This window comes from Podarcis gaigeae (genome assembly GCF_964106915.1).
Source record: "Podarcis gaigeae genome assembly, chromosome: 8".
In the NCBI taxonomy this organism is placed as follows: domain Eukaryota; kingdom Metazoa; phylum Chordata; class Lepidosauria; order Squamata; family Lacertidae; genus Podarcis; species Podarcis gaigeae.
Window position 1 is genome coordinate 13,445,554 of NC_139684.1, and position 288,358 is coordinate 13,733,911.

General features: G+C 47.2%; 1 protein-coding gene across 5 annotated transcripts; it reads right to left on the bottom strand.

The window, feature by feature from the left end:
* Positions 1–16,756: 16,756 nt before the first annotated feature.
* On the bottom strand, positions 16,757–189,128 carry PAX7 (paired box 7). 5 transcript variants are annotated; one of them, XM_083750248.1, is made up of 9 exons: positions 188,483–189,126; positions 183,783–184,018; positions 182,082–182,208; positions 174,416–174,550; positions 97,699–97,898; positions 78,112–78,277; positions 75,976–76,169; positions 24,526–24,772; positions 16,757–18,477 (listed from the first exon to the last, which is right to left on the bottom strand). In XM_083750248.1, the coding sequence occupies exons 1-9, from the start codon at positions 188,565–188,567 to the stop codon at positions 18,362–18,364; spliced, it is 1,506 nt and encodes a 501-aa protein (XP_083606374.1). In that variant the 5' UTR covers positions 188,568–189,126; the 3' UTR covers positions 16,757–18,361. The 5 variants fall into 5 exon arrangements, with proteins under 5 accessions (XP_083606374.1, XP_083606376.1, XP_083606375.1 ...); XM_083750250.1 differs by having other exon boundaries at positions 174,416–174,544; positions 188,483–189,125; XM_083750249.1 differs by having other exon boundaries at positions 174,416–174,544; positions 182,082–182,211; positions 188,483–189,125.
* Between the last annotated feature and the right edge of the window lie 99,230 nt (positions 189,129–288,358).

The following is a 288,358-nucleotide window of genomic DNA, read 5'->3' on the forward strand; positions in this document are numbered from 1 at the left end:
TTTAAATCAGTAAGTATCTTAAAGTTTATTCTGGGCTTTTTGCCCTGCCAGACAAATTTAGATATATCTTTCTGCCACTTCTTGAAACAATTCAGTTTATCCACAATTTGTAATGTCTGAAACAAAAATAACATTCTAGGCAATACATTCATTTTAATCACCGCAATTCGTCCTAGCAAGGTAAGCTTCAAGTTCAACCATATTTCTAGATCCTTCTTAATCTCAGTCCAACATTTATCATAATTGTCTTTAAATAAATTCACATTTTTAGATGTCATATTAATTCCCAGGTATTTCACTTTTTTTACCATAATTAGTCCAGTTTCCTCTTGGAACCTCTCTCTTTCCACGCTTGTTAAGTTTTTTTCCAAAACCTTGGTTTTTTGTTTATTCAATTTAAATCCTGCTACCTGACCAAAAACTCGGATTAGTTCTAAAACTCTTTTTGTACTAGTGTCTGGCTCCTGTAGGGTCAAAACTAAGTCATCTGCAAAAGCCTTCAGTTTGTACTCTCTGGCTCCGACCTGAACTCCTTTAACCAGCTGGTCACCCCTTACCATGTTTAACAGAACCTCCAGGACTAATATAAAAAGTAACAGGGAAATTGGGCACCCCTGCCGTGTCCCTTTTTCTATAAGAAGTTCATTCGTAACCACATTATTTACAATTAATTTTGCCTTTTGTTCCGAATATATTGCACCTATACCATTTTCAAATCTCTGGCCTACCCCCATCCCATGGAGATTCTTCTTCATAAACTTCCAAGAAATATTGTCAAAGGCTTTCTCCGCATCCACAAAAATCAAAACTGCCTTTGTATTACTATTAACTGTCAGCATTTCTATTATGTCAATTATGTTCCTTACATTATCCGATAGGTGTCTACCCGGGAGAAAGCCTGCCTGGTCCTTATGAATCTCCTCCACCAACACTTTCTTCAATCTTTTTGCCAAAATGTCTGCAAATATTTTGTAATCCACATTCAATAAAGATATTGGGCGGTAGTTCTTGATCTGTTTTTTATCAACCTCAGTCTTTGGTATAAGTGTAATAAAAGCTTCTTTCCACGATTCAGGTGCCTTCCTCCCCTCTAATATTTCATTACAAACCTCCTTAAGCGGCTGTATTAACCATTCCTTTAACGCCTTATAGTATCTGGAGGTTAGTCCATCTGGTCCTGGCGATTTCCCTAGTTTCATATTCTGAAATGCGCCCTCTATTTCTTGCTCAGTTATTTTCTCATTCAGAGTCTGCACACTCTGTTGCGAAATTTTTTGTAATCCATATTTCTTAAGAAAATCTTCTATTTCTCCTTCATTTTCTGGCCCTTGTGCATAGAGTCTTCTGAAATAACTCTGAAAGCAATTACTGATCTCATTTGGCTTAGAAATGTTCTTTCCATCCACCTCCAAACTTGTAACAGTGTTCAATTTCTGTCTCTTCTTCAATTGCCATGATAGGAGTTTCCCACATTTATCTGCTGATTCAAATGTCCTTTGTCTCATTTGCTTTATCTTCCATTCTATCTCCTGATTCATCAGTTCCATATATTGCATCTGGTAAAACTTAATTTCTCTCAAGATCTCATGAGACTTTGGTTTAGACCTCAATTTCTTTTCGCCTTCTTTTATTTTTTCCAGAATCTTATCTTTCTTCTCATTTTGTTTCCTCCTTTTTAGGGAATTCTGCTGTATTAGGAAACCTCGCATCACGGCCTTGCTTGCGTCCCAGATCACTCTTTTCTCCACTTCTGTCCTCAGATTTATCTCAAAGTAGTCCCTCAAAGTTTTTTGGGCCTTTTTGTAGACTTCTGGATCTCTAAATAGGGTGTCATTCATTCTCCATCTAAAGGAACCAGCTGTTGTTACCTTCATTTCCATCTTTACCGCGTTATGGTCGGAGCATGTCTTTGGGCAGATTTCCACTTTTTTAATCATTGGAGCCATTCCACTAGTAATCCATATTTGATCTATTCTTGTCCATGTCATCTGGGACTCTGAGAAAAATGTCCCCTCTCTCTCGAGAGGGTTTCTTAGTCTCCAAATATCTATCAAGTCCATATTGTCGGTCATTTCGAAGAAAGTCTTAGGTAATCTCCCATCCTTGGAAATCACCTGTCTTTGTGCTTTATCCATATATGTAGAGACGACACCGTTCATATATCCTAAAAGAATCACCTTATAATCCAGGTAGTCCATCAATGTCTCATGCAATTTCTTATAAAATTCTGCCTTCCCTTCATTTGGTGCATATATGCCGACTGTCAAAAACTTTTCTCCTTGGATTTGTATTTCAATTGCCAATATTCTTCCATGTTCATCTTTAAAAATCAGTTTTGGGGCCAATTTCTCCTTTGCATAGATCACCACTCCTCTTTTCTTAACTTTATCCGATGAAATAAATTCCTGTCCTAACCTTTTGTTTATAAGCAATTTTCTGTGTATTCTTGTTATGTGGGTCTCTTGTAAACAAATCAAATCCAATTGTTCTTTTTTTAAGATATGAAAAACTTCACGTCTTTTTCTGGGAAGGTTCAAACCGTTACAGTTCCAACTTAAAAATCGCAGAGACATTGTTGGTTAGTTTCCTCCAGCCGCACCCTGCGGCGGTTCTCCCTCTAGAGGTGATTTAAGTCCAAATGTCAAATTCCCCAAATCTGTGTCCGATGTCGAGTCCAGCACTCCTTTCACCAGGTCCTCTTCGTATCTGTCCAGGAATTGTTCTTTATCTTGTACTGTTCTTATCCTAACTTTCTTTCCTTTGAAGTTGAAGGACAGGCCTTGCGGATATTCCCACCTAAAAGGTATGTTGTTCTTCTTCAGCAGGTCAACCAAGTTCTTAAAGTAGGTCCTTATCTCTAAGATGTATTTTGGGATGTCCCTGTATATTTGCACAGTAGCGTTTTCAATCTGAAGAGTTTTCTGATAATGCAAGTTCAGTATTTTATCTCTTTCCTCTTTAGATCTCAAAGTTATCAGACAATCCCTTGGGATCTTCCTACCTTGCCTTCTGCCCAATCTGAAGGCAGTTGTTATCTCGAACTCTTCTTCCTCTAGGTTCACCTGCCAAAATTCCGAAAGTTCTTTTGTGAGAAAGTCCACTAGGCTGTCCCCTTCACTCTCTGGGACGAGTCTCAATCTCAAGTTCTTCTCCTTACGCTGCATCTCCCACAAAGACAAGGTCGCCTCATGCTGGTCAAGCTTCTTGCAAACCGGTACTAAATTTTCCTGTGTGGATTCCGCTGTAAATTTGGCCTCCTCCGCAATTTTCCTGATTGTGGCGTTTTCTTGCACCAGTTTATTTATAGTCTCTGTATTAGATGTAATACTTTTGGTATTTAAGTCTAATTTTGCTGTAAGTTCTGTCAATTGTTTAGTATTTTCCGTACTCTGCTTGGTCAAATTTTCTAGAGATTCATTTATTTTAAGTAATGCCTGTGTCACTGAATCCATGAATGCTGTTATTCCTTTTTCCTGTCCTGCTGCACCTGTTGGCGGTAGTCCTGATAGCGAGCCCCTTTTCTTTTGTGCAGCTTTAGCTTTAGACCTTGTTGCTATTTCGTCTACAGGGCCGCTCATGTCCCAAGGTCGTTCTCACAGGAACAGGTTTACAGTGGAAAAATCCAGTGACTTTCTTTTTAAAGCCTATGTTGCAACTGTCACCTTCAGCCCTCTAGAGGGAGCATCAATGTGTCCAGTGAACAAAGGAAACAAAGAATCCAACAGCCCTCAGAGGAGAAAAGTTTCTAAAAAAGTCTATCAGTCTTTTAGTTGCAACAATGTTATTTCACAAAGTCTCAAAAGTTATATCCAATAAAGTCCACTTTAAAACAAAGGTGATCTGACAGTTCCTGTCAAAGTGCTTCACCCAGGCAGTCCGTTCCCAGGGTCAGAGACTGCGGGAAATTGTCCTTTTAAACTCCCTTATGCAGGTTACCTTTTCTTCTACTTCTTCCCCCCCTGATCCTGCTTACAAGGGGGGAAAATTAACTTCAGAGTTAGGGTTAGCCCAATCCAAAAAGTTCAGAGTAAATTTTCAATTGCAGCTTCCTAGTTCCGTTGCTTTAGCGATCATGCAGTCCGGGGGAGGCAGACTTCCTTTATTTACCGTCCCCGTTTTCAGCCAAATTTTAAAGGTTTTGTTTGTAATCCCAGTAAGGTATCCAATCTTACTTACGGGTGCTCTTTTTCAGACCAAATTTCAGGAAGGAATCGACGCTCTCCGCCTATGGCGACGCGGCTTCACTCCACGGGCTGGGTAGTGACTCTCAGCACCGCGCGATCCCCCGATGCTCCTCCGGAGCCTTTAAAAAGGCTCTTTCACAGTAAAGGGGGGCGCAAATGGTGCCCACCGAGTCTCCTTGTTCACAGGCTTCTGCGCCTGTGATTTTAGGGGTCCCCGCTTCGCCGTAGCGGTCAGACCCGAACTTGTGGAGCAGCCCTCTCCCCGGAGAACAGAGAGAGAGCCGCCATTAAGCGCTGGCGCCGACCGGAAGCGAAAATGACAACATTTTGGAGGTTCCAGGTTGCAAGGTGGTTAGATTGGTCTCAACTAGGGCCAGGGCCTTTTCAGCACTGCCCCCAACGTGGTGGAACGCTCTGTCACAAGAGACCAGGGCCCTGCGGGACTTGACATTTTTCTGCAGGGCCTGCAAGACAGAGCTGTTCCCTGGCCTTTGGTTTGGACCCTTATGTTTCCCTCCCCTTATGGTCTTGATTTATTGGCTACTTTTAAAATGAGGCTGCATTTTAAATTGCATTTTAACCTGTATTTTAAATTGGTCCCCCCCCATTATGTTTTTACTGTGATTTTATTGGTGTTAGCCGCCCTGAGCCCGGTTAGGACCTTGAGCCGCCCTGACGAATCAGGACAGATAAAACAAACTCTTCCTTCAAGCAGCGCGGTTAAACTGTGGAACTCTCTGCCACAGGAGGTAATGATGGCTTGGATGACTTCAAAAATGGATTGGACAAATTAATGAAGCAGATGAAAGCTACCAGACACTGCAAATTCCCTATTTCCCAGGGACTGTCCTGGATTTACAGAAGGCGTACCAGTTTCTGATTTGATCCCTATTTTCATTGTAGAGGTAATGGAGCTATGTGAGCCCCGAGCCAAGGAGATAAGTAACAAGACAACCTTTAGAAGACACCTGAAGGCAGCCCTGTATGGGGAAGTTTTTTAAAAAAATTATTTGAAGTTTTATTATGTTTTAATCCATGTTGGAAGCCACCCAGAGTGGCTGCGGCAACCTAATCAGATTGGTGGGGCACCGACGAAAGAAGAATGGCAGACGAAATTGATGGACTATGCAGAATTAGATAAATAAACAGGAAGGATTTGAAACCAGCAGGACCAGAAATTCTTAGAAAACTGGAGGAAATATATGAATTATTTGAAAAGTAATGGTAATGAACAGATGACGCTAGTAGGATTGCAAGAAGTTTTGTTTTCTGCTTGAAATATTGCAAGAAAGACTATGAGAAGAATTGTTAGTTAATGATAATTAAGAGTAATACAGAAATTAAGAAATGCAGAATAAGTGATAAAGAACGAGAAATCATCAGAGGTGTTGACGGAAGTTTAAAATATTGTATAAGATAAGAAGTTATGTTATTTGATTGTTGGAAATGATATGTTAAAAAACCCAATAAAAATGTTTGTGTGTATACACACAAACACATTAAGATGGGTGGGGCACAAATAATAAAGTGATGATGATGGAATAGGCTATTCCTATTTTCATTGGAGCAGTGTTGGAGAGCATGAGCTAGTAGCCACAATGGCTATGCTCTACATCCAGAAATACTTCTGAATAAGGTAAAAGGTAAAGGACCCCTGGACGGTTAAGTCCAGTCAAAGGCGACTATGAGGTACAGCGCTCATTTTGCATTCAGGCCAAGGGAGCCAGCATTTGTCCATAGACAGCTTTCCGGGTCATGTGGCCAGCAGGACTAGACTGCTTCTGGCGCAACAGGACACCGTGACGGAAACCAGAGCGCATGGAAACGCCGTTTACCTTCCTGCTGCAGCGGTACCTATTTATCTACTTGCACTGGTGTGCTTTCTATTTTTTATAATAATATTTATTAAAATTTCAAAAAATTACAAACATAAGAAAAAAGTAATAAAACAAAAAATTACAAAAAACTGAAAAATAAAAACAAATCAATTTTTCCATAGCTTATCTTTCATTTACTTGTTTCCTTGACCTCTTCACACCTCCCTTTTTTGTATTCTAGTTCAATTAGTTAATTCAGCAAATCCTTTCCATCTTTGTTTTTATCTTAATCATTTATCTTAATATGTTGTGACTTTGCATTCTCACCTGTGGACAACCCATTTTTACATACTCCTTTATAACATTACTGCTAAAACAGCATAATCTCATTCCAGAATCCTTCTAACATTATTTAATTTTGCAATGTTTCTCATAGTCTTTTAAACTTCTTCCAACCTTCTTCACTGGTGTGCTTTTGAATTGCTAGGTTGGCAGGAGCTGGGATGGAGCAACGGGAGCTCACCCCATCACGGGGATTCGAACCGCTGACCTTCTGATTGGCAAGCCCGAGAGGCTCAGTGGTTTAGACCACAGTGCCACTTCTGAAGAGCAGCTGCTGGAAACCACAGGAAAGGAGAGTGCTTTTGTGGTTGGAGCTTGCTTTTGGGTTTCCATTGGGGTATCTGGGTTGCCCACTGTGAGAACAGGATACTGGATTAGATGGGCGACAGGCCTACTCCAGCAGAGGTCTTCTTATGTCTTGGGCAGGCTTGCCTTCCCTTTCAAACCAGTGTCTCTCCTGTGATTATTTAGTGTGGACCTGGGTAAAGGTAAAGGTAAAGGGACCCTTGACCATTAGGTCCAGTCATGGCAGACTCTGGGGTTGCGGCGCTCATCTCGCTTTATTGGCTGAGGGAGCCGGCGTACAGCTTCTGGATCATGTGGCCAGCATGACTAAGCCGCTTGTGGCGAACCAGAGTAGTGCACAGAAACGCTGTTTACCTTCCCGCTGGAGCGGTACCTATTTATCTACTTGCACTTTGACGTGCTTTTGAACTGCTGGGTGGGCAGGAGCAGAGACCAAGCAAGGGAGCTCACCCCGTCGCGGGGATTCGAACCGCCGACCTTCTGATCAGCTAGTCCTAGGCTCTGTGGTTTAATCTACAGCGCCATCTGTGTCCCATGGACCTGGATAGTTGTGCTCAATCCTACAGGCCGCTCTTTTAACATTCTTGTTCTGTTCATTTTTTTAAAAAAGGAACAGGCAGCCTGCTATTATTTGATGGCATAGCAAAACAACTCAAATGGTGTCTCTTTCTGGCGGTAAAAATATTATAATTAACTAAAGAACTGACCCTTTGATAGCAGTATTCCAGGTTTTGCTGTCTCACCTAGCCTAAATGAGGTAAGGTGTTCTGTCCTCCCTCTTTCTTCCAAGCATAGGATTTTTCTAATCATATCCTCAGCTAATTTTCTCTCCCCACCCCACACACCTCTGCAATGCCCTGCCTTATATTTTTTCTTATTACGCCCAAAATGTCCTTATTTTATGCAGGCCCACAGCCTACGGTAATAGACTGCTTTATGCCGATACGGATAGAAAATTGATCACGGAATGCTTTAATGCTAAAGTATTCCAAGCTGGAATTGGCAGCCCAGAAGCTTCCTCTGAAAATAGTTAAAAATGAAGCTGTCCTATCTTGTGTTAACTAGACACAGGAACTGAGGGAGCTGCCTTCCACTGAGTCGGGCCATTGGCCCATCTAACTCAGTAGTGTCTGCACAGGCTGGCAGAAGCTCTCCAGGGTTCCAGTCTTTTGCTAGCCAGGTTCCTGGCGGTCGAAGCTGGGGCCATCTGCATGCTCCACCACTGAGCTACGGGCCTCCCCCAAGAGATTCATAGAATTGTAGATTTGGAAGGGGGTCCCGAGGGTCATCTAGACCAACCCCCTGCAATGCAGGAATCACAGGGTGATTTGTGTGCCAAGGTAGGGAATGTGGCCATCTGATGCTGCTGGGCTCTGCTTCTCACCAGCCACATGTAGTGGAAATGCAGAAGACAGTTGTATTTCAAGGAGTTAGGTGGCATCTCCCTTTCCCTTTAACACCCTCAGTTTGAGGTCTGCTGGATTCTTGTGTTTCGCACACCTGCCGAGAGTTTCTTGGGTTCTTCTGTGTTGCAAGTGCTGGCTGGATGCCTGGCTGCAGGTAGTGGGAGAATCTCAGCCGCTCTGTATTACCGTATTTTCCACTCTATAGGACGCACTTTCCCCCCTCCAAAAATCAAGGGGAAATGTGTGTGCGTCCTATGGAGCGAATGCAGGCTCCTTGGCTTCAGCAATAGCAACGCGAAGCCTCCGAAGGACAGAGGGAGCACTCCCTCCACGCTCCGGAGGCTTCATGTTGCTTTTGCTGATGACTGGAGAGCGAGAGGGGTTGGTGCGCACCGACCCCTCTCGCTCTCCTCGCTTCAGGGATATCTGCCTGAAGCCTTCGGAATGCAGAGCGAGTTCCCGCTGCGCTCCGCAGGCTTCAGGTTCCTTTCACTGAAGCCAGGAGAGCAAGACTCTCCTGGCTTCAGCAGAGAGGGAGAGCTGCGCAGTGCCCCTTCAGCTAAGCGGGAGGAGAAATAGAAGGGGCTCCGTTTCTCCTGCTGCTTCGCTGATGGGGCGCTGAGCAGAGAGGGAGAGATTTCCCCCCCCCTTGTTCTCCCCCTCTAAAACAAGGTGCGTCCTATGGTCGGGTGCGTCCTATAGAGCGAAAAATACGGTAATTCCATCTCAGGGTCCTGGGCTAATCATGAGTAATGCCAGGTACACTTGATTACATCAAGGCAGGCTATAAAAGCCATAGGTGGAAGGGGCCCGGTGAGCTTCTACCCAGATCAAAGGATCTGATGCTGGGAGACTGACGGTCGGGGTCTTTCTCCTGCTGCTCCACCTGGGGTTCTGGGCAGCTGAAGGGGAGATTGGGTAGCCCCTGTCGGGTATGTTTTATTTTATGCTTTGCATGCCTGCGGTTTATTTGTTAATAAAACTGTTTTGCATCCCCTTCCACCTCCTCATTCCCTTTGTCCTGGTATCCTTGGAAAGAACTGTATTAGGCAGCACACCACAGCCAATGGTCTGGGAAGCTGAGTCCAGCAACATCTGGAGGGGGATACCTTCATTTTAATAGGTTTGTTTTTTAATATTGTTTTAATTCTATTACCTTTTAACGGTGATGTGTTATATATTTTCAGGGTTCTGCCTTTTATGCATGCCTGAAGTACTGTGTCCAGTTCTAGGCACAACAATTTAAGGAAGGATATCATCAAGCTAGATGACCAAGGATCTGGAAACCAAGCCTTATGAGGAATGGTTGAGGGAGTTGGGTATGTTTAGCCTGGAAAAGAGGAGATGACTATCATATCTCCTCTCAAATATCTCAAGGAGGAGGATGGAGCAAGTTTGTTTTCTCCTGCTCTGGAGGGCAGGATCCGAACCAAAGGCTTCAAGTTACGAGAAAGGAGATTCCAACTAAACATTAGGATGAACTTTCTGAAAGAGCTGTTTTGACAGCAGAGCGGGCTCCTGAAAGAGGTGGTGGACTCTCCTTCCTTGGAGGTTTCTAAGCAGAGGCTGGATGGCCATCTGTCATGGATGATCTTGAGATTCCTGCATTGCAGGCGCTGGGGTATTAGGGTCACCTCCAACTTTACAGCTCTATAGTATTCAGTCCATGTTGTTTTAATTTGTGTAAGCTGACTTGAGTCCCAGTCTAGGGAAAATGTGGATATAAATAAATATGATGATGATGATGATGATGATGATGATGATGATGAGGTTTTCCATCCCTGGTCCACGAGATTCTCAGAATACATCGTCCCACCCTTCCCTATCCACAAAGAAGAAAAAGAACACAGGAACTTCCTTGGATCATGTCAGCAATGGACCTATGGTCCTGCTCCATAGCTGTTAACTGGGATGGAGGCAGATTTGGCCTATGGGAGTCCAGTTACTGACCCCTTTGCTGCTTTGATCTACAGAGGGGCAAATCTAGCAGTTACCATTCTCTCTATTTGTCATTCTTCCAAGTCTTAAGTTAAGTTCCCCCATACTTCCACATCATTTAAAAAATGTCTGCATTTCAACGTGAATTTCTCTTGAAATACACTTTCATGCTACACAATTTTGTCTCGTATGCACATTTTTGCAGAGGAATTCCCCTTAATATAATGATTTTTTTTGCCTGTTATTTTTTACTAATATATGGATGCATAGAAGATAGTACTCAGCCCAGCATTCAGTTTCCTGAAGTGTGTATTTTTAAAAAAAGGAAAGATCACACTTCTGTTCTTTAAGAATGGTGGACGTTGGTTCTTGAAAGTGTGTAGCAAACTCTCTATTTCAGGTGGAGTTTCAATATGCCACAACTGTCCCTGTGTCCTTTGCACGATTACCAGAAACAGCGGATGGGTGGCTGGGGTGAAATTATGCACCATGAATTGTTGCCAGTTCATTAGAATGCATTAGGGATGAGCGGATCCATCACATTTGGTTTCCCATTTTCCCAATCTGTTCAGTTCTCCACATCAGTTTGCCATTTTTCAAAAAGTCGTTCCAGTCTGAATTTCTCCTTATGAACACATTTTTGAATGCAGATTTGCCTGACTCAGATTTCCTTTCAAAGCAAGTTCCCCTAATATAGTGCATTTGTGTGTGTGTGTGTGTGTGTGTGTGTGTGTGTTTGTGTGTGTGTGTGTGCATTTTAAGAGGGACTTTATCCCCAGTATATACATTTTGTACCCACAACTTGGCTGTAAAACTCATAAAAGTGTAAATTTCAAAGGAGGACTGTGTTTCAGTTCCCAGATTGCTTCGGGAAGTGAGATTTAGGTAGGCCTGGATGGAAATGCAAACTGAATCAAATCTCTCCCATATCCCTAGACTGCATGATTTATACAGCTTGAGGAACCCAGATTTTCAGGAAGAGGATCTTGGTTCATGCTAGTGCAGAATGTCATTTCACTCTTCTAGAAGCCATGATTGGTGACCTGGTAATCCTCCATCACCCTTGAAAGGGGAATAGATCTGTGAGTAGGAATGAGAATCAGTTGGTTTCCAATCTTGGTTTCTTTGGCACCAGGCTACCCAGAAGTCTGTTCTGCCCACTTCCTACATTTATCAGTAATGATCTGTCATATTTCCCTATGGCAGGGGCCTGTAGGGGCTATGGATCCTGTTGTCATGAGGCAGGGCGGTGATCCAAACAAGAGCAGTTTCCTGGTTGGCAAGACAAGGCACCTTAGAGGGGTTTCAGGACCTTGGACAGTACTCTAGCTGCTATGGCCAGACATCTAAGTTGTTTCAGCCTGGAGCAAATGGACTGAGTTTTATAGCAGAGCTGGGTAGACCCTGACTGGGGAGCCTACTCACTGAGTGGTGTCTCCTGGCCAATTAATAATGGGTAGGTGCCTTCCCCTCACCCTTCACAGAAATTGGGTTTCTGGCTGTGGATATCACTCCACAGGGTTCTCTTGAGTCTGTGGACCACTCATCAGAGTCTGGTGGCATAGGTCTCCTTGGGTGGTGGCTCATGGAACCACATGGACACACCTAGACATGGATCCTTCTCCTCCTTAGAGAGAACTCTGTTGCTGAGGAGTCCTGGTTTGGGGCTGATGCACATGTGAATCCACAGCTTCTCCTGACAGGCCCCAACATATTCCCAGAATGCAGAGTATACTCTATGCAGAGATGGAGCTACTCTCTTGTGAAGCTTCAGACTGCAGCATTTGGGACTTTTTAGTTTAGAGCAGGCTTTCCCAAACTTGGGTCTCCACCTGTTTTTGGACTACAACTCCCATCATCCCTAGCTAGGAGGTCAGGGATTATGGGAATTGTAGTCCAAGTTTGGGAAACCCTAGTTTAGAGACAAACTGAGCAAGAGACGACGTGATAGAAGTTCATAAAATTATACACGACATGGGAAAAGTGTCAGGTACAGATAGGTAGCCGTGTTGGTCTGCCATAGTCAAAACAAAAAAAATTCCTTCCAGTAGCACCTTAAAGACCAACTAAGTCAGTTCTTGGTATGAGCTTTCGTGTGCATGCACACTTCTTCAGATACACTGAAACAGAAGTTTCCAGACCCTTCTATATAGTGAGAAGGTGGGGAGGGGTATTACTCAGAAGGGTGGTGGGAATGGGTGATTGGCAGATAGCTGTGATGAGCCTGTTGATGACTCTTAACGAACCTGGGAAAAGTGGACAGAGAAAAGTTTTCTTCCTTTCTCAACACTAGGATTCACAGACACCCAATGAAGCCGAATGTTTGAGAATTCAGGGCAAACAAAAGGGAGGACTTCTTCAGTCAAACCAAGGAGCTCCTACGGGAGGCAGAGGTGGCCAACTTGGAGGGCTTCAGAAGAGGGTTGGACAAATTCATGAAGAGGGCTATCAATGGCTACTAGTCATGATGACTATACTCCGCCTTCCTGGTCAAAGGCTGCAATGCTTCTGAACACCAGTTGCTGGAGGCCACAGGAGGCGAGAGCGCTCTTCTGCTGTGATCCTGATTGTGGGCTTTCCATCTGGCTGGCCATTGTGAGAACAGCATGCTGGATTCAATGGGCCACTGGCTCTTCTCAGGTTCTTAAGTGGGACGTAGTTGGATGCAACCCACAGTTCAGGGACACATTCCAGCTGGGCAAAGTAGGGAGCACACGGCAGGGTTGGGTAAGGGGGCATGGGCTGGGGAGAGGTCCAGGGGCCGGTTTGAAAAGGTCTGGAGGGCCACACTTGCCTTGCAGGTTTGAACTTCCCTACCCATGATGTGAAAGATTGCCTGGTGAGTGGAATCAAAGGGAGGGGAAAAGAAGACACCCCAGGCAGCAGTGAATTCATTTTCTTTCTTTTTTTTTTTAATGTATAACCGTTACGCCTGAGTTACAGAAGAGAGACACCTACAGGCAGCAGGTAGTTAAAGCAAGTACCAGTTCTGTTTCTCTACTCTACTACTCCATATAGCTGAATAAATTATGAGGTGATTATATTTATATATATATATATACACACGCACGCTCTCTCTCTCACACACACACTCACCATCTCGCCCACACCGACTCACACACGCACATGTACATATGGAGCAAAAATTAGCTATGACTCGAACACAGAAGCAACATATCTGCAATTACTAGGAATAAGGTATGTTCTACAGATAATATTTGTCCAGGTTTTGCGGGGTATGTGGAGTTGGTTAGGGGGCGGGGCGGGTGACAAGTTAGAAACATTAAATACACAAAATCTCTGAGTGGTCAGATATCTATATATATTTTCCCCCAGGGGTGCAGGAGCATTTGGCTGGGTTTGGGGGTGGGGGAAGGTGAGCAGAAAATAAAGAATATGCAAAGATGATGTTAGAATGATACTTGGTAAAGAATGTGTGGGGAGGAGGTGATTTATTCCAGTTTTTTTTGTTTTCTCCCCCCTCCCCCCCAAATAATCAGTATCCAGCCCTTTGCTTTGCAGGCTGGGCAGGGAAGTTCTGGTGCCAAATTCTCTCCAATGAGAGAACTTTCCCCATACATTTCAGCAAATCCCAGGGTGTTCTGCATCAAATGCACATTGGAACTCTCCATGGCAATGAACAGGAAAGTCTATGCATTCAGGAGCATTGATTGTGCATGGGGGGCACATATGGAATCTGGGCAAGGCCACCCAAGCTTGGAAAATCCCCCACCGGAATGATCAGCGAAACATTGAATGTGTCAGTGCAGTTGGACTGGTACTCAAGAGCAGCTTTGGGGATAACACTGTGGGGCAGAGGAAGTACATCACTTTGCGACCTCACTGCAGGGCTTCAAATATTTCTAGCTGTCAAGGATTTGCTTTGAAAGCTCTCCTGGCTGTCTGCCTCCTCTTCCTCCTTTGCCCTCACTTGCCCACACTGATGCCCAACCTGGTTTGCCGTGGTCCACGGCGCAACCTCGCTTACAAACTCCTTTGCTTACAAACATCCGAGGCATGTCAACGTATTATATAACATGATCATCAACAACAAATCAACAGGGAGAAAGAGCACCGAAACTCGCCGGTTTGCAGTTAAGTGTCGAAAAAGTCACCGAAAGCAAAAGCTGTTTCCCTGATGTTCGTGAAATGGGATGCTTAAATAGGAAAACTGGGTTTTGGTACAGTCCCTATGGGACAAAAATAACTGAATCAGGAGATGTCTGCATTTCAGACTTAAATCTCCATGGCAGTACACTAACTGCGCATGTTCCAGTTGGCCAATGCCATAGCCGGAATCCAAAGGGACTAGTTCTTCACATCGAAGGGCAGGAGGTTTGGGGCTTGTGTGTCCCAAAGAATGTTGCCCTTTTCATGATGCACATCACTTAACATTCAAAAGCAAAGGGGTTACAAAATCTGTTTGCAGGATGGCTGGGGAGGAAGGTTGCTTAAAGGTGGGAGAAGTAAAATAAAAATAAAAATAATTAAGTGCAACTCAGCCCGTCAGTATAGTAAAAGAGACCCTTTGGTTCCTCCCCTTCAGTACACCTTGAATTTCTTTTTGGGTGTTGCCTTTCACCTGCCCTTTGCTAGTTTCCTCTCCCCAGAATTTTTGCTGCTCATCTAATATATCAATTAAAACCAACCCCCAACGTATTTATTTTCTTCTTCCACCAATGAATTTAAATTTCCTTTCACGAAAAAGACGATAGAAGCAACTTTCCCTTCCTCCCCACCCCCTAAAGCAAAACTCACCCCAAACCCCAAAAGTTATTGGAATGTATTTTGAAAACATACAATACACAAAAGGTCCTACACTGTTCTGCCTCCCAAGCCTTTATATATATATGTAAATATATATATATTTATTTATATTTATATATATGTGTATTTTTAAAAACTACCACAGCACTCACTGTGTGTTTAGTAATATAGAGAGAGAGAAGAAAGAGAAATGCCCAGTGGCATAGCGTGGGTTGTCAGCACCCGGGGCAAGGCAAATAATTTGCGCCCCCTAATCCTAACTCCCAGGTGTTGCGCCCGGTGCGGCCGGCCCCCCCTGCACCCCCCACGCTATGCCACTGGAAATGCCAAATTTCTATAAACAAACACCACGTTGTGACCGAGTTTCCACTTAAGGTACGTAAGTACCCCCTCCAAGAGCTGAGGAGCTTCTCCTCTTCAACATATTCTTCTAAGCTCTATATTTACAGCAGCAGCTTAGATGGCTGTGCACTTTTGTGGCAAAGGGAAGTGGCAAATAAGATTACTATTCACTAGAATCATTCCATAGCATCCAGCATCCCAGATGGACTTGGAGATCCAAGGATCTGCAAGAATAATGGCTGGGGATAAGTCACAGTCTAGTGTGCGTGTGCTGCTTTATTTTATATGTACAATTGCAAAAACCGATGCGGAAACTGGGGGTGAGTGGAAAACAGGAAGCAGTGTTTTCCAGGGGCGCTACTTCCTGTTTAGGTGGCATTGGTGACTTTTGGTTGAAGTAGAGTTGCTATGCATTTTACATATGTATATGGAATTGGGAGAACTCAGTGCTGCCCTTGAGCTACCCCTCCCGCCGCCCAAAATATATATATGCAAGAACAATCTGAGATCAAAACATGGTTTCTGTGCAGGGCCAGATTTAGGTTTGATGAGGCCCTAAGCTACTGAAGGTTATGGGGTCCTTTATATGTCCAGCTGTTCTTTTGTCAACAATAAATTGTTGCTCTTTTTTGTGTTGAATATATGCTATATTTATGGACCTAATAGGTATCTAAAGCCATTTTCACATAACAAAATATGTATTTTATCGAAGTATTTTTTTTCCTTTAAATTTTTTTGGGGGGCTCCCAAGAGAGTGGGGCCCTAAGCTATAGCTTTGTTTAGCTAATACGTAAATCCGGCACTGTTTCTGTGATATGAGCGAATTCGCCTTAGAGTTGTGAACTGTTGAGATGAGAAATTTTGGTAGATGGGCCGGGACTGTGGCTGGAGCTAGGAGGTATATTCTGTATCTTGGAAACTCTTAAAACCATCCAGAGTACATGGTTTGTCAAGGTGACAGCAGTAGAGAAGGAAACTGGTCACTCGTGGCTTTAAACGAGGCTGAAAGGAATTTGAGAGATGGAATGACTTTTCTGAACTTAAAACTACCAGCTCTTCCTGATTCCCCACCTTGAATTTTCATTATTCTTCCACTTCCTGGCTTGAAGGTTTGCCTGTCTGACATTGCACTCATGGTTCTCCTAATTTTGGAACGCAACAATTTTCGGAACGGATTAAAAACCCACCACATGCCCACTGGTGAACGCTGTTGGATTTAAGGGAGTTTTAGGGGAGTGGGGACTTCGTGGACACACACAATGAAGTGCGACAGACCTTGCAACACCCATGAGGTATTCTGAACACGAGGAGTCTAGCCTTGCTATCTGATATGCTTTGAACTCAAAACGCTACAGAGTGAACTAGACCAGTGACCTTGGCGTGCAAAGCAAGCTGATCTGCCATTGAGCCACAGAGATGAAAGGCTAGCACCAATGCAATGGGATGCTCCCAATTTTGGTATGCAAAATAGGAAGCTGCCTTAGACCATTGGTCCATCCAGCTCAGTATTGCTGACACTGACTGGCAGTGGCTCTCCAAGGTTTCATCTAGGGGGTTTCTTCCAACCCTATCTGGAGATGCAGTTGGGTCTACCACTGAAAACCATCCATCCTAATATGGATTGTTGGTTACCACTGCCAGTCGATTGTTTCAGCTGTCCTTGAACTTTCTCATCTCCTCTTTTTCTATCAAACTGGAATATACGAGGTCACCGCTGGAATAAGTTCCTCCAGGGGTGTTGTTAGGAGATGACCCAGATGACCTGCTCCCTGCGCCCCCCCCACTTTGTAACAAGGCAACTGGGGGCACTACAGAGTACATTGCCTGTGAAATTCTGCCATCTTCACATGCCCAGAGGCACTTCTTTTAGTTGCAATGTGCACATAGGCAGCAGACCTTGCCAACAGGTTGTGGGGGAGGTCAAAGGTCTCAATCCATTTGTGGGCCCAGAAAACCCTGCTGGTACCCCACAGCTCAGAGTGAGCCCTGACAGGCATTGATTCCTGTCCCCCACTCTGAAATCCAGCCTAAATTTGCATCTGTACTAGGGGTAAGGAATGTGGGTTAATACAGACCTTGCTAGGCTTCTGAACTGCATCAACAACAGTGGAAATTTGCATATGGAAACATTCTGCAAATTAGTGTCGTATGGGCCAGTTCCTGAATCTTTTAAATACCTAGTTTTAATAGAAGCACCTCCCACAGAAGACTTCCATTTGCAAGCTGGGTGCCGCTGACTGTATAGCAGTCAAAATCAACCAGAAGGGGGAGGAAAATGAAGTTTTCCCCTATCTTCCTTGTCACCATGTGGTGGTCTTGTAGATGAATACATTCATCCAACAGGACCCAATGCAACTTTGAAGCCAGTGTTCAGGGTGTGTGGGATTTTTGACAGCCTAGACAACAAGGGGTCCCTTGTCTTTGTTAATATACTTGGCTCCCTTGATTGCCAGAACGTGGCAATTTTAAAACGCCATAGGCGAGCAAAGTTGTGTGGTATTCATCCTGCATCTAACCTCCAGCTTCCTCAGATTCTGTCTCAACTTCCTGCAGAATTCGTGGTCCCCAAACTGGAAAAAAGAAGAAGTTACAATATACATCAAATCTCCCTCTCCCCAAAACATTGAATTGAGATGCACCTCACCCCCTTTTGCTATACCTTCTCCATTTTTGGTCCAAATATTTTCCCATTTGGTCCCAAGATCAACACTTAACAATCACCAGGATTCCTCCTTCACAGGCAATGCCGATCATGTACAATAACTAAATGGGGCTGGGGGGCAGACAGACGAAAAGAATCTACCTATCTATCTATATATATATTTACGAAGAAAACAGGTTCCACAGTGACTTAAGCCCAGAGGCCACCTCAATGGAAGGTCCATAACTGTTGGTTGTTTATGGCGCTGGCTAGGAGGGCTTGAACATCAGGGGGGAAAGAAACATCGGATCACACTCATTGTCTCTGGCCTTTGAAGGGGTCAAAGTCACCATAGGCGAGCGCTTTCTTAACAGGTCTGCACAGTAAGAATTTGGATTAGTGGAAAATTCTCCCTTCCTTCCTCAGTTCTCTTTGCCCTTCAGGTGCAGGCAAGATTTGGAAGGTTTGATGCTTAAGGTCCCAGAAGTAGAAGGGCGTTGACAGAGCTGGGTCCTTGGAAGGCTGGTGGCAGAAGTGGTTTTTTTTTTCTTCCATTTTTCATTTGTGTCTCATTGGTGGTCGACTATCAATGTAGGCGATGTCGTGTGGCTGCATCCATCAGTAAGCTTGGCCTGTTTCAACGGGTAGGAGACCCAGCACAGCCGAATGTTCCCCAAGCTTCATTCTACGCTGTGTGGACAGGCTCACGTTCTTGGTCAGATAGTCAACTGCGGCTGGGGAAAGGGAGAGGAGGAGTAAACAAGAGAGGAAGAGGTAAAGTGCGAATAACGCTACAGAAGAAGCGTTTACAGTTCTGCAAAGACACACCCTAGATAAAGATGGGAGAGACCAGTCAGCCCATGTTTGTCTCATTACCCACCATGGGGCTCGACAGCTGCAGTTTTTAAAATATGGTATTTATCTGCCATGCCTCTCTATGATGCATTTTGCATTACAGTGGTACCTCAGGTTACACATGCTTCAGGTTACAGATGCTTCAGGTCACAGACTCCGCTAACCCAGAAATAGTACCTCGGGTTAAGAACTTTGCTTCAGGATGAGAACAGAAATCGTGCGGCAGCAGCAGGAGGCCCCATTAGCTAAAGTGGTGCTTCAGGTTAAGAACAGTTTCAGGTTAAGAACGGACCTCCGGAACGAATTAAGTACTTAACCTGAGGTACCACTGTATTTTATTATAATATTGTGTTCTTAGCTATTGGAAGTCACCCTGAGTAATGCCTATGTATTGGAAAAGTGGGATAGAAATTCTTGCCTTTTTTTTTTAAAGTAAGCAGCTAGTCCTCAACACCATACCCCACAACTTCTGAAATCCTATTATTATTATTATTAAAATTTGTACACTGCCCTTCATCTGAAGATCCGACAGTAGTTCACGACAGAAAAATACAAAATGAGAATACAAATACATAACAGGGAAAAAACAAACTCAAACCAATAACCCCACCTCCCACAAACACATTTAAAAAGCCATGGCTTCCGATTTTTCACTTGGCATCCATCCACACACTTATAAGCCTCCCTTGGCTGCCCCAAAGTGTCATTTTTTCCATTGTTAAATCATCTTGCTTTCGAAAGTCAAAACACATGGACTCTATTAATATAGAGACCTAGAAACTTGGTTGATTATTATTTTTTTGAAAAAAAAAGAAAGAAAGCCAGAATCCGTCCAGCATGTGGAATCCTGTGCCCTCATCCTGCGCTTGAAAATTTGGGTGCCACGTCACCAGCCCGTCCTGAGACCTCGAGTTAGTTTGTGGGAGAAGGATAAAAATAAACGTTCAATACATTTCTTGGCTGTAAACGGAATTGTGTGACGTGCTTTTGGCTTGGCTGGAAGACCCAAAATCCACCATTCTCTGAAGACTGGCAAGTGAAAGTTCATATATATATATATATATATATATATATATATATATATGGGAGTAAGTAACTGACACTCCCGATTAGCAGTGCTTCAGTCAAACTCTGTGCCCACCCCCCTCATTCTAATGTCACAAATTAGATTAATACAAGGCTGGCAAGGAAGGCACCATTGGTGCCAACGGGTAAACAAATTTCAGCCATCAGCATCCTGTCAGCATCGTGCCCCAAAGGGGGGTCCCTTCCAGGCGAAAATTCTTATTAGACTTGTCACATCCATTAGGAATCCTTTCACGCTTCTGCGTTCCATCAGCGGTTTCATTAGCACAGCCTCGGCCTCTGGGAACGGCTGGGACTGCTCTGTTCTGGCTCTCCTCCATTCACCTCTTTCTCCGCCCCCCCATCTCCCCCCACCCTGCCCCTCGCACACCTCCGCCGACACCATCCGGGATGGAGCAGGCAAGTTTCTCACTGCTTGTCTCCACGAGATCTTAGCTTGGCACTGCCATGGGGGGAAATGCAGTGCTCCTGTGCTGAGGTGTCCTGCTTGCGGAATTCCCCTCTGGGCATCTGGTTGGCCGCTGGGGAAACAGGATGTTGAGGGGTCGATGGAACTCCCTTTGGATGCTTCTGAATACCAGTTCTGTGGGAGCCACAGGATGGGAGAGTTCTCCTTGCGCCTGTGTCCTGCGTGTTGGATTCCCACAGGGATCAGGCTGGTCACTGTGAGGACAGGATGGCGGACTAGATTGGCATTGGCCTGAATCAGCGGTCCCTCCTTCAGGGATTCTTGAGCTGCTGTGACTCCAGCACTGCAGCGGGTTGGGCTCCCTCCCAACTTTACAATTCTGTGACTCTACTAATTTGTGGGGTTCTGCACCTGTGACTGAGGGACACGGGTGGCGCTGTGGGTTAAACCACAGAGCCTAGGACTTGCCGATCAGAAGGTTGGCGGTTCGTATCCCCACGACAGGGTGAGCTCCCGTTGCTCGGTCCTTGCTCCTGCCAACCTAGCAGTTCGAAAGCATGTCAAAGTGCAAGTAGATAAATAGGTACCGCTCCGGCGGGAAGGTAAAAGGCATTTCCGTGTGCTGCTCTGGTTCGCCAGAAGTGGCTTAGTCATGCTGGCCACATGACCCCAGAAGCTGTACGCCGGCTCCCTCAGCCAATAAAGCAAGATGAGCGCCACAATCCCAGAGTCGGTCATGACTGGTCCTAATGGTCAGGGGTCCCTTTACCTTTACCTTTACACTGGGCAAAGAAAATTGGGTCTTGGGGCTCTGTCGGGCCTCTAAATTCTGCCCCAGTGAGCGCTCTCTCTCTCTCTCTCTCTATATATATATATTCAACAGGTGTTTCTCCTTCTGTGGGTTTTTTTTGAGGGGGGGTGAGGGGAAGTTTGATTTGGGGACTCCAGTAGAAAACGGAGGCCAAACAGGATCGACTGGGGAAATTCATTCTCCTTGGGGATTAATGCATTCCAAAGCATGGTCAGGCATTTGGTTGGCCTGATCTAGGCATCACTTAGCAATCAGAACAGCAGTGGCTTTATTAAAGGGAAAAGGTGGTTGGGCTGGAGGGGGGAGGTAAGCATTTCCACACTCCTTGCCCTCTCCCTTCTGAGAATTCCCCCTCTCTTGAGGCTCCTGCCAAGGCAAGGGGTTGCAGAACAGCAAAAACTTAATAGTCAGTAGTGGAATACTTTTGCCTGTGTTGGTAATGTCCAAGCTCTGTGCCAAGGCAGATGTTGTGAGATGTTTCCCCCCCCCCCGAGGGAGGGGGATTGCCATGCAAAATGTAGAAATTGGAAGTTCCTGGGAGCCCAAAACAGCATACTGAGGAGGTGCCTGTTGCATCTCTGCATGAGTCTGAGTCTCCCCACCTTCCTGCATCACTGTCCCACCTGTGAGTGGAGCCTTAGATCTCCCATGCTGTCTGAAGAATCCACTCTTAGAAGATGATACCCGCTATGTCTCTGGATGATACACAGATCTCTGCCTGCCTCCTTTCAACCAACCAACTTGTGACCCTCTAAGATGTCACTGGGCCAACTTCCACCAACAACCCTCGGTGTTGGTCATGCTGGTTGGAGCTGATGGTAGCTGGAGCCCAGCCTCACCCAGAAGTCCATAGCTTCTCCATCCCTGAACCAGACCATCATTTGCCATTACTAGCCCCAGCTAACTCTGACTTTTAATGAAGGGATTGGGAACTTGTGGCCTACCAAATGTTGTTCGACTGCAGCTCCCATAATCCCTGACCACTGGCAATGCTGGCTGGGACTGTTGGGAGTCAGAGTCTTAAAGAAACTGGAGGGCCACAGTTTCCCCATCTCTGAACTAGGCCATCGCTTGCTGTCACTGCCCCTAGCTACCCGAATCACACCTCTTAATGCAGGGAACTTGTGCACCTCTTAATGCAGGGAACTGCAGATATTACTGGGCTCCAACTCACATCATCATTTCTGCTCAGAGGCCTTGATACCTGCCATGACTGAAGGCCATCACATCACTGCTGGATTAAACCCTGTGGGGGCCCCATGGCTGTCAAAATATTGGGGAGGGGGTGCGCTTCACTGCAATTTTCTTACAAGATCAAATCAATATTATTTTGATCTGTTGTCGCAGGGCCCTGCTCTGCCTATTTGGTAATTCAGAACTGCACCATACTGTCTATGCCCCTGTCCAATGCACTCTAGAAAATCAGACCCTCCAAATGTCCCTATTTGCCAGGGACAGTCCTGGATTTACAGAAGCCGTCCCGGGTTTCTGATTTGATCCAAGAATGTTCCTCTTTTGCTTAGGACGTCCCTATTTTCATCAGAGAAATGTTGGAGGGTATGGATTTATGTGGCCGCCAAGCCAAGGAGATACTTAACTATACAACCTTTAGAAGACATCTGAAGGCAGTCCTGTACAGTGGTACCTCGGGTTACAGACGCTTCAGGTTACAGATGCTTCAGGTTACAGACTCCGCTAACCCAGAAATAGTACCTCAGGTTAAGAACTTTGCTTCAGGGTGAGAACAGAAATTGTGCAGCAGCAACGGGAGGCCCCATTAGCTAAGGTGGTGCTTCAGGTTAAGAACAGTTTCAGGTTAAGAATGGAGCTCTGGAACGAATTTAATTCTTAACCCGAGGTACCACTGTATAAAGGTTTAAAAAAATGTTAATGTTTTATTATGTTTTTATATATGCTGGAAGCTGCCCAGACTGGCTGGGGCAACCCAGTCATATGGGTGAGGTATTGTTGTTATTAATAATAATAATAATAATAATAATAATAATAATATATTTATGTCCCTAATTTCATCAGAGAAATGTTGGAGGGTATGGAAAATCAGCAAGCTGCATCGTAATTGCCCCTGAATTCTGGGAAAGACAAAAAGGATGCCTTGATCATTTATCAGTAAGGTTTTTTGGGGGTGGGGAAAAAAGGGGAATTAAGAGGAAATGCACTCCTCCCCCTCCCCTTCATCCCCCCTCCCACTGCACCCTCTCTGCTCTTGCATTTCCTTATTTTTCACATTGTTCCTGCTCCCCCCCCCTCGCACACACATGGGGTGTGACTAACACCTAGCCCGGGGGCATCTTTATTGGAAATACATGGTATCGGAATTTGTTTAAGATTTTTATCAATAGCACGTGTGGCTGGCCTTTGCATCCAGAAGCGAGAGGAAGGTCACGGGGTCGCAGATCAAGCGCCGTTCCCCCCACCCCACCTTCCCGCAAGAGGGAAAGAGCAGGGAGCAAGGGGGGTGGGGAAGTCAACAGCCATTCATGCCCCTCTCTCTGCAGTTTACAGAAGGTTCTCATTTGGCCGTAGAAGTCGAAACACATTACATGGAGCAAGGGCAAAGGGGGGGGGGCGGTTGTCACGGCCACTTGGGGAGGGAGGTCACTCTACAATGAGCCCTGGGCGAAAAGGGGAGGAGAGGGAGGAGAGCCTCCCCCCACTTCAAGAGTTTCAATGGGTCACAAACTTATCCCTGGCTTCGAAGGGTAGCAGGTGAACTGTCTGGCTGAGAGCCTCTCGGGATGGAGGGGGGGGCGTTGTGTGTGACCCCGGTGGACCAAGAGGTGAGCTGACCCTCCCACCTCCATGGAGATGACCAAAAGCCCTTGCCCCAGGGACCTCGCCACTTGCTCCCAGACCCCCTTTTCGGAGTCCCAAAATGGCCTGGGCAACATTGAGAAAAGCTAAAGAGGTTTAACACACTGTAGACCCACTGAAATAAATGAACGAAAGTTAGTCATTGCATTCAACTTAATGGGGTCTACACTGAGTAGGTCTAGCACTGGATGCAACCCATATATAGACCTGCGGGTTACAGATACTTCAGGTTACAGACTCCGCTAACCCAGAAATAGTACCTTGAGTTAAGAACTTTGCTTCAGGATGAGAACAGAAATCGCGCGGCAGCAGCGGGAGGCCCCATTAGCTAAAGTGGTACCTCAGGTTAAGAACAGTTTCAGGTTAAGAACAGACCTCCAGAATGAATTAAGTTCTTAACCCGAGGTACCACTGTATATCAATTGAATTATTATTATTATTATTATTATTAATAATAATAATAATAATATACTTATTTATGCATTGCATTTATGTTGGTCCATGGAGCGAAGAATGCCAACTTTGACTGGCATCCATTATTTTAGCAAATGTCTACACAGTTCTCTGTAAAATTTATCCTGATGTGGTCCTCTGTGTGGGTCCCTGCTTAGAATCATAGAATTGTAGAGTTGGAAGGGACTCCAAGGGTCATCTAGTCCAACCCCCTGCAATGTAGGAACCACAACTTCCCACCCACCTCCAGAGAGGCAGAGGAGGTTACCTGTTGCCCTCCTGCATGAGTTTCTGCAACAACCTCACCCCACCGCACCTCCGGTAGCAGATACTTACTTTGCCCGTACTGTCCATACTGGTAGCTGGCCACCGGGTCCACACTATAGCCGGTGGTGGTGTAGGTCGGGGGGCAGTAGGACTGCGAGGTGGGGAGGCTGTCAACAGACTTGATGGAGTCGCTCCTCTGACTGCAGCTGGCTGAGATGGAGTTGGCGGTGTCCAAACTGCCATGGAGGGGCGAGATGGAGAAGTCAGCCTGGGGCTGCGGGGGGACCCCGCTGGGGTTGCTCAAGATGCTCATGACCTGTGGCGGGTTGCAAGATGAGACCCAAGTCAATGGGGAACAATGGCACCAGGCATACGATGCATGGAGAGAGACAGCAAAAGCAAGCCAGATGTTTAAAGAGAACTGAGTGCTTGGGAGGAACAGAATGCAAGAACGCCACAATTTGGATCAGGCCAGAGGTCCATCTGGTTCAGTGTCCTCTTCTGTACCAATAGCCAACCACATGCCTAGGGAAAGAAGGTAAGCAGGATTTGAGAACAACGGTGCTCATCTCATTAGTTTTTAAACTCAAGAACAGCAGAAGAGTTTTGCAGGATCAAGCCAATGAACCCAAAACAAACCCCTGTGTTGCAATAAGAACCAATCACAACAATACAAACAGAACACACAGGCTAATAATTACTAGAGAATATATAGAAGAAGAAGAAGAAGAAGAAGAAGAAGAAGAAGAAGAAGAAGAAGAAGAAGAAGAAGAAGAAGAAGATTATTTGTACCCCACCTATCTGGCTGGGTCTCCCCAGCCACTCTGGGCGGCTTCCAACAAATATTAAAAATACATTAAAATGTCACACATTAAAAACTTCTATGATCACTATTCTATTATACAGTATATTCTCTACTAACTATTAGCCCACGTGTAGTGTTTGTATTGTTGTGATTGGATCGGGCCAACGGCCTGTCTAAACATAAAACACCAAACATTAAAAACTTCGCAATACAGGGCTGCCTTCAGATGTCTTCTAAAAGTTGTGTAGTTCTTTATCTCCTTGACATTTGATGGGAGGGTGTTCCACAGGGTGGGCGTCACTGTTGAGAAGTCCCTCTGCCTAGTTCCCTGTTAACTTCACTTCTTGCAGGGAGGGAACCACCAGAAGGCCCTCGGAGCTAGACCTCAGTATCCGGGCTGAACGATGGAGGTGGAGATGCTCCTTCAGGTATACTGGGCCGAGGCCATTTAGGGCTTTAAAGGTCAGCACTGACACTTTGAATTGTGCTTGCAAACATACTGGGAGCCAGTGTAGATGCTTTAGGACTGGTGTTACCAGTATATGGTTGCCGCGGCTCCCCGTTACCAGTCTAGGTGCCACATTCTGGATTTGTTGTAGTTTCCAGGTCACCTTCAAAGCTAGCCTCACATAGAGCGCATTGCAGCAGTCCAAGCGGGAGATAACCAGAGCATGTACCACTCTGGTGAGACAGTGTGTAGAGGCGTAGGGCAGGAGTCCCCAAACCAAGGCCAGCTAGCTGGATAAGGCCCGAGGGACTCATTTATCCGGCTTGCAGCGACCCCTGCCACCTGCTGCCGCTGCCCGCTCTTACCAGCACTGCACTGCGTGGCTGTCCACTTCCGGGTCGGAGGAGCACCAGAAATAGCTTGTGCGCATGCACAAGCATTATTTGCACAGGCGCAAGCATTATTTGCGCCTGCGCAAGTGTTATTTCCGGTGCACATTCAGGTTGGAGGAGGCCTGTGCACATACACACAAGCTATTTCTGGTGCTTCTCCAACCCGGAAGTGAGCCGGAAATAGCGTGTGCGCATGCGTATGGGCACACACTCCCCTGCCCTCCAGCCTGCTGCGCGATCGGCGTTGGAGACACCGGCCCGAGGTGCTGTAAGTTTGCTGACCCCTGAGGTAGGGTCTCAGCCTGCATACCAGATGGAGCTGGTAGTACAGTATCACCTTCCAATTTTAGTTATCATTTGGCCTAATCTGCTCTTAAGAATGGAAGACTGTAAGAATAGCCCTGCTAATTCAGGCCAAAGGCCTAGCTAGTCCAGCAACATAGAATCATAGAATCATAGAGTTGGAAGAGACCACAAGAGCCATCGAGTCCAACCCCCTGCCAAGCAGGAAACACCATCAGAGCACTCCTGACATAAGGTTGTCAAGCCTCTGCTTAAAGACCTCCAAAGAAGGAGACTCCACCACACTCCTTGGCAGCAAATTCCACTGTCAAACAGCTCTTACTGTCAGGAAGTTCTTCCTAATGTTTAGGTGGAATCTTCTTTCTTGTAGTTTGGATCCATTGCTCCGTGTCCGCTTCTCTGGAGCAGCAGAAAACAACCTTTCTCCCTCCTCTATGTGACATCCTTTTATATATTTGAACATGGCTATCATATCACCCCTTAACCTCCTCTTCTCCAGGCTAAACATGCCCAGCTCCCTTAGCCGTTCTTCATAAGGCATCGTTTCCAGGCCTTTGACCATTTTGGTTGCCCTCCTCTGGACACGTTCCAGTTTGTCAGTGTCCTTCTTGAACTGTGGTGCCCAGAACTGGACACAGTACTCCAGGTGAGGTCTGACCAGAGCAGAATACAGTGGCACTATTACTTCCCTTGATCTAGATGCTATACTCCTATTGATGCAGCCCAGAATTGCATTGGCTTTTTTAGCTGCCGCGTCACACTGTTCTGACATGTTCTGACAGTGGCCAACCAGATACCACCAATGGGAAACCAACAGCACTCTCATAGGAACCTAAGAAGATCTTTTGGATCATGCCAGTGTCCCATCTAGTCCAGCTTCCTATTCTCACAGTTTCCCCAGTGGGAAACCAGCAAGCACAAGAGCAACACTCCTCTCATGTTGCTTCCAGCAATTGGAATTTGGAGGCAGGCTGTTCCTGGAGGATCCATCTATTTCTTGTGACTAATTGCTACTACCAATAGACTTAAGAGCATAACAGAAGCCTGGCTGCTGGATCAGCCCAAAGATTTAGCCCAGCATCCTGCTCTCTCACAGTGGCCACCCAGAGGCCCCAATGGGAAGCCGGCCACACTTGCAATTCCCACCAAAGCTACTTCCTCCTCCTACTCTGACACAAACCTCTTTTCTGAATCTCGGACCAGTCCCTCTGCTTCCCTGGCAATGCTCTGACCACAGGAAGCATCAGCTGCTCCCCTCCTTGCTTTTTGGCAAAGCGCCGAAGTGCCGGCAGTCACCTCCGCGCCGCTCCAAAGCTTTTCCTTTTTTTATAAAGAAAAAGTGAGGGCGGGAGGGGGGGGGAGTCTGAAAATGTAGCATAATCTTATTGACCTCAATTAATGCACCAAATTGAAAATGTTTGGAGCCCGGCAAGAGGTGGAAGAAAGCTTTTTATCCCTCGCTAACCTCCTGTTGGGAGGACTTTATTCTTTCCGAATGACACGCTGCTGTTTCGGGAGAGGCGATTCCTCCGATGGCTCCCCTTGCCCCAACTTCTGCCAGATATAAGCTTGAGATGCTGGCGGCTGAGCCTGGGACCTTCTGCATTCAAATAGGATGCTCCGCCATTGAGTTGGAGCCCTTCCATTACGATATAGGAAGCTGCCATCCAACTTGGTGTTTCTTCAGACAAGAGACACTCCAAACCCTTCATGGAAATGTTGGGGATTGAACCTGGGACCTCAGCACTCCAGCACCAAGCTATGGTTCGTTCCCCCCAAATTAAGTAGGATCCTAGTCCTCATGGTTCTGAAAGACTCATTTAAACAGGGAACGGCCTTATACAGAATCAGCTATGAGCCCAACTAGCTCACTAGAGTGTACGCCAAGGTTTCCCAAACTCATTTTGGGACTATAATTCCCATCATTCCTGACCACTGGTCCTGCTAGCAAGGGATGATGGGAGTTGTAGTCCAACAACAGCTGGAGACCCAAGTCTGGGAAACTCTGGAGTACCCTGACTAGCTGTGGCTTTCTAGGGTGTCAGGCAGCTACAGCTGGGAGAGAGTCCCTTTCTGAAACCCCAGTGACATCCTGCTGGTCAGTGTGGGCCAGAGATGGGGAAGGTGACTTCTGCCTTCAGGTGTTGTTGGGCTACAGTTCTCATCAGCCCCAGACAAGCATGGTCAATGGTCAGAGACGATGAGACTTGACTGATCTAGATGGGCCAATGGCTTGATTCAGCATATCTATTTCTTTTTATTTATCCTGTTTATCCCCGGCCCTTTCTCCTCCAAGGAGCTCAAAATTGAGCACCTGGTTCTAATTCTGCCCCGGTTTATCCTCACAACAACCATGAAAAGTAGGTTAGAATTGTAGAGTCGGAAGGGACCATGAGGGTCATTTGGTCCAATCCCCTGCAATGCAGGAAGCGTTTTTCCCAATGTGGGGCACAAGTCTCATGCTCCATGGACTGAGAATGAGTGACTATGGCCTGAGGTCGCCCAGTGAGCTCTATGGCTTCATGCTTTTTTCATCGGTATTTGAATAGGCTTGTGTTTTCATCTTGTCTCAATTCTATTACAGTTCAATTGATTCTTAAGGATTCTATTTTTTATTATATCTATTTTAGCTTTTTTGTATTTTATCTGTCTTGTTTTAACTTGTGTAAGATGCCTCGAGTCCCAGTCTGGGGGGAAAGGCAGGATATAAATAATATAAAGGATTTGTCCTTTTCTTGTTGTTGAACAATGAGCATCATAATGTTATTTTTATCTTCTTGATGTATTTAAACTTTTGTATTACGTGGTGTTTTTTAAAAAATAATAATTGCAAATTCCTTTGAAACATTTCCTGTAGTTAGCAATGGATAAATACAATAATCAACCCATAATCAATTCTTATTTCTGAGCCAGGATTTGAACTCTGGTCTCTTCCAGTTCTTAGTTCAATACTCTAACCACACTGGCAGCTCCCTGAGTGTAGACACTCTGAGCTAGTGACCCTTACACCACAGATATTCCAACTAGTGAAGCTCTTCCACGTCCCTCCCATTTTATTAAAAAAACAACAACCCCAAAACACGCAGATCCAAACTCTAGAGGAAAGGATTATTATTACTATTTTCCTTTATCATACTTTTCCTGCAATTGACCTTGCTTTCTCCTAATTTATTATGTCTTGGAGCGTTTACCACCACTAACAAGAAATCAATAGCCTCTCCGTATCTGAAAGGGTTTTTCCCTATATATATAAATAAAATATATTCCTATCAGGAAGGAAATCTGTCAAGTCAATCAGGGTGATTGGCAACCTTCCTGTCCCCGCCGCCCAGCTCTCCTGCTTCTTATCAATTGCTCCCTCCAAAATGCCCTCTAGGCGTTCAATCAGACGCCGGCTCAAAGTGAAGTTTCCGATCAAAGAGGCTCTGGACGCGGCAGCAAACCGGATGGGGAGAACCACACAAATTCCTTTGGGAGGCTTAACTGCAGAGGGTGAAGGCAAGGCTCACCCCATTCCCCGATGCTCAGAGCACCCAGCATTCCAAGGTAGACTGCTTCTGAGCATGGAGGTACCACCTGCTACTCATGTATGATAAGAACATAAAAACATAAGCAAAACCTCTCAGATCAAGCACCCTGCTCCCAGAGTAGCTGGCCAGATCCCCTAATGGAAAACCTGCAAGCAGGACCTGGGCAGTGTTAGAAACTGAGATATGAAAGCTAGGAGCTGAATGGCACCTTAAACCTAGGTTATGTTGTGAATAACAAGAATATAAAGCTGAAAATGAATGAACTGCAGCTAAAATATTACTGTGGTACCTCAGGTTACATAAGCTTCAGGTTACATACGCTTCAGGTTACAGACTCCGCTAACCCAGAAATAGTGCTTCAGGTTAAGAACTTTGCTTCAGGATGAGAACAGAAATTGTGCTCCGGCGGCGCAGCGGCAGCAGGAGGCCCCATTAGCTAAAGTGGTGCTTCAGGTTAAGAACAGTTTCAGGTTAAGTACAGACCTCCAGAACGAATTAAGTACTTAACCTGAGATACCACTGTATGTTCATTTTTCACATGGTCTAGTTCTTCCCCTCCCCAACCCCTTAATATTCTTAAGGGTCTGTCTGTCTGTCTGTCTGTCTGTCTGTCTGTCTGTCTATCTACTTTTGTGTCCTGAATCTTCCAATCTCCTGAGACTCCAGCTCCCATCGTCCCATGCTGGCTGCAGGAGTCCCTACACCCTCACACAGGTTCATGGAAGAGGCCTTTGCTAAAGATGCTGATTTAGGTGTGGAGAACCTCTGCCTTTCCACTTGTTTCTGGACTACAACTCTCACCATCCCAGGCCATTGGGCCATGCTTGTGGGGCTGCTGGGAGTTGTAGTTCAGCAGCGTCTGAGGGCCCAAGGTTCCCCATACACCTGTGTGAATTCCTACATGGGACAAAGAAACCCGGGGCACAAAAGAAAGGGACACTGCGTTCCAAGGTCAGCTCGCGACAATCTTGACTGTGGCGAGATCCGAGCCCATTTCCCAGCTATCCTAGTTATCTCCTGCTTGGACTACTGCAATGCGCTCTACATGGGGCTACCTTTGAAGGTGACCCAGAAGCTACATCTAATCCAGAATGTGGCAGCTAGACTGGTGACTGGGAGTGGCTGCCGAGACCACATAACACCGGCCTTGAAAGACCTACATTGGCTCCCAGTACGTTTCCGAGCACAATTCAAAGTATTGGTGCTGACCTTTAAAGCCCTAAACAGCCTCGGCCCGGTATACCTGAAGGAGCGTTTCCACCCCCATCGTTCTGCCCGGACACTGAAGTCCAGCGCCAAGGGCCTTCTGGCGGTTCCCTCATTGTGAGAAGCAAAGCTACAGGGAACCAGGCAAAGGGCCTTCTCGGTAGTGGCGCCCGGCCTATGGAACATGCTCCCATCAGATGTCAAAGAGAAAAACAACTACCTGACATTCAGAAAGCATCTGAAGGCAGCCCTGTTCAGGGAAGTTTTTAATGCATGACATTTTAGTGTATTTTTAGTCTTTGTTGGAAGCCGCCCAGAGTGGCTGGGGAAACCCAGCCAGATGGGCGGGGTACAAATAACAAATAATAATAATAATAATAATAATAATAATAATAATAATAATAATTATTAGTGTGGTTAGAGTGGACCTTTGAGGTACCCCTGCCCGTACGGGCCAGTCTTGACAGACTCTAGGGTTGTGCGCTCATCTCACTCTATAGGCTGGGAGCCAGCGCTGTCTGCAGACACTTCCGGGTCACGTGGCCAGCGTGACAAGCTGCATCTGGCAAGCCAGTGCAGCACACGGAAACGCTGTTTACCTTCCCGCTAGTAAGCGGCCCCTATTTATCTACTTGCACCCGGGGGTGCTTTCGAACTGCTAGGTTGGCAGGCGCTGGGACCGAGCAGCGGGAGTGCACCCCGCTGCGGGGTTTCGAACCGCTGACCTGACGATCGGCAAGTCCTAGGCACTGAGGTTTTACCCACAGCACCACCCGCGTCCCTCTGGACCTTTGAGACCAGGGTACAAATCCCCGCTCAGCCGTAGTCACTCAACTGGGTGACCTTGGCCTAGTGTCTCCCTCTCGGCTTGACAACCTCACAGGGTTGTTGTGGGGATAAGATGAGGAGGGAGAGAACCATGCATGCCACCTGGAGCCCCTTGGAGGCAGAGTTGGGAAATAAATGCAATGCAATAAAATTAATAAACTGGAAATTTCCCAAGTTACCCTTTTTCAGGCGCTGGAAGCAAAGGGCCACTCTATCTCTCTGTATCTCTCTGTCCTCTTATTTTGGTGGCGGCGGGAACTAACGGTCCGCCCCCACCCCCCAACTCTGTTTCTACAGAGAGCCCTTACACATTATTCCTCCCCTCTGGGATTTCATCACTCTCTCTCACACTTTAAAAGAAGGGGAGGTTTTTTTTTTTAAAAAAATGTAATTAATTCTCTCCATTTCTGAGCTAGCCCTCAGGGCCTCTGGCCGCCGAGGCTCAAGCCGCAAAATGTGCACCCTTTACGATAAACGGAGATGGCTTCAGAGTGCAAACCACAATTAGGCAAACCAATCTCAGCCATCAATAGCTTTATTTTAGGTTCGGAGGGGGACGTGGGCGTAGGGGGTGGGCATCTGGTGGGGAAAGCCCACTGGGTCTCCAGGCCAGGCGGGTATCGGAGAGCGAGAGAGCGAAAGGCGAGTGGCACAAGACCCAACTATTGCTGCCAGACAGGAGTGTACGGAGATGCTGTAGACAGAATCAGACCCACGTGGCTCCCTCTGTCTCAATGGGTAGCAGCTCTCCAGCATTTCTGACAAGCAGTCTCTTCTGGTCCTACCTGGAGATGCTGGGAATTGAATCTGAGACCTTCTGCAAGCTAGGAAGATGCTCAGTGACTGACCTGTGGTCCTTTCCCTAAAGATGTTCTGAGAATCACAGAGTTGGAAAAGGACCCAGAGGATCATCTATTTCACCCCCCTACAATGCCGGAATATGCAGCTGTCCCTTACGGGGATCGAACCTGCAACCTTGGTGTTATCAGCACAACATTCTAGTCCTCTGGATAAAAGGCTTATTGAAATAGGATCCTAAGAAGCTGCCTTAGTCAGAGATTGCTCCATCTAGCTTAGTACCGGCAGCAGCTCTTCAGGGCTTCAGGCAGGGAGTCTCTCCCAGACCTACCTGAAGATGCCGCCAGGGTCTAAACTTGGGAACACCCTGCAAGGAAAGTAGGGGCTAAACTCTGAACTATGGCTCTCCCGTAAGGCACAGCAAGAACATAGGAAGCTGCCATGCTACGTCAGACCATTGGTCCCTCCAGTGTGTGCCCCTCCAGATGTTGCTGGACTTCCAACTCTCTTCAACACCACTGACCATATGTTGGCTGCTGGGAGTTGTGGTCCAGGAACAACTGCAGGGCTGCAGGCTCATCATTCCTGAACTAGACCATCACTTGCCTTTAGTTCCCCAGCTAGCACCATCACAATTCTGCCTTCCTTTAATGGAGGGATGTGGGATCTGTGGGGTCCTCCAGATATCGCTAGACTACAATTCCCATCATCCCTGACCCCTGGCCATTTGTTGGCCAGGGCTGATGGGGGCCAGCATCACCTAGAGGGACACACCTTTCCCATCCCTGAACTAGACTATCACATGCCCCAATATATCTCCATCACAACACTGTCTTCTTTCAGGGGTTGGGGATATCAGACCTTCTGGATGCTGTTGCACAACAAATCCCCTTTTCCATCAGCTGTCTGTCGCTGATGGGAGATGGAGTCTAACATCACGGCAACCCCAGGTTCCCATTTCTTGCTCTAAGAGAGGTCCTTCTATCAATTCTATGATTCTCCTTATGAAACCTGGAGCTATGAGCTCTCTCATTATCATTTATTCACTCATCTAGCCCATAACTGTCTAATACATAGTTGTCTATCTGCAAGCAACACAGGTGAGGCACGACCCACCTTCATCTTTGGAGAAGGACCATGTATCAGTTTTGCAACACACATGTTAGCCTTCTCCTGAGAGATGGGCTGTAGCTCAGGGGTAGAGCATCTGCTTTGCATGAAGAAGGTCCCAGGTTCATCTCCAAAGGCATCTTCAGGTAGGGCTGGGAGACCCTGAAGAGCTGCTTTCTGCCATTGTGGTCAATACTGAGCTGGATGGACCTGTGAAACTCCAGTTTTGTTGGACTATCTCCCATTGGCCGCAGTCAAGGTGGCCAATGGTCAATGTTGATGGGAGTTGCAGTCCAGCAACATCTAGGGGACCGCAGGTTTCACAACTGGCCCACAAGTCATTGGTCCATTGAGCCCAGGGGAAAAAGAGCTTGAATTTAAGCAGCTGGATCAGGCCAAAGGGGACCCCATCTAGTCCAGCATCCTCCCCACACAGAGCCCAGCCAGATGACCCAATGGGAAGCCCATGAGGGCAACATCATTCTCCCCACTCATGCACCCCAGCAACTGGTTTTCAGAGGCATGCTGCCCTCTGATTCTGAAGGTACCATAGAATAAAATAATAATAATAATAATAATAATAATAATAATAATAATAATAATAATAATAGAATTGTAGAATTGGAAAGGGATGCTAAAGGTCATCTAACTCAACTCCCTGCAATGCAGGAATCCCTGTTCAACATTCCCTGACAGACTGCCATCCCACCTCTGCTTAGAAATCATATCGCCATCAGACTAGTAGTCATTTTGTCCTTCTAAGGCAAGCGCTGAAGAGTCTGGGGTGGGAAGAACGCAACCCCCCCCCCGACTTTGCAAGACAAGAAGAAAATCCCCTTCCTTCTTTAAATGGCCACGAGAGACCCTCCAACCTCCTTTTTCCGTTTGTTCTCCCTTATCACAATATTTGAAAAGCTTGGTTGGAATTAGATTGGAAAGGGAGATGTTTCGGGTGGTGGGCTGAGAGAGAGAGAGAGAGAGAGAGAGAGAAAGTCTGTTAGGTCATTGATACCGAAAGCTCCATCCTCTACGTGGAATCCCTTTATGAGGGATGGATCTTGGCATCATTAAGGCGGATTCTCTTGCCTCGCTCACCACTCCATTCCCTAATCCCCAGAGAGTATTCAAGGAACGCTTCTTTCAAACCTAACTTAATATTTCCCATCTCCACACTGAGATCCTTAAACCTCATTTTATCCCTCTCTCAGCCGCAAAGCAAACTCCTTCCTTCTCTCTCCCCCGACGTGTTAATACCCTATACATAATCACAGACTGATTTCCCTACAATGGGAATCGGTAAGAGCAGCTATTTTAAAAGGGACATTAAAGACTACAAAAGACCGTTTTTTAAAAATTATTGGAAAGTTGGCGCTGCAAATGCAGAGAGGAAGAGTCTATTCGTTTTATAGAAAGAGTTCAATGGCCCATCTAGTTCATCATCTTCTTCTCTGGGTGACCAGCCATATGCTTCAATGGGAACCAACCCCTGCAGGATCCAAGCATGAGAGCACTATCTCTTCCTGAGCTTCCAACATCTGGCATTCAAAAGCATAGCCATCATCATAAATAATAATAATAATAAATGTTATTTATACCCCGCCCTCCCCGGCCAGAGCCAGGCTCAGGGCGGCTAACACCAGTAAAATTACAGTACAATAAAAACATAATAGGGGGGAAAGCAACAATTTAAAATACAGGTTAAAATGCAGCCTCATTTTAAAAGTAGCCCATGGATCAAAACTGTAAGGGGAGGGAAAACATAAGGGTCAGACTGAGTCCAAACCACAGGCCAGGTGGAACTGCTCTGTCTTGCAGGCCCTGCGGAAAGATGTCAAGTCCCGCAGGGCCCTAGTCTCTTGTGACAGAGTGTTCCACCAAGTTGGGGCCAGTACTGAAAAGGCACTGGCCCTAGTTGAGACCAATCTAACCACCTTGCGACTTGGGACCTCCAAAGTGTTGTCATTTGTGGACTTTAAGGTCCTCCGCAGGGCATACCAGGAGAGGCGGTCCCGTAGGTATGTGAGTCCTAGGCCGCGTACTATCATGGCTAGTAGCCATCGATAGCCTTACCCTCCATAAATTTGTCCAATCCTCTTCTAAAGACATCCAAGTTGGTGGGCCTCACTGCCTCCTGCAGCAGCGAGTTCCAGAGTTTAGAATCACAGCTTCGTACGCTGTGTGAAAACACTGTGGGGCAAGGGGGCTGCTAAAAGGAGGCCTGTAACTCGATTAGGCTAAAGAGGGTTCTCACTGTAGCCGGACAGATTTCTCCATGAGAAGGCTGCAAGCAGTACAACAGCAAGCGTAACAGCAACACTTGCCCAGTTGTGCTTCCCTGCAAATGCTGTTCAGAGGCAAAGAATGTCTCTGACATTGAGGGTAGAACTTAGGCCCTGTGGCTAGTAGCCATTCATGAATTTACTGAATCTTCTAATTGTCTGACTCAGTAGAAGTTCCTAAGCAATTTGCTTGGCCGACAAGAAATGCATTTCCCAAGCAATAGGGAAATACCTAGTGGTGATTAATAATAATAATAATAATAATAATAATAATAATATTGAGACATTTCGGTTATTTAGACATTTCATTTATTAAGAACATGCTGGATCAAGCAGGCGGCTCATCTAGTTCAGCTTCCTGTTCTCACAGAAGCCAGGCAGAAACCCATGATGGGAAACCAATAACAGCAACTCTCCTCACTGGTGATTCCCAGCAGCTGGTAGATCATAGCCCTGTCCTCCATGAATTTGGTGGCCAACACTATAACTTATGAGACCTTCTGGATCAAGCCCATCCAGTGCAGCATTCTTTTTTCACAGTGCCCAACCAGATTCCTGGGTGAAACCCCCAAGCATGGCCCAAACACAAAAATGACTCTCCTCTCCTGTAGTTTACAGCAACTGGTATTTGTAGATCATAACCATCATGGCTAGGAGTCATGAGCAGCCCTCTCCTCCATGAATACCTCTGGCTAAGGTAAAGGTAAAGGGACCCCTGACCATTAGGTCCAGTCGTGACCGACTCTGGGGTTGCGGCGCTCATCTCGCTTTATTGGCTGAGGGAGCCGGCGTACAGCTTCCAGGTCATGTGGCCAGCATGACTAAGCTGCTTCTGGCGAACCAGAGCAGCGCACTGAAACTCTGTTTACCTTCCCACCAGAGTGGTACCTATTTATCTACTTGCACTTTGACGTGCTTTCGAACTGCTAGGTGGGCAGGAGCAGGGACTGAGCAACGGGAGCTCACCCCGTCGTGGGGATTCGAACCGCCGACCTTCCGATCGGCAAGTCCTAGGCTATGTGGTTTAACCCACAGCGCCACCCGCGTCCCTCTGCTCTAAAACCACGGCTAGTCCTGCTCCAAAGCAGGAAGGACCTGAAAAACCAAAACAAAGCACCCTACACATTTTACTGCTAAGGGTCAAAAGGGGCCTATTAAACTATCCCCCAAATTAAAAAAACAAAAACCCAAGGTTTTCTGAAAAGGAAAAAAACAAACAAAGCACACCATTGTGGTTTCTCCTCCTTCTCCTCTGCAGCCCCACACCGGCACAAATCGACAAAGCCAATCTGAAACACACCCCACCTTCTTCCTCTCCCCTCCTCCCTGTTCCTCAGTTGAGCAGATCGGTCCCTCTGCTCCTATCGCCCACCCCCCACAGGCACCAGTAATGGAGTCAGGGTGGTGGTTCACTGCTTCCAAACAAGATTTCGTGGAGATCCTTTGAGGCTCTCCCCACATCCCCCTTCTCTGCTTCTTCCTTCCTTTTTTCCTGGGATGGCAAAAGGGAAGTATCTATAAATTGTGAAAAGAGATGTATACTACAAAGGGTTCTACCAAGTGGCATATCCCAGCCTCAGGCTAGGCTGGCTGGCTGGCTGGCTGATAGTCTTCCAATCTGCGGTGGAACTCTCGTTCTCTGTCTCTTTTTTTCTCTCCCCCCACTTCTCCCCACCTCTGATCAAGCGGACCGCTGCAATCAGTTAAAGTCCAGCTTAACTACAGTGTAAGATACACTAGTTAAGTCAAGCCAAAGCCTCAGGGTTTCTCCATCAGGCATAGGGCCGGGGGAAAAATCGAAAGAGAAAGAGGTGGGGTGTGTGTGTCTGTGGGGAGATGAAATAGCCTCGATAAAGTTCACCAAACATGGTGCCAGCTAGCAAGATTCCAGGCCAAACACTGAATTTACCCTGGGATGGCAAGTGAATGGAGAAAGCCTTAAACAATTGAGAAGCAATTCCTTCCCACCAGCTTCCTCTCTCTCTGTTTGTTGCTCTAGTCATATCGTTCTCAAGGAAAGGCTGCTTTAAATGGAGACATCGGAAGGTGTTGTCTCAAACCATGTCAGACTCATCCAGCTCAGCTTTGTTTACACTGGCTGGCAGTGGTTCTTCAGGGTTTCATGCATTAATGGGAGACGCTGAGAGTTTAAATGAAGACTTTCTGCATGCAAAGCAGGTGCTCAACTGCTGGGGCCATAAAATAAATTAAGATCCCAGCCCTTGTGGTTTTGAGTAAAGGGATGCTTTAAATAGGAATGCAGAAAGTTGTCTTAAATTGTAAGTTCACCCAGATCAGTATTGACTGGCAATAGTTATCTGAGGTTTTGATAGGGAATAGTCCCAGCTCCCAGGGACGTGGGTGGTGCTGTGGGTTAAACCACAGAGCCTAGGACTTGCCGATCAGAAGGTTGGCAGTTCGAATCCCCGTGATGGGGTGAGCTCCCGTTGCTCGGTCCCTGCTCCTGCCAACCTAGCACGTCAACATGCAAGTAGATAAATAGCTACTGCTCCAGCGCGAAGGTAAACGGCATTTCTGTGCGCTGCTCTGGTTCACCAGAAGCAGCTTAGTCATGCTGGCCACATGACCCGGAAGCTGTACGCCGGCTCTCTTGGCCAATAAAGCAAGATGAGTGTCGCAACCCCAGAGTTGGCCATGATTGGACCTAATGGTCAGGGGTCCCTTTACCTTTACTTTAGTCCCAGCGCCACCAGGAAATCACAGAATCATAGGATTGTAGACTTCCAAGAGACCCAATGGCTCATCTAATAAATGCCAAGGACCAAGCCTGGGAACTTTTGCACGCACACTCCGCAACTGAGCTACAGGCCCTTCCTTTCATATACAGGAGGCTAGAAAGCTGCCTTTGCAGAGTCAGACCCTGGGTCCAAAGCAAACAGGAGAACAACTTTTCTATCATGCATGTGCAATAACCAATAATACAAATCTCCCTAAATTGGTGTACACAGCAAGATAAAGGTATGCAATTGCATCCTGCCCCAGTCAGGTCTTGAATTAGAAATGGTCCTTTCAGTATAAAAGAAAATGGTCTGAGCTGGGTTGTACATGACACTGCCCCCTGGCATGTGGATCGGGGCCTCATAGTTCAGAGCAGGGGCTCTTAGGCCAACAGATCACACAGGGGGTGGTTCTCCTCCACATTGAGGGCACGTCAGCACTGGAAACCTAAACCGGTTTAACCGCCTCCACTCCTCACGTCCCCCTTTCCAATTGAACCCCGGATATTAGGGAAATCTGCTTAAAGGAATTTGCGCATTCTCTGCTAGCACTGAAACGAATGGGCTCTCAAAGCCCAGGAGTCTGTAAATTTTGATGTGAAATCTCAATTGGTTATTCTTGGAGTAGCCACCAAAAATATTGGTATGCAGAACACAATGCTATTGGATATTACTGAGAGCATATACTGTTGCATTTTTTTCCTAACACCCCCCAGTGAAGGAAATGATCCTCACCCTGTTACCAGGAAGCAAGCCCCATTGAATCCAACAGGACCTACTTCTGAGGAGTTAGGATTGCATTGTAAATTGCAAAAGGAAGATTCTACCCAGCATGTTAACAATCAGTACCATGGACAGCTCCTGTTACATTATAGCTTCTTAGTAGGGCCAGATTCACAATGTACTTTTGAAAGCACTATGATAATACTGAAAGCACTATGATAAAACAGTCATGGCTTTTTGCAAAGAATTCTGGGAATCGTAGTTTGCTAAAGGTGCTGAGAATGGTTCCTCTTCATCCTGGAGAAGAGTGACTAGTGGGGTGCCACAGGGTCCTGCCTTGGGCCCGGTCTTATTCAACATCTTGATCAACGACTTGGATGATGGACTCAAGGGCATCCTGATCAAATTTGCAGATGACACCAAACTGGGAGGGGTGGCTAACACCCCAGAGAACAGGATCACACTTCAAAATGACCTTGACAGATTAGAGAACTGGGCCAAAACAAACAAGATGAATTTTAACAGGGAGAAATGTAAAGTATTGCACTTGGGCAAAAAAAATGAGAGGCACAAATACAAGATGGGTGACACCTGGCTTGAGAGCAGTACATGTGAAAAGGATCTAGGAGTCTTGGTTGACCACAAACTTGACATGAGCCAACAGTGTGACGCGGCAGCTAAAAAAGCCAATGGAATTCTGGGCTGCATCAATAGGAGTATAGCATCTAGATCAAGGGAAGTAATAGTGCCACTGTATTCTGCTCTGGTCAGACCTCACCTGGAGTACTGTGTCCAGTTCTGGGCACCACAGTTCAAGAAGGACACTGACAAACTGGAACGTGTCCAGAGGAGGGCAACCAAAATGGTCAAAGGCCTGGAAACGATGCCTTATGAGGAACGGCTAAGGGAGCTGGGCATGTTTAGCCTGGAGAAGAGGAGGTTAAGGGGTGATATGATAGCCATGTTCAAATATATAAAAGGATGTCACATAGAGGAGGGAGAAAGGTTGTTTTCTGCTGCTCCAGAGAAGCAGACACGGAGCAATGGATCCAAACTACAAGAAAGAAGATTCCACCTAAACATTAGGAAGAACTTCCTGACAGTAAGAGCTGTTTGACAGTGGAATTTGCTGCCAAGGAGTGTGGTGGAGTCTCCTTCTTTGGAGGTCTTTAAGCAGAGGCTTGACAACCATATGTCAGGAGTGCTCTGATGGTGTTTCCTGCTTGGCAGGGGGTTGGAGTCGATGGCCCTTGTGGTCTCTTCCAACTCTATGATTCTATGATTCTATGAACATTGTCAGGAGACCTGTATTCCCCTCCCAGACTACAATTCCCAGAGGTCTAGTAATCAATCACTCTTCATGGGAAGGGTAGCTCCGAGAGGGGAATGGGGGTTGGAGTCTCCTGTTAACTCTCAGCACTTTTAACAAACTACAGTTCCCAGAATTATTTGCGGAAGCCAATATTGTTTAAAGTGGCATCATAGGGTTTTAAATGTATGGCCTAAAAAGGAATCATCCAGAGGAAAGGAATACAGTATTTGGGGAGACACTGCACCACAACCAGCATTTCCCAATCTATGAATCCAAGTCATTGAATGCAGGCAGATTGTTCAATGGAGATAGCCACAAGAACAAACCATGGCCGTACCTGCATTTCCCCCCACATCTACCTGCAGGTGTGGGCTCTCCAGATGCTATTGGACTTCAACTCTCATCAGCTCCAGCATGGGCAAAGGATAATGGGGAGTGCAGCAATATCTGAAAATCAACAGATGTGTCCCTCACCTGCTGTCATGGCTGCTTCATATGAGCCAGTCCCAGCATAAAAAAGTAAGAGTCCGCTGGATCAGACCAACAGCTCATCTAGCCCATCATCGTGTTCTCTCAGTGGCCAACCAGATCTCCCGATGGGAAACCTGCAGGCAAGATTCAAGCACAAGAACCCTCTCTCCTCCTTCCCTTTCCAGCAGCTGGTATTCAGAAACAGTGCTGCCTGTGACCAGAGCACAGCCATCGTGGCTGGGTAGCCATTGATAGTCCTTTCCTCCATGAATTTGTCCAATCCTCTTTCAAAGCCATCCATGTTGTTGGCCATCCTTGCCTCCTGTAGGAGTGACAGGGACTAATAACAACAGCTAAAACAGCCAAAGAGCCACTGAGTTTCAGCGATGATAGCAGACAATAATGTAATCATTCCAGCAACTGCAGATGGTGTTTGTTTCACCAGAGTGTCAGGAAAAAAGAGGAGCACCTCATTGGTCCACTCTAGCTCAGTGCGGTCTGCACTGACTGGCAGTGCCTCTCAGGCTTTTCTTTTCCAGGCTCTAACACTGAGCTACAGGAAGCCATCCCATGCTGAGTTAGAATATTGGTCCATCTAGCTCAGTGTTGTCTACGCTGGCAGTGGCTCCTCAGGATTGTGGACAGGGCTGTCTCCTATCACTGAACCTGGGACCTCCTGGATTCTCTACCCCTGAGCTACAGGCTTCCCCTAAAGCAGCCTTTCTCAACCTATGGGTCCCCAGATGTTGTTGAACTACAACTCCCATCACCCTAGCAAGGCCAGAGCTCAGGGATGATGGGAGTTGTAGTCCAACAACATCTGGGGACCCACAGGTTGAGAACCACTGCTCTAAAGGATGATAGGAAGATGCCTCATCTCAAGTCCATCTAGATCAGTATTTTCTAAACAGACTGGCTGTGGCTCTTCTGGGTTTCAGGCAGAGAGTCCCTCCCAGCCCTACATGGAGCTGCTGTTGAGGACTGTGCCTGAGACAATTGGCATGTAAAAGAGATGCTCTGCTGCCGAGACCATATAACACTGGTCTTTAAAGACCTACACTGGCTCCCAGTATGTTTCCCAGCACAATTCAAAGTGTTGGTGCTGACCTTTAAAGCCCTAAACAGCCTCGGTCCAGTATACCTGAAGGAGTGTCTCCACCTCCATCATTCTGCCTGGACACTGAGGTCCAGTGCCGAGGGCCTTCTGGCAGTTCCTTAACTGCAAGAAGTGTGGTTTCAGGGAACCAGGCAGAGGGCCTTCTCGGTAGTGGTACCCGCCCTGTGGAATGCCCTCCCACCAGATGTCAAAGAGAAAAATAACTACCAGACTTTTAGAAGACATCTGAAGGCAGCCCTCTTTAGGGAAGCTTTTAATGTCTAATAGATTATTGTATTTTAGTGTTCTGTTGGAAGCCGCCCAGAGTAGCTGGGGAAACCCAGCCAGATGGGCGGGGTATAAATAAATTATTATTATTATTATTATTATTATTATTATTATTATTATTATGACAGCCCTAGACTCTCATTCCCATCTCTGGGATCCTGGAGCTGCTGCAAGGATGTCCCGCCTGGCGTTTCAGAAGCAAGAGTTCTGGGCTCCGTCTGCTCTCCGAAGTTTGCAAGTGCAGAAGAGACGTCTGATCCTGAGATAAAGTCTAGGAAAGCAGGGATTAGAACTACTTAGTGGAGGAAAAGGGAGACGAAGGCAGGGGCTGATTATTCTGCAGATACGACTGTTTAAAGATAATGATTGCATAAATTTAATTAATGCTTTTTCATGCCACAAATGGCCGTTTTGTAATTAATGTATCTAGCCTCGCTAAGCACGGGAGATCACATCTCCCATCCTTCCCTCCCCCACCCCACCCCCGTCCTCCTCGCCTGTGTCCTCCCCCTCCCCCTCCCCCTGTCCTCCGTCTTCCCATTTAATGAAAGACAGAAAACAGATGACAGAAACAATTTATCAACGGGTTCGGGTGTCAAACGCCTAATTGGGTGCGCCAGGTTAGCGGAAAGTGAATAGAGAGTGGTGGTGGTGGGGGTTTGAGATGTGGGGAGGGCTCGTTCCCCCCTCGATCGCTGTGGCTTTGGGGTGGGTGCTCCTGACAGCGGAGGTGCAGGAGGGGGGAGGGAAGGAGAGGGGATAAAGTGTTCCTCGTTAATTGATGGAGATTAGGATATAGATTGGCTGTGGCAGCGACTGGGCAGTGACAAGGAAGGGACAGGCGGAGCTGATTAACATCCGCGCAAACAAGCTGCCAGATCTCACAATGTGTTAAGTCCTGCTTGTGGTGACAACGCTGATCGGTCTGTACTTGTGGCAGGGGTGGGAAAGGATCAGAGCACACTGGAGATGGTCTGGTGGAGCAGCTAGTGGAGTTTTCCCGCACCGATGCCCTCCAGACCTTGCTAGACTCTGACTCCCATCATTGCCCCTGATAGTTGGCCATGGTCATCCCTCAACTAGGCCATTGCTTGCCTTCACTGCCCCGACTACCTCCATCACCAATCTGCCTTCTTTTAATGTAGGGATAGAAGACCTTCTGATGCCATCATCCTTGACCACAGGTAAGCTTAATGGGGCTGGCTGGAATCCAACATCATCTGGAGGGCCTCAGGTTCCCCATCCTTGAACTATCGCTTGCCTTTATTGATTCTTGAACTATCACTTGCCTTTGTTGACCATGGCCCTTCACTTTTTCAACAACAACAATGACGTTGAATGCAAGAAAACAAATCCATTGAACACCACACCGTCACATTGGGTAGTATCCTAATCAGTGGTAGTCCTGATCAGAATAAATCCATAGGGATGTAGCCAATGCTAGTCTACTCAGAGTAGATCCACTGAAATTAATGAATCTAAGACAGTCATGTTCATTAACTTTGGAGGGTTTGCTCTGTGTAGGACTAGCATTGGGCACAACCCATTGACACGAATGGACCGAACTTAACCATGTCCATTAACCTCAGTGGGTCTACTCTGAGCAAGACTAGCACTGAACACGACTTTTGAAGTCTGGCTCCGGAGACAAGATGTGGATGGTCACTGCCTATGAAGGCTTTAAAAGGTAGTGGTGATATTCAAGGAAGAGGATATATCTATTGAGGGCAGATCATTGTGCCAGGTCAAAGGAACCTCCAGCTTTAGAAGCAGTATACCCTTGAATACTAGTTGCAGGAGGGCTCTTGGCTTTCAACTCAGTGTATACCCATTAAAATGAATGGACTTTCGGTAGTCATGTCCATTAACACCAAAGGTTCTACTCTGATTAGAACTAGCATCAATGGATATGGCCTAAAGTAGCTCCATTCACTTTTGCTTCTGTCCTCACCTGTCACTGACATGTGGCCCCCAGAAGGATCATTATGTGGCCCTTGAACTGATAAAGGTTTCCCAGCCCTGACTTGGTGTCTTTCACAGGGGCAGTTCAGGGACTTGGTGTCTTTCAGCTGTTAGTGTTTAGTGGATACACTGGGCCCTATCCCTTAAATTTTCCTCCACAGTGCTCTCCCCACCCACTTGTTGAAAAAGGACTAGCCATCTTGACTTGGCTCTATGGAACCCCCCCCCAAACCCCTCCCCACCATACTGGTCTGCTCACTCAAGCTGCCCTTCTAGATCATCCTCTCTCAACCTCGGGTCCCCAGATGACATCAGACTACAACTCCCACCATCCCTAGTGAGAAGGGCCTGCAGTCAGGTATGATGGAAGTGGTAGTCCAACAACATATGGGGACTTAAGGTTGAGAAAGACTGGTCTAAATCAATGTCCTTCAACTTTGGGTCCTCAGATGTGGGTGGACTACAACTCCCATAATTCTTGAGAATTATGGGCTAAGCTGGCGGTGGATGTTGGGAGTTGTAGTTCACCCACATCTGGGGACCCAGGATCAAAGAACAACACTCTATATACCAATGGCAGAGCCCCTGGTCTATAGTGGATCCTGTCTATCGCAGAGTTATCACCACAATAACAATCGGTTGCACACAACATATTGGCGACGAAGGGATGAGGCTGTCACGGTTTGTTTCGCTGTCACATTGCCCGCCAACACACCCCAAACAGGCAATTGATATTTATTAGGGAACATACAATAACTGTCTCGTTAAATCAAGATTCAGGAGTGGGCTGGGAGCCTTAATTTAAAGTGTCACCGGTTGGGCAAATTATGGAAAAGAGTTAGGCCACAAGAGGAGGCGAGAGGGACAGGGAAGGCGGTTAGTTGAGTGGGCAAGTGAGCTGGAGGACGGCTAGGCTTCCTCAATAACCAGCCGCCATCGAGACGGGAGCTCCCAGCTTCGGCTTCTAAATGGCAGGCCGTGTTTTCGAGGCAGCCTCGAAAGCAAAGGTTAATGCTCAAGATTGCATTCCAATTGAAAACGCAGCAACCGGTAAATTCGGTTTGTGTTGAGTGGAAATGCTTGATCTGCTATACTGTCATTGCGGGGGTAGGTGGACAATGGTGCTGCGGGAAGGGTTATGGTAGCGTGTCCAGGCGAAGCGCATTCGGGGCGCTGGGGAAGGGGGGGGGGTTGAGGCACACGCACCGTCCTCTCCCAGACTCGCTCTTTCTCTCTCTCTCCCTCCCAGACAGAATTAAATTTCGAAGTTTAATGAGTTGCGAAGGGGACGCCTGAATGAGGACGGTCCTAGACCTTGCCAAGAAATCATATACTGTACTTAGCGCTCTCCCTCTCTCTTTCTCTCTTTCTCTCTCTCTCTCTCTGTGTATACATATACATGTGAGGAGGGGGAAGGGAAGAGAGAGAGAGGGAGGCGGGAAACCCATCAGGGTATAGAGCAAGTGAAAAATGTCAGGGTAAATTGTTCTTGACAGTGTTAATGTCTGCACCTCATAGCAATAATTACATGTAGATAAATGGTGAAATAGCTCTCAGCTGGAGCCTTCAGGCTAAGTGCAGATGCTTCTAACTGCCAGCTGGGGACCTTTTACATGTTTTTTTTTTCCTGTGTGTGCCTCCCCTGCCTGCAATTTCAGTTCCTTTTGGCTGAAGACTGAGGGAATAACACTTCATTAAAAGACGTCTTAGAGCAGCGCCGTCCGCACCTTTAAACCTTGCATCATCGCAAACCCTTCATGACTATTTTAGTCTAGAGCCCCCTGCTGGTTCCTGCAGGCAACAGCAAATGGTTCTCACCTCCTTGCCTGCTGACTCCATCCTAGATATGTGTAGGTCAGGTAGGGCAGAGATGGGAAATCTCAGGGTGAGGTGTGTGTCATACGTAACTCTCCAAGCCTCTCTATCCAGCCCAGGGAATTTCCCCTAGGCCTGTTTTTTAGCCTCCTCAAGTGCAAACATGTCTTGGCTGGGCTGTGTCCTTGAACTATGATGGTGTTTCCTGCTTGAAAGATCAAGATGGGTGTGACGGTTTATGCAGAAACTTGCCCATTGTATGAATATAATTTTTATGTTGGTTGCCCACCCACTTTTCTCTTTCTTTCCCTCTGCCTGCCAGAATTAAATGTGGGTTTCATTGGAGAGGCCAGCGATAGAATCTGCGACCTTCTGTGTGCAAAGCATATTCTCTGCCCCTGGGCCCTGCAGTTTGTTCTGCAGGAGATGAAGTTGCCTTAGAACAGTGGTGAGTCCCCAGATGTTGTTGGACTACAACTCCCATCATCCCTAGCTAGAAAGGCCAGAGCTCAGGGATGATGGGAGTTGTAGTCCAACAACATCTGGGGACACACAGGTTGAGAACAGCTGCATTAGAAGATGGAATTGGATCATTGGCCCAACTAATCCCCAGACTCTCTACTCCAGAGGGGGCTGGTCCATTTGGATCAGCATCCTCCTCCTTAGTGTTGCTCATTGTGGAGCTCAGAGGAGAGGAGGACAGGGAGAAAAATAGAATGAGTTGGCTCTATTTGTCATTGGCTCTGTTTCCATCTGTTTGCTCCCTGCCTTCTGCTCCACCAGTCCCAAGGGGCATCAACCCCCATCGAGCTCTTGGGTTGTCTCCAGTTACGTTCTACTCAGAGTAAAGGTAAAGGAACCCCTGACCATTAGGTCCAGTCATGACTGACTCTGGGGTTGAGGCACTCATCTCACTTTATTGGCTAAGGGAGCAGGCGTACAGCTTCCGGGTCATGTGCCCAGCATGACTAAGCCACTTCTGGCAAACCAGAGCAGCGCACAGAAATGGCGTTTACCTTCCCATCAGAGTGGTACCTAGTTATCTACTAGCACTTTGATGTGCTTTTGAACTGCTAGGTGGGCAGGAGCAGGGACCGAGCAACGAGAGCTCACCCCATCGTTGGGATGCGAACCACCGACCTTCTGAGCGGCAAGCCCTAGGCTCTGTGGTTTAACCAACCCACAGCGCCACCTGCATCCCCTACTCAGAGCAGACCCACTGAAAACAACAGATCTCAGTCATGGCTGTTGATTTGGATGGGTCTACTCTGAGCAGGCCTGTGGTTCCTGCACTGCAGGGGTTCAGACTAGATGGCTCTTTGGCTCCTCTTCCAACTCTACAATTCAATGACTCCATAACTGAATGACTAGCTGTGCACGAAGTTGGAAAATGCTGCAAGGTACATGCTCTTTTCGCTCCTGATATTTGCAACAAACTGTTCCTCTCCGTGAAGTGCCAGAGAAGAGAGGGAGGAAACACAAATACAAAACACAGTTCCATTCTTCGGAAAACAAAAAATATGTTCTTTGGAGCTTCCCAGTTGTCAGACACCTTTTTTGTTTAGCTCAACAACTAATCCACTTATCGGTGGATAAGGCTCTGGGCGCATCACCGGAACGATAAAAGGCGTATACACACAAAATAAAAAAAAATTAGCAAAAATTTGCCTATGGCTGCTTTACATTTAAAACAGGCGCTTGGAGAGAGAGAGATAGAAAGAGAAGCGAAGACGATACACAAACAACGCCAAGGAGGGGAAAAAAAAATAACAAAATCCAACTCCCGACAAACTCTGTTTCCTCGGGAGAGATTCTGGCAGATAAGAGTGCTAATGCTTTGTGTGTGTGCGTGTGCAAATTCCCCTTTCTTAGATGACACTGAATGTTGAAGCTGCAGAGCAACAGATGATGGTATCAGCAAAAGAAATAAATAACAGTATTTGAATTAACAATGGATGCGGCTGATATTTTTACCCACTGCTTTAAAACTAGAGGCAGAAAATTCCATGGCAAACTAGAGGATAAACAGCTTCCAGCTCCTCCACTAACCCCCCCCACCCCCTGGCACCACTCACTTTGCTGGCAAGATCCATTTCCATCTGGAGGAGTCCCCACCTCAACTGAATGGGATGTGCCATCATTCATAATATTCATTGTTTAACTTTAAAAGCTGCCTGATGTACTAGAGCAGTGACCCTCAAGATCAGCCTTTCTCAACCTGTGGGTCCCCAGATGTTGCTGAACTACAACTCCCATCACCCGTAGCTAGCAAGGCCAGAGCTCAGGGATGATGGGAGTTGTAGTCCAACAACATCTGGGGACCCACAGGTTGAGAACTGCTGCTCTAGATGCTATTGGACTCCCAACTCTCATCCCTCCTGACCGTTGGCTATGCTGGTTACTGGGGTTAATGGGAGCTGGAGTCCCAGTCCCTGAACTAGTCTTTGGTGCCCCAAGCTACCTCCACCAGCACTCTGCCTTCTTTTAATGCAGAGATGAGTAATCCGTGGCCCTCCAGATGTTGTTGGGTGCCAATTTCCTTGACTTCCTGAACATTGGCCATGCTGGCTGATGGGAAATAGAACCAAACAGCTTCTGGAGAACCATCCCTGAACAAAGCCATCGCTTTCCTTTGCCGCTCCCCAAGAAGACATCGAACTCTGTCTCCTTTTAATGAAGGATGAGAAAATTGTGGCTCTCCAGAACTTGCTGGGCTTCAACACCCATCACCACTGACCCGCTGGCAGAAGGTAGGGAGCACAATGGTAGGTGGAGCCAGAACCAATGACAAGCAGAGCCAACTCACTCTGTTCTTCTCACTGTCCACCTCCCTGCTGAGTTCTGTGTTGAGCAACACTGAGACTAAGAAGCAGGAAGCTGGCAGGCAGCACCCCTGGTCATGATGTCTGGGGATGATGGGAGCCACAGGTGATACACCAGCATCTGCAGAGCCACAGGTCTGCAGCCCCAATCCCTGACTACAAGGATCTGAAAGAAATTCTGTGCTACTGGCAGCAAGAGCAGATATTACTGGACTTGGTGCTTTGGACAGGGTGACTGGAGTGTGGGAGAACAGTACAGAGTGCCTGTGTTGCCTGGGAGTCCAACAACAGGTGGCACTGATTCAAGTTTGGCCCCATCCTCCTCCCCAAGGGCATTAATTCCAATGGGCCTACTCTGAGTAGCAGTGGGACGCGGGTGGTGCTGTGGGTTAAACCACTGAGCCTCTTGGGCTTGCCGATCAGAAGGTCGGCGGTTCAAATCCCCGCGACGGGGTGAGCTCCTGTTGCTCAGTCCCAGCTCCTGCCAACCTAGCAGTTTGAAAGCACATCAAAGTGCAAGTAGATAAATAGGGAAGGTAAATGGCGTTTCCGTGCGCTGCTCTGGTTCGCCAGAAGTGGCTTAGTCATGCTGGCCACATGACCCGGACGCTGTACGCCGGCTCCCTCGGCCAATAAAGTGAGATGAGCGCCACAACCCCAGAGTCGTCTGGGACTGGACCTAATGGTCAGGGGTCCCTTTACCTTTACTCTGAGTAGCACTAGTACTGGATACCCGCCCAAGCTGATTTTTGGTAGCTCCTTCTAAAAAGCTCTTTCACATATGATGAAATGGGTAAAACAACCAGTGTGTAAAAAGTCGGGTTCTAAAACATGGACAAAGTGCAGAGAGGCATATTGTGGCAGTTATGAAATTCGGCAAAGCAAGAGAAGCCCAGGCTGTCAGTGCTCAGTGCCAGAGTGACATCACTGTTCATAGAACCCACTAGAAATGTAGAGGTGGAAGGGACCCCAAGGGTCATTTTATCCAGCCCCCTACAATGCAGGAATCACAGCTAAAGAATCCCTGACAGATGGCCACCCAACCTCTGCTTAAAAAGGAGAGTCCACCACTTTTCAATGTCGCTTATTCCAACACCGGATAGTATCCACTCTCAGAAAGTTCCTCCTAATGTTTAGTCAGCATCCCCTTTCTTGAAATTTGAATCCGCTGGTTTGGGTCCTCCTCTCTGGAGGACCAGAAAACAAGCTTGCTCCATCATCAGTGGGGCAGACCTTTTTGTATAGTCGCTGCACCTTTTTGAATCCATTCAGTACACAAGCTTTTTTGGGTGGGCACACCACCCGCATTAGGCTGCCAGAGCTCAATTTGCCCAGCTTAAGGGGCACTCCATGGCTCAGAGTGGATTAAATCCAGCTCCCCTTTGCAGCAACGGGCACTTTCTCCTGTGACCCGACTGGAGTGAGTGCATGACGGTGCGTCTCCCCCCAGCGCTAAAGCTTTCACTTGCTCTCCACTGGGAGGGACGGTACAGGGAGCTGGGAATTAATCAAGAGGCGCACCTGTCAGGCTGGCATCTGGAACTAAATGGAAACACTTGCCGGTGAATGAACTTCCACCTCTTGCCCTCCCCACCCCGTTTCCCAGACAAGGCGGTGTCTCTCGGTGGCGCTTTGACGAGGGGTCTCGGCATGGCCAGACCTGGGGTCAGGGGTGAAAAGCACAGCAAAGAGGGTGAAGCAAAGGGCAAGAGGAAAAGGGGTTATTATAGAAATAGACAGACAGATAGATAATAGATAGATAGATAGTAGATAGATAGATATAGATAGATAGATAGATGATAGATAGATAGATAGATAGATATAGATAGATGATAGATACATAGAAGATAGATAGATAGATAGGTAGATAGATAGATAGATAGATAGATAGATAGATAGATAGATATAGATAGATAGATGATAGATACATAGAAGATAGATAGATAGATGATAGATAGATGATAGATGATAGATAGATAGATATAGATAGATAGATAGATAGATAGATAGATAGATAGATATAGATGATAGATAGCAATAGAGAGATGGAAGATAGTGATGGATGGATGGATGGATGGATGGATGGACGGACGGACGGACAGACAGACAGACAGACAGATGATAGATAGCAAAAGAGAGATGGAGAGATAGGGATGGATGGATGGATGGATAGACAGACAGACAGATAGATAGATGATTGATTGATAGATGATAGATAGATGATTTTATTGATTGATAGATAGATGATAGATGATAGAAAGATAGATAGATGATAGATAGCAATAGAGAGATGGAGAGATAGGGATGGATGGATGGATAGACAGACAGACAGATAGATAGATGATAGATAGCTATAGATAGATGATAGATAGATAGATGATAGATAGAAAGATAGGTAGATAGATGATAGATTAAGGTTGCCAGACATCCCCGTTTCCCGGGGACAGTCCCCAGATTTACAAATCAGTCCCCATACAAAATCCATTGACGTTGAAAAGTGTCCCCGGATTCACTGAAAAAAATCTAGACACATCGATGATAGAGATGGGGGAGAAAGAGAGATGCACAGCAGCAAAATGCTAGTCCTACTCAGAGTAGACTCTTTAAAGCAGGGATTGGCAAACTCAGCCCTCCAGATGTTTTGGGACTACAATTCCCATCATCCCCGACCACTGGTCCTGTTAGCTAGGGATCATGGGAGTTGTGGTCCCAAAACATCTGGAGGGTTGAGTTTGCCTATGCCTGCTTTAAAGTTAATGAACTGACTCTAATCCTAACCTTAAACTATGGAACAACGTGCCGCAGGCGGCAGTGATGAACTCCACCTTAGACCACTTTAAAATAGGATTCGACAAATTTACAGAGGAGAGGGTTGTCAGCAACTACCAGCCATGATGGCTATGGCCTGGCCACAGGTATTCAACTTTTGGACAGTGGTTTACCAAGAAATCACAAAAATACTTAAACATCCCACTAGGACGGCACAACACTGGTCCTAAAAAAACCCCCTACATTGGCTCCCAGTACATTTCCAAGCACAGCTCCAAGTGCTGGTGCTGACCTTTAAAGCCCTAAACAGTTTCAGTATAGCTGAACAAGAATCTCCACCCCCATTGTTCAGCCCAGACACTGAGGTCCAGCTCTGAGGGCCTTCTGGTGGTTCCCTCTCTGCGAGAAGCGAAGTTACAGGGAACCAGGCAGAGGGCCTTCTCGGTGGTGGCGCCCGCCCTGTGGAATGCCCTCCCTTCAGATGTCAAGGAAACAAACAACTATCTGACTTTTAGAAGACATCTGAAAGCAGCCCTGTATAGGGAAGTTTTTAAAAGTTTGATGTTTTTCTGTGCTTTGATTTGTTGGAAGCTGCCAAGTGTGGCTGGAGCAAGCCAGTCAGATGGGCAGCATTTATTATTATTATTATTATTATTATTATTATTATTATTATTAGTGATGGCCACCAACAAATTCACAGAGAAGGCTATCAATGACTACTAGTCATGATGTCTGTGTTCTGCCTCCACAGCTGGAGGTGCTAATAATAATAATAATAATAATAATAATAATAATAATAATAATAATAATTTTTTATTTATACCCTGCCTTCCCTGGCCAGGGCCGGGCTCAGGGTGGCTAACACCAAATATAAATTGCAATAAAACGTAATAGGGGGGAAAAGACCAGTTAATTAAAATACGGCTTAAAATGCAGCTTAAAATGCAGCCTCATTTTAGTAGCAGCCCATAAATCAAGACCATAAAGGGAGGAAACATCAGATATTCACCCAATCCAGCTATCTATGCTGGTCCTACATCAGCCAGCAAAAAAGCCAAGGGAAAATTTATATACCAAATCCCATATAAGGGGTCAGAGTGAGTCCAAGCCGAAGGCCAGGCAGAACAGCTCCGTCTTGCAGGCCCTGCCGAAAGATGTCAAATCCCGCAGGGCCCTGGTCTCTTGTGACAGAGTGTTCCACCAAATTGGGGCCAGTGCTGAAAAGGCCCTGGCCCAAGTTGAGACCAATCTAACCTCCTTGAGGCTCGGAACCTCCAAATGTTGTTATTTATGGACCAGTTGCTGGAAACCACAGGAGGGGAGAGCTGCTCTTGTCCTTGGGAGCTGCTTGTGGGTTTGCCACAGGCATCTAGTTGGCCATTGTGAGAAGAGGATGCTGTACTCAATGGGCCATGGACCTAATCCAGCAGGGGTCTTTTTACGTTCTTATGTCCTAAGCAGGCTTCCGTTGTGTTTCAAACCAGTAGCTCTCCTGTGGGAATTGTAGTCTCAAAACATCTGGAGGGCCGAGTTTGAGGAAGCCTGCTCTTTAGCATGGACCTAGGTGGTTGCACTCAGCTGTGCAGGAAAACACTAATTAAAAGGTTCCCCAACCCTGTCTTAACAGCTATTAAGAACCTCCCGCACAAAATCCTGGGGAAAAGTCCCCCCCCCAATGTTCTGCAATATATTCTTGACTGGGACAGCTTCTCTATCCAAAAAGCTTGATCTGGGAAAAACAACCCAACCCCAAACACCTTCCCTCCTCGCTCAGATAAATCTCTTTTCCCTCCCTCCCTCCTTCTCTTTTCTCATCCCTCTCCCCACTGCATAGCATCATACTCTATTTTTGCCCCCCTTTCGAAAAGACGAAAATACAATTTGCACCTTCTCAGCCCCCCTCCTCTCTCTGGCTGGGGCCGTATCATTGGGAGGAGGCTTAGAGCCTCGTCTCCTTGGATTTAGACTGAAATTTTGATTTTCTGCCGCGCTCAGATAATGTGGAAATCCGGTTCCCCGATATTTCCCGTTTATCAGCGAAGTGCAGCGTGGTTCGGGAAGGGGAGGGGGGGTGTTGAGTAGGGGATGTATTCTCTCTCTCTCCCCACACTGTCCCTACGCCACCTTTTTTTTCCTAGTGTGTCCCTTCTCCCCCTCTCTCCCCCATGCTAATGGCATTCCACTCCACAGCAGCTGATATCACAACAGTCTAATTGTTTCGAGAGGAGGTTGAAATATTTTAAGAAAATGAGTGGATGGGGAAGGGGGCTTTTCATATCTGCTTTGCAATTGTCTCTGATTTGCAAACAGGCATACCTTGCAGGGGAGAGGGAGATGGATTGTGGCAACTAACTGCCCAGCCCCACCCCACATGTTCATCTGCACATGGGATGCCAGAGGTCACCATCTGCTGGCACGTCAAACAGAATTGTTCTTCTGAAAGGGTCAAGCAAATCATGGGAAGCTGCTTTTCCCTGACTCAGACTCTTGGTCCATCTAGTTCAGTGCCCTCTATGCTGACTAGAATCATAGAATCATAGAATCATAGAGTTGGAAGAGACCACAAGGGCCATCGAGTCCAACCCCCTGCCAAGCAGGAAACACCATCAGAGCACTCCTGACATGGTTGTCAAGCCTCTGCTTAAAGACCTCCAAAGAAGGAGACTCCACCACACTCCTTGGCAGCAAATTCCACTGTCAAACAGCTCTTACTGTCAGGAAGTTCTTCCTAATGTTTAGGTGGAATCTTCTTTCTTGTAGTTTGGATCCATTGCTCCGTGTCCGCTTCTCTGGAGCAGCAGAAAACAACCTTTCTCCCTTCTCTATGTGACATCCTTTTATATATTTGAACATGGCTATCATATCACCCCTTAACCTCCTCTTCTCCAGGCTAAACATGCCCAGCTCCCTTAGCCGTTCTTCATAAGGCATCGTTTCCAGGCCTTTGACCATTTTGGTTGCCCTCCTCTGGACATGTTCCAGTTTGTCAGTGTCCTTCTTGAACTGTGGTGCCCAGAACTGGACACAGTACTCCAGGTGAGGTCTGACCAGAGCAGAATACAGTGGCACTATTACTTCCCTTGATCTAGATGCAATACTCCTATTGATGCAGCCCAGAATTGCATTGGCTTTTTTAGCTGCCACGTCACACTGTTGGCTCATGTCAAGTTTGTGGTCAACCAAGACTCCTAGATCCTTTTCACACGTACTGCTCTCAAGCCAGGTGTCACCCATCTTGTATTTGTGCCTCTCATTTTTTTTGCCCAAGTGCAATACTTTACATTTCTCTCTCTTAAAATTCATCTTGTTTGTTTAGGCCCAGTTCTCTAATCTGTCAAGGTCATTTTGAAGTGTGATCCTGTCCTCTGGGGTGTTAGCCACCCCTCGCAGCAGGGGCTCGGCAGGTTTTAAAGCAGGGGATGTTTTCGTCATCACCTGGGGATGCTGCCAGTGATTGAACCTTGAACCTGGGCAAAGCAGGTCTACCCCTAAGCTACAGCTCCTCCTTTAAGAGAGGGGTGGCTAACTTGAGTCCTCCTCCAGTAACAACCCGGAGGAGGAAATGAATGCACGCCTTTGTCTGTCCCATGTGGAGCTGTGGACATTAATATCACATCTTCTCCCCTGAACCAGACTCCACAGACACCTCAAAGGATGAAGAGAGCTCTGAGCGGACATCCTGCAGGATTCAGCGGGTGTGGGTCCCTAAGTTTATGGCTGCCTAACCCTAGCGATTAAAAACCTGCTCCAGGACACTGCTGAGACAACTTGTACATTGTAGCTCAGCTGCATGGGTGCTAGCCATGGTGCTGAAACCAACCATGAAGTCCCTCTCCAAGGTGCTGATCCTGCCTTGCTTCACCTTCCTGCCTATCTGGGACTAGTGACCTCCTCGTTGTCTGGGTCATCAGCTATTTTTGATGGTGGGCACTCCCATGAATCAAGACAACATGGTGGGAAGATAAGTAAACCATGGTTACTACTGCAGTTACTATAAATAAGTCTGCCTTTCTAGAAAGGGGGAGATGGTCAGATGGGCTCCCTGCATTGTGTGAGTAGTTTGAGTCTGATCTGGAGAAAATCTGGTAAGGATGGGTGGGTAGAAGCAGCACTCCAAAAGTCCTGGAGAAGGCTGGTTGATTTGGTTCATGGGTCACTTCATGTGAAACTCTAAGCCAGGTGCAGGGAACCTTTGCTGAACTACAACCCCAATTGTCCCTGGCCATTGGCCATACTGGCTGGGGATGATGGGAGTTGTAGTTCTGCAACATCTGGAAAGGCAAGTACTCAGCACACAGTTTTAAAGACAAGGCAGTAGCAGTAAGAGGTTATGCTAAGGATGGAGAACCTGTGGCTTTCCAGATGTTGTTGGACTACAACTCCCAGTATCCCAAGCAATTGGCCCTGCTGGGTGGGAGTGATGGGAATCGGAGTCCAATGACTTCCAGAGCACTACAGATCCTCCATCCTTTAACTAGACCATTACTGGCCTTTACTGCCCCATGGTACCTCTATCACAACTCTGCTTTCTTTTAATGGAGGGACCTGTGGGTCTCCAGATATTGTTGGACTACAACTCCCATCATCCCTATGTTTTTATCCAGGCTCAGCTGCTCTGTATCTGATATGAGGTGGGCTATTTATATTTAAGTAAACAAAGATTATGAGTGCTAGATACACAGCACGCAGCCTGATCTGAATTTTGTGGGCAGTTTTGCTGGAAAGGTAGGAGGGCATTTCAGGGTTCCAATATATTCTCCAGGTCAGATAATGATATCACAAAGACCATTTGGAGTGAGGGCAATGCTTCATGCCATCACTCTGAATGGGAAGGGCATTTTTTTGGTCCCATTTTACAGGCTCTACAAATAATTGCTGAAGTGGGAGGCAATGGCACAAATGAATTTATTTTAGTGTCCAGCTTTAAGATAATCCATGGGATTTAATTCCCAAAGCTCTGAACAGAAGAGCACAAATCTCAAGATGGTGATGAGGATTCACCCAGGCCAGCAATACTGCCCAATGGGAGCAGCCAGAAATGAACATGTTCTTGCTTGCCTTCCCCTCCCCTCTGGGATAAGGCATCAACGGTCCTTTGAGAACTCAGGTTCCTCTGTAACAGGAGTGGAGAGCCTTTTGCAGCCTAAGGCAACCACTAGGTCTGTATGCCAGTGGTGGGCGGAGCCAGAGGCAAATGTGGGCGTGGCCAGATGCAAAAGAGGGTGGGGCAACAGATGCAACTGTGTCCAGCAGCTGACATCCCAGCCACATGGAAGTCAGGGGTCTCTACAGACACACAAATGACCTCTGCAGCCCTCCATTTGGGCAAGAAGAATTTCAACGATGCAGGAAAATGCACTTGAGAAGGGACAGTGATAGAAGAATACAGTGATACCTCGGGTTACATACACTTCAGGTTACAAACACTTCAGGTTACAGACTCCGCTAACCCAGAAATAGTACCTTGGGTTAAGAACTTTGCTTCAGGATGAGAAGAGAAATTGCGCAGCGGCGGCACGGCGGCAGCGGGAGGCCCCATTAGCTAAAGTGGTACCTCAGGTTAAGAACAGTTTCAGGTTAAGAACGGGCCTCCAGAATGAATTAAGTACATAACCAGAGGTACCACTGTATTATTACTATTATTTTTACTTAATGTATTTATAATCTGTGTTTCTCCCCAACTGGGATGGGGCTTATGAGGGGTGTAGGCTGGGTAGGTTCCCAAGGGCCACCTAGAGAGGCACGGAGGGCCACATTAGGGCTGCAGGTGTCTCCCCACACCTGTCCAATACCAGACAAAATAGTATCAAGGGCGAGTTATTGCCCACTGAAAGCATAACAGGGAAGTAATAATAATGAGCGAGTTTTGCGTGTGTGGGAGAAAGGATTTGTTATTGTAAAATAATGTAGAGAAGCCCACCTCTTCCTTTTTATTCTCTCCTGCCCCCCTTGCTAAACTTCCTTTTCAACGCAGGTGTTTCCCTGTGGTTAGGGTCGGAGATAATAAACCCGACGCCCGTCCGGGCCACCTGCAAATTCAGCAAGGCTTTTCTTTTTAGCACATAATTAAACCGGCGCTGGGCTAACCGACAGCATCCGACACAGCGCATTAGGCGGGAGAAAGAGAATGAGGCAGGGAGGTTGGCGGTGGGGGGAGAGATATTAAAGAGAGAAAGAGAGAGAGAGAGAGAAAAATGGGAAGCAGGTGAGATGAGACTCCAGGCAGGCTTGCCGCCATCCTTTGCAAATAAAATAAAATAAAATAACACTTGGTTTCTCTTCTGGGTTTAAAGCGGTTATGGAAACGGAGGAGAGGTATTAAAAAAATAAAGGGTGGCGAGGGGGGGGGAACCCAAGACACACAGCGCTTCCTTATCGCAAGGAGACAGTTGTCAGGAATCACTTTGAGTGACTCGTTTTGTCTCGTGTTTTTCTCTCCGTCCCCCCCCATCTCCCTTCTCCCTGCCGTCAAGCGGGCCTCAGGACATGGATCAAAGGAGAGGCGCCGAAACGCTCGCTGAAACTTCTGATCCCTTCTCGGTAGAGACGCGCTGGAGTGGCAGACAGCTTTCTCTTCGACATCAAATGGAGAGAGGGAGGAAGAGCAGGAGATAGAGAAGAAAAATGCAGAGAGAGAGAGAGAGAGAGAGAGAGAGAGAGAGAGAGGGGGGGGGGAGGATCTGGCTGCATCAGGTTCTGGAAGATGAGGGGGAAACATAAGAACGTACGAAGAGCTGTCTGGATCCGGCCAATTGCACACCTAGTCTGGCACCCTGTACTCAGCGTGGCCCTAAGAACTGAAAAAGAGGCTGCTGGATGAGGCCAATGGCACCCATCTAGTGGGGGTTGGGACTCAATGGCCCTTGTGGTCTCTTCCAACTCTATGATTCTATGATCCTTTGCCCACAGTGGCCAGCGAGATGCGCCCCCCCCCCCATGGGAAAACCACAAGACGTAGCCTCGCCATTTGTGATTCCAGCAAGTGGGATACAGAGGCACGTTGCCTCTGACTGTGGAGTTGGAAGAACACCATAACAATCTGCTTGATCACACCAGTCTAGTCCAGCATCCCATCTAGTCTAGCATCCTGTTTTCACAGTGGGCCACTAGGTGCCCATTATGGGAAACCGTCAAGGAGGACATCGGCACAGCAGCACTCTGCCCCTCCTGTGGTTTCCAGTGTTACAGGAAAAATCCGAGGGCTCCCTTGGACAAAACAAAGACACCAACCAGGATAACTTGGAGCAAAACAGCAGCCTGTAGGCTTGGCCTTTATTGAACTGTTGCAACAGGGTATTCCCCTCACTTGCAGGAGAGAGGAAAGACCCTGAAGAATAGTGTGCAAGGTCTTATAAAAACTTTTGAAATTCCCCTCCTCTAGATCAAGCCCACCCCCAGAAACATCATGCATACATTACAGAAAGGAGGGGTTGAGGGAGGAGTTGTGGTGGTAACATCATGCATACATTACAGAAAGGAGGGGTTGAGGGAGGAGTTGGTGGTAACCTGAGTGTCTTGTCACCTGGCTGGTTCCTCCCTTCCCCCCTCCCCATGAATCACTTCCAGGAGACAAAGGGGAGTTTGCAGTTTCCTGCCCCCAGAGGGAAGATCTGATCATTGTCCTTTGTTTCAGTCCATGCTGAATCCACTCCCATATGCAAGTTCTTTGTGATCTTGATTGTCTTCTGTCTGGGATCATCAGGGTTGGCATGGGCAGGGCTCCTGTGGATGTGCTGAGATTAAGGGATTATAGCTGACCAGGACTAAGTCACCCCCCTTTGTTAGTTCTTGTCATATGGAGTAAAATAAAAATAGAACAGTGCAAATCCGATGTATGGTTTATTTTCTATGAATTTATAACAGAAATGTGGCGTATGTAGTGTGTGAGTGTGTGTTTGTGAAGTTTATACAAACAGAATGATTGGGGTGGGGGGGGTTCCTGCTACACCAGCAACTGCTGTTCAGAAGCATTTACCACCTTCACGCGTGGAGGCCGAGCCATTGTGGCTAGTAACCACTAATAGCCCTATCCTCCATCTTTAGGTAAAGGTAAAGGGACCCCTGACCATTAGGTCCAGTCGTGACCAACTCTGGGGTTGCGGCGCTTATCTCGCTTTATTGGCCGAGGGAGCCGGCGTACAGCTTCCGGGTCATGTGGCCAGCATGACTAAGCTGCTTCTGGCGAAGCAGAGCAGTGCACAGAAACACTGTTTACCTTCCTGCTGGAGCGATACCTATTTATCTACTTGCACTTTGACATGCTTTTGAACTGCTAGGTTGGCAGGAGCAGGGATAGACCAACGGGAGCTCACCCCGTCAACCTTCTGATCGGCAAGTCCTAGGCTCTGTGGTTTAACCCACAGCGCCACCTGCGTCCCTATCCTCCATCTTTAAAGTGCTACAAAACTCTTGGCTGTCATTTGGCCATCTGATCATGTCAGCCTCCTCATCAGAGGTCTCCGTCTCTGAGTCAATAAGCTCATCTCAGAAGGACATAAGTAGAGACCCCCGCTGGATCAGGGAAAGAGCCCATCTCATCCAGCCTACTGTCACAGTGGCCAACCAGGTGCCCATTATGGAAACCCCACAAGCAGAGTCTTGTGATTTCCAGATACTGTCAGAGGCAGAACATAACCATTGTTGATAGTTTCCGTGTCCACAACTTTGGACATTTCCAGCACAGCTGAACTGGTTTCCATGGAAGAACATCAGACGAGTCCTGGATCAGGCCCCAAAGCCAATCTAGCTCAGCACCCTGAGCCATATGCAACTATACAGTGTAGACCTGCTGAAATTGATGGACCTGTAAACTTCATTGAGTAGGACTTGCATGGGATACAACCCCTTTGTAAAGGGTAAAGAGCCTCCTGACCATTAGGTCCAGTTGCGGATGACTCTGGGGTTGCGGCGTTCATCTCACTTTATTGGCCGAGGGAGCCGGCGTACAGCTTCCGGGTCATGTGGCCAGCATGACTAAACCACTTCTGGCGAACCAGAGCAGCACACAAAAACGCTGTTTACCTTCCCGCCAGAGCGGTACCTATTTATCTACTTGCACTTTGACGTGCTTTTGGACTGCTAGGTTGGCAGGAGCAGGGACCGAGCAACGGGAGCTCACCCCGTCGCGGGGATTCGAACTGCCGACCTTCTGATCGGCAAGCCCTAGGCTCTGTGGTTTTAACCCACAGCGCCACCCCTTTAGACCTCAGCAAAAACGGCAGCACTTGCTCCCATAAGGTGCAGCAGTGGTGGCCATCAACTTGGAAAGGTTCAAAAGGGGTCCAGATAAATCTGTGGAGGAGGGAAAGTATGTCAGCATCTACCTGCACTATAGGAGGGAGTATATACCCTCCAATATATCTGGGAACCACAAGTGCAGAGAGTGTTGCTCTTGCTCTCAGGTCATACTTCCAGGTTTACCATTGTGGCCCCTAGTTGGTCACAGTGAGAAGAGGGTGCTGAACTTCTCTTCCCACGATCTGATGTGGCGTGAAGTAAGTGGTCAGAGGGAAAGCTTGTCTACCTCTCTTCCAATCCTAGACCTTGGGCTTATCATCCCGTGCGCCTGACTGACAGGAGCATGGGCCAAAGCAAAAAGACTCATTTGCACCCCACAGAACGAGTTTACGGAATCTGCAGCCGCAAGATGTATCGGCAATGACCCCTGGGTTAGGGGCTAACTAGCGACACACGGGGCTAATGCATAACTGCCAATCAAGCTGGCAGACATATATTTGTTTATTTGATTGCGATGACACATACGGGGGGGGGGGGTTCACCCTCCCTGGACTGCTGCTCTCTTCCCTCCCCACAGCTGAGTATAATAAGAGCCTGCTGGACTGAGCAAATGGCCCTTTACTGCAGTATCCTGCTTTCGCAGTGGCCAGCTAGATACCTGTGGGAAATCAGAAAGGAGACCAGGAGCACAAGAGCAGAACTCTTCTCTCCTGGAGTTTCCAGCAGCTGGTCTTCAGAAGTGTTGCTGCCTCTGAAGATGGAGCTGGAGCAGAGCTGTCATGGCCATCAGTAGCCCTCTTCTCCATTAATTTGTCCGATCGACTTCTAAAGCCATCCCAATTGGTGACCACCACAGCCTCCTGTGGAAGGGAGTTCCATAGTTGCCATTTCCATGAACCCTCCCACCACCTCCCCTGTACTGCAATGACTGGCAATGGGGGGATTGTTCCCATTGCTGACAGTGGCTTCTCTAATAGGGACCGACACCTGCCGTTTTAAATAGCATTGCATCAGCTGCTAGAGGGTATTTTATCCTGCATTGTGGTTCAGCTTGATGTTGTCGTTCCAGCTCCATTTAATTTCTTGCAGTTATTTTGCGTATGTATATATGAAACTGAATCATAGAGTTGGGAGGCCATCTAGTACATGTCTTAAAGGTAAATGTACCCCTGCCCATACGGGCCAGTCTTGACAGACTCTAGGGTTGTGCGCCCATCTCACTCAAGAGGCTGGGGACCAGCGCTGTCCGGAGGCACTTCCGGGTCATGTGGCCAGCGTGACATCGCTGCTCTGGCGAGCCAGCACAGCACACGGAAACGCCGTTTACCTTCCCGCCAGTAAGCGGTCCCTATTTATCTACTTGCACCTGGGGGTGCTTTCGAACTGCTAGGTTGGCAGGCGCTGGGACTGAGCAACGGGAGCGCACCCCGCCGCGGGGATTCGAACCACCGACCTTTCGATCGGCAAGTCCTAGGCGCTGAGGCTTTTACCCACAGCGCCACCCGCGTCCCTAGTACATGGTCTTAGGCCCATACTATTTGAAGGACTGTATTATCCAATAATAATAATAACCTGCCTGGGCTCTGAAACCATCAGGGGAGGCCTTTACCTCAGTCTTGCGATCCTCACAGGCACACTTGGTGGGGACGCAGGACAGGGCCTTCTCAGTGGCTGCCCCCGGGCGACTTGGGAACTCCTTTCCTAGAGAGGCTTGCCTGGCTCCCTCCTTGCTGTCCTTTCCCAGGCAGGCAGGTGGGCAAAGGCCTTTGGGAACTGACTGTTTTTTAAGGAAAGGGCCTTAATACCGCCATGGTATTTTTATTATCTATATTCTAACAGATTTGGGTTTTTTGCACTGTTTTAATTCGATTAGAGTTTATTTTTAAACAATTATCGTTTATATGTTTTCTGCTTCTCGTATTTTGTCTGTGGTTTGATTTGTGCAAGCGGGCTTGAGTCCGTGGAAAAGGTAGCATACAAATAAATACATAAAATAGTAGTAGTCATCATCATCATCATCAGACCCTATGCTCAAAACAGGAATCATGGCACTACAGCATCACCGACACATGGTGCCTCATCTTGCACAGGAACATAGGAAACTGCTTTCTGATGAACTTTGGCCCATCTACCTAATATTGTCAACACTGACTGGCAGCAGCTTCTCCAGCCCAACCAGGAGAAGACAGAAATCGAACCTGGAATCACAGGAAGCGGCCTTTTGCTGCGTGAAGCCATCAGTCCATCTAGCTCAGTATCTCCTACACTGACTGTCAGGGCCACATTCCCATCAAAAGTGTGTGTGTGTGGGGGGGGCAGGCATATGCCAGTAGCAGCGGGGCCAGATGAAAATGTGGGTGGAGCAACAGATATACATTGTGCCTTTGTACAGTAGACTAGTTCATCCATCCATTCATTCATTTACTGCATATACACCCCTCCCCTCTCTGACAGTGGTGTACATGGTTCTCCCCCTCCTCATTTAATCTCCGCAACAACCCTGTGAGGTAGGTTTGACTGAGAGGCAGCAACTGGCTCAGGGTCACCCAGGGAGCTGCAAATTTGAACCCTGGGCTCTCCCAGGTCCTAGTCCGACACTCTGTCCCATTGCACCACACTGGCTCCAGTTGTTAAAGGCAGCTCTCTATCCTTCATCTTCCTCCCCCAGGGCTGGACCCCAGGGCATTCTACAGTCCAAGCAGCTGCTAATCAGTCTCAAGCTCGCCTATGCAGGAAAACAATTCACTCGGAGTCAGAGTGGGGGGTAGGTGGGCTGAAAACCCTGCTCATTTCCCCTTTGTCCGGTTCCCAAGAGTGCAGCAAGGATTTTCTCCCCCCCCCCTTTGGCTGCTTAACCGAGATTAGATCGCAAGCCCTCCCTCTTTCTCTCCAAGCACCCCTATCTCTCCCGCAGCTCCCAGAGAGTCCCATGATCCCTTTTCAGGTCCTTATTGACTGCAATGAGATACCCCTCATTTCCCGGGTGCGATAAGCTTAAAGACCAGGGCTTATCATCAAAGCTCTAGCCATGGACACCTTTGATCAATTTACTCATTTGCTGACCGCAGACCCCGCTAGGATGGCTGATCTTCTGCCTGCCCGCCTGAGCCAAAGAGTCACGCGTCTGCGGGGCTGTTCTAACATGCAGAGGGGCCCTGGGTTTGATTGCTGGGAACGTTCCCTGCTGGAAGCTCTGGAGAGCTACTGCCGGTCAGTGTAGAAAATACTGAGTTCAATGGACCAACAGTCTGACTTGGTAGAAGGCAGTTTCCTGGGTCCCCATTTATTTATTTTATTTCTTAACGTGTCGAAAATTTATGGCTATATGTGTGTGTGTGTGTGTGTGTGTGTAAAGGGACCCCTGACTGTTAAGCCCAGTTGCAAACGACTCTGGGGTTGTAGTGGTTGTAGCGCTCATCTCGCTTTACTGGCCGAGGGAGCCGGCGTTTGTCCGCAGACAGCTTCTGGGTCATGTGGCTAGCATGACTAAGCTGCTTCTGGCAAACCAGAGAAGCACATGGAAATGCCGTTTACCTTCCCGCCAGAGCGGTACCTATTTATCTACTTGCATTTTGATGTGCTTTCGAAACTGCTAGGTTGGCAGGAGCTGGGACTGAGAAACGGGAGCTCACCCTGTCGCAGGGATTCAAACTGGCGACCTTCTGATCGGCAAGCCCTAGGCTCTATGGTTTAGACCACAGCACCACCCGCATCCCACTATATATAAAGTTTAAACAACAATAGACCGAAACCAACAAAAACTCACATCAACTTTCTAAACATCTGGGTAGGCTTGTCTAAAGGAGACTGTTTTTAACAGGTGCCAAAAAGAAGACATGGAAGGCACTAACTAGCTTGAAATCAATAGGCAGGGAGTTCCAAAGGGACACTAAGTTCTTACACACATGGAATGGGTATGACGTGGCACGTGTAGCAGTGCTAGTTCCGCGGATCAATGAGGCTGAATGGCCACATATGGAGTAAGGTGATCTCATAGGAAAACTGGTCTCGCATTTCCCCATAGCATCTGAATCAGGAGAGGCTGTGCAGTCCCTGGGCCACTGCCTGGACTCAGCGGCGATATGGATGAGAAAAAAGAAGCTGAGCTTGAATCCTAGCAAGACAGAGGCACTGAGGAGCAGGTTTGCAGTTTGGGGGTGCTTCTGGGTCCAGCTCTGTCCACAGAGGCAAGAAATGCCTTTTACCAACTGAGGCTGGAGTCTGGAACAGGAAAGCCTGGCTACACCCTCCAACATTTCTCCGATGAAAACAGAGACGTCCTATTTCATAGCCTCCAACATTTCTCCAGTGCAAATAGGGACATCCTAGAATGGTTCATGAGTTAGGTTATTTCAAGACTGGGTTTCTAAAATGCACTCTACGTGGGGCTTCCCTCAAGCCTGAACCAGAAGCTGCAGTTGTATATATACTAATAGGGACACCTTGAAGTTGGCCCAGTAGCCAATAGCAGATCTCAGAGCCTCACTCCTATCAGCAATCATGCAACAGCATTCTGGACTAACTGCAGCTTCTGGATCAATGTAAGGGAAGCCCCCCACAGAGAGCATTGCAGCAATCCTGTCTTGAAGTAACCAGTGCATGAGCTACATAATCTAACACCCCCCTACCAGATCTTGCCCATGGCAGATCACCTGCTTTGCATGCAGAACATCCCAGGTGTTTGACTCAGCATAAAGGAAGCTTCCTTCGCATCTCTCACCAGCTCTACTTCATACCCTCCTCGAGCACTTTTTTCCCTGTCTGGAAGGTATCCTCGGGGTCACCTTCTGAACGGAGCACTGAGGGTGTGTAGGTACCAGCCAGCTCCCAAGACACAAGGGCAAAATCCATTGCTCCACCCCACCTTCGTTTCTATTCCCACCCACCACCCACATGCGGCCCCTGACGGCTGCCACCAAGGGGAATGTGGCCCTCACTCTGGAACAGGTTCTCTGTTCCTAAAAGAGAGGATTGCCAGCCCTTCAAAGAGAGGACTGTCCTCTGCAAAAACGGGGCACCCAGCCACCCTCCCTGGGATAAGGTGGCTTCCTATATACACATTCTGCATCCATCTTCCCAAATACTTGACACAGTCGTGTCTCCTCCTTATTTGAATGGCTTCCATCCTTGGCACCTTCTTCCCTGCCTCCCCCCCCCCCCTCAGTTGGGCCTCCTCTGCCCAAAAGCCTCCTCCTGGCTCCCCCACACGCAGTTCTCTTTGGGTCACTCCAGCCCATCCAAATGGCTCATCCGCCTCCGAATTCCAGAGGTCGCCTGCCTCGTCGCGCTCTTCGCTCCAGCGTTAATGTGCTAATCTCTCATTTTCTCTCCCTCTATCTGGCCTGCCTGAACCCGTCTCCCAGGCTCCCTGATTAATCCACATAAAGCAGGACAATAAAAAAAAAGGAAAGGGGGGGAAAAGGCGTTTCAATTCTCTCTCGGCCAAGGCGGCATCGCTCAGTTGCTCTGAAGCCCCCAGGCACACACAAAAAGACGGCGACAAAAGCCCTTCAGAAAATGCCGCAAGATGCAGTCCCAAATGTGGACTCTGGAGGCTGACGGGGGGCTAAATTAATCAGGAACTGCTCCATCTGGCTTAGTATTGTCGACACTGACTGGAAGTCTCTCTCTGAGGTTTCAGGGAGCAGGGCACCCTCTCAATTGCATGCAGACCAGGTACTCTAGCACTAAGCTATGGTCCTCCCCCCCCAAACCCGCCCCCCTCTAAGTAGGATCCTATTCCTTATTCAGGTTTTGAATAAAAGGCTCATATAAAGAGCAAACTGCCATACAGAGTCAGCCCATCCAGCTATTGTTTTCACTGAATTTCTAAAAAGAGGTAGACAAGGGCAGTAAAAATGATCAGGGGTGCTGGAGGAACACCAGCCGCATTAATGCACTGTTTTATACAGGCAGACAGGCACATGCCGGATATCAAAAGCATAATGAGCAATTCATAATGACCAGCAGGACTGCAATCCTGGGATCAAGACCCATTGATCTCAGAAGTTCCTGACTTCTCACTGTGCATGGTTTCAATTTGTGACATGTGCTGAGCTTTAACCAAAGATCTTCAGCCGGCTGAAAGGCAACCCTTTTAGCTCCTCGATTAAAGCCACAAACAACCTCATAAAAGAAGTGTTGCTGTTTCAAAGTGCAAGCATGAAGTGGGAACCCTACTGAAGAAAAGGGAAGATGTACCCAGCCTCGGCTTGATTCCTCTCCCTCACTTTCTCCAACTTCCTCTCTACTTATGTGCGCTCTCTCTCTCTCTCTCTCTCTCTCTCTCTCTCTCTCTCTTCCTCATGAAAATTCATCAGCATTCTAGTGTGAACTTATTATGGTGTTCCGTCATGCACTGGTTGGGAGACACCACCTAGGGAACCCCCAAGGGAAGCAGGCTCAGAGCCAGGGGATTGGTGGTGGGATGGTGATAAATGAAAAGAGGGAGAAGACTGGAAGGAGGAGGTGTCAGAAGCTGAAGAGGCAACAGGCTTTAGTGAGCAGGAAGAGGCTGTGGCAGAGAGCAGTCCAGAATCAGAGGCAGAATCAGAGGCTGGAGGGGGGTGAGGCAAGAGGCAGAGATCAGGCAGGCTGCTGAAGAAGTCAGGGGGTCTCCACCGCCTGCTGCAATCAGCTCCCCTTCCTGCTGGTCTCCCAGAACCAGAAGAGGGCAGTATGAAGAGGGCGGAGCAGGGACAGACATGTTGATGGAGTCTCTGATTGCTTGGGAAGGATCAGAGGGAGGAGGAGGCTTAGGCAACTGTGGGAAAACAGAGACCTTCAGTCCTCACAACTGCCTCATTGGGGCATGATCTACGGGGAAGAGCTGCTGTGCTCACTAGGTCTGCGCTCTCAAGCTGCTTGTTTCTTTGAATTAAGAGTTAACTTCCCTGACGCTGTGTGAGCTAGTACTGGCCTGCTCCTGTCACTCGCCCCTGACATGTACACATTTTTTGCAAAGCGAGTTTATCTGCCATGTTTTGCATGCCATTTTCACCAACATATGCAGTTATACGCAGGCTGAATGTCACATTGGATGGATGGACCAAGCTTGTTTTCTTCTGCTCTGGAGGGCAGGAACCGATCCAGTGTCTTCAGGTTACAAGAAGGGAGATTCTGACTAAATACTAGGAAGAACTTTCTGATGCTAAGAACCGTTCGACAGTGGAACAGAGGTGGTGGGCTCTCCTTCCTTGGAGGTTTTTAAGCGGAGGTTGGATGGCCATCTGTCATGGATGCTTTAGTTGAGATTTCCTGCATTGCAGGGGGTTGGACTAGATGACCCGTGGGGTCCCAATTCTATGATTCTATGAAAAATGGCTGCATTTCGGCTCATGCACTTTTCAGGATGAGCCAATCTGATAAATTCATCTTCATATGCAAACTGAATTCAAATTCTCTTTCTCTTTCCATCCCCCCATCCCTAGAGCCATTGAGGTGCAGTGGTTAGAGTGCTGGATGAGGACCTGGGATGTGCGGGTTCAAATCCCTACTCAGCCATGGGGGGTGACTCACTCTCAGCCTAGCCTACCTCGCTAGGTTGTTGTAGGGATAAAATGGATAGGAGAACTATGTATGCTGCTTTGAGAGCCGCGGAAGAAGTAAGGTGGAACATAAATGTAATAAACAATAATAATAATAATAATAGCCCAAGGCGTGACAAAATTGTTCCAATCAAAACAGCCAAATTAGTGGGGCCTTTTGCAAAATGAAAGGGGGGGGAATCAAGGTTGAAAAATAAAGATGGGACATAGTTTGTATGGTTAAGCTTACATATATGGTGATAACCAGAGAGGGAAGACAACAATTTCATTGAAAAATGCAGCCTTTTCATAATGCGCTGGAGTAATAAGGTACAAGGGACATGGGTGCCGCTGTGGGTTAAACCACAGAGCCTAGGACTTGCCGATCAGAAGGTCGGCGGTTCGAATTCCCGTGATGGGGTGAACTCCTGTTGCTCGGTCCCTGTTCCTGCCAACCTAGCAGTTCGAAAGCACGTCAAAGTGCAAGTAGATAAATAGGTACCGCTCCGGCGGAAAGGTAAACGGCGTTTCCGTGCGCTGCTCTGGTTTGCCAGAAGCGGCTTAGTCCTGCTGGCCACATGACCCGGAAGCTGTACGCTGGCTCCCTCAGCCAGTAAAGTGAGATGAGCGCCACAACCCCAGAGTCAGTCACGACTGGACCTAATGGTCAGGGGTCCCTTTACCTTTAATAAGGTACAGGAGAATGTTAAACCCATTTGTTATGCATGGACCTTTTGGGATATTAATTCATTCCATGTGAATTTGCAATGGAATTCTTTTCCTATATATTTGGCTCCCGATAGCTTCTTTTATTCTACTTCTATTGCATTTCATTTGCCATCTACTACTATATTTTGTTGCATTTTATTTATAAATAAATACATACCAAAAAAGAAATGGGGGGAAAGTTGGAAAATCGATGTCCACATGCTCAGCAGGCCCTATTTATAAAGTTCAAAAGGCTTTCAGCTTCGAAAGGAAAGGATCTCTGTTACAAAGGCACCTGCAGGAACCCCTCTTTTCTCTTCCAATGCACCCCACCCCCGTCCTTCAAATCCCAGGGCAGAGCCCCAACTTGGAAAATAAACTTCTCTCTTTTCACATGAGAAAAAGAAGCAGGAGAGAGAGATGTGTTTTTGCTCCGGTTTTTCCCACTGCCCTCAGCCCAGGAATCTAACTGACAGCAGCAGATGGCTCTTCTGGGTGGGGGTGGGGGGCGGATGAAGGAAGAAAGGAAAAGTTTACTGGAAAGAAATGCCAGCTTTGTGGGATCCTTTAGGTTAAAAGTTTACGGAGCGAGGGCTGTATGTGATACTGAGCTGTTGGGATCTCAGCAAAGCTTTCGGCAAGAAGGAGGGGAGAGAGGCAGAGAAAAACTGCAGCCTCTGTTTCCAAATGCCTTCTGGAAATAGGAAATCCATTTGATGCAAAAACAAAATAAATTCACAAATAAAAGAAGAGGTTTGCTGGATCAGGCCAATGGCCCATGTAGCCCAGCATCCTGGTGCCACAGTGGCCAGCCAGATGTCCCAACGGGAAGCATGTCCCAATCCCAAGAGCCATCTCCGCTCCTGCCCATAGCTGTCAACTTTCAGATTTGAAAATAAGGGATCAGCAGCCTCACCTGTCCCGGGGACAGTCTACGGGATATCTAACAAACTGGGATAGCAGCAGGAAGCAGCGGGAAACGGCACTGGAAGAAGGGAATTTCCCGCAAAAAAAGGGAAGGTTGACAGCTATGCTCCTGCCGTTTCCAGAAACTGGTTTTCAGAAGCATCCCTGGCTGCAGCAACAGACCAAGCCTGCTAGCTTGTTTCTCAAAGGCATTTTTGAGAACAGGATGCTGAACCAAATGGCCCTGTGGCCCTGATCCAGCAGGCTCTTCTTTAACCTGCAAACGTGGCCCAAGTACAGTGGTAGCTCGGGTTACAGACGCTTCAGGTTATAGACTCTGCTAACCCAGAAATATTACCTCGGGTTAAGAACCTTGCTTCAGGATGAGAACAGAAATCATGCTCCGGCGGCACAGCAGCAGCGGGAGGCCCCATTAGCTAAAGTGGTGCTTCAGGTTAAGAACAGTTTCAGGTTAAGAATGGACCTCCAGAACAAATTAAGTACTTAACCCGAGGTACCACTGTACACGGGTGTAGCTGTAGCCAGCAAGATGCCCCACGCAGGACCTGATAGCAGCAGCATTCTCACAACCAAGGGTTTGCAAATAGTGCCTCTGAAAGTGGCAGAACATAGCCATCGTGGCTATAATTATAATAAATAATATATTTTATTTATACCCCACCCTCCCCGGCCAGAGCCGGGCTCAAGGTGGCTAACACCAATAAAATTTCAGTAAAAACATAACAAGAAAAAGAAAAAAACACAATTTAAAATACAGGTTAAAATGCAATTTAAAATGCAGCCTCATTTTAAAAGTCAAAACCATAAGGGGAGGGAAACATAAGGGTCAGACTGAGTCCAAACCAAAGGCCAGGCGGAACAGCTCTGCCTTGCAGGCCCTGTGGAAAGATGCCAAGTCCCGCAGGGCCCTAGTCTCTTGTGACAGAGCGTTCCACCAAGTCGGGGCCAGTACTGAAAAGGCCCTGGCCCCAGTTGAGACCAACCTAATATCCTTATGACTTGGGACCTCCAAAATGTTGTCATTTGTGGACCTTAAGGTCTAGTAGCCACAGACAGCATTTGGGCTTCGTGGTTCTGTCTAATCCTCTGCTGAAGCCATCCATATTGGTGGCCCCCACTGCCACCTGTTTGAGGGAGAATCTATTGTGGGCTTCGCAAATGGAGCATTTGGTAACAGGATGCTGGGCTCAATGGACCTTTGGAGTGAGGTCTTCTTGTGATCTTGGCAGAGAGTTAAAGGAAGGCAGGGGGAGCCTGGAGGCAAAAGGGGGTGGCTGCTTTGCAGGCTCAGGTTCCAGGAGAGACTCTCCTAGGAAGACAAGTTGTAGCATTTGCGACTTTTTAGTTCCTTCTGTGTTGGAACTCCTATTTGGGGACTTCCCTGGCTTTTTTCCGGCCCATGTAAGACCAGTCTGGATAGTTAGCCTTGGTGAAGACTTGACGTTTTCATCCCCCCAAAAGTTTTTGATTTGAGTTTCCACTGAAATGAGGCTGCATTTTAATGTTTTCATGTTGTATTTTAATCTTGTTTTTTAAGCTGTATTTCAATCAATTGTTTTTATATTAGGTGTTAGCTGCCCTGAGCCTGTTCTTGGCTGGGGAGGGCGGGGTATAAATAAATTATTATTATTATTATTATTATTATTATTATTATTATTATTATTATTATGAAAAGGCAAGGTGACAGAAGTTTAGGAAATGATAAATGGCACGGAGGAAAAGGATGGAGAAAAGCTTTTCTCCGTCTCTCGTAAGAACTGGAAATTGTGGGCATCCAGCTGAATGTTGGAAGATTCAGGACAGATTAAAGAAAGCCCTTCGTGCGGCACATGGTTAAACTATGGAACTCCCTGCCACAGGAGTGGCTTTAAAAGTGGATCAGGCGACTTTGTGGAGGGCTATCAATGTCTCCTAGCCATGACAACCATGTTCTCCCTTCACAAGCGGAGGCAGTGATGCTTCTGAATACCAGCTGCTGACAACTGCAGTAGGAGAGAAAGTTCTTGTGCTCAGATTCTGCCCATTGAGGCATCTGGTTGGCCTCTTTGGGAACAGGATCCTGGGCTGCATGGGCCAAGGGTCTGATCCAGCAGGCTCTTATGTTCCCAGAGAACTCCCGAAAGGAATGTGCCTCCTCAATGGAAGTGTAAAAATGACTGTGCCAATTCTATCATTTGGGGGATGAGAAATGCTCCATGATGTTATCCCCCCATTGCATGTTGATGTTACCAACCTAACTGTCCATGGAGGTGCAGGTCAATTCTGTATCCAGGGCAGCTGTCTACCAGCTCCATCTGGTACACAGGCTGAGACCCTACCTGCCTGTGGACTGTCTCGCCAGAGTGGTGCATGCTCTAGTTATCTCCCTCTTGGACTACTGCAATGCGCTCTATGTGGGGCTACCTTTGAAGGTGACCCGGAAACTACAACTAATCCAGAATGCGGCAGCTAGACTGGTGACTCGGGGCGGTCGCCGAGACCACATAACACCGGTCTTGAAAGACCCACATTTGCTCCCAGGACGTTTCCGAGCACAATTCAAAGTGTTGGTGCTGACCTTTAAAGCCCTAAACGGCCCCAGCCCAGTATACCTGAAGGAGCGTCTCCACCCCCATCATTCTGCCCGGACACTGAGGTCCAGCTCCAAGGGCCTTCTGGCGGTTCCCTCACTGCGAGAAGCGAAGTTACAGGGAACCAGGCAGAGGGCCTTCTCGGTAGTGGTGCCCTCCCTGTGGAACGCCGTCCCATCAGATGTCAAAGAGATAAACAACTACCTGACATTTAGAAGACATCTGAAGGCAGCCCTGTTCAGGGAAGTTTTTAATGTGTGACATTTTGATGTATTTTTAATTTTTGTGGGAAGCTGCTCAGAGTGGCTGGGGAAACCCAGCCAGATGGGTGGGGTACAAATAATAAATGATTGTTGTTATTATTATTACTATTATTATTATAACAATTCTCTGCCTCCAAATTCTCCCGTGAGAAGGTGATGCTGGACTGGAGGTGGGTCATTGGCCTGATCTAGCAGGCTTTTCTTATTATGTTCAGCCCCCAGTGGCATCTCCAAGTAGGCGTGGGGTGGGGAGATCCGCTCTTGAATCCTTCAGAGCCACTGCCAGTCAGTGCAGGCCCCACTAAGCTAGGTGGACGAACGCCCTGTCTCTGCCTAAGGCGGCTTCCTGTGTTCCCGCCTACAGAGGGAAAAAGAGAAAGAGACGCATTGCAGGACGCCTCGCCACGCAATTGAAGGTCGGGCATTTCCCCCCGGAAAAGAACTTGTTCCTACACGGCGATAAGCCGAAGCAATGAATTCTGATCCCCGCCAGCCCGGCCTTTGCAAATTTGAGAGCGGGCAGAGTCTCTTTCAGGGGGGCAGAAGGGAAAGAAAAAGGGAAATTCATAATGCCTCTCCCTCTGCAACCATAATGCCAGGATGTTCCCAATCTGCTTTGAGGGATGGAAAGATTAAGAATAATAATAAAAAAAATTGCAATAAAATATGTGTGAACGAGGGGGTAATTGTGGACAAATGCAGCATTCAAATTCATTTTTCCACCTCTTTTACACACCATTTCAATCTTATTTTCTGCTTATTAATGAGATCTTGTTGGCAGGGGTGGGCAGAAGCTGCCCAGTTTTGCTGGGTAATTGCACATAATTTCCTTTCTACTAGTGATTTGCATCTGATCTTCTCCCTCCCCCCCACCCTAATTCTTTGCTATTTAACACCCCCTTCTACTTCTCTCCCCTCCTTCCCAAATCTCTCCCTCCTCCTCCTCCTCCTCTTCTTTCCATCCCTGGTCAGGCAATACTTCATTTAAATGCTTATTACACTTAAACAGACACTGAAGAAAAAGGGAGGGGAGGAGAGGAAATGAGACAGAAGCCAACCAAGTCAAGAAAAGGCCTGACACAATCACCCTCTGCCACTCACGCTCTCCTTTAGCGATGTAACACCCTTAAGGACCGTGGGTTAACTTCGCCAAAGACCTATTCTGTACTATTTGTAATGTGGTCACTTGGGGGATAGATTTAACACGTGTTAGGAAGCTGCTTATTTGGTCCATCTTGCTCCGTATTGTCTACACTGACGACCCTCCAGGGTTTCAGGCCAGGCAAGGATCCAGCATTACTGATGGACCTTGAACTTGTTTGGGCCCAAAGAAAATATAAGGTGTGTTCTTTCTGTCAACTAATTGGGATGGCTCAGAATTCCCTTCATAGTGCTTTTCAGGGATTCTTCAGCTGTGATTCTTGCACTCACAGTGGATTGGATTAGATGATGTTTGGTGGTCCTTTCCAACTTTACTGCCCCTGGCTATCTCCATCACAACTCGTGACTTCTTCTAATACAAGAATGGGGTTCCTCCTGTGTCCCTCCAGATATCGCTGGACTACAACTCCCATCATCCCTGACGATTGGCCATGCTGTGTGGAGCTGATGTGCATTGCAGTCCAACAATGTCTGTGAGACAAAATAAATATGCAGATTTGTCTAATCACATATTGCAATAGGAAGATGCATGGACAAAGCATATTGGTATCTACGATTTGTCTCCCACTATTGCGGTTAGCAGAGAGTACCCGGAACTATTCATTCATGGTTTTCAAACAGAGGCTCTCAAATACAACACCGGAATTCACTGGTTAATTTGTCTGCAAAGTCACATCTCAAAGCAGCTTAAGGAAAAAACCTTCATGGCAAATCACAAAAAACAAGGCTGACCATTACATCTGTAGATCAACAGCAAATCCTAAAACCAGCTGTGCCAGCAAGCCAAAGTCCTGAAGGCGTAAGAGGGCCTTTACTCAGTGTCTGCATTGCAACAGAATCGGGGCTAAGCAGACATTGTGGGATGTCCTCAAATATGTGGTGGCACTTTGTTAAAGGTCCTTCCTTCCTTCCTTGAAGGGCTCCGTTTCCGTCTTTGACTGGGTGACCTGGCAATGCCACAGATCTAAAACTAGTTCAGCCTCAGCTGCAGACCTGTAGAATTGTTTAACTGCCTAAGAACTAGTAACTGGGTTTGCTTCTTTCCTCCACCCTTCCAATCCCCTTTCCTTTTGTGTCGCGGCTATTAGATTGCAAGCTTGAGGAAAGGGAATCATTTCCGATATTGGTAAGCAACTCTGGGAGTCTTCTGAGGAAGAGTGGGGGGAAATAAGAAACGGGGAACCTGTAGCTTTCAAAGTATTGTTGGACTCCAAATTCCATCAGCCAGCGTAGGGTTGATGGGAGCTGTCGTCCAACGCCTTCTGGAGGGCTGCAGGCTGCCTATGCCGGCTTTATACAATAAGCAAATGAACAAAACGCTGCGGCGCTCAACTAAGGACACGTGGGAACAGCCATGCGTTCTCCCAGTTTCCTCACGCACCGCCTACAGTTTAGGCCGGAGGCAATAGCAAAACACAGGTGAGCATCCTACCTGGGGAGAGAGGCCATTGCTGACAGGGTTCATGTGATTGGCAGGAGCTGCGGGGTTCATGAAGCTGTCAGAGTAGGTGGAGAAGCCGTGTCGGGTCCCGTAGGCGGAGCTGGAGTCGGCGGCAGCAGCCAACCCTCCCTGGTGCATGGTGGATGGTGGGAGAGGCTGGGGTCTGTGCACAGTGCTGCCCCCATCTGTGGGGAAAAGAAGCACTGGGTTAGAAGTGGTGGCTGTCATCACCTAACCATCACTGTGTTCCTTTGGGGAAAGGCTGGCAGGATGGAGGCGCCATCTTGACCTGAGGCCCAGTGGCGTAGCGTGGGTTGTCAGCACCCGGGACAAGGCAAGTAATTTGCGCACCGTAACCCGTGGATTTGCGCCCCCTAACCCGTGGATTTGCGCCCCCTAACCCTAACCCCCAGATGTTGCGGCCGGTGCGGCCGGCCCCCCCCTGCACCCCCCATGCTACGCCACTGCTGAGGCCCAAATCATGTTCCCACCATCTGTTTCAGTGGAGATCTGGTCCATTGGGGTGAATGGGGCTTCTTTCTTACAACTAGTCCAGCGGGTGGCCTTGCCTGTCACCTTCCCCCTCCTCATCAAGTTGGAAGGGACCCTGAGGATCATCCAGTCTGACCCCCTCCAGTCAGTGGCGTAGCGTGGGGATACAGGGGGGGGGGGGCGGCCGCACTGGGCACAACATCTGGGGGTTAGGGTTAGGGGGCGCAAATTACTTGCCTTGCCCCGGGTGCTGACAACCCACGCTACGCCACTGCCTCCAGTGCAGGAATATGCACCTGTCCCTTATGGGAATCGAACCTGCAACCTTGGCATTATCAGCAGCATGCTCTAATCAACTGAGCTATCCACTTTTCTGCTTGACCCATGCTTTCTAGGGATGAGTCTATGCGGTTTCTCCCTTGCCCCACTCCTTTCTCAGGGAAAACCAATTTAGCACTAAACCGAAGCAAACTATCTGCTTTGATGTACTGCTCTGAACGTTGTTAGTAACCTCCTGTTATTTTCTCATGCCCAGCTGTGGAAAGCTGTCCCTGTTGCTAAAGTGAAGGGGGGGCATGTTATAGATTTGGTTGGGACCCCCTCTAAAGCCTAGAAATTAATAAATGGTAGGATTTTGATTGTTTGGGCTGTGAAGCAAGAAATATAAGCTGCAGAGGAATTCGCTAGGGCCGTTAAGAAACAGAGCCACCAGGAGCCACTGGCAATGCAAGAAGAACTCCTTCCCCCTTGCCCCAAGGTGTGAACAGAAACTGTGGATTTGGGTAAAGGCTGGAAGAGACTTTTACCAGGAGATGGCGGGGATGGAACTTGCAGCCGCCAGTCTACAGAGCAGGAGACAACACAAATTGCTGGTTGCCAAGTGGTTTTCCCCAGGGGAAAGCAGTGGGAACAGAGGGATTGTGGGTAAGCCCTGAGTCTCAGTGTTGGCCCATGAAGAACTCAACTATCATTTGCTCTGGCTCAGCCAATCCCTGGCTCTGCCCACTCTGTGCCAGTCAGACTAGGAACTGGGAGAACCAGGGTTCAAATTCCAACGTTCTGTCGTGAATTTCACTGGGTGATTCTGGGCCAGTCCCTGCCTTTCAGCCTAAACCCCCTCACAGGATTGTTGTGGGGATTAAACAAGGAGGGATGGGTGGCACCATGCCTGCCACCTTGAGGTTTGATCTAAACGCCATCCATCAACCTGTTGGTTTCTGTGTGTTGCCACTGTGCAGTGCTTTGGAGTCACAAGACTCTGTTTTGTATTCCAGACCTTCCAGGCTGTTGGAAGTCTCATAGAAGACAGGAGGCGGATGTGATGTTTACTGGTTTCCTGTTCCTTTGTGGTTCAGTTGCTCTCTGCTCTCACAGAGAGAGGATGTATTTCTTTTCTGTCTGCGTAGCTTAGTAATAAAACTCTTAGCATGTAGCTCATATTTCTCGCCCTTCCCTGTGCTGGATACTCTGCGTAATGGGAACATGCTTGGAGCCTTATCAGAGGCTCAGGTCATTAATTACCATGGGAGGAGAGAATGGAGGCGATTCCGGAGGAGTCGCTCGGTCGAACACAGGTTCCGACACAACCCACCCATCGAAACAACCCACTTCCCCACCCAAGCCCGGAGCACCCACCTTGGGATAGGGTGGTGGTTGGGTAAGTTGAATCTGGCAGCTGGTAAGGAGGCAAAGTGGGCATCCCAGTCGGGGGGAAGCCCCCCGGCAACAGGTGATTGAATGCTGCCAGCTGATTGGCCCCGGCCTGCTTGCGCCACCGTGCCCGCCGGTTGCTGAACCACACCTGGGAGAAGGGAGAGAGGAAGGCAGGAAGTTATGGGGGAAAACACATGTCAAGGGGTTGAACCCGAGACCTTCTGCATGCAAAGAAGGGTCTCTGTCCCCTGAGCTATGGACTCTCCACATTGTCATTGTCAAGGGAGCAAGTGCCACGAATGATCTGACGCCCTGGCACCATCACCACCTGCCGCAACCAGTGCCGGATTTACGTATAAGCTAAACAAGCTATAGCTTAGGGCCCCACTCTCTTGCCCCCCCCATTATGAGTCTTTGTAAATTGTGTTTCTAAAGGAACTTTCGTTATTGCCAAATTCCAATGTGTTTGCATTATTAAGTTTATGAATAAAAAACCATTTTAAGTTAGAGCTTAATAATTATTTCACATTAATATACTCTTCTTAATTGTATTTCACTATTAATATACTTCTTAATTGTATTTCAGTTCAACAACTACTTTGATAAAATACATATTTTGTTATGTGCAAAAGGCTTTAGATAGGTCCATAAATTGCCATATAGCATATATTCAACACCAAAAACACGGACAATTTGTTGTTGACAAAGGACAGCTGGACATATAAAGCGCCCCATTACCTTCAGTAGCTTAGGGCCTCATCAAACCTAAATCTGGCCCTGATGGCAAACCATCTTTTCTAAAAGCCTATTCTTGCACAGGCTCCATGCAAAACAAAAAATGGCCACTAGGTGTCAGGACAGAGCAGGCCAGCAAACTGAAAGGCCCTCCTTTGGCCCCCGTCTGCCAGTGGCCGACCACTGTCTTATTATCAGTCCCCGAAAATCCTATTGGATTAGCAGAGCCGACTCTGGCCTACCAGGGCCATTTCTGCCCTTCCGAATTATTTTCTGGCAATCCATGCTTCCTTTAAAAGCTAGCCAATTTAGTATCATAGAGTTGGAAGGAACCTTACAAATAACATCTTGTCCAACCCCCTGAAATGCAGGAATCGTAGCTAAACAAACCCTCCACATTCTCTCCCCATCCATTTCCCCTCCTGATAAATGCTGGTGCGCAATTATCTGAGCCAATCAAATTGTACCATATGCATTCCAGCTGCAATCTGTGTCTGTTTTTTAATTTTATTTATTTATTTTAAAAAACCTCATTTTCAATTGAATCCAAAAACTCTCAGGGCTGATCCTGGTTTGAGAAGGGGACGGGGCTAAGCTTTCGAGACAGTTGAGAATGCAGCTGCCGAGTTCTCCAGGGCCTAGAGGTCTGGGAGACCTGATTGAATTTCACAGCAACAGGAGAGGGCCTGGCAGAGGGGGGAGGTGGAATTGGATAACAACACAAAACCCCTAAAAGCTGGATGGGCGGTGGAGAAGTTGAGTTGGGGAGCTTGATCTGTGTGTTTCTAGTAAAGGTTTGGTTTCGACTCCGAGCATGTTGAGAAGACCAAGCGGGGATAGTTAGCTCTCCCTTTGGTACTCACATTGATCCACCCCTTTCTAAATGAGATGTTGGGTCTGTTGCAACCTAGGACCTCCTGGAGGCAAAGAAGATGCTCTTCCACTGGGATATGTCTCTTCCCCATCCATAGAACAGGAAACTGCTTTATACAGCGTCAGACTCTTGGTCCATCGGGCTCAGCACTGCCTACACTGACTGGCAGCTACTCCCCAGGGTTTCAAACAGGGAATCCTTCCCAGCCCTACCTAGAGATGCTGCAAAAGACTAGGGAATTCTGCATACAAAGCAGGTGCTCTACCACCGAGTTATGGCCCCTTATTTAAAAACAAAGCAAGATTCTAGTCCCCATAAAAAGGGTAAAGGGACCCCTGACCATTAGGTCCAGACGTGACCGATTCTGGGGTTGTGGCGCTCATCTCGCTTTATTGGCCGAGGGAGCCGGCATACAGCTTCCGGGTCCTGTGGCCATCATGACTAAGCCGCTTCTGGCGAACCAGAGCAGCGAATGGAAACGCCGTTTACCTTCCCACCAGAGTGGTACCTATTTATCTACTTGCACTTGACATGCTTTCAAACTGTTAGGTTGGCAGGAGCAGGGACCGAGCAACGGGAGCTCATGCCGTCGCAGGGATTCAAACTGCCAACCTTCTGATCGGCAAGTCCTAGGCTCTGTGGTTTAACCCACAGTGCCACCCGTGTCCTTTCTAGTCCCCATAGTTTGGAATAAAAATATTGGTTTAGATAGGAACAGCTACCTTATCCTGAGTCAGACCATGAGTCCATCAAGCTCACATTTGTCAACACTGGCTGGTAACAATGGCTTTCCAGGGTTTCAGGTAGGGATCCTTTTCCCAGCCTTGCCTGGGGTTGCGTGCCGGGATCTGAACCCAGGACCTTCTGCATGCAAAGCAAGTGCTCTACCGCTGAGCTATGGCCTGTCCCCTTGAGAAATGCCCAGCAGCGGACTGAATTTTGGAGTTTTCATGAGCAAATGGAGGGGCCACAGCAAAGTGGCAGAACATCTACTTTTGCACCCATATGGAAGAAACTGTAATGGGAAACTCAGGTGACTTGAGTCTCATTGCATCTGCAGTCACTGGGTGAATGGATGAGGACTTTAATTTAAATTGCAGCCCTCTGGAGATTGAGGGCTACATTACGCTCTTGCTGGTCATGTTGTGTGGATGCCTGATGATCATTTTCCATAGCAACTACTCTATTCTGAACTTAAAAATGGAAAGTGTGATGCTGGTGGTCAACAAAAGAGGTTTAAAGACTGTCTCAAGGAAAATCTAGAAATATACAGTATAAACACTGACAACTGGGAAACACTGGCCTGCGAGTGCTCCGGTTGGAGAACAGCCTTGATCAAAGGTGTCATGGGCTTTAAAGGCACTCAGGACGCAAGGGAGAAACGTGCTAAGAGGAAGGCACGCTTGGCAAATCCACACCATGATCAATTCCCACCCGGAAACCAATGTCCCCACTGTGGAAGGATGTGTGGATCCAGAATTGGCCTCCACAGTCACTTACGGACTCAATGTTAAAAGCGTGTTTATGGAAGACAATCTTACTCAGCTACGAGGGATCGCTAAAGAAGTCCCATAGGGATAATTTTCACCAGCAACTCTCACACACAGATGCAGAGATGTGGATTGGGCAATGCGGTCAGGGAATTTGACCTATTTGTGTGTGTGCAGGTGGTTATGTGTACACATGGGGCAGCCCTGTTCAGGGAAGTTTTTAACGTGTGATATTTTATTGTATTTTTGGTTTTTATGGAAGCCGCCCAGAGTGGCTGGGGAGGCCCAGCCAGATGGGCGGGGTATAAATAATAAATTATTATTATTATTATTATTATTATTATTATTATTATGGAACTCAAACCCTTTCAGCTGACTCCACATCTCCATCAAAGCAAGTGTATTAAGTTTGTGTTGTGGTTGACAAGCTAAATGCATTCCCAGCAGGTTAAGGTAAAGGTAAAGGTACCCCTGCCTGTACGGGCCAGTCTTGACAGACTCTGGGGTTGTGCGCCCATCTCACTCAAGAGGCCAGGGGCCAGCGCTGTCCGGAGACACTTCCGGGTCACATGGCCAGTGTGACATCGCTGCTCTGGCGAGCCAGAGCCGCACACGGAAACGCCGTTTACCTTCCCGCTGGTAAGCGGTCCCTATTTATCTACTTGCACCCGGAGGTGCTTTCGAACTGCTAGGTTGGCAGGCGCTGGGACCGAGCAGCGGGAGCGCACCCCGCCGCAGGGATTCGAACCGCCGACCTTTCGATCGGCAAGTCCTAGGCGCTGAGGCTTTAACCCACAGCGCCACCTGCGTTAGGGACAAGCAAAAGAGAGAGCTTGCTTACCTCCATGGACCCTAAACCTATGGTGAGAATGGGGAACATGGTGCCTTCCAGCTGTTATGAAGGTATCTAGGGGCAGTAAAGGCAAGTGATGGTCAGAGTTGTGATGGAGGTAAGGTAAAGGTAAAGGGACCCCTGACCATTAGGTCCAATTGTGGTCGACTCTGGGGTTGCGGTGCTCATCTCGCTCTATTGGCCGAGGAAGCCAGCATACAGAATCCAGGTAATTTGGCCAGCATGACTAAGCCACTTCTGGCGAACCAGAGCAGCACACGGAAACGCCGTTTAACTTCCCGCCGGAGCGGTACCTATTTATCTACTTGCACTTTGACGTGCTTTTGAACTGCTAGGTTGGCAGGAGCAGGGACCGAGCAACAGGAACTCACCCCGTTGCAGGGATTCAAACCGCTGACTTTCTGATCAGCAAGTCCTAGGCTCTGTGGTTTAACCCACAGCGCCACCCGCGTCCTGTGATGGAGGTAGCTTGGGGCAATAAAGGCAAGCTATGGTCTAGTTCAGGTATGGAGAACCAGTGGTCCTCAAGCTGTTGTTGAACCACAAATCCCATCACCCTTGGCCACTTGCCATGAAGTCTGATGGGTGTTGGGAGTCCAGCAACAACTGAAGGGCTGCAGGTTCTCCATGCTTGAACTAGATGGTCATTTGGCTTTACTGCCCCTACTGATCTCCGTCAAAACCATGCCTTCTTCTAATGCAGGGATGGGGGACCTGTGGCCATCTGGATGTTGTTGTAGTCTAACTCTCCCATCACCCTGACAGTTGGCCATGCTGGCAGCTGGGACTGATGGGAGCCGAGGTCTGACAACATCTGGAGCCCGAATCCCTGAACTACACCATCACTTGCCTTTACTGTCCCTAGCAAATTTCAGCATAACTCTAATCCCTTTTAATGCAGCATTTCAGACAGGGGTTCTCTCCCAGCTCTACCTGAAGATACCAGGAGCTGAACCTGGGACCCCCTGCATTCAAAGCAGATGTTCTACCACTGAGCTACAGCCCTTCCTTAAATTCATTACACTCACTGGAAAATTTCAGGCGATTTTCATATCCTTTTGTGCCATTAGGATAACTGGATTTAATACTGTTAGGATTTTCACCTTGTTGATTAAGGACAAGGAACCACGAAACCAAAGACTGTTTCTCCAGCAGAAGCTAGCTGGATAACTCCAGGAAACTGAGGCAGATATGCTATGATGCAAGAGTCCTTTGGGACACATCCAGCTCCTTTATTTCTTCGACTGCCACTAATCATGGAGGTTTCATGGGCTTGCCATGGCTAATATCCTTTCAAGGGACCTGTCTTCCGTCCCGCAAGAAGATTCAAAATACATCCCTGACATTTGTGCTGGCAATATTCCCCTCCCTCTCGCCAATTCTTTGAAAGGTGGCTGGAGAGACTTTTTTTTTTGAAGGAAAAAAGAGATGTGCTTATAAATCAGTTTATTGGCGGTTAAAATATACAGGATTGAGCGTCAAGAAGGAAATGCAAGACCCACTTCAAAGGGAACCTGTTTCCACTCCACCACAGTGAAGGTTTTATCAGCCACTAAAAAGATTCTCTTGCCAGGGGAATCGGGTTACCCAAAAGAGAGAGAGAGAGAGTTAATCCCAGAGTGACCGTCAATTTCTTCAGATATCAAACTCGCACTGTGAAGACGGGGGAGAGGAGTGAGGAGGCAGCCCAGAGGGATTCTGGCCCCCTTGCCCCATAGGATTGTTCCTGGCTTGGGGGGCAGTGTTACCCAAAAGACCACTTTCACCAATGATGACATGGGTCATACTCACACCATAGATTTAATGCATTCATTAGGACACCCTTTTAAATAGACTTCTCCCAAAGAATTGCGGGAGCTGTGGTTCATTAAAGGTGCTGAGAGGTTCATTAAAGGTGCTCTCCTTACACAGAGCTACAGTTCCCAGAGTTCCCTGGGAAGAAGTGTTGGCCATTAAACTGCTCTGGGAGGGGAAGAGGGATCTCATACATCTGAAGAGTTGGAAGGGCCCAACTCATCTAGCCCAACTCCCTGCGATACAACAACTTTCGGAACCTTTAACAACTACAACTCCTAGAATTCTTTTTTTATTTTTTGGCAGTGGGGAGGGGCGTGACTGGTGTAGATATGGACATAGCGAGGCATCTGCCAGGGCTTTACACACCTACAGGGTCCCACTGATAAGAGTCCCCCCCCCACCAGACCTGCTCGTTCTGCTCACCATTGAAACCCACCGTCCACCTGTCCCGCAGCTTCTGACTTGTGGTGGTGAGGAGGAAGAGGCCATGGAGATGCCACTTCCTGCCTCACTCATTGGTTGTCTGCCTGGAGAGCCAACAGGTGGCACAGTGATGAAGAGCAGGGGTAGGGAAGCCTTTGCAACCTGAGGGCCACTTTCAACCTTCTGAAGGGCCACACAGATCTCTTAGATCCAGTGACAAGGGCTTTGTGTTTGGGGTGAGGAGCCCAGTGGCATCACTCTGCTGAAGGCTCCTTGAAGTCTGACTTCAGACTCTGTTCCCTAACACAGGTGGGACCTCCCCTCACAAATATGATACGTGGAATGAAGACACTGTTTTAAACAAACTCTTCTCCCAACCATGGAGGACAGACTCCCTTCAAAAGATGTCCTCCTTTCCCACTTCCACTCTGCTCTGACTTCTGTTATTGCCATCTGCCAGAAACAGATGGCAAACTCCTCGGGTGAGGAGGTGTAAATCATTAGCTGAAGAAACTTGCCTATAAAAACACAGCCCTGTCACCTCAGTGCAAAACACATCAACTGGGTGTGGGCGACATTGCTCCTTTTCAGAGGTTTCCTCTCCCCAAAGCCATTTCAAAGAGGATCAGGCTGATTCGTGGTGGAAAAGACGGATACCACTATCTTCTAACCATGACAGCTATGTTTTCCCTTCCCATTTGGCACAAGAGACCCTTAGAATTTAAGGATTAAATCAGAGTGATACCAGCCTATTAGGAGTTACTAAGCAAGCAGGGTGGTGTCACAGATGGCTATGTCAGCCAATGAGCTTTGGCAAAAAGACAACCATCACTGAGGGCAAGTGAAGTCATCTGAGAGTCAGGGCAATGGCAATGAAAAGCCCAATGGTTCTGCACAGAACTGTAGAGTTGGAACAGACCCTGAGGATCATCTAGTCCAACCCCCTGCAATGCAGGAATATGCAGTTGTCCCATGCAGGGGATTGAACCTGCAACCTTGGTGTTATCAGCGCCACGCTCTAACCAACTGAGCTATCCAGGCTGTCATAGAGTGTAGAAAGCTGGGAGTCAAATCTAAACATTGCTGTGGATCTCCCCTGCCCTCAGATTCTCTCCTTGTGAATGGTGGATGAAATTGATGGACTATGCAGAACTGGATAAATTAACAGGAAGGATTCGAAACCTGCGGGACCAGAGATTCTTAGAAGACTGGAGTAAATATATGAACTACTGTATTTGAAAAGAAATAGTAATGAACAGAATATGCTAGTAGGATTGCAAGAAGTTTTGTAAGGAGGACTATTTGAAATATTACAAGAAAGATTATGCGGAGAATTGATCATTAAGAGTAATAGAGAAATTAAGAAATGCAGAATAAGTGATAAAGAAGGTGCTGATGGAAGTCAAAAATATTGTATAAAATAAGAAGTTATGTTAAATGACTGTTGAAATGTTTTTAAAAAACTAATAATTTTTTTTAAAAAAACAACAAATTCTCTCCTTGCTAGAAATCATAATACACTTCAGATTTTTGTACACTAACTTGGAGCCATTGTCAGACACTTCTCGCTTCCTGACCCCCTTTCACAGCACCCTGGGACTTAACTGGAGGGCTTCTAACTCTCATAGCAGTTTAGCAGTGCGATGCTGCAAAGCAAAATATTACATGTGCTCAGGGCGTACTCTGCTCGATGCAAGGGGGACCTGAGGTGTGGTCGACAGTTGTTTCCGCTCTCTCCCAACCCAGCAGCTGCACAGACCCTTCCCTGCTGGGATGGGGCTGGAATAAATTAGACCGGCTCTGGGTCACCTCCCACAATTTGTCAGGCAAGGAGGGGGAAAGGGAGGTCAGGTGGAGATCTTCTTGCAAGGGGATGGGGAGAGAAGAGAAGTCCCGTTGGGAGCCTCCTTAGCTTAATGAGGACTTGATGTTGAGGGAAGATAGATGGGAGGGTAAGCAAGCTGGTTAAGTGGAAACAGAGAGAAGAGACTCGTCTTCCCAGAAATGATCTGTCATCTTGGTTTCTCTACATTTGTAGAAACAGGCAAGGGCTGAAGCCTTGAGCTCACCAGCCAACACGTTGGACTTTCCAACACCACAAGTTGTGGAGGGTTGAAGACTTGTTGCTGATTTTGCAGCAGTAGTCCTGTCTCCAGTGTCCCAGAGCTGGTCAATCGGCATGAAAGGGGAGCTTTTGAGCCACTGAGAAGGAAGTCAATTTTGGCAGGAGCCAATCAGCGAGAAGGCTGTTGAGTAGGCCATGGAGGACTGATTCCTTGGGTCACTCTGGAGAAGGACAGTGAGGAGGAGCTGTTCTGGATGCTCCAAAACTGAGCATTTAGGAATACCAAAAACATGAGTTTCAAGGGAGTGGTGCAAGTTCTGTCAGTATGATAGAACTTCACGGAAAACGCAACTTAAGTCACTCCAATATAAGATCTTGAAGCATCGCCCAGGTATGTGTACAGATGAATAATAGAATAAAAAACCTGTAGAGTTGGAAGGGACCCTAAGGGTTAGGGTTCCCCTAAAGGTTCCCCAAACTTTGGTCTCCAGCTGTTTTTGGACCACAGTTGCCATCTTCCCTGACCACTGGTCCTACAAGCTAGGGATGATGGGAGTTGTAGTCCAAAAACAGCTGGAAACCCTGGTCCAGCTGAAAGTCAACACCTGGAGATCTGCATTGATTGTTGCAATGCATCCCAAGTTATTATTATTGTATATTCTTAGGTTGCATCATCTTGAAAGGTTGTGCATAACCTTGGTTGCATAGGTTGCATAACCTTGAAAGGTTAGAACAGGGTATGGCTGTGATTATCCACTCCCCATCACCCTTCAGCTCCTGTCTCCTGTCCATCCAAGCCATTGGAGGAGGCTGCCGCGCAGTGACAGAAGATCCCATGTCCAATCCCTGGCTTTTCTAGGTTGGGCTGGGAGAGATTCCACCCTACCTGGAAGCCCTGTCAGTATAGACTAGAAGGAGCTGGATGACCCAAGTGGCTGACTCACTGCTTTCTTTGTTCCTGTTGAAATCAGCCCTTTATTCAGAATGGACTCTCCTTCATTGGAAGTGTTTAAATAGAAGTTGGACGGCCATCTGCCAGCGATTCTTTAGCTGTTATTCCTGCATCGCCGGGGGTTGGACTAGATGACCCCCGGGGTCCCTTCTGACTCCACAATTCTATGAGTCTATAATTTATTCTCTTACTATTCTGCTGTGCCATCAGGATCCCCATGACTTCTCTCTGGTTTTAAGATTCTATAATGTTAACCCTGAGGGTTATTTCGTAGTAGGATGCCTGATGTGCATACAGAAGGCCACGAGTTCAAATCCCGACATTTGGGAAATACTCTCTGTCTGAAACTATGGAAAGCTGCTGCCAGTCAGTGCAGACAGTATTGAGCTAGAAGGGCAAGTGGTCTGATTTGGTGAAAGGCCACTTCTTACGAAGCCTGGGCACCTTGCACCCAGCTGGAAAGGGCTGGTGTGAGTTCAGGAGTTCAGGGGACAAGGAGAGAAAGCAAGCACCAGGAACTGGAATGCTGGAAGAATTTGGGGGTGCAAGATGCGTCTACCTGATTTGATTTGGGGTAGCAGACATGGCTTCCTTTGGCTCTAGTTATCCTCTGTTGGCTTGCATGTTTGGAAATGGACAAAATGTTCCCAACAAATGCTGTTACTACATCTCTTGCAATTTTTCCTTAAGAAACCAAACCCCGGGTCCTTCTGCTCTTGAAACCTCTCCTCACTTGGAGCTGAACCTTGGAAGATTCAAGACAGACAAAAGGCGGTACAGTGGTACCTCGGAAGTCAAACGCAATCCGTTCTGAAGTCCGTTCGACTTCCAAAATGTTCAGAAACCAAGGCACGGTTTCCGACTGGCTGCAGGAAGCTCCTGCAGCCAATCGGAAGCTGCGGAAGCTGCACCGGACGTTTGGGTTCCAAAGAACGTTTGCAAACTGGAACACCGGAATATTGCAGCGTTCGGGAGCCAAAATGTTTGAATCACAAGCCGTTCAGGATCCGAGATACGACTGTAGTTGACAAAGAGCAGCATTAAACGCCCACAAGAGGCAGGCACAATGACCAGCTCGGATGGCTTTAAAAGAGGATTTGACAAATTCATGGAGGACAGTGAGCCCATGCGTAGCTTCTTGCCAGAAATGGCTATACTCTACTTCTGGTGTCATGAGTCACCAACACTTCTGAATCCTAGTTGCTGGAAACTACAGGAAGGGAGAGGGCTCTTGCCTACAGGCCTCCCATTGGGGCATTTGGTTGGCCGTTGTGAGAACAGAATACAGTGGTGCCTCACAAGACGAAATTAATTCGTTCCGCAAGTTTTTTCTTCTTGCGAGTTTTTCGTCTTGTGAAGCACGGTTTCCCATAGGAATGCATTGAAAATCAATCAATGCGTTCCTATGGAGACTGTCCGGGGACAGAGGGGAAGCGCCGCGCGCGCCTTCCCCTCTGTCCCCGGAGATTGCGGGGCTGGCAACGGGGAGAAGCGATCTTGCTTCAAAAGAGGTCCGGGGACAGTGGGGAAGATGCGCTGAGCTTCCCTGCTATGCCCGGAGCTTGCGGGGCAAGCTTCGTTTTGCAAAGCAAGCCCCTAGGGAAATGCGTCTTGCGAAGCGGCTAAGAAAACGAAAAACTCCTTCGTCTAGTGAGTTTTTCGTCTTCTGAGGCGTTCATCTTGAGGGGTACCACTGTACTGGGCTCAATGGGGCCCCTTTGGCCTAACCCAGCAGAGCGCTTTTGGTGTCCTTACGGATTTTTTTTGGACTGCATAAGAATAAAGACTTTTGCACCCTTCACGGCACTCCTGATGGGAACCTCTGCCTGTCTCTCAGTGGGATGCAATTGAAAACCTCATCAATTTTGGGGAGAGGAGAAAAAGAATTAAATTCAAGGTCTCCCACAGGAGGTGGTGGACTCTCCTTCCTTGGAGGTTTTTAAGCAGAGGTTGGGTGGCCATCTGTCATGGATGCTTTAATTGAGATTTCCTGCATTGCAGGGGGTCAGATTAGATGAACCCATGGGGTCCCTTCCAACTATGAAATTCTGTGATTCTATGATCTGCAAATCTCTGCTCAGCCATGAAACTCTCACTGGGTGACCTTGAGCCAGCCGCTGCCTCTCAGTAAAACCCACCTCACAGGATCGTTGGAAGGATAAAATGGGAAAGGAAAGGAGAAGAATCATGTACGCCACCTTGAGCTCCATCGAAGAAAAGTGGGATATAATAATAATAATAATAATAATAATAATAATAATAATAATAATTTATTTATACCCTGCTCATCTGGCTGGGCTTTCCCAGCCACTCTCGGCGGCTTCCAAAAAAATATAAAAATACTGTAATACATCAAACATTAAAAGCTTCCCTAAACAGGGCTGCCTTCAGATGTCTTCTAAAAGTCTGGTAGTTGTTGTTCTCTTTCACATCTGGTGGGAGGGAGTTCCACAGGGAGGGCGCCACTACCGAGAAGGCCCTCTGCCTGGTTCCCTGTAACTTGGCTTCGCGCAGCGAGGGATATAAATGTAACAAACAGACAATAAATGAATAAGGTATGTTGCCAGACCTTTTCAGAAATGGAAAGATGAAGAAGTTCCCGCTAAGAAAAGAATGGATAAGTAAAGCAATGGGTTATGTTGAATCAGCAAAGCTAACAGCTAAAATAAGAGAATCTCCATTTTTGAAGAATGGAAACCTTTTTCGGATGATTTGAAGAAATACTACGACATGAGCAGGTTTTGAACTATGAACAACAGAACAGTTAAAGATTATTGAGTTACATCTATGTTAAAAAAAGGGAAGGCAGGATGCAGCAAAGGGGGAGATAAGAAAAACATGAAGTAAAATGGGATGAGAAGTCAATGATATGTATATAAATTTTACGTGGAACTTTTGGAAATTTGATTAAAAATTTTTTTAAAAAAGGTTGGCAGACTTATTTTTTTCTTCTTCCCCAAAGTTCTACATTGCTTTTGCGGTGCTTCCCCGCCCCCCCCCCTGGCTTTTTCCCTCCCGTCTTCATCAAGAACTTGACGGGCTCAAAATTTGTAGCTCTCGAGAGCCAGTAAAAAGATCTGCTCAGATACGCAGAAAATTTTACAAGTGGGGGTGGTGGGGTGGGAGGGAGAGAGGCGGCTGGCTTAGAAGTGGTGGGAAGAAACCAGTCGTGCCAGCCTGACGGAATGAGAAACCCATCAAGAATGCAAGTGGAGGAACAGCTGCTGAGAGCCTTCTGGCAAAACAGAAGTGGTCGAAGGGCCTTGGAGGATTGGCTTGGATGGTGGTAGCCGGGGTGGGGTGGGGGTTTGCAAACTCCGCTGTCAGATAAAGAAAGGGGATGCCATTCTGGTATGGAGTAATTCAAGATAAAATCTGTAGTTTGGGCATTGCTCTCGAGAGCCTTGAAGCATGTGACGAAAGTTACATACAGTGGTACCTCGGTTTACAAACTTAAACCATTCTGGAAGGCCATTCTTAAACTAAGGTGCGCTTTCCCTAATGAGGCCTCCCGCTGCCTGTGCCCTTCCACTGTTCGGATTCCATATAACACCAGTCTTGAAAGACCTACATTGCTCCCAGTACGTTTCCGAGCACAATTCAAAGTGTTGGTGTTGACCTTTAAAGCCCTAAACGGCCTTGGTCCAGTATATCTGAAGGAGCATCTCCACCCCCATAGTTCTGCCCGGACACTGAGGTCCAGCGCTTCTGGTGGTTCCCTCATTGCGAGAAGCCAAGTTACAGGGAACCAGGCAGAGGGCCTTCTCGGTAGTGGCGCCTGCCCTGTGGAATGCCCTCCCATTAGATGTCAAAGAGATAAACAACTACCTGACATTCAGAAGACATCTTAAGGCAGCCCTGTTCAGGGAAGTTTTTAATGTATGACATATTAGTGTATTTTTGGTCTTTGTGGGAAGCTGCCCAGAGTGGCTGGGGAAACCCAGCCAGATGGGCGGGGTACAAATAATAACTTCTTCTTCTTCTTCTTCTTCTTCTTCTTCTTCTTCTTCTTCTTCTTCTTCTTCTTCTTATTATATTCCGTTCGTAGATCGAGGTAAAATTTGCTAACACTACTTCTGGTTTTGCAGAGTTCTTATACCGAATAGTTCGTAAACAGGGCTGTTCTTAAACTGAGGTACCACTGTATTCCAAATAATCAAGCAGTGGCTCTAGAACCACGAAAGGCAGCGCTTGTTGCTCATACTCTGAGATCCTATTCTCCAGAGGCCTTAGGTATCACAACACCCTACGGAATATCTAAAGGATCTAAAACTCCCCTCCCATGGAAGAGGCTGTATGCTCACGAAATTAAATGCTTTCCCTTCTGCAGATTCTCACATACAGTGGTATCTTGGGTTAAGAACTTAATTCATTCTGCAGATCCGTTCTTAACCTGAAACTGTTCATAACCTGAGGTACCACTTTAGCTAATGGGGCCTCCCGCTGCTGCCGTGCTGCCACTGTGCAATTTCTGTTCTCATCCTGAAGCAAAGTTCTTAACCCGAGGTACTATTTCTGGGTTAGCGGAGTCTGTAACCTGAAGTGTCTGTCACCTGAGGTACCACTGTACAGTGGTACCTCGGTTTAAGAACAGTCCTGTTTACGGACAATTCGGTTTACGAACTCCACAAAACCAGAAGTAGTGTCCCAGTTTGTGAACTTTACCTCAGTCTAAGAATGGAATCTGAATGGCGGATGGGCACCAGCGGTGGGAGGCCTCATTAGAGAAAGTGCGCCCTGGTTTAAGAACGGTTTCGCTTTAAGAACAGACTTCCGGAATGGATTAAGTTTGTAAACCGAGGTACGACTTTACTCCACATCAAGCCCGGTTGTGTTCCTGCAACCAAGGAATACCTGATTCATTGGACCACATTCTCTTAGATTGCTCTTTACACAGCAGACCTTGCCAACTGATGCTGAGCAAAATGTTGGACCTCCGGCCTATAACTCTGAGAAGTCGTCAAATGAGGTTTCTCCTGGCAGATCGGGACAAAGGTATCACTGCCTTAGTAGCTTCGTTTTTAAGCCACAATTTTACCAGAAAGGGTTCCCAACGAACCATCCTTTTGGGGAACAGATAGGGCAAAGCAAACTATCTAAGTGCCCACTATCACAGTGTGACCTTATGACCCTCAACAGCTTCACCCTTGTCCTTTTAATTATCCCAGTGACTTGAAATGTTTTATACTGTGATGCCAATAAAGGTATTTGATTTGATTTGGGTGCCATCTTTTCCTTCTCGCTCTCTTTCGAGAGAGGAGATTCCAACTAAACTTTAGGAAGAGCTTCCTGGTGTTAAGAGTTGTTCAACCGTGGGACATTCCCCTCCTCTTTTTCTCAGGACATCCCTGTGTGGTAGGCTGTGTCTGAGAGCAATTGACTTCCCAAAGGTTCACAGGTGAGTGAGAAATTGGGCCTGGGGGTGGGGTGGGATGCCCCCCTTTCTAAACTCTACAGCAGGCATCCTCAAACTCATCCCTCCAGCTGTTTTGGGACTACAAGTCCCATCATCCCTAGCCAACCAGTGGTCAGGGATGATGGGAATTGTAGTCCCAAAACATCTGGAGGGCCGAGTTTGGGGATGCCTGCCCTACAGGCTTGCCAGGGTGATAGACTTGACCAGTTAAACGTGCATTCACAAAATGAGTTCTAAATAAAAATGGGAACCAAAGCGTACAATCTGGAGCCATAAAAATACAGAACGGTAGCAAAGATCCCCCCCCCAAAAAAATTCAGTAGGCCAGCTTGGCACTGGCTGTAAAGGTAAAGGGACCCCTGACTATTAGGTCCAGTTGTGGCCGATTCTGCGGTTGTAGCGCTCATCTCGCTTTATTGGCCGAGGGAGCCAGCGTACAGCTTCCAGGTCATGTGGCCAGCATGACTAAGCCGCTTCTGGCGAACCAGGGCATCACATGGAAACACCGTTTACCTTCCCACCAGAGTGGTACCTATTTATCTACTTGCACTTTGACATGCTTTCGAACTGCTAGGTGGGCAGGAGCAGGGACCGAGTAACGGGAGCTCACCCCGTCGTGGGGATTCGAACCGCCGACCTTCTGATTGGCAAGTCCTAAGCTCTGTGGTTTAACCCACAGCGCCATCCATGTCCCTGGCACTGGATGTAGAGGCTAGCAAAGCCTATTCAGTTCCAGCAGACACTTTGTTTCTTTAAAAAAGAATCCAGAACTTTTAATCAGATCTGGCTTATGGTTTTTTTTTTTAAAGACCAAAACCAATGGATTCCAATCAGAAGAAAGACGGTTCCAACTAAGCATTAAGTAGAACTTTTGGTCAGTAAGACTTGTTTGGCAGCTGAGCAGATTTTTCTTGGAAATTGGTGGACTCCCCTTCAATGGAAGTTTTTAAGCACAGCTTGGAAGACCATCTGCCAGAGATTCTTTAGCCAGGAGGTTGGACTAGATCAGGCATCTTCAAGAGGTAGATCGTGATCTACCGGTAGATCACTGGACGTCTGTGGCAGATCAGAAAGCTCAACAACTTTGGCTGTCAAGAACAATGGGTAGATCACAGCCAGTATTTTTATTCTGTGAGTAGATCACAGTCTCTTGGGAGTTGGACATGCCTGGATTACATAATCCTTGGGGATCCTTTCCAAATCCACAATCCTACAATTCTATTATTCTGTCTAGCCCCGTCACCCTGACAGCCAAAACTCTTTGGGTAGGAGGAAACAGATTGTAGAGCTGGGAATGTTTCAGAAAAGGGCATTCAAATGATCAAGGGGATAGAGAGACTTCCCTGAGAGGAAGCAGCATTGCAGCATTTGGGGCTTTGTAGTTTACAGAGGAGGTGGGGAGGAGGCCACATGGTGGACATTTATATCACGCATGGCATGGAAAGTGGTCAGAGAGAATTCGTCTCTCTCACATCCGATGAAGCTAAGCGTTGGAAGATTCAGGACAGATAAAAGACAGTCCTTCTTCATGTCATGCGGGGTTAACCTGTGGAACTCACTCCCACTGGAGCCAGTGATGGCCACCAATTTAGAAGGCTTGAAAGGAGGATTAGGCAAATTCATGAACCAGAAGGCTATCACTGGCTACTAGCAGGATGGCTCTGCTCTGGAGGCAACAATGCTTCTGAATATCAGTTGCTAGAAACAGCAGGAAGGGAGCGTGCTCTTGTGTTCAAATCATGCTCCTGGCTTTCCCACAGGCATCTGTGAGACCAGGATGCTGGACTAGATGGGCCATTGCCTGATCCAACTGAAGGCTCTGCATGTTCACAACTGAAACATCAGTTGCGCTTGCCTTCAATCAGTAGCACTTAGCCAGCAACAGCCCAACTATGTGTGGAAATATATTTTTAAAAAATCTTTATTAAGAAACCAAAAATAGAGGAGTCTGCCTGATGCATCTCTGCATGATTTACTGATTGGGCCTGGCCTTTTGTCCAATCAGCTCGTGTAGGAGGCGAGTAATCTTGTTGTCTCTCTGCGGAAGGTCTGAATGGATGCTCCAATCAGTTCCTAGTACACAGATTGGTCAGGCATCAGAGGAGTGTGCCCATCACCTCTCTGCATAAGTTTCTGCTGGAGTGCTCTCATTCCAATCAGCCTCCACTGGGGGTGGGTAATTTTGCAGTGTCTCTGCAGTGCGAGTGATTGCAGCAAAAGGACTCTCTAGAGAGCCTTCCCAATGTGTCTCTGTACAAGTTGCTGCTCAGATTTGCCTCCTTCCAGTCACCTGCACCAGGTGGCTGATGAGGACATCTTCTTCCACATCTGTGCCTACCATGTGATGAGGTTGCTCACACAGAATTGTCTCTTTGTATGAGTTACTGCTCTGGGATTGCCTTGTTCCGATCAGGAAGCATGTTCAGAACAGCAACTCATTAAGAAATGGGGTAGGGGGGTGCTTTCCGAGGGGGGAAATGTGTCTTGCAAGCCAAAAACATGCATGCAGATTTTTGTGCCTATTGCTTTTTAAAAAAATGCAAACTAATGCAAAAAATGGGGTGAACTGAATAAGGAGAAAAATGAGAAATAGGGAAAAAGTCTAAAACATGGATAGGGAAACTAAGGCCCGGGGGCCGGATCTGGCCCAATTGCCTTCTAAATCCAGCCTGCAGACGGTCCGGGAATCAGCGTGTTTTCACATGAGTAGAATGCGCTCTTTTATTTAAAATGCATCTCTGGGTTATTTGTGGAGCCTGCCTGGTGATTTTGCATGAGTAGAATGTGTGATTTAATTTAAAATGCATCTTGTTATTTGCGGGGCATAGGAATTTGTTCATTTTCTCTCTCCAAAATATAGTCCAGCCCCTCACAAGCTCTGAGGGACAGTGGACCGGCCCCCTGCTGAAAATGTTTGCTGACCCCTGGTCTAAAATGAATTAAAATCAGGACACCCTCTCAGCTCTAAGGTCCCCTGGACTTTTAACTGTGCCCTCAAGGAGGGAGGCAGAATTCAAATTTTTCCAAGGAAAAGTCTAGCAACTGGTGTCTTTGTTGTAGACTTTGCCCCCCACCTCTTCCCAGAAGACTTTATTATACTCCCTGATCTGTTCACACTTCTTAGCCTTTCTGCTGATGTGTGTTTGCACACAGTGTGGAGCAGGGGATTTATCCCCAATACATCAGGGAATCCCCTGCGGGGTTATCAAATTGCAATGGGATCACGGTGCCGCTTCAAACCCCACCGTTTGTTTTGGCTCTCGGAAAGGCTCTCCGTAAATTAGCCAAAGTCTGAGCAGTGAGAGGTGGAGAAATAATGCCAGGCTGCATCCGACAGGTGCAGTCCCAGAAAAGGCAGGAAATTCCCCTCCCTCGACTTGGGGGACTTTGGTCAGCTCCATCTGATCAAGCAACTTGCCGTGAATCCCAAATATTCACTGTGACATCTCTCCCCTTCCCACACAGTGCAATGGAGACCCACATGACCTAAAGGCCATCCTCTTCTGCAGTGATTGATTGATTTTTGCTCTATAAGACGCACCAGACCATAAGACGCACTTAGTATTTGGAGGAGGAAAACAAGAAAAAAAATATTCTGAATCTCAGAAGCCAGAACAGCAAGAGGGATCGCTGCGCAGCGAAAGCAGCAATCCCTCTTGCTGTTCTGGCTTCTGGGATAGCTGCGCAGCTTGCATTCGCTCCATAAGACGCACACACATTTCCCCTTACTTTTTAGGAAGGAAAAAGTGAGTATTATAGAGCAAAAAATACGGTAGTTTTTCGTTTCTGGACTTAATGGTCTCACGGCAGGCCACAGTGGAAGGAGTTCCCCACATGTTGGTATAGCTGTGATACTTGCATTGCGGGGGTTCGGCTAGTTGGCGCTTGGGAGTCCCTTTCGACTACAATTCTATGATTTTATAATTGCTCATGTTCCAAAGCACATATTTAACACTTCGCTTCTTGTACTGCCCCCCAACCCAGCCGGGATAGCGATTCACAACTTCCCGATACTCTTATTTGCTGCAAATAAAAGCCACTTTGTACAAAAACGAGCACATGGGACTTTTCCAATGTTTGCCCTACCCAGGGTAGATCTATTGAATTGAATTGCCAATGTATTACGGTATTTTAATATTTTGGTGGAAGCTGCCCAGAGTGGCTGGGGAAGCCCAGCCAGATGGACGGAGTATAAATAAATTATTATTATTATTATTATTATTATTATTATTATTATTATTATGACTAACCGAGGGTCATTTATTTCCAGGGGGTTTCCTCTGAGTGAAGCTTCATTGGCTACAACCCTAACTGAAAACAACAAACCACTTTGAGGCTCATTTTGTAAGCTGCATTGAGGTGTTCTTGATGATGGTGGTGGTGATGATGATAATAATAATAATAATAATAATAATAATAATAATAATAATAATAATTTTATTGTTTATACCCTGCCCATCTGGTTGGGTTTCCCCAGCCACTCTGGGCGACTTCCAGCAAAATATAAAAAATAATAAAAGTTCAGACATTAAAAACTTCCCTGAGCAGAGCTGCTTTCAGATGTTTTCTAAAAGTTCTATAATTCTTTATCTCCCTGACATCTGGTGGGAGGGGAATTCCACAGGGAGGGTGCCATTACCAAGAAGGGCCTTTCAGTGGTGGCTCCCTTGGTTGTGGAATGCCCTCCCTAGTGAAGGGCACCTGTCCCCATCATTTATTAAATTCCAGGAAGAATGCAAAAACATTTGTGTTTCTCCAGGGGTTTGGCGGATGAAGAAGGCAATTTCTGGCTGCCCTGTGATCATTCAATGGAAGGATATTTCCAATGCTTTTAGAATCGATTTTAGAATGTTTTGACTTTGTTTTTTAGAAGTGCATATCTGCATCTGTTTGCCACCCTTGGCTTGTTGGATAGGGAGGGAGGGGTATATATTTAGTAAACGAATAAAGACAATATCCCTTACCTGGACTCTTGCCTCAGTGAGTTTGGTCCTCTGAGCAAGCTCCTCTCGGGTGTAGATGTCTGGGTAATGGGTCCTTTCAAAGGCTTTCTCCAGCTCCTCCAGTTGCTCCGCTGTGAAAGTGGTCCGGCTGCGGCGCTGCTTGCGCTTGAGAGGCAGGTCGGGCTCTGACTCAACATCAGATCCTTCATCCAGCCGGTTGCCTGGTGGGGGGACGAAAATGAGAGATGGAGGCGGATGAAAACACAGGCCAAGCTGGACCCAAAATTAAGAAGCGATAGTGGAAACAATGGCCAACCCTTCTGTAAGACAAGGTGTAGAAGGTGCCTCGGGGGGCATATCCTGGTGTGTGGCAACATACAAACAGAATAAGAGCCTTCAGCTGGATCCGGCCAATGGCCCATCTAGTCCAGCTTCCTGTTCTCACAGTGGCCAACCAAATGCCCCAATGGGAAGTCCACAAGCAGGATTCAAGCACAAGAGCAGTTTCCCCAACAGCACCTCGCATACAAAAGCATTCTTGCCTCTGACCACTACTAGCTATAATGGCTAGTAAGAATTGATAGTCTTCACCTTCTCCATGAATTTGTCCAATCCTCTTTGAAAGCCATCCAAGCTGTTGGCTATCACTGCCTCCTGTAGCAATGAGTTCCATAGTTCAAAGAATGACTTTTTTTATCTGTCCCGAATCAACCCTCCCAGTTCCCCCTGAATGGCCAAAGTTAGGGTTGCATCCAACCAAGTTGCAGGGCCATTGAAATTAATGGATCTACATTCGTCATGTCCAGTTGGTCTACTCTGATCTAAAATAGCACTGGATACAACCCTGATTCTGCACTCCACAGGTGTGGTGGAGGACCAAGTCCCATCATCATTATTGAAATAAGGGCGTGAGGAACCAATGTCCACATGACCGAGGTGTATCGTATTAGGTGGGGAATGTGGGTTGTGTATGTTTCTACTCCCTCTCTCCTACCAGTAGAACTTTTGGATATCCAGTGGAGCTGAATGACAGAAGATTCAAGGCAGACCAAAGGATGAACCTCTTCACACAGCCCATATTTAAACTATGGAACTCAGTTCTGCAGGAAGCAGTGATGGTCACCAAGCTAAAGCTAAAGGTAAAGGGACCATTAGGTCCAGTCGTGACCGACTCTGGGGTTGCGGCGCTCATCTCGCTTTATTGGCCGAGGGAGCCGGCGTACAGCTTCTGGGTCATGTGGCAAGCATGACTAAGCCACTTCTGGCATACCAGAGCAGCACACAGAAACGCCGTTTACCTTCCTGCCAGAGTGGTACCTATTTATCTACTTGCACTTTGACGTGCTTTTGAACTGCTAGGTTGGCAGGAGCAGGGACCGAGCAATGGGAGCTCACCCCATCGCGGGGATTTGAACTGCTGACCTTCTGATCGGCAAGTCCTAGGCTCTGTGGTTTAACCCACAGCGCCACCCGCTTCCCGAGTCACCAAGCTAGATGGCTTTAAAAGAGGATTGGACATATCTGAAGGGGGAGAAGGCTGCCAATGTCTACTAGCCATGGAGGCTATGTCCTGTCCCCCCACCTCACTTTCAGAGGCACTTATGCCTCGGAATACCTGTTAGGGAAACGCAGGAAGGGAGAGGGCTCTTGTGCTGGGGTCTCACTTTTGGATTTCCCATAATGGACATCTGGTTGGCCACTGTGGGAACAAGATGCTGGAATGGCTCGGCGTGCCTTGCTGTTAACCAGAAGGCTGGTGGTCCAAGCCCACTCATAGCAGGACTCTTGCATTGCGGGTGTGTGTGTGTTGGACTAGATGATCCTTGGGAATCCCTTCCAGCTATCCTTCTATGCCATGACTAAACAGGCCACTGGCCTGATCCAACCCAGCTTCCTGCAGAGCCTCCCTTCCTCTACTCTCTGCACACTAATTACACACACATTTTTTAAAACTACCATTTCATAGCCGAACACACAAAAAGAGGAGAGATTTTCTCCCATTCTCCCCTCCCTCCGCTGGACTTCCAACACCTCCCCCCTCCAGCACTCCTGGGAGGCCCTTAAAGTTAAATTAATCAACAGGATTAGGTAGAAATTGGTCACACCAAGACCCTCCAGGCTCTGATGGAACTCTTGAGGCGCACCAAGGACCTGCTGTCTTGTCTCCAAGCACCCTGGTGCCGTCTGGAAGGATTCGCCGTCCAGCCCAGACATGGAGGCGCATTTATTAACCTGGAGATCGGATTGCCAGTTGATTCGGAGGTGGGGGGGGGAAGGGGTTAGCGGCAGGCAGAGAGTGTGGGTTAGGCACATCTTAAGATAATGTGGCTCTCCCCCCCCCACTCTCCCTTTCTTCTGCTTTCCCCCTCATGGTCCCATCTGGACTGCCTTAATCCCTGCACCCCTAAAGGTCTCTTCGATAGCCCACCAAATCTTTCGTGCTGTGGAACGGCAGACCTAACCAGGAAGGGATGTTCGCCAACTCTGAAGATGCGAGCCTTGCCAGTTTGTTTATTTTGCACCAGGCTGAATTCCCTACCCCAGCTTGGTTGAATGAATGCCATGAGCAAATTCTGCACGTACCCTCCCCTCCAAAGAATCCCGGGAACTGTGGTTTGCTAAGGGTGCTGGGATTTGTAGTTTGGCGAGGGGTAAACTCCAGTTCCCGGGATTTATTTTTAATTTTAATTTTTGCAAGGGATGTGTACTTTAATTTGACGGTGTGTATACAGCTCAAGACAAAAGGAAGCACTACTTCCGACACGGCATGATGGATAACTCGCTCCTATCCACGTCTGCTCAGAAGCAAGCCCCGCGGAGCTCAGTTTGGCTTTCTCCAGAGTAGACACACATATAGCATTGGGCTGAGAATTTCAGAAATCATGGTGGCAAGCTTCTTCTCAGAGGTACGCTATTCTGGCATCAAGTGGGGACAGAACAGCAATAGTGGCACAAAATTTGATGGCTTAAATCAGGGATCGCCGACATCCTGCTTGCTGGTTTCCCATAAGCCACAGGTTGGCCAGTGTTGTAAGAAGATGCTAGACCAGATGGGCCACTGGATTGCTAGGAGGCAAGTTGCCATATCTCTTTTTAAATCTGCCCTTTATTCAGAGCCATGAAGACCAGAATCTTACTTTATTGTTAGGGGGAAAGCCATAGCTCAGTGGCAGAGCACCTGCTACACACATAAATGGTCCCAAGCTCAATCCCTGAGATATCTAGGGAGGACTGTGGTTGTCAGATCTGAAACCCCGGAGTCAGCCTAGACACTACTGAGCTAAATGGATCAAGAGTTCCATGTCTCTATGAAGACTAGATCCTTGCATTATTTTTAGGTGAAGGTCCATAGCTCAGTGGTGGAGCAACCACTTTGCCTGCAGAAGGTCCCAGATTCATTTCTTGGCATTTCCAGAGAGGGCTGGGAGATCCCACTGCCTGAAACCCTGGAAAGCCATTGCTGCCAGTCAGTGTAGGAAATACTGAGCTCTATGGCCCAATGATCTGGCTCAGTATAAGGCCGCTCCCCATGTTGCAATGATTGCTTTCTATCCTTGCTCACCAGCTGGACCAGATCAGAACTTATTCTCGGAGAGAGTAAATAAAGCCATCTTGCTTTTCTGGTTAAAAAAATTAATTAGTGGGCACCCCTAGCTTACCTCCCCCCCTTCTTCCAGGGAGGTGGCACAACTGTCCAGTGGTTCTCACCCCCTTTGACTGTCATTCTTCTCGGACTCTGATGACAGGACACTGCCAAACCCATCAAAACGCAAATGATACCTTAAACCGGAGGAAAGAAGGTGGCAGAGCAACTAGGATGATCGAAAATAATTATTATTTTTGAAATGCAGTAAAAAGGCAAAACACAAAACACAACCTAGCTGTGCTTCTCATCCCCAGATACTGTTTCTCTCCAAGACTGTCTGGACAGATCACTGAACCCCAAATGAGAAAGAGGAGAGCAACTGCAAGAATTTACAGACTTCGGCTTTTGCAGAAAAACTGCACACCATCTGTGAGTTCCTAGGGTGCTGGACAATCCTTTTGTGTCATCTGGTGGGATTTTATTTCCTGCGCTTCAGACTTAGATGCTTAACATTCACCTTTCACGCCAGCCCGGAAAACAGGGATGCATTGATATATAATGATGAGGCATATTTTCTAAATAATGGGGGGTGGGGGGAAATGTTTGCTTTGTACATGGTATGATGTAATGCCCTGCTACCAGCCTTTTGGGTTGTTAGTAATGTTAATAAAAAGCTGTCACATGGAAGATGGAGCAAGTTTGTTTTCTGCTGTTCCGGAGGGCAGGACTCGAACCAACAGCTTCAAACAACAAGAAAGGAGATTCCAAGTGAACATTAGGAAGAACTTCCTGACATTAACAGAGGTGGCGGATGCTCTTTCATTGGCTGTTTCTAAGCAGAGGTTGGGTGGCCGTCTGTCATGGATACTTTAGTTGAGATTCCTGCATTGCTGGGGGTTGGACTAGATGACCCGTGGGGTCCCTTCCAACTCTGCAATTGTATGAAAGCTTTGCAACAGGGCAGGGGGGAGGGGGAAAGCGATGTGGGTGGAAGAAGATTTCTGCAGAATAAAAATGCACCCCTTCTCTCCTATACTCACACTCATCAGCCAAAATCATGTTTTTAAATCTCAAGACTAGGGCAGGAGAGCTATTGCTAGGGTGGACACACCATTGCATTGTCCTCCCTGGCCCTACAAATCCATAGAGAACCAGTCGCCTACGCCTGCTACTCATCTTGGCTTCCCTTTTCTCCATCTGTCGCTCCTTGCAGCAACACTCACCCTCCCAAAAAAACAAACAAACCACCCTCCTTCATCCAATTTTGATTACAGTTTAACATAGTTTAAGGTTTGGTGGCGTGAAGCCGCAGACAGAAAAACCAATCGCGTAATCGTTGATATGCGTTTTAATCTAGTAATGCAGCCCGGGCGGAATGAGAGGGCTCACGTCGGTGAGGTGGTCCGGGAATTCCAAACAGACAGGGCGGCTGGCCTCGGAAAATGGAAAGAAAAAAAAAGTCATTTACAGCTCAGCTGGGGACCGGTGTGCTCAGCAACGCATTAAAGCATTGGGGGCCTTTTTTCCAGAGATATGAGGCTGCTTCTCCTCCTCCTCCCAGGCACTGAACTGGTCAGCTGTAACAGAGTGGCATTGGAAGGTAATGCCCGCGATGGAGTTGGGAGAACTTGGAAATTTGACTAAACAGAGGGACAGTTCTCCGTGAAGAGAGCGGGGGGAGGAGATGTGGGTTTGTATGTGGAATGGGGACTAACCTAGACAGCATCTTAAAAAGCAGAGACATCACCTTGCCAACAAAGGTCAGTACAGTATAGTTAAAGCTATGGTTTTCCCACTAGTAATGTATGGAAGTGAGAGCTGGACCATAAAGAAGGCTGATCGCTGAAGAATTGATGCTTTTGAATTAAGGTGCTGGAGGAGACTCTTGAAGTCCCATGGATTACAAAAATATCAAACCTATCCATTCTGAAGGAAATCAGCCCTGAGTGCTCACTGGAAGGACAGATCCTGAAGCTGAGGCTCCAATACTTTGGCCACCTCATGAGAAAAGAAGACTCTCTGGAAAAGACCCTGAAGTTGGGAAAGATTGAGGGCACAAGGAGAAGGGGACCACAGAGGACGAGATGGTTGGACAGTGTTCTTGAAGCTACCAGCATGAGTTTGACCAAACTGCGGGAGGCGGTGGAAGACAGGAGTGCCTGGTGTGCTCTGGTCCATGGGGTCACGAAGAGTCAGACACAACTAAACAACATGTGGAATGGGCTATAGGGTAGGTGGCTTTGAAAGGGATTAGATATCAAGGATCAGGCTCTATCAGATCACGGGGAGAGTGTGGAACCTGCCTGATTTTGGTGGCAGTAGGCTGCTGAAAGCCAGTTTCTTGGGCTGGCTGGTAAGGACCTAAGAAAAGCCTGCTGGATCTTGCCAGCAGCCCACATCCAGAATGGTGCTAGACAACAACTCCCATCAGCCTGTATGGATAACAGTCAAGGAGGATGAAAGTCTTAGTCCAGCTTTGTCCTTGGCCTAGGTGGACTATGGATGTGATACAGTGAGGTTGCTTTCAGGCTCCTCTCTGCTGTTATAGGAATTAAACCTCCAGGTACATAGGCAGTCTGCCATTGAATCTCAGAAACATGGGGGAGGGATGCCATGTTCAATCCTGGAAGCATCTGCTTCGATCTTGGAATAGATGGACATGGGGACACTAGAATCATAGCGTTGGAAGGGAACCCTGAAGATCATCTTGCCCAACCCCCTGCAATGCAGAAATATGCAGCTCTCCTATACAGGGATCGAATCTGCAACCTTGGCATTATCATCAGCACCACACTGTGAGCAACTGAGCTATCTGACTGGTCCTGCTGTTGCATCAGGCGATTTGCCCATCTAGTCTGGCATCCTCCCCTCACAGTAGCCAACCAGTTGTCCCAGTGGGAAGTGATTCCACGGCAACTCTCCTCTCCTGTAGTTTCCAGCAACTGGTATTCATTCAGAGGCATACTACCTCCAACAATAGGGATGTGGGTGGCGCTGTGGTCTAAACCACAGAGCCTAGGGCTTGCCAATCAGAAGGTCGGCGGTTCGAATCCCTGAGACGGAGTGAGCTCCCGTTGTTCGGTCCCTGCTCCTGCCAACCTAGCAGTTCAAAAGCACATCAAGTGCAAGTAGATAAATAGGTACTGCTCCGGCAGGAAGGTAAACGGTGTTTCCATGTGCTGCTCTGGTTCACCAGAAGCGGCTTAGTCATGCTGGCCACATGACCCGGAAGCTGTACGCCGGCTCCCTCGGCCAATAAAGCAAGATGAGTGCTGCAACCCCAGAGTCATCCGCGACTGGACCTAACGTTCAGGGTTCCCTTTACCTTTACCTCCAACAATGGAGGCAGAACATTGTTGCCCAGCCTTCGTCTGATATATGGGTAGGGAGCCTCAGTCCTAGGGGGTGAAATGTACTGCCTCAGACCCCTCTCTCTGGACTTGGGACACTCTCAAGGTCACAACCCTCAATGACCATGGTTCATACCTTGAGCATATTGGCAGGGATGGAACCTTTCCTTGAACTGTTGCATATCTGAATGGGGGTTTGTGAGGGGGTGTAGAAACCAGCCTGCTGTACAAAGGTAAATATTGACACTTGTTGCACCGCCCATTGTTGCCCATGGCCCCGCCCACACGGCCCTCAGAAGGTTGCGAAGAAGGGTATGAGGCCCTCGAGATGAGAAAGGCCCACCCCCATACTTTCTATGATCCAGCGGGACTCTCCTTACTTTCTTCTCTAAAAAAGACCTCATTCGTCAAAACTGGTAATGTTGTGGATTGCCAACCTCTTGGGGCAAGAAATTGGTGCAGGGAGAAGAGATAGCTTCTACCTGACTTAAAACCTGCGGTATCTACCTTTTCAACCTTCTGAGTTTAGGAAGAAGATGAATAAGGATTAGTCTGGGATTCTGGGAAGCTCATAAGCATGAAGATTGAAGACCACCTACTGTTCTTTTCTCCTAGCAAGTAGGATTCAAAGGAAAGCTGCCTCAAAGGCATAGGTTCCCATCAATCATGGCTGTGAACATAAAGAAACTCATTTCTGCAAGCACTGTCCATCCAGCTTGGCATTCTGTTCTTCCAGATGCTTACAGGAAGCCAACAAGTGGAACCTAAAGCTGGGGAGGGGAGCCTGTGGCCGTCCGAATGTTGCTGGACTCTCATCATCATCACCTATTGGCCATGGTGGTTGGGGTGCTTGGGAGCTGAAGTCCAACAGCACCCAAAGGGCTACTGTTTTCCCCATCCGCTAACTAGATTGTCACTGACCTTTACTTTCCCTGGCTCACTCCATCACAACTCTGTTTGCTTTTAATGCAGGGCTGGGGGGAAACGGGTAGCTTTCCTTATATTGCTAGATTCCAGCTATCATCACCCCTGACTATCGGCTATCCTGCTGGGGCTGATGGGAGTTGGAGGTGGAGAGCTATAGGTTCTCCATCTCTGAACTAGACCATCACTTGCCTTCGCTTCTCCTCCTTAACTCCACCAAAACTCTGCCCCCTGTGAATGCTGGGGTAGGGAAAACCTCTAGCCTTCTTTACTACTTTTCTAGCTACCGTCATCCCTGGACTAGATAAGGGTCCGTTTCCTTATGATGTAGTGATGGCCACCAGCTTGGATTAAACAAATTAATGGAGGTTAGGGCTGCCAATAGGACGCGGGTGGCGCTGTGGGTTAAACCACAGAGCCTAGGGCTTGCCAATCAGAAGGTCGGTGGTTCGAATCCCCACAACAGGGTGAGCTCCCGTTGCTCAGTCCCTGCTCCTGCCAACCTAGCAGTTCGAAAGCACGTCAAAGTGCAAGTAGATAAATAGGTACCACTCTGGTAGGAAGGTAAACGGCGTTTCCGTGCACTGCTCTGGTTCGCCAGAAGCTGCTTAGTCATGCTGGCCACATGACCCAGAAGCTGTACGCCGGGTCCCTCAGCCAATAAAGCGAGATGAGCGTTGCAACCCCAGAATTGGTCAGGGGTCCTTTTACCTTTACCTAGGGCTACCAATGGTTATGCTCTACTCCCACTATCAGAGGCAGTAAATGTCTCTGATTGCCAGTTGCTGGGAATAAACTTGACTCCCTGGTCCATGGGGCTTTCCCAATGAGTCAATCATGAATGAAAAAAGGTTCAGATCAGCCCATTACTCTCATTCTCTCCCTCTCAAATTATAATCATACCTCGTCTTCCCTGTGGCTTGGCCCCATTCTCTTACACATAAGAAGAGTCTGCTGGATCAGGCCAATAGCCCATCTAATCCAGCATCCTGTTCTCACATTGGCCAACCAGAAGCCCACAGCCAGGATAACAAGGTGGACATGAGTCAACAGTGTGATGCAGTACCAAACAAGTGAATGCTATTCTAGGTTGCATCAACAGAATTATTGGGTCCTGATCAAGGGAAGTCATAGTACCGCTCTATTCTGCCTTGGTCAGACCACATCTGGAGTCCTCTGTCCAGTTCTAGGCTGGGGAGGATATTAAGAAGCTGGAAGGTGAGCAGAGGAGGGCAACCAAGATGATGAAGAGTGTAGAAACTAAGCCTGATGAAGAACGGTTGAGGGAGTTGGGGATGTTTAGCCTGGGAAAGAGGAGACTGAGAGGAGATAAGATAGCCATCTGCAAATATCTCAAGGGCTGTCCCCTGGAAAAGAGAGGAATCTTGTTTCCTCCATGAATTTGTCTAATCCTCGTTTAAAGCCATCTAGGTTGATGGTCATCTGTCTCTCCTGTAGCAATGAGCTTCATAGTTTAACTATGCACTGCACAGAGGTCTTCATCTGCCTGTATCTTCCAGCAGCAACTCACTCCCCATTCTCTGGCCTCCTGGTGGGCCAACCTGTTCGCCAACATCCAAGATTCATAGGACCACAAGGAACCAATCAGAAAGAGGGCGTGTGAGAAGCAGGGCGCCCTCCCATCACCTCCCATCAGCCAACAGCGAGGCATTGGGATGCCGTCAAGAATGGTTATAAGAAATCATGCTGCCTTAAAAAAAATAAAAAACCAAGTTATGCCTGGGATTGAACCCCTCTCAGACTTGTCTCCTCTTTCCACACTGGAGAAGAAAGTGAAGGGAGAGCAGGAGAAGATAATGGAAGTGACAGAAAGAAGAATTGGGGAAAGGAATGAAAAGAGAGATATTATTGCATCGCCAGGCTCTTTATCAGCCCTGTCATCTGTTGGGAACGGAGATCTCCCTCCTCTGCATTGTCTCACCTTGGACAAAAAATAACAAAAAACAGGGGGCATCCCCCCTCTTTCTCTCTCTCCTTGGTGCAGATCTCTTTAGAGCTGCCTGGACGGGCACCTTAGGGGGCCATTAGTTGCTGAATGTGCGGCTGACAGGCCAAAGTGATATCAATAAACTGGGGCACGTCAACCTCCCCGGCGCAGCTTCGCAGAGAAGGTAACGGCTTGAATATTAAAACCCGCCGCCTGGAAAAGAGATTCTGGATGGGGGGGGGGTGGGAGGGGGAAGGAGAGAAAGGGTGGCAAGGAAGAAGAAAGAGAAGAAGGAGAAGGAGACGGGGTCCTCAGCAACAAAGGGTCAAGGAGATTGTTATCATGTAAAAAAAGGGGGGGGGAGGGAGGGAAGCGAAGATGCAAAGCTAACTCCTACCAACTTTAACGGAAGATCCAGGATCAGAGAAGCAGCGGTGCTTTGTAAACCTTTTCGGCTGCAAAGATTTGGGGCGCGGTCTTAAGATGACTGTATTTGAGTTGGAGCAAAAGGAAGTTCAATGGCAGAATTAATAGCTCAAGAAGGGAGGTTTGGGGGTGTGGAATTGGCTCTGCTTTGCCTCTTTGGTCAGAGGCAGGATTGCTTCTGAATACCAGTTGCTGGGGAGAAAGTTCTTGTGCTCAGTTCCTGCTTGCAAGCTTCCCATATAGTTGGCTACTGTAAGAAAAGGATGCTGTAGCTGGGTCTTGTCTTAAGTTCTTCTGTTAATTTGTTCAAGGCAAAGGGATGAGGATAAACCATCCCAGAACCTCCAAGTGTCCCTATTTTCCAGAAAAAGAATCCTGAATTTACAGAAGCCGTTCCTGTTTGTGATTTGATCCCAGAATGTCCCACTTTTCCTTAAAGGTAAAGGGAGACCCTGACCATTAGCACCAGTCATGACCGACTCTGAGGTTGCGACGCTCATCTCGCTTTATTGGCTGAGGGAGCCGGCGTACAGCTTCTGGGTCATCATCATCATCATAATTTATTTATACCCCACCCATCTGGTGGAGTTTCCCCAGCCACTCTGGGCAGCTTCCAATCGAGTGTTAAAAACAATACAGCATTCATGTGGCCAGCATGACTAAGCTGCTTCTGGCGAACCAGAGCAGTGCATGGAAACACCGTTTACCTTCCCACCGGAGTGGTACCTATTTATCTACTTGCACTTTGATGTGCTTTTGAAGTGTTAGGTGGGCAGGAGCAGGGACCAAGCAAAGGGAGCTCACCCTGTCTCAGGGATTCGAACCGTCGACCTTCTGATCGGCAAGTCCTAGGCTCTGTGGTTTAACTCATAGCGCCACCTGATTTTCCTTAGGACGACCCTATTTTCATCGGAGAAATGTTGGAGGGTGTGGAGTTATGCGACCCCACAGCCAAGGAGATAAGTAGCGACACAGGTTTTAGAAGCCATCTGAAGGCAGCCCTCTATAGGGGAGTTTTAAATTGTTCAATGTTTTATTAGGTTTTATATATGTTGGAAGCTGCTTAGTGTGGCTGGGGCAATCCAATCAGACGGGTGGGGTTTAATAATAACATTATTATTATTACTATGGACATCCTTCTCTTCATGAGGGGAATATTGGAGAGTATGTCATCTACTTGGTCCATCTGGATGAGTTTGTGAGAGCAGATGTGAGATGGTGGATAGATACAGGAATTCAGATGAAACTGGTATCTCCCCCCCTGCTGCCCACCTCTCATTCCATGCTCCTCTACAGTACGTTGTTCAGACTCTAAGAGTTTGGCATCTTTTGTGAAGTCTTTAGGAGTTAGAAGGCATATCCTAAAAGCTTAATAAAGTACATGTTCCACTGTGCATTCCCACAGTCTCATAGCAGCTCCACAGTCTTCAGCCTGTTGCGTAGTTAAATCAGACTCTTCCATTGTGCAGTTAGATCAGACTCTTCCATTATGCAAAGAGGAGAATTTCCTCGTGGCATTGGCTGTGCTAAGATTTCAAAACTCCCAGAATGAGAATACTCTAAATTAGGGGAATTTGTTACCCCCCAATGGAAGAAGTCATGAACTTCATGTTGCTTCAGCAATGAAGCAGCTTAGACTGGAAGATCATTAGGAAACAGAGGTTTCTTCCAACCAGTGCCACTACCAAGAAGGCCCTCTGCCTAGTTCTCTGTAACTTCACTTCTCACAGTGAGGGAACCACCAGAAGGCCCTTGGAGATGCCCCAGTGGGAAGCCTGCAAGCAGGACCCAAAGCAGTTTTGGACCTACATTTTTGGGGCCCCTAAGTTTGAACTGGTATGGGGAGGGCACCTTCACAACCAGCAATGAGCTCTGGGTAAACACTGTCACCTTCTTCCACGATGGATCACCATCGTGTTTGCGTTTGTGGTATCCACTTAAGTACTTTCATGAACTCACTGTTATTCCTTGAGGGTCTTGACCTCTGTAAACAAGCAGGAGGGGATTCAGAACAGCCAACTTACTGCAACACTCTACTTTTGCAACACCTATGCTACTGGCCTTCAAACTTTAGGATTGTTGAAATATATACAACAACAAAAGAATCAAATTGAGTCATGCGACTCAAATTGGATCTAGGTAAAGGTAAAGGGACCCCTGACCATTAGGTCCAGTCATGACCGACTCTGGGGTTGTGGCACTCATCTTGCTTCATTGGCCGAGGGAGCCAGCGTACAGCTTCCGGGTCATGTAGCCAGCATGACTAAGCTGCTTCTGGTGAACCAGAGCAGCGCACAGAAACACCGTTTACCTTCCCGTCGGAGCAGTATCTATTTATCTACTTGCACTTTGATGTGCTTTTGAAGTGCTAGGTGGGCAGGAGCAGGGACTGAGCAACGGGAGCTCACCCCGTCACTGGGATTCGAACCCCTGACCTTCTGATTGGCAAGCCCTAGGCTCTGTGGTTTAACCCACAGCGCCACCCGCGTCAAATTGGGTCTACTAGACCCATAATTTTTAAGCATTGTAAACCAAAGTCGCTTCTGAGGCCCCTCTGGGATTAGGAGTCCTGAAGCTTAAACTTCATTAGTTTCATAGTAGATCCGCCCCTGACCCAAAGCGCTCTCCCTTCCTGTAGTTTCCAGCAACTGGTATTCAGAAGCACTGTGGCCTCTGACTGTGGAGGAAGAGCACATTGGTGCTGTTGATAGCCTTGTTCTCCATGAGTTTCAAAGCCAACCAGTGGCCATCACTGCTTCCCATGGGATTAAACCCCATAGTTTAAGATGTGCTGTTTGAAGAAGTGGTTCCTTTTATCTGACCTGAATCTTCCAACATTCCACTTTGTTGGAAGCAAGGAGGATAAGCACATCAGAAGAACTTGCTGGATCAGGGAACCAGGCATTACAGGGAACCAGGCAGAGGGCCTTCTCGGTAGTGGCACCCACCCCGTGGAACAACCTCCCACCAGATGTCAAAGAGAACAACAACTACCAGAATTTTAGACGACAACTGAAGGCAGCCCTGTTTAGGGAAGCTTTTAACGTTTGATGCATTGCTGCATTTTAATATTGTGTTGGAAGCCGCCCAGAGTGGCTGGGGAAACCCAGCCAGATGGGCGGGGTATAAATAATAAATTATTATAATATTATTATTATCAGGCCAGTGGCCTATCTAGTCCAGCATCCTGTTCTCACAGGGGCCAATGGGAAGACCAAGGAGCTGAGCACAAGAGCCTTCTCCCTTCCTGCATTTTCCAGAAACTAGTATTCAGAAACATTACTGTTTCTGATCATGAATGCAGAGCATCACAGCAAGTAGCCATCAATAGCCTTCCCCTCCTGTCCTGCTTTAATGGGACTACTCTGTGTAGGACAAACCCTGAACACAACCACCTAGGGAAGAGGAGAACACTCCCCTGGTGTTCGCTCTAAGCCTTTGGGCTCTCCCTGAAATGAGCTCAACAACCACAGCAGTTCATATTATACTATTATTTTTATTGGATTCATTCCCCGGCACCCCGCACACCCGCCCCGTCTCCTGCTACTACAATCCCGCTACCGTCTTTAACCTTTGCTGGCTGACGTCTCCTTGTAAGTTTGCTGTGCCTCTGCCAAGACAGCAAACAGAAGCTGGCTGGCAAGTGACGTGTTTATACTGGAAGGGAGACTATAGTCGTAGGGGAGGAGGGAGAGGAGGAAAGTGGAGCTCAGAAGCAAAGGGGTCAAAATGCAGAAGTGAGATGTGCCTACAGAGAACTGTTTCAGAGAGGACAAAGGGTGCGCAAGGGGAATGGCTGTAGCTTAGTGGAACAGCCTCTGTTTCACAGGCTCAATCCCTAATGGCATCTTCAGTCTGGGCTGGGAATCCTGGAGATCTGCCACAGTCAGTGTAGACAACACTGAGCAAGATGGACCAATGTCCTGTCTCAGTCATGAGGACTAGAATGTTTAGTGAGGGGCCACAATTCAGTGGCAGAGCACTTGCTTGGCTTGCAGAAGGTCCCAGGTCCAGACCCTACCATCTCCAGGTAGGGCTGGGGAAGACCTCTGCCTGAAACCCTGGAGAGCTGCTGCCAGCCAGTGTAGACAATACAAAGCTAGGCGGTTCAATGGTCTGACTCAGTATAAGGAAGCTTCCTATCTCAATCAGCCTTTCAATTCAGAACCATGGGGACTAGAATCTTACTTGAATTTATGGGGAGATCCTTAGCTCTGGGGTAGATTATCTGCCCTGCGTGCATCTCCAGGTAGGCCTGAGAATGTCTGTGGCCTAAAACCCTAGACAGCTGCTGCTTTTCAGTGCAGACAACACAGAACTAGGTGGAGCAACTGTCCTCAGTATTGGACGCTTTCCTAATTTACCAAAGATCTGGGCTATGCAGCCAATTCTGTCCCACTGCAGACTTTCTGGTGATCAGACACAACAGAAGAAACTTCCTTCTACAGAGTCAGACCACTGGTTCATGTAGCTTAGTATTGGCAACACGAACTGGCAGTGATGTCTTCTACTCCTGCTAACCCTATATCCCCACATACTTAGGGGCTAGAAACCTGCACAGTCATTTTTGAGCTTTTTCTTTTCTTTTTAAACACTGCTTGCTCCCAATTAGGAATGGCTGACTGTGTCAATTTCAGTTTCTCTCAGTTTTTCATTCTTCCAAGCTTAAACCCAGTACCCCACAATTCCGCATCAGATTGCATTTTTTTAAGCTCATGAAAATTCATCGGCACTTTCAGTGTGGATTTCTCCTAATATACATGCTTTTTTGCAAAGCCATTTCCCCCAGCGTAATGCATCTTCAAGTGTCATTTTCACTACAATTTGCATTTCTTTCTTTATTTTTGCACACATTACTAGGCCAGTGAACCACATTAAAAAAAAATTAAGAGACCTGCAAATCTCAAAGGATGGCTATGTTTCGGTCTGGGTGAAGTTTTTGGGAAGGCAAATTCAGGAGGTTCTGCATTAAATACAAACTGAATCGAAATTTCTCACATAAATCCCTTCTTTATGCAGAGCTTAACTATGGAATGTGCTTCCACTGGAGCCATTGATGGCCATCAACTTGGATGGAGAAGAGGTCTATTGATGGCTACACTAGTCCTGATGGCTATGCGTTGCCTCTATGGTTGGAGGCAAGAATGCTTTTACACACCCGTTGCTGGGAACAACAGGAGGGGAGAGTTTGGTCGAAACCTGCTTACTGGTTTGCCATGATGGGCATCTGGTTGGCCACTGTGAGAACAGGATGCTGGACTAGATGGGCCATTGGCCTGATCCAGCAAGCCTCTCCTTATCTTCTTACCCCCAAGTAGAGGAACATAAGTGGTGGCCCGATTGGTTATTGTGGCCCCTTTCTAACTATTCAGGGGCTGAGAACAAACCTTGCTTAGTGGGCAAAGGAAGCATCTACAGTGGTACCTCGGGTTACATACACTTCAGGTTACAGACTCCGCTAACCCAGAAATATTACCTCGGGTTAAGAACTTTGCTTCAGGATGAGAACAGAAATGGTGTTCCGGTGGCGCAGCGGCAGCAGGAGGCCCCATTAGCTGAAGTGGTGCTTCAGGTTAAGAACAGTTTCAGGTTAAGAATGGACTTCCAGAACGAATTAAGTACTTAACCTGAGGTACCACTGTATAGAGAAAAACTAAAGAGGTTTAACACACTGCAGACCCACTGAAATAAATGAACCAAAGTTAGTCATTGCATTCAACTACACCGAGTAGGTCTAGCACTGGACACAACCCATATATAACTGCCCTGAGACCTGCAGGTATAGGGCAGCACAGTGATACCTCGGGTTACAGACGCTTCAGGTTACAGACTCCACTCACCCAGAAATAGTACCTTGGGTTAAGAACTTCAGGATGAGAACAGAAATCGTGCGGTGGCGGCGCGGCAGCAGCAGGAGGCCCCGTTAGCTGAAGTGGTGCTTCAGGTTAAGAACAGTTTCAGGTTAAGAACGGACCTCCGGAAGGAATTAGGTACCTAACCCGAGGTACCACTGTATTGCAGGCCTAACTGCTGTTTCAGACAGAATCGAGAGTGATGCCAAAGAATAGCAGACAGATCCGCAACTCCGCGGTTTCGCTTATTCCTGGAGTTGCAGAGAATGGCTTGGCGCATATGCCTCTTCCTTCCCCGCCCGTCCTTGCCCCCAATGTCCAGTTGAGTCCCTCTGTACAAAAGCAGCCCCCCGTCACCACAGACTGTCTTTTCATGCCTGCAGTGTCTTCTCTCTCTCTCTCTCTCTCTCTCTCTCTCTCTCTCTCTCTCAACGCTCGCCAACCTCCACCCCAATCAATCTCCAGCGCAACCCCACCCCCAAGCTCCCCCCCTTTCTCCCACCCCCCCAGCTGGCGACGGACGCTGCCGTTCCCAAAGCAGAAAGGGAGCCTCACCCTGGAAGGTGGGGAGGGGGGGGAACGCGGACAAATTTCTGATTTGTAACACTCTGGGAATGGGTTTATGGCCATTGTTTGAGTGCAAATTTATAAATAAAGCAAAACCAAGATTCCAGGGCGAGGCCGATGAAAAGCAGAAAACGAGAAATTTTATGCCCGTAAGTAGCGTGGGCTAATGACGATTTTTGAAGCAGCCGAGCGTGGTTAGTAAACTCGGCTAAATGATTGCCGTGGAACCGGCCAGGAGACTTTATTTCTTAATTAGTGCTACATATTAAGTCGTGCTGACACATTCGTGCGGCGAGCTTTCGTGCCGCGCTCAAACTTTGCCAAACAGAAGAGGAGGGCGAGGAAAGGAGAGGGCCTGAGAGGACCAGGGGTTTGAGGGAGGGTGGTGGATTAAGAAGGAACTTCATCTGGGAGGACGACCCAGGACAGTCGTCCAATATCAGATCAGAGGCCCAGACAGCAACAAACAGCCTTCTGCTGAGTTAAAACAATAGACCATCTAGTTCAATACTGCTTATGCCAGGGGTAGTCAACGCGTTGCGCTCTGCGTGTCGTTGGACTTGAACTCCCAGAAATCCTAGCTAATGGTCAGGGATGAAGGGAGATGGAGTCCAGCAACATCTGTCAGGCCACAGGTTCTGCAGTCCTGCATTATAGGAAAACGTGGTTTGTGACTAAGTTAGCTCGAGGCAGTAAAGGAAAGTGACAGTCAGAGTTGTGGTGGAGATAGCAGACTCGCGCTTTGCTTTGGATTGCAAGCTGATATGGAAGATTGGAAGGAAAGAGAAAATGAAATGGGTTGATTCCTTATCTCCACTGCCCATCTTTAAATGGGGCGGTAGGGTTAGAAGCAAGTTAGTTTTCTGCTGCCCCAGGAAGGAAGGACCTGGATTCAAATGACAAGAAAGGAAATTCTGGCTAAACCTTAGGAAGAACTTTCTGATGGGGAAAGCTGCTAGCCTGTGGAATGGACTCCTATGGAAGGAGATGGACTCTCCTTCCTTGCAGGCTTTGAAAACAGAGGTTAGGTGGTCATTTGCAGGGGGTTCTTCAGCTGTGATTCCTGAGTTGCAGGGGGTTGGATTGCCAAGATGACCCTTTGTGTCCTTTCCAACTTTGCGGTTCTATTATTTTATCATCACAGTTTTCCATTCCTGTTTTACCAGTCTGGCCCAACTATTTCATTCAACACCTTTAGAACCACACTGTGCAAATTGCAATTACCGTATTTTTTGCTCTATAAGATTCACTGTTCCCCTCCTAAAAAGTAAGGGGAAATGTGTGTGCGTATTATGGAGCGAATGCAGGCTGCACAGCTATCCCAGAAGCCAGAACAGCAAGAGGGATCGCTGCTTTTGCTGCGCAGTGATCCCTCTTGTTGTTCTGGCTTCTGAGATTCAGAATATATTTTTTCTTGTTTTCCTCCTCCAAAAACTAGGTGCGTCTTATGGTCTGGTGCATCTTATAGAGCAAAAAATACGGTATCTGTACATTTGCCGAGTGGGTTGGCTGATCTCCAGAAAATAAATATATATACAGACTACCGGCTGGTGTCCGAAAATAGAAGCAGTGTATATAGTTAAACTGTGGAGCTTGCTCCTACAGAAGACATTGATGTCCACCAACCCAGATAGATTTTAAAGCAGAATATACTTATACAGGGATGAGAGGGCTACCGAAAGCTACTAGCCTTGATGACTGTGTTCTACTTCCGCAGTTGAGGCAGCAATGCTTCTGAATATCAGTTGCTGTGGGGAGAAAGCAGGAGGGGAAATTGCTCTTGTGTTCGGGATCTGCTTGAGGGTTTCCAATAATGGGCATCTAGTTGGCCACCGTGAGAACAGGATGAAGGATGGCCTGATCCAGCCATAGAGATACTATTTCCAAACTGGTAGACTTAAGAGAGGGGAAAGAATGGCCTGCTTAATTTTTTATTTTATTTTTACAAAACCCTTCTATTCCTTTCAGCTCCCCTTGCTTAAAGAACAAAACCGCTTGCTTACAAGAGTTCTGGACCTGCTCCAAAATTTCTGAAGGTAGGGAACAAGCAGATCCTCAAAACCTTTGTTTGCTCCATCAGGTTCACGTTACAGGGAGGGTAGAAAATTATAAACAACTGGCTGACATTTCCATATCTAAAGGGTTCGGAGGGGGGCCCCCACCCCCTAGATTATCCCCACCACCACCAATTTAAAAGGTACATCAGCTTAAGTGGAGCCTGATGGGAAAAAGAGAGAGCCAGGTGGCTTAAGCAATAAAGAAGAGATCCTTTAAAAAAGGAAGAAAGCTCAGCTCTCTCTCCCACCTCCCCCAGCCCCCATTCTACTCCCTATTAAGTAAGCTCCAGACTAAAGATTTTTGGTCTCAGCAAAACCCTCAGGGCAATAAACATGCCTAGTACCTTCGTAGGGTTAGGATCAGTCCTGACTCACATTTTGCCTTGCTTGACATAGGGCTCTCCCCGTTCTGCCTTGCAAACCAGCCTTGGCCCGTTTGAAATTATAGGCTTCCCAGGGCAGGTCACACACTAAATTCAACAATATACAGTGGTACCTCGGGTTACATACGCTTCAGGTTACATACGCTTCAGGTTACATACTCCGCTAACCCAGAAATAGTACCTCGGGTTAAGAACTTTGCTTCAGGATGAGAACAGAAATCGTGCTCCGGCGGCATGGTGGCAGCAAGAGGTCCCATTAGCTAAAGTGGTGCTTCAGGTTAAGAACAGTTTCAGGTTAAGAACAGACCTCTGGAACGAATTAAGTACTTAACCCGAGATACCACTGTAATTTTAAACAAGCAAAAATGACAACTTAGAATTGTAGAATTGTTCGAAAGGGTCACAGGAGTCATCTGCTATGCAGGGGTCACATCTGAAGACTCCCTGGCAGATGGACATCCAGTCTCTGTTTAAAAGCTGACAACAGCGAGCGTCCATCACCTTTTGATTTAACCTGCTCTGCTCGGGGTTTGCTGTCAGGTGTACTTTCCTAGCAACCCCACTAGATAGATGGAGAGAAACTAAAGGGTTAAAGGAAGGGACACCTGAGTGTTCCCAAAGATGGCATGTGCCACCTGACTTTGGCTGCTTAGCTATGCTAGCTTCATGGACCACGCAGGTGCAGTCAATAAATTAACTCAGAATAAATCTTGCACGGCACAAATTTGGCAACTCCGCAGAGTGCTGCACTCAGGAATTATGAACAAGCCACATTCCTGCTATAGACTAAGCAGTCATGTGATTCCACAACTCATTATGATTCTGTGGTCTATATTCCCTATGCCTGTACCCAAGGTTTTGCTCAGAATAGACTCATCAAAATTAATAAATGTAAGCGAGTAGTATCTGGGATTGGATTAACATTGGATGCAACTATTTGAAGCAAATCTGGCATGAAGACATCCGTCAATATCCCATGCTGCCTCTGGGCCTCTGGAGTGTTCCCCCAGCTCTGGAGATCACGCCTAACATTTCCTTCTGACTTTTCCTCGCAATTGCATTGCACCAGGGGTTTTGTAGTCCCACGCCTGCAGAAACTGTAGTCTTCTTTCCACATGGTTCAGTAGAGCCACTGACATGAACGGACCTAAGTTAGCCATTTCTGTTAATTTCAGCGAGTCTCCTCTGAGTGGGACTAACATTGGAAACAGCCCGTTGTATTGTTGGAGGAGCATTTTAGAAATTCTGTATTGCATACACTGCTCATTATGCCCACTGAATGGGTGATCCCATCTTGTGGCAGAAAGCTTGATCAGATGGCCTTCCACAATTTTGTTTCTTCCTGATTAAGTGCTCTGTGGTTTTTGAATCCCTTGATTGCTGTAGTCCCAGGGAAGCAGCCTTCATTCCATTCAGAATCTTCCCTTCTCTTTGCTTGCCCTGACAGAGTTGTCTCTCCTCTTTTTCTTGACTCCTGTTAAATGTGGTCGAAGCAAAGCTTTGACAAAGAGGACAAGAATGGCGGTGGCAGCCTAAGCATCAGCAAGGTCCTGCAGCTGATGCATAAGCTGAATGTCAACCTACCCCGGCAGAAGGTCAAGCGGATGTTCAAGGTAAGGGACGCCATTCACGACTGCATCTCTACAATGTGGCAGCTAGACTGGTGACTGGGAGTGGCTGCCGAGACCACATGACACTGGTCTTGAAAGACCCACACTGGCTCCCAGTAAGTTTTCAAGCACAATTCAAAGCACATTTAAAGCCCTAAATGGCCTCGGTCCAGTATACCTGAAGGAGTGTCTCCACCCCCATGATTCTGCCTGGACACTGAGGTCCAGTGCTGAGGGCCTTCTGGCAGTTTCCTCACTGCAAGAAGCCAAGTTACAGGGAACCAGGCAGAGGGCCTTCTCGGTAGTGGCACCCGCCCTGTGGAACGCCTTCCCACCAGATGTCAAAGAGAACAACAACTACCAGACTTTTAGAAGGCATCTGAAGGCAGCCCTGTTTAAGGAAGCTTTTAATGTTTATTGTATTTTAATATTCTTGGAAGCTGCCCAGAGTGGCTGGGGAAACCCAGCCAAATGGGTGGGGTATAAGTAATAAATTATTATTACAAGGCATCTCTACAAGGGGTGGAGCATCTGTTCTGCATGCAGAAGGTCCCAGGTTCCATCCCCAGCAGCATCTCCAGGTAGGGCATGAAAAACCCCCCTCCTGAAACACTGGAGAGCTGCTGCCAGTCAGTGTAGGCAGTACTGAGCTAGACAGACCAACAGCCTGACTTGGTTATATGACCAGCTGCCTACGTTTCCGTATTTCACAATGCAGGGATGTACCTAAGAGTCATCGAAGCAAGTGGAAAAGGAACAAACCAAAGAAACTCTGTTGCATCAAAAGAGCAACACAATTCAAAAGCCTCTATTGTTCAGCAAAAGTCTCCCAAACTTTTCATTTGGTTGACTGATTTAGCCTGTAGCTCTTTGCAGCAGTCTGGAAAAAAAACACACACACAAAAACAACCCTCCCCTCCTCATCAAAGCCAAGATGGGTTATATTTAACCTGAAAAGCTTCAAAAAACACTGCACGACATGAGAAAAAAAAAGTTATGAAGCAAAGTCTGCCCCCACTTTGAGATGGGGATTTGCTTTGATTTCAGCTACGAAGACTGAGAGAGAAGCTGCCCCCCCTCCTGTTTCGTCATAATGTCCCCAGCTGAGTTTCAAAGTTGGAACTAGAAACACAAAGATATAAATAGCTCCAGAAACCAAGTATCGAAAATGCCACTTAACTTTCCCCCTGAGGATCTTTTGCTGGCCTCCCCACCCCCGCTGCCCCACCATTCAGTGAGTTTAGGGTACAAAGACCCCCTTCCTGGCTAAGAGAGTGGAGGCCTCAAAAGCCCTTTGTCTTTGCAGTTAATTAATTGAGGTAATATTGGGTTGATCTCTGCCTTGAAGTCAGGAGGACCCAGCTGCGGGGTGCCTCTGGTCTGAAGAAAGGGAAAAAATGCATTCCAGGCCAGAATGTATCATTCATTCATTCATATATATATATATATATATATATATATATATATATATATATATGGTTTAAAAAATGAGACTTTGGGGTTGTTAGGTTGGCAAAAATCAATGTATGAGGTTGTTGTTGTATTTAATAAAAGAAACCCTTTAAGGACCAAAACTTTTTCAAATGATAGGATCACTAGGGACATTCTTATCATTCTAGAATTGTAGAGTTGTAAGGGACCCAGAGGATCACCTAGTCCAGCAGTTCTCAACCTGTGGGTCCCCAGATGTTGTTGGACTACAACTCCCATCATCCCTGAGCTCTGGCCTTGCTAGCTAGGGGTGATGGGAGTTGCCGTTCAACAACATCTGGGGACCCACAGGTTGAGAAAGGCTGATCTAGTCTAAGGTTCCCAAACTTGGGTCTCCAGCTGACCACAACTCCCATCATCCCTAGCTTGCAGGACCAGTGGTCAGGGATGATGGGAACTGTAGTCCAAAGACAGCTGGAGACCCACGTTTGGGAAATGCCGATCTAATCCAACCACCCGACAATGCAGGAATATGCAGCTGTTCCATCTGGGGATTGAACTTGTGACCTTTGTGTTATCAGCACCATGCTCTAACACCAAGGGAGCTATGCTGTTGAGTGTTAGCGTTATCTAAGAACACAAGAAAAGCGTGCTAGGCCAACAGCCCACCTAGTCCAGCATCCTATTTTACCAGCAGCCAACCAGATGCCCCAATGTGAAGCTCACAAGGAAGACCTGAGTGTCATAGGAACTCTCTCCTTCCTGCCGTTTCCAGCAAGTGGTATTTGTTAGCAGAAGATCGCAGAGGCTATTGCTGCCTTTTGTGACAGCAAGTCCTATAGTTGAACTAGGTGCTGTGCAAAAGGCTTTATTTTCTCTGTCCTGATTCTTCCAACATTCAGCTTCTCTGGACGTCCCTGAATTCTATTGTTATGAGAGAAGGAGGAAAGAAAAGCCCACCTCTATCTGCTTTCCCCATGCCATGCATCATTTTATTCACTGCCAACAAAGGTCTGTATAGTTAAAGCTATGGTTTTCCCAGTAGTGATGTATGGAAGTGAGAAGTGGACCACAAAGAAGGCTGATCGCTGATGAATTGATGCTTTTGAATTATGGTGCTGGAGGAGACTCTTGAGAGTGCAAGAAGATCAAACCTATCCATTCTGAAGGAAATCAGCCCTGAGTACCCATTGGAAGGACAGATTGTGAAGCTCAGGCTCCAATACTTTGGCCACCTCATGAGAAGACTCCCTGGAAAAGACCCTGATGCTGGGAAAGATGGAGGGCACAAGGAGAAGGGAACGACAGAGGACGGGATGGTTGGACAGTGTTTCCGAAGATACAAACATGAGTTTGACCAAACTGCAGGAGGCAGTGGAAGACAGGAGTGCCTGGCGTGCTCTGGTCCATGGGGTCACGAAGAGTCGGACATGACTAAACGACTAAACAACAACAACAAATCATGTAACCCTCTTCCTTACCCTTTCCCCAAACTAAAACATTCCAAACGCTGCAACTTCTCCTCATGGTTGCTTCCCCCCCTTGATCACTTTGCTTGCCTCTCCCCCCAGAACCTGTTCCAACTCTACAATATCCTATCTGAGGTGAGGCGGACAGAGCGGTGTGTTTTTATTATTTACAGATTCGTCAGAATTGCATACTGCCCTTCCTCCGGGGATCGCAGGGCAGTTCCCAACATAGGCAGGCAAAATGAGAACACAAGATACAGAATAAAACAAGGACCAAAACAAACCAAGAACCCTCTCCCACAAACACATTTAAAAGGCACTAGAGCAGGCATAGGCAAACTGTGGCCCTCCAGATGTTTGGGACTACAATTCCCATCATCCCTAGCTAACAAGAGCAGTGGTCAGGGATGATGGGAATTGTAGTCCCAAACATCTGGAGGGCCGGAGTTTGCCTATGCCTGCCCTAGAGCGTTAATCAGCCAAATGCTTAGGTATAGAGAAACATTTTAATTGGATCCTAAAGGTGTGTAATGAAAGTGCCAGGCCAGCACAAATGGGGTGCCATTGCAGAATCATAGAATCATAGAATTGTAGAGTTGGAAGGGACCCCAAGAGTCATCTAGTTTAACCCCCTGCAATGCAGGTCCACCGAAGCCACCTGAGCCTTAGAAGAACCCGTGAGCTACATACCCACTTCTTCAGAGGGAGTGCAATACTAGCATCTTGCTGACAATGTACGCTGTGTGTCGCCAGCATCTTGCTGATCCCAAACTCTGGATAACCCTACTCAGCGGTTTCATGTAGATCAGCCTTTCTCAACCTGTGGGTCCCCAGATCCCATCACCCCTAGCTAGTAGGGCCAGAGCTCAGGGATGATGGGAGTTGTAGTCCAACAACATCTGTGGACCCACAGGTTGAGAACCGCTGATGTAGGTGTTAAACAACATTGAACCCCGAGGAACCCCACGTTGAAGGCTCCATGGGGCTGAAGAGCACTCTCCAAGTCTTACCCTCCAAGTAGGACCACTGCTAAGTGGTGCCATCCACCCCTAACTCAGACAACTGCTCCAGAATAGTCAATGGTATTGAAAGTCACCAAGAGGTCAAGAAGAATGAACAGGAACACCTGTTCCCTGTCATCATACAGGACGACCAAAGCAGTTTCTATGCCAAAACTGGTATACAGTATTCCAAACATGGTCACACCATCTATTTGTATAATGGCAATATGATATTAGTTCCTTTCTTAATGATCCCTAGCATGGAATTTGCCTTTTTCACAGTTGCTGCATACTAGCCTGACATTTTCATTGAGCCAACTACTACGACCCCAAGGTCTCATTCCTGGTCAGATGCTGCCAGTTGAGACCCCATGAGTATATATGTATATATATTCCTTCACTGAAGACTCCTGATAAAGTTGAGTAGACATTTCAAAAGCTTTTTGAAAGTCCAGGTACACTATGTCAGCTGGACCTCCTCTATCTACCGTATTTTTTTGCTCTATAAGACTCACTTTTCCCCTCCTAAAAAGTAAGGGGAAATGTGTGTGCGTCTTATGGAGTGAATGCAGGCTGCTTAGCTATCCCAGAAGCCAGAACAGCAAGAGGGATCACTGCTTTGGCTGCACAGTGATCCCTTTTGCTGTTCTGGCTTCTGAGATTCAGAATATTTTTTTTCTTGTTTTCCTCCTCCAAAAACTAGGTGCGTCTTGTGGTGTGGTGCGTCTTATCGAGCGAAAAATACGATATATGCTTGTTGACACTCTCAAATGACTCTAATAGGTTTGTGAGACAGGACCTTCCCTCACAGAAGCAATGCTAACTTTGCTTGAGCAAGGCTTGTTCTTCTATATGCTTGGATATTTTATCTTTAACAATACTTTCCACCAGTTTTCCCAGGAAATATTAAGCCTGTAATTTTCAGGGTCCTCCCGAATCCCTTTTTAAAAATTGGTGTTACATTGGCTACTTTCCGGCCCTCAGGTGTGGAGGCTCATCTAAGGGACAAGTAGCGAAAATCAGTGCAGTTTAGGTCTCAGTCTGCTATCTTAATTCAAAATGGCACCCAATTGCATTCAAACACAGATGAAAACCTGTTTACTGATCTCAGGAGCCATCGTGTTTTTGTTACTATTTTTTCTTTTTTTTCTTTTTACCTTTATTGTATTATTATTAAAAACCTTAATAAATATTCTATAAAAAAATAAAATAAAAGACTCCTGCTTCTTGGGAGAAAAGCGATGATAAGCCTAGAGAGCATCTTAAAAAGCAGAGACATCACCTTGCCAACAAAGGTACGTATAGTTAAAGCTATGGTTTTCCCAGTAGTGATGTATGGAAGTGAGAGCTGGACCATAAAGAAGGCTGATCGCCAAAGAATTGATGCCGAAGAATTACGGTGCTGGAGGAGACTCTTGAGAGTCCCATGGACTGCAAGAAGATCAAACCTCTCCATTCTGAAGGAAATCAGCCCTGAGTGCTCACTGGAAGGACAGATCCTGAAGCTGAGGCTCCAATACTCTGGCCACCTCATGAGAAGACTCCCTAGAAAAGACCCTGATGTTGGGAAAGATGGAGGGCACAAGGAGAAGGGGATGACAGAAGACGAGATGGTTGGACAGTGTTCTCGAAGCTACCAACATGAGTTTGACCAAACTGTGGGAGGCAGTGGAAGACAGGAGTGCCTGACGTGCTCTGGTCCATGGGGTCATGAAGAGTTGGACATGACTAAACGACTAAACAACAACAAGCAAGCAAGCAAACACACACACACACAGACACAAATAAATGCATGAACAAAATGGCTTGAAAACCTTTGTAGTGTTTCTTCACCATCATTTTCCATTGGGGGCTTGCAAACAGCCTCAAGGGCCTTGGGGAACATAGGAAGCTGTCCTCTACTGACCACTGGTCCATCTAGCTCAGTATTGTTTACACTGACTGTCAGAAGCTCGCTAGAGTTTTCAAGCAGGGTTTCAGACCCTCAAAGTGCCCCTAATTCCCAGGGACAGTCCTGGATTTACAGAAGGCACCCCGCTCTCTGATTTGATCCTGGAACGTTCTGCTTTTCCTTAGGACATCCATATTTTCATTGGAGAAATGTTGGAGGATATAGTTATCCAACTCCCAAGCCATCTGAAAGCAGCCCTGAATAGGGAATATATATATGTATATCATCGTAAGAGATCACCCAGATTGGCAAGAGTTCCACAAAGAAAGACATTTATCACTCTCAACTGGAGCTACTGAAAAAATGGGGGGGGGGGATAAATATCTGTATTGGGAAGTTTTTTTGTAAAATGTATAACGTTTTATTATGTTTTTGTACATGTTGGAAGCCACCCAGAGTGGTTGGGGCAACCCTGTCAGATGGGTGGGGCATAAATAGTAAAGTTGTTATCAAATAAAGGTAAAGGGACCCCTGACTGTTTGGTCCAGTCATGAACAACTCTGGGGTGCGGCGCTCATCTCGCTTTACTGGCCGAGGGAGCCGGCGTACAGCTTTTGGGTAACGTGGCCAGCATGACTAAGCCATTTTTGACAAACCAGAGCAGCGCACGGAAATGCCGTTTACCTTCCCGCTGGAGTGGTACCTATTTATCTACTTGCACTTTGACGTGCTTTCGAACTGCTAGGTTGGCAGGAGCAGGGACCGAGCAATGGGAGCTCACTCCGTCGTGGGGATTTGAACCACAGGCCTTCTGATCGGCAAGCCCTAGGCTCTGTGGTTTAGACCACAGCACCACCCGCGTCCTGTTGTTATCAAAGAGGATGTCCCTATTTTCATCAGGGTAATGTTGGTGGGTGTGGGGTTTTCTCCCAGCCCTTCCTGAAGAGTCTGGGGGTGAACTTGAGGCTTTCTGTATGCAAGACCAATGATCTACCACTGAGCTGCCCCAAAGGTTGAACCAAAACAGACTAAACAATACAGTGGTACCTCAGGTTAAGAACTTAATTCGTTCTGGAGGTCTGTTCTTAACCTCAAGCTGTTCTTAACCACTTTAGCTAATGGGGCCTTCTTCTGCCGCCACACCGCTGGAGCACAATTTCTGTTCTCATCCTGAAGCAACGTTCTTAACCTGAGGTAATATTTCTGTGTTAGCGGAGTCTGTAACCTGAAGCGTATGTAACCTGAAGCGTCTGTAACCCGAGGTACCACTGTATAAAGAAAAGCACAGTGGTGTGACTTGCGTTGGTTGTTGGCAGCTGATAGGTCTGAGAGGAAGAGGATGATTGGAGGAAACCAGACTCATCTGTGGCTGTGGTTCTGATGGTGGACAGGTTCAAACTCCCCCCACCCCCCCAGAAACACAGCCAGGTACCCAGACTCTGCTTTTGGCAGGGTGCCGCCCCTCCCTGCAAGATTATTCACTGCTCCAGGCAGTTTGGCGCCGCCATAAGCCTGTGCTCCCTTTGACCCTTCCCGGCGCACACAGGAGGCATGTTAAATGCTATTCGGGGATACCACTGGGCGAGTTAATTTGAGCTGTTGTGCCCCAAGCTGGGAATGCTTCTGGTTTTACATTCAATCTCCTTCCTTCCCTCCCCCCTCCCTTCGCCAGCACCGCTTTAAAATATATATAGCCTCCTTTTGCCCCTGCAATTTAGCCCATGCTAAGGTCATCTCTCTGGGGGTACTTGTCGCTTTTTAAAGTGCTAAGTACAGGTTACGAGGGTCATATGTCAAAGATCTCCCTTGAGGAACGTTCAACTTTAGTCAGCCATGAAATAGCTACTGTTCCACGGAGAAGGTTACGGAGGAGGAAGGGATGTGTGAATTGTCTTCCTCTTCCTCTTCCTCCTCCCCCTCCCCCTGCCCGCCCGATTGTTCTGGACGTTGGGAGAGGAGAAAGTCTCTCGGTCCAAGGTATGGCCTTCCAACTCATGAGAAAGCTACTCCTCATTGTGGAAACAAGTCCCCTCCCAAAAACGTCCTCTCACAAACATCCCCCCACCCTGAGTACACTTGTAAGATTCCATTGCATAGGTGCCTTACAACGTCTCCTTAAAAGAGCTCCAGGCTGCATTAATATTTCCAAGTTTTTCGGGGGGGGGGGGGCAAAAGGCCAAGGATTAAACACAAGGTGGGTTAGGCTTAAAGGGTTCAACATGCACAAAAACACCCCAAGAGCCACATCTCGGTTGCCTCAATCCCAAATCCAATGGCTTTATTTATTTATAAATAAATAAATTTCAAAAATATATTCTTATGCTGCTGAGTTGTGTGTGTGCGTCTAGGCCAGCCACCCCCAACCTTCGGCCCTCCAGATGTTTTGGACTACAATTCCCACCATCCCCGACTACTGGTCCTGTTAGCTAGGGATCATGGGAGTTGTAGGCCAAAACATCTGGAGGGCCGCAAGTTGGGGGATGCCTGGTCCAGGCGTTTTTACAGCAGTAGAAACCTAAACACCACACAATTAAACCATAAAAAAGGTTTAAATAAGACATCAATTGACCATTGTGAAAGAGTGGTCTGCATAAGCCTGGCAAGAATAGAAAAGTTTCCAGCAGGCATTTAAAAGTTAGCCCAGAAGACACCTGCTGAATCTCTGTTGGCAGAGAGAGTCCCACAAGACTGGGCCAATGACACAAAATCTCAGTTTCTTGCTGCTGTCAAAGGCGCCGACTCGGGGAGCAACCAGGGACGCTTCTGCAGGCGATCTCAGTGGTTGTGCGGCAAGCCAGGAGAAAACCAGAGGGCAAGTCAAGAGGCAGGGTCAAGAATCAAGACAGAAGTCACCCTGGGAGGAGGAAGCCAAGAGGGGCAGGGCATCAGCACCACAAGCCAGCGCCCGCTTTGCTTGGCTCACCAAAACATACCCTCCCTCCCACCTACTTACAAAAAGAGAACAGACAAGAAGAGCTTGCTGGCTGAGGTCAATGGCCTCTCTAAGGCCATTGTCCTGCTCTCACTGTGGCCAGCTTGGGAAGCCTGCAAGCTGGATGTGGGCACACCTGTAATGTCCAGCAAGTGGTCTTCAGAGGCACACTACCTCTGACATTGGAGGCATAGCATCGCCATCACCAACAAGGATGTCTTCAGAAGGGCATTAGACAAATGGTTGGCGGATGAGGCTTCCCCACGACTATTATTTCTCGCTTGGACTACTGCAACGCGCTCTATGTGGGGCTACCTTTGAAGGTGACCTGGAAACTACAACTAACACAGAATGCACCAGCTAGACTGGGGGTGGCAGCCGAGACCATATAACACCGGTCTTCAAAGAACTGCACTGGCTCCCAGTATGTTTCCGAACACAATTCAAAGTGTTGGTGCTGTCCTTTAAAGCCCTAAACGGCCTTGGTCCAGTATACCTGAAGGAGCGTCTCCACCCCCATCATTCTGCCCGGACACTGAGGTCCAGCTTCAAGGGCCTTCTGGTGGTTTCCTCACTGTGAGAAGTGAGGTTACAGGGAACCAGGCAGAGGGCCTTCTCGGTGGTGGCACCCACCCTGTGGAACACCCTCCCATCAGATGTCAAGGAAATATCTGACTTTTAGAAGACATCTGAAGGCAGCCCTGTTTAGGGAAGCTTTTAATGTTTAATAGGTTATTGTATTTTAGTGTTCTCTTGGAAGTCGCCCAGAGTGGCTGGGGAAACCCAGCCAGATGGGCGGGGTATAAATAATAAATTATTATTATTATTATTATTATTATTATTAGCCACAATGGCTAATGTTCTACCTCCCCTGTCAGAGGCAGTATACTGGGTACTGAGAATCACAACCAGGGAGAGGGCTGTTGCATTATTATTTATTATTATTATCTGTTAATTTCTACACTGCACTTCATCCAAGGGTCGCAGGGTGGTTTACAATAGGAAAACACAAAAATATGTAGCATTATTGCGACTGCCAGGTGATGCCTAACAACCAGTTATCTTGACTACAAAAGCCTGTGCAGTTAAGAATGTTGACTGAACTTGAAAAAACAGGCTCACTCCATCTGCAGCCCATGTTAAACCATCAAGTAAATTGGCCCAGGTCGCAGCACGAATCCTGAGCATATTTCCTTGGAAGCGGAATCAATGGAGAGACGGAACATAGGAAGCTGCCTTTATCCCTTCATCCATCTAGTTCAGTAGTGCCAACACTGCAACAAGTCTCCAGGATTTCAGAATAGGTTCCTTCCCTGCCCTGTTCAAAAACCTGAAGGTTTTGGTTCATCTCCATTTATCACTTTTTCCAATTTCAACTATTTGCTACACCTGTTTACTTTAAAAATAAAATAAAAAAGATGTATTCACACAAAAATTCGCTTGCATTTCCATGTCCATTTGCACATTTCCTGAAAGCCATTTCCCCTAATATTCCTTATTTTCACCAATATATGCATTTTCATTTCTCCCCTAACAGAAATTGTCCTCCTCCTTTTCGGCCAGGAGAACTGTAGCACAAAATTCAAAAAAGTGAAAAATTCAATAGGAACAGCTGCTTTTCAGTATGTCTATTGTTCTGGGAAGTGTGTGGAGATCCACATCCAGATCCTTACCTGACCAAATTCCTTCCCTCTTTCCTACTTCTGAGTAAGCACACCTAGGACTAGCGACTGTACAGCGAGAGAAGAGCAACACTTTAGAATCTAAGGCTGCACTGACATGACAGTTGACTCCGTTTTTGTGATGTCCCCTTAACTGTTGAGCTTTCATACGATGCAACAGCCAGTTCCAGAACCATAGTGGAACATAGCTCAAGTTTAGCACACATTTCCATATAATTTGCAAGTGGATTTTTGCCTGGAAGCATAACACAAAAGTTTTTTCTGCAAGCATAACACAGAAATGAGCACTAAACTCAGGTTGCCTTGGCAGAGCTGTTTAGTCTGTTTCCCAGACTTTCCCTTTACTATTAATTTCTGCATTTTAGCTTCCACACAACAGAACATCATCGCCCAAGTTCGGTGCTAATTTCTATGTGTGGTTTGTTTCAGGGTGGAGGCAAAACGAGTGCGGTACTCAACTTCTGCTGTACAGTGGTACCTCAGGTTAAGTACTTAATTCGTTCTGGAGGTCCGTACTTAACCTGAAACTGTTCTTAACCTGAAGCACCACTTTAGCTAATGGGGCCTCCCGCTGCTGCAGTGCCACCGCTGCAAGATTTCTGTTCTTATCCTGAAGCAAAGTTCTTAACCTGAGGTAATATTTCTGGGTTAGCGGAGTCTGTAACCTGAAGTGTATGTAACCCGAGGTACCACTGTATTCCACTCTAGTTCCAGAAGCAACATTTCCACCATGCGGGAGCTCAAACCTCGTGCGGAACAGCGGGGGAAAGTTATGAAAATGGAACAAACCGCTGCGTGAATGCAGCCCCAAAGTCCTTCAAATATCCACAAAGACAGCAAATCGCCGATCGGCAAGCCTCGTCCCCACCGATCTTTGGTTTCTTTTTACAAACACACACATTGAAGAAGGGTGGAATCTATTCTGTTGGTTGGATTTCCAGGGCCTGATGGAGACCATATGGTAGAAGCTACTTTGCCTTGGGGGGGGGGGGCGGGAGAGCACGTTGAAGAGGGTGGAGCCGGGGGGTGGAAAACACGGTGAAGGAAAACGCCGTTTATTCTCTCTTCCCTTGCAGATGTACATTAATGCAAAAAGGGCGGGGGGGGGGGCGGACGAAAGAGAGAACAGAGCCTTTGGGTCTGGAGAGGAGCGGGGGAGAGAAAGAGGGAAAATGACACTCCCCGCATTTAACACACTGTTGTCTGAAGCCCGCAGTCGTCACTCCAAAGAAACCCCCCATTGAAAACTAGTCAGGCATCCCCCTTTAAGCGAGACAATGGGAGCCTAGTCTATAAAACCGACAGGCCCATTGCAGCCCAGCCTTTACAACCTTTGTCTTCGCTCCTCTTAATAAACTTTTTCGGAGAGTTAATCAATCCAGTTGAATAGCTGATGCTCTCATTGTCAGGGAGGAACAGAAGGGCTGAGGGTTTTTTTTTTTTGGTGGTTTTTTTTTAGTTCCCCCCTTTTTTGAAGTGGGGGGAAGAAGAGGAGGAGGACAGAGGAAGGATTTCTATAAGAAGAGATTCAGGACTTGAAAAGCCACCAAAACCCCTTAAAAAAAATGAAAAGACGAAAGGAAGAGGTCTACTCCTAACTGAAGCGCAAACTTTTCACCGTCAAAGGATGGAACCAGTGGAATCAACCTCTCTTTTTTTCCAAATCCAAAAGGAGGTTTTAACTAAAAATAAATAAATCCAATATGATTCAAAAGCAGGGGTGGGAATTGTAGCTCAAAAGAGATTCAGGAAGGTGTTTTTGTTTTACAAAGGCAGGCAAAATTACTCAAGCTATCAACTTTTTCTCAACTGTCTTTCCTCAAGCTCAGGCTACTCCTCTATTTTTTTTCAGTGCATTGGGGGGGGGGGGGATAACTAAACATTTATCATTCATATCTAGCCGGGGGAGCAGAGTCACCAACATGACTCTTATAAAAATATATATTTCTCTACTTTGCATTCTAGGGCTGTTTTCATACACAACGTTTCAACCTTGCAAGGTATTTTCTTCTCTGTAATTTGAACAAATTATATGAACAAAGCAAAACAACAGCAATGTCTTCGTAGGTCCGGTCCACTGGCATTCTCTCCCCTGGTAACGCAAGTGGAAAATTCCAGACCGATCCTCCCTCGGTGCTAAAAATAATGACTGTGACGATGTAAATCCTACGGATTTTGGCTAAACTCCCCAAAGAACTACTCTTAGGTTCAAAGCCTTTCGCGTCACTTGTGAAAACTAACAGAACGGGCAACAAAACAGGACGGATCCAATAGCCTTTGTTACATATATTTAGGCGCCAGGCAAAAACATTCCTCTTTTCTCAGGCCTCTGACTAATTAATCTATTACAGCCTTTTAAACTGTATTGCCGTTGTTTGTTACTATGTTGTGTATTTTTGCGTTTTTATATTGTGAACTGCACTGATGAATGTCAGTACAGAAATTTAACAAATAATAAAAGCAATAAAAAATAATAGCATCCCTGGAATGCACACAATTCAACTCAGTGGGGTGAAGCGTGTCCTGGGCTCAGATTCTGTCTGTTTCAAAGGAGGGGAGGTTCTGCAAGCTTCTTGCAAAACTGCTGCTGCAAGGGTGGCGACAAAGTCCCTTTGCACCCTGGGTGCCAGTATGCATGGAAGTTTAAAAGAAGGAGAGAGTCGCTTTCAAAACCGAGCGTGTGTTTGAGCCAAGAATGGCCTCTGCGCTCCAACTTGGCAAGCGGGAAAGGATTTGTGCGGGGAAACAGTCCAAGCTTTTTGAGATTTGGAGGGGTCTCACAGAAAGTCTGCCCCCAACCCCTGTTGCCATATCAACAACAGGAAAACTGGTCGAAATGTACTCTGTCACATCGCTGACCCCAGAGATGGCACCTATGCCCCTGTTAAGGCCAGAAGTTTTTCTCAGAAAGCCAGGTGACGGTTTCTGCCTTCATTTGCCTGCCCATCTGAAGAAGGTGACCCCCACGATGCTCCAGGATTTCTATAAGTCAGTGCTGAGATGGTGGATGTGGCAAACTGATCATAAATAGAAACATCTCTCTCTTGTAAAAACCCAAAACCAAACATTGCTGTTCTGTTGACTTAAGAGAGGTGTCCAGAGATATATATAAACACAAAGTGTTGCCTCCAGCTAAGGTTAAAGGATGCTCTGAACATCCCAGGATCTGTCCCCAGCTGAATCTCCAGGTCAAGCTGGGAGAAACTCTGTGTCCAAAACCCCTGGAGAGCCTCTGCCAGTCAGTGCATACAGCATTGAGTTAGATGGACCAGTGGTCTCACTATAAACCAGCCTCTTCTGCTCCTGAGAGCCAGTGTGGTGTAGTGGTTAAGAGCGGTAGTCACGTAATCTGGGGAACCGGGTTCGCGTCTCCGCTCCTCCACATGCAGCTGCTGGGTAACCTTGGGCCAGTCACACTTCTCTGAAGTCTCTCAGCCCCACTCACCTCACAGAGTGTTTGTTGTGGGGGAGGAAGGGAAAGGAGAATGTTAGCCGCTTTGAGACTCCTGAAGGGGAGTGAAAGGCGGGATATCAAATCCAAACTCTTCTTCTTCTTCTTCCTAAGCTTTATTCAGAATAGATTCAAGGAAATGAATAGGCCTTAACCTAGAGAGTTTTGTCCCAGGTCAGTAGGGAACCCTGACTTTAAGGAACAAGGCGAGGCTGCAGTGGTGTCAGAAGTTATTTAAGTACCCTGGATTTAGAGTTGGGCAAATCTGTACAATTTGCTTGTTTTCAGTTTCTCAATTTTCCAAGCCTAGGTTACTGTCCTCCGTTCATCAGTTTGTTTGTTTTTAATTAAGCAAAGCCCCCCTGAAAATTCATCAGTATTTTGCTGCAAACTTTCTAACATGCACATTTTGGATTGAATTTTTGCCCTAATATGCTTTTTCCTTTTTCCTTTTTTTGCAAAGCAAATTCCCCAAATCTAATGCACTTTTAAAATGCAATCCTTGCACACATTGCCAAGCTGGAGAGCAGGGAAGTTCTCCAAATCCAGGGAAGTACAAATTTCAAAGGACAGCTGTGTTTCAGTTTGGGGGAGTTGTTTCAGGAAAATGAGTTAGGTTCACCTTAAAATGTGAGCTGAGCTGAATTTCTCTCCCATCCATACTTGAAACGAATTTGCAACCTGGGGTACTCTATTTAATCAACCTTCCTCGTATCTATCAAGGTTCCTTCCAACTCTACAATTCTATGATCTACTTTTAAAAACTTCCCCTTTTATCCACTGCCCTATCAAACCCACATTTCTCTCTCTCTCTCTCTCTCTCATCTATAACCCCCCCTTTTAATTCACCGCCCCACCAAATCCACAGCAATTATTATTTCTGCACTTTCTTTAAAAAAACAAAAACCCCAGATCTTCAACATTGGCTTTGCCACTTCCTGAGCTGGCCGAGCAATTCCCCCAGTGACTCTGGTTCAGTGCTTGAAGGCCCTAATGAGTGTTGACAAGTTTAATGAGTTTGTTTTAAAAGAGGAAAAAACTGAGCTGGTTGAGATTTCCGAGTCAAATCCATTAGGGCGACCCATCCAAAATACACTGACAGCTTTGCCGAAACACAGACTTAATTGAGCGTTCTGTCTTGGGGTTTTGGCTGCTCGAATCCAGGCTCATCTTGGCCATGCCAGGGCGAGGGGGGGGGGGAGAGAATGGTGCTAGCCTCAAAACCTCAGCTCCCCCACATTTCAGCTGCAGACAGAGCAAAAAGAGATCTCCCCCTCTGTGCTTTGAAGGAGGTAATGGATCTAAGCATGGATATTATGTGCATCCACACCAAGACCCACAGCTACCTTTCTCCCTTTTCATTCATTTATTGCATTCATTTCCCACCTCTTCATCCAAGCAGCTCAAGACAGCATGCGTGGTTCTCCCACTCCTGGTATAATACCCACAACAACCCTGTGAGGTAGGCGAGGCTGTGGCCCACAAGGTCACCTCATGTGCCAAGTGGGGACTTGGACCTGGGTGTCTCCCAGGTCCTAGCCTGACACGCTAACCACTACACCATGCTGCCCTAAACGGTCTTGGCCCAGTATATCTGAAGGAGCGTCTCCACCCCCATCATTCTGCCCGGACACTGAGGTCCAGCGTCAAGGGCCTTCTGGCGGTTTCCTCACTGCAAGAAGTGAGGTTACAGGGAACCAGGCAGAGGGCCTTCTCGGTAGTGGTGCCCGCCCTGTGGAACACCCTCCCATCAGATGTCAAGGAAATAAACAGCTATCTGACTTTTAGAAGAATCTGAAGGTAGCCCTGTTCAAGGAAGTTTTTAATGTGTGACATTTTAATGTATTTTTCATCTTTGTTGGAAGCCACCCAGAGTGGCTGGGGAAACCCAGCCACATGGGCGGGGTACAAATAATAAATTATTGTAATATTATTATTATTGGGGGCTACTCCACACACCCATGTGCTCTTCCACAGCGGTACCTTGGTTCTCTAACTTAATCTGTTCCGAGAGTCTGTTCAACTCCCGAAACCGTTCGAAAACCAAGGCAGGGTGGCTTCCGACTGGCTGCAGGAGCTTCTTGCATTCAACTGGAAGCAGCGACGGACGTTCGGCTTCTGAAAAACACCCACAAACTGGAACACTTACTTCCAGGTTTGCGGTGTTCGGGAGCCGATTTGTTCTGCAACTAAGCCGTTTGGGAACCAAGGTACCACTGTACAGAGAAAGTCTCCTCCCACCAGTGACACACTCACCCCCTAATATGAGCTCTGAAAATTCGTATTAAAATGGCACTTGGGGTCAGATAATTAAAGCGATTGGAGGGGAGAATTATTTCCCAGCTAAGGCATTGGGGAGGGCGGCAATTGGCCCCAATGCAGTGAAAACTCTCATTTAACAATGGATGTTGATGGAGCAGTTGGGTCCCCTTCCAGCTCTACAATTCTGTGACCTTTCTTTCAGCATTTATTTGTTTAAGTTAAATCATGTAAGGTGGTCAAGTTTAAGGGGAAAGCACATGAGTAAGGGGTAAGGAACAACACTGAAGCGTGTGCATCATTAGTTTATTTTCTTTAGCCCTTTGCCATCTGGATCCCAGGACTTTAACATGGACAAATCCCTAAAACACAACACACTTTGGTAGAGACACACCATGTATTTGAAGCACATCCAGCATACATCTAAAGCACACAACTCACCCCCGCCAAGAAAACTAGGAACTGTAGGACTTCTGGGAAATGATTTCTAATGAGATGAAAAAAAATGTTGAAATATACATTTGTTAAAAAACCAGAAGCCCTTCTATTGGGTATTCTGGGTACAGAAATTGGTAAGAATGATAAAAAACCCTGTTTTTATATGTGATAACTGCAGCAAGGTTACTATTAGCCCAAAGATGGAAAAAAGAAGAAATACCAACGAAAGAAGAGTGGCAAGAAAAATTGATGAACTATGCCGAGATGGCGAGACTAATGGAAAATTCGGAACCATCAGGCCAGACGTTCATAAAGGAATGGAAGAAGTTTATGAGATATCTGGAAAGCAATTGTAATCCACTGACATCGCTTGTAGGGTTAAAAGAAGTTTTGTAAGGAGTAATTCATAAATTATTGCAAAGAGAATTAAGTATAGGTGTATTGGAAATTTGAGTTTATAGCAATAACTACAGTAACAAAAGGCATAATTAGAAAGACTTTAGAAAACCATCAGTCGCGATTGAAGGCTCAGGCGGTGATAGCCAAAAAATTCGAAATGATGCTTAAAAGGATGTTATGCTGGAAAATATGTATAAAAACTAATAAAAAATATTTATTAAAAAGAAAAAAGAAACCTGTAGTTTCCTCCTCATAGGGGTGCAGTTCCCACCACCCTTAAAAACTGCAGTTCCCCAGATTCTTGGGGCAGCAGGGTGGGGTGATGGGGTGGGGTAATGTATGGTGTGTACATAGCCTATGTCTCAGCCAGTCACCCAGATGATACCCCGAGAACACAATCTCATGCAGGAATGCTCAATCCAAAGTAAGCTTCCTGGGGGGGCTCATTCCCAAGCAGGTGTGTACAGGATTGCAGCCAACACCTGCACTTTGGAACTCCCTGCCTATTGACAGTGACACACCCCTTCACTGTGGTCAAGATCAGGGATAAAGAACCTGGGGCCCGCCAATGTCAATGGAGCCAATGGTCAGCAATGATTAATGGCACTGTAGCACGTCCAGAGGGCCACTCCTGTTATCCTCCTAGAACAGGGGTCCCCAAATTTATCCACGGGCCGGATAAGGCCCAAGGGACTCATTTATCCAGCCTGCAGCTACTCCTGCCGCCAGCGGCTCTTACCAGCGCTGCGCAGCTGTCAACTTCCGGGTCGGAGGAGCACCAGAAATAGCTTGTGCACATGCTCAAGCATTATTTGCGGACGCTCAAGCATTATTTGCGTATGCGCAAGTGTTATTTCCAGTGCACATCCGGGTCAGAGAGGCCCATTCACATGCGCACAAGCTATTTCTGGTGCTCCTCCGACCCAGAAGTGCGCCGGAAATAGCGGGGGCGCACTCGTATGGGCGTGGGCTCCCTTGCCCTCCGGCCCGCTGCGTGATCGGCGCTGGAGACACTGGCCCGAAACACGGTAAGTTTGCTGACCCCTGTCCTAGAAGCTTGGGTGAGCTCAGCAAACCAAGAAACTGATGGATTGGAGAAATCAGCTGTGGAGGCGGCTATGAATGGCTACTGGCTGCAAGGTGTTTAGCTCTGCCTCCACAATCTTTCTGCCAACGAATACCAGTTGCTGGAATCTGCAAGATGGGAGAGTTGCGGTACGAACGCTATGTTCGGTTTATCAATCGCTCATTTTGTGGGGCACTGCAAAATGCAAGGTTTTCGCTGCAAAACAACTGCAACAGTTTGGCACCGGTTTGGAAGGGATCTCAAATTTGGGGGTTCGTAGCTAATGTTACGAACAAACCCTATCAATTGCTCATTTCCTAGGGCACTGAAAAATGCAGGGTTGATGCTGCAACAAAACTGCAAAACTTTGGCACAGGTTTGGATAGGATCCCAAATTTTGGGGTTCGTAGTTAACTTCCCTGAGATTTGCTGTTGCATTCATTGTCTCACTTGTGGGCTTCACATTGGGGCATCAAGTGGTGGTTCCCCCACTTACCTCCCTGAACCCCCTTTCCTTTCTCTTCAGTAAAAGTCAACGAGAGCCAACAGAGGCAACGTCAAGGTCTTTTAAAGTCCCTTTGGTGGACTTTATGAACTTTGAGCTGCGCTGATTAGAAAGTGTGTTCGGTGTTGGCATTGGTTAGCGGCTTTGGGGGGGGCTCGTCCCCCCATTTCCAATTTCGCTCCACTTCCTAAGGTTCCCTTATTGTTCCAGCTACAAAAATAGAAGCTGGGGGGCTAGCAGGAGTAATCTTTTTTTTGGGGGGGGACTCTTTTGCAATCCAGAAGAGGGAGTGAAATAAGGGGCACCCTAGGTCTACCATAACGACAACAAAACATTAGGGACACAGGGGTAGAACAGCACATTTTTAATATAGGTTATTACTATTGAATTCTGCTTGATGTGCAGCCTGCCAAATAAATCTCAGCCCCGAAGCCTCAAACTCCATAGGGAGCCCACTGGAAATAAACCCCTGGATTTTGAGGTATTTCACCCCCCCCCTCCCCACAGTGATTTCCTACAAGCAACATGGAGGGAAGTGCAGATTTTCTCCCCCACCCCACCCCCACTCCCTAAAGGTTAAACTCTCTGATCTCGGGGGATTAAGGCCAAAAGTGAGGACTGGTGCTGGGAAGGAGAAGAAAAGAGACTCTGGACTGTGTGAAAAATGGAAATTATAAATACCTGTTTTTGAAAAATATATATGTAGAGAGAGAGAGAGTACAAAAAAGAGGGTAGTGGGCAACAGATATGGGAAGTTTGTGACTTTTGAAGAGTCTTTTCCCCGTTCTGAAATATTTCTTTTAATGTTTTAAAGGACAGTGATGTTCAAGAGACCAGTGATTGATGCGGGCCGGTTAGCACAGAACTATAGAATCATAGAATTGCAGAGTTGGAAGAGATGTAAGGTACCACAGGTGTATATGCTGCTTGTGATCACAAGCAAAAACCTAGAGATATAAGCAGGCCTCATCTACACCATGGATTTAAAGCAGTATCATACCTCTTTGTACAGTCATGGTTTCCCACTAAAGAAGGTGCAGAGAGCTGTTATGCAACTCCTGTTCTGCTACCATTCCCAGAGTTCCCTGGAAGAAGGATTGCTTGCTTGCTAAACCACTCTGGGAACTGCACCTCTGTGAGGGAGAACAGAGGTTCTCCTAACATCTATTGGCACCCTGAATCAACTACAGTTCCCAGAATGGGTTTAAAGTGGTGTGGTACTCCTTTAAAAGCAGGTCTGAGCCACACATGCACATAGCTTGCCCATGAGAGCTCTTCTCTAGCAGCGGCTGATTAATCACCAGATCTGATTGGGCAGCAAAGGCAAGGCGTGGCCAATTTGTTCTGGAGGTTCCTCCTCCTCTCAGAGTTCCAATTGCTCCACCCTCCTAGACATCATAGGGAAGGCCATGGTGCTGATTGGCTACGCTGTTGACAGCTGTGATTGGCCAGGTGAGGAGATGGGTGGAAATGGCCCCAGGGAGTCTGTGAGTGACAGGAAACAGGGGAGCCAACTTGGACCCCGGGTTATGGGTGCCCAGTTTGCGTGATGTCGTGACGTCACACACATGCGCTGGCCTTGGAACCCAACTTCCGGTGCCACTGGAAGTCAGGTTCTGAGATCTTGCAAGGCCTCAAACATCATCTCTGAGGCCTCAGAGGTCCTGTCCGAAATCTTGTGAGACCTAGGAAGTTACATTGGGGGGCCTGCAGTTTTTCTGGGTGCTCAGGCACCCAGAGCCTGCTATAGTTGGCGCCCCTGACAGGAAATGTATGCATATGACTGGGTGGGTGGGTGCAGAGCTGCAGCTTTGGGGTTTTGGTGAGCAGAGGGGTGAGGGGAACTAATACTAGCAATTCCTGCATTGCAAATGTCTCCTGCCAAGGCCAGTACAGTGGTACCTCGGGTTAAGAACTTAATTCACTCTGGAGGTCCGTTCTTAACCTGAAACTGTTCTTAACCTGAGGTACTTTAGTTAATGGGGCCTCCCGCTGCCGCCAGGTGATTTCTGTTCTCGTCCTGAAGCAAAGTTCTTAAGCCAAGGTAATATTTCTGGGTTAGCGGAGTCTGTAACCTGAAGTGTCTGTAACCTGAGGTACCACTGTACCTGGAAGGATGTCAGGCAGAAGATGGACCTAGTCCAGAAGGTACAAGCGTAAATGGAAAGGAAGCAAATTTGGGTTGATCGCTAGAAGGAATCTCCTAAGGGATGAGCTGTTGAGACAATGGGACAACGCATCTCACAAGGTAGCTCGATGGTGGAACACCTTTCTTGCATGCAGAAGATCCCAAGTTCATTCCCTAGCTTCATCACCTAAGACTCAGGAAGAGTCCTTAAACCAAGTTGGACTATTGGTCCACAAAGCTCAGTGTTGTCCACACTCACTGTGTCAGCATCTTTCCAAGGATTCAGGTGGGGAGCATTCCCAGCCTTACTACCGAGGTACAGTGGTACCTTGGGTTACATACGCTTCAGGTTACAGACTCTGCTAACCCAGAAATAGTACCTTGGGTTAAGAACTTTGCTTCAGAATGAGAACAGAAATTGCATGGCGGTGGTGCAGCAGCAGTGGGAGGCCCCATTAGCTAAAGTTGTGCTTCAGGTTAAGAACAGTTTCAGGTTAAGAACAGACCTCCAGAACGAATTAAGTACGTAACCAGAGCTACCACTGTACTAAGGATTGAAACTGGATATATATGAAAGCAGTGCAGGTGGGCTATCACTGAGCTATGGCCTTTCTGCTAAAATGGAATTAAGATTCCAGCCCTTGTGAAGACTTAAAATTTACAGTGTGTTGTGAGTTGAAAGAAAATTGCATGAAAATGATGTATCAATGGTATTTAACACCTGTAAATGTATAGAAGTGCTTCCAATGTTTGCTGGAAAATTAAGGAGAAAGAAGGTACATTCTGCCACATGTGGTGGATGTGCAAGATAACTAAAGCATTCTGGGAAATAATTTACAATGAGTTGAAATTTTTTTTTAAAATCACCTTTGTGAAAAAAACAGAGGCTTTTTCGTTAGGCATTTTAGGTACAGAGATTCTGAGGGAGCAGAAACAACTATTCATGTACGCGACAACAGCAGTGCAAATACTACTGGCCCAGAGATGAAAAGAAGACAAAGTTCCAACAAGAGAGAAATGGCTGATGAAGATGATGGACCATGCTGAAATGGCGAAACTGACTGGGAAAATCAGAAACCAGGAAGAGAAGAATGTTAAGGAATGGGGGAAATTTATAATATACTTTAAGAGAACACTGTAAACAACTAAAAACTTTGGCAGGATTTGAGTAATGCTTGTAATACACGAAAAACTATGGAAAAAATGGATTACTATTCTTAAAACAAATAAGATAGAGAAAATAAGATAAGCAGATGGAAAGAAAGATTGACAATGGTAACCACGGAAGGGCAGAGGGAAGTCAAGAGATTCAGAGAATCTTAGAGGAGGTGAGTGATATGTTTGAATTTCAATTTCTTATGTAAAACTTAATAAAAAATTTTTTAAAAAAAGAAAAATATTCCAGCCCTCCTGACTGTGAAGAGCTGATAATAATAATAATTTATTATTTATACCCCGCCCATCTGGCTGAGTTTCCCCAGCCACTCTGGGCGGCTCCCAATCAAGTGTTAAAAACAGTACAGCGTTAAGTATTAAAAACTTCCCTGAACAGAGCTGCCTTCAGATGTCTTTTAAAGATAGGATAGCTGCTTATTTCCTTCACATCCAAAGGGTGGGCGCCACTACCGAGAAGGCCCTATGTCTGGTTTCCTGTAACCTCACTTCTCGTAATGAGGGAATCGCCAGAAGGCCCTCAGTGCTGGATCTCAGTGTCCGGGCAGAACGATGGAGGTGGAGATGCTCCTTCAGGTAGACAGGACCGAGGCCATTTAGGGCTTTAAAGGTCAGCACCAACACTTTGAATTGTGCTTGGAAACATACTGGGAGCCAATGATAGGATCATGGGAAGGTATCTGATGTTGGTCCCTCTACGTCGACACTGACTGGCATGGGCTCTCCAAGATGTCAGCAAGAGCCAGAGACAGCTCCTAGGACCTCCTTAGTGCAAAGCACTACGGTCCAAGCTATGGCCCTTCCTGATGGGGGGCGGGAGGGCAGCTGCCGGTCCGTGTAGGCAACACTGAGCTCGGTGGCCCAAAACAGGTTCCCTCGGCGTTCCCCATTCAGCTCAGCCTCCAGATTCCAAACGATCCCAGCTGAGTCGAATTCCTCTACCTTTCCGCTGCCTTTGCCGGGCTTGGGCCTCTGCAGGCTTTGATATTCTTGCAGCCTTTTGTGTCCTGCCCACAACCCCAGGGCCCTTTATTAGTTTATTTAGGAGTTAATCCCTTCACAATCGAGTGCCTGGACCATGGCGTTCCCCCTCTCGCCTCTTGTTTACATCTAATTATGGCTCTGGAAAAATGCCATTTCCCTCCTGACCTCTCTCTCCCTCGTTCTTCCAGCTTCCATTGAACAGGTAACCTCTACCCATGCAACCCCGCCATCTCCCCCCACCGCCTCCCTCCAGCCAGCCCCTCAAGTTCCTTCTCCATTTCCTCCGTGCCAAGGGAAACCATGAAAAATAATTACAGCGACGGAATGACTTCAGAAGGAACCTGGGGGTCATTCCGGCTGGCCCAGGTGGCTGGATAGGAAAGACCGGAGGTAGAGAGGTGTGAAAGAATGGGGGGCGAGGAGATGAGACAGGTATAATTAACAACAAATAAAAAAATTAATGATAAAATAAGGCCCACAGCAGTAAGGGACCCTTGGATGCTTGCTACAAAATCACCGTCACTTTTTGTGGCTCAAAATCACCGCTCTTTGCTTTGATTTGCCAAAGGTTTTTAAAATGACTCCCCACCAACACAACTATATATTTAAGAGTTGTGTCCAAATGAAATACTGATATTAACTCAAGCATTTGCAAGAGACACTTCGGAAGCTATTGGCATTCAGTAATGAAATGGCTGACTCGAGGATGTAGTTGAGCTCTGAGGTCTTTGGAAAGAATAAACAATAGTAAATGAATGAATGAATACTACTACTAATAATGGGCTGTAGCCAATGCTAGTCCAACTCAGAGTAATCTTGCTGAAATTAATGGATATGATTAGCTTAGGTCCACTAATTTCAGTGGGTCTACTCTGAGCAGCTGGATACAACCCATTTTTAATAATCATCACCTATATGTATTTTTGCCCCGCAGATACTGTTTCAACAGAAATGTGGCACCTTTCCCCCAAACAATATCCCTTAAGGGAAACAATATCCCTTAAAAACACACACACAAATGGACACCTTTTATGGTTCAGAAATAGCAAACAAAAAAACACAAAACAACCCAACACTAAAGATTATTAGTCTTACATAGAGTAAACCTGTTGGAATGAAGAGACAGCTAACTGAAGTCTATTCATTTCAATGAGTCCCAGAAAGCAGTTGGAATGTGTGGCTTTTCATCTAGGTTTGGCTACATTTGGCCATGATTTTGAATCAAGGTGGCAGATGGAATTTTCGAAAATTATGTTGAAGTCAGCACCAGTTTTAAAACTTGCACTAATGGGGGGGGGGTGCTGCTTAGAATTTGTGAGGCTCCTAGTCTAGAATGACTCCCACTATCAGTGACATTCAAATGCCCATCCTTAACTTGACAACATTTTACCTGCAATATATATTTCAAGGAGCCAGAGAAGACCAAAACAGATGAGCCAGAGGACTGAATGGAATACCAACTGTCTGGCAGAAGAAAGAAGGAATGAGAAAAAAGAATAATGGAATAGAGTCTTCTGGATTGGGAATGGCTACTGATATCTGGAAGAAGAGAAACATTTTTGATGTGCGTTGTGCTTCTATAAATTAAATTTATTTCAGGGGGGAAATCATAAGTTTTAGAACTGTTCACCTCTATCCATGGCAATTGAGAAAGGAAGAACACTTAAAAATGTTTGGAAGCTCTTCTCTCCTTCAATTCATACGACACTAGATTTTGAGGAGAGGCAGAAATATCTCCCAAGGATCCTAGTAATCTCCAGACTGGACAACGTATAAAGCATCCTTTTGATCAGAAACGGAGGAGCCCCTTCTCTTAGATGCCCACTTTTCAAAACATGACTTTAATTCAATTTATGCCATAAAACATCAGGAAACAAACGCAGATCAAATCTGCAGCTGAGCCTTGACAATGGCACCTTTCTTCTGCAGAGGATGTGACTGGCCTGGGGTTTCAACTCAACCATCCTATCCCCTTATGTCATCCTACTGAGGCAAGGGGTGACAACCTCTACCCGCCCCCCCATATGGTGTTGGACGCCCAACTCCCATCAGCCACATCCTGGATGGCCAATAGTCAAGGGTGGTAATTTTGGAGAGGTGGGGTCAGAGTCCAACAATATCTGGTTGGTCACAGATGGCCCATCCCTGCATTCAGAGAAGGCAGAAATGTGACTGAAGTAGCCAGGGGCAGTAAAGGTAAGTGACGGTTTCATTCAGGAATGGGAAATGTTCACGATACTACTGGTATCTGGCTCCCATCAGGCTCAACAGAAAGCATCACCAGTGGTCAAGAATGATGGGAGGTGTATCCAGCAACACCACAGGACCCACCCCCCCATCCCTGCATGAAAAGGCTGCAGATTTATTAAGGAGGTAGCATGGGGCAGTAAAGGCAAGTGGTGGCCCATTTCAAGGCTGAGGCATCTATGTTCCTCCAGCTGTCACAGGACTCCAACTATAATCAACATCACTGACCACTGGCATGCTGGCCAGGACTCTACCTGGAGAAGGAAGAGACGTCGTCATAGTTCAGGGACACTTTCTAGCCAAATGTAAACACTCCAGGAGGATGAGAAATGGGGCCAGTGAGAGAGGTGAAATAGAGAGAGTCCTTATATAGAGGTCTGGAGTGTCATATTCATCCTCCAGGTGTTGAGGTTCACCCCCTCTGGACAAGAATGTTCCATCATCCTTCCTGGAAGGTGACTATTCTCATGTCAAATACAAATGAAGGGGAACAGCACCCTTCTTCCCTACCTCCTTGCTGTGTGTCAAGAAATCAGTCCACAAATGGCATTCCAATCATCATCATCATCATCATCATCATCATCAGCTGCTGGCATCTTGTCCTCACAGCAGCCCTCCAGATGCCCATCACGCATACCAAAAGCAGGAGCACAACTTCCCCCACTTGTGATTCCCAGCACTTAATCTTCAGAAGGATCTACTACAGGCATAGGCAAACTCCAGCCCTCCAGATGTTTGGGGCTACAATTCCCATCATCCCTGACCACTGGTCCTATTAGCTAGGGATGATGGGAATTGTAGTCCCAAACATCTGCAGGGCCGGAGTTTGCCTATGCCTGATCTATAACCTCCAACAGTGGAGGTAAGAACATAGCCACCAATAGCCCTGTCGAATCCAAGTTGGTGGTCACTATTGCACCTTGTGGCATGAGCTTTGCTGGATCAGGCCAGTGGTCCATGTATTCCAGCATCCTGTTCTCACAGTGGCCACCCAGATGCTCATTATGGGATGCTTTCAAGCCAGAGGCAGTGGATGCTTCTGAATTCCAGTTTCTGGAAGCCGCAAGAGGGGAGAAGGCCGCTGTTGCGCTCAGGACCTGCATTCAAGCTTCTCGAAATTGACATCTGGTTGGCCATTGTGAGAACAGTGATGTTGAACCTAGAAGCATCGGATAGCTCAGTTGGTTTGAGCGTTGTGATGACAACGCCAAGGTTGCAGGTTCGAACCCCTGCAAGGGACAGCTGCATATTCTTGCATTGCAGGGGGTTGACCCCCCGGGGTCTCTTCCAACTCTATGATCCTATGAGATGGGACATTGGGATCTAGCAAGCTCCTCTTAAACAGAAGGGAGAAATGGAAGACTAAGAGTATCGCCAGTAGGAAGAGTGAGCTCTTCTTAGCCAAGCCTGGCTTTCTTCCATTCTCATTCTTTCCATAACCTCCCCATCCTCCCACTCCCCCCCTCCAACTTAAAGAGCCCAGAGTGTTTGCTTTTGACTTCATCCACTAAGTCAATAGTTTAAAGATGCCCTCACCCCCCACAAGAGCGGAGACCCCCCTCTTTCCCTGCCTCCCCTCCCCCCCTGTTCTCTTCAGCGGATAATGGTGCCCCTTTTGTTGACTAATCAGCGCTCCCAAGGGAGTGGAGACAGATACAGATTCTTGACATTTGTCGGTGAAAATGAAAGGTGGATTAAGGAACGGCCACTGAACACACCATGGCAAAGCCCGACAACTATTCCCCCATTGAACAGAGCCATTCTGGTGTGGTTACTTTGGTTTTCTTTCTTAAAAGTTGTTTGTATTTCTAAAGTGGGGGCCTTTCCAGGCGCGCCTGGAGAATGGAGCAGCCGTGGCTTCAAAACTCTTGCAAGGCCAGCGGGAAGGAAGAGGTTAGGGGGCAGAGAATAGGTGAAGTGGGGGGGGGGAATACTCCAATGGAGGGAAATGGTCCAAAAATGTCCCCCGAATGGCGTTTTCTTAAAAATCTATACACATGCGATATATTTGTTTACAAGGGTTTGTAGTTAAGAGCTATCGTCTGCAGTTTTGGGGGGAAGTTGCAGATTTCCAAGTTTTTCCAAGTCTGTACTTTCTGCTGTTGTTGCGGAAGCGCAAGCAGAATGTAACCAGTTCCTTAGGTTCTAAATCCATTTTTTGGGGGTCGTCCTGGAAAATAGTCAAGAAAACCAGATGTCGTATACAACTGGACTGCTTCTTTTGTGGCGAGACTTATATAAGAACATAAAAAGAGCCTGCTGGATCAGGCTAATAATAATAATAATAATTTTATTATTTATACCCCACCCACCTGGGGCAGCCACTCTGGTCCATCTATTCCAACACCCTGTTCTCATAGTGGCCAACCCGGTCTACGTGCCCAAAACCCACAATCAGGATCTGAGGCTTCCAGCAACAGGAATTCAGAAGCATCCATGGCCCAAAATTTTGAAGCATGTCACTGAATCATCCTATACTGGGAAGTAAGAGTTGAGGGCGACATTTGGCTTCCTTAGAGTAAAAGCATTGTAACTCATGGGACAACTCATGCCTAATTTACTTTCCTTGGGTCTGTTCTGAGCAGGACTTAATAAAATATAACTCCATTCCACTGTACTCAGACCGAGCTCACCTGAAATGCAAAATTAATTTTAAATACAAAGAGGCGGTCATTATAGGGAGTGGATTCCCCCAACCCCCCGGAAAAAACAACACCCTAATCATAAATTCACAAGATAGATTTATGGTCTTGTATAGAGTTCTCAGTTTAGCAAGGGTTCAGTTGACTCTCAGTGCTGGTCCTAAACTTCAGAAGTAAATGCCACTAAGTTCAATGGGTCTCACTTCCTAGCAAGTGAGTTTAGGACTGCTTTCTCTCCTAAAAATCTGCTCATATTCTGCTAAAAAAATTAAATACTATTAGCTCAGCTGCATGCTTATAGTCAGTTTAAACCAATGATCAGTTGCAAAACCCTTGCTACAGCTCCCAAATTTCTGTTATTTGTTTTTAGAGGTTTAAAATTATTTGAGCAGGGAAAGGTTTGTCTAGAAGGTTTTTTAAAAATAAGAATAAAAATAAGAATAAAACAATTCTTTCACCCTCCTGGGAAGAGATAGTCGGGTGTGTTTACATCTTTTTTTACAAAAAAATCCCAAAACCAAAGTAACAGACACTTTAAAGAAAAGGCGTTTCTGGCTTCCTGTGTTGAGAGTTTGAGAGATGGAAATTGAAGCATTCCTGCTGTGCATTTATTCAAGTGCAGGCAGAAGTGAAGCCTGGTGTTTGGGATGAGATTAAAAGGAAGGGGAGGGGGGAAGGATGAAGGAAACTCTGGGGAGAAAAGGGGAAATAAAAATCGAAGGCAGTAAGGCACCCGTACGAAATGTCCGCAACTTTAAAACACACACTCCAAAATGAGGATGCGAGATTTGCCACTGGGAAGGAAACCTTTGCAAACCAAAGGCTGTGAAGAACCCATCGAATTTTTGACAGGGAACATAAAAAATAAAATAAAAATGATTCTGCAAGAAGATGTGGCCATTTCATAAGAAATGGTGAAACAGGCCCTGCTGCTGTTTTTTACACTGCTGTTAACAATGAAAGGGCAAGGTCCGATGGATAGGGTGGTTCCACCCCACAAATAGTGCTGCCTTCGTCTTAGAGAGCAACTCTGGGCACTGGAGGAGAGTTTTGAAAGCTCCAGACTCCCAACATCATGGTTGACTCATTGGCCATCAGTGATTGGCTGCTGGTCATTGGGGCTGGTAGGGCGGAAGGCAGGGAGCCTTACAGTAGGTGGCGCTAGAGCCAATGCAAGATGGAGCGAATTAACTGCAGCTTCTCTCCAACCTCCTCCCTGATTAATTCTACAAGGGGCAACACTGACATTAAGGAGAAGGAAGCTGATATGGCCAGGGTGGCCTTCTGGACTGGTTGCAAGTAAGAAAAGCGGAGAGGTGGGGACTGGCTGAGAGTGGACTATGGCCATGGGTGGATGGCCATGGGGGGTCTTGGAGGCATACTCTGCAGCCACACATCCCTCCCTTCTCAACACACACCCAGCAATGGACACGCCACAGCCTTTGAGAGAGTCCAGAAGCTCTTTCACATGGGAGATGGAACTTTTGTAGAAGATCGGTATGGAATCCACCACAGTCCACCGCATGCAGGGATCATCTCCCTTCCCCACTGAACAAAAGGCAAACCTCATCTCCTTGCTACACTGTTTTACCTTTTAAGGGCCACTGTGGTGTGATGGTGAGAGTATCAGACTAAGACCTGGGGGAGACCAAGGTTTGAATCCCCACTCAGCCATGAAGTCCACAGGAAGTCACGCTCTCACCTAACCAACCTTGCAGGTTCTTGTGAGGATTAAAATGGGGGAGGAGAACTATGCATCCCACCTTGAGCATCTTGGAGGAAAAGGTGGGATATAAATGTAACAAACAAACAAACAGTGTAAGAACATAAGAAGAACTAACTGCATCTGTTCAGTGGCCACCTGGAGCCTTAATGGGAAGCCTTCAAGTTGGATTCAAGCACCAGGAACTACCGTATTTTTTGCTCTATAAGACTCACTTTTTCCCTCCTAAAAAGTGAGGGGAAATGTGTGTGTGTCTTATGGAGCAAATGCAGGCTGCGCAGCTATCCCAGAAGCCAGAACAGCAAGAGGGATTGCTGCTTTCACTGCGCAGTGATCCCTCTTGCTGTTCTGGCTTCTGAGATTCAGAATTTTTTTTTTCTTGTTTTCCTCCTCCAAAAACTAGGCGAATCTTGTGGTCTTGTGCGTCTTATAGAGCGAAAAATACGGTATCTTTCAGAATTGCTTCCACTCGCGGCAGCCATCGTGACTAACAGCCCTCAATACAGCCTACTCCAACAGCCTCCTCCATGAATTTGTCTCATTTTCTTTCTTGAAAATAAAACAAAATCAGCTCCTGCCATTTCGAACGCCCTCCATCAAACGAAGAGACCAAGAGTTTCACGGCTTGAGTTCCTAGCCGTATATTCCTCCTCCAGCCCTCCCCCCCCCCGCTTAAAAAGGGGGCCATTCCAGGTCACTTTGATCTGCGAACTTTAAGGCCTCCAGACAAAGGCAGCAGTAAGGGCTGAGAGGCTTGACCAGCCCAGAGAAGAAGTTCTTGAAACAGGCCCCCTGTCTCCCATCCTCTGTTTCAAAGGGTCAAGCTGAGTGCTCCTTTCCAATTTTAGAAACAGGCGAAAGGGAAGCGGGGGAAGCACAGGGTGGCGAATTGAGAAACATTCCCTCCCCCTCCTCGCCCTCCTCTCTCTCTTCTTTAAAAAGGATGCCCAGCCTAAGGGCAAGAGGACCAAGGAACTTAAAAGCAGCAGCTACATCTGAAAATGGTTTGCTTTCCTCTCTCCTATAACCTGCTGCTCTTCCGTAACCTCCTCTGGACACCTAATTGGGAAAGGTTAGGGGAAAGCTGGGCCAAGAGCCTTTCGTCACGGTTTTCCCCGCCTTCCTTCCTTTGCAAAACAGGGTAGCAAAATTTGAGGAAGAGAAGGCTACCCATGTTGACTATATGCTCTGCCTCCATGGTCACAGGCAGCGATGCTCCTGAATACCAGTTGCTGGAAAACACAGGAGGAGAGTGTGAATCCTGCTTGCAGGTTTCCTACAGGCATCCGGTTGGCCACTGTGAGAACAGGATACTGGACTTGATGAGCCCCATTTGGCCTGATCTAACCCAGGTTCCCCAGACCCTTCTTCTTATGCATCCACTGGGAGAGGTCAAGAGGGTGGCAACATGAGAACAGGGCCTTTTCTGCTGTGGCTCCCTGCTTATGGAATGCCCTCCCCAGGGAGGCTTGCCTGACGCCTTCATTAGGCACCAGGCGGAAACATTCCTCTTCTCCCAAGCTGATTAAACAATCTATGGCCTTTTAAAATGGGGCAGGGATTACTGTTTTCGTTTGTTACTATGGTATGTATTTTTTGTGTTTTTATATCGTAAACCACCCTGTGATCCTTGAATGAAGGACGGTGTGGAAATTAAATCCCTCTCTGCTTGCACACAGCACAGAGTTAAACTGTGGAACTCACTCCCACAGGAGGCAGTGATGACAACCAACATGCATGGCTTTAAAAGAGTAATACACAAATTCATGGAAGAGGAGGCTATTGACTGCTACTAGCCATGATTGCTAACTTCTACCTCCATAGTAAGAGTCAGCATTGCTTCTGAATACCAGCTGCTGGAAACCACAAGGGAAGAGAGTGGGTTGGTGGTTTTTTTTGCTCAGATCCTGCTTGATGGCTTCCCACAAAATGCATCTGGATGGCCACTGTGAGAACAGGTTGCTGGACTAGGTGGGCTATTGGCCTGATCCAGGAAGCTCTCTTATGTTCTCAGACCAAAGGCCCAGCCAGAGCACTGTTAAGGGGCAAGTCTCAAATCCTTTGGAAGGAGCAGCCGAGACCTACATGGACTCCCAGTACATTTCTGAGCACAATTCAAAGTGTTGGTGCTGGTCTTTAAGGCCCTAAACGGCCTTGGTCCAGTATACCTGAAGGAGCGTCTCCACCCCCATCGTCAGCCCAGACATTGAGGTCCATTTCTGGGGGCCTTCTGGCAGTTCCCTCCCTGTGAGAAGTGAGGTTACAGGGAACCAGGCAGAGGGCCTTCTCAGTAGTGGCGCCTGCCCTGTGGAACGCCCTCCCAACAGATGTCAAAGAGATAAACAACTATCTGATGTTTAGAAGACATCTGAAGGTAGCCCTGTTTAGGGAAGTTTTTAATGACTGATGTTTTAACGTACAGTGGTACCTCGGGTTAAGTGCTTAATTCCTTCCGGAGGTCTGTTCTTAACCTGAAACTGTTCTTAACCTGAAGCACCACGCTAGCTAATGGGGCCTCCCGCTGCCGCCGCGCCGCCGGAGCACGATTTCTGTTCTCATCCTGAAGCAAAGTTCTTAATCTGAAGCATTATTTCTGGGTTAGAGGAGTGTGTAACCTGAAGCGTATGTAACCTGAAGTGTATGTAACCCGAGGTACCACTGTATTTTAATCTTTTGTTGGAAGCCACCCAGAGTGGGCTGGGGAAACCTAGCCAGATGGGCGGGGTTTAAATAATATATCATCATCATCATCATCTCCTTCCCTTTATCAGAAGCATGTTGGGTGTGGGGTGTCACTCCAAATAGGAAGATCCCATGCCCATGGGAATCCTGGGAATTTTAGTTTGCTAAGAGTTCCAGGAACTGCCATAATGAGAGGGGTAAACTACAGTTCCCACAATTCTTTGGGGAAACCTGTGTGCTTTAAATGCATAAGAACACAAGATGAGCCTGCAGATAAAATATATTTGCAGTTGGAACAGCTCTGTTGTCACCAAGATGCTGTGGTTCCCAGCAACTGGTACTCACAAGTTGGCAAATCATAGCCAACGTGGCTAGTAGCTGTTGGTAAGCCTTCTCCTCAATTAATTTGTCCAATCCTTTTTTAAAGCCATCTAGGGTGGTGGTCAACACTGCCTCATGGGAGAGTGAGTTCCATAGTTTAACTACGTGCTGGTGGAGAGGGGATGCTGGATTCCCAATGGCTACAGCTGCACTGTGGAACTGGGCCTCTGAACATGCTCAGAGGCATCCTTCTGTCCAGCCGAACTTCAGCCGGAGAGAAATACATAGGCCTACCACAGCTAGTCAGAGGACAGAAGGGACCTCTGGATTTCAGAATAAGCTCCAAAAACAAAACAAAACAAAACAAAACCCAAGCCCTTCATCTCTCTGCCCATCCCCTTCACACAAGTCTGTCTACACACAGTTGCTTTCAGAGCTGGTCCTGAGCCGCTCTGCTTCAAATGATCAGAGATTAGCACTGATTGCCAACTGATACCGGGTGATTCAAGGTGTTGTTGTTGTTTAGCCGTTTAGTTGTGTCCGACACTTCATGACCCCATGGACCAGAGCACGCCAGGCACTCCTGTCTTCCACTGCCTCCCGTAGTTTGGTCAAACTCATGCTGGTAGCTTCGAGAACACTGTCCAACCATCTCGTCCTCTGTCGTCCCCTTCTCCTTGTGCCCTCCATCTTTCCCAGCATCAGGGTCTTTTCCAGGGAGTCTTCTCTTCTCATGAGGTGGCCAAAGTATTGGAGCCTCAGCTTCATGATCTGTCCTTACAGTGAGCACTCAGGGCTGATTTCCTTCAGAATGGATAGGTTTGATCTTCTTGCAGTCCATGGGACTCTCAAGAGTCTCCTCCAGCACCATAATTCAAAAGCATCCATTCTTCAGCGATCAGCCTTCTTTATGATCCAGCTCTCACTACTGGGAAAACCATAGCTTTAACTATACGGACCTTTGTCAGCAAAGTGATGTCTTATAAAGCCCTTAACAGCTTGAGACCACTTGACCCGTGAGATCACCTTACCTCACATGTGCCTACTTAACCACTTCAGCTGGCAGAACTGGCACCATTAACTGGTGCCGCACAATTCCTGCTCCACAGTTGCAAGAACTTGATAGTTTAGTGTGGCAGCACTTACACTTGGGAACTCCCTGCCTGTTGATAGAAAGCCTTCATTGTATTCTTTTGGGCACCTGCTAAGAACATTCTTCTTCAGACAAGCCTGTCCAGGCAGATTCTTAGAGAGCTGGTGTGAATTTTAATCTATTTTAACTTTTTGTATGTCTTAAGGTATTGTGGTCATTTCCCCCTCGATTTTCTTGTTTTATCTTTTTGTAAACTGCTTGGGGCAGCAAAGGTAAGCGATGGTCTAGTTCAAGAATGGGGAACCTACAGCCCCCTGGATAACGGAGGTAGTTATCTCTACCTAATTCAATTAAAGTCTAGTGTTTCATGACACACAGTGTCCTGATGATAATAATAATGTCATGGGTTGCTGGGAAATTACATTTTTTAGTTTATTCCCTTTATCTTATTTTTGGTTTTTGGAACACAGCTGGGTGTATGTGTCTAACTGCATTTATCTTCAAAGAGGCATAAGATTGAGCAGCAGGTCAGAATGAGAACAAGGACCTAAAGACATGCGAGAAGAAAAGGTTAGGTGAGATTTGGCATACATGAGTAAGCTGTGGGCTTCCTGATGCTCCCACCAGCCCCAGCCAGGCGGGCCATTGTTAGGTATGATGAGAGGGAACCACATCTGGAGGGCCAAAGGCTCTTCATCCCTGAACTTGCCCACCACTTGCCTTTGCTGCCACTACCTGCCTCCACCAGAACTCTACTTCCTTTTACTGCAGGGATGAACAAACTGCAACCCTCCAGATGTTTCTGGACTCCAACTTGCTTCCACCTTGACCATTCTGGCTAATAATAATAATAATTTATTATTTATACCCCGCCCATCTGGCTGAGTTTTCCCCAGCCACTCTGGGCGGCTCTCAATCAGTGTTAAAAACCGTACAGCATTACATATTAAAAACTTCCTTGAACAGGGCAGCCTTAAGATGTCTTCTGAACGTCAGGTAATTCTTTATCTCTTTGACATCTGATGGGAGGGCGTTCCACAGGGCGGGCGCCGCTACCGAGAAGGCCCTCTGGCTGGTTCCCTGTAGCCTCACTTCTCGCAATGAGGGAACCGCCAGAAGGCCCTCGGCGCTGGATCTCAGAGTCCGGGCTGAACGATGGGGGTGGAGACGCTCCTTCAGGTATACAGGACCGAGGCCGTTTAGGGCTTTAAAGGTCAGCACCAACACTTTGAATCGTGCTCGGAAACGTACTAAGGCTAAGGCTGATGAGAGTACAACGAGATCTGTGAAGGAGATAGCAAGGGGCAGTGAAGGCAAGTGATGGTCTAATTCAGGAATGGGGAACCTGTGGCAACTCTAAACCTTTATCATCTTTTAAGGAAAGCTTTTTTTGCAGAACCCGCCTTTTCCTGCAACGCCAACATGGCCAGCTTCTGTACATCTCCCATGCAGGAAATCAATGAGAGCAAGTTCTTCCCCAGCTTCTTCTCTTCTTCGGCGATCACTTGTAGCCAAGTAATATTGTCTTCCATAAACATGGTTTTAACAATGTGACTGTGGAGGCCAATTCTGGATCCACATGTCCTTCCACAGTGGGGACATTGGTTTCTGGGCGGGAGTTGATCACGGTGTGGATTTGCCAAGCGCGCCTTCCTCTTAGCACATTTCTCCCTTGCGTCCTGAGTTTGAGTGTCTTCAAAGCCCATGACACCTTTGGTAAAGGCTGTTCTCCAACTGGAGCTCTTGCAGGCCAGTGTTTCGCAGTTGTCAGTGTTTATACTACATTTTTAAAGATTTGCCTTGAGACAGTCTTTAGACCTCTTTTGTTGACCACCAGCATTACTCTTTCCATTTTTAAGTTCGGAATAGAGCAGTTGCTTTGGAAGATGATCATCAGGCGTCCGCACAAAATGACCAGTCCAACGAAGTTGATGTTGAAGAATCATTGCTTCAACACTGGTGATCTTTGCTTCTTCCAGTACACTGATATTAGTTCGCCTGTCTTCCCAAGTAATGTGTAAAAAAAAAATTCTCCAGCACCACCACTAAAATAATTAAATGCCCAGGCCCTTTTCAGATATTCTTTGCATAGAAGTTCAGACCAGCTTTGCAAAACTCAAATTTTTTTATATAGAAAAAATCCACCAGCCTGGAATTCCCACAAGACATCGAGACCAGCTGCTAATTAATAGATGCTGATTCCTGTGAGCAGGCCTGGGCCACTGGTAATATGACGAACTTCCTTTGTAGCAGTGTCGCCAGAAATGTTTCAGATAAGGGAAAACACCCAAGGATCAAAGGACTCTAAGCTTCTCAATTTCCCCTTAGAAGCCTTCCCTTTCCCTTACCTTCCTCCCCCCCCCCCTGTGCTCATGCTCTGTGATATCACACACAAACATACACTTCAGCACATGCTTCCCCCCTCTCCCCGCATTATTAAATTGATCTGTTCTGATTCAGTGGTCCATCTTGGAGAGGAATCGTAGCTCAACAGGGGAGCACATGGAAGACTTTGGCTCCAGTCTGGACTAAACTGAACACTGGAACTCGGGGACATTCAATGAAGCTGAATGTTGTAAAATTCAGGACAGAGGAAGCTGACAGATGATTTTTTTCCAGGGAAAGTCCTGGATTTACAGAATTTGCCCCGGTTTCTAGTTTTATCCCAGAATGTCCCACATTTCCTTAGGAAGTCCCTATTTTAAGCAGAGAAATGTTGGAGGGTATAGAGTTACATGACCCTCGAGCAAAGGGGATAAGGAACTAGACAACCTTTAGAAGACTTTTTAAAGTATAGGGGACTTTAAAAAAAAATGTTTAATGTTTTATTATGTTTTTATATATGTTGGAAGCTACCTAGAGTGGCTGGGGCAACCCAGTTAATGCGTGGGGTATTATTATTATTATTATTATTATTATTATTATTATTATTATTATTAAATAGGACGTCCCTATTTTCATCAGAGAAATGTTGGAGGGTATGACTGCATAGTTAACTATCAAACTTGCTGCCACAGGAGACCACCAACTTGGATGGCTTTGAAAGAGGATTGGACAAAGTCATGGACCAGAAGGTGATCAATGTCAACTAGCCATTATTGGCTATGCTCTGCCACCATGGCTGGAAGCAGTGATGTTTCTGAATACTGGTTGCTGGAAACCACAGTGGAGGAGGGTTTACTGTTGTACTCAGATCCTGATGGCAGGTTTCTTGCAGGCATCTGGTTGGCCACTGTGAGAACAGGATGCTGGGTATGGTGCAGCTTCATAAGAACAGCAGGAACTGGTTTATACAGATTTGGACCTGTGCTCCATCTAGCTCAGTTTGGCCTACACTGACAGGCAGAGATTCTTCAGGTTTCAGCAAGGGAGGGTCTCCCAGGCCTACCTTGAGATGCTGCTGCGGATTGAACCAAGGGAGCATCCATGCACAAAGCAGGTGCTTCCATGTACTAACCGCACAGCTACTGCCTCCCATTAAAAATAAAGCAAGATTCTAGTGCTCATTGTTCCTACAAAGGGCTGATTTGAATAGGAGCAAAGTAAGTTGACTTATGGGACGCGGGTGGCGCTGTGGTCTAAACCACAGAGCCTAGGACTTGCCGATCAGAAGGTCAGCGGTTCGAATCCCCGCGACGGAGTGAGCTCCCATTGCTTGGTCTCTGCTCCTGCCAACCTAGCCACGACTGGACCTAACGGTCAGGGGTCCCTTTACCTTTAAGTTGACTTATACTGAATTGGTTCAACCTGGCACCTTCTGCATGCAAATCAGATGTTCTGTCACTGACCCATGGGCCCATCTTCTCTGAGAAAAAGTCCACAAAGCACTCTGAGATCTTAGAAAGTGCCACATTAAACTTTCCATCTTCCCAGGACCTTTCCATATGCAATAGCATTATAGGTGGAATATGGATGGGTTTCCAACGACAGTTTGGCAACTTTAGAATCTGGACTTCATTGTGTAATGGTGTGTGTGTGGGGGGGGGCTCTTTACATTATGAAACAACAACAGCAACATTTTGGAGGGGGTATTTCTCTCCTGTTCTCTCTCCCCCCCCCCCCACATCCCAGTTTTACCCTAATGCTCAACTTAAGTACCTTTAAGCTTAAAGGCTAAGAATTGTGTATGCTTTAAAATCCTTCCATGTAAATTCCACTGGGGGAAAAAATGTGTGTGATGGGGGGTGGGGGCTTGAGGGGGGGTGGGAAGAGGGAGTTGAAGGAGAATGGGGAGGGAGGGGGAAAGGAGAGGTTAATCTGGGTTTAATGCTCTGATGCGGTTCGAAGACCACGGCGTGGCTCGCCAGCGTTATCTCTCCTCAACATTTGGGTCTTGAGTATTTCACCCAGCCAAATAGCTGCAAGGGGAAAGTGTGGATGGCGGAAACTCCTGATGCCTCTAGGAAAATATGGTTTTTTAATATCTAAATAACTCTTTTCCTCCCCCCTCCCCGTTCCACAGACAACACTGTCTCTAAATCTCCACCAACTCCAGAGATGATGGATTCGTTTGAAGTCCTCGTCCCTCTCATCTCATCTTTTTCAATGACTCTCTCTCTCTCTCACCAAGCTTATTGCAAAAAAAAAAAAGACAAGAAAAGAAAAAAAGTGGGTAAATATAATTCCTTTAACCACAACCACTGGGGGAAGGAGGGAAAAAACACCCACCCATATATCTCCCTTTTCTCCTGTGCAATCACACAAGATACCCAGAAAGAGAGACTGAAATATTCAGCCACTGGAGAGGAAGTGAGGCTCGGTTGAAAGGCTCCAGAAAAAGAGATTCGAGGAAAGTACTGTAAATAAATTGCAATGTGCTGGAACCTAAATATGTGAGATAACTGCGCTGCTGACAATGGGTTGTTCTTGTTTTTTTTAATGATACATATGCACACAGGGAATCGAACATTCAATTAGTTTCTGTTAACAAGTCCAGCATCTCTTTCTTTCTATAGATGCCCCTGTGCTTTGAGCACATACAACTTGGACTAGATGATGAATGAATGCAAGAGCTTGCGGGATCAGGCCAAGGAACCATATAGTCCAGCATTCTGATCTCGCATTGGCCAATCAGATGCCCCAATGGAACAGGGCATAAGGACAACAGCACTTGAGATTCCTAGCCACTGGTATTCAGAGGGTAGAACATAGACACTGATGGTCATACCCTCAGAGAATTTGTGCCATCCAAATTGGTAATTATCACTACACAGTTGGTACGCCAAGGTTGCAAGTCCAAGCCCTGTATGCTGCATATTCCTGCATGACAGGGGATGATCCTCAGGATCCCTTCCAACTCTGCAATGTTATGATTCTATGATCTTGGATCATAAGAACAAGTTTTCCTGCTGGATCAAGCTAAGGGCCCATCTAGTCCAACATTCTTTTCTCATTGGCCAACCAGATATCCCAACAGGAAGCCCACAAGCAGGAGCTGGCTACAATATTTTCAGATAAATGAAAGATTGAACTTAGATAAAAAGGAAGGTCTTGCAAAGGAAACATCGAGACTTGAAAAAGAATTAATCCAATCTAAAGGAAAATACATCTCAAGAATTTATAACCTTCTCTTAGAGCTGGAGGTGAAAGAATTGGTGAAAGGACCAATGGTGAAATGGGTGCAATGTCTAGAATACAACATTTATATGGATCAATGGGAGAAATTGTGGAGGTAGGATATTAAAGTTACGGCATGCTATAATCTGAGAGAAAATATTATGAAAATGCAAGACAGATGGCACCACTCTCCAGCAAAACTCGCAAAGATGTATAAAAATAGATCACCAACTTGCTGGAGGTGTAAAGATGGTATAGGGTCATATATGCACATGTGGTGGGAATGCACAGCCATTAAAGAATTCTGGAATAACATCTACAATGAATTAAAAAAAAACTATTTAAGTTTTCATTTAAGAAAAAACTTGAAACCTTCCTCCAGGGAATAATGTCACCAGAAACTTGCAATTCTCAGCCACAGCCTCCAGCAGTGGAGGTAGGACATTATCATTGTGGTTTGCTGCTTTGCTTGCCTGCGAAACCTGGGTGAGGCCGGTGTGCCCCCCAATGTCACCTTGCTGTGGTTGAACCTGCATGGATTCTTCATACGATAAGCCAATCGGAACGGTCCAAAATGTCAGGTGGGGAAGAGAGGACAATGAGAAAGGGGCAAAGGTGGAAAAACCCATTCGCGTAGGTCCCATTACAAGTTGCCTGTTATACACCCCCCATTGTCAACATTCACACTACCTAACGCACAATCACTTTTACACATTAACCCCACATGGGACACCAATGATTTATATACATTGCTCTTAGTTCTAGAAAGCTTATTTCCCCTCCTCCCCCTCTAGGTCCAATAAAAAGCCCACCCCCAACTTTCTAGATATTGCAAACAGTTGATTACAGCCACCCGTATTTCCAGCTTTGGATCAACATTTTAGAGAACGGGCACTTTTCACTTCAGCCTCTCTCTCTCTCTCTCTCTCTCTCTCTCTCTCTCTCTCTCTCCACACCCACCCACAGGGAGAGAGAGAGAGTCACTTTCTGGAAATCAGCAAGAAGCGCCCCTACTCTTTATAAAGGGAAAGGCTATTTTTTAAAGGACAGAACTTTCATCCAAACCACAAGTCTATATTTGAGCCCAGCTTCTGTGGTTTCCGATAATGATTTCACCACCTTGACCCACCCAAAGACCCACCATGATTTCGCTTTCTAGAGATATAATCTCTTTTGCTCTAGAGTCTAGACCTATAAATAGCATATTGAGCCTTTAAAGACATCTAGCTCTGATATTTCCTATACAAAACCTGTATAGGATTTGGTAAATATTTGGTAAATATTACCAAATCCCATCAAATATTCTACTTTTCTTTTTCCTTTACTCCTTAATTTCTGGGCAGCTGTTTGCTACAGACATTAAAAAATATTATTATTGTCGGCAGATTTCTCTCTCTCCCTCTTTCCCTTAGATAATCCGACATGTTTTAAACTATGCATTTCTAGAAAAAAAGAATCTCACTCTAGATCAGGGGTGGGCAACCAGTGGTCCTCCAGATGTTTCCAGACTACAGGCCCCATCATCCTTGACCATGCTGGCTGCGGGGGTGATGGGAGTTGGAGTCCAATAAAATCTGGAGTGCCCCAATTTCCCCACCACTGATCTATATACAAATAGGTCAACAATGCTTGCTAGTAGTTATTTATCTATGGGCTATTCAGGATCGTTTAGTGCACTGCCCACAATTTTTGCCACATATGCAGCGATCTACAACCAACCATCCCTATCTACGAAAGCCACCAAGAAATCTGTACACAAAATCACAAATGCCTTCAGAGCAGACTTCACGATCCATAAGGTTACAATTTTAAAAAGGTTGCTTTTTAGATAGGAAAAACCTCCTTGAAACAATGGGTTATAGCCAACAACAGTAGCCAACCCATTGAAATTAATGAGCAGAAACTTAGGTCCATATGTTTCAATGGATCTGCTCTAACTAGGATTTCATTCGGTTCAGCTCAATATATCTAAGGAGTGAAATAACTTAGCATCTTTCCCCAGCATGGAAATGAGCTGTAGTGCCAGTTCCTCCAAATGGGCAAATAGTCGTTCTGAACAAAAAAAATCCCTGCTATGCCACGGTTGGACTAGATGACATTGAGGGTCCTTTACAACTCCACAATTCTTTAATTCATTTTGCTGTAGGCAGATATATCTAGCAACACACACACCCCTATTGCAGTAGCAACTCAAATTTCCATCCCAGGTAACATTCTGTGGACAACAAGGTCCCCATTTCACACATGGGGTGAACATTCAATGTTCATTCTACACAGGGAAGAGCCTACTGAAAATGATAGACACGGCCAACTTTGGTTCATGAATTTCAGTAGGTCTACTCTGAATAGGACATAACCGAAGACAACCCCTGCATACATAGGACTTCATCTGTAGACAGCCATGGAGGATTTCTTCAATTCTACCAAGAAGCAGAATCTATGCTCAGTCCTGACTAGAGGTAACGGAATCACAGAACTGCAGAGCTGGAAGGTAATCCAAGGGTCTTCTAGTCCAACCCCATGAAATTCAGGAATCACAGCTCATTGACTCACACATTAGAGTCCTCCTTTGATGCCACAACTCTAAGTAACAGAGTTACCATCAAAATTGGTATGGACACAAATCCTAGCTACAGAAGGGGTGCAGGTTAGCACCCTCTCCCCTCCTTTTACATTTGCTGTGTGTATTCTCAGGTAAAGGTAAAGGGATCCCTGACTGTTAGGTCCAGTCGTGGCTGACTCTGGGGTTGCGGCGCTCATCTCACTTTATTGGCCGAAGGAGCCGGCGTACAGCTTCCGGGTCATGTGGCCAGCATGACTAAGCCACTTCTGGCGAACCAGAGCAGCGCCCTTCTCCCTCCCTACTGCCCTAAAAAATGCCATCATATTAAATGAAACAATCTGTTGCTGCCCTTCACAAAATCCAAAAAATTATGCAGCGTCTAATTCTGCGGATTCGGCGGTTTGAATCCCCATGACGGGGTGAGCTCTCGTTGCTCGGTCCCTGCTCCTGCCAACCTAGCAGTTCGAAAGCACATCAAAGTGCAAGTAGATGATCCTTGGGAATCCCTTCCACCTCTATGATGCTACAAAACCCTCCTGGGTTTGCCCCAGAGACCCAATACATTTTTAAAAGTATTTTAAGGGCACTGCAAAGAGTTGGGAAAGGAAAGTGGCAAGCTTGTGGGGGTTACACAGGATTCTTCTTCAGCTGCTGCCTCTCAGGGCAACATTTTAACTGATTTTTTTTTGGGGGGGGGTGTCCTTAGACGGAATCTGGGGAGACTGACCCTCTCCAACCCAGGTTAGCTGCCTTGTCTCAACTCTCCTCCCCCCCCAGCTTTTCCTTGCATAATCTAAGCTCCCCTCCTTTCCCCCTTGTTTTAACTTAAAAAAAAAAGACAGAGAGCGCCAGCCACGTCTCTTGTATTAGATTATGCTGGTGCATATCCCCACCCTCATCGTGCGCCCCCCCCCCCCGCCCCAGAAGCCCTTATCTCTCGCTCGCTCGCTCTCGCCTCGCCGTCACAGCGGATTTGGAAAGGAGTTTTATCTTGCAAACATTCGCAGACTTTGTTGATGTCTACACCGGGGTTGAGCGGAGCCCTCCCCCCTCCGCCGCCTCCGTCCCCGAAAGCCCCTGTTTGCCTTTGTAATTGTTATCGCCGCTCATTGTGGTTGTACCTTATTTGTCTCAAGCCTCGCGCGCCGACGAGGCGTGGAAGCCCCGCGTGGGAGCAGGCTGGACCCCGCCCGCCCGCCCGCCTCTCCCCTGCCCTCCGCCCAGCTCTCTCCTGATTTCTCCTTTTTCTCTTTTCACTTTCCCCTCTTTGCCTCTCCTCCTCTTTACGGTTCACTTGTTTTCCTCATCTTCCTTTCTCCCCTCGGCCACATCTTTTTCCAGCCTTCCTTTTTCTCTTCCCCACTTTCCCCGCTTATCAAATTCTATTTTCCTCTCCTCTCTTTTCCACATCCTTCCTTCCCTCTCTTTTCTCTCTCTCTCTCTCTCTCTCTCTCTCTCTCTCTCTCTCTCTCTCTCCTTCCTTCCTTCCTCTCCCTCGTTCTTATTATTTCTTTCTCTTTCTTCTCTCCCCCTTTCTTTTTCTTTCCTTCTTTATTCCCTTCCTTCTTTCCTAGTCTTCTTTTTCTCCCCTCTTTCCTTCCTCTCTCTCTCCCTTCCTCCCGCTCGCTCGCTCTTTCTTTCCCTCTTTCCTTCCTTCCTTCCTTCCTTCCTTCCTTCCTTCCTTCCTTCCTTTTCTTTTCTTTTCTTTTCTTTTCTTTTCTTTTCTTTTCTTTTCTTTTCTTTTCTTTTCTTTCTTTCTTTCTTTCTTCCTTCCTTCCTTCCTTCCTTCCTTCCTCTCCCTCTCTCTCTCTCCTCGGGAACATAGGGTGCTGCTTTATACTGAAAGCAGACCATCTATCTCAGTGCTCCCTACACTGACTGGCAGCAATGGCCTTCCAGAGCTTCAGGCCGAGGTCTCTGTCCCGCCACCTGGGCCCTTCGAAATGCCAAGCAGGTGCCACTGAGATAAGGCCTTCCCCCTTCTCCCCCCCTCTCCATATTGTCCATTTCCTCCTCTCTCCTCTTTCCATCCTGTTCCCTTCTTCCCCTTACAACTTTCTCACTCCTGCCTCCAAATGAACCCCATCGTTCCCCCTCCGCCTCCCGCCTCCATCTCCCCTGCTGCCCCCCATTATGCTTCTTGATCCCACTCCAAATCCTGCCTGCTCGCTGTTTGATTAGATTGCTAACCCTTTAGGTAATCCCACCCCCGTTTGGTGGATTTCCCCCTTCTCAAACATAGAGACAGCGGAGACCCACGGATGGGAGAAGGTGTTATTTTGGAAGAAAGGGGTGTTTGGGGTTGTTGTTGTTGTTTTCAAGGGGGAGGGGAGGAGGGGAAGGGAGCTGGGGTTTGGCACCCCCCACACCCAATCCCTCCGACCCCAAAAGGAAATTAAAAAATAAATAAAATCAGCCAGGTGTAAGGCTCCAACATTGTGCAGAGACGCCTAATCTCTCCAGGTGTGAAACTAAAACGAGCACGGACAGCAAGAGGGAAAGGAGGATGGGTGAGTCCACGTCCTCCTGCTCCCTTAATTAAATCAAGCCAAACCACTTCCTTCCTTTCCCCCCCCCGCGCCCCCTTCCATAAAGTCAGGTTTCCCGTAAAGGTGGGGGTGCTGGGTGGGGTGTTCAGATAGGCTGACAAACGGTTCTGTTTGTTGTTGTTTTTACTTGTACAATACACGTGTGTGTGTGTGTTTACACATACAGAAGTGGAGATCGAGATGCGTGTTTCTGCAATGATGCGTGTTTCTGCAACGAGAAACCGGGAGATAAACTGCATGGACGTTTTCCGCCTCACAGAGACCATACAAATATAAAATGGGGGGGGGGGGAGCATCAGTAGGGGAATTTTAAAGTTTACTTTCTCCAAAATTAGTGTTTCAGTTTTAAAATATGGATTATATATATATATATATATATATATATATATATATATATATAGATAAATAAATGATTTTTGCATTACCTGTGTTTCAGATCACACCTACAGCAGATCCACAACGGCAGACATTTAAAGCACGTTGAAGGCACATTTAAAGCACACGACTTACCCCCAAAGAATCCTGGGAACTGGCGTTTGCTAAGGATGCTGGGAACTGTAGTGCTGTGAGGGTGAAACTACATTTCCCAGGACTCTTGGGGAGAAGTCGTGTGTTCTAACTGAATGTGCTTTAAATGCACAAAAAATGTCGTGATCTGGAATAGATTGACTTGGAGAAAAAAGCGTGCCGTTTTGCTGAGGCGTGGGGACGCAGGTGGCGCTGTGGGTTAAAGCCTCAGCGCCTAGGACTTGCCGATCGAAAGGTCGGCGGTTCGAATCCCTGCGGCGGGGTGCGCTCCCGCTGCTCGGTCCCAGCGCCTGCCAACCTAGCAGTTCGAAAGCACCCCCGGGTGCAAGTAGATAAATAGGGACCGCTTACCAGCGGGAAGGTAAACGGCGTTTCCGTGTGCGGCTCTGGCTCGCCAGATGCAGCTTTGTCACGCTGGCCACATGACCCGGAAGTGTCTCCGGACAGCGCTGGCCCCTGGCCTCTTAAGTGAGATGGGCGCACAACCCCAGAGTCTGGCAAGACTGGCCCGTACGGGCAAGGGTACCTTTACCTTTACCTTTATCTGCTCAGCCTAAAACAAATCCATTCCCAGGAGCACTGAAATGTAAGAGACTGGCTGTTGGATCAGGCCCATTGCCAATCTAGTCCAGCATGCTGTTCCCACAGTGGCCAAGCAGACACGGTATGCCTGGATAGCTCAGTTGGTTAGAGTGTGATGCTAAGAACACCAAGGTTGCAAGTTCGATCCCGTATGGGACTCCTGCATATTCCTGCATTGCACGGGGCTGGACTAGAGAGGATCTTTCGGGTCCCTTCCAACTCCACAGTTCTATGAAGCCCAAAGCAGGACCTGAGCACAACAGCAACTGCGCCCCTTGTGATTCCCGTAACTGGATCTCAGAGGAATCTATGGAGAGATATTCGCGGCTACTTCTGCCCTTAAACCCTGGAACCGGGAGGCCAGCTCCAGTGAGTCAACCTCAGCCCAGTTCCAGATCTCTACATCTGTCATCCTGAGCGCAACACACAACCATCTCCTGAAGGATCAGAAATCCCTTTTGGTAAAGGGTGGTGGCTCACTGGCAGAACATCTGTCCTGCATGCAGAAGGATTCCAGCATCTCCAGGTAGCTCTGGGAAAGTCCTGCATGAAACTCTAGCGAGCCTTCACCACCTAGTGCAGTTAGCATCCTCAGCTAGATGGATCAAAGTTGTTATCTGGTATGAGGCCACGTTCTTGAGTCCATCTTACAGCGCCACCCTCTCTCCAAATCCACAACCAAAGGAATAGAACAAACCCACAGGCACCTTTCTGGCTCCGTCTCACGAGTAAGTCCCACAGCTCCGACAGACCACGTTTAACCAGCTTCCGAAGCTGCTTTGGGAAGTCAATATCGGGACACTTCTGCGCATATGTGTACGCAAACACGTGCAAAGTTCTTTAAAATCCCCACGTTCCTTTACACTGGCGATGTCCAAACACACACAGTTTGGTCCATTGTGTTTTATTTATAACCCCCTCCCCCATCCCCTGTCGAGCTTTACTCACGAGTAGCACAGAACACAGGCCAAGGGTCAAGTGAAAAAACAACAACCACCACGACTCACATATCCTAGTCGAAGTATCTAGTCCATTTCTCCCTGCTTCTCCCTCAACTTAATTGGAAATGCCAAATTAATACGATTTGCAGGTTGGTTTGTTTTTAAACAAATAACCAGCGATACCCCCTCCATAACTTTCCGTGGGTCTTACTCCTAAATTAACAGTACCCCTAAATGCGCGCGCAATTACGCACGCGGCAGCCAATTTCTTAACCCCTGAAACCTTCTTCATTGTCTAGGATGCGCCTAGAAACCAAATCACAACGCAATAATCTCTTTTTTTCCGGGGTTTACTCAGAAGTAAAACCATTGCGTGGGGGTAGCAAATTTCACACCTGGGCCATGCCCGGATTGCACTGTAACCTTGCCTTGTCAATATCCTGGGGACCTCTCCTTTATCCTTGACCGATGCTGGACCCATCCTCATCCTATTTGACACCCATTTTCTCAGCCTGCACTCCCGGGCCCCTTTTTCCTGGGGAGTTAAACCTCTCACAGAACTAACTTGCTCTTGAGCAGGGACAGGTGGTATAGGATGCTAGGACGAGCTCCACCACTCCCACTCCATCTGCCTGGTTTTACACCTCCAGATCTATTAAAGCTAGGACGCTTACTCCCATTTCTGCAGGAGACAAAACGCGTATTACTGTATCTAAGGCGTGCAAAGGAGACTCTCCCTCTCGTGTGCACCTCAAATCTCCCAGAAACGGTTCCAATTCTAACTTTCATGCAGAGGGGCGGGCGCTGTGAGATGAGGCCCTTTGCAATATTATTCAAATGATTGCAACAAAATAAAATAATAATGATAATTTCAATTTCCATGTGGGTGCCCACGTTGCAGCAAAACCACCGCCACGTGCAAATGGCTTCAGGACACCTTCCAATCCCATGCGTACCTACTTAGGAGTAAATCTATTACTGGGACGCGCGCACACCCTAGTAAGCGTGTGCAGGTATGGTGGCAGAAAGAGTTTCTGAGCCACTGAACCGACTACACCAGAGAGGCTGGCGAGCGCTCTGCCCTGCGGTAGCCAAATGGCCCTTCCCCGCTCCACGAACGCTTACTCATATACCATGATAGGAGTGGTAAAAGTGATTTGGAGGTGGTCTATAGTACCGCAGCCTAGCCCACTCCTTGTGGCCCCCAGCTTCCTCGGCCTGGACTGCCTCCCTACCCTCAGAGACTCTGATGACCAGACGAATAAATTCGCTCGCCCATCCCTCCCCCGCCACCCTAAACAAACGAAATGAGAAACAGCCCAGGATTTTATTTTTTTGAGAAGGGGAGGAAGAGAAAGAGGCGAGCGGGAGAGGTGGTATTGGAAGACACCCTCCTTCCTTCCCTCCCTCCCTCCTATACACACACACACACACACACACACACACACAGCGCGCGGCTAGCCCTCATGAATATCCGCCGTGGGCCAAGCGGAGTGAGCCGTTTAAAGATGAAAGTGCGAGCGAAATAAAGACTCAATTTAATCTGTCTTAAACCCCTTCAACTTAACGTTTGTGCTGGGAACCCGAAGAGTGAGTCCCTGATTGGGGATAAATACATTTTCTTAACATGCCTCGGAGCTATTACACCCCTCTCCAACACAGCGCACTATTCAGGCGCCACAGTTTTCATTACGACCGCTAATAAGTCTTAACGTTATTAAATGCCAAGCGGATGATAGAGAGAGAGGGAGGAAAAGAAAAAAAAAAAAAAAACAGACGAGCGAGGGGAGCCTTTTCTTTCACGATGCAGCCGGGAGAGCTCGGATCCCTACTAAGAAAATCCAGCACAGGCCACTGTAGAGGGTTCTTTTTTGGGGGGGACTGCCCCCCCCAAAGACGCCTCCTCCTTTCCCATCTCCTATTATTCCTGGGAAACAATAAGTCTCCCTGGGAAAAAGGAGATGCCCAAGGGAGACTTACTCACGAGTATACCTGGCTGTACAACCTCTCCAGCACATGACTTTTTTTTTGGGGGGGGGGTGCAACGTCTGTCTCCTCTCTCACCCCACCTCCCATGAAGCTTTTACGTCCGAGAAAGGCGTGCGAAGGGGAGCTGGCTCTCCCAAGCTGAAATGTTTTGCACGTTTACTTGGGAATTAATAAGAATAAAAATCTTTGGGGGTGGGGATTGGGTCGTGAACCAGGCAAAATGCATAGAGAAAGGTCCGAGGTTCCGATCCTTCACTTACCTGGGAGCAGCCCCCCCCCCCCAATACAATTCAGAAGGAGTCACTCCCGAGTAGTGAATCCCACAAACCTCTCCCCCCCCCCCTTACCCGGCTTTCGCACACCTTCCTAGAGAGTAAGCCCATTGGATTGCCTGGGTTTGCCTTCCAAAATCACTCTGGCCAAAAAGAAAAGTGCTGGGGGCCAACGGAGCAAGCGCGTCTTCTAGGAAATCAGCACTAGTTGTTCGGTTCAGATCCTAAACAGTATTAAAAGGGGCGCTTGTGCCCACAGTATGATCCCTATGAGCGCAGGATCGCTTCCAGATATTCACGGGATAGGATCCGGCTGCAATTTTAAGCGCCTTTTCTCTATAGTGTTCTGGGATGCGGGTCTTCGGTGGATCCCCAAACCCTAATTTAGCCCAATCTCCTAAAACAATAAACGTGGAGCAGGTAAAAATGGGGGTTGCCCCCCCAAAAATCATTCCAACACTGCTCTAAGTAAACCTCATTAAATTTACTCGGTCTGCCGTCTGGGCTAAAAGAATGAAGAGGGTCAGGAACAGGGGTTTGTTTTCTGAGTATTGAGAAAAAGGATTTTTATTTTAAAAAAGAAGTTTTTTACACATAGCTTTTCTACATGGCAGCGTCCAGGGGTTTTGCAACAAAACTGGGAGGATATAAATAATTATCACCTATACTGAATAATAAAATAATAGTAATAATAACAATAAACTAGGTAATAAGTCTTCTGTTATGGTGCTTAGTATCGTACTCTGTTAGAGGCACAACCCGACCCAGGGCTCTGTTTTAACCCTAAACATTTAGACAATCGTATCCTAAAGCGGTTTTCGAGGCGGTGGGCGAAATCAGGAATACGCAGACTTTTCTTCCTTTAGTTCTTTCTTCCAAAAGTGGCGATTTTGGACGAGGATTCTGCATCCTGTATATCTACTGGAGAGTAACCCCACTGCTGCTGGGAGGCAGCTGAGAGTTAGGAAAGGGATATAGGGAGTTCTCCAAACGCCTAGGTCCTGGAGGCACGTTTCCCCCCCAAGAATCCGCCCCACCTAACCGAAGGGCCCCGATCCAAAAGGTGCAAGCCGGAGACGAGCTACCCCGATCCCCTCCGCGCGCTTACTTGGGAGTCATTAAATCCCCAGTCTCGTTTACTTCAAAGAGAATTTACTCCAGAGAAGGGTGGTGGTGGGGGGTACGAGAGTATTTTTAAAACAACAACAACAATGCAGACCCAGAGATCCCCCCCCAAAAAAGGTTGGAGGTGTATGTATGGAAAAAATGTTTTACAAGTTAAGTATGGTCATTAGGAACTTTAATTAGGGCAATTAAAAGTTTGGCAGGCTTGAAAGGAGATTTATGGATTGTGGGGAGGATTTCTCGCATTCTCTGGTTTTCTTAAAAAATAAATAAATTCCAACGAGTGATCTAAGACACGGCTGGGAAATCTGGGTATGGAGGAGGTGAGAAATCAAAGCACTTTTGCGGGGATCGAACCTGAGGCCCCTTTTCGCAAATGGATCTTCACTTTTCTGAAGGCCATTTCTCTTATTCCACTCCCCCCCGCACGCCAAAAAAACCCCCACATAACAACAAACCCCTCAGCCTCCTCGTGTAGGGCGTCTCTTCACCAGCTTTCTTGAAACTGGAAGTAAATTCGTCCAGAGGGTTTTTAAAAGACGAAAAGACAATAATTTCTATATATGCTCATTTCGAAAGGACACGGATCGGAGCCTTGAATGCGGGGGTGGGGCAGAAGGCCCACTCCTCACCCACAGCTAGGAAGAAGTGCTTTCACATGGCAATGCGCGGGGCGCACGCGCTTACTCGCGAGGAGGCCCTGCTTCTACCCGCCCTCCCCCTCTTCAAAAAAATAAACGCATCTTCTTTCAAGGGCGGGGGATCAAACAAAACCTCTCAAAAACTCGCGATCTTGTAGGCAATAGAAATTCACTTTCAAGCTAAACAAATGCGCGATAAAAAGAGGACAATTCTTAGGACTGAGTGATTCCTCCATCGGAACCTCTAAAATATCAACCAGTTAGTGTTGGTTTCTCATTTTCTTTCTCCCTCCCTCTCCCTCTTTCGTTCTCCTCTTTTTCCCCCCTCTTTTTTTTTTTTTTTTTGAGGGGGTCACTTTTGGAGCAGTCCATTTATTTAGCTCCGCACACAAGAGCCTTTTATTTTGGCGTACCTTCCGTTTTTCCTCCCTGAAAACTTTGGTTTTTCTTTCTTTCCAGAAACCCCAAATTTCTTTGGGGAGGAAAAAAACAACAACAAAAAACGGACGTGAATCATCCTGAAAAAGACATCTTAAATGAGGAAAGAACCACCATTACACGTGCACAAAAATATTTAAACAGCCGGAAAGGAAAAGTGGAATTCGAGAAATAAATAAAACTCCATTAAATCTACTTTACGACCAAACTCCCACGGAATGCAATTTGCAAACTTTTCGTGGAGGGGGGGGGGAGGGACGGGAGTACCTGCCTAAGAATCTGAGTCGAGGGTATTCTCTAAGGCCTAAACAAACAGACAAACAAAAAGTATGTCCACTTTTTATTTTTATTTTATTTTCGATCACGATGTGGGGTGGGGAGGGGAGGCAAAACTAGCACCGATCGCTATTCAGCGACAAAAGACCTGATTTACAAGTGGATATTGAGCAATTTGAACCAAAGACCCCCTCCCGCCCAAAAAAGAAAAAAAGGGGGGGGGAGCAGCGTTTTGCTAACCTCCAACCGGCTCCCCTCCCCTCTTCTTGCAACAGACGGCGCGGATAATATTACAAAACTATCGACCAGCGGGGCGCTTTGAATAAATCTATCTCCCATTCTTCTGCCCCCGTTTTGTTCCCAAACTCCGCGGCCCTGCCTTGGGAATTTTTTTGAATAAGAATAAGCCAAGGCCGAACTCGCCCCCCTCCTTTCTCTCTATTTTAATGGGAGGGGGGCGAGGAGGAGGAAAAAAAGAGAGACACACAGCTTCGTCTGTTTGCCCCCCCCCTCCCGCGCACCCTCCAACCTCTTTAAAAAATTGTTTGCTTTTTGGGGCCACAGAGTTCCTTTGCCGTATTTAAAAGTTTTTAATCGACTTGGAAAAGTCTTTGCAAAGCGAAGTTCATCTCCAAGGTTAACCCCCCTCCCAGCCAAAGGCGAGACCCGAAAGCCAAACAAGGCGATTTATTCACCTTCTGTTCAAACATTTCGAGTTCCAGCACCGAATATACATATATTTTTAATCGGCTTTTTTGGGGGCAAAAATAAAAATGATAAGAAGTGGAGATTATCAACCCGCTGTAATCTCAGCGTGATATATTCGGTCGGAAAACGCTGGTCACCCTTCCTATTTTTTTAAGATCTTGAAAAATGAATAGCCATTTTTAAAATAATAATAATAATAATAATAATAATAATAATAATAATAATAATAATAATAATAATAATTCTGTTTTCTGAGAGATGAAATGCACCTCAGAAGCCCATTAGGGGCCGTATCGTTATTCCAGTCCAATAAAAATTAAATACAAGCAACCATTACTTGTAATGCTCTTACTCGGGAGTAAAGACCGTGCAGCCGAGGCCTGGGCATGTTTACTCGAATGTAAACCCCTCAACCAACCGCTGCAGTAGTGCGACTTGTTTCCAGGTAAATGTGCCTGAGATCTGAGAAACGACCTTCTCCCTTTTCTCTTTATCCCCTCTTTCGGGCAAATTCTTGTTAATATTTTATTTTAGGGTGGAGTTAGCCAAGTGCTCCTTCCTACACCCCCAAAATGCCCTCTATCACACACACCCTCTCAAAAAGCATTCAGTCATAAGACCCTCCCTCCGTTGCTCATCCATGTGAAGGAAATGGATCAACCCCCCCCCCCATGAAATGGACAACCCCACAACCCCTTATATTGATGTAGAAAACGGAACTGTTCCAGCCGCTCTCTGAGCGCTCTCTGCTACTGGGTTATTAATTACAGAATAGAAGCTTTGCTCCAGAATCACGCCCCCCCCCCCAATTTACATATCCCCACTCCCGCCGCACACCCCAATATACCCTAACGAAACCCCAAATGACAAACGTCATCGCCTTCCCCTTCAATTAATTTTTTTGGGGTGTGTGGGGGAGTGGAGATAAAACAACAGAAAGGTATCATTATTTTAAAACGAACAAACAAGGTATCATTATATATTTATATATAAAATATATATCATTTATATATATATTTATAAACCCCCCCCCAACACAAAACTTTGGGCGTTATCACGAATAAAAACAGTCCTTCCACCCCAGCGGAAAAATGCTAACTTGGGTGGCGTTAGGTTTTTAAGAAATTCAAGATCACACATATTCATCTATCTGCACACACATTGAAACCTCTCTCTTTCTCTCTCTCTCTGTACAAATATATACTTATGTCTATATGAAAGAATCTGTCCCCCAATTTCCATGACACCTCCCACGCCTCCCCCCCCCACGACAAGATATCCAGAAACCCAACGGATAATTGAATCTGATACCCCCCATCAGTAAACTGTCAAAGGCGGTTTCAGGGGACCATTTAGAAAACAGCAGCAAGCCGAAGAGAAAGTGATCTGTTTAACGAATTCATTTAGGACCCCCCTCTCACCCCCCAGCCCGCTTTCAAGTCCTTATAAGTAACTGATCCGGAGTGACTCCGGTTTTTAAGGCAAGACGTCCATGCTGGTGTTCTGGATGGAGCTTTCGCCACCCGTTCCAAAACACCGGAGCAAAAACAAAAAACCACAAAAAACGGGTGTATGTGTGAAAATCAAACCACCCAAGGCAGACAGGTAGCACATTAACACTTCCAAGACCCCACAACCAGACCCCCTCCCCTTTTTCTCCCCTATTGTGTTTTCCAAGCGGCCCTCTAATTTTATTAACACCACCCAACAGTTCAAGATTTGTCTTCAAAAGATCAATCAAGCTTTGAAAAGGGAAAGGGAGACTCCCTCTGGGGGGCAATCTGCGTCTGCTGCGATTATATTTTTTAATAGTAAGTGTGAAAAATGAAAGAAAGACACACTCTGGGCCTATTCTCTATACCGCCTTCCCCTTTCACTAACTTAACGGATGATATAAATAATATTTCAAATAACATTTCCTCTTTTTTAAAAAGAAAAGAAAGGAAGAAAAAGTTATCCTTAAGATTTCAGGTGCTGAAAATATGTACATTTTCCCTCCCGCCTTCCGTCAGTCTAAAAGCATCTCTTAAACAGCATCACATCGTACCGGAGAGAAACTTTATTTTAAAAGAAAGCACAGTGGGGTTTACATGCTGAAGAATTAAGCACGGCTCCCGACTCTTGCCGTGAAACACTGCAATTTGATTATCTGGCCACTGAAAGTCAAGGTGGTAGACCACATGAAGGATTTTAACAATACACCAGCAAAAAGAGGACCACGGACTTGCATCCTGTTTTATCCACCTCTAAAAAGAGCTCCGAAAAACATTATTCAATCCCGATCAAGAATATGTTCTGAATTCAAAGCTATTTCTTAACATACAGGGGGCTCTGTAAAAATGAGTCAAAGATGAGCTAGATGGTTTAGAGGATTGCAGGCGCATGCACAGAAAAATACAGAATGCACTAGTGGAGGCAGAAGTTTTTTTAAAAAACGAATCTTAAGATTCTAGGCCTTATGGGTTTGGAAATAAAAAGGCAATGCAGAATTAAAGACGGCAGAATAAGGTTTTCAGTGGTTGAAATGGCAATTTGTGACACTGTCCCAACCATAACAAGGAAAGTAAAATTATGCAAAATTACAGAATGTGTCAATTTGCATAATTTATGCAGGTTCCTGATTATTATTATTATTATTATTAATGCACAAAGTACTGAAAAACCTGGTCAGAAAAAAAGATTATAAATTATTCTTGAAGACCCCTATTTATTTTTATTTTTATTATTATTTTAAAAATCATGTCCTCTCAGATTCTCCTGAGACAGTTATACTTTACACTTATTAAGAACCTTTGATCTACAAAGATTTTATAAAGTCCAACGTGTTCTGCTAAGGTATTGAAATCTTTGAGAATATATTCAAAACCAGGGGAGGAATCAGCTTGGACTTTCTACAATATAAAAAAAGGACCCACTTGAATAGTTAAATGCTTTTTAAAGGCTTTTTAGTTTTCATTTCACCCCTCTGAGAATTTCCTTTTAAAAAAAAAGTAGGAAAAAAATAAAAATAAAACTCAATCCTTAAAACACACCCTTTCCACAAAGCCTTTCACATGACTGTTTAGCTGCGGTCACATATGCCCTAAATTTTTAAAGCATTCCTATCCAGTCATTGCTGCCCTCAAATAATCCCGGGAATTGTAGTTTGCCGAGGGGGCTGGGAACCATAGCACTGCGAGGTCTCTCCTAACAATTCCCAGCTCCCTTGAAAAACTATAGTTTCCCAGGATTCTTTGTTGCAATCCACGACTGGGGCACGAGAGTGATTGAAACATGTGGATGTTGTGACCAGAATCCTTTAGCCTCAGAGAGCTGGGTAACCTGAAGTCCTCTGGACGTTGCTGGACTCCATCTCCCATCATCCTTGGTCCTTGGCCATGCTATCTGGGGCTGATGGGAGCTGGGAGTCCAATCATCCAGAGGCTCACAGGTTCAGCATCCCTGAACCAGACCATCACTTGCCTTTACTGTCCCTAGCTACCTCTGTCACCTGCCTTCACTGCCCCTGTCTACCTCCATCACAACTTTGCCTTCTTTTAACTCAGAGTCCTCCAGATGTTGATATCCCCGCCCCTGGGTCATACTAGCTGGGGCTGATGGGAGTTTGAGCCCAAAAACACCTGATTCTTCACCCCTAGCTCTGGTGAAAGAAACTCTGGGTTTATCTTCACCTAAGTCTTGCATCTCACTGACTGTAAGCTCCTGGGAGCAGAAGCCTGTCTTCATTCTTTCCATTTATTATAAAATCCTTGTCTTGCCTCTTTGCCCGACAACAGGCCTCCAAAGCAGCTCGCAGTAAGATAAAGCAAACACACAAACAACTCGCAATAAACTTTTGAAATGAACCAATAGAAAGCAACCGTCGCTGCAAGACTACAGATGTGGTAGTTACCAGTATGAAAATCCCTTCCCCGCACAAAGAAAGCTAGCAGATCAGGGTGACAAGGTTAAAACTGAAATTGTTTTCTGAATACTGGGAGGTGGAGTCTCAACAGCACAGGGAGGGAAGTTTCATATACGAACAACAGGCTCATCCTTTGAGTGCCACCAAAACAAGGCCATCTGCACAAGCACAAGGAGGAAACCACTGGTGGGCTCAGAGGAATTTGCAGTGAATATAAACAAACTAACTTGGAATGGAGTAGCCCCCAAAAGGTGTGGCTGGCTGGCTGGCACACTCCAGGAACAGAAGCACTTAAATGCTGAAACATTTTTTTTGCAGTTCCCACTCACTTCACAATGTCAACATACAATAGGATGGAGGAAACCAGGAGAGAGGCCAACAATTATTATTTTTTAAAAGGGGGTGTATGTGTTCGTAATTGTCCCCCTCCCTCCCTTTCTCTCTACCTTTGTCGCCCAAAATGCCGTCAATGCTGTGCTTGGCCTTCTTCTCGCTGTCGTCCTCCTTCTTATCGCAGTCCTCCTCTTCCTCTTTCTTCCCGAACTTGATTCGGAGCACCCGGCTAATCGAACTCACTAAACCTCAGACAGTCAAAGACAGAAGAAGAAAATATAAGCTGCTTTGAAACTGGAAAGTTGAAACTGGGAGGCAAAAAAGGTACTTCCATCAATAATGGTGAGGATTCTCTCCATCCATGGTGGAAGGTCAACATCTATTGCTGCTCCATCCCCATGACATCCTATCACCAGCCCCAACTCATAAGGCTTGCCCATCTGGAGATTGCAGATCTCCTGTTTGGATTTTCAAAGCACAAGGAACATCCACATTTGGGGAAGAAAATGCTTGGGGCAGCAGTAGTTGGAGGGGAAAGTGGAATAGATGAGGGGGAATTAGAGGAAGCACTAGGGTTCGCAATCCGCATTAAGCCAAGGTATGGATTGGCCAACAGCCCAAAAGTCTCTGTTGCATCCACACCCAACCGGAACTTCTTCTAAGTAAAGGTAAAGGGACCCCTGACCATTAGGTCCAGTCGTGACCGACTCTGGGGTTGCGGCGCTCATCTCGCTTTACTGGCCGAGGGAGCCGGCGTACAGCTTCCAGGTCATGTGGCCAGCATGACTAGGCCACTTCTGGCAAACCAGAGCAGCGCACGGAAACACCGTTTACCTTCTCGCCGGAGCGGTACCTATTTATCTACTTGCACTTTGACGTGCTTTTGAACCGCTAGGTTGGCAGGAGCAGGGACCGAGCAATGGGAGCTCACCCCGTCACGGGGATTCAAACCACCGACCTTCTGATCGGCAAGTCCTAGGCTCTGTGGTTTAACCCACAGCGCCACCCGCATCCCTAACTTCTTCTAAACCAGGGCTTAAAACAAAATAAAAGTGGTCCATGGACTATCAGCGGCCAGCAATCCTTGTTCAGGTGGACATGCCCACACCAAATCATTGTTTAAATCTTTAGTTTTAATCCTGCGAACTGCCCTGAGACCTGCAGGAATAGGGTGGTATACAAGTTTAATAAATAGTAATAATATTTAAATTTTGATTGCTTCTTTTCTTTTTCTTATGTATTGCATTTCACTGCATTACAGTGTGAATTTAATGAAAAACAAGTTGTAGTAATAAATATGAAATGAAAAGAATAAAAACCCAGTGAGGTATCTCACTTAGGAAACTACTTTAAATAGAGGGAGAGCTCGCTGGTCCAGCAAGTTCAGTATTGTCTACTCTGACTGGCAGCTGCTCTCCAGGGTTTCCGGGAGGGAGTCTTTTCCTAGCTCTGCCTGGAGATGTCAAAGACTGAACCCAGGACTTTTGGCACGCAACTCAGATGCTCTAACACTGAGCTATGATGCTTCTCTGTGTTTGAGCACGTGTCATCTTAGATGTACTTAACTCCTGCAGGAGTCCTTAAATCAACAAACAGGCCAACGACTCTCTAAATACTCAGCCCAACCCCCAACCCCAGTTATATTTAGGATAAACACACACAACTCCCACCCTCAACAAACCAACACACTGAAACTACTGTCCTCAAAACACCTTTGGAGCGGATGTGTGTGTTGAGGCTTCAGTTGGTACATTGGCATAAAAAAGGGTAAAGGGACCCCTGACCATTAGGTCCCATCGTGGCCGACTCGGGTTGTGGCGCTCATCTCGCTTTATTGGCCGAGGGAGCTGGAGTACAGCTTCCGGGTCATGTGGCCAGCATGACTAAGACGCTTCTGGCGAACCAGAGCAGCGCACGGAAACGCCGTTTACCTTCCCGCCAGAGGAACTTGCACTTTGATGTGGTTTCGAACTGCTAGGTTGGCAGGAGCAGGGACCGAGCAACGGGAGCTTACCCTGTTGCGGGGATTCGAACTGCCGACCTTCTGATCGGCAAGTCCTAGGCTCTGTGGTTTAACCCACAGCACCAGTCACATCCCTATACCTTGGCATAAGTGGAGGCCAAAAGACTGCGATGGGCTGCTGGTCCCAATTTTTTTTTTTTAAAAAAATCCCCAACCTGTGGCCCTCCAGAAGTTTTGGCCTACAACTCCCATGATCCCTAGCTAACAGGATCAGTGGTCAGGGATGATGGGAATTGTAGTCCAAAACATCTGGTGGGCTGAAGCTTGGGGATGCCTGGATTAGAGTGTTAGACTAGGACATAGGTACAAGTAGGTAGCCATGTTGGTCTGCAGTAGTCGGAACAAAATAAAAAAAATCCTTCCAGTAGCACCATAGAGACTAATTAAGTTTGTTATTGGTATGAGCTTTCGTGTGCATGCACACTTTGACTTCAAATATTCTTAAGATATTCTTCAGATCTGAAGTGTGCATGCACACAAAAGCTCATACCAATAACAAACTTAGTTGGTCTCTAAGGTGCTACTGGAAGGATTTTTTTATTTTGTTTAGACTAGGACACGGCAGACCAAGGGGTCAAATCCACCACTGAGTGCGACCTGGGGCCAGTCACCGCCTCTCTCAGCCCAACCTACCTCACATGGTTGTTGTGGGGATTAAATGAGATGCAGGGAGAACCACACATACCGCCTTGAGCTCCTTGGGGGAGGAAGGCAGAATATAAATGTATGGGGAACCTTGGGTGCAGAGATCAAATCCAGCCCTCTCTGTCTGGCCCTTGGCACTCTCACCAGGTCACACACACCCTGCTCATCACCCTTGTTGAGTTTTTGCCTGGCTAGAAATGCGTCCTTGAACTCTGATCATTCCTCTTGCCTGCTTGGATGAAGGATGGTGTGTGTGTGTGTGTGTGTGTGTGTGTGTGTAAATATGTGGGTTTGTGTAGAAACCAACCCGCCGTACAAAGTTAAAATTCCTATTTGTTGCTCTGCTGCTAGCCCCGACAGCCACCAGAAGGTCACTCACAAGGGAAAGGTAGTTCTGCCTGCCCTAAACAGTTTGGGGACAGCACCGCCTTCCCCTATATGACCCTATACATTTGTAAGAACTTCTATGGGGGCCCTGCATACTTGCACAGCATCAGACAGATCAATTCAGCTAACAGGCTTGAGGGATACTGCCTTTGTGGTGGTGGCCCCTTTGGTGCTGAAGCTTCCTTCTCAATTACCTGCTCATGGCGCCCACAGTACAGGACTTCCAATGGCCCTAGTAACCTACCTTGGCCCCTGTGTCCTAACAGTATGGTCATTTGGAGACCCGAGCTGTGCTCAGTTGTGTTTTACCTAACTCTTCATGGCCTGACTTATGAAAGCCAGTGAGACGCAGTGCTGGGAGTGTTTGACGAGGACCTGGTTCAAATCCTGACTTGGCCATGAAACTCGTTGGGTGACCACAAGCTAGTCGCTGCCTCTCAGTCTAAGCTACCTCAGAGGGGTGTTTTGGGAATTAAATGAGGAGCGGGGAGAGACCTGGCACTTCTTGGAGAAAAGGTTGGGATATGAATTCAGCAAAAATGGTGATGTGACTGCGTAATGCATCTCGTCTAGTTGTACACAGCTGACTTCTGATAATTCCAGTGTCTGCTGGAATTCAGATTGGTAGGGCAGAAGGGAGGTCAACAGTAGGTGGCGACACAGCCAAGAAAATGCAGAGTCAACTAATTCCGGTTGTGCTCCCATCCTCCTGGTTGCTGAATTCTGCAAGGTCAATGTTGAGACTAAGGAGGAGGAGGGTCACTCCCCTTGAATTGGATGTAAGTAAGAAGGCAGACTGGATGAGGCCCCATTTACCCTCATGGAGCAGCCTCTTCTGGATTCCTTCCTTCCTTCCTTCCTTCCTTCCTTCCTTCCTTCCTTCCTTCCTTCCTCTCTCTCTCTCTCTCTCTCTCTCTCTCTCTCTCTCTCTCTCGCGCTCTCTCTCCTTATGCCCTCATTGCAAATGTATAGACATAGAACTTATTCACATTATACCTATTGAAGAATTTAGTAGAACCAGAAAACCCACCGGCCTTTATATCATGCTAACAGAACGATGTCTCTCCCCAAATTAAAACATCATAACTTCCTGCTTTGGGAGGAGGAGGAGGAGGAGGATTTTAATCTGAATTACCTATCCACACCATGAACACCCGGACACCCAGAAGGCAGAGTGAAAGTGAAATTGACAGGGCCTGAACGCTGTCTACTCATACTTAAGACAATATTGTTTTTAATGACTTTGGTGTTATAGTTGATGTTTTTGAATTGGGCCCTCCAAATTGTTTTTAATATTGTGCTTTAATGCTATAACCTGCCCTGGGACCTTAGGGTGAAGGGCGAATAATACAAACATAGATAGATAGATAGATAGATAGATAGATAGATAGATAGATAGATATAGATAGATGATAGATAGATAGATATAGATATAGATAAATACATTAAATTTACTTGCCAAGTTAAATCTCTCTGCCTTTTAACAATGCCTGCTTCTAAGTAAATGTGCCCAGAAGGGGAGCCTTATATGAAATTCTGGTATAGAATTTTACTCAGGTGGCTCAGGGCAGAACTTACTAATAATATCATGCATTTGTTAATTACTGTATATCCTGCTTTGAATGCCAGTTCTTAAAGTAAGTTTCAAATATGGCAACAGTAGATCCACTCTAAACTATAGGAGGAGTAACACAGGAACATTAAAACAACCTGCCCTCAGATGTTAAAGTGTTCAGCATCCAGATTATAAAAAAATGGAGGTTATATCCAGCTAAGTCCTAATACTCAGAGTAGATCCATTGAAATTCATGGACCTAAATTATCTATGTCCAGTTGTTGTTTTTTTTAAAAAAAGGAATTTCCTTTTCACGATCAATTGGTATATAAATTTTATGAAATAAATAAAATGCATGAATTCCAATAGGTCAACTCTGCGTAAGGCTTGGCATTGGGTATTAACCTGGAAAGCACAGAATGAGGTGGCACAGAGGGACTGTACCATTACAAACTGGGTATGGGTGTGTTTGTATCAGTTTTGGAATCCTCTTGCGTGCAAAATGGACTCTCCTCCCAGGCGGCAAAAGAGCACAGAGGAAATAAAAACTAAACAGTTTCTCATTACTATTATTGTTATCATTGGGTGGGTGCATTCCAAAGTAAGATCCCCCCCCACTTGTGGTTTGAAGTGGCACTGTCTACTCCAATACCCTTTTCTATTTTGCTGTGCAGATCAGGACTTCTTGTACCCTCCAGATATTTTGAACTACAACTCCCATCACCCCTGATCACTGGTCATGCTGGCTTGAGCTGCTGGGAACTGTAGTTTGAATCATCTGGATGGCACCCCCCCCTTCCTATCAGACAAAGATCTGAAAAATATTACTAGGCATATGAGTTGATGGGGCAGGGACAAGAAGGGATATAGGTTTTCTGTTGTGGCTCATTTCGACAAAACTCTAAGCAGCTGTATGGTTGGTTCTGAATCTACAGCAACAATAAATGAATATTTTCTTTAGTGTTTTAAGAATGTAGTATGACAGCTTTCGGGTTATACCAGGCTCTCTGCCAGACTGATGCATAGCTCTGTGATACTCAGAAGGCTGCATCAATTGTATTGGGTAATATGTAAAATGGGATTGTCTGGCTTGCTCTGTTTTTCTCCTCAAATTGCTCCAAACCATCAGGAGAAGCCAGGGAGATTGAAAATAAGTGAAATGTCACTTGTTTGATTCATGCAGGCTATTTCTCAAAAAAGAACAACACAAATCAAGCATGCAGAATTGCGACCCAAAAACAAAAGCCACACAACAGCACCTCTGTGACCCAAAATCTGGGAGGCAGAAAGACAGGTGTGCAAAGTTTTGAGTTTCAGGTAAGCTTTCAGTCTGCTGAAGAATGCTGTGACATCTGAAAGCTTGCGAACTCACCTTCCAACGTAACTTGATAAAGTGCTATCCATTATTGGGAAAATATGTGAGCTGCCACCTTTTGGTACAGAGCTCTCTCTCTCTCACACACACACATACCGAGAAGTTAAAGCTTATCTTTCACTAAACTATAGCTCCGGGGGTCAATTTTATCTATTAAACGTATAACCCTTACTGTATTTGCTGCCGTGCAAAATTAAGAGAGAATTGAGGGTTTAGATTTCTGAGTCTCCACATTCAGTGTTTAATACCTGAAATTATGCATGGTATGGAGAAAGCAGGTAATGAAAAGGTTTCCCTCCCTCTCTCCTAACACTAGAACTCACGAATGTTTGAAGATTCAGGACAGACAGGCGAAAGTCATTATTCACATAGTGCAAAGTTAAACTCTGGAACTCACTCCCACAGGAGGCAGTGATAGCCACCAACCTAGGTAAAGGTAAAGGTAAAGGTACCCCTGCCCGTACGGGCCAGTCTTGCCAGACTCTGGGGTTGGTGCGCCCATCTCACTCAAGAGGCCGGGGGCCAGCGCTGTCCGGAGACACTTCCGGGTCACGTGGCCAGCGTGACATCGCTGCTCTGGCGAGCCAGAGCCGCACACGGAAACGCCGTTTACCTTCCCGCTATAAAGCGGTCCCTATTTATCTACTTGCACCCGGAGGTGCTTTCGAACTGCTAGGTTGGCAGGCGCTGGGACCGAACAACGGGAGCGCACCCCGCCGCAGGGATTCGAACCACCGACCTTTCGATCGGCAAGCCCTAGGCGCTGAGGCTTTTACCCACAGCGCCACCTGCGTCCCCGCCACCAACCTAACTGGTCTTAAAAGAGGTTAGGGCAAATTCAAAGAGGACAAAGAGGCTACCAATGGCCACTAGCCATGATGGTTATACTCTCAGTCTCTACCTTTGAAAGCAGCAATGATTCTGAATACCAGTCGCTAGAACCCACAGGAAGGGAGAGAGCTCTGGTACTCTGCTTGTGGGCTTGCCAATGGGACAGCAGGCTGGCCGCTGTGAGAAGAGGATGCCTGGTTAGATCCAGCTGAAGGCTCTGATAACATCTGCAGGTCTTCCTACATTCCCAATGGACACTTTTAGATTTAGCAACCCTTCTACACAATTCACTCGCTAGTCTACAGGGTGTCCTTATAAGTCCAGATTTGCAAATACTGGGGATCAGGGACATCCCCGTCCCCAAATGATCCAGAAGCCACTTAAGCCGCCTGCAACATTTCTGCAAAGACCAGCTTCTGCTGATGGGGCAGACAGAGCCAGAAGTCAAAGCTGCAAATTCAGCTTGAGACTCAGGCCCGGCTGTCTCATCACACAAAGCTGAAGTTGTTTTTGGACTGTACCACCTGAAACTTCAAGAGGATGGGTTGGGGGTTGGGGAGGAATTTGTGTAAAAAGTAAAAAAAAATCCAGAGTAAACCTGGAGAAGGGATCAAATTCCAGCTTCATCTTGGATTTCTGCATCCAGGGATTTGCCTATTTATGTCTTCCTGGGCCTCTCAGTCTGAAACAGGACGACAGAACAAAGGCTATGCAAGCTTTAGAGTGCTGCAGAACTCTTTCTTGGGGAGTCACAAAACGCACGGAACCTGGTCTGTGCTTTTGAGCGCGTGCATTGAGTTATTTGCCCGCCTCTTAGCCTGGAGGGGAAGATTTTGGTCTCAAGCTGGCCTGTTTGTAGATAAACGCATCCCTAGATTAGTTCCTCCTCCCCACCCAATTACAGGATTTCATCCCCCCCCCTTCCCTCTCCCCGTTTGCGCTTTTTCCAAGTTGCCTTCTCACCTGAAGGGACCGTGCTTCGGTCGCAATGCCCATCCTTCAGCAGTCGGTCCCGGATCTCCCAGCTAAACATCCCGGGGTTTTCTCGTTTATACTCTTCGATTTTCTTCTCCACGTCGGGAGTAGCGACCTGCTTTTGGGATCAATGCGCCGTCGGGAAAAGATCCGAGGTGGGGTGGGGGGAAGAGGTTTGCAGCGGGTGGGGCAGGGGGAAGAGAAAGAAAAAGGATTCACTTTTAAATTTTAATTTTGGGGAGCGAGTAAAGGTGTGCCCTCGCCTCAGCCCACGCGCCTCGCCATTCAAATGTTCTCTTTAAACGACTCCCAACTAAACCCTACTCAGAGTAGACCCATAGAAATTCATGACACTTAGCCAGCCAGGTCTGTTAACTTCAGTGGGTCTACTTTGAGTAGGACTAGCAGTGGCTACAACCCCCTCTTAAAATAAAAAAATACATAAATAAGATCCGTTTTAGTGTAGAATTTATTCTAAGGGTGCTTGCATCCAGCCTTTGGTGGTTTCCCAAATCCCCCCCCCCACACCTCAGGAAAACCTCCCAAATCCAAACTACTCAGCCCCCTCTCCTTAAAGGCTTCTTTAAAAAAAGCCCACCGCATTTAACCAGTGGGTCCTTATTTTACAACTTTTGATGGTTTCCCAAACCCCCAAAGAGCCTATTTTTTTCAAGGCAATATTTTACTGTACCTCTCTACGCATTTACCTAGGAGTAAACCCCGTTGTACGCCGCAGGACTCGTTTCCGAGGAATTTCCCCTAGGGATCGGGGCTTCGCGAGGGGGCTTACTTAAGAGTAAGGGGACCGGTCCAGTTCCACCCTGGGATCCTTACTCAGAAGTAAAGTTCCATGGGTTTCAGTGGAGCTTACTCCTGAGTAAGCGTGCCTGGAGTCGGACAGATTTCCCCGCCCCAGCCTCTCACTTCTAAAGATACATTTTTTAAAAAGATTTTTTAAAAAATGACTCCGAGTGTGAACGATTATAAATTAGCTGCAAATATCATCCTTTATCCACTCTGCTCTGATTTATGGTTGTAAAGTGAGATCAAATGAGGAACTGACAGATTTCGCTTTTCTCTCAGTAAACGCTTCCTATTTTGAGCTGCCTGTCGGAGATGACGGGACCCATCGCCCAGAGGCTCATCTCATGATAAATAACCATGAATGAGGGGGGGGGGGGGGGAGAGTAGCCGGAGGGCCCCGATCCGGGACACGTCTCCCGAGAGAAAGCCCGTCCGAAAATCCTTCCTCAACGACCATAGCTAAGAGCCACGATACCGCGCAACTTTTTCTTTTTTCTTATACGGAAGTAAGCCCAGTTGTGAGACATAACGGGCAAACTGAACCGTGCCTGCTCAGATCCCGTGGGGCTTTTTTTAGTCCCCAAGTAAGCGAGGCTAGGGTGGCAGCTTCAGGGAAATAGTTAAGCTGCCATCTAGCTCTGTATTGTTTACACTGGCAGGCAGCAGCCATGGGAATCAGGTAGGGTTTTCTCGCAGCAGCCCTACCTGGAAACCCGGAAACTTCTGCACACGTACAAGATGTTTTCCCTTCGCTTTCGGGGTGCGTGTCCAGAGAAGGGCCCCCCCCCAAAAAAGAGGCAGAGGAGAAGAGGTGAAGGCAACCCCCCCACCCCGCGCGTGCACGCGTGCCCGAGGTAGCCACCCCGGGGACTCCCATTCACTCACCCTGGGTTTGCTTCCACCGATGGCTCCTGGGCGGATGGAGCCGGTCTCCTGGTACCTGCAGAGGATTTTGGAGACGCAGCCGTGGGAGACGCGGAGCTGGCGGGAGATGACGCAGGGCCGGATCCCGTGGTGGGCCATTTCCACGATCTTGTGGCGGATGTGGTTGGGGAGGGGTCTCCCGTTGATGAAGACGCCGCCCAGCTGGTTGACCCGGCCTTGGCCCAGCGGGGTAGAGACTGCGAGGTAAAGGAGAAGAGAGGGAGAGGGAGAGAGAAGGCAAAGGTGACTTTTACCTGCGGGTTCCCTCGGGGTAAAGCCCTTATCACATTTTAACCGAGGTAAGGCTGCCATCCTTTACCTACCCCGCCTGAATTTAACCGGATTTCGGACCAGACCCGTATTGCGGAGTAAGTCCCGACCGAACCCGTTTATTGGCTCACAGCATAAGTGGATCTCGGGACCAGATCCACCGCAGTCTCCCCTCTGTGATGCGGAGGGGGCAACACCTACTTTTGTACTCACTTCGTCTTATCCACATATTCCCGGTAGTTACAGATAACTTGCTGGGTGTATAAGGAAGCACCTATATAATCTAGATCTCGCCTATTTGAATTTAGAGACAAACTTGTTATCTGGATCGGCAAATTTATCACTGTCTTGAGATGGGGAAGAAAGTGAATCGGATTTTTATTTAGTACAGGCTCACACAACACACGCGCACACCCTCCTTTATTGTCAATACAGTTACTCGGAAGTAAGGTCCCGATCCGATTCACAGCGGAGCTGGAGAAAACTAAAGAGGGCGAGGCCGTTTCTGACTGAACCCGGTTCAAGTTTAGTTCCGGACTCAAATCGTGGCTGATAAGTTTATTTTATTTTATTTTAAAAAGTGGGGCGCTGAAAGATAAAATTCACAACATTCTGGTTCCCGATCCTAACCATGTTTGTCCGGAAGTAAGTCTCTACGATTTTTATTTATCGAACTGATATCTAAGGGGAAGGGAATGAGCGGAGGATTTTACAGCAATTCGGATTACACCGAAGCGTCCATCACCGGCGCGTTTGGTCTGGATTTGGAGTACTCCAACGGAGGACCCACTCAGAGGCCTTATCCACAATCCACTAAACTAAAAACTTGGAGGAAAGGGACTATTTTTGGGGGTGCCCCCCCTCAATTTTAGGAAATTTCACCCCCCACAAAAAGTTCTATGGTCTTTATCGATGCGGATTCTGGATGAATAAAGCTCCCCTTGAACCCAGGTCCAGATAAGCAGGAATAAATTCTGGTAACAATGAAACGTTATGAAGGTGAGCCTTCCTTAAATATCTCTGTCCCGTGGTAACATCCCTCCTTTCCAAAATTTCTCGTTTTCAAAAGCCAAAGGGCTGTTTTATGTTCAAACGACACGCGGGCACGTGAAACACGCCTCTTTCTTTTCCCCAACCCCTCCTAAGAACCACACCAAAGTCAGGGCTTTGGGATCGCGGTCCCGATCAGAATATACTTTCCTGCTTCAATTACGAGGTCTAAACCGAGTCGAGGCCCAAATGATCGGCACTCTGTGTATGGGTCAGAGACAGCTTACAAAGACAGGTTTGAGAACTTTCAGTGTAACTGGCAAGGCCGTGTGCTGGGGCGGGTTTTTCCTCACACTCCCCCCCTGAAAACATATTTCCCTGCCAGCTACTGCCTTACACGCGCCTGCTCCAAGAATAAGCCGCACGGAACAAAGAGGAACCACTCCTCCTTAGGATCGCGCCGCGCGCCAAACACCCGCGCAACAGCATCCTAGGCGCCAGCTCCTCGGGAGTAAGGCCCGCTTTATTCAGCCAGGCGTGAGCTCCCTCGGGAGCAAGCATGCCCGGAGGACCCCTCAGAAAGGAAGCCCCATTGGACTTTTGAGGGGCTTACTCTCGCGTAGACATGGCCCCCCAAGACTCCTTTGGAGCCAGTTTCTCCCTTTAATGTATCTGGCGGAGATCCGAGCCTCTCTCCCCCGGGAGTTTCACTGAACCCAGGAGGAGAGCGGCGCCCGGTTCCGTGGTTTTCCTCTCCCCGGGTTCATTTTAAATGCAGGACGTCGGAACCATTGAAAGGAATGGCCAGCGTTACCTTCGGGCCATCCCTTTCAGTGGGTCTTCTCTGAGTAAGTTGGAGGCAAATACCAGGCGCTTTGTCGCTTTCCCACAGATCGGTCTGCGCCAAAACTTCTCAAAATTCCCCTCCCCTCCTCCTCCCCTTAACCCCAATATATATTTTATAAATGGTTCCCTGGGCGCCTCTCCAGCTGTGCGCGCAGACATCTGTTTGCGTTTCCCTCTCAGCTGCCTTGATCTCTATCTGTGTAAGGTTGTCCTTTTTCTTCGTCTTCTCTCGTTTGGCCTACACGCGCCCCCTGCAAATAACAACCACCAACGTCTTCTAACCCCCTCTCCCCAAACCACTACTTTTGATAAACTACAAAATGTCCTTTCTCCCTCATCCTTACCCAGCTTGGAGAACGGCGCCGTTATAGAAACCTCATCCCCCCCTTTCTGTGATTTGTTAGGCTTGAAAACAGCCAAGGTTTTTTGGGGAAAGTGTGTTTGTGTTACGTATTTCTGTTCAAACATATACTGTATGGAGACACACATATAAGGAATACCTGTTCATCTTTACATAAATCAATTTATATGCATATATAGAAAGAGTTCATTTCAGTATATATAAATCAGGGATTATCAGTATTTAGTGATTAACCAAATCATAAATGGGATCCAGAATAAGCTCGCTTTTATATTTTTATATGATGCTTTTTATGATGCTTTTATACACATATACAGATAGTTCTCGCATAAAATAAAAGTCTATTTTATACATGTGCACGTTTCCTTATATCTTTTTAAAAAAGTATTCCTATAACCAAATTGCGCTATGAAAAGCGCCCACCTTCCCAAAGGCTCTTTCTTAGGACTCCAGCACTTGAATGAGACCCGGAGAAAACTTTCAAATATAAATATTGCTTTAAGTGGGTATTTAAAGTCACATATCCCCCAATTTTCTGGTAGTGGAAAAGTAGACATGAATTTTATTCTGAGGGGTGGCGTGAGAGAGAAAAGTATTCGGGTTTCTCCCCCTTCCCTTTTCTCCCTCCCTCTCTCTTTTTAATATTTCTTCCTCGCTTCGAGGATGGTGGCTCCCCAACACATTTGGAAATTGGGGTGGGGGAGAGAAAAAAAGAGACTGGGATGGGGGGGTGTTATATGATGGTCTCTCTCTCCCCCCCCTAACCCCCAACTTCCACTCTTCTTGGCGAAGAGAGGAAAGTGGATTCCGGTCCTCGCCTGGCGGTTTAATCAAGAATCACGCGCCGCTAATTCGGAGTCACTCGGCGCGCGCTGTCATTAGCCACAGCTCAGCCTCGAGTGGGCTCAGCCTGCCTCCGAGAGGCGCCTGGACCGGCCGCCCGCTCCGCCTCGTCATTATTCCCCATCACGTTGTGCAAATATTTTGGTAATCCCCCTGATCTCTTTTTCCCTTTCCAGCGCCGCTTCACTTCATTTGCTCGCAGAAAAGGAGGCCCTTCACTCCAAATCCCCGCGGCGTGTGGGTTTTTGCGCAGCCGGCGTGGGTCCCCTGCCTGCTCGCCCCCCCACCCACTGCCTGCTCGCCCACTTGAGCACGCTCTCGGCTGAGCGAGCTTTGCTTTAATAAATGCAGGGAAGGGGACCCGGAGTTTGTTTAATTCTGGTTTGGTCGCCAATCAGGGACCTGTGGTGGGGCGGGGGAGAGACTGAATAAAATTGTGTGGGTTTTTTTTTAGGGGAGAGATGTCGGAAAGCCGCTTTCTAATTACTTCTCGCTCTCATTCAAATATAAAGAGAGAGAGTGAGGGGTGGGAGGTTGTAGAGGAGAGAGAACGTGGGTGTAATTGACAAGAGAAAGTGACAAGTTCTTTCCGAACCTTTGGCGCGCCTAACGTTCCATCGCAGACGCGCCGGGTCGCTTTCACTCGCTTCTCGTTTTTAAACCGAAAAATATCATCGCCGGACTCTGGTTTTGGGGTAAGGGGCGGTGGAGGACGAACAGACATTTTCATGCAAACGGAAAGCGGGGGTAAAGGAAGGGAGACAGCTGCGCAAAGTTCATTCAAAAGCCCCTTCCAAAACGGTCTGCGACGAGTCAATGGCAAACGAAACAACCCCACAATATATTATATATATAACGACCACAGTTTGGAAAATTGGTGTCTCGTTAGGTTTTGGAGGGAAACTTAGGAATGCCAAACGGCAGCGAGAAACGTCTGACTCCTTCCATCACGCGCAGGCTGGCTCGCAGAGTGAAAAAGACCCGCTTTGTCCCAAACGCGCCTACCCTCTCAAGCAGGCGGTTGTAAGCGCCGTCTTTACTCAGGAGTAAGCCCGGCAAGAGGGCTTCCTCCCCAGTAAAAGGGGACTGGCTTTAGGGCGGTTTCCAAGCGCGCTTTAAAAACGAAACTTCCTTTTGAACAAATGCCTCCTTTTAAAAAATTAAGAACACGGGCTGAAAGTTTAAGAGAATAATGGCGAAAAGTTTAAAAATGAAACGAATCGGAAGGCCCCGCTAAGAAGCGAAGAAGGAAAATCAAACCCTAACATTTTTATTTTGTAATTAAATTCTTAAAAACAAAAACAAAAAACAAGTATCTAACCTGGGAAGGAAAAACGAGCCGCCTGCTTACCTTCTAAAGGAAATCCGGTGCGGGGATAATTCTGTCCGGGTGCTGGGCGCATCATCCTTGGTACTGTCCCAGGGAGCGCAGCCATACTCCAGACGAGGCTGCTGGGATGAACGGGTGGGTGGGAGGGAAGGAGGAAAGGGGGGGGGGCGCTGGGATGGAAGGTTTCAAGTCGAGAAAGCCGGAGAAAAAAGGGGAGTCCAAATCTTTGCAAGAAAAAAAGTGTCTATATAATTTTTTTTACCAAAAAAATGGGGTGCGGGGAGAAAGAACGCGGAGAGAGACAGAAGGAGAGAGGACCCCTCCTCTGGTCTGTCCCCTCTTGGAAAACCTCAGCCACTCGCCTCCCCCAAAGCCCCCCCAGAGTTTTAAAAAAATGAAAAAGGGGGGGGTGTTGAAATTGACCAGCTGGAACTGAGCTTGCGTCCTTTAGGAATGCGCGATGAAGACTGTGGAGTGAAAGCGAGCAGAGGTTGAATTTCTTTAGAGGAGGATTGTAGAAGGTTTTCTCCCCCCCTCCTTTGCCTCCTTCCTTCCTTCCCCCTTTCTTCCCTCACTCTTATTTTGCGTGCGTGTGTTGCTTCTTTTTTGGGGGGGAGGAGGAGAAGAAGGGGGGGTGTCTGATGACTGCTAGGATAGGAAGGGTTGGAAGTTGTGAAGACGGGTTGAACTTTGGCGCATCGGGGGAAATGCAGGAAAGGGAGACCGAAGCAACTCTGATAGGCTGCGGAGTGGGGATTTCCTCCCCCCTTTCTCCCTTCTAAAAAACCTCCTTTTTTTATTCATGAGCGCAGAGAAGGGAGATTTAACTCCGAGGCTTGGGAGCCAATCGCAAAGGGGCTGGTGTGTCCCCCGCTTCTCCCAGACGTATATCTACAGGATTTGTTGTTTTTTTTTAAAGTGGGTGGTGGTGGTCTCCGTAGGAGAGAAAACGGAATCTTCCCCTATATATCTATATATATTCTTAAGTGCTAGCATTCCGATCATTTCTTTTTTTAAAAAAAACTTTCCTAAAGTTTACCTGGGGAGGCGGAAGAATGACGTCCCTTCGCTCCCCCCTCCAAGAAAACAAACAAACCACTATTTCGTCAAAAGCAGTTTTGCCACTTCCCAGGACAAATGAGGTTTTTTGGGGGGGGGGCGAGGAAAAGGGGAGAGAGAGGGGGGGGACCTCAGCACTCTCCCCTCAACTCCGTCGCCCTAACTCCTCCAGGGACCACTTCTCTGCCCCCCAACTTATTAGAACAGAGGTTTCCACACAAAAATAAGCCGTCATTTCCCCGCTAAAGGGAGTTTAGGAGGGACATCAATTCTGTCCTAAGCAGAAGAGCAGAAGGAAGTGATAACCGGGAACCCCCTTACCTCAACCCAAGCTTTAAACCTGGGGAGAGAGACCCGTCCACCTTGACTGCATCATATATGTATAATATACTGTATATTTGAGAGACAACGTCTCCACAATAGGTTTCAGAACAGAAGGAGCAGATACAATTCACACATCGGGACCCACAACTCTTCCAGTCAGTCAAGGAGGTCTTCCTGCCTTCACACCTAGCAGGTATTCCCCCCCCCCCGAAAATGACTTAAGGGCAGCTGTGAGTCGAGGAAGGGACCCTCATTTACCGGTAGCTTTAAGCAGCTGGAGGATCGCTCCCCTCGGACCTCTGAGCAGGAGAGGGCTTGCTTCCGAGTAGACTTCGCAGCATCGCTTCTCTGGTAACTTGGAAGGCAATAGACTTTTGTGGAAAAGAACAAACATATCAGTACTGTACTGGGATTTACTTCAGAGTAACAGCATGGTTAGAAACGAGCCAGTGGATCGCTCAGCCCCTTTTAAGTCTCTTTCCCTACTCCATATAATTTCTTGACAGTTAGACACTCAGGTGTAAGGTCTACACTTCTTTCTCTCTCCTCCCCTCCCCACTTGGCGAATCGATTTTTGTCGGCTGCTGGTTTCATGGGGTCTTGGAACGCGAAAATCGCAGCCAGGCAGCCCGGATCCTAGCCACGTGGATCTGGCATTAAGGCCCCACTCGTGTTACCTGAAAGCGCTTAAGATCGTTCAAGAGGCGCAACCCGATCCTATATTTCATATATACTCCGGGGAGGGGCATGTTTCAGTGATGAATCTGGTGCGTGTGGTTCGTCTCCTGCGCAACCTACCCGACGAACAACAGCCCGGGAGCAGCCAGATTCCATGCACGTTTACTCGGAAGCAAGCTCTGTTGAGCTCGATGGGAACGTTTTCCCGGGAAGCGGCGCCTAAGGATAGCAGCCCTTTCGTACGCAAGTTCTCTCGGAGTAAGTCCTAGTGGGTTTCACGGCACCTAGGATTGCAGCACCCCATCCTATACACGTCTCTATCGGAAGCACCACCGAGTTCAGCGGGGCTTATTCCCCCTTCCGACAACCGAAAAGCATTTTCTGAAATGAAAAAACAACAACGCTTCTCCGTCTCTCACCCAGAACTAGTTAAGGTTGCGTGTTCCAGCTTTTTCTTAATAATTATCATTATTAACCCATACCCCTTTCCCAGCCGAAGCACAATAGCTAGATCTTTGAAATTAATGCCAATAGGAATAGGAACATGAGAATCATCTTTTTCTAGTCGATTTGTTTTGTTTGGGTCAATTTAGCCCAGGCTACGACGTCCCTCCTCTCCTAAACAGCGATCATAATTCTCTGAAACCCAGGACAGTGGCAGGGGCGGAGAAGGAGGGGTGAAGGCAGCTGGTCTCCCCCCTTCCTCTGAAGCTTTAAGGAGGATGACTCCATCCCTCCTTCCCAGCGGGCACCGACGCCAAAGCTCCGAAGTGTCCTTTGTTCCCCCCTTCTCTCTCTCTCTCTCTCTCTCTCTCTCTCTCTCTCCGCTCTTTCTTAACCCCCCCCATCGAAAAAAACAAAAAAAACTTTTGCAAACTACACTAAATGGAAGCCAAACACCTTTCCTTTTCCTTTAGCTCGTTGAACCAGCTGGTCTGAAATTATACACACACACATTTTCAAGCAAATGAGCAATCAAACACAACTTCTTGTGTTAAACCTTTATCCTGATTTTATATCTGACCAGCGCCTTGGGCTACTTACTCGTTAGACAGACTTTCCCTCTCTTTAACTGACTGTGCCGATTGATGGGAACCGGAGCTCTTCCCCGAACTGAAAATATTTTCAGAATCTTCCTGGGAAGAAGCGAGAGGTTCCTTTTCCACCACCGCCAAGTGATGGGGGGGGGGGGGATGAGAAGTTGCATAAACAGGTATATTTCTTTTTGAAAGTGTGTGTGTGTGTGCGCGCGATATATAGAGATATATAAATGTATACCATCCATAACTGATCCGATTCCCTCTCCTTTGACACTTAAAACAGTAGCTACATTATTATTATTATTTTAAATACACCCTGCCACTCCTCTCGACAGCAAAGGTATGCATGCACACCCCGCTGTTTCCTCCCAGTAGACAATTCCGCGGGAATAGGAGTGGGCTGGGGCCTCGTGGCTCCTACGGAGAGGGAAACCACTGTGGTGTACTGTGAAGGGGGAAAAAGACCCCTGTTTATATACCCCCCGTCCCAATTCTCTTGCACATCCGTGGGATGAAGAAACTGATGGTTTTCTCTGCGCTTCACCAATGCAACATCACAGTGGTATTTATTCGTTGGGGTAAGAGGGACTCTCAACTCAGCGCTATATCAACGCAAAGGATTCCCAATTTAATCATAAATCGCGATATTCCACAGACCTAAAGGGGAATGCAGTTTCGATAACCTTTCTCATCCTCTCTCTCGAAAGCTCAACGAGACATTAAATTTCACCCCCCCACCCCCTGAAGGATTTAAAAGAAGACATCGCTGAAGATAAGAGCGATAATAATAAGATAGATTCATAGAGTCATCTAGTCCAACCCAAGGCCATGTAGAATTCTCAACTACAGTGATGCCTCGGGTTACATACGCTTCAGGTTACAGATGCTTCAGGTTACAGACTCTGCTAACCCAGAAATAGTACCTCGGGTTAAGAACTTTGCTTTAAGATGAGAACAGAAATCGTGCTCCGGCAGCGCGGCGGCCACAGGAGGCCCCATTAGCTAAAGTGGTGCTTCAGGTTAAGAACAGTTTCAGGTTAAGAACGGAACTCCGGAACGAATTAAGTACTCAACCCGAGGTACCACTGTATATCATACATGGCAGATGGCCGTTCAACATCTGCTTAAAAACCTCCATGGGAGGAGAATCCAGCACCTCCCTAGGGAGTCCGCTCCGCTGTCGAACGACTTGTTCTGTCAGAAAGTTATTCCCGATGTTTAGTCGGAATTTCCTTTCTTGTAACTTGAAGCCGTGGGTTCGAGTCCTACCCTCCGGAGCAGGAGGAAAACAAGCTTGCTCCATCTTCCACATGACAGCCCTTGAGATATTTGAAGATGGCTACTATCTAGAGATAAGGATGGCAACGGGCAGACAGGTGTTTTGCGTAGGCATCAAACGCGTGTAAAAGCTGAATATCGATCTCGACATGAGAATAAATAAATAAATAAATAAATAAATAAATAAATGCACAATATTCTGATCTCGCGCGGACTCAATGGTGGGGCTCGATCGGGGGGGGGGGGAATCAATAAAAAAGAAAAAAAAAATATTTCAGCTGGTAGGATTGGAACACAGGGTTCACTTTCGCGTTGAAAGAAAGGGGGTTAGATTTGAAAGAAAGGGGGTTAGATTTGACTGGGAGGTGAACTCAAGTGCAAAGACAGCGCAACTTTATAGAGGCCATCCCGGAACAAGGAGCTTGCGCGGGAAAACCCGGATTTCATGGAGAGCAGAGACTCTATCAGGACTGAACGAGACTGTTTTGTGGCTCATCAAAGTGTGGATTGACTTACTAATGACAGGAGGACTGTGCTATCAACACCCGTTTTGTTTTTTTACTTGTGACCGAAGCTATAACCCTCTGTAGATTCCTGCCTTTCGTTTCCTTCTGACCTCGCTGGTCAACCACATGCAGTATATTCCTGTAATTCAGGATATAACACTTATTCCCAGGGACGCGCTGGCATTCCACAAAAGCTTATGCCAAGATAACATTAAGTCTTTGAGGTGCCACAAGACTACTGGTTGTTTTTAAGGCCTTCCGAAGAGCTGGACCAGACCTGTGTGGTTCAGATCTAGTTCAACATCCTGTTCAGGCACGGGATAACTTCTGACTGACTAATTATCCCTGCTGAAGGTCCCATTTGGATCCCAGACCACGCACATTTCATGGGGAGTAAATCGCAGCAGCTTTTCACTGAAACTGTACTGGAACAGTTGCTTTCTAAGCCACATGCAAAAAGTCATGGAGAGTTTTGCATAACGATTCCATCGCAGCGTTACTAAGCAGGCTAGCAAAACCATGATGATCATTTTTGTTTACTTATTGCTGCAATTCTATCCCTCCTTTTTCTTCAAGAAGGCACACATGCTTCTCTTTCTCCCTCTTTCATGCCTTCCGTCCTCTTTTAGCTCACAACAACCCTATGAGGTAGGCTCGGCTGAGAGAAGCAGAGATTTGTGCCAAAGTCACCTCGAATGAGCTTCTTGGGCAAGTGGGAAATTTGAACCATGGTAGTAATAATACTCTTCTCCAGATGTTTGGGAGTCTGGCTATTAAATAAGGAGAAGAGAGGACTGAGCTTTAGGCTGATGAAGGCGCGGGTGAACCCAGTCCTCTGTCTTCTCCAATAGAGAGAAAGGACCGGACCCCTCGCCTTGACAGCAATGCCTAGTGGGAAGGGTTGATGATCGCGGCTGCCACCCCTTTGGAGAGGTGGGACTGCCTTCTCCTGCGATGACAGGTTAACGACTCCTTTATCGACTCCCCTTCCAATTCTATATTAGGAAATCGGAGAACATTAATTTTTTTTTGGGGGGGGGGAGAATAAGCAATTTAGAAAACACTACGCTGAAGGAAACTCTGTGGCAAATTGGGGAGGGGGAGAGGAGAGAGAAAAAGAATAGCCACGCGTGTGCCCAGGGTCTCCTGGTGGCAAACAAATTTCATTTTATACATATTTTCCCCTCCCCAACAATTAAGAAGCCTGGGGCGTGTGTGAAACGGCGATTTCACAGCTGAAGCTGGCCAGAGGAGAGGGCTATGGGAGATTTGGAAGACGGGGCGAGAACCAAAGAGGGGTAAAGAGGTTTTTTCTTTTAAGAAAATAAACATTTCCCCCTTTTTTCTGGCTTTAGTTATTATAGGTTTTTGCGCTACAAACAAACAAACAAACAAACAAACAAACAAACAAACAAACAAACAACCTCTTGTTTGGTGAACCGCCTGACGCTCCTGAGAGGCGGCTTAAAGGAAATAGAGACCCAGGCAGGAACTTTGCAGCCCTGAGCGCGTTTCTCTCCGCAGTGAGAGCCAGTGTGGCATAGTGGTTAGAGTGTCGGACTAGGGTTTGGGAAAGATCAGGGTTCAAATCCCTCCCACTTAAACCATGACTGCTTCTCATTCTATTTTTTTAAATAAATATTTATTAAAGATTTTCTTAATACAATAGAAAAAACAAACAAAATAACATATAATTTTTCCAATATCCACATTTTCTTCACTTCTTTGGACTTCCTCGCATCTCTCGTTCCTGCGTTCCAAATTTTCGAGCTTTACCCAGCAATTTATCACCTTGTTTCAATTCTTATATTATAATTTTCTAATATTGTATCCCTAATTTTAGATAATTTAACCCAGACCTTAAAAGCTTATCTTTTCTTATATTTTCATTTATCTTCATATTCCTTTTAACTAACTTATTGGTGCCATATTGTTGATAATCTTACATCTTTCTTAACATTCATACAATTTACAATATTTTTGTAAATAGTCCTTAAATTTCTTCCAGTCCTCCTCCACAGCCTCTTCTCCCAGGTCTCGGATTCTGCCAGTCATTTCTGCTAGCTCCATATAGTCTATCAGTTGCGTCTGCCATTCTTCCAGTGTGGGTAAATCTTGGGTTTTCCTGTGCTTAGCGACAAGTATCCTTGCTGCTGTTGTTGCATACATAAAAAATGTTCGGTCCTTCTTTAACACCCTCTGGCCGACAATGCCCAAAAGAAAGGCCTCTGGTTTCTTAGGGAAGGTATACTTAAATACCTTTTTCAACTCGTTATATATCATTTCCCAGAAAGCCTTAACTCTAGGGCAGGTCCACCAGAGGTGAAAGAATGTTCCTTCAGTTTCTTTACATTTCCAACATTTATTATCAGACAAATGGTATATTTTTGCAAGCTTGACTGGGGTCATGTACCACCTATATATCATTTTCATAATATTTTCTTTCAAGGCATTACATGCCGTGAATTTCAAACCGGTGGTCCATAACCTTTCCCAGTCAGCAAACATGATATTATACCCTATGTCCTGTGCCCATTTTATCATAGCCGATTTGACCGTTTCATCTTGTGTGTTCCATTTTAGCAGCAAATTATACATTCTTGAAAGTACCTTAGTTTTAGGTTCTAACAATTCCGTTTCTAACTTTGATTTTTCCACCTGGAATCCTATCTTTTTATCCAACTTAAAAACTTCTTTGATCTGAGCATAATGTAACCAATCTCGCACTTTATCTTTTAATTTCTCCAAACTCTGCAACCTCCAATTATCTCCATCTTTTTCTATTATTTCCCAATATTTCGACCATTTGGCCTCCATATTGAGTCTTTTCTGGGCCTTAGCTTCCATTGGTGATAACCATCTTGGGGTCTTATTTTCCAATAAGTCTTTATATTTTATCCAGACATTGAACACTGCTTTCCTGACAATATGGTTCTTGACTGCTTCTCATTCTAACGTACCTCACAGGGTTGTTGTGGAGATTAAAGGAAGAGGAGGAGGAGCACGTACTTTGAACTCTTTAGAGAAAAATAGGATGTAAAGAAATGAAATGAAATAATGAATGAATGGGGGTTTCCCCTAGGGATCGGTGACGCAGGGGATCGGGGCCGCAGGAACACCTGACCTTCCATTGAGGAGGAAATGGGAAGGAAAATGGAATATGGAGAGAGAAAACCATCTAGGCTGCTCCCAGCTCCTTGGAAGAAAGGTGATATATGAATGAAGTTAATTGTTTTAAAGTGATATTAATATTGTCATTTTAAACTGCTGTTAACTGGCCCTGGGACGTTACAGCAAAAGGGCTGTGTGTGTCCAGCTTAAGAAGTCTAACAAATGACACTCCGATAGCAGGACCATTGGATGATGGGAATTGTAGTCCAAGACCCAAGTTTGGGAAACCCTGCACTGGGCACTAGGAAAGCAACATCGATGGGGTTCTATGGAATGTTTGTCCTATAAAGAGTAAAGCCACAAGAATGACGCTAAATTATTACTATCATCAGTATTCATTGCATTTATATATGGCGTTTTTCTTTTTAAGGAGCTCAAGGCGACTCACCTGGTTCTCCACCTCCTCATTTAATCCACACAACAACCCTGTGAGGTAGGTTAGGCCATGACTGACCCAAGATGAGCCTCAATGGACAAGTGGGGGGGGGGAGGATTTGAACCAGTCTCCCAGGTCCTAGTACAACACTCTAAACCTACACCACACTGGCTATCTTAGTTGTGATCATTAAGGATAAGGGATCTACTCTGAATAAATTCCCTTTGGGGGAATTTTCTGTCGCCCCCCCCATTCGAAAGAAAGCTCCATTGAGTTGAGTAGTGCTTACTCCCGGGAAAATGCGCTGCGTAGGATAGTCACCAGGTCAATGCCACTCTGCTTGAACTCAGGTGGTTTAAAAAATCCTTAAAATTCCACATTCTATATGCCCCGACCCCAGCAAATCTTTCTCTGGGGTGTACCAAGGAATAGATTTTAGTACAGCAGGCTTCAGTGAAAGGCAGCCCTCCAGTATATATATATATATATATATATATATATATATATATATATATGACAAGAACGGCAAGAAATTGAGCTCAATAGATAGGTGTAAGCTCTATTGAATTCAAGGGAGATTTATGTCTGGGTGAAATTTGCACGGGATTAGACTGCCACTGATTGCAATCCTATTCACACTTACTGCGGGTAAGGGAGTGGAACAGCCTACATCGGATCGGGCTGGGATCCTGTCCACACTTACTCGGGGGTAATCCCTGTTGCGTTCAATGGAACTTTAATTCTGGTTAAATATGCTTCGGAGGGTGGTTTTATAAATAGTAAGCTCCATTGCACATTTATTTGAGTGGGAATTACTTCCGAGTAAACCTGCACCGGAGTGAGTGGTACATTTCGCTCCTCCATTTCCTGTTTTCTCTCACTTCCTCAGTCAGATTCTCTTCTTTCCATCACTGTCTCTCTGCTTTCTTAATCCTTGTGGCATGTTTCTGTGTGATAAAGATAGCTGATCGGTCCTCTTTAAATAAACTTTACTGCTAGGAGATTTTTATTTTTATTTTAAGTGGAGGGGAGCACCAGGCATATTAAGACATTTGGGTGGTCAGTCTCCATAACCTCTCTCCTACACTTTCTCTATTTTCCTCCCCAAATCAAACTGCCTCATATGTGGTTTGAATTATCATGTTCCCATAGAACAGACAATCTAGAATTGTAGAATTTCAGAGTTGGAAAGGACCTTGAGGGTCATCTAGTCCAACCCCCTGAAATGCAGGCATCTCAACTATAGCATACATGTCAGATGACAACCCAACTTCTATTTAAAAACCTCCAAGGAAGGAGAATCCATGGCCTTCCAAGGGAATCTTTTCCACTTTTGAACAGCTCTTACTGTTTAGTTGGAATCTCCTTGTAATTTGAAGCCATTGCTTCTGGTCCTACTCTCCAGAGCAGGAGAAAACAAGCTTGCTTCATCCTCCATGTGACAGCCCTTTAGATAGTTGAAGATGGCTATCATATCTCCTCTCTGTTTTCTCTTCTCTGGCCGAGACTCTGATTCTCTCAACTGTTCCTCATCAGGCTTGGTTTCCAGACCCTTGATCATCTTGGTCGGACTCCTCAGCACACGTTCTAGCTTGTCAATATCCTTCTTCAACTGTGGTGCCCAGAATTGGACGCAGAACTCCAGGTGAGGGACTTCCCTTGATCTTGGCACTGGATTTCCGTTGATGCAGCCTAGAATAGTGTTAGCTTTCTTTGCTGATGTCGACTCATGTCCAGCTTGTTGACTAGATTCCTTCACCGTCTTATATTTGAGCAGCCTAAATGTAGGAATTGATGTTTCGTTTCCAGGGACCTGGGATCCTGATCTCTGGAGTTCTAGAAAGACAAGCATGTTCAATTTTAACACAGAATGTGAAGCCAAAAGTAGACCTACTCAGAGTAGACTCACTGAAATCAATGGACATGATTTGCTCAGGTCCATTGAATTTCAGTGGGTCTACCCCTAGTATGACTGAGTTGGGTACCACCCTATTTAATAGTTCTTGCAATATATGGGAGAGACGCATATTTCTTAGCCAGGTCACGGAATTTAGATAATAGTTTGTCTTTTATGGATAAATGGCCTTTGGGTACCTAGGTATTTCCAATGAAAGAGGGAAATGCTTGGGTAGCATCTAAGTTGTACTCAGAGTAGACCCATTGATATTAATGGACCTGTTCACCATGCTGGTTATTTTACCCTGTTCTCTGACTGTTCTCTAAGCCAGGTGCTGGGAACCTTTATCCCTCCAGATGTTGCTGAACTACAACTCCTCTCATTTCTGGCCATTGGTTATGTTTGCTGGGGCTGTTGTAATTTTTAGTTCTCCACAATTGCTTCGGGCCAATAGGTCACAGACTCTGTAAGATTCGTTATCACCTCTTTCACTCACTATAGCATCCATCAGTTAACCTGGTGCTTCAGCAAATGACATTATTTCTGCTGCTCTAGGGAAAAAACCAACCCCCAAACCAACCCCTCAGAGCAGTGCTCCTCTGACTTCTAAAATGACCATTAAAATTACTCAAAAAGTTATGGTTTGTCATGGGAATCAGACCGAAGACTGGGGGTGTATCACTTACTGGCAATTGAGCATCACACATGTCTGATCAGATTTACTGATACAAATGGCAGCGCCATTTTTGTGGGAATGTTCTGGGGTGCAGGAGAGGATATATTGACTAATTATATCCTTATCCAACTTGTGCTAACAAGTTCCCAAAATATCAGCAGAGTTTATAAACATTCCCCTTTTAGTTCGCAACGGTAACGTCTGCACAGGTTTGCTAGAACCTCTATAATAATTACTCTGGTAATTTCCCCTTTGTTCCCTCTTAAAATACAAGACGTGACACAGTCTTTATAGAAGTATAAAAGAGTTTACTCACGTTCTGTTCACAATATGATCCCAGAAGGCAGACAGCTTAAAAAGGTAAAATACATTTAGAATCTATCTTGTAGCAAGATAGTCCTTATCTCCTCTCTTGGCTGGGAGCCAAGAGAGCATCCTTAGATGTTTCCTCATCGAAGGAAATGGCAGAGAGAGAGAGATGGCTGCCTGCCCTGTGCTTTTATCATTTACCTGCACAGGTGAGGCCACACCCACCTCTGGTCACATGCGGAGGAAGTCCATCCCCAGGAAGTTTACCTGCTTGCTAGACAGACATCCCTCCCCATGTTCTAACATGTACACTATAGGAATGTTGTCATTGACTGCTCCTGTGTTTACATCCCACAATTTTTAATGCTCCATGGCTAAAAGATGGAGGAGGTGGAAGAGTCAGAATACCCTGAATGTAGAGATCTAGCACATCTGGGAGAAAGGCTTTTTACAAAGAGTTGCCCCCAGGCCCCCACATCTGTGGGAAAACCTGGAACCTGGACCTATAGTCTGAAGTGGTACATTCTGTCCTACCTATTTGCAGTGGCCACCCAGATACCCATGATGCATCACAGCATAATTCTCCCCACTTCTGATTCCCATCACGTCCAGCATCCTGTTCTTACAGTGGCAATCAGATCTCTGGCAAGCAGAATTCGAGCACAGAAACAACACTCTCCTCTTGAGATTTCCAGCAAACTGGCATTCAGAAGCATTGCACGGAGAGTCTGGTATAAGCCCACCTCTACTATTGCCTCGGGATGCAGGTGGTGCTGTGGGTTAAACCACACAGCCTAGGACTTGCCGATCAGAAGGTCGGCGGTTCGAATCCCCGCGACGGGGTGAGCTCCCGTTGTTCGGTCCCAGCTCCTGCCCACCCAGCAGTTCGAAAGCACGTCAAACTGCAAGTAGATAAATAGGTACCACTCTGGTGGGAAGGTAAGCGGTGTTTCCGTGCGCTGCTCTGGTTTGCCAGAAGCGGCTTAGTCATGCTGGCCACATGACCCAGAAGCTGTATGCCGGCTCCCTCGGCCAATAAAGCGAGATGAGCACTGCAACCCCAGAGTCGGTCACAACTGGACCTTATGGTCAGGGGTCCCTTTACCTTACTACTGCCTCAGCAACGTGTTGCAGAATACACCCCCCAAAGCAATGCACCAACTCATTCCCAGTTCGCCTCTCTGCTGCAGGAGATGACGGGTGTAGCTCTAGCAAGCCCATGGGACTCTCAATTGCAGCACCAAATCCCGAGCGCAGCCGTAATAGGATGTTAGCTTGTCCCCTTGTGCAATTACCTTATCAGAGCATAACATCTCTGGAATGAGCAAAGCATTGTTTTCATTAAAGGCGTTCAAAACAAAACAGACCACTGTAAGAAGATGCCCCTTGAATCTCTTATGGGCTTTGAACTTCTAAGGGGCTTTGGGCACAGCCAAGACAGATGGGGACATCTGCCCCCACCTCCAAGGATCTGGGTAGCAGCTCCCCATCTAAAGCAGATTAGACGCGAGGAACGGTCTCCTCCTCAAGTCAGGCAGATATCACCTTTGCAGCCTTGTTTCCACATATTGATTTTTTTTAATCAGGATCTAAGAGGGAAACTGGTACATGGGTGGCGCTGTGGGTTAAACTACAGAGCCTAGGGCTTGCCAATCAGAAGGTTGGCTGTTCAAATCCCCGCGATGGGGTGAGCTCCTGTTGCTCGGTCCCTGCTCTTGCCAACATAGCAGTTCGAAATCACGTCAAGTGCAAGTAGATAAATAGGTACCACTCCAGCAGGAAGGTAAATGGCGTTTTGGTGCACTGCTTTGGTTTGCCAGAAGTGGCTTAGTCATGCTGGCCACATGACCCAGAAGCTGTACGCCGGCTCCCTCGGCCAATAAAGCGAGATGAGTGCCGCAACCCCAGAGTCGTACGCGACTGGACCTAATGGTCAGGGGTCCCTTTACCTTTACCTAAGAGGGAAATCGGTACATGGGTGGTGCTGTGGGTTAAACCACAGAGCCTAGGGATTGCCAATCAGAAGGTCAGTGGTTCAAATCCCCATGACGGGGTAAGCTCCCGTTGCTTGGTCCCTGCTCCTGCCCACCTAGCAGTTCCAAATCATGTCAAGTGCAAGTAGATAAATAGGTACCACTCCAGCAGGAAGGTAAACGACGTTTCTCGCAATAAAGCGAGATGAGCGCCGCAACCCCAGAGTCGTCCATGACTGGACCTAATGGTCAGGGGTCCCTTTACCTTTACCTTTAAGAGGGAAACCACATTTCATTTATCATTTTACTTATTAAATTTATATACTGCCCTTAATCTGAAAATCTCAGGGCAGTTCACAAGATAAAAATACATTATTAAAGCACAAAGTAGTTGAAACGAAATAGTTAAAACAAATCAATAGGCCTCCCTCCCACCAACACATTTTAAAGGGTGTAAAATATTAATCAGCCAAAGGCCTGGCTGAAGAGGAACGTTTTCGCTTGGTGTCATTTGTCATGAAGGTGCCAGGTGAACTTCCTTGGGGAGAGCGTTCCACCAACAGGGCACCACTGCAGAAAAGGCCTGTTCTCATGTTGCCATCCTCCAGAGCTCTTATGAAGGAGGCACACAAAGAAGGGCCTCAGATGATGATCACAGAGTCTAGGGAGTTTCATATGGGGAGAGACGGGTCCTTGAGGTATTGTGGTCCTGAGCAGTTTCAGGCTTAAAAGGTCAAAACAGAGGGCCTTCTCAGTAGTGGCACCCACCCCGTGGAATGCCCTCCCACCAGATGCCAAAGAGGAAAACAACTACCAGACTTTTAAAGGTAAAGGTAAAGGTACCCCTGCCCATACGGGCCAGTCTTGACAGACTCTGGGGTTGTGCGCCCATCTCACTTAAGAGGCCAGGGGCCAGCGCTGTCTGGAGACACTTCCGGGTCACGTGGCCAGCGTGACATCGCTGCTCTGGCGAGCCAGAGCCGCACACGGAAACGCCGTTTACCTTCCCGCTGGTAAGCGGTCCCTATTTATCTACTTGCACCCGGAGGTGCTTTCGAACTGCTAGGTTGGCAGGCGCTGGGACCGAGCAGCGGGAGCACACCCCGCCGCAGGGATTCGAACCGCCGACCTTTCGATCGGCAAGTCCTAGGCACTGAGGCTTTAACCCACAGCGCCACCTGCGTCCCACCAGACTTTTAGAAGACATCTAAAGGCAGCCAAGCTGTTAATGTTTAATAGACTATCATATTTTAATATTCTGTTGGAAGCCGCCCAGAGTGGCTGGGGAAACCCAGCCAGATGGGCGGGATATAAATAAATTATTATTATTATTATTATTATTATTATTATTATTATTAAACAAGCACTTCGAATTGAGCCCTGAAACTATTTGGTAAGCAGTGCAGTTGGTGCAATATGCTCAAACTGTCTTGCCCTGGTGAGCAACCTGGTCACGGAATTCTGCACCAGTTTTCAATTCATATTATGCTTGCATTCCTGACGTTACAAGGGTTCCAAAAGCTACAAAAGCTTCCAAAATTTGTGAGGCAGAGATTTGCCCCTCTTCCCAAGCGGAGCTTAGTCTATCGTCATCACATTGATCAGATATGGGCTGACATGGAGTCGGTGTGGCATAGTGGTTAGAGCGTTGTCAGCACTGGTTTCTGCCCTGCAGATCCCTTGTTCTGTTGGACGCCTGGTCCAGCCTCCTAGGATACCAGATCAGGCATGGTGCCTTTCTTCATCTTTGGAAGTTCTCTTCTTAGTGTGGTTGGAAGAGGGTAAAAATAAATAAATTCGACAAACCTGTCCATAGAATTTGAAGGGACCGCAAGGGTCAATTAGCCCAATACCCTGCAATGGAATCATAGCTAAAATATTTCTAACAGGCGGAATCCAATGCAAGAAAGCCTACCACATTCTGAAGAAGTCCATTGCACTTTTCGTAAAGCTCCTCCGTTCAGGGAACTGAGATTGTGTGTGTGTGTGTGTGTGTGTGTGTGTGTGTGTGTGTGTAACCTCTTTCCCACCCCCCAGCTCAGTACACCTGGGCCTCCCGTGTTGAAAAGGTGTGCAAGAATTGAATGGGAGCTGCTTGCCTATTTGTCTAGGTGAATTAAAAGCACAATCCCACTTCCCCAGAGGGATCTCTCGGTCTACATTTATGCATTTCATAGTCTTAACTTGTAAAATAGGACCCTTTTATGGTTACATAATAACTTCTCTTTCTCCCCATTTGAATATCAAGGCTTCCTGTCCTCTTTCGGATTCTGGTCTCCTACCTGAACTCAATTCTTCAATATATATATTTTTTGTTGGCCATTAATTCCTTCATCACGGAAATGAAATTCGTTTAATTCTCTATTGGGGTGGCTGAAAGAGATAAAAGTATGATGGCAAAGGAAATTCTCTCCCCCCCCTTCCCCATACTGCTCTCTTGTAGCCCCCTGCCTTTCCCTCATTCATAACAATGTTTTGCACACCTGGGTCTTTTGCACACCTTGTATTTTTTAAACCATCATCTTCACATCTTCCAAACCATTACAAATAAACAAACAATGTATGTGTCTGTGTGATTGGAATGGGATAAGAACATGAAAACACTGGTACAGTATTCCAGTGGGATGGGATGGAACAGTGGCGTAGCGTGGGGGGTGCAGGGGGGCCCGGCCGCACCGGGTGCAACATCTGGGGGTTAGGGTTAGGGGGCACAATCCCATCTCCAGATCTCTGGGATCAGGAAAGGTATCTCCAGGTAGGCCTGAAACTCTTGCCAGTCAACACTGGATAATATTTGAGCTGGGTGGGACAATACCCATGCATTGATAAGATCCATGCATCCATGGTCCATGCATTGATAACCTTAAGATTTGCATCTCCAGCCATTTTTGAACTACAATTCCCATCATCCCTGACCACTGGTCCTGTTAGCTAGGGATGATGGGAGTTGTAGTCCAAAAACAGTTGGAGACCCGAGTTTGGAAAACCCTGGTCTACAGTGACCAGCAATGGCTCTCCAAGGTTTCAGGCAGGAGGTCTCTCCTAGCCCTATGCGGTGATGCCATTGAAGATTGAATTTGGGACCTTCTGCATTTAAAGGCTATGGCACCTTCCTACACACAGGAGCAGTTGACTGGGGACATGCTACCCCTCTGCTGAGTTGTGGTGCATGCCAATGGATCAGTCTAACTTGTGTTGTTTGTTGGGCAGAGAACAAAAAACCAACACACACAAAAAACCAACTGTGACTCATCTTGAGCGTGAGACAGTCATCATAGCCAAGGTGCCACATGGAAGACTCTGGCCCTGTGGATATTTCTCCCATCACAACACAATTTAACTCTCACGGCCACCAACCAGACCAAATCATATTATAACTGCATTAAGGGCAGCCTAAGCCTCTGCTTATTAGAAAGCGATTCCAGAGGAACATGATCAGAAAGAGAGAGAGAGAGAGCAGTTTTCAATTCATATTATGCTTGCTGGCATGGAGGCAGCATTACTGATGTTACAGGGGCTTCCAAAAGGTACTTTTAAAAGAAAATGTGTGAGGCAGGGATTTGCCCCCCTTCCCAACGGAGCTTAGGCCTTGTTACCCGCTCCGCCCCTAATACTGACCTTGGGCCCATAAGCTGGTGCTTGCTTTGCTTGCAGGACCTCAGGCCTGGGGTGTTTATGTGAAATGAGCCTTCTCCCCAGTCTCTGTACCTAGACAACCACTGCCCACTGGAGTGGTCAAGACAAGTCCCTATGGGATGTGGTACCAAATGGATGTCGACAATGGTTTGGGCAATGTGAAAACCATGAGTTGTGCAATGTGGAAACCGTGGTTTGTGCAATGTGGAAACCATGGTTTGGGCAATGGAGCCTCCATGTTCAAAAGCAGCTGTACAGCTGACCACTAGGGGGCCAATGAGCTGCTGCTGCCAGGCCCTGTTTATCCAAGCCATGCTGGGCTGCCCTCTGTTGGGAACAGGGAGTTGGACTGGATGGGCCTGCCTTTGTCTGGCCCTGCAGGGCTCCCCCCTCTAAACGTCCTCCTAATTTCATTTCATTTTGCACAGTTCACTGGGGCCCCTTTGCAACTGCTGCCAGCGACTGGCGGGTCAGCTCAATTGATCCTCTCCTCTTTTCTTTGGCACTCCCCGGGCAGCTTCTAATTGCCTCAAACAGAGGAGGTCAGAAGGTGGGTGGAAAAGAAAGAAGGAAAAACACCACCCCAGTTTATGAGCTGGGATACTGAAGAAAGGATTTTTGATCTCCCCCCACCTGCCTTCCCAGTTTCCACCCGTCCCTGTTCCAAAGACTCAGGCGTCTCCACCTCTTCTTTTATCTAACTCCTCGGGAGATGGAAGCCAGATCGTTTTATGGAGAGTTGGGCTTTTGTGCCAAGGCAGGAGGGATGAGTCCTGCCGCAACCCCTCCATGAACCACTCTTCTGCCATTGACATTATCCCCCTGGGTCATATTTGGCCTTACTTACCTTACCGTTCCAGGGATGCGGGTGGCAGTGTGGGTTAAACCACAGAGCCTAGGACTTGCCGATCAGAAGGTCGGTGGTTCGAATCCCCGCGACGGGGTGAGCTCCCGTTGCTTGGTCGCTGCTCCTGCCAACCTAGCAGTTCGAAACCACGTCGAAGTGCAAGTAGATAAATAGGTACCGCTCCAGCGGGAAGGTAAACTGCGTTTCTGTGTGCTGCTCTGGTTCGCCAGAAGCGGCTTAGTCATGCTGGCCACATGACCCAGAAGCTGTACGCCGGCTCCCTTGGCCAATAAAGCGAGATGAGCGCCACAGCCTCAGAGACGGTCACAACTGGACCTAATGGTCAGGGGTCCCTTTAGCTTTACCTTTAACCTGACAGTTCCAGGGTCAAGAAATGAAGGGGGTTGGTTTCCCTTCCCTCCTAAGGATGAAAACCCACCACTGGCCAACCTACAAATCTATGGCGCAACCTCATTTGGAATACCGTGTCCGGTTCTGGTTGCCTCACCACAAAATGGATAGAGTTGGGGATCTCTCAGGAAAGGGAAGCTCAAACGGAAAAGTGGTAGATGGAGAGACCCCCCTATGAAGCAAGTTTGCAGCATTTGGGGCTTTCCAGTTTAGAGAGAAGGTGAGTAAGAAGCGACAGGATCTAAATTCATAAACTTGTGCACAGCACGGAGAAAGAAATGTGTCTCTTCTTTTCTCATAATGCTTGTGGACGCCCAGAGACACTGGATGTTGGAAGATTCAGGAACAGATAAAGCAAAGGACTTTCATCAGAACCAAGTTAGACTGAGGAACTCACTCCCACAGGAGGTGGCGATGGATCACAATTTGGATGGCTTCCAAAGAGGATAAGGTAAATTTATGGAGAGAGCTATGATGCTTGTCCATATAACCCTACTTTGTAACAGTTGCTGCTTACCGCAGCTACTACTATGCCATAAGACCCACTGTCTTGTAATATCACATATGGTATGTACAGTTTTTATGGTTTTATATTTATTTTTGCTGTAAAATGTGTGAGATCATGATATTGTATTTATTTGCATTACCTAGAGCTTTAACTACTGATGAAGCTCAGGACAGCGAAACAAGGCCAATATTCCGGAAATCCTTGTCTTAGACTCTGTGAAAGGATTTTGTGGAACTGTAACACCCTTTCATGTGGATGGCTTGGACTTTATGAACAGACAGGTGGAATAGACACCATTTCACAGATGGACCTTATGCATGAACTGACTATAGAATGATCTGATCCACTGGGTCTTCTGCTTTGTTCGTTTGTTGAACTTTATGAGTTACTTCTGCTGAAATTTACAATTTAATACTATGAATAGTATACCTTATTTATCTAAGAACACAGCCGGTTACGTCTCATGTGTTTACTGAGTATGCTTTATGTGACCATAGGTCTGCTTGTTGTTGTTTTGTTAGTTGGAGGCAGCAATGTCTGTGAATAGCAGTTGCTGGAAACTGCAGAAGGGGGAGGGCTCTTGAACTCAGGTCCTGCTGGCCACTTTGGACAAGGTGGGTCATTGTTGGGTCATTGGCCTGAACCAGCAGGCTCTTCTTATGTTCCTATGTGTTCTCTCTTCCCTTCGCCTTTCATAGATTCATAGAATTATAGAGTTGTAAGGGACCCTGAGGATCATCTAGTCCAACCCCCTGCAGTGCAGGAACAGGCAGCTGTCCCATACAGGGACTGAACCTGCAACCTTGGCGTCATCAGCACCACGCTCCAACCGACTAAGCTATCCAGGCTGATCTGTTCCAAGGACATAAGGACACCAGAATAACCTGTTGGATTAGGCCAAAGGTATCGATTTGTAGAGCAGTCGCTGTACCATACTGGAGTCAGGAATAAATGTAAACCTTGCCATAGGAATTCTGTATTGCTGTGAAAGACCTACCTGACTATTTGTCGCAATTTGGCTGCACAGCAATCCATTCAATGTTATCAGTTGATGTTTACTCTTTAAATAAGGGATGGGGAGCAGCTTGGCTTACCAGAAGTTGTCTGCCTCCATCTTCCTTCCACCCCAGCCAGCATTAACAATGGCCAGGGGTGATGATGGGGTCTCAGTCTCTGATAATCTCTTCCATCTCTTCCATCTGAAACTCTGCTGCCAATAATAATAATAATAATAATAATAATAATAATAATAATAATATTTATACCCCGCCCATCTGGCTGGGCTTCCCCAGCCACTCTGGGCCACTCCCAGCAGAATATTAAAAACATGATAAAACATCAAACATTAAAAACTTCCCTAAACAGGGCTGCCTTCAGATGTTTTCTAAAAGTCAGATAGTTGTTTATTTTCTTGACATCTGATGGGAGGGTGTTCCACAGGGCGGGTGCCACCACCAAGAAGGCCCTCTGCCTGGTTCCCTGCAACTTTACTTCTCGCAGTGAGGGAACCGCCAGAAGGCCCTCGGAGCTGGACCTCAGTGTCCGGGCTGAATGATTGGGGTGGAGACACTCCTTCAGGTATACTGGGCCAAGGCCGTTTAGGGCTTTCAAGGTCAGCACCAACACTCTGAATTGTGCTTAGAAACATACTGGAAGCCAATGTAGGTCTTTCAGGACCAGGGTTATAAGGTCCTGGCGGCCACTCCCAGTCACCAGTCTAGTTGCCACATTGCTTGTCAGTGCCAACAATACTGAGCTTGATGGACCAGTGATCTGGCTTGGAAGAAGGCAGATTCCTGCCTGACTTTGTTGCACCCTCAGTAAGAGGAAGGGAAGTTAAAAGACGTGCAGAGAATGCCAAGCCAGTTGCCACCACCCTTATCATAATCCTTGGGCCAATTTCCCCCCTTATTCCACCCCACCCTCCTGGAGAGCACCTCTCCTATTCTCAGGAAGGTGCATCAATCTGTTTGAGCTGGGCTGGCAGGCTCTGGGGAGTTAACGGTTCCAGCGGACTTATCACTAAATGCAGCGGCCCTAAATGGCAAAGTGGAAATTGCTCTTAAAAAAAATAAAAAATGAAGTTGGCCAAGGAATTAAATTCTCTAAAGGCTAAAGAGAGAGAGAGAGAAATATCCTCATAGGGAACATGAGTTGAGTGATTGGAGGTGCCAACACAAAGTCAAATCCCAAAGTCTCTGGTGTTATAATATCCTATGGGGCTGGTTCAAAACCCTGCCTGGCTGATGGCAAATATAGGAAAATGAATTATACTAAGTAAGAACATTGGTTCAATCTCTTCTTCTTTGGTGATCACTTGTAGCTGAGTAAGATTGTCTTCCATAAACACAGTTTTAACAATGAGTCCGTAAGTGACTGTGGAGGCCAATTCTGGACCCACACATCCTTTCACAGTGGGGACATTGGTTTCTGGGTGGGAGTTGATCATGGTGTGGATTTGCCAAGCATGCCTTCCTCTTATCATGTTTCTCCCTTGCATCCTGAGTTCAAGTATCTTCAAAGCCCATGAGACCTTTGGTAAAGGCTGTTCTCCAATTGGAGCTCTCACAGGCAAGTGTTTCCCAATTGTTTGTGTTTATACTACATGTTTTAAAATTTGCCATGAGACAGTCTTTAAACCCCTTTTGTTGACCACCAGGATTACACTTTCCATTTTTAAGTTGGGAATAGAGTACTTGCTTTGAAAGACGATCATCAGGCATCTGCACAACATGACCAGTCCAATGAAGTTGATGTTGAAGAATCTTTGTTTCAACACTGATGATCTTTGCTTCTTCCAGTACACTGGCATTAGTTCAAAAGGGAGTCTCTCTCAACCCTACGAGGAGATGCTGGATAGTGAACACTTTTGCATGCAGTGTAGCTGCCTTAACACATAAAGTATGAATGGATAGCTCAGTTGGTTAGAGCATGGTGCTGATAACAGCAAGGTTGCAGGTTTGGGACAGATGCATATTCCTGTGTTGCAAGGAGTTTGGTCTAGATGCTCCTCGAGGTCTCTTCCAACTCTGAAATTCCATGATTCCATCCCAGTTTTCATGTTTTTGAAGGGCTGGTTGAAACAGGAAGCTGCCTTGTACCGAGTCAACTCGTTGGTCAATCTAGTTCAGTATTGACTACACTGGCTGGCAGCAACTCTCCAGGAACTCAGGGTGTTCCCCAGTCCTACCTGGAGATGCAGAAGGTTGAGTCTGGGTGCTTCTGTGTGCAAAACATATACTCTCCTACAGAGTCACAGTAGGAGATCATCGGAAGTGCACCTTTTCTGAACATGGAATTATTCGCTTTGGGAGGACAGCAAGAGAAAATGCTTCACCTTTGCTTAGGGCAGGCGGAATGGAAATCACCGTGAACTGGGCTGAGATCCCGAGATGAGCAAAAGGCAGGGAGTTAGAATCACAGAATTGTGGAGTTGGAAGAGACCCCGAGGCTCATCCAATCCAACCCCACTTCTCTAGGGTTGCAGATGGTTGCAAGAGAAGGCAGGCTCTCCTTTTGTGAACTTGCTTAAGTTCATACGCTCTCTCACACAGAAATTATGAATAGCCCCTTCTTTATATTTGGCTGTGATATCTTGCCCTACGGTGTGACAAGGAGGCAGAGTGTCTCCCCCTCCCTTTCTTTTTTGAATGGAGGCATTTATCGCCAGCAAGAGTGACAGATATCTCCGCAAAATGAACTGGACATCTCCTGGCACAATCCATGATATATCAGGTGCCTTTGTCCTTGCCAACTTGCCAACATGAATGTACATACTTTAATTTCATTGGGTCTATTTATTCCTGCATTGCAGGAGGGTTGGACTAAATGATCCTTGGGGATCCGTTCGAATTCTGCAATAGCATCAACATTGGATACAACACAGTAAACCTGACTTACCCCTTGTCACAAGTTCCCTGTCTCTGCGTTACACCAAAGCTGTTTTGGAGTTTTCTGACTTCTGAGTCTTATCCAGAAAATAATTGGAAGAAAAAACACACACACTCACCACCCAACAACTCTCAGGCTTCTTTTTCAGTCTTGTGTTATTTCCTGAACAGGAGATCCTTTTTCTAAGAGAGCTGCTTAGAGGATCACCCTTCCTTCCTTTCTTTCCTGCTGTGTACTATTTTATAAAGAGAGATTAAAACTCACAGAGAAGTTGTCTCCTGCTCCCACCCCTCTTTAGTTACCCCTTTCAAACCTCCTGCTGTTTGGAGATTCCTTTGGCCGCCTCTTTCCTAGATAATTATACAGTGGGAGATTTACTACAATATCCTCCTCTTTGCTGCCACACCTTTCCCAGATCACCCCACCTTTTGAAAAGGGGGTGCGGCGGGTTGGGAGTGGGCAGAAGATTGGAGGGGGGAGAGGGAAGGAATCTTTTGAAATTATGATGTTTCAGTTGAGATGTCCCCAAATTCCTGTCCCCCTTTTCTTTCTTAATTGAAGGTCAGTTATGCTGGCTCTAGAGCACAGTGGGCAAGCCGCCACAGAACCAGAGATCTATAAATTTATTTACTTATGCAGAGCATCGAGTCTGCTGGGAAGGCTCCCAGAGCAGTTTTACAATCTGTGAGTAGAGTTGCTTATGATCTTAAAAAGTACTCAGCACAAAAGGAAAAAGGGACGAGGAGGGAAGAAGAAAACATGATCCAAGCTGAGCTGGTGGTCAGGCAAGAACTTGAAGGCCAGAGGAACAGCTTAGAGGTAGAGTACATACTTTGAATGTGAAAAGTCAAAGGTTCAACCCCCCAATGGCATTTCCAGGAAGGGCTGGCAAAGACCCTTCAGGGGCAGACTTTGGTAACCTTTGGTAATATGGTGCCCTGAGCAAGGTGCAAATTTGGTGCCCCCAAATGGATCTTCTCAATTTTGGATCTTTTCAATTTTGTGCCTCCTCAGCTTGACGCCCTGTGCAGGGGAACTGCCTGTACTGCCCTAAATCCAACTCTGGTCCCCTCCTTGTGCGCCAGTGTGGTGTAGTGGTTAAGAGTATTAGATTTGTAATCTGGGGAACCGGGTTCGCATCTCTGCTCCTCCACATACAGCTACTGGGTGACCTTGGGCTAGTCACACTTCTCTGAAGTCTCTCAGCCCCACTCAGCTCACAGAGTGTTTGTTGTGGGGGAGGAAGGGAAAGGAGAATGTTAGCTGCTTTGAGACTCCTTCGGGTAGTAATAAAGCGGGATATCAAATCCAAACTCTTCTTCTCTTCTTCCCTGAAACCCTGCAGAGATGTTTCCTGCCATTGTAGACAATATTCAGCTATCTGGGCCATTGCTCTGACTCAGTATAAAATAGCTTCTTATGTTCTCATCTGATGGTGCGCTATTCCTTTTACTTTTTTAAAAATTCTGCTTCTGGGTTTAAGTTCCTTTGGGGTGAGTGAACTTTGGCCAGGTAGAAAGTGATATACAGGTTTGTTTATTTACTTGAATGTTCCTCACTCAGTTTCTAGTTATTTAAATGATCAGGATCTCCACCCTCTTCCTTTGCGACTGACCTTCCTAGAGAAGAAATGAGCAAAAAATAATAATTTCTGGGTCCCAGGTTGCAGGTTAGGGATCAACCTGTAAGATCAGGGAGAAGTGTCTAGTGTTAATTTTGACCGGTTTTATTCATATGGAAACATTAAGGCAGGTGCTGCCACCTAAAGGCCAAATCCTCAAGCAAATTTAGAGAGAGACCGAAGCAGGTTTTCAATTTTACCTAAGTATTTTCTGAGATATGTATCCCGGCACAGTTATGGTAATCAGAAAGGATATTGCAGAGCTGGAAAAGGTTAAGAGGAGGGCGACCAAAATTATCAAGGGGATGTTGCCTCACACCTGCGATGAAAGGCTGCAGCATTCAGCACTTTTAGAGTAAGGACTTTTAGGTGAGTAAGAAGACATGATAGAAGTTTATAAAATAATCGGTTAAAAGTCTTGGCAGCTCATTCTGGGAGTCAACTCACCCTCTCACCACCTCCTGCCTCAAAGGCACTCCTGGGACCTACAGTCCTGCATACCTCTTTCATTTTCCCTCCTCTCGGTCGGCAGTTTTCTGTGGCAACTGGGGCCCTGGCAGCCACCCTGCCTTTTCTTCCCCACAACTGGAGCTGGGCGTTCAGCCCCCTTGCCCACGAATGCCCCCAGCACCACCTCTGCATTCCTGTAATAAATTATTCTCTTTCTGTGTTGCCCATGGAGGCAGAAAAGCTGTTAGAAGATCCTTTTTTAAAAGAATAAAATCAACTTTTCTTGAACGGACTTTTATTAACAGAAAATAAACATGGGACGTGGGTGGCACTGTGGGTCTAGGACAGAGCCTAGGACTTGCCAATCAGAAGGTCGGCAGTTCGAATCCCCGCGATGGGGTGAGCTCCCGTTGCTCGGTCCCTGCTCCTGCCAACCTAGCAATTCGAAAGCATGTCAAAGTGCAAGTAGATAAATAGGTACCACTCCGGCGGGGAGGTAAACGGCGTTTTCGTGCGCTGCTCTGGTTCCCCAGAAGCAGCTTAGTCATGCTGGCCACATGACCCGGAAGCTGTACGCCGGCTCCCTCGGCCAATAAAGCGAGATGAGCGCCGCAACCTCAGAGTCGGTCACGACCTGACCTAATGATCAGGGGTCCCTTTACCTTTATCCCAACTCTGATGCATCTTCCCCCCCCAACCTGTGCTATTTAATAAAACACATTCTGTATTTTAAAAAAAAGGAAAAAGAAAGAAAGAAGTAGTTTATAAAATAATACATTGCATGGCGAAAATGGATCAAGTTTTTCTCCCTCTCTCCTAACACTCAACCTCAGGGATGTCCAATTAAACTGAATGGGGGAGGATTTAGGACAGATAAAAGGAAGACACACAACCCTTAATTAAACTATGGAACTAACTCCTGCAGGAGGCAGTGATTACCGACAACTCGGATGGCTTTAAAAGAGGATTATACAAATTCTTGGAAGAGAAGGCCATCAACAGGCTGTAACCGGGATCACATTCACCAAGTGCTATAACGACCACACTGGCTCCCGATGGAGTACAGGACCAGGTTTAAGGTGCTGGTTTTAACCTTTAAAGCCCTATACGGCCTAGCACCCTCGTACCTACGGGACTGCATCTCCTGGTATGTCCCACAGAGGACCTTACGGTCTTCAAACAAAAACATCTTGGAGGTCCTGGGCCACAGGGAGGTTAGGCTGGCCTCAACCAGAGCCAGGGCTTTTTCGGCTGTGGCCCCAATCTGGTGGAACGCTCTGTCACAAGAGACTAGGGCCCTGCGGGACTTGACATCTTTCTGCAGGGCCTGCAAGACAGAGCTGTTCCACCAGGCCTTTGGCCAAGGCACAGTCTGACCCCCTCCTTTGGTAATCCTCACAGAACTCTAGCCCAGTGGTTGCCATGAATTTGATTTTGAATTGATTTTAGAATGAATTGATTTTAGAATGCATTTCAATTGATTGATTGTGATTTTACGTAAACTGTGTTACTTTTATTGTTGTTAGCCGCTCTGAGCCTGGCTTCGGCTGGGGAGGGCAGGATATAAAAAAAAAATCATCATCATCATCATCATCATCATTATTTATTATTAACTGACCAGGATGGCTATGGCCTGCCTCCACAGTTGATGGAAACCACAAGAGGAGAGTTGATGTTGTGTTCAGGTCCTGCTTTTAGGCTTCTCATTGGGCGAACAGGATGTCGGACGAGATGGGCCATTGGCCTTATCCAACAGACCCTTTTTTATGTTCTTATCAGATCCCAGCTCCTTCCAAGGGAGTTTGTTTCAATTCAGCCACAAACTATGTGAAACAAGGATAGCAAGCAAGGTAAGTCATAAGGGTCCAAATCATTCTGGCTCCTCTTCTGGACAGCAACGAAGAACGCTCCTATTCATTTGTTGAATTTATTTCCCACCATCTTTCCTCCAAGGAGCTCAAGGCTCATAGTTCTCTCTCTCATTTAACCCCCAGGACAACCCTGTGAGGTAGTTAATGTGGGATATTATATATATGTATATAGCACCTCTCTGCAGAGGACCTTAAGGTCCATGAATAATCATAGTTTAGAGGTCCTGGGCCCTAAGGAAGTCAGACTATCCTCCTCCAGGTCCAGGACCTTCTCAGTGATGGCTCCGACCTGGTGGAATGCTCTGTCCCATGAGACCAGGGCCCTGCAGGATTTAACTTCCTTCTGCAGGGCCTGTAAGACAGAGCTATTCCGCCTGGCTTTCAATTTGAACTTAGCCTGATCTTATATTCCCCTTCCTTCCCTCCCCTTTTTATGAAGATTACCCTCTCTGGGATCCCACAGCTAATTCTCCCCTGGTCTCCTCGCTGGCCCAAATAGGACTAATTTAGCCAGCTAGCTCTGGTGATCATCTAATGTTTATTGGATGGATTTCCCCCCAAAATTGATTTTTGAATTCTGAATTTATTGTTATTTATGTTTTATACTGTATTTTTTGTTTTTTGTTGCATCAATTAAGTGTTTCAAATTTGTTGTTAGCTGCCCTGAACCCAGTTTTCTGAACCTGGAAGGGCAGGGTATAAATAAATAAAAATTATTTATTTATTTACAGTGGTAAAGGTAAAGGTAAAGGTACCCCTGCCCGTACGGGCCAGTCTTGACAGACTCTGGGGTTGTGCGCCCATCTCACTTAAGAGGCCAGGGGCCAGCGCTGTCCGGAGACACTTCCGGGTCACGTGGCCAGCGTGACATCGCTGCTCTGGCGAGCCAGAGCCGCACACGGAAACGCCGTTTACCTTCCCGCTGGTAAGCGGTCCCTATTTATCTACTTGCACCCAGAGGTGCTTTCGAACTGCTAGGTTGGCAGGCGCTGGGACCGAGCAGCGGGAGCGCACCCCGCCGCAGGGATTCGAACCGCCGACCTTTCGATCGGCAAGTCCTAGGCGCTGAGGCTTTAACCCACAGCGCCACCTGCGTCCCTTTTATTTACAGTGGTACCTCGGGTTAAATATTTAATTCGTTCCGGAGGTCCGTTCTTAACCTGAAACTGCTCTTAACCTGAAGCACCACTTTAGCTAATGGGGCCTCCTGCTGCTGCTGCGCTGCCGGAGCACAATTTCTGTTCTCATCCTGAAGCAAAGTTCTTAACCTGAGGTACTATTTCTGGGTTAGCGGAGTCTGTAACCTGAAGCGTCTGTAACCTGAAGCATATGTAACCCAAGGTACCACTGTATTATTACCGGTATATCCAGAAAGAGCAGTCAAGCCCAACATTTTCTGTTCGCTAGAATGGACACTCAGTGGAATGTGGTTGCCACTCCCCCCAGGTGTGGCCAGGTAGAGGTGGGGGTAACTTACAAAAAGGGCTGGTCACCTCTCTCTCTCTCTTGCTTGTCTTCATCGTGCCTCTTCTACCACTGCATCTCTACAGAGATGTAGCAGGTTGTTGAGTCTGAGGTCAAAAGACTCAGACTCCACCATCCTTAGATATACAGATGAACCTGTAACTGCAACCTAAGCCTGCTCCCTGTTTGCTATTGAATGTGTGTAAACTCTGTTTTATTCTAAGAAGACTGTTTTTGTGCTGTTATTGTTTTAAGGGGGTAAAAAGGGGGAAAGTCTTTTTCCTGGATTGCTTCATCCAAAAGGCTGTAATCAGCTGAACCAATAGCTTCCCATTTTTGCTGCAAAGGGATGTGCTCTGCTGTACTCACAAACGTGAGTAAGAAAGGATAATATCTAACTAATATATCATCTCCTCGTTTCCATACACATACCTACAGTTTAGGCTGAGAGGCAGTGACTGACCGTCAAGGTCAGCCAATGAACGTCGTGGCCAAATGGGTTTTGAACCCTGGTCTCACAGATCTTAGTACGACACTCTAGCCACTACACCACACTGTCTCTCTAGAACAGAGCATGGAAGCTAGGACCCCATCTGGTATGTGCCAGTCAATGGAACGATCATATCCCTTCCGCAACAGGTTTCCCACGCCATTGCATCAGTGTGTAAGTCAGAGTGTTCCAAGGGAATCAGAAGAGTCTAGGGCTCTGCTCTCATGGCATGGGAAGTTATTCATTTTCTGCTCCAGGGAAAGAAACACCTGTTTGAGAAGACCCTTAAAAAGCCAGAAAGTTGGGTCATAACCACGGCTGGGTCTTCTCCCCTTGTTCAGAGTGAGACTTCCGGGCATGTGGAAAATTGACACAGAGAGAAAGAGAGAGAGAGAGAATGCGATAGCTCAGTTGGTAGAGAATGAGGCTCTTAACCTCCGGGCCCTGCGTTCGAGCCCCACATTGGGCAAAAGATTCCTGAATTGCAAGGGGTTGGTCTAGAACAGGGGTCAGCAAACTTTTGCAGCAGGGGGCCAGTCCACTGTCCCTCAGACCTTGTGGGGGGCCGGACTATATTTTTTTTGAGGGAAATGAATGAATTCCTATGCCCCACAAATAACCCAGAGATGCATTTTAAATAAAAGCACACGTTCTACTCATGTAAAAACATGCTGATTCCCTGACTGTCTGCGGGCCAGATTTAGAAGGTGTTTGGGCGAGATCCGGCCCCCGGGCCTTAGTTTGCCTACCCATGGTCTAGAATAAACTTTGTAGTCCCTTTCAACTCTACAGTTCTATGATAGTTTGCTAGTGTTTATTCTTTAGACTGAAAGGACAAAATTCTTAGCAATGAAGAGCCCCCAGAAAGGAAGCCTCTGCTTTCTGGATTGGCTCCCAGCTAAGGCCTACTCAGAGCAGACCCCTTGAAATTAACGGACCTAACTTTGGGGCACTGGTTAATTTCAATTTCTGCTTCCAGTTGTGGAGGCGGAGCATAGCCATTGTGGCTAGTAGCCATTGATAGCATTATCCTCCTCCATCAATTTGTCTAATTCTCATTCAAAGTCTGTGGTCTTTGTCCATGGTGTTTTCTTGGCAGGGATACTGGAGTGGCTTGCCGGTTCCTCCTCCAGGTGGATTACGTTTGGTCAAAACTCTCCACTATGACCTCTTCATCTTGGTGCCCTGCTCGGCATAGTTCATAGCTTCTCTGAGTTATTCAAGCCCCTTCGCCACGGCAAGGCAGTGATCCATGAAGGGATGCAAGGCAGTGATCCATGAAGGACCATAAAGAAGGCTGATCGCCAAAGAATTGATGCTTTTGAATTATGGTGCTGGAGGAGACTCTTGAGAGTCCCATGGACTGTAAGAAGATCAAACCTCTCCATTCTTAAGGAAATCAGCCCTGAGTGCTCACTGGAAGGACAGATCGTGAAGCCGAGGCTCCAAGACTTTGGCCACCTCACGAGAAGAGAAGACTCCCTGGAAAAGACCCTGATTTTGGGAAAGATGGAGGGCACAAGGAGAAGGGGACGACAGAGGACGAGATGGTTGGATGGTGTTCTTGAAGCTACCAGCATGAGTTTGACCAAACTGCGGGAGGCAGTGGAAGACAGGAGTGCCTGGCATGCTCTGGTCCATGGGGTCACGAAGAGTCGGACACGACTAAACGAATAAACAACAACAACATTCAAAGTCAATCAAGTTGTCAGTCATCCCCGCCTCCTGCAGAAGTGAGTTCCACGGTTTAACAACTGGCCGTGTGAAGGAGTTTCCTGAATCTTCCAATTTGCCTGGTGAAATGGTGAATGAGTTGGTCGTGGTGAGAGAAGAAAGCAGGGTCTTGCTTCCTTTTTTCCTCAGGGTTTGAAACCCAGTTGTTGTTGTGTTCACACAGTTCTAGGCCACAAACATATTGTGCCCCCCAACCATCATGTCTTTGAATGTCAAGGAAGACCTCCCTCTCCTAGACACTTAGATGACCTTCTGAAAAAAAGGGGGGGAGATAGATATGTGCAGTTAAGGGTTAGAACTTTCTGATCATAAAGTATCAGGTCTTCCCTCTGTGTCCTTCCCCAGTCAACCCTCTCCTTATTTTTGAATCATGGGCCACCCCTGTCTCTGAGGAGCTGACAGAATCCTAGATTAAATGTTGGCCTTCAGCCCAGCTTTCCAAACCTTGTTCATACATCTGGGGCGATAACTCAACGGCATGCAGACGACAGGCAGGAGCAGGTGTGGGTGTTTCAAGAGGGCTGTGAGGGACATTTTTATGGAGTAGCGCTTCCCTTGAGGCTCTGACCAACATGGGAGAGACAGAGAGACGGGGATACGGAATAACCCGCCCCCCCTCAAAATGCTCCCCCTCCTTGAGGACGGCTGGGAAAGAGGCAAGGTTGTTGATCTGTTGGAAGCTAGAGGGAAAAGCTGGCCTCGGAAGCAAGAACCACTTGCTTCAGAAGTGAGAGCCACTTGCCATTTGGATGATTCAGTTCTCCCTCTGCCAAGCTAATAATAATAATAATAATAATAATAATTTATTATTTGTACCCTGCCCATCTGGCTTGGCTTCCCCAGCCACTCTGGGCGGCTTCCACAAAGACCAAAAATACACTAATATGTCATACATTAAAAACTTCCCTGAACAGGGCTCCCTTAAGATGTCTTCTGAATGTCAGGTAGTTGTTTATCTCTTTGACATCTGATGGGAGGGCGTTCCACAGGGTGGGCGCCACTAGCCAGAAGGCCCTCTGCCTTGTTCCCTGTAGCTTTGCTTCTCGCAATGAGGGAACCGCCAGAAGGCCCTCGGCGCTGGACCTCAGCGTCTGGGCAGAACGATGGGGGTGGAGATGCTCCTTCAGGTATACTGGGCCGAGGCCATTTAGGGCTTTAAAGGTCAACACCAACACTTTGAATTGTGCTTGGAAATGTACAGGGAGACAATGTAGGTCTTTCAAGACTGGTGTTATGTGCTCTCGGCGGCCACCCCCCGTCACAGATGAGGTAGCCCCACATAGAGCGCATTGCAGTAGTCCAAGCGGGAGATAACTAGAGCGTGCACCACTCTGGCGAGACAGTCTGCGGGCAGGTAGGGTCTCAGCCTGCGTACCAGGTGGAACTCTCTGCTGTTCCAGCCGTGGCTCACCACAATGCAGGGAGCCGGCCCTATCATTCAGGAGAGCAAAGCACCCACCTCAGATAGCAGTTAGCAGGTCAGACTAGGACCAGGACCTGGAGAGTCTGGCTAAACATCAGGAAAATCTTCCTGACGGTATGAGGTGTTGGAAGAGTCTCCCTCTGGAGCTTGTGGACTCACTCTCCTTCCTTGGAGGTTTTTAAGCAGAGGTTGGATGGCCATCTGTCCCAGATGCTTTGGTTGAGATTCCTGCATTGCAGGGGGTTGGACTAAATCACCCTCGGGTTCCCTCCAACTTTACAATTTTATGATTCTATGGGAGAGATCAGAGTTCAGATTCTCCCACTCAGCCATGAAACTCTCACTGGGGTGACCTCACTGCCTCTCAGCCTAACCTGTCTCAAAGGGTTGTGGGGATGAAATGAGGAGGGGGAAAACAATGCAGCTCTGGGGAGAAAAGAGGTGGGATATACGGTAAATATGATAATCAATCAATCAATCAATCAATCAATCAATCAAACAAACAATCAAAACACCCTACCCCACTGTTTTTCCTGAGCACCCCACATTCCCTTGTTACTGGGCGCATCTTTGACACACCCAGACGGTGAGATCAATTCAGGCTGATTGGTCGGTTCTAGGACGTTGGAGACAGGGGTCCTGCTGCAGAAATAAACGCTAGGCCACTACACGCCTGGTCAACCCCATTTCTGGAATGGCCAACCAAGGTGCCTGTGGTCACTTCAATAGATTGTTTGTATTGGGCTGTATCCTGAACCCATTGAAACTGATGGGCTTGACTAACATAGGCCCTTTTGTTTAATGGGTCTACTCTGAGTAGGGCTAATCCAACACTAGTCCTGCTCAGAAAATCCCATTGAAATTTATGGAGCAAAGTTAGCCAAGGCCATTACTTTAAATGGGTCCACTCTGCATAGTCTAGCATTGGAGAGTATTCTTTGGTTTTTAAGTTGTTGTTTTTTAAAATACCCTTAAATACCATCCTGATATTTTATGATATGCCAGCACAGAAAGACTTTCAGAAATAAACATAAGTAAATACTACACTGTTAAATTGCTTTTTAATAAGCGTTTGCAATCTCGTGAGTGTTTTTACTTGCTTGTTAATGGAACTTGGAGAGTGGAGCTACAGATATTTGATAAACCTCAGCTGAACCTGAAATGGGCAGAGAGAAAATGCTTTCCCTCCCAGTAGATTGGGGGGCACAGTGTTTCATACAAGCCCCACAAAATCAGATTACTTTGGATCAGCATTTTTAAGATGTGCAGATGAGCATGGTCGCCTTCCGATGTCTGCAAATCTAGCTACCCTTGAAGGCACAGAGGAACAGTTGCCAGTGCTGTCTGTTATCAACTTTAAGAAAACTCAGTAAAAAATTTTTTCCTTTCCCCTCTAACATGGAAATTTCCTCTGTCCAAAAACAACACGCGCGGTTCTTTATCACCCTCTAGTGGCTGATGGATGTACTATGGTTTTTCAGAAATAAAATCATGTTCATTTATAACAGGGGTCAGCAAACTTTTTCACCATCTCTCAGACCTTGTGGGGGGCCAGACTATATTTTGAAAAAGAAAGAACGGATTCCTTTGCCCCATAAGCAACCCAGAAATGCATTTTAAATAAAAGCACACAATCTAGTAATGTAAAAACACCAGGCAGGCCCCACAAATAACCCTGTTATGGAAAAATCTAGGTGTGAGGCTGCTCAGTCACCCAACTCCTTGGGCAGAACCCGCGGGTCCCTGCGGAATAAAGGAAGGATTCCAGCCACCAACTGGAGCAAATAGCTGTAGACCAAAGTTTATTGTGCAATAGGTTCAAAGAGGAAATTTGAACCCCGAGGATGGGGTGACAAAGACTTTTAAAACTTTCCCACCATATGCCAGAATACAGTTCGTACAGCATCATTGCTACATCACTGACATGTCACAAAAGAGGAGGGGTTAACCTTGGCAAACATGTCCAGACAAGTCCTTGGTACAAGATTAGCATAAGCAGACATGGCAGGGCAAGACTCAGGTATAAGATTAGCATAGACAAATATGCTAACCACCACCCAAAAGTACCCACCACCCAAAAGTAGAATAGAAGTTCCTTTGCATGTCTGGAGCCTGAGGCAAGTCAGGTGATGAGATTTGGCTTCCCTTGGCTAATAATGAGCCCCACAATTTTCACCCCTGGAACTTCCTGGAGTCCTTTTTCAAGGGGAAAATAGCTTTGGAATGGAGGAAACTAGCTAAGGATTTTATATTATTTTTAAAGACGTGGGTGGCGCTGTGGGTTAAACCACAGAACCTAGGACTTGCCAATCAGAAGGTCGATGGTTCGAATCCCCGCGATGGGGTGAACTCCCGTTGCTCGGTCCCGGCTCCTGCCAAGCTAGCAGTTTGAAAGCACGTCAAAGTGCAAGTAGATAAATAGGTACCACTCCGGCGGGAAGGTAAACGGCATTTCCCTGCGCTGCTCTGGTTCGCCAGAAGCAACTTTGTCATGCTGGCCACATGACCCAGAAGCTGTACGCCGGCTCCCTTGGCCAATAAAGCGAGATGAGCGCTGCAACCCCAGAGTTGGCCACGACTAGACCTAACGGTCAGGGGTCCCTTTACCTTTTAACTTCCCTGAGCTGTCAAGTTGAAAGGATACACTCAGGCATAATATTTTTAACATTTAACTTTAAAGATGTGCCCCCCCTGTAATTTCTGTAACAACCCAGAGATGTATTTTACAGTGGTACATCGCAAGACGAATGCCTCGCAAGACGAAAAACATGCAAGACGAAAGGGTTTTTCGCTTTTTGCATTGCTTCGCAAGACGATTTTCCCTATGGGCTTGCTTCACAAGACGAAAACGTCTTGCGAGTTTGCTTCATTTTTCTTAAAGCCGTTAATACCCAGCGAATCCGCGCTCCGCAAGACGAAAAAATCGCAAGACGACACAATTCGCGGAACGAATTAATTTCGTCTTGTGAGGCACCACTGTAAATAAAAGGACACATTCTACTCATGTAAAAACACACTGATTCCCGGACCACCCACGGGCCAGATTTAGAAGGCGATTGGGCCGCATCCGGCCCCCAAGCCTTAGTTTGCCTACCCAGGATTTATAACTTGCAACTGATGCTGGAAGCTGCAGTCAGAGCAGAATGCTGCAACACGATTACTGACAGTGAGGCCTTGTCTGGCTACATGGCACCCGGGTTCAGAGATCTGCACTGGTTGCTGATCTGCTAAAGGACCAAAGTCAAGGTGTTGCTCTTAGTAAATAAAGGCGTTAACAATGTTAATGGAGAAATCTGAGGGCTCCCTTGGACAAAAAAAACAAGGACACCAGGTAGGAATACCAGAGCAAAACAGCAGCCAGTAGGCTTGGTCTTTATTGAAGACTGTCGGGACAGGACTCCCACCTGCCACAAGGTGGAACAAGATGGAAGCCCTGAACAAAAGTAGACCCCAACTTTTATTAGCTACTAATTCCCCATGCTACACTCAGGTAACCTGAGTGTCTTGTCACCTGTCACCAGAGAGGGAGAGCTGCGCAGCGCCCCTTCAGTGAAGCGGGAGGATAAAGGGAAGGGGTTCCATTTCTCCTGCCGCTTCGCTGAAGGGGCGCTGAGCAGAGAGGGGGAGAATTTCTTTTTGCCTGTTCTCCCCCTCCTATGGTCCGGTGCATCCTATAGAGCGAAAAATACAGTATTCTGTGGATGCTGAAGCCAATGTAAACGCAAACCCTTTAAATATTTCTAAACCTTTGAGTACATCTCTTATTCATTTATGGGGAAACTAAGATCTCTAATGCGTGGGCTCTCAGGCTGGGTTATTATTATATCTACTACCTTCTGAGCACCATTAAGTTTACGGTTTCATGTTCTGGCTTTAGGTTATAGTTTAACAACACAAATTTGATGTGCTCAGCTCTCCCTAAGGGTCTGCACCCTGATTTTGTTGAAGGATCTCTGAGGTGGCCACTGTGCCCTAGGTTCCAGGTGGTGGGCCTAAGCCACCCACAAGCCCTCACAAAGGTCCATCAACTTTGATCTAGATAGGTTTTCATATACTGCCAACCCCTTCGAAGTCCTCTCTGAGGCAAAAAAAAAAAGCTTCATGGAAGCCTGATTGTCAGGAGGAGTCCAGCTATTGTGCTTGGAGGGTTAAGCTCCCATTTCCCTTTTATACCAAGGGGGGGGGGTTGTTCAATAACAAACTATACAAGAAGATATACAAACAGATACAAGAGAGGGACAAAGAGGGAGGGGAAGAGAAAAGAATGTCCTATCAGTATTCAGTCTAACACTCAGGTGTCCCCCTCGCGGCCCTTTCTGGGCAAACTGCGACGGATCGGACCGGAGAAGGCTAGTAGAAATCTAAAGGCAATCCCTGCCTACAACTAAAACCACAGGCAACTAGCCTGGAAGCCACAGGTCTCTTAACCCGGAAAAACCACCGATCTGGAATTCAGTCAGCGCTGCTCATAAAACTAATCCTCGTGTGGGGCCCCGTCTTCTTCTGCGAACCTCCCAATCTACCGTCCACGACAACCTCTTGCCTGACCTTAGAACTATGTTCAGGATTCCCTACTGGATGTTTGTGCAGTGCAATGCCAGATTGGGACTTGAGAAGACAAAGATTTGAAAGGGAACAAACGACCTTGCATTCTCACGTACACGAGTCATTGCCAACAAGGGTCATTGTGCCAGAGGTGCAGCTTCATTTGTTTGATAGGAGGTGGAAAGAAGTGCGTAGGAGAAAGTTATGTGCCTTCGACCCTCTCTGGCCACCCTCCGAGGGAGTGGGTCGGGGAAAGAAAGAGAAAGAAAGAGAAAGAAAGAGAGAGAGAGAGAGAGAGAGAGAGAGAGAGAGAGGGACGATTCCAACAGATTCCACACTTAGGTTCCTGTGGAGATGGCAGTACCGAATCTGTGGTGAAGGCCCTTCTGGCCTGCGCTCTTTATAAAGACTTGAGGAATGAGATTATCACCCCTCTTTAATTGTCCATTCCGGGTCATCCAGCCACTGCCACAGTGTCCTTTCTCTTGGCAGATCAAGATGAGCAGGTGACAGCAAAGGTTGCAAGGTTTTTAGGTGGGGCAATTAGAATAAGATCCACTATTCAAAACCCTAAAATGTATTTTATATAATTGACCTTTTAATTTTTCTTCTTTGTATATCGTACCGTTTTATTGCTATGGCCGATGGCTGATGCAAATAAAGATTCATTCATTCTTCTCTAAATCATAAAGACCAAAGCACTCATACTCAACAATTTTGGAGTCTTCCTAAATAAAGCTCAACAGCTTTTTGAGTGGGGTGTCCTGGTTGTTACTTTTTGAAATATGGCAAACCTATAATGCCCATGCAGCAGCCATTTTGAGTCTGCCCATGCTCCACAGAACAGCCATTTTGTGTCTAACCACACACCAGCAGCCATTTTATTCCAATATGTTTTTCTATGCATTACTTGCATTGCAAAATCCAGAGAAGCACACATTTTGAAAGATGACTGCCTTTTGCTTTGCATTTTCTTTTGGGAAGTGTGAATTTAGGTAGACTGGCCTTTAAATGTGAACTAAATCGGATTGCTTCCCCATCATTAAAGAACCCATTGATCCAGAGAAAGAAAAACTTATATAGACAGAGGTGCTTCCAAGTGGGGCAGTGAACAGTGGAGGGGGATGGCTCTGAGGTCTTGTGTGTGGCAGGACAGGCCTTCCTGGTTGTTGTCAAGCCTGTCAACACCATACTGGGGACCCCAAATGCAAGATTTGTGTTCATGGCAGAGAGGCACAATTTGAGTGTGGACTGTGGTGAGAGAAACATCCTTCTTTGCCTTATATAACCAACATGCTTAACTCTGGTTAATACATGGAAGGGTTAAGACTATAGAGTAAGCTATCCTGCCAGGCTTAGCTAGGTCACACCCCCTCACCTTGGGAGGAAGGGCTATCAAACTTTTGTTCTTTCGCCCTCCCACCATGTGAACCCAAACAGTAATGATGTCTGTGCTTAGACATCTTTGTCTCGCAAGCCAACTTTGTGTTTCTGTACAAATAATTTAGAAACATTTACCGCTTTCTGAAACTAAGTTATACTGCTTTTCTCCCCTTGCTGCTGTATGGGAAAGCACCTGAATCTGAACTCTGAAGAGTTTGTAAGAAGGGCGCCGGTTTCTGGGGACCAAGTCACTGTGGCCCCCCCATCTTTTTCTTTTAGGGGAACCGGGCCCCCTCAATGTTCAGGGCCCCCCAAGCGATGTTGGGATGCCGTGTGACATCAGCATGTCATGTCTGGCTCTCTTAATCCTCCAGAGAAGGTGGTAACTCTGGTTTGTAAGTAAACCATTTTTAACTTACCTACTGTGTGGTCTCTTTCTATACTAAGGGGTAACTTAGAAGGAGATACTTTAAAGGCCTAACAGCCTGGATTTTCACACTTTGCTTTGCTTCATGTTTTGTGATTTTAATTCTCTGTTGAGGCTCCCTCAGCAATGAGTACCTGCCCTGAACCTGGATATAGGCAACCCTGGAATTCTCCTTTTTTTCCCTTTAACCGGGTTACTAAAATACCAACAGATATGTCCACCATCACAGGCAGGAATACTTCTGAATATCAGATCCTGGAAATCATGGGGCCTCTCATGCTTGGGTACTGTTTGAGGGTTTTCCTGTGGACATCTGGGTGGCCACTGTGAGAACAGGCCTAGATGGTCTGGTCTAACAGGCTCTTCTTCTGTTCTTATAAGAGCACTGCTGGATTCAGGTCCTGTATTGGGACTTTGCCTTGGGACACCTGGTGGGTCACTGTGAGAAAAGGAAGCTGGACCAGATGGGCCAACTACAACTAATCCAGAATGTGGCAGCTAGACTGGTGACTGGGAGTGGCCACCGAGACCACATAACATCGGTCTTGAAAGACTTACACTGGCTCCCAGTACGTTTCCGAGCACAATTCAAAGTGTTGGTGCTGATCTTGAAAGCCCTAAACGGCCTCAGTCCAGTATCCCTGAAGGAGCGTCTCCACCTTCATCGTTCTGCCCAGACACTGAGATCCAGCGCCGAGGGCCTTCTGGCGGTTCCCTCACTGTGAGAAGCCAAGTTACAGGGAACCAGGCAGAGGGTCTTCTCGGTAGTGGCACCTGCCCTATGGAACGCCCTCCCACCAGATGTCAAAGAGAACAACTACCAGACTTTTAGAAGACATCTGAAAGCAGCCCTCTTTAGGGAAGCTTTTAATATTTGATGTATTACTGAATTTTAATATTTGGTTGGAAGCCACCCAGAGTGGTTGGGGAAGCCCAGCCAGATGGGCGGGGTATAAATAATAAATTTATTATTATTATTATTATTATTATTATTATTATTATTATTATTATTATCCAGAAAGGCTCTTCTTCAAGCTGTGGCTTTCCAGCTCCATCTTTTGGGTCATTTTGTTTTGTCCTATTAGAAGTACTGCCCAACTGTGAATTTGGGACCTTTAAAAGAACCATGGTTCAGAAAGCCTAGCACATCAGTTTTGCTCCAAAATCACATGGAGCATTTAGATGAGGAGAACTTCAGAAGGCTCTTGGCGATACTCTCCAGCAGATAAGGCCTTTGTCCTATCCTCCATAAGTATGACTTCCTATCTGGGCAAGACCTCATAGGCGATAACATGGCTTAGGTTGGAACATTGGTTGGTTGTGTAAGTTCCATGCTGAGGTCACGAATGTTCTCAGAATTTGGTGTGATGGGGTTGGAATAATAAATCGGAGGCTCAGCTTGCCCTTCTCTTCCTCCCACCCCTTGGACTCCACTTCAGACGACGGTCACAAGATGATAATCGAATTATACCCTCTCTTCTCACTTGACCTGCCTACGAAAGCTGAATCATGAATTCCCTCCCATCACATGGGCATCCCAAACAGAGCCTTGCCAGGCACATAAGCTCAATATGTGCTTCTGTGTCCATCAGCTGCCAAGCTATGATGCTGTTCTTCTGCTCCTCAACACACACAGGCACGCACACCCACAGCTTATAAAATCATGTACGTCCCGAAAAAAGTGGATAGAGAAAAGTTATTCTCCCCCTCTCATAATGCCAGAACTTGTGAATGTCCCATGAAGCCGAACGTTGGAAGATTCAGGATGGATAAAATAAAAGCCCTTCTTCATGCATTGTATAGTTAAACTGTGGAACTCCCTCCCACAGGAGACTGTGATGACCAATAACAAGGCTTTAAAAGAGGATTGGAGAAATTCATGGAGGGCTAGCAATGCAAATCAGCCTTTTTGTTCTGTGGTCACAGAAGACCCAGACAAAACAAAACAAAACCAGCAACCATGCAAGTCAAATATGGTAACATACTAAGCACATTAGCATGTGTTAGAATACATATTTGATATAAAGAAAGCTGCAGCGAATGTAGTCTGGCTCTTTTGAGGCTAGGCATCATTTTGAGGCTACGTATGGAGCTGCTGGCTCAGGATTGGGAAATAAGGGGCTCCCCTGTGAGTCCTTCTTCTTTCACGCTATCTGTCACCGAGATCCTCTGCTGGAGCATCGCTGGATGTTCCCAGAGTTGGTGAGGCTTGTTTGACAGCAACAAGAAACCAATCCTTTATCTGTCATCAGCTCAGTCCTGTGGAACAGTCTGCCGCTAGAGATTCAGCAGGTGTGTCTTCTGTGCCAACATTTAAATGCCTGCTGAAAACTTTTCTATTCTGTCCAGCCTATGCAGGCGACAAAGAACTCATTTTCCCCACAATAATTAGCCGAGTTCTGATTTTCCATATGCTTTTTATTTTATGGCTTTTATGGTTGCCAGTTTGTTTCTGGGCCCAATTCAAAGGGCTCACATTAATGTTTCAAGCCCTAAATGACTCAGGCCCCCCAAAAGCTGAAAGGCTGCCCCTTCCCTAGAGAAGGGGCACTCTTAGTAGTTCTTCCACCCTCACAGGCTCAGTGGGGCAGGGATGTGGAGGTGCAGGGGGAGAGGGCCTTCTCTATGGTGGCCCCTACAGAAGTACATCCTAGACCATCAGCCTGGATAGCTCAGTTGGTTAGATTGTGGTGCTGATAGCGCTAAGGTTATAAGTTCAGTCCCTGAAATGTGCCAACATTGTCTTCTGTGCCAACATTTAAATGCCTGCTGAAACCTTTTTCTGTTCTGTCGGGCTTATACAGCTGCATATTCCTGAGCTGCAGGGGGTTGGACTAGATGACCCTCAGGGTCCCTTCCAGCTCAAGGATTTACGAATGTTCAAGACACACCTCTTAACCCTAGTTTTTGACACAAGGTGTGTGTTTTGAAGACCCACCTCATTTTTGTGGTTGTAAGTTATTTTAAACTGTTTCAAATATTGTTTTAATGTTGTAACCCATCCTGGGACCTTAGAGCGAAGGGTGGAAACAAACAAACTAACAATGTTATAAACCAGCGTCGCGGCCAGGCCTCAGGTCCTCCGTGACTGGCGCGCTCCCTGCTTTTGCCTCCTTGCGCCATCGGTGCTGGACAGGGCCCCGCTCGAGGAGTGGGCCTCGCCAACCCCAACGGGGGCGTGTTTGTTGGGAATATAAACTCCAGCATGGTGGGGAGGCCATCCTCTAACACCGTAGCCAGATCTCCCACTCACCCCATCCTCTTTTTCTGCTTCAATACGTTACCACCTTGCTATGGATTAATTGTCGGTTGTCATATTGTTGGGACTGGGCAGGATTTTTTTCCGCTTGGCAAATTGGCTCCACCAATTCCACCTACCTCGTAGCAATCGCCACAACTTTGTGAGGTTAGGCATTGGGTAAACCTTTGTTTAGATCAGGGGTTAGCAAGGTTTACTTCAGCTGGGCTGGTTCACTCCCGTGGAGATCGCTCCGTGGGTTGGATCGCATCTGCGCAGACACGATTTCTGGCATTGTGCACTGCAGCGCATGGCGACTCACCAAGTGGACGGTTCGGTTCAGGGGCGGCTCATGGGCCATTTAAATGACCCCCATGGGCTGCTTGTGGCCCATGGGCCACAGGTTGCTGACCCCTGGTTTAGATGGAGGGGACCACTTAAGGGTATCCTGTTAAAGGGATCTGGGGGTGTGCATTCTGTCTGATGCCCAAACGTGGGCTAGGACCATGCTACTACCCGAAACAGGGACCCCTCAGGGTACTTCTACTTGATGTAAGTCTTAGGGCTACCCCATCGGTGGTTTACCCTTAGTTGGGCTCCCAGCAGACGGCTGAAGTCGAGATATAGTCTGGCTTCACCCAATGCCTAAGGCAAACCGCTCACCCCTGTAACCAATAAAGTTGTGGCCTATTTGAACTCATAAACCAGTGATGGTCAAACTTGGCGTTTCAGCAGTTTTGGGACTACAGTTCCCATCATCCCTGACCACTGGTCCTGTTAGCTAGGGATGATGGGAGTTGTAGTCCCGAAACAGCTGGAGGGCCAAATTTGGCCATCACTGCCATGAACCAAAATCTGCTTGTTCCGTGTGTTTTATTTATCCACTAGTGGGTCGTGGGTCACGGGGCCTGGGCACGCAAGCGTACACAAATCAAAACAAAAAAATCAAATGAAAATTTGTAGTTCTACAGCTTTTGTGAACCGGTTCTCCATGATATGACCCCATGAGGAGGAAATTACATGAAATGCATTATATTAGGGGGAACGGCTTGCTAATCTGTCTATATGAGGTGAAACAGCACATTAGAATTGCTTCCAACAAGCATTTACTCCCTCGAATGGGTGAGGAACCTTGAAGTGTCAATCATGGTATGTAAAAAGCCATTCAACTCACTCGTAGCTAAAACAGGGGTGGGGGGGTGGGGGAGATGCAAGTGTTTGTTAAGAATAAAAGTAAACCACTGTCATGAGGGAGTGTTGCAATATCCACAGAAAAGAGAGGCCAATGATTTCATTCTAAATCTGGGAACTTCTTATCACTTGGGAAATGGATTTCTCATCTACAGAGCAAAATGCTTAGGGACTCCTTCTGAGCCAGACTATTAGAAGATTCAACCAATTCATGGAGGAGAAGACTATCTTTTTTTAAAAAAATATTTATTTATACAACAAGGGAAAAAAACACACAAAAAAAACACAAATACCAAATTACACACAAATTACAAAAATAACCATAGACACATAATTTTCTTGGCAAACAATAAAACATCTATTGGTCTTAACACTAAAGACCCAACTTCCCATCTGTTCCATATTTCAAATTCATATTACTTATTGCCAATACACATTTTTTTTTCATAATTAAACTTATTCTCAATAAATCTAATTTCTTTTATCTACCTAGCAACTATTACTGAAGTTCCTCGAATGCTGCAACAGAATTTAAACTACTATATTTATTTTTCAGATATTCTTTGAAAACCTCCCATTTAGAAACAAATTCCTGTTTTGATTTATTCTTTATTTTTTCTGATAAACCATCTAATTCGGCATATTCTGTCAGCTTTTGGATCCAATCTCGTATAGAGGGGATTTCATTACTCTTCCATTTTGCTGCGATCAAAACTCTTGCTGCCGCCGTCGCATATAAAAAGATACCCTTCCTTTTTTGTGGAATATCCAAATCTGTTATTCTCAGGAGGTAGGCCTCTGGTTTTTTATTGAAAGAGATCTTTAGCATTTTTTGCAGTTCTGCATGTATACTCTCCCAGAATACCTGTATTTTCCTACATGTCCACCACATATGATAGAATGTGAGGAGAAGACTATCAATGGCTATGAGCCAAGATGGCTGAGGGTTGCCACCTGTCCTGTATAATACAGCAGGCATGTCCAAATGCCAAGAGACTGTGATTTTTTTTTATCCTCCCAACTTTTTGTACACAATAAGGATCCCGTGATCTACTAGGATCACTTGGGGATCTTCTGGTAGATCGTGATCTACTAGTTGGACATCCCTGTAATACAGGATAAAATATGCCATTGTCTCGTGTTTTATGCTATCTTCTGTATTGATACAGTTTTGTCCTGCATTTCAGCTCTCTCTCTCTCTCTCTCTCTCTCTCTCTCTCTCTCTCTCTGTCAGTCAAGTCCAACATTCTGAGAGAGGACTAACTGCCTCTATGTGGCAGACAGTTTTGTCAGTTAGTTGGTTGGTCGGTTGCTGCAAGGAGTGTTAACTGGTAACTGCTCAGATGCAGTCTTCTCATGACTCACTACTATCTAGTATATAGTTTATCTGTTATGTAACCTAAGCCTGCCTTCAGGAACAACTCTGTAAACCTGAATGAATCTGATAGTAAGGTAAAGGTAAAGGGACCCCTGACCATTAGGTCCAGTCGTGACTGACTCTGGGGTTGCGGCGCTCATCTCGCCTTATTGGCCGAGGGAGCCGGCGTACAGCTTCCGGGTCATGTGGCCAGCATGACTAAGCCGCTTCTGGCGAACCAGTGCAGTGCACGGAAATGCCGTTTACCTTCCCACCAAGGCGGTACCTATTTATCCACTTGCACTTTGACGTGCTTTCGAACTGCTAGGTTGGCAGGAGCAGGGACCAAGCAACGGGAGCTCACTTCGTCGTGGGGATTCGAACCGCCGACCTTCTGATCGGCAAGTCTTAGGCTCTGTGGTTTAACCCACAGCGCCACCTGCGTCACGATAGTAAAGTACTTTATGTTAATATGATTCAGATTCATGTTTTCTTTAAGAGGGACAGAAAGGGATTATCATCCAGGCAGATATAATTATTGATAGGACTCAAACAAGTTAGCGACCCGCTTGTCGCTGCATAAACTCAAACAGGGGATCGTTTTAACACTGCTAAATTATATAAACATTCCCACCCATTTCAGGTCTCTCTCTCTCTCTCTCTCTCTCTCTCTCTCTCTCTCTCTGCCAAGTTAGGGATCCTTTCCAAATGCATTTGTTTGAAAGGTGTGTGAAAGGCCATGTATTTAAGCTCTGGGTAGCCAAGAACACACAGATGTACAAATTCATGTACATATGTGTGCATGCATGTGTGTGCGCCAAATTCCAGAGGAGCCATCCTGTTGGGATGCAGTAGATTGTAATGGATTGCTTTGAAGGCACTTCAGCACCAGATGGGGAAAAACCCACGTCCTCCCAACTGTCCTATATTTTGCCAAAACAAAGATGGCAACCCTACCTGTGTTCTACTTCCATGGTTAGAGGCAGTATGCTTTTGTATGCCAGTTGCTAGGAATCACAAGGGGGGAGAAATCGAGGTGCACTCAGGTTCTGCTTTGTCCTCTTCCCATAATGGGTATCTGGCTGGTCTCTGTGAGAAGGGGTTGCTAGACTCAATGGGCCTTTGGTCTGATGTTCTGATCCTAAGAGATAGTTTATGAGCTACTGGGGAATTCTTTACACCTGCAGTGAGGATGGATTCACCAATGAAAGATCTAAGGTCCCTTTAGATACCAGTTGCTAGAAACCACAGGTGGGGCTTCCGGTTCTGCTCTGAGGCAGCTCCCCACAACAGTGGGAGATCGTTAGCGAAGGAAAAACTTCACCTGCCGAAAACCCTCCAATGCCACCATTAAGAAGCAGAGGCTCTCCTGTTAATTAGAGTTTAATTGGACTAAAGTACAGGCACGTGCTAGAAGAGATGAGATCACAAACTGCGGAACAAAACCAACTGCAAAGACTTTAAGGTTTGAACATGAGATAAGACTTCATTCGGTGCAAAAGACGGTGGGGGGGGGGAGGGGAGCCTATGGGTTCTTTATTTAAAGTTTTCTTCTCTACTTTTATGATTCAGCAACCCTGAATATAATAGTTCAAATTATATTTGTACAAGCGAGGATGGAAGAAATTGGATTATAAATATGGAATATAACCAAACAGAACTGTGTGGGTAAAAAAAAACAACAAGAAAAAAGGGAGGGAAGCTCTATTTTGCAAAAGGTTTACCATGGAAACCTAGAGCTGGCTCTTCCCCATCCTTTATTATTTACGGAGTGAACTGAATAACGCTAAGAGGATATGGAATTTAATTGGAAGTATAATTGCTCATATATCTTCAGATGGAAGGAAGAATGAAAGGAGTCTGTGAACTGCCAGGGAACTGCCAAGGTTCCTTGTTGAGTCATCTGCAGTTCGACAGACCGTTCTTCCTAGGCTGAGAGGAAAAATGGTGAAAACAGGCTATTTATTGGGACAGAGTGACTTTTGCAGGTGTTGTTAAAGTTGCAAAACAATGAAGCACGGAACGGAGCGATGGAGAAATTCTTGGAACAACAACCAGCTCCGTCCAAGGCATGATGGATAACAGCAACAACTGGCAGAAAGAAAGACATAACATCTTACAAGGACAGGAAGAAAGACCACGGATAGAATAATGCCACACACAGGAAGAACAAGGATGTAGTTTGAGTTCCTCACTTGCAGTTTTATAAATCATTTAATGTGTCAACATGAATAGAAGTTGCAGTTGTTGTATAAGGGATTATTATTATGACCGGAATGTAATGGAAATTAATAAGATTTTGGAGTGCAAAAATAAAGCAAATAATCAAGCCATCAAATCTAGCACACGCAGGTGGGGGGCACTTTATCTAAATAATAATAATAATAATAATAATAATAATAATAATAATAATAATAAATTTTATTTTTACCCTGCCCTCCCTGGCCAGAATCGGGCTCAGGGCAGCTAACACCAATAAAATTACAAAAAAAAATAATAGGGGGGAAAAAACAGTTAATTAAAATACGGGTTAAAATACAATTTAAAATGCAGCCTCATTTTAATAGTAGCCCATAAATCAAAACCATAAGGGGAGGGAAACGTGAGGGTCAGACTGAGTCAAAAGCCCTGTGGAAAGATGTCAAGTCCCACAGGGCCCTAGTCTCTTGTGACAGAGCGTTCCACCAAGTCAGAGCCAGTCCTGAAAAGGCCCTGGCCCTAGCTGAGACATAATTTGGTATTTGAATGATTGGTATTAATAATTGTATTATAAATTGGTATTGTTATAATGAGGCTATTATTGGATTGTAATTGGAAAAGCCACTTCCGCCCATTGGAGGAGGTGGAGTTGCGGGCTTCACGGCCCTACCCCGCGTGCAACAGCTGGATCCCAGCCCCGCACAATTGGGGGGGGGGGGATTCCCGGCCGCATCACCTCCTGACTAGCCAGTCAGCTGGCTCTGGGGGCGTGGCCTGCTTTATTTAAAGCAGGACACGGCTGGGGATCTCCCTCTTTGCCGCTTACCAGCTGTTCCTGCTTCCCCCCCTCCCACCCTATAAGGTTTTCATTCTTTGACCTTGCTATGGCCCTCAGTTGGTCGCCGTTGAGGGGCCATGTAGGAATTTTCCCACTTGGCAAATTGGCACCAGCCACTTGGTTTTCGCCTACCTTGTAGCAAATCATCACAACTTTCTTGGTATTGGCGGTTAGGCATTGGTATTGCTCTGTAGATGGAAGAGGGGAGGTTACGCCATCACCTGCCCCACATATTGAAGGGTAGTCTGATAAAGGATTCCAGGGGGCGTGGCCCTGTCTGAAGCCTAAGGAGGTGAGGGCCTAAGGCACGCCCCCGAGCAGTGACCTGGGGGAGTTCCTAGTTGATGTGCATCAGCAGGACTCCCCCTACTGGTGGTTAACCCTTCCCAGACTTCTAGTGGATGGGCAGAAGTCGGATATAGTCGGTTAGGACCAATGCCTAAGCCAATACCTCTCATCACCTGTAACCAATAAAAGTTGTGGCCTTAGGTGGAGCCAGAGCCAATAACAGGCAGAGCCAACCTCTGACTGCAAGTAGGGTTGGCTGAGGACAGATTGCTGACTCTTCCTATGTTCTTATTAATCCAGCAAGCAAATGCGGTCTACCTTGGCTGGCTTCTGCTCACTCTACCTGGGGATTTCAGGCTTCTTGAGTCCTACCTGAGGACACTGGGGATCAAACCTGGGACACTCTGCATTCAGAGCATGTGCTCTACTACTGAGCCATGGCCCTTTCCTTGCCATGCTGCCTCAGTTTCAAAAAGCCTTGGCTCAGTTACATAAGAACATAAAAACTTAACCGTGGGCCAGTGGCCCATCTACTCCAACATCCTGTTCTCACAGTGGCCACCCTGATGCGCCAATTGGAAACCTGCAGGGAGGACTTAAGAACAACTCTCCCCTCCTGTAGTTTCCGGCCACTGGTATTGATGCCTTTGACCATCCATGGTGGCTAGTAGCCACCAATAGTCCTCTCCTCTGTGAATTTCTCCAAAGCCATCTGAGTTGGTGGCCATCACTGTCTCCTATGGAATCGAGATCCAGAGATTTTGCTCTGCGCCGTGTGAAGAAGTCCTTTCTTTTATCTGCCCCAAATATTCTGACATTCAACTTCACGGGATGTCAATGAGCCCTAGTGTTACGAGAGATGGAGAGAAACCTCCCTGCCAGACTTTATAAAACAACAGGACATTTTTTTGGAGGCAGGAGGGGTGGACTTGTGATGGGGAGGGAGAGATAAAGTTACCACAACTTCAAAAGCCATTGAGTCAGGAGAATCTGGAGAGGGGCGGATAAACTGGTTGGGACCAGCGCGGTGTGCGAAGACTGAAAGAGCTGGTCCTATCCTCTCTTCCCTGCTCCCTTGCCGCCGGGATCCCTTTAAATAAGCCACATCACCCTCTGGGAAGCCTCCGTTGCTAATCACCATGCTGCCCATCCAACAAATGTCCATTGTCTGAAGCTCTGGTCTGGCCCATTGAGTGGCAGAGGAGCACGGAAGAGAACCGACGGCCTGCCCACCCCATTAACAAGAGGGAGCTTGAAACTTCCAGTCTTCAGCTGAAGGCCAATTGATAAGTGCTGACAGCCCTCCTCGCAAATCTTCCATAGCCCCAGTCCAAGAACGGGGAACAAGCCTGCATTTGTGCCAGGGGAGAGCACGGCTTTATTTTCAGTCCTGCTGTTGTAACTCAGCCAAAGGAAAGGCGGGGTCGGAAAGAATGTCAGCGTGTGACTTATGAACATAAGAGCAGAAGCAGAGCCTGCCGGTTGCCCCTACTGGCCCAGCATCCCAGTCTCGCCAGTAGACAGATGCCCCAGCCGCAAGCCAGCAAGGCGGACCTGAATGCAACAGTAACAATCTCCTCCATTTGTGAATACAGTGGTACCTCGGGATGCGAACGGGATCCGTTCCGGAGCCCGTTCGCATCCTGAACAGAACGTAAAGACGTGACAGCATGTCTGCATGTGCGCGGGTCGCATTTTGCTGCTTCTGCGCATGCGTGTGATGTCATTTTGACCGTCTGCGCATGCGCGAGCGGCGAAACCTGGAAGTAACGTGTTCCGTTACTTCCGGGTACCTGCGGAGCACAACCCAAACGCGCTCAACCTGAAGCGTATTTATCCCGAGGTATGACTGTACCAGCAACTGGTGTATTCCATCCAAGGGTAGAAGTAGTAATAGATAATAATAATAATAATAATAATAATAATAATAATAATAATAATAATAAATTTTATTTATACCTGGCCCTCCCCAGCCAAGACTGGGCTCAGGGCAGCAAACACCAGGTATAAAAACAATTGATTAAAATACCACTTAAAAAGAAGATTAAAATACAACATTAAAATGCAGCCTCATTTTAGTAGAAACTCAAATCAAAAACTTTTTGGGGATGAAAACATCAAATCTTCACCAAGGCCAACTATCCAGACTGGTCCTACGTGGGCCAGAAAAAAGCCAGGGAAGTCCCCAAATAGGAGTCCCATCACAGAAGGAGAAAGGAAAAAGCAAAGAGGGAAAGGGGATCAAGTTGATTCCAAGCCAAAGGCCAGGTGGAACAACTCTGTCTTACAGGCCCTGCAGAAAGAAATCAGATCCTGCAGGGCCCTGGTCTCATGAGACAGAGTGTTCCAGCTGGCCAGAGCCAGTGTTGAAAAGGCCCTGGCTCTGGTTGAGGCTAATCTGACTTCCTTAGGGCCCGGGACCTCTAGGGTGTTGCTATTTACGGACCTTAAAGTCCTCCGTGGGGCATACCTGTAGGTACCAGGGTCCTAGGCCCTGATAGATAGCCTTATCATCCAAGCATTTGCCTAATCCAATTTGGCGGCCATCACAATATCTCATAATATAAGAACATGAGTCCTAAAGATCAGGACAAAGACTCATATAGCCCAGCATCCAGCTCTCTGCGTGCTCCAAACTTCTCCATAAGAACACCAGGAGGTTGCTGCTGGATCCGGCCAAAGGAGGCTCATCCAGTTCAGCATCTTGTGATCACAGTGGCTGACCAGATGCCCTCAAGGAAAGCCTGCAAGCAGGGCCTGAGGACAAGATCACTCTCCCCTTTTGCAGTTTCCAGCAACTGGTATTCAGAAGAAGGGACAAGAGGGGTGCTGCTGGGTTCTGTCCTGGGCCTGTTGTTGTTAAACGTCTTTCTAAAGGACTTGGATGAAGGAGTCAAGGCGATGCTCATCGGATTAGCAGATGACACCAAATTGGGAGGGGTAGATAAGGCTGCAGAAGGCAGAATCGGGATACAAGATGACCTAAACAGATTGGAGAACTGGATCCAAACTAGCAAAATGAATTTAAATAGGGGCAAATGTAAGCGTTTACACTTAGGAATAACCAGCTGCACAAATATAAGATGGGGGGACACCTGGCTTGGAAGCAGTACATGTGAAAAGGATCTAGGGGTCTTAGTAGACCACGAGCTGAACATGAGTCAACAGTGTGATTCAGCAGCAAAAAAGGCTAATGATCTTCTAGGCTGCATCAGCAGAAGTCTAGTGTCCAGATCAGGAGCACTATACAGTACGAGATCAGATCACACCTGGAACACTTTACAAGAAAGGAGATTCCAACTAAACATTGGGAAGAACTTTCTGATGGTAAGAGCTGTTTGACAGTGGAAAAGACTCCCTCAGAAAGTGTTGGACTCCCCTTCATTTGGGTTTTTAAAGCAGAGGTTAAGAACTACAATTCTATTATTCTACAATCTCTCCTTTTTGAATGTTTGATAGAGAACTCAGTCCCACAATGGCCAGCAGCCTGAAGGACTTTGAAAAAGGAACCTACAAATCGGTGGAAGTGGAAGACAGCTGCTGTGGCTAGTAGCCATTGACAGCCTTGTCCTTCAAGCAATGACTTTTAAAGCCCTCCTGGTTGGTGGCCATTACATTGCCTTGTGGCAGCCATTTCAACTCTTTATCTTTCAACCTCCTCCCTCCTCCAACTTTGAGTTGAATGTTTGCACCCAAGACCGTCCAATGCAACACTACTGAATTCTACCCATTATGTTTATACTCTACCTCCACTGTTGGAGGCAGTAGGCTTCTGAATACAAGTTGCTGGGAATGACCAGTGGCAGAACAGCGATTCTCAACCTGTGGGTCCCCAGATGTTGTTGGACAACAACTCCCATCATCACTGACCTCTGGCCTTGCTAGCTAGGGGTGATGGGAGTTGTAGTTACATCTGGGGACCCGCAGGTTGAGAAAGGCTGAAATAGGCAGAGTAGGCACTGGCCTGTGGGCCCCATGCCTTTTAGGGGGGCTGTGACAACGGATCAAAATAATATTGATTTGATCTGGAAAGAGAACTACAAACACATATTAGGAGATCACTTGTGAGTGCCCCCTCCCGAGATTTAGACTGCCTCCACAGGGTTTAATATGGGAATCACAAGTGGAGAGAGTGCTGTTGCTTGTGGACATCCCATTGGGGGGCATCTGGTTGGCCACTGTGAGAATAGGAGGCTGGGCCAGATGGGCCATTGTCCTGATCCAGCTGTAGGGCTCTTATAGAATGAAAGAATTGTAGAATTGTACTGTTGGAAGGAGGGACGCAGGTGGTGCTGTGGGTTAAACCACAGAGCCTAGGACTTGCCGATCAGAAGGTTGGCGGTTCGAATCCCCGCGACGGGGTGAGCTCTTGTTGCTCGGTCCCTGCTCCTGCCAACCTAGCAGTTCAAAAGCATGTCAAAGTGCAAGTAGATAAATAGGTACCACTCTGGCGGGAAGATAAATGGCGTTTCCGTGTGCTGCTCTGGTTCGCCAGAAGTGGCTTAGTCATGCTGGCCACATGACCCGGAAGCTGTACGCCGGCTCCCTCGGCCTATAGAGCGAGATGAGCGTTGCAACCCCAGAGTCGGCCTAATGACTGGACCTAATGGTCAGGGGTCCCTTTACCTTTACTGTTGGAAGGGATCCCAAGGGTCACCTAGTCCAAGGCCCTGCAATGCCGGAATCTCAAGTAAAGAATCTATGACAACCTCTGCTTAAAAACCTCCAACAAGTGATAGTCCAAGCACCTTTTCTGATGGAGTCCATTTGTGCTGGTCCCGTGGGTTACCCGAGAGGCGAGGTCCAAGTCCGGTCTATGGTCAAAGGTGCAACATGGAGGCAGTCCACAGTAGCTGAAGCAGGGAGTCAGGTGAAGTCAGGAACTCTGGCAGAAAAGCAGGACAGGGTTCAGGCAGGAACTAGCAACCAGCAATGTTGTTCCCACAACTTGGGACTGGGGCTGACTGGCTTTTATCTGCCCCGAGGCAGAGGGAGGCCCCGATCCTCTAGTGATTCGCCTCTCCTGGCCTGGAGGCGAGCACTCCTCCTGCAGGAACTTAGTTCCCTCCACCTCTCTGCCCTGAGCCTCTGTAGTTCAGGAGAGGCTGGAGGGTTACTGGACCCAGAGGCAACCTCAGCTTCCTCTGACGGGGCTGAGAGTGGAGCACCTGCAGGCAATGGGTCCTCCATCATCTCAGGAGCCAGAGCAGACTCAGCTGGTGCCTGCATCTGAGGACCCAGCACAGGTGAGGACCCTTCTCGCTCAAGCCCCAGCCCTGGCTCAGCTGGTTCTGGAGGCGGGGGGGGGGCAGGGAATCCTGTGCAGGCTGGGATCCCTCAGGTTCAGCATCCGAGTCCAATTCCCAGGCCATCACACCATTCTACTGTCTGACAGCTCTTACTGCCAGAAAGTTCTTCCTGATGTTTAATCAGATTCTCCTACCTTGCATCTTGAAGCCATTGAAGTTACACAGAATCTGTCTTCCATGTAACGGCCCATTAGAAATTTGAAGATTGCTCTCCTCTCTCCTCTCAGTCTTCTTTTTTCCCAGGTGAAACACACCCAACCCCCTCAACTGCTCCTCATAAGGTTTGGTTGGTTGCCGGACCCCTGATCATCTTGGTTGCCCTCCTCTGCACACATTCCAGCTTATCAAAATCCTTAATAATAATAATAATAATAATTTATTATTTATACCCCGCCCATCTGGCTGGGCCTCCCCAGCCACTCTGGGCGGCTTCCATAAAAACCAAAAATACAGTAAAATCACACGTTAAAAACTTCCCTGAACAGGGCTGCCTTAAGATGTCTTCTGAATGTCAGGTAGTTGTTTATTGCTTTGACATCTGCTGGAAGGGCGTTCCACAGGGTGGGCACCACTACCGAGAAGGCCCTCTGCCTGGTTCCCTGTAGCTTTGCTTCTCGCAATGAGGGAACCGCCAGAAGGCCCTCGGCGCTGGACCTCAGCGTCCGGGCAGAATGATGGGGGAGGAGACGCTCCTTCAGGTATACTGGACCGAGGCCGTTTAGGGCTTTAAAGGTCAGCACCAACACTTTGAATTGTGCTCGGAAACATACTGGGAGCCAATGTAGGTCTTTCAAGACCGGTGTTATATGGTCTCGGCGGCCGCTCCCAGTCACCAGTCTAGCTGCCGCATTCTGGATTAGTTGTAGTTTCCGAGTCACCTTCAAAGGTAGCCCCACGTAGAGTGCATTGCAGTAGTCCAAGCGGGAGATAACCAGAGCATGCACCACTCTGGCGAGACAGTCCACAGGCAGATAGGGTCTCAGCCTACGTACCAGATGGAGCTGGTAAACAGCTGCCCTGGACACAGATTTGACCTGTGCCTCCATGGACAGCTGTGAGTCCAAAATGACTCCCAGGCTGCGCACCTGGTCCTTCAGGGGCACAGTTACCCCATTCAGGACCAGGGAATCCTCCTCACCTGCCCGCCTCCTGTCCCCCAGAAACAGTACTTCTGTCTTGTCAGGATTCAACCTCAATCTGTTAGCCGCCATCCATCCTCCAACCGCCTCCAGACACTCACACAGGACCTTCACTGCCCTCACTGGTTCTGATTTAAAAGAGAGGTAGAGCTGGGTATCATCTGCATACTGATGAACACCCAGCCCAAACCTCCTGATGATCTCTCCCAGCGGCTGCATGTAGATGTTGAAAAGCATGGGGGAGAGGACAGAACCCTGAGGCACCCCACAAGTGAGAGCCCAGGGGTCTGAACACTCATCCCCCACCACCACTTTCTGAACACGGCCCAGGAGGAAGGAGCGGAACCACTGTAGGACAGTGCCCCCAGCTCCCAGCCCCTCAAAAATTGTGGTGCTTGGAACTGGACACAGAATTCCAGGTGTGGTCTGACCAAGGCGGAAAAGAGAGGTATTATTACTTCACTTGACCTGGAGTCTATGCACTTCTGTTGATGCAGTCTAGAAAATCATTAGCCTTTTTTTGCTGCTGCATCACGCTGTTGACTCATGTACAGCTTGTGATCTACGAAGACTCTAGAACCTTTTCACATGTACAGTCAGTGTAAACCAGCAGTTCCCCAGGGGGTCCATGTAACTCACCCAGGGGGTCTGTTGAACCATTCACATAATAAAAACCACTATAGAGATATCAAAATTTTCCATGGCTTTTGAAAAACAGGGAGCCTGTAGTACGCGGGTGGCGCTGTGGGTTAAACCACAGAGCCTAGGGCTTGCCGATCAGAAGGTCGGCGGTTCAAATCCCCACGACGGGGTGAGCTCCCATTGCTCGGTCTCTGCTCCTGCCAACCTAGCAGTTCGAAAGCACGTCAAAGTGCAAGTAGATAAATAGGTACCGCTCTGGCGGGAAGGTAAACGGTGTTTCCGTGCGCTGCTCTGGTTCTCCACATGCTGGCCACGACCCGGAAGCTGTACGCCAGCTCCCTCGGCCAGTAAAGCGAGATGAGCCCTGCAACCCCAGAGTTGGTCACGGCTGGACCTAATGGTCAGGGGTCCCTTTACCTTTACTAGTGTACTGTAGACCATACTGAGTTTGATGGTCCAATGGGCCTGAATTAGTAGAAGGCAGCTTCCTATGTTTTAGGGGAAGAGTCACAGTTTTTCAGCAAGCAGAGTGCATGCTGAACATAGGAAAAACTTTCAGGATCAGGCCAATGGCCCATCCAGTCCAGCATCCTGTTCTCCCAGCAGCCACTCAGATACCTGTGAGAGCACCACAATTAGGATCCAAGCGCATTATCAATACCCCCTCTGGTGGTTTCCAGCAACTGGTATTTGGAGTGCTGCTGAGTCATAGAGGTAGAGCATAGCCATCATGGATAGCAGCCATTTGGTAGCCTTATCCTTCCATAAATTTGTCTAATCCATGGGTAGGCAAACTAAGGCCTGGGGACCGGATCTGGCCCAATTGCCTTCTCAAAACCACCCCGCAGACAGTCCGGGAATCAGCGTGTTTTTACATGAGTAGAATGTGTGCTTTTATTTAAAATGCATCTCTGGGTTATTTGTGGGGCATAGGAATTCGTTCATCCCCCCCCCCCAAATATAGTCTGGCCCTCCACAAGGTCTGAGGGACAGTGGACCGGCCCCCTGCTGAAAAAGTTTGCTGACCCCTGGTCTAATCCATCCAAGTTGGTAGGCATCACTGCCTCCTGCAGGAGTGAGTTCCATAGTTTAACTATCCACTTATGAAGAAGGACTTTCTTTTTTCTGTCCTGACGGCTTTCTTGGGTGCTCACACATTCCAATGTTGTGAGAGAGGGAGAACAACTTTTCGCTATCCTGTATCTCATTTTCTGTGCATGCAAAAGTCCCCGGGCTCAATCCCTGGCAGTGTCACCCAGCAGGGCTGGGAGAGACCCCTGCCTGAAAGCCTGGAGTGCTGCTGCCAGTCAGGGTAGACTGTGCTGAGCTAGATAGAATAAGGCAGCATCTGATGTCCCTGGCATTTCCATGACCAGCTTGTCTAGCTAGACACTCGTGTGGTGTTTCTCCTCCGAGCCCTTTAACCTGGTTTGAGCAATCGAGGCTGAACCACCAGCAGCCCCACATAAAAAAAGAAGTGTTAAGAAGAAGGGATCAGAAAAAATAAAACCTTCAGAGATACATAACAGCTGAGCCCCCATCTCCTCCTGTCTCTCTTCCCTTACGGCAAAACATGTGACCGAGCCTACTTGCTGAGATAGACCCGTTATTGTAGGGTTTTAGTCATGGTGGAGTCTTCCAACGCTGATGGGACACATGATGGAGAGATGTTAGGACAGACCTTCAAAGCTGTTCCTCCAACAGGGCACCCTTGTTTGCAGAAAAAATCCCTTTGTAGAAGAGAGCATTGTCAAGCCAAGAGAGGAAGTTGTGTCTTGGTATATATATTTTTCCTGCAAGGGGAGGGGGGGAGAACCACAAAGATAAATAGAACAGAACATAAAAAGCCCCTGAGCCATGAGATAACTTGGTACACCAAAAGGAAGCAGAAAATCTCAGCCCCTTCTGAGAGGTACATCTCTCCTCCCCCTCCCCCCAGGGCTCTCCATGACTGACAAGCTGGAGAGAAAGCTTCACAGTTGTAGCAAGAAGCATAAAGAGCAGATTCAGGTGACTTCAAGTGATTTTTATGCTTTCCAAAGAGAATGCCAACATGGCGGAATCCCAGGGGTGCCAGAGCATCTTACATTGAGACGACTCCCTTGAAAAGAAAGCGTACTTGAAAGGCTTAGAAAGAGAGGGTGTGCATTAGGGGGAGGCCCATAGCTTGGTGGTAGGGCACCTGCTTTGCATGCGGAAGGTCTTAGGTTCAATCCCTAATGACATCTATTATGGGCTGGAACGAGTCCTTCCTGAAGCTCTGGAGAGCCACTGCCAGTTGGTGTACTGAGCTGGGTAGGCAAAGAGTCTGACTCACTAGGAGGCAGATTCCTATGTCTTAAGGGCTATAGCTTGGGATCATATGCTTGGCATGCAGATGGTGCTAGGCTCAATTTCTGGCTACTCAAGGAAAAGGCTGAGAAATCCCAGGAGACTGAACTAGAGAGTCTTGTGACACTGGTTGAGTAGCTGGGCCAGGTTCGTAGCTCTTAGACTGGTGCTGGTGACCAGGAGGCCACTGAAATGGAGACTGGTAGGGAGAAAGCTGGAATGTGGAACTAACCAGAGCTATCAACTGTGTGGCTCCAAGTGCCCTCTCCGATTGCGTGGAGCCCAGATGGCCCCGTGGTATTCCCCAGAGCTGAGGGTGACAGGGGGCAACCCTCAGCCATTGATAGTCTTCTCCTCCATGAATAGGTTGAATCTTCTAATAGTCTGGCTCAGAAGGAGTCCCTAAGCATTTTGCTCTGCAGAGGAGAAATCTGCAGGGTGATGAAACAATTGCTGAGACAGCTAGAGCACCGGTGGTGGAAAACTCACTCCAAATTGGACCAAACACAAGTTAGAGCTCAAGGTTGAATCTACCAAGTGGCAATAGTGACAGTGAAGACGACCTTCTTCACTGCCTCGATTACTGTATCTGTTGGAAACAGCAGCAAGCGACTCTTCTCAGGTGGTTTGTGTTCTAACAGAACCACCTTTGCCATCGGGGCCTGGTGAGGACCCCAAGATCTCTGGCAATGATTTTGCAAAGTTTTTTTGTTGCAGATAAGGTCACTCAGATTCGGAAAGAGGTAGTCTCCAGTATGGTAGCTGGGCCGGGCCGGGAGAGTACCAGAGCTCTGTCTAGTCAAGTTGCATGGGATCAGTTTCAACCTGTTACCTCCGAGGTGGTGGGCAAGCTGCTTGGACGAGTGAAACCGACCACCTGTCTCCTTGATCCTTGCCCGTCCCGGCTCATAAAAGTGAGCCAGGCAGGACTGCAAGACGTGAAGCTACAGGGAACCAGGCAGAGGGCCTTCTTCCCAGAGGTCCCTTACTTAACCAAGAGGGCTAGATGCTTGGGTGAATTCAGGACACCAGTTTCTACTTCCATGATTTCTGTGGTCTTGATGTTTATGTTTATTTCCTGGCACTTATCGTCAAGAATGGAATGTGGTGCCGAGATAAAATAGCTCGTATTGAGAAGTCTAGCATCTCCCGTCTCTATCTTTGCCAAATCTGCTCTCCAAAGACCATTCAGAGCCTTCCGTGCCATGAAAGTATCTATTTTATTTTATTTTTAAAATCCTGCACCACGTTGATGTGTGATGATGCATTTCCTCTATAAATCTATCATTCTTCTCCCCCTTTAGCCACCGCAATTTCCCTCTCTTCCCATTGCAAAAAGAAAAGGATGTTTGTGAGCTTTTCTCTTTAAAAGTTCCAAATCTTACTTTTCCTTATCTTCAAGCGAAGTTACAGGGAACCTGGCAGAAGGCCTTCTCCGTAGTGGCACCCGCCCTGTGGAATGCCCTCCCTTCAGATGTCAAGGAGATAAAGAACTACATAACTTATAGAAGACATCTGAAGGCAGCCCAGTATTGGGAAGTTTTTATGTTTTATATTTTTTATTATGTTTTATATATGCTGTAAGCAGCCCTGAGTGGCTGGGGAAACCCAGCCAGATGGGTGGGGTATAATAATAATAATAATAATAATAATAATAATAATAATACAGTCATACTTTGGTTTTTGAACAGCTTAGTTCTCAAACATTTTAGCTCCCAAATACCGCAAACCCGGAAGTGACCGTTCCGGTTTGCGAACTATTTTTGGAAGCCAAATGTCTGACAGGGCTCCTGAGGCTCCCGATTGGCTGCAGGAGCTTCCTGCAGCCAATCAAAAGCTGTGTTTGGGTTTCTGAATGTTTTGGAAGTCAAATGGACTTCTGGAATGGATTCCGTTCGACTTCCAAGGTACGACTGTAATAATGAATGAACGAATGAATAAATCTTTATTTGCGTCAGCCATTGGCCATAGCAATAAAACAACAATACAATATACAAAGAATAGAAATAAAAAGCCAATTATGTTAAAAACATTTTGGGGTTTTGAGTCAATAGTCAAATGGTGGATCTTATTCTAATTGCCCCACCTAAAAACCTTGCAACCTTTGCTGTCACCTACTCATCTTGATCTCCCAAGAGAAAGGACACTGTGGCAGTGGTTGGGCGACCCGGAATGGTCAATAAAAGAGGGGTGATAATCTCATTCCTCAAGTCTTTATAAAGAGTGCAAGCCAGAAGGGCATGCGCCACTGATACGGGACTGCCACCTCCACAGGGACATAAATGTTTTTCATGTGCAATCTGTTGGAATCATCCCTCAAGTACAGCTGATATTACAATATTATGAGAGTAAAAGCACGTCTATATTTTAGAATTGCCAGGTTATGCAGATAAGGTGCCAGAGAGTTGAAATGGGAAGGTGGAAAATAGTCATACCATGGCCAAATTTCCTTATTGTGGCCAAGTTGTTCTGTAATAATAATAATAATAATAATAATAATAATAATAATAATTGCAATAAATTCCCAGGATACTTACTGACCAGTTGGAATGTGTGCAGAGGAGGGTAACCAAGATGACCAAGGGTTTGGAGCTCGTTCTGTTTAACCAGGAAAAGAAGATACTGAGAGGAGATATGAGAGCCATCTTCAAATACACAAGGGCTGTCCCATGGAAGATGGAGGAAGTTTGTTTTCTCCTGCTCTGGAGGTGAGAACTCAAACCAACGGCTTCAAGTTAAAGGAGATTCTAACTCAACATCAGGAAGAGCTTTCTTGGCAGTAAGAGCTATTTGACAGTAGAACAGATTCCTTCGGGAGGTTCTGGACTCTCCCTACTTGAGGTTTATAAGCAGAGATTGGATGGCCATTTGACATGGATGCTTTAGTTGAGATTCCTGCATTGCAGGGGGTTGGACAAGATGACTCTTAGGGTCCCTTCTAACTCTATACAGTCTTAGGGTCCCTTCTAACTCTATACAGTCCCTTCTTAGGGTCCCTTCTAACTCTATACAGTCATAAAGGTAAAGGTAAAGGGACCCCTGACCAACTCTGGGGTTGTGGCGCTCATCTCGTTCTATAGGCCGAGGAGCTGGCGTTTGTCCGCAGACAGCTTCTGGGTCATGTGGCCAGCATGACTAAGCCGCTTCTGGTGAACCAGAGCAGCACACGGAAATGCCGTTTACCTTCCCGCCAGAGCGGTACCTATTTATCTACTTGCACTTTGATGTGCTTTCGAACTGCTAGGTGGGCAGGAGCGGGGACCGGGCAACGGGAGCTCACCCTGTCGCGGGGATTCGAACCACCGACCTTCTGATCGGCAAGTCCTAGGCTCTGTGGTTTAGCCCACAGCGCCACCCGCGCCCTGACTATACAGTCATACCTCAGGTTGAATGTGCTTCGGGTTGAGTGTGTTCGAGTTGCCCTCCGCGGCAACCCAGAAGTAACAGAGCGTGTTACTTCCGGGTTTCGCCGCTTGCGCATGCGCAGATACTCAAAATGATGTAATGCGCATGCGCAGAAGTAGTGAAAAGCGACGCGCTTGTGCGTAGTCATGCCATTGCTAGTTACGTTTGCTTCTGGATGCGAACGGGGCTCCAGAACGGATCCTGTACGTATCCAGAGGTACCACTGTAATTCTGATTCTAGAAATTGCAGTGCACCATGTGGCCACTAGGTGTCAGTAGGGACTCATGCATAGATAGCTAAGCGCCTACCTTTAATAGAGACTGGAGAGGGAGAGAGAGAGAAACTGCAAGTGTCCCTGTTTGGGAGCAGCATGAATGGTGGCTGGAGCGCCATAGCTCAGTGGCAGAGTACCTGCCTTGCAACCTCAAGATCACAGGTACATTCTCCAGTAGGGTTGCTGTCCTGTATAATAGAGTGGTACCTCCGGTTAAGAACTTAATTCGTTCTGGAGGTCTGTTCTTAACCTGAAACTGTTCTTAACTTGAAGCACCACTTTAGCTAATGGGGCCTCCCAATGCCGCCGTGCCACCAGAGCACAATTTCTGTTCTCATCCTGAAGGAAAGTTCTTAACCCGAGGTACTATTTCTGGGTTAGCGGAGTCTGTAACCTGAAGCGTCTGTAACCTGAAGCGTCTGTAACCCGAGGTACCACTGTACAGGATTGTCCCATACTTCAATGTAAAATGCTACGTCCTGTATTGATACAGTTTTGTCCCGTATTTCAGGTATCTTCTCCCTCCCTCCCTCCCTCCCCCTCCCTCCCTCCCTCTCTCTCTCTCTCTCTCTCTCTCTCTCTCTCTCTCTCTGCCAAGTTAGGGATCTATTCCAAATGCATGTCTATGAAAGGTTTTGTTAAAAGGTCATGCATTTAAGCTCTGGGTAGCCAAGCACAGACAGATTTACAAATTCATGTTTATGTGTGTGCATGCATGCGTGTGCGCCAAATTCCAGAGGCGCCTTCCTGTTGGGATGCAATAGATTGTAATGGATTGCTTTGAAGTCACTTCAGCACCAGATTTGGTGGTGGTGGTGGTGGGGAAGCCCCTGAGGCCCCATGCTTCCGTGTCCTGTATTTTGCAAGAATAAATAATTTAAAAGGTAAAGGGACCCCTGACCATTAGGTCCAGTCGTGGCTGACCCTGGGGTTGCGGCGCTCATCTCGCTCTATAGGCCAAGGGAGCCTGCGTACAGCTTCTGGGTCATGTGGCCAGCATGACTAAGCTGCTTCTGGCAAACCAGATCAGTGCACGGAAACGCCATTTACCTTCCCACCGGAGCGGTACCTATTTATCTACTTGCACTTTGACGTGCTTTCGAACTGCTAGGTTGGCAGGAGCAGGGACCGAGCAACGGGAGCTCACCCCGTCGCGGGGATTCGAACTGCCGACCTTCTGATTGGCAAGCTCTAGGCTCTGTGGTTTAACCCACAGCGCCACCAGCATCAATTGTAGCAAACAGTAAAACAGGGGTGAGAAACTTGTGACTGCATAACAACTCCCCCCATTGACATCCTTGACCACTTTCCATGCTGGCTGCTGGGAGTCCAACAACATCTGGGGGGCTACTGATTCCCTAGCCCTGATCAAGACTGTCTCTTGGGTTTACCGCTCCACCACAGCTATGGTACCTCCATCACAACTCTGCCATCTTTTAATGTGGAGAGAAAAGTTGGGGTGTAAATGATGGCGATGATAATCTTAATGCATGGTGTAGATGTGGCCCTCAGTTGCTGCTAAGGGCACAGGAGCAGGCCAGGCCCTTTGTTCTTGGTCAGTTGGCAACACTGTGGAGAAGTGATGATTCCTTTTTTTTATATGGCAGTGTTCATTTCCCCACTCAAGGAAGCGCCGGTGTGTGGCAGGGAACGTTGTGGTTTTATGTGTTTATAAACTACCGACGACATCGTCGATCTGCGCGTGGCAAATTTTATTGGCCATGAATTCACACACCAGCGGTTTTTTATGGTCTTGTTCGCCGGCAGGTGGCTGCCCCAGTTTTACAACCTCTAAAACACAGCGTTTCTTCCCAACCTGTGATGTTTGTCCTTTGATTCCTCTCCCGAGGAGGTGGGTGCTGGCATCTTCTCAGGAGCTGTCGGTCAACTGGAATGTCCTTTCTTTGAGGCTGGAGGTCAGCGTTGAAGGCTGAACGGAAGCAGATCCCTCCCTTCAGAAGACCAGGTTCTGGGCTGGTGTGGATGTCATGAAGGTGACAATTGGTGGTTTCCCAAGTCCCTTACCTTATGTAGCTCACAGTAGAGAGCAGCCCTCCAGAGATGGTTGGATTCAAACTCTTGTCTACCCCCAGCAGCCAGCCTGACCACTGGTGTTGTAAAAGGTAAAGGACCCCTGACAGTTAAGTCCAGTCGCAGACGACTCTGGGGTTGCGGCGCTCATCTCACTTTACAGGCCGAGGGAGCCGGCGTTTGTCTGTAGACAGTTTTTCCGGGTCATGTGGCCAGCATGACTAAGCTGCTTCTGGAGAACCAGAGCAGCGCACGGAAACGCCATTTACCTTCCTGCTGGAGTGGTACCTATTTATCTACTTGCACTTTGGGGTGTGCTTTCGAACTGCTAGGTTGGCAGGAGCTGGGACCGAACAATGGGAGCTCACCCTGACATGGGGATTTGAACCGCCGACCTTCTGATCAGCAAGCCCAAGAGGCTCAGTGGTTTAGACCACAGCGCCACCCGCATGATGCTGGGTGTTGTAGTCCTGAAGGGACAAAGATTTCTCACCCTTCCTTTGGAAGGAGTAAGAGTTGTGGTGGAGGTAGCTTGGAGCAGCAAAGGCAAGGAACCGTCTTGACCAGGAGTGGAGAACCAGCATGACCCTCCAGATGTGGTTGGACCACAACCCCCCATCTGCCTCGGACAGCATGGCCAGTGGTCAGGGATGATGAAAGCTGGAGTTCAGCAGCTTCAGGAAGGACAAAATGATACATGAGATAAAGTTTAGTAAGTTTCCCAAAAAGGGTGCATTCCACACTACTGGGTCCTACCACAGAAAAGCCCTTCTGTGCTGGCCCCCACAAAAGCTGGTGCCATTAATTTCATTGCCTAATCTCAGGATGTAAAGAGAATCCTATATGACCATAGGCACAGAAATACCCCCCCCTTTCAAATGTTAACATGGTTTATGTACATAACAGCAAAAGCTTGGATTCAATATGTGCAGAAATGGAAAAATGAGTTCCAACCAATGAAGAATCGATGAGATAATGGACTATGCAGAACTGGCAAAAATAACAGCGAAGTTAAGAAAATATAATGATGAGTGTTTTATGGAAGAATGGATCCCTTTTTTGGACTGTTTAAAGCAATATTATAGTATGATGAACTTGCGAGCAGGATTTGAGCTATGATGATGATGATGATGATGATGATGATGATGATAATAATAATAATAATAATAATAATAATAATAATAATAATAATAATTTATTTATACCCCACCCTTCCCAGTTTAAAAACTGGGCTCAGGGCGGCTAACAGCAAATATAAAACATTGATTAAAATGTGACTTAAAAACAGCATAAAACAGCATAAAATACAACATAAAATGCAGCATCAACAGCAATAAAATTCAAAAATTCAGGGGTCATGGGGGGGGAACCCAGTCAAGTAGACATCAAATGATCACCAGGGCTAACTGGCCAAGTTGGACTTACTAGGGCCAGCAAGGAAATCAGGGAAGAATTTAAATGTGGGGTCCCAAAAAAGGGTTTCTTCATAGAAGAGGAAAGGGGAAAAGGGATAGAGGATCGGGCTAATTCAAATTGAAGGCCAGGCGGAATATCTCTGTCTTACAGGCCCTGGGGAAGGAGATCAAGTCCTGCAGGGCCCTCGTCTTCTGGGACAGAGCATTCCACCAGGTCGGAGCCAACACTGAAAAGGCCCTGGGCCTGGTGAAGGATAGTCTGGCTGCCTTAGGGCTCGGGACCTTTAAGCTATTATTATTCATGGACCTTAGGGTCATCTGCGGGACATACCAGGAGAGGCAGTCCCGTAAGTACGAGGGTCCTAGGCCGCATAGGGCTTTAAAGGTCAAAACCAGCACCTTAAACCTGACCCTATACTCCACCGGGAGCCAGTGCAGCTGGCGGAGCAACAGAAGAAATTAGATTATTGGCTATGATTTAATAGATAGAAGATAGGGTGCAGGAGAAGGGGAGAGACAACACTATGGAAAACGGGGTGGGAAGTTGATAAAAACAAGAGAAATGAAAAGAAGAATCCTATGGAACAGAGCTGGGGAAATTGTGGTCCTCTAAATGTTGCAGGACTCCAACTCCCATCAGCCACAGCCAGCATGGCCAATGGCCAGGGATGATGGGAGTTGTGGTCTGGCAATGTCCAGAGGGCATCAAGTTGGCCACCCCTGAGATATATAAGAAACTACCTTATATCTGAGTTGGAACCCTGTCCCACCTAGCTCAATATTGCATGCTCTGACTGGCAGTGGCTCTCTGGGGTTTCACAGAGGACCCCTCACCCCCATCCAACCCCGGTTGGAGGTGCCTGGGACCCTCTGTATGCAAATCAGGTACTCTACCAGTCATCTGCAGTCCTTCCTCTATTCTTTGAGTCTCCTGAGATGACCTCTACACTAAGCTGTGATTCTGGGATCCACAAAGAGCAGGCAATGTCTGAATGCAGGCGGTCATTCGTAGTAGGTCAAAACTGGAGGAAAAACATGTACTCTCCTTCCCTCCTCCTTCCCTCCCTCTATTCCTCTTTTCTTCCTTAGTCAGACCCCACCTGAAGTCCTGTGTCCAGTTCTGGGTGCCACAACTCAAGGAGGATATTGACAAGCTGGAATGTGTGCAGAGGAGGGCAACCAAGATGATCAAGGGTCTGGAAACCAAGCCAGATGAGGAATGGTTGAAGGAGCTGGATAAGAGGAGACTGAGATGAGATATGATATCTCAAGGGCTGTCAGAGGGAAGATGGAGCAAGCTGCTCCAGAGGGTAGTAAGAGGGGGGGACCCCTGACCATTAGGTCCAGTCGTGGCTGACTCTGGGCTTGCAGCGCTCATCTTGCTCTATAGGCCGAGGGAGCCGGCGTACAGCTTCCGGGTCATGTGGCCAGCATGACTAAGCCGCTTCTGACGAACCAGAGGAGCACACGGAAACACCATTTACTTTCCCGCTGGAGCGGTACCTATTTATTTACTTGCACTTTGATGTGTTTTTGAACTGCTAGGTTGGCAAGAGCAGGGACCGAGCAACGGGAGCTCACCCCGTTGCGGGGATTCGAACCACCGACCTTCTGATCAGCAAGTCCTAGGCTCTGTGGTTTAACCCACAGCGCCACCCGTGTCCCTTCCAGAGGGTAGTAAAAAGGTAAAGGTACCCCTGCCCGTACGGGCCAGTCTTGACAGACTCTGGGGTTGTGCTCCCATCTCACTTAAGAGGCCAGGGGCCAGCGCTGTCCGGAGACACTTCCAGGTCACGTGGCCAGCGTGACAAAGCTGCATCTGGTGAGCCAGAGCTGCACACAGAAACGCCGTTTACCTTCCCGCTGGTAAACAGTCCCTATTTATCTACTTGCACCCGGAGGTGCTTTCGAACTGCTAGGTTGGCAGGCGCTGGGACCGAGCAGCGGGAGCGCACCCCGCCGCAGGGATTCAAACCGCCGACCTTTCAGTCGGCAAGTCCTAGGCGCTGAGGCTTTAACCCACAGCGCCACCTGCTTCCCTCCAGAGGGTAGTACCTGGATTCAAATGACAATGAGGAACTTTCTATGGTAAGAGCTGTTTGACAGTGGAACAGACTCCCTCGTAAGGTGGGGGGCTCTCCTTGCTTGGAGATTTTTCAGCAAAGATTGGAAGGCTATAAGTTAGAGAGTCTTTAGCTGTGATTCCCACATTGGAATTGGATTGGCCTAGATGGCTCTCATTGTCCCTTTGAACTGTGTGATTCTATGATCTCTCGATCTCTCTCTCTCTCTCTTTCCTGTCTATATATCTAAGGACATGCCAGCAATAGATGTGAACAGGAGGTGGCGCCCCAGGCCTAGAAGAAGCAGAGTGTTATAGAATTGTAGAGTTACAAAGGACCCTGAGGGTCATTCAGTCCAACCCCAGGCAGAAGAGGTTGCAGGTTTTTTCTTCTTCTATCATTATTATCTGCCTATGCATTTTTGGTACGTTTCCCTAAAATGCACACTTCTTGTAACCAACTTTGCTCAATAGATCCCTTTTTTTGCAAGCCATCTCCCTTACCGTAATACAGTGGTACCTCGGGTTACAGATGCTTCAGGTTACATACTTCGCTAACCCAGAAATAGTACCTCGGGTTAAGAACTTTGCTTCAGGAGAATTGAAATCGTGCTCCAGCGGCACGGCGGCAGCAGGAGGCCCCATTAGCTAAAGTGGTGCTTCAGGTTAAGAACAGTTTCAGGTTTAGAACAGACCTCCGGAACAAATTACCGTATTTTTCGCTCTATAACACGCACCTGACCATAACACGCACATCGTTTTTAGAGGAGGAAAACAAGGGAAAAAACATTCTGAATGAAACAGTGGATGTATCATTTTTGTGCTTCATGCTGTGGCCACAGACATGTGATCTGATGGTGAATTTGGGCTGACCCAATGCAAAAATCCTGAGAATTCCTGTGCATCCATGGTTTGTAACCATGTTTTTGCACCATTGCAGCCCCAGGCAACAGTGGGTGCGTGATTTTTGGGGGGCGGGCTGTAGCCATGGACATGCTATGTGCTCTGATGGTGAATTTGGGCTGACCCAATGCAAAGATCCTGAGGATCCATGTGGATCCATGGTTTTTAACCACATTTTTGCACCATTGCAGCCCCAGGCAACAGTGGGTGCGTGATTTTTGGGGGGCAGTCTGTAGCCATGGACATGCTATGTGATCTGATGGTGAATTTGGGGTGACCCAATGCCAAAATCCTGAGAATTCCTGTGGATCCATGCTTTTTAACCACATTTTTGCACCATTGCAGCCCCAGGCAACAGTGGGTGCATGATTTTTGGGGGGGCAGGCTGTAGCCATGGACATGCTATGTGATCTGATGGTGAATTTGGGGTGACCCAATGCAAAGATCCTGAGGATCCATGCTTTGTAACCACATTTTAAGTGGGGAGCGAAGGAAAAACAAAGAAGGGACATTAGAGGGGTGTGCAGAGAAGCAGCTGGCTAAGAATGCAGGAGAGGGATTTAACGGGAGGGAGGAAAGAAAGGCAAAAGTTTCCCCCCACCCAAGCCAGCCATCTCTCTCTCTCTCTCTCTCTCTCTCTCTCTCTCTCTCTCTCTCTCTCCCTCCCTCCCTCCCTCTCCCTCCCTCCCTCCCTCCCTCCCTCCCCCCCTCTCTCTCTCTCCCTCCCTCCCCCCTCTCCCTCCCCTCCCCCCTCTCTCTCCCTTCCCCCCTCTCTCTCCCTCTCCCCCAGCAGCAACGGAGCTTGCCTGGAGGGGAGGGGCTTTCCCTGCTCTTTGTTCCGTTTCAGCAAACACAGCAACAAAACAGAGGAGGCTGGGCAGTAAGACCCTGAGGCAGAATGCAGGAAAGCAGCCGCTTCCTCTTTTCAGGTTTCGCTTCTCCGTGCAGCGTGCAGCGCCGCGATTTGATTTTTGCATGATTTTTCGGCTCCAGGGACCACACATTCGCTCTATAACACGCACAGACATTTCCCCTTCCTTTTTAGAAGAAAAAATCTGCGTGTTATAGAAGGAAAAATACGGTAAGTACTTAACCCGAGGTACCACTGTAATGGTTTTGTGTATGCTTGCTTGATGAGTAGGAGAAATATAATACAGTGGTACCTCCGTTTACAGATGCTTCAAGTTACAGACTCCGCTAACCCAGAAATAGTACCTCGGGTTAAGAACTTTGCTTCAGGATGAGAACAGAAATTGTGCAGTGGAAGTGCACAAGTGGGAGTGGGAGGCCCCATTAGCTAAAGTCCTGCTTCAGGTTAAGAACGGTTTCAGGTTAAGAACGGATCTCCAGAACGAATTAAGCTCTTAACCTGAGGTACCACTGTATATACGTTAATGTTCTTTTCAGAAATATTGTTATGCACACTTCCACCCAGCATACACAGTTCTGTGCATATTTTCTGGTTCCCACAAGGGACTTCAAAATAGGACCGGACAAATTCATGGAGGTTGGGGCTCTCAACAGCTCCTAGTCATGACGGCTATACTTTGCCTCCTCAGCTGGAGGCAACAATGTGCCTGAACATCAGTTCTGGAAACTGCAGAAGGGGAAATTCCCGCCCTACTCAGGTCCTGCTTACGGGCTTCCCATTGGGGCAACTGGCTGGCCGCTGTGAGAAGACCCATTAAGCGGCTCTGGACCACAACAGTGTGGTGTAGTGGTTAAGAGCGGTAGTCTCGTAATCTGGTGAACCAGGTTCGCGTCTCCGCTCCTCCACATGCAGCTGCTGGGTGACCTTGGGCCAGTCACACTTCTCTGAGGTCTCTCAGCCCCACTCACCTCACAGAGTGTTTGTTGTGGGGGAGGAAGGGAAAGGAGAATGTTAGCCGCTTTGAGACTCCTTCGGGTAGTGATAAAGTAGGATATCAAATCCAAACTCCTCCTCCACAACCCTCAAGGACCAGCTCTGTTCCAGACCGTGCATTCATAATCTGAGGCCCTTCTCCATGTGCCTCCTCCATGTGAGATCTCCGGAGGCCGGCAACGCGAGAATGGGCCTTTTCTGCAGTGGCTCCCTGTTCATGGATTGCTCTCCCCAGGGACGTCTGCCTGGCACCTTCATTATAAATCTTTAGGTTCCAGGCAAAACCCTTCAAGCAGGTCTTTGGCTGATTAGTATTCTGCAGCCTTTAAAATGTGTGTGTGTGTGTTATTGTTTGTTATTTTTCCTTTAACTATTTATTTGTGCTTTTACCCAGTACAGTGGTACCTCCATAACCTGAAGTGTCTGTAACCTGAAGCGTCTGTAACCCGAGGTACCACTGTATTTTTATCTTGGGAACCGCCCTGAGATCATCAGACGAAGGGCGGTATAAAAAAATCTAATGAATAAATAAAAATAAATCATTTTTAAACATCTGAACCAGCCGCATTGCTCCTCACATCTGGCAACGCCTCACCTCAAAAAAGCTTTGCTGTGCTTGTTGAGACTATATATGCTGCAGTCACACACACACACACACACACACACACACACACACACACATCTCTTTCTTTTTCTCACCACACCACAGGGGCGCAACAGCCAGAAGCTGCAGACATTTGCTCTGGATCCGTGCCCCGACCCTCCCTGGGCCTTCTGTTTATCTGACGGGTTCCTGCAACAGGAGCTGGGACTTGCGAAATCAGCTCCCTGGAAGCTCCGGAAGCCTGGAAGCGTCAGGGCTCAGTCGGCGAGCCAGCGGCAGATGGCCTGGCGTGCGCCAACCCTTTGCGCTGGCACCGGCTGGCAGCTCTCAGCCGCAGGGCACCAGCGCTGCATGAACGGATTCCTAATTAGTCGTTACACAGTGAACGGGGGCTGGCGGGGTGAGCTGGGGAGGGGTAAGAAAGAGAGAATGAGAGAGAGGGAGAGGGAGAGAGAGAGAGAGAGAGAGAGAGAGAGAGAGAGAGAGAGAGAGGTGGGGGGGGGCACAGCAGGACCTGAACAAATGACTGCAAGCTCAGAGTGTGGACAAAACCAGTGGGGAAGGGTGGCGGTGGGGGACGGGGAGCCTGAGGTCGCAAGACGAAGAACCGGCACATTCCCCGCCATGCTTTTATTTCCTATAGGCCTCCTGAAACAATCCACTGATGTCCCCAGGTCAACTGTGAGCTTGGCGGATCTGCGCCTGCCTGCCTGCCTGCCCACCTCCTCCCTTTTTAATGATCTATAAATCTCTACCTCCTTGGGAGGCTGACAGGGCTGGCTGAGTCCCGAGTCCTTCCAAGACGGCTCGATTCAGTCTTTCCCTTCGACAGCTTCATTAAGCGATGCGACCCGCTGCAGGAGCCCTGCTGCTGCTGCTGCTGCTGCTGGGTTCAAGGGGAGATGTTGCAGGGTTTGTGTGTGTGTGAGAGAGAAGATGCCTTGCATGCAGAATGTACGGAGAGACGGCTCGAGCAAGCTCCCTTTATCAACGGCCTCCCCTGCCTTAAGCATCATAGAATTGTAGAGTTGAAAAGGAGCGTCTCCACCCCCATCGTTCTGCCCAGACGCTGAGGTCCAGCGCCGAGGGCCTTCTGGCGGTTCCCTCGCTGCGAGAAGCCAAGTTACAGGGAACCAGGCAGAGAGCCTTCTCGGTAGTAGCGCCCACCCTGTGGAATGCCCTCTCACCAGATGTGAGAACAACAACTACCAGACTTTTAGAAGACATCTGAAGGCAGCCCTGTTTAGGGAAGCTTTTAATGTTTAATAGATTATTGTATTTTAATACAGTGGTACCTCGGGTTAAATACTTAATTCGTTCCATAGGTCCGTTCTTAACCTGAAACTGTTCTTAACCTGAAGCACCACTTTAGCTAATGGGGCCTCCTGCTGCCGCCGCGCCACTGGAGCCCGATTTCTGTTCTCATCCTGAAGCAAAGTTCTTAACCCGAGGTACTATTTCTGGGTTAGCGGAGTCTGTAACCTGAAACGTATGTAAGCCAAGGTACCACTGTATTCTGTGGGAAGCCGCACAGAGTGGCTGGGGAAACCCAGCCAGATGGGTGGGGTATAAATAATAATAATAATAATAATAATAATAATAATAATTATGAGCCCAAGGGTCGTCTAGCCCAACCCCCTGCAATATAGGAATCTCAGCTAGATCATCCATGATAGACGGTCATCTAAGCTCTGCTTAAAACCCCCAAGGAAAGAGAGACCCCAACTTCTCGAGGGAGACCGTTCCACTGTCAAGCAACTCAGAAGAGCCTGCTGGATCAGGCCAATGGCCTATCAAGCCCAGCGTTCTGTCCTCACAATGGCTGCCCAGCTGCCCAAATGGGAGGCTCACAAGGACCTGAGCACAAGATTACTCTCCAGCAAGTGTTATTCAAAAGCATTACAATCACAGTCCATGGAGGCAGAGCACAGCCACTGTGGCTAGCTGTGGTGGGCCTGGGGGTTAACCTGAGCCACATGATCCAGGTCCAGTCCCGAATCCAAGGATTCCGCAAGGAGTCAGTCCAACAGGGCCAAGGCAGGAAACCGGACTAGGTCAGGCACCAGGTCTCAGGCAGGTTCCAGCAAGCAGCAATGTTGCTCCCGCAACCTGGGGCAGGGTCTGGCAGCCTTTTATCTCTGATGGGGTAACGGCCGGTCCTGATCCCCCGGTGACTCTCCTCCCTGTCTCGCCCGAAGGCGAGCACTCCTCCTGCGAGTACTCAGGTCTCTCCTTCTCTCAGACCTGAGTCTCTGCAGCTCGGGAGATGTTGGTGGGTTACTAGACCCAGGGACCACCTCAGCCTCCCCTGACCAAACCGGTAGTGGAGCAGCTGTAAGTGATGGCCCAGCTGAAGGCAACGAGGCAATCTCCACATCTGAAGCCAGGGCAGGCTCAGGCCCCTGACTCGGCCCAGCTGGTGCTTGTTGCAGGGGAACCCATGCAAAATGGGACTCCTCAGAATCAGGCCCCAGACTTGGTTCAGATGCCTGAGGCAGAGGATCCGGTGCGGACTGAGACTCCTCCGGCTCCGAGTCCGAGCCCGAGTCCCAGGCCATCACACTAGCAGCCATTGGTAGCCCTCTCCTCCTCCATGAATTTGTCTCCTGTGGGAGTGAGTTCCATAGTTCCATCGATTTCTAGTGTTATGATATGCTCTTCTACTGAGCAATGCCCCTTCCTTAAGTGCAATCACCCTCTCATGCTGTTCCCCGGAGACTGACTTTCATCCATCTCTGAACTTGGGAGGCGGTAATATTGATCACAACTAGTAGCCATTGGTGGCCATGAATTTGCCTCATTCAATCAGGCTCTGACCGAGTGTCCTGTGGGAGAGCACATAGCACCATTTCAATGGTCTTCCCCACCAGCTGTCCCTGTGTCTCATGTAGTGAAGACTTATTATCTAAGGCAAATGGGGGCACCAACATCAGCCAGCCCTTGCTAGACTGCCTTCTTATTGTCAGGGATTGGACTCAAGAGGGTGAGATGGAGGAGGAATGGTAGAGATCGCTGCCACCTTTTTTTCTGATGCTGCAAGAGAAGAGGGATGCAGCATTGGTTTACAGCAGGGGTTAGAGGAAAGTCAAAGAAAATTTGGGAATTAGCAAGAATTACCAATGAAAGAAGAATGGAGGATGAAGTTGATGGACTACGCAGAATCAGACAAATTAACAGGAAGGATTTGAAACCTGTGGGATCAGAGATTCTTAGAAGACTGGAGTAAATATATGAACTATTTAGAAAGTAATTGTGATGAACAGATTACGCTAGCAGGACTGCAAGAAATTCTGTAAGGTGGATTATTTGAAATACTGCAAGAAAGACTATGAAGAGAATGATTAGTTAAGGACAATTAAATGTAATATAGAAATTAAGAAATGCAGATAAAGAACGGAAAACCAACAGAGGTGTTGACAGAAGTCTAAAATATTGTATAAGATGAGAAGATATGTCGTATGACTGTTGGAACTGATTTGTTAGAAAAATTAATAAAAATGTATTTTTTAAAAAGAAGAAAAGATGGGAAGTGTTAGAAGAAGGGGGGGGGGGACTGTGGCAGGGCAGCCGGGTGACACGTTGTCACTGGAAAGTATTTCTGATTCCCCTTCTCCCTGAACTTGGCATTCATTCAGAGTGCAGGAACAAAGGAATTTGACCATGAGTGGCCACCATAAAGTGAGAGGCTGTTGCTAGGGAGGAGGGACCCAGTTTGGAGCAATGTCATTGTTAGAGCTTGCTGAGTTCTTTTGTCTCTCGCTATTGTGATTGAATAAACTCATTGAAAAGGACTCTACCTTGTTTCTCTGCTGTTGCTGCAACCGGGGGATGAATAGCTTTCCTGAAGCTTTGAGGTTTTGTTGTTGTTTAGTCGTTTAGTCATGTCCGACTCTTTGTGGCCCCATGGACCAGAGCACGCCAGGCACTCCTGTCTTCCACTGCCTCCCGCAGCTTGGTCAAACTCATGCTGGTAGCTTCGAGAACACTGTCCAACCATCTTGTCCTCTGTCGTCCCCTTCTCCTTGTGCCCTCCATCTTTCCCAGCATCAGGGTCTTTTCCAGGGAGTCTTCTCTTCTTGTGAGGTGGCCAAAGTCTTGGAGCCTCAGCTTCAGGACCTTCAGTGAGTACTCAGGGCTGATTTCCTTCAGAATGGATAGGTTTGATCTTCTTGCAGTCCATGGGACTCTCAAGAGTCTCCTCCAGCACCAGAATTCAAAAGTATCAATTCTTCAGCGATCAGCCTTCTTTATGGTCCAGCTCTCACTTCCATACATCTCTACTGGGAAAACCATGACATTTACTTACAACCAACTCAGTGGTGTGACCCTGCCTCTCAGTTTTCCCCGAATCTCAACGTTGCCCTTGTAGAACTCAGCAGGGAGGAGGATGGAGACAAAATCGGAAAGAATTGGCTCTGCTTGTCATTGGCTCTGGCTCAACCTGCTGCTGACTTCCACTGTACAATGGGCAGCAGCAGCCACTGTATATATATCTTCCTATATACATAAAAATGGCTTTCATCATGCAGCAGTTTGTGTGGCTGCCAATAGCACAACCAGCTTCCTCCTCCTTAGTCCCAGAGTTGCCTCTGGTAGAGCTCAGCAGGAAGGAAGAAGAAGGGGATGAAACTAGAACGTGTTGGGTACACATGCCATTGGCTCTGGCTCAGCCAGTCATGGCCTCTGGCGCCACCTACTGTCGGGCTCCCTGCCTTCCACCCCACCAATCCAAAAGGGCACCAGCCATCACTGTTGTCATCTAATAAAAGCAGCCCGTTCTTTCTCAGAATGGAAATTTCAAGAGATGGAGCAGAATTGCTTTCTCTTTTTCTTTTTAAGTTTGAGGGTAGAAAGACAACAAAGAAAAATGGAAGTGTAAAGGTTTAAGAAAACAGCCCCAAGAGTCCATTAAGTCTATAACACTGTGGATGCTGGTTCTTGGGGAACTCACCTTTCCAGCTGCCTCTGGCCTGGAACCGTTGACGAGCAAATCCCAAAATGTTTCCATCATTTTAACCATCTTCTCTGCAAAATAGTGACAGGCGCCACCAATTGGGTCGCTTGCAGCCATCTTCTGCCTACCCCAGAAAGACAGACTGTTGTCTGAGCGTGCAAAGCTGTTGGCTCTGTTGACAGGAAGAGAGAAAGTGATGGATCTCTAACTGCTGGGCCTATTTTTATTTTCTTTCCGGAGTGCAGGAAGGCAAACATCTCCACCATTGCCAGCGCCAGTGATGGAGGCCTCAGTGCTGCCTTTGGTGGCAGTGTGGGGAAAGCCAGTAGCTCTGGAAAGTGTATTCTGAACTCTGAATAGGGACAGGCAAATGTCTATTCCGCCTGGCCTTTAATTTGAATTCAGCCTGATCTTTTATTTCCCTTCTCTTCCCTTCCCCTCCCCTTTTATGAAGATCATCCACTCTGAGACCCCATAGCAAATTCTCCCCATGCCTCCTCACTGGCCCAAGTAGGACCAATTCCGCCAGCTAGCCCTGGGGATTATCTGATTGATTTTTGACTTTTATTGTTATTCATGTTTTTATACCGTATTTTATGCTGCTTTTATAATTAAGTGTTTTAAATTTGTTGTTAGCCACCCTGAGCCCGGTTTTTGAACCGGAAAGGGTGGGGTATAAAAAAAATATTATTATTATAAATGGGAGTTTCCTGGCCCTCATTGGTGGGAGAGGACTAAAACTCAAATCGCTGCTTCTGTCAAACTCTTTAATTAATACTTATTTATTTATTTACATTTATTCCCCACCTTTTTCCTCCAAGGAGCCTGACATGGCATGCACAGTTCTCTTCCTCCTCACTTTACCCTCACAACAACCCTGTGAGGTAGGTTACGCCGAGGGAAGCAGCAAGTGGTCCCCAAATTTCACACCCAGTGAGCATCCTGGCTGAGTGGGGAGATTTCAAAACTGGTCTCTGCCAGCTCCTAGGCCGACACTGTCACCACTATGCCATTATGATATGGTTTCAAATTGGATTTGCCCCCTCCCCCCACGTGCTAAGATTCCTGCATTGCAGGGGATTGGAGTAGATGACCCTTGGGTTCCCTTCCTACTCTACAATTCTATGATTCTCCCTCTCTCACAACGCTAGAACCTGTGGGCATCCAAAGACACTGAACGTTGGATGATTGAGGATAGATAACAGAAAGTCCTTCTTCATAGAATGTTCATAGAATAATAGTTTTTTTTTGGGGGGGGGATCTTGAGGGTTATCTCGCCCAACCACCAGCAATGCAGGAATCTTTTGCCCAACGTGGGGCTTGAACCCTCGACCATGAGATTCAGAGTCTCATGCTCTACTGACTGAGCTATCCCAGGAATCTGAAACATAGAAAGCTGCCTTAGATAGGAACATAGGAAGGGAGCACTGTCTACACAGACTGGCAGTAGCTCTCCAGGTTATTGGGCAGGGGACATTTGTGGTCCTATCTGGAGGCGCTGCTGAGGATTGAATCTCGATCCTTCTGCATGCAAAAAAATGTAAAAATCTAAAAAATACTTAACTATAGTGCTGGTATGTGGCCCCTAGAAGGTGACAAAAGCAGAAAGTGGCCCTTGGGCTTGAAAAAGACCCCAATCCCTGCTCTTTAACCCTTTCCCCAGTGTCTCAGTGGATTTTGTTTGTTGCAGGAAAAAAAGGACCATCGCTCAACACAGCTTCTGAAGTCTGGGCCTGACTCCACAGTTCCTCTGCTGCAGGAGTTCCATTCTGCTTGCACAAAAAATTTGCAGGGGAGGAAATCCCTCCCGCTTCACCATCATGTTTTCCTCCCCCTCCCCCCCCCATGTCAATAAAGCAAAAAACAAGGAACATCTTGTAAAGCCGGATGACAAGAGTGCTGAGGCAGCTTTGATTATGCGTTGATGGAGTTTGCTGGGAAAGCTCTAAGTGGAATGGAAGAAGTCGCTAATGGATGTGGACAGAGGGTGCCGAGATGACCTTTTCCGCGCCTTAAAGGATCTTCCAATGAAGCCAGATGCCAGGTTTTGGACAGCACTGTCAAAATCCTCGTTATGTAATCCACTCCTGCCCCGTATCCCAGTGGTCTTTAGTCCCTTGGTCAGGCTGCTATCCTGTTCTAAGGGCCTGCAGGGAAAGTGGTGGTGAACATCAAAAGCTCTTCGAGTCCTAGGCAAAGCGAACCAGGACCCAGGCCAGCTCCCAATAGAAAGGCAAGGGAAATCAGCACCTTGGCTAGCTCCCAGTAGCAAGGCAACACCAATCAGGATCAGTGGGACCTGCTGGTTGAGCTTGAAAAAATGTTGTCACAGCAAAGGCTCCAGAGTCACCTGAAGCCTTAAAAAGCCTGGTATGGGTTGATCTTCCAGTGGCTCTCCCCTCTCCCCTGAATATTTCATGGGCCCCATGTCTATTCTGCAGCTGTATGCAGGACATGGTTGTCCTGGCAGGCACTCAGTGCCAAGGTAAGTGGACCACATGTCACACTAGCCCTGGAGATGTTCTCAATCCCAGTGCTGCCCTCCTAATCCTCCTCCTGATTGTTGGAGACAGCGGGGGCGGGGAGTCATGTTCCTCCAGGGTCCTAGCCTCCTCTGTGTCGGAGGGCTGTGTGATCTCTTCTTCCATGTGTGCCTGGTATTCCGTGCTTCTTGCTCTCCCGTTGGCCCTTCATTCTCCAGCCTCTCTTGCACCTCTTCATGTTCCATGGGGCTGTTGAGGTCTCCTGAACTGAATCTCAAGAACCTTCAGTAGCCGCTGCTGCCCTCCTCCAGGTCGTGCACATCCTGTCAGCCGTGGTGCACCTGCCACTCCATGACAATGGTGGTGGAGCAAGCTGTAGTGGAATCATCAAATTCAATTACTGGAAGGGGTTCCAGGGTCATCAAGACTTTTAATGTAGGAATCACAACTAGAGAATCCCAAAGGGCCATCTAATCTCTGTTTAAATTCCTCCAAAAAAGAGTCCTCCATCTTCCAAGGGAATGTATGCAGTCAAAACCTCCTTTCTTTTAATTTGAACCCATTGGTTTGGGTCCTACCCTCTGGAGGAGCAGAAAACAAGCTTGCTCCATCTTCCAGGTGACAGCCCTTCCAATATTTGAAGGTGGCTATCCTATAAACAAGGGTGGTGCTGTGGGTTAAACCACAGAGCCTAGGACTTGCCAATCAGAAGGTTGGCGGTTTGAATCCCCGTGACGGGGTGAGCTCCTGTTGCTCGGTCCCTGCTCCTGCCAACTAGCAGTTCGAAAGCACGTCAAAGTGCAAGTAGATAAATAGGTACCGCTCCGGCGGGAAGGAAAATGGCGTTTCCCTGCGCTGCTCTGGTTTGCCAGAAGCGGCTTAGTCATGCTGGCCACATGACCTGGAAGCTGTACGCCGGCTCCCTCGGCCAATAAAGCGAGATGAGCGCCGCAACCCCAGAATCAGTCATGACTGGACCTAATGGTCAGGGGTCCCTTTACCTTTTACTATCCTATAACCTCTCTGTCTTTTCTGCTCCAGGCTAAGCATACCCACCTCCCTCAGCTGCCAGTGAGAGGGGTGGCATGGCTAGTGTTCTGAGGGCCAGATAAAGAGGCCTTTATTTGAATTATGTGACACCAATTGTTGCATTCTCCTGGGGCCCCTTCAACCCAGCCAGGGCAACAGCAAATGAATTTTCTGTATGCTATGAAGACCCCTCCCAGAATTCCTTGAAGCATCACAGAGCATTATGGAATAGCCTCTCAGCTGTCAGGAACATGCCCCCCCCCAAGCGCAGGAGAAGAGTTAGATTCAGAAACCGAACTAAGTGAATTAGGGACTGACTCTGCAGATGAGAGCTGGCTGATAGAGTTGAGAAAGGGCAGTTCGACCCCCCTCCTTCCCGGGGAAGACTCTGTTAGCTCTCAAGGATAGGAAGAGTTGGAGGGCAGCCAGAGTGTTGCTAGGCAATCAGCAGATAAGCCGAGGTATGAGTCTGTGTCGAGTGGCAGTGGGGAGGGGGCAGGCCAAGCCCTCAGTCCCGTACTAGGTGTCTGGATAAGATCAGATGGCAACGGAAGGGCAAGAGGGGAAAGGTGGGAGTTTGGCGTCCTTCCCGCTGTGGGAGGGGCGAAAATTCAGACTGACCAACTATCGTAAATGTGAGCTGGCAAGAAGCCATGCTCTGTCTTTTTGTAAATAAACATACATAAAACTGCTGGAGAGTCATTACTTCTTATCGGGGCTTGCTTGCCTGCCAGAGATCATTACATCAGCCTTAACTTTGCTGCTGCATTCAACAAACCGACTGTCCCTCTCTCTGATTTCCTTACACAGCCACCTTGTTGCCTGGCAGCCCTGTCTCTTCCATGCCCTCCAAAGTGCAAGATCGACTACACAAGAAGCTTCTGCTTCTGGAGCCCATCTATAGCACCAAAGATCCAGACACACTGAAAATGCAGCCTGCGGGCCACTTTCTTTCCAGTGCATTTGTCAATTGGGGGGGGGGGGGGAGAGAAGCTTTTAATCCAATCAGTGAAAAGGTTAACGGAAAGACCATTGACCCGTAGCCTCAAATGATGTCTTTTGAAGCTGCAAAGCCCCCAGTGGCTGCGTGTCAAAGTTCTTTCGCTTCTTGTTACAGCTGGAGGAAGGGGATCGGTATTCTTTTCTTTTCGCCGTAGCTGTGTGTGCGTAGCTGGCAGGTGAGACTTTCCAACAGAAAATGGGCGGGGCGGCGGAAATCGGCAGATAGGAACAGGAGAAAAAGCTGCAAAACTTCCCTGTGAATACCAGAGGCGTGCAGTGAAATTTTTCATAGGTGAACAATTAGGGCCAAAGGCTTCACCTTGCGCAGGCAAGAACACAACATCACGCCTCCATCCCTAAGCTAAGCAAAAGCTTCCTGGGCTTTGGGAAGGAGGCGCCAGGCTTTAATACTTTAACACTCTAATTTACTGGATCATTTAGAGGACTGGCCTAGTCCTGCTAGTCCATTGACCTAGTGCCACTGAAATATAGACACAGGATGGTGTGTACCTTCCCAGAAAAACCAGCTCCCCAGAAAACTCAGTTTTCATATGTATTGTTTGTGTGTGTGTGTGTGTATAATTTTTATTAAATGCTCTGTTTTACAATTTAAAATATTCATTTAAACAATCTTAAAATATCAATGACTTCCCTTCTTCTCTTTCCATGGTTCATTATGCATAACATAGTTACTGCATATTTTATATAAACTAAACCATTCAGTATTCCATTATTACATCCATCAAAACCTATTTACACTGTTGAATTTATCTTAACGCTGCCAACGTTTTCAAATATACCCCCCCCATATATTCAATAAACGTTTTCCAATCTTCTTTAAACACATGTTCTTCTTGTTCTCTTATTCTATAAGTTAGGTCTGCACACTGCACATATTCCAGTTGCCATTCTTCTTTGGTTGGGACCTCAATCGCTTTCCATTTTTGGTCTAACAAAACACAGGCTGCAATAGTGGCATACATAAATAACCTTTCTTGACACCTGGGAATTTCAGTCTGAATTAGCCCCAACAGAAAGGACTCCGTGATTGTTTTGTTTTTTTGGAAAACTGCTTTGAAACATTTTTTTCAATTCATTATAAATTATTTCCTAATACAGTGGCACCTCAGGCTAAGAACTTAATTTGTTCTGGAGGTCTGTTCTTAACCTGAAACTGTTCTTAACCTGAAGCACCACTTTAGCTAATGGGGCCTCCCACTGCTGCCACGCCACCACCGCGCGATTTCTGTTCCAGTGTGGTGTAGTGGTTAAGAGCAGTAGACTTGTAATCTGGTGAACCAGGTTCGCGTCTCCGCTCCTCCACATGCAACTGCTGTGTGACCTTGGGCTAGTCACACTTCTCTGAAGTCTCTCAGCCCCACTCACCTCACAGAGTGTTTGTTGTGGGGGGAGGAAGGGAAAGGAGACTGCTAGCTGCTTTGAGACTCCTTCGGGTAGTGATAAAGTGGGATATCAAAACCAAACTCTTCTTCTTCTTCTCATCCTGAAGCAAAGTTCTTAACCCGAGGTACTATTTCTGGGTTAGCGGAGTCTGTAACCTGAAGCGTATGTAACTTGAGGTACCACTGTACTCTTTTACCCTATTACAGGTCCACCCACCAGTAGTGGAGGAACCCTCTCTGGCACTGCTCTGCCTGCAGAAGGTCCCATCCCAGGCTCAATTGTTGATGTCTCCAGGTAGGGTTGGGAGAGACTCCAGCCTGAAACCACCAGGAGGAGGCCCAGCGCTGAGCCCAGTGCAGTGCTACTTTGTCTCTCGTGCCCAGGAGGAGCCATCCACTGAACCACACCATGCTTGGCCTCCTCTGCCCACTCAAATATTGAACAGGCTGAAGACCCCTCGGTCCCTGGGAGTTGGCAATCCTGGGCAGGTGGAAAGCCAGCAAAGGATATTCCACACCTGCTTCATGACTTGATTTCCTTGCAGTGTAAGTCATAGAATCATAGAATCATAGAGTTGGAAGAGACCACAAGGGCCATCGAGTCCAACCCCCTGCCAAGCAGGAAGTCTTTCACCAGCAGCAAAGCTCTGTGCATTGTAAGGACCCAGCAAGACCTTTGTTATACAGTGGTACCTCGGGTTAAGTACTTAATTCATTCCGGAGGTCCGTTCCTAACCTGAAACTGTTCTTAACCCGAGGTACCACTTTAATTACTGGGGCCTCCCGCTGCCGCCGTGCGATTTCTGTTCTCATCCTGAAGCAAAGTCCTTAACCCAAGGTGATATTTCTGGGTTAGCGGAGTCTGTAACCTGAAGTGTATGTAATCTGAAGCATATGTAACCCGAGGTACCACTGTATGTTCCACCCTTCCTCCTGGGCCGTGTCCAGAAAGTGGTGGTGGGGGATGAGTGTTCAGACCCCTGGGCACTCACTTGTGGGGTGCCTCAGGGTTCCATCCTCTCCCCCATGCTTTTTAACATCTATATGAAGCCGCTGGGAGAGATTATCAGGGGGTTTGGGCTGGGTGTTCATCAATATGCAAATGATACCCAGCTCTACCTCTCTTTTAAATCAGAACCAGTGAAGGCGGTGAAGGTCCTGTGTGAGTATCTGGAGGCGGTTGGAGGATGGATGGCGGCTAAAAGATTGAGGTTGAATCCTGACAAGACAAAAGTGCTGTTTTGGGGGGACAGGGGACAGGCTGGTGTGGAGGACCCCCTGGTCCTGAATGGGTAACTGTGCCCCTGAAGGACGAGGTGTGCAGCCTGGGAGTCATTTTGGACTCACAGCTGTCCATGGAGGCACAGGTTAATTCTGTGTCCAGGGCGGCTGTCTACCAGCTCCATCTGGTACGCAGGCTGAAACCCTACCTGTCTCGCCAGAGTGGCATATGCTCTAGTTATCTCCCACTTGGACTACTGCAATGCACTCTATGTGGGGCTACCTTTGAAGGTAACCAGGAAACTGCAATTAATCCAGAATGCGGCAGCTAGATTGATGACTGGGAGTGGCTGCTGGGACCATATAACACTGGAGAGATCTGCATTGGCTCCCAGTACGTTTCCGAGCACAATTCAAAGTGTTGGTGCTGACCTTGAAAGCCCTAAATGGCCTCAGCCCAGTATACCTGAAATAGCATCTCCACCCCCATCGTTCAGCCCAGACACTGAGATCCAGTGCCGAGGGCCTTCTGGCAGTTCCCTCATTGCGAGAAGTGAGGTTACAGGGAACCAGGCAGAGGGCCTTCTCGGTAGTGGCGCCCGCCCTGTGGAACGCCCTACCATCAGATGTCAAGGAAATAAGCAGCTATCTTTTTTTTTAAAGACATCTGAAGGCAGCCCTTAGGGAAGTTTTTTAATATTTAATGCTGTATTGTTTTTAACACTCAATTGGGAGCTGCTCAGAGTGGCTGGGGAAGCTCAGACAGATGGGTGGGGTATAAATAATAAATTATTATTATTATTATTATTAGAGTTTCTTGTACTGATTGGTGAAGATGAAATACAGCTGAAGTCTCAGCCTTTGCTCAGGCAGTGGAGAAACACCCTCCATGGAAACCCTGTTGCAGACACCAGCTCTTTCCTCCTAGCAGTTCCTCGGGCTCCTTCTCTCCCAACCCTCTCGCTTCCCTGTCTTGTTTAATTAGACAAATAAGCTCCTTGGGTTGGCGGATATCTTTCACGAGGTGTTCTCATACCGGGCCGCAGCAGGCTTGTCATTAAACAGGAGCCCCAGGTGATTTTTCTTGTTAAATAGGGCTTGTTGACACAGAGTCATGTGCCCCTTCCCAAAAAGTTGAAGCTGGCAGGTGTTGTGGAGCAGGGCAGGGAGAAAAGATGTCTCCATCCTGCTTTCACAGTGGCCAATCAGATGCCCCAGAGGGAAACCTGCAAGGAGAATCTGTGCACAAAATCTCCCCTCTGGCGGCTTCTAGCAACTGGTCTTTGAAAGCATTGCTGCCTCTGACAGTGGAGGCAGAGCATAGCCATTGTGGCTGGTAGACCTCTTCTCCATGAATTTGTCTAATTCTAATTCTGGGTGTCATTTTGGACTCACAGCTGTCCATGGCGGTGAAGTTCAATTCTGTGTCCAGGGCAGCTGTCTACCAGCTCCATCTGGTACGCAGGCTGAGACCCTACCTGCCCGCAGACTGTCTCGCCAGAGTGGTGCCTGCTCTGGTTATCTCCCGCTTGGACTCCTGCAATGCGCTCTACGTGGGGCTACCTTTGAAGGTGACCCAGAAACTACAACTAATCCAGAACGCGGCAGCTAGACTGGTGACTGGGAGCGGCTGCCGAGACCCCGCAACACAGGTCCTGAAAAGCCTACATTGGTTCCCAGTACATTTCCAAGCACAATTCAAGGAGTTGGTGCTGACCTTTAAAGCCCTAAATGGCCTCGGCTCAGTATACCTGTAGGAGCGTCTCCACCCCCATCGTTCAGCCTGTACACTGTACACTGTACACTGAGGTCCAGCTCTGAGGGGCTTCTGGTGGTTCCCTCACTGCAAGAAGTGAGGTTTAAAAGAAGATCAGGCCAATTTATGGGGGGGATAGGGCTGTCACTGACTCGTAGCCAATGAATGCCGACTGTTGAAGAATCACAAATGGGAAGAAAGCTGTTGTGCTCAGGTCCTGCAGGCATCTGGTCGCCCACTGTAAGCCTAGGACTAGACTGGTCTAGATGTGCCATTGACTTGCTCCAGCAGGGCTCATGTTCTTATGCTCTAAGATGCAGTGGTGGCCTCAAACTTGGCTTAGACAAACTTGGCTATCAATGGCCCTTAGCCGTGATGGCTATGTTCAACCTCCACTTGTCAAGAAGCAGTTGCTGAGAATCACAAATATGGAGCGTTGCTGTTGTGTTCAGATCCTGTCCGTGGGCTTCCCATGGGGACATCTGGCTGGCCAAGGTGGGAACAGGATGCTGGACTAGATACGCCCCCTTTGGCTTGCTCCAGCAGGGCTCTTCTGGTGTCCTTATGACATTGTACTATCTGTCAGGGTTCCCAGAGTTGGGATCCAGGGTGGGCATGGTCAGGAGCCAATGCAAATAGGCCGAGAGAAATTCCTGCAGGAACAGGAAATAGTGAGATTATTTTCTTCGAGCCAAGGCTTCCTATGCTGCCTGAGGTGTTTGTAAAAAGCAAAAAAAAGAAGGAAAGGGTTCTGACCTTCCTTTGTCTCCTCAGCCTAGTCCTCAGACTCTTGTCAGCATAAAAGAGTCCACGAGAATATCCTTGCAGAGTTTTATTCTTAAAAGTCTTTGTGCAAAACACGACTGAATAACTATACACACCAGCACTAACCAACCAACCAACCCAAACACCACCACCAATCAACCAAACAACCAACCCAAACACCAGCCTCAGCACAAATTAACATTTCTCACTTATATATACAACTTGGTGCAGACCGCTGAGTCATGCTGACCCAGCTTTATTCGCAGCGGCCATTTTAGCCGTGACAAATCACTGGAGGAGGAAGGGGTGTGTGGTAGGTGTGGCCCACCCTGGGTGTCATCCCTGAAGGGTGTGTGTGACATTGCTGCCCTGCACCCTGGGACGCTCGCCGCTCGCAGCGCTGGCGCCCCCCTGGGATGCTCGCTCTGCCCCCATGAGCAGCTATCCTCACCCCTGGGTGCACGGCATGCTCCACCTCTGAGGTAAATAAAGGACAAATGAAAAGAAAGTACTTCTTCACACAGTGCATAGTTAAACTATGGAACTCACTGCTGAAGAAGAAGAAGAAGAAGAAGAAGAAGAAGAGGAGGAGGAGTTTGGATTTGATATCACACTTTATCACTACCCTAAGGAGTCTCAAAGCAGCTAACAATCTCCTTTCCCTTCATCCCCCACAACAAACACTCTGTGAGGTGAGTGGGGCTAAGAGACTTCAGAGAAGCGTGACTAAACCAAGGTCACCAAGCAGCTGCATGTAGAGGAGCAGGGAATCGAACCCAGTTCACCAGAATACGAGTCTACCACTCTTAACCACTACACCACACTGCAGGAGGCAATGATGGCCACCAATCTAGGTGGCTTTAAAAGAGATTAGGCAAATTCATGGAGGAGAGGGCTATCAATGGCTACTAGCCACGATGCCTGTCCTCTGCCTCTACAGTTGCAGGAGGTAAATACTTCTGAATAGCCGTTGCTAGAAACAGTGGCGTCGCATAGGAGAGGCCACAGGGATGGTTGCCCCTAGCCACAAAATTGTTAGGGGGTGCAAAATTTCAACATTGGGTGCTGCCTCAATACAGTTGTTTGCTTCCATCACTGGGCTGTGTTGAAAATGGCTACCAGGAAGTAACCTCTCCAGAGAACTGAATGACTCTTCTTTTCTTATCTCTGCAACCATGATCTCCTGGGTGACACCATTAGGCAGTTGGATATGCATGTGTACCCCTTCCAGTTCCCTCCCCACCTCTGTGTGACCCTGGGCACTTGCAACCCACGCTATGCCACTGGTTGGAAACCCTTAAAGGGTAGAGAGCTCTGGTGCTCGGGTCCTGCTTGTGGACTGCCACTGTGAGAACAAAGCAAAGTTCTCTGACTTTGCTATGGACTTCGGTTGGTCGCCGTCAAAGGGCCTGGTGGGAATTTTTTCCACTTGGCAAATTGGCACCAGCCATTTGGTTTTTCAGGACGCAGGTGGCGCTGTGGGTTAAAGCCTTAGCGCCTAGGACTTGCCGATCGAAAGGTCAGCGGTTCGAATCCCTGCGGCGGGGTGCGCTCCCGCTGCTCGGTCCCAGCGCCTGCCAACCTAGCAGTTCGAAAGCACCTCCGGGTGCAAGTAGATAAATAGGGACCGCTTACCAGCGGGAAGGTAAACGGCGTTTCCGTGTGCGGCTCTGGCTCGCCAGAGCAGCGATGTCACGCTGGCCACGTGACCCGGAAGTGTCTCCGGACAGCGCTGGCCCCCGGCCTCTTAAGTGAGATGGGCGCACAACCCCAGAGTCTGTCAAGACTGGCCCGTACGGGCAGGGGTACCTTTACCTTTACCTTATTTGGTTTTTCACCTACCTCGTAGCAAATCGCCACAACTTCCTCGGCATCAGTGGTTAGGCATTGGTAGGGGTATTGTCAGATGCAGATGTGAGGGGGGGGAGGAAGCGCCATCACCTTCCCCCATAACGAAGGGCAGTCCGGTAAAGGATTCCGGGGGGCGTTGCCCTGTCCAAAGCCTATGGAGGTGTGGGCCTAAGGCACGCCCCCGAGCGGTGACCTTGGGGAGCTCCTAGTTGATATGCATCAGCAGGACTCCCCCTACTGGTGGTTAACCCTTACCGGTCTTCAAGCAATCAGGCTGAAGCCGGTTAGTCGATAGGACCAATGCCTAAGCCAATACTGCTCAGTTCCTGTAATCAATAAAGTTGTGGCCTATTTTCGCCCATTAACCTTAAATATGGTGTCTTGTGTCTTTATTTCTGATGGGGGAAGCAGGAACTCACCATGCAACAGGATGCTGGACTAGATGGGCCATTGGCCTGATCCAGAAGGTCTCTTCTTATGTTCCTTTTGGTGCATCTTCCAAGAGTTGGATTCTGCTGCCAGCCCCCTCCTACAACCCAAACAACCGGCCATTTCTAAACCCAGATCTCTTTATTGTCCTTGGCATTCCTAGCATCACATTCTTTCGTGGTAACTGAGCCGAATGCTGATGCTGCGTCAAAAGGGAAGGGGCCAATTAGCAGGTTTTCGAGCACAGGTGTGAAATCCTTCCAGGAAGCTTGCAGGACCGCCAAAGGGGCAGATGCTGCGATGCCCCTTGCCTGCCTCCCCTCCCCCCACCCTCCAGCAGGCATGATGGATTCAGGGATGGAATTTGGCCTGTCCCACTTGCGACGGCTCTGGCTGTTCACTGGAAACAACTGCCTTTGCTAATTGCTCCGTTCAAAGGAGACCGAGGTGTGCAGCTGGCGTTCCATAAATCAAAACAGCACAAAAACTTAAAATTGCTTGCCGAGGGAAATGAGGGGAATGTGTGCATGAGGAGTGGGGAAGGAGAGGGGGGGAAGAAAGAGGTGTCCTGCTTAGAAAGTGAAGCGACGCAAGCTGGGATTCATGGCTGGTGGCACCGATCCTGGGCCCCAGGTCTCGCCGGCGATTTGTCTCCTTCTCGGCAGACTTTTCGTAGAGGAGATGTTTTCCATGGGTGAATTGGCTGAAGATGAACCTGGAAAGTCTGAAGATTTGGGACAGGTAAAAGAAAGCCCTTTGTCCTGCAGAATGTAGTTAAACTATGGAAATTGCTCCTGCAGGAAGCAGAGATGGTCACCAATTTGGAAGGCTTTAGAAAAAAACTGGTCAAATTCATGGGGAGGACTATTGATGGATACTAGCCATGATGGCTATGCTCTGCCTCCATTGTTGTAAAGGTAAAGGGGACCCCTGACCATTAGGTGCAGTCGTGGCCGACTGGGGTTGTGGCACTCATCTCGCTTTATTGGCCGAGGGAGCCAGCATACAGCTTCTGGGTCATGTGACCAGCATGACTAAGCCACTTCTGGTGAATCAGAGCAGCGCAGAGAAATGCCGTTATACCTTCCCGCAGAAGTAGTACCTATTTATCTACTTGCACATAGACGTGCTTTCAAACTGCTAGGTTGGCAGGAGCAGGGACCGAGCAACAGGAGCTCACCCCGTCACGGAGATTTGAACCGCCAACCTTCTGATCGGCAAGTCCTAGGCTCTGTGGTTTAACCCACAGTGCCACCCGCGTCCCTCCATCATTGTAGGGAACAGTTTTTTCTGAATAACAGTTGCTGGAAGCCATAGGAGGCGAGGGTGCTCTCCTGCCTGAATCCTGCTTGCAGGTTTCCCACAGGCCACTGTGATGCCAGCAGGCTATTCTTATTTTTTTTTATCATGGGACCATCCTGGTAGAATCTACTGATGACTCAGGTGCAGGTCAGATATTAATTCACAGCTGAAAGGGGGAGGAATTGTAATCAATGTTAAAGGCATCATCATTTAATTGCCTTTGTGGAGATATCTGGGCCTTGAGAACAAGCCATCCAATGGGGACCTCATTTGTGGAGAACAAGCTCTTCTGAATGTTGCTGAGGAAAGCTGACTTCTTTTGGGCTTCTCCGGAGGGAACAGGGCGGGGTGAGAGATTGGGGTGCCATTTTGATGATCCCAGCAGATAGGAGTCCTCGAGACTGCAATAATGCAGCGCTGGCAAGATGAAAGGGATATATCATCTCCTTTCCCTCCCCAGGTCCTGCTATAGAAGAAAGATAATGTGTGATATTTTTAGAATGTTTTAATGCACTTCTTACAGCTGCGGTGGTAGGGAAGGATTAAATGATGGTGTGGGGAGCATCAGCCAGGAGATTGGATTGACTTTGGCCATCTCTAGGAGTATAAGCAGGACGTGGTGAGGCCCCTAAGTGTTGCCAAACTTCTACAGAAGCATAGGCATCTAGCTGGGCTCTTTGTCTGTCTTTGTGCGACGTGTTCTTAATCAGGAAGTGATGAGAAACTTCCCTCCCCCCCAACACTGTTTGACTTTTTATTACCGTAAATACAGTTGTACAAGAGCAACTTTTTATTCCTTTTCCTCACTGCCCAGTCTGGCATTTGGATTGGTGACTTTGATAGAAAGCCGAGCTGCTCTTTACACGATGATCTTCCAATTCTTGGATGAAACATTACGAGCAATCTCTGCACAATAGAACTTCATCAGCACCTCCAGCTCTTTGGCGTTGTGGACAAGGAACTTTCTGAATCCTGAAGGCAACATGTGCTTTGTCTTCTTACCTCTACCATACCCAATGTTGGGCATCAAGATTTGGCCCTCAAACCTTCTGCGGACTCTGTTGTCAATACCTCTGGGCTTCTGCCAGTTCCTCTTAATTTTGACACAGCAAAGCCACTTCCGAGCTGGAGAGGACGTGGGGTTGTGGGCCCACACCCTCCCCACACATGCGGGGGCTGGCTTCCAGCCCCCTCGAGAATGAGGGAATCCTCGGGCGTGTCAGCTCCCTGCCTAGTCAATCGGCTGGGCAGGGGGGGCATGGCCCGGGCTATTTATGCCTGGCGCACCCGAGGACCGCCCTCTCTTCACCTTCCAGCTGATCAGGTTTCCCACCCTGCCCGCCCTTTAGTTGCTCCTCTGACCTTGCTATGGACTTCGGTTGGTCACCGTCAAGGGGCCTGGTAGGAATTTTTTCCACTTGGCGAATTGGCACCAGCCATTTGTTTTTTCACCTACCTCGTAGCAAACGTCACAACTTTCCCGGTATTGGTGGTTAGGCATTGGCAGGGGTATTGTTATGCAAATGAGGGGGGAAGGAAGTGCCATCATCTTCCCTGAAAGCAAAGGGTAGTCCGGTAAAGGATTCCGGGGGGGGGGGCGTTGCCCTGTCCGAAGCCTATGGAGGTGTTGGCCTAAGGCACGTCCCTGAGCGATGACACCCAGGGGATCCTACTTGACCTACTTCAGCAGGACTCCCCCCATTGGTGGTTAACCCTCACCGGTCTTCATGCAATTGGGCTGAAGCCGGTTAGTCAATAGGAACCAATGCCTAAGCCAATACCTCTCAATTCCTGCAATCAATAAAGTTGTGGCCTTTTACGCCCATTAACCTTAAATAAAATGTCCTGTGTCTTTATTTCACAAGGGGGAGGGGGACTTGCCACGCAATCAGATTGATGGCAGATGAACTTCTTGGTCCTCTTCTTGATGATCTTAGGTTTCATGAAGGGTCTGAGGGCCAGCATAGTGTCAGAGAGAAAGTTGAGCTCCAGGAATGTTTTTGCCTGGTGCCTAAAGATATGTAACAAAGGGGCCAGGCAGGCCTCACCAGGGAGAGTATTCCAGAAGCAGGGAGCCCCCACAGAAAAAACCCTGTTCTTGTGTTGCCATCCTCTGGACCTCTCATGGAAGGGGCACATGAAGACGGGCTTCTGTTGGTGATCACTGGGTCTGGATCAGTTCATATGGGGAGAGGTGACACTTGCGGTCCTGAACTGCTTAAGGCTTTATAGGTCAAAACTAGTACTTGGAATTAGGCCCAGAAACTAATTGGCAGCCAGTGCCATTGGACCAGGATTGGTGTAATATGCTCAAACTGTCTTGCCCCGCGAGCAACCTGGCCCCTGAATTCTGCACCAGCTGAAGTTTCCAAAATGTTTTCAGAGGCAGCCCCACATATAACATACTGCAGTAATCTAGCCTAGAGGTTAGATTACCCCAATGAGATTAAGGTGCTTGGTTTAATTATGCCTAATAATTTCAGTGCGCCTACTCTGAGTAGGACTAACACTAGATGCAACCTGTGGTTTCCATCCTTTTTTCTTTCAATGGTTATGCGATTATCTCCCTTCGTCTTAACATTGTTATTTTAGCTTTGACATAACCGCAGAGTCGTATATTTTGCCCTCCCAGCTCACAACAGCAGGAATTGTTGGCATAGCAAATTCCAGCCGTTACTATTCTATACTCCAGGGGCGAGCAGACTCCAGACTTGACAGATCAACTTTGTTTTATTTGCTAGAACCTCAAGACCCACCAAACCGGAGGACTGGAATTTATTTTTGGAACCAGAACTGACCTCCTTTCGCAACAACATAACTCAGAAGCAGAAAAATCCATTTTTCTTTGCCCTTGCTGAACCAGAGATGGGGAACCTCTTTTCCCCAGAGGACCGGATTCAAATGCTGCCAAGCTTCCAGAGTGTGCAAAGGCAGAAGTGGGTGGGGTCAAATTGGGTGTGACCAAAGACAAAGCTAAGAGGAAAAAACGGAACGCTTATCCACATTTACCTCCCCCACCCTGTTCTTTAGTGCTCAATCAGAGCAAATGGCAATTCGGGTTTTCCACAGGCTGCTGTTTGCTCCAATTCAGCTTTAAAAAATGGCTTTTCTTGGAGAAAGGGTGATCTTGTGCTTGGAAAGAGAGGAGCGACAGGTAAATGCGGATAAGCCCTATGTTTCTATTTAAACCATCTTTTTAATAACAGCCATGAGGACCGGCATCTTGTTGTTGTTTAGTCGTGTCCGATTCTTTGTGACCCCATGGACCAGAGCACGCCAGGCACTCCTGTCTTCCACTGCCTCCCGCAGTTTGGTCAAACTCATGCTGGTAGCTTCGAGAACACTGTCCAAACAACTCATCCTCTGTCGTCCCCTTCTCCTTGTGCCCTCCATCTTTCCCAACATCAGTGTCTTTTCCAGGGAGTCTTCTCTTCTCATGAGGGGGCCAAAGTATTGGAGCCTCAGCTTCACAATCTGTCCTTCCAGCCAGCACTCAGGGCTGATTTCCTTAAGAATGGAGAGGTTTGATCTTCTTGCAGTCCATGGGACTCTCAAAAGTCTCCTCCAACGCCATAATTCAAAAGCATCAATTCTTTGGCAATCAGCCTTCTTTATGGTCCAGCTCTCACTTCCATACATCACTACTGGGGAAAAACCATGGCTTTAACTATATGGATCTTTGTTGGCAAGGTGATGTCTCTGATTTTTAAGATGCTGTCTAGGTTTCTCATTGCTTTTCTTCCAAGAAGCAGGCATCTTTTAATTTCATGGCTGTTGTCACCATCCGCAGTGATCATGGAGCCCAATAAAGTGAAATCTCTCACTGCCTCCATTTCTTCCCCTTCTATTTGCCAGGAGGTGATGGGCCCAGTGGCCATGATTTTCATTTTTTTGATGTTGAGCTTCAGACCATATTTTGCGCTCTCCTCTTTCACCCTCATTAAAAGGTTCTTTAATTCCTCCTCACTTTCTGCCATCAAGGTTGTGACATCTGCATGGCCAGCATCTTACTCCACCCTTAAATGAAAGACCATAGCACACTGGCAAAGCACCTTCTTTTCGTGTAAAAGGCACCAGTTTCAACCCCTGGCATCTCCAGGTATGGCTGGGAATGACCAAGGAATGGTCTAACTCAGGACAGTGCAACTTTCTGTGTTCTGCGTTGTTCCTTCAAAATCCTGTGGAAGTTCCGCCCCTGGAGGGAACGCAAATTGGCTTCCTGTTTCATTTCAATCTCCCCCAAGGTCCTTCATTCGAAGAGTGCAAATGAGAGGCAGTGGAGTATAGTGGTTAGAGCACTGGGCTGGGGCCTTGGCGATCAGGGTTCAAAACCCCTACTCAGTCATGAAGCTCACTGGGTGTGACTTTGGGCCAGTCACCCACTCTCCACCTCACCTACCTTGCAGGGTCGTAGTTGAGGAGAAAATGGTGAGGGGGAAAACTGATGAGAGCCTTTGTGGTGCAATGGTGGACTAGGATGGTCTACAAATATTCTACCTGCCATTTGGATTGGTTGGAAGAGGAGAAAGAGAAGAGTGAAGTAGCAGAAGAAAGAAAGGAAAGAGAAAGGGGAACACATTTAATTGATAAGCCGGGTAATGATTAAAGGTAGCCCGGAGGTGGATGATGGGAGTCGAGTCACACGATCGCCCATCTAATGTGGAATTGTCTGCTCTGATGGTCAAAGGCTCTCCATGATTTGCAATGAAGATCCCTGATCAAGGACACGATCAGAGAGGTTTTCTCTGTCACACACACCTCCCGCTTTGACAGAACAAAGAGTTATTCTTTTCCGCCAAACCGTGCAACGAAGCCATTCATTTAACGGGGTGACAATAAAAAAGGTTTCTTTCTCTCTCCCCACCCTGCCCAGAGGGGAGGAAACAGGAAAGCAATTATATCACGTCCTTTTGACAAGCGAGCACAATGGCGGGTTTAGCGGAAGGCCGTCTGCCACCCAGCTTTCGGCCGCCGCTCTTCCCGCGTTTCATTCTTCGTAGTGTGGCAGATGTGCCCTTCTGTGATCCCGGCGACACCTGTACCGGCAGCCTTAGTCTTTCAACGTGGGATGGCTTGTGATGTGTGCCGGCCGTGGGCCATTAAGCAGGAAGGTCAACCCAGAGTCCCTGGCTGCATTGCAATTCATCCTGGCAAGCCTGTGGTTCCCCGAGCCATAATACCAATATTTTAATTCCGTGTAGCAGGAAATGATCGAATTTTTGTTGGTTTCTCTTTTCTCCACCTCTTTAGGGGATGAATACAGGGGCTCCTTAGCCGGCCCTTAGGAATCTCCCCATGCCCCATATCTCCCTGGCCTGCTCTGCACCTGCCTCACACGCTTTCTCCTGACTGGATTGCATCTGGAATATGGAAGTAAGAAAACACAGTTTTCCATTCTTCCCTGTATCCATGGAATCATAGAATTGCATTGCAGAAATCACAGCTACAGAATCCCTGACAGATGGCCACACAACATCCTCTAGGACTGGGCGCTCTCTGGTTTTCAGCATTGTGAACATCACAATACACCGATATATCACAATGTCCAAAAAAAGGATGGAGCTACGCAGAGGCATTGGCTGGCTTCACGGTTTTCCCCACCTTGTAATTTTTGATGCATGATATATTGCCAGGTCAAAAATTATGAAATCAATATCACAATGTGGACTTCAAACTCATTTCGGACATGATATCAATATATCGCCCAGCCCGAGATACTTAGCTGCTCCAGCAGCATATCTATATTTCCTCACATCCAGAAACGCAAGAAGGGCTTTTACTCTTGCTAGAAGCTCGGCCGTGCCCTCACCGGTTCTGGAAGGCTCCTATAGAAGTGTCCTGTACGCACAGAGACTTTGCACTTGCCCATTAGGGGAAACAGGAAGCCTCGAACATATATTTTTTAGATGTCCTTTTTATGTTGAGATTCATAGAGACACCATTGATCCTTTGCTGAAGAGGCTCTCCGAGCTTTCAGAAAAGTCTAAACTTAATTCTCTCCTTTTAGGCAAGGTTCATAAGATGACCTGGCTGGTAGCCAGATTCTGTGTCCAGATTTGTAGGCACAGATCATCCTCTAGAATTAAATAGCTTACTAGGGAAATAATGAAGTTGCCCTTGGGGCGCTGTGATGTTAACATAAGAGAGAGTGCTGGAGGTAAATAGTTAAACAGGTTGCCCAGTCAGGACCCAGGGGGGTGGAACTATAAAAACCAGTTCTGGGAGGAGTTTGTTGGGAGTTGTTGGTGGGATTTAGTGGGTTGGCTGGTTGGGAAAGGCAGTTGGTAATAGAGAGACAGTTAGGGCAGTGGGTTCTTGAGTGTGGGGAGGTAGAAGAGATAGAGAGAGGAAAATAAGACTAAGAAAGTAAAGAGTAACAATGTTTGGAATGCTGTAAAAGTTCTGTTTGTGTCTGAAATAAAACACACTCTTCTTTATTAATTGAAAAGCTGACTGAGGCTGAAGTGATTTTACCAGGGAGGACCTGGTTGGTGGCAGCGGATTAGTGGTGTACGGGTCAATAGTCCGTGAGATGACTGGGGGCTCCGTACGAACGCTACAGGCGCCTCGGGGTCAATTCTTGCTATGGTAGCCCAAATCTCAGTTGTACGGGTGTATGTATATATCTCAATTTTAACTCATGAGCTATTGCTGCAATCTGCTCCGATTGTATGTTTTATCTTTATGAACGCTGTTTCTATTGCGTTATGTTATGTGAGCTGGTCTTTGACCATAATAAATTATCTATCTATCTCTCTCTCTCTCTCTCTCTCTCTCTCTCTCTCTCTATCTATCTATCTATCTATCTATCTATCTATCTCTATCTATCTATCTATCTATCTATCTATCTATCTATCATCTATCTATCTAATCTATCTATCTATTGCCCAGCCCTAGGTAAAGGTAAAGGGACCCCTGACCATTAGGTCCAGTCATGACCGACTCTGGGGTTGCGGTGCTCATCTCACTTTATTGGCTGAGGGAGCCGGCGTACAGCTTCTGGGTCATGTGGCCAGCATGACTAAGCCACTTCTGGCGAACCAGAGCAGCGCACGGAAATGCCGTTTACCTTACTGCTGGAGTGGTACCTATTTATCTACTTGCACTTTGACGTGCTTTCGAACTGCTAGGTTGGCAGATGCAGGGACCGAGCAACGGGAGCTCACCCCGTCGCGGGGATTCGAACAGCCGACCTTCTGATCGGAAAGTCGTAGGCTCTGTGGTTTAACTCACAGCCCTAACATTCACTTAAAAACTTCCAAGGAAGGAGAGTGTCTACCGCCTTCCGAGGAAGTCTGTTCCACCAATGAATAACTCTTACCATCAAAAAGTTCTTCCTGAAGTTTAATCGGAATCTCCTTGTGATTTGAATCCATTGCTGTGGGTCCCCTCTCTGGAGCAGGAGAAAACAAGCTTGCTCCATCTTCCATGTGACAGCCCTTCAGATGTCTGAAGTTGTCACCTCTTAGCCTTCCCACCTCCATGCTAAACATCAGTAAACATCTCCCTCATAAGGCTTTGGGTTTCCAGACCCTGTTCCATATTAGTTGCCCTCCTCAAAACACACCTCCCGATCCATTGCAGGCAGCACCATTTTCTTCTGTCAAAAAACAGTGTTTTTCAGACTCGCTGTCCCCTGTACTGAAATTACATCGCTTACATAATATATACAATTACTGCATTACCACTATGCACTCTATGTGGGGGTTCCCTTGTGCTTCATCCGGAAGCTGCAATTAGTGCAAATTTCTGACATGAAGGGAGATCTTGCCAGAGTAAATCACACCTCTGCTTAAGTGATCTGCACTCGTTGCCAATTTGCTACAGGCTAAGTTCAAGGTGCTAACACAAAGCCCTTCACAACTTGGAACCGGTTTACCTGTGAGGTCACCTTACCCAACATGTGCCAGCTCAACTGCTTCTATCTGTGGAACTGGCATTGTTACAGGTGTTAATTCCTCTTTCCACATGTGTAAGGTTGATTTTTTGTGTGTGTAGCAGCACCTGTACTGACAGATACCTTCACTGTACTCTTTTCTGGTGCCTGCTAAAAACATTTTTGTTTAGACAAATCTGCGCAGGTATTTAGAATGTTGATGCATGTTTGGATTTTAGTTTATCCCTGATATTTTTAGGGGATGTTTCAAATAGTTCATAGAATCATAGAGTTGGAAGGGACCCTGAGGATCATTTAGTCCAACCTACTCTCCGACCAGGGACATGGGTGGCGCTGTGGGTTAAACCACAGAGCCTAGGGCTTGCCGATCAGAAGGTCAGCGGTTCGAATCCCCACGATGGGGTGAGCTCCCATTGCTTGGTCCCTGCTCCTGCCAACCTAGCAGTTCAAAAGCACGTCAAAGTGCAAGTAGATCAATAGGTACCGCTCCGGCGGGAAGGTAAACGGCATTTCCGTGTGCTGCTCTGGTTTGCCAGAAGTGGCTTAGTCATGCTGGCCACATGACCCGGAAGCTGTACGCCGGCTCCCTTGGCCAATAAAGCGAGATGAGCACCGCAATCCCAGAGTCGGTCATGACTGGGTCCCTTTACCTTTACCTACTCTCCAACCTACTCTCTTTGCAAACTGCTTTGAGGTTGTTGTTTTTTAAACAATCGAACAGTGCATAAGTTTTATAAATAAAATAAAATAAACGAGTACCTAAATCACGTTATCATTCTATTTGACCCCATTGATTTCAGTGCAAAGGGAACACAACACAGATGAGTGTGGGGGTTGGGGTGGGAATGTAATCAATTATGTATCATTTGTGGGCTGATAGCAACAGCAGCAGCAAATACTGATCACATTTGCTGGATTGATTTCCATTCCGGACGAATAAGCAAACATCATCAATTGGAATTCTCTGATGTACTTGGCCCTGGAATTGCGATAATGCATTCTCTTGCCTGGAAGGCGAGAGGTGTCTGTGTGTGGAAGCCATCTAGTTTTTGTGTAGCTGGAACACAGCATACAGTTCCCAGGTAAGAGACACACCCATTGTGCTGCAGACATTTGTCTCTGGTCCCATACGTTATTGGCATGTTTCCTTTATGCTCACAACAGAAGGTCCAACTCAATATAGCTCAGTTGGCTAGAGCGTGGGGCTGAGAATGCCAAGGTTTCTGGTTCGATTCCCCGTATGGGACAGCTGCATATTTCTGCATTGCAGGGGGTTGGACTAGAATGGTCTTCAGGGTCTCTTGCAACTCTGCAATACTATGGTTCTATTTGTAATAAGACCGTAACTATCAAAAGGGACGCGGGTGGCGCTGTGGGTTAAACCACAGAGCCTAGGGCTTGGCGATCAGAAGGTCGGCGGTTCGAATCCCCACAACGGGGTGAGCTCCCGTTGCTCGGTCCCTGCTCCTGCCAACCTAGCAGTTCGAAAGCACGTCAAAGTGCAAGTAGATCAATAGGTACCGCTCCAGCGGGAAGGTAAATTGCGTTTCTGTGTGCTGCTCTGGTTCACCAGAAGCAGCTTAGTCATGCTGGCCACATGACCCGGAAGCTGTACGCCGGCTCCCTCGGCCAATAAAGCGAGATGAGTGCCGCAACCCCAGAGTCGTCCATGACCAGACCTAATGGTCAAGGGTCCCTTTACCATTAACTATTGAAAGCATGAAATAAAGCAGGATAACGCCAGACAAAACCCACCGTTTTGTACATGAGGCTTCAGTTTGCATCTATTAACCTTCTTCCTCCCGTCTCTCTTTTATCGAAAATGCTCAAGATGGTAAGTCGGCTGGTTGTCCCATTCCCGGCCAGGAACAGAAGGTGGAACAGCAATCTTGTGCATTGCTCAGCTCAGGGCTCCCTGCCATCACCGCCTGGAGCCAAATCTTTGGCAGTTTCCAGTCGCAATTCTCTCCCTTGCCCTCCTACCCCCATGTAGTATATGTTCTCATTTACCTCTTCAAGGAGCCCCTGAATCTTCCTTGACTGCCGGAGCATCAGGGAGACACCCTGAGTGGTGATGAAGTGCCAAGATGCTAACTCAAATGAATGCTCAAGCTTCTCCAGTGTTCGATCTCGCTGCAATGGTTGCGGCACACACTCACACTCACACATGCCAAACACTCCATAGGTATTTTTTGATGCCCCCCTTGCAGGGCCCAATTTCGCCAACCCCCTAGGTATGCCTCTGAGAGTCAATCCCTCCCCTCTGGCAGCCCCAGAAGCCTGGATAGCTCAGTTGGTTAGAGTGTGGTGCTGATAACGCCAAGGTTGCAGGTTTGATCCCTGTGTGGGGCAGCTGTGCATTCCTGCAGGGGGTTGGACTAGATCAGTGGTTCCCAATTAGGGGACACACTCAGGGGGTCTGTGGCCCCATCCCTTGCCTCCCCCCCCCCCTATTTATTTTAATCATTTTCTGCAAATTTCATGGTCTGTTTTAGCGCTGTGCAATTTTTCAATAGGGAAAAGTCGTGGTCCAGTCGTGACCGACTCTGGGGTTGCGGCGCTCATCTCGCTTTACTGGCCAAGGCCAGCATGACTAAGCCGCTTCTGGCGAACCAGAGCAGCGCACGGAAACACCGTTTACCTTCCCGCTGGAGCGGTACCTATTTATCTACTTGCACTTGGATGTGCTTTTGAACTGCTAGGTTGGCAGGAGCAGGGACCGAGAAACGGGAGCTCACCCCATTGCGGGAATTCGAACTGCCGACCTTCTGATCGGCAAGTACTAGGCTCTGTGGTTTAACCCACAGTGCCACCCACATGTATCGGCCAAAATTGGTTTTGAAATCACACCTTGATAACGATTTCGACCTGGCAATATGCAGCAATGTATCGCTCCTTGCACGAGGGTGAGCAGGGCACCTGATTTCAAGGCACCACCGATATCGCACGATGATCTCAGCCGATAATGCTGCTCCCGGTAGAGTACAGGGTCAGAATTAAGGTGCTGGTTTTGACCTTTAAAGCTCTTCCCGGCCTAGGACCCTCGTACCTACGGGAACGCCTCTCCCAATATGCCCCACAGAGGACCTTAAGGTCCATAAATAGCAACACCCTAGAGGTCCCGGGCCCTAAGGAAGTCAGATTAGCCTCAACCAAAGCCAGGGCCTTTTCAACAGTGGCTCCAGCCTGGGGGAAAGCTCTGCCTCATGAGACCAGGGCCCTGTGGGATCTGATTTCTTTCCACAGGGCCTGTAAGACAGAGTTGTTCCGCCTGGCCTTTGGCTTGGAATCAATTTGATTCCCTCCCCCTCTTTCTTTTTTCCTTTCTCCTTCTGTGAAGGAACTCCTATTTGGGGACTTTCCTGGCTTTTTTCTGGCCCATGTAGGACCAGTCTGGATAGTTAGCCTTGGTGAAGACTTGACGTTTTCATCCCCCCAAAAGTTTTTGATTTGAGTTTCCATTGAAATGAGGCTGTTTTAATGTTTTAATGTTGTATTTTAATCTTGTTTTTATATTAGGTGTTAGCTGCCCTGAGCCTGGTCTTGGCTGGGGAGGGCGGGGTATAAATAAAATTTATGATGATGATGATGATCTGAGCTGCCTTCCTCTCATGCTGACAGAGAACAGGGCAGTTGATTGCCCTCATTTCAAGGCACTGTGGCACAATCTTCCCCTGGCACTGAGGCAGAGCAGCTTTTTCAGTTATCAGGAAAGCAGCAGCCACAGTGGACATGCATCTTTGCTGGCTGCCAATGCTGGCTGTTCCACTGCCTTTGGCTTGATGCACCCCCCCATCATCCCCATCCCCTCCCTTCTCACTCAAACCTCCCACCCATCCAATCTCTGTGACTGCTCCTTCCCTCATCCCCACACCTGACCTCCAGTTTCAGACATTGTGATGTATTGCAATATTGCAATGTTTAGCTGCTGATATATCACGATGCTGAAAACCAGATATCTCTCAGCCCTAGTCTGTTTTTTTAGTACAGTGGTACCTCGGATTACAATAAGGGATGCGGGTGGCGCTGTGGTCTAAACAACAGAGCCTAGGGCTTGCTGATCAGAAGGTTGGTGGTTCAAATCCCTGTGATGGGGTGAGCTCCCGTTGCTCGGTCCCAGCTCCTGCCCACCTGGCAGTGCAAGTAGATAAATAGGTACTGCTCTAGCGGGAAGGTAAACGGCATTTCCATGCGCTGCTCTGGTTTCTCCATGCTGGCCACAAGACCCAGAATCTGTCTGTGGACAAATGCTGGCTCCCTCGGCCTATAGAGTGAGATGAGCACTGCAACCCCATAGTCGTCTGCGACTGGACCTAACGGTCAGGGGTACCTTTGCTTTTTTACCTCTGGTTACAGATGCTTCAGGTTACAGATGCTTTAGTTTACAGACTCATCTAACCCAGAAATAGTACCTCGGGTTAAGAACTTTACTTCAGGATCAAAACAGAAATCGCGCCGTGGCGGCGGCCGCAAGAGTCCCCATTAGCTAAAAGTGTTACTTCAGGTTAAGAACAGTTTCAGGTTAAGAACAGACCTCCAGAACGAATTAAGTTCTTAACCCGAGGTACCACTGTATACCTGAAATCCTTTGCTTAACCCCACATTTTGTTCAAAAAATTGCTTAGTAGAGGTAACTGCAATAGAGTTATCTATGCTAGGGGGTCCGTGGCTTGGCTTTTGAAAAATCAGGGACCTCAGTTATTAGCTAATTGGGAACCACTGGACT

Excerpts from the sequence above, each read along its gene's own strand:
- PAX7 (XM_083750247.1), bottom strand. The coding sequence starts at position 188,567 with ATGGCTGCGCTCCCTGGGACAGTACCAAGGATGATGCGCCCAGCACCC. Across the intron at positions 184,019-188,482 it reads CACCGGATTTCCTTTAGAAG|TCTCTACCCCGCTGGGCCAA; the intron begins GTAAGCAGGCGG and ends TTTACCTCGCAG. Across the intron at positions 174,551-182,081 it reads CCGAAGCACGGTCCCTTCAG|GTTTAGTGAGTTCGATTAGC; the intron begins GTGAGAAGGCAA and ends TGACTGTCTGAG.